The sequence below is a fragment of the Ranitomeya variabilis genome, chromosome 4 (genome assembly GCF_051348905.1).
Source record: "Ranitomeya variabilis isolate aRanVar5 chromosome 4, aRanVar5.hap1, whole genome shotgun sequence".
Taxonomy (NCBI): domain Eukaryota; kingdom Metazoa; phylum Chordata; class Amphibia; order Anura; family Dendrobatidae; genus Ranitomeya; species Ranitomeya variabilis.
The window spans coordinates 23,582,922-23,839,613 of NC_135235.1; the positions used below are offsets into that span (position 1 = coordinate 23,582,922).

General features: G+C 46.1%; 1 protein-coding gene and 3 gene segments (V, D, J or C); 1 reads left to right on the forward strand and 3 right to left on the reverse strand.

Moving 5' to 3' along the window:
• Positions 1-18,795: 18,795 nt before the first annotated feature.
• LOC143769512 (T-cell receptor beta chain C region-like) lies at positions 18,796-28,255 on the forward strand. The segment is given in 5 exon segments: positions 18,796-18,874; positions 25,741-26,064; positions 26,693-26,710; positions 27,572-27,678; positions 28,042-28,255. Coding segments are annotated over 5 exon segments (474 nt in total).
• Positions 28,256-70,368: 42,113 nt separating this feature from the next.
• On the reverse strand, positions 70,369-71,617 carry LOC143768337 (T cell receptor beta variable 28-like). The segment is given in 2 exon segments: positions 70,369-71,194; positions 71,490-71,617. Coding segments are annotated over 2 exon segments (375 nt in total).
• A 2,129-nt stretch (positions 71,618-73,746) lies between these two features.
• LOC143768338 (T cell receptor beta variable 6-1-like) lies at positions 73,747-74,615 on the reverse strand. The segment is given in 2 exon segments: positions 73,747-74,146; positions 74,488-74,615. Coding segments are annotated over 2 exon segments (375 nt in total).
• Positions 74,616-108,242: 33,627 nt separating this feature from the next.
• LOC143767547 (ephrin type-B receptor 5-like) lies at positions 108,243-220,202 on the reverse strand. The gene is made up of 16 exons (XM_077255956.1): positions 220,108-220,202; positions 219,650-219,758; positions 218,834-219,542; positions 194,765-194,923; positions 193,693-194,025; positions 152,433-152,557; positions 142,373-142,532; positions 136,842-136,959; positions 135,842-135,897; positions 131,525-131,644; positions 120,431-120,678; positions 120,016-120,192; positions 119,122-119,271; positions 111,594-111,787; positions 110,442-110,597; positions 108,243-109,690 (listed from the first exon to the last, which is right to left on the reverse strand). The coding sequence occupies exons 1-16, from the start codon at positions 220,200-220,202 to the stop codon at positions 109,582-109,584; spliced, it is 3,018 nt and encodes a 1,005-aa protein (XP_077112071.1). The 3' UTR covers positions 108,243-109,581.
• Positions 220,203-256,692: the final 36,490 nt, after the last annotated feature.

Below are 256,692 nucleotides of genomic sequence, written 5' to 3' on the forward strand. Positions count from 1 at the left end.
TTATCTCTCTATTTAAATAGGGATCCACAAAGCCTCAATCTTGGAATAGTGGGGGTCCCAGCAGTCAGACCGCCAGCGATAAACAAGTTATCAAGCTTCTTACGGATGGATGATTTATTGCTAAGCTTAAGAGGTAAATAATGGTCAGAATGGGCAAGGTGCTGAAATGTAAAGAAGAAACTCAAACGTAGAGGAGTAAAAAATATTCCCTATGAAGCTGGGTTTACATGACTACACGACAGCTCTAGAGTACTGATGGCCCAGTTTCGTCCAGCCTTGGGTGGACCAGAGCATACTTTGAAATCCTGATGAGCCAATACACCCCCGAGAGAAAGATACAAGAATGTAACGAAAAATAAGAAAATAAAACAGGTTAAGATCAAGGATTACATTTAGACTTGAGCAAATCTTCCAAAATTCGATTTGGCCAGATTCGCTCCATTCATGGGGAAAATTCAATTTGTATCAAATAAATTCAATGTAAACTGAATTGGACAGGAAGAAACTCGTACTCACCTCTATTTTGCCCTCCCCGTACCTGGCCACCTATCGGCTCTGCTCTCATCTTTTTTCTAGACATGGATCTCGCCCTATGTGACTACTACAGTACAGACCAAAAGTTTGGACACACCTTCTCATTTAAAGATTTTTCTGTATTTTCATGACTATGAAAACTGTACATTCACACTGAAGGCATCAAAACTATGAATTAACACATGTGGAATTATATACTTAACAAAAAAAGTGTGAAACAACTGAAATTATTTCTTATATTCCAGGTTCTTCAAAATAGCCACCTTTTGCTTTGATGACTGCTTTGCACACTCCTGGCATTCTTTTAATGAGCTTCAAGAGGTAGTCACCGGGAATGGTCTTCCAACAATCTTGAAGGAGTTCCCAGAGATGCTTAGCACTTGTTGGCCCTTTTGCCTTCACTCTGCGGTCTGTTGTGAATTCCGTTCTTGGGCTCCCTCTGGTTGTTGTAAATGCACTTTTGTGAATTCTGCCCTTGGGCTCCCTCTGGTGGTTTCTAGTGGAACTGCTGCTCCTTGGGTTTAGCATTAGCAGCTGTTTTCACTTATCTTCTCTCCTGGCTTTGCTATTTAACCTGGCTCTGGTCTTCAGTTCGTGCCAGCTGTCAATGTTTCTGGGTTGGATTCAGATCTCTCCTTGGATTTCTCTTATGGCCTGTCCATTTCAGCAAAAGATAAGTTCTTGTTAGTTCTTTTGTTGTCCATTTGCTGTGGACTTAATCGCTCAGCTCATGTTATGTCTCTTTTTGTCCAGCTTGTCAGTATGATTTATTCAGTCTAGCTGGAAGCTCTGGGGAAGCAGATTTGCCCTCCACACCGTGAGTCGGTGTGGAGATTATTTTTGTAAACTCTGCGTGGTCTTTTAGTTTTTAATACTGACCGCACAGTATCTTTTTCTATTCTGTCTATCTAGATTAGTAGTAGCCTCCTTTGCTAAAATCTGTTTTCATTTCTGTGTATGTCATTTCCCTCTCCACTCACAGTCAATATTTGTGGGGGGCTATCTTTCCTTTTGGGGTTTTTCTCTGAGGCAAGATAGCTTTCTGTTTCCATCTTTAGGGGTAGTTAGTTCTCAGGCTGTGACGGGGTGTCTAGGGAGTGACAGGAACATCCCACGGCTAATGTTAGTGTTAGGATTAGGAACTGCAGTCAGTACAGATACCACCTCCTCAGAGCTCGTCCCATGTTGCTCCTTAACCACCAGGTCATAACAGTACAGCTGGCCAGCAATGTGTTGAATGCATCTCAAAAGAGGGAAAAAAAAAGTTCTGAGTAATTTTTTTTTTCTTTGCAGTTTGTTTGGTCTTTTTTTCCCCGTAATCTCTGGGTGGTTCAGGATTCTGGTGCTGACATGGATGTTCAGGGTTTGTTCTCTCGTGTGGATCAACTCGCTGCAAGGGTACAGAGTATCCAAGATTATGTTGTTCAGACTCCGGTTTTAGAGCCTAGAATTCCTACTCCTGATTTGTTTTTTGGAGATAGATCCAAATTTTTGAATTTTAAAAATAACTGCAGATTGTTTTTTGCTTTGAGACCCCGTTCCTCTGGTGACCCCATTCAGCAGGTGAAGATTGTTATTTCTCTGCTGCGTGGAGACCCGCAGGACTGGGCATTCTCCCTTGAGTCAGGGAATCCTGCATTGCTCAATGTAGACGCATTTTTTCAAGCGCTCGGATTGCTGTATGACGAACCTAATTCAGTGGATCAGGCAGAAAAAACCTTGCTGGCTCTGTGTCAGGGTCAGCAAGCGGCAGAAGTATACTGCCAGAAATTTAGAAAGTGGTCTGTGCTCACAAAATGGAATGAGTATGCCCTTGCAGCAATTTTCAGAAAGGGTCTTTCTGAAGCCCTTAAAGATGTTATGGTGGGGTTCCCCACCCCTGCTGGTTTGAACGAATCAATGTCTTTGGCCATTCAGATTGATAGGCGCCTGCGCGAGCGCAAGGTGGTGCACCATATGGCGTTGTCCTCTGAGCAGAGTCCTGAGCCTATGCAATGTGATAGGATTTTGACTAGAGCAGAACAGCAGGAATTCAGACGTCAGAATAGGCTGTGTTTTTACTGTGGTGATTCTGCTCATGCTATTTCTGATTGCCCTAAGCGCACTAAGAGGGTCGCTAGGTCTGTTACCATTAGTACTGTACAGCCTAAATTTCTCTTGTCTGTTACCCTGATTTGCTCATTGTCGTCCTTTTCTGTTATGGCATTTGTGGATTTAGGCGCTGCCCTGAACTTAATGGACTTAGAGTTCGCCAGACGCTGTGGTTTTTCCTTGCAGCCTTTGCAGAGCCCTGTCCCCTTAAGGGGGATTGATGCTACCCCATTGGCCGAGAATAAACCTCAGTACTGGACACAGTTGACCATGTACTGTACATGGCTCCAGCACATCAGGAAGATTGTCATTTTTTGGTGTTGCATAATTTGCATGATGTTGTTGTGCTGGGTTTTCCATGGTTACAGGTACATAATCCAGTGCTGGATTGGAAATCTATGTCTGTGACTAGTTGGGGTTGTCAAGGGATACATAGTGATGTTCCTTTGATGTCAATTTCCTCTTCCCCCTCTTCTGAGGTTCCTGAGTTTTTGTCGGAGTTCCAGGATATATTTGAGGAACCCAAGTCCAGCTCCCTTCCTCCTCATAGGGACTGCGATTGTGCTATTAACTTGATTCCTGGCTGTAAGTTCCCTAAGGGCCGACTTTTCAATCTGTCTGTGCCAGAGCATGCCGCCATGCGGACTTATGTTAAGGAGTCTTTGGAGAAGGGGCATATTCGCGCGTCTTCATCACCGTTGGGAGCAGGATTCTTTTTTGTTGCCAAGAAGGATGGCTCCTTGAGACCCTGTATAGATTATCGCCTTCTCAATAAGATCACGGTCAAATTCCAATACCCTTTACCTTTGCTTTCTGATTTGTTTGCTCGGATTAAGGGGGCTCGTTGGTTTACTAAGATTGACCTTCGAGGGGCGTTTAATGTTGTGAATTAGACTTTTTGGCTCCCTCTTGTGGTTACTAGTGATATGACTCTGGGATTTTCTTCCCTCAGTTTGCACCCAGCTGGGTCGTTAGTTCAGAGGTGTTGCTATATAAACCTCCTGGATCCTTAGTCCAGTGCCTGGCATCGTTGTAATCAGACACTTTCTGTTTGCTCCTATCTGCTGGTCCTGGTTCGTGCAAAATTAAGCTAAGTCCTGCTTCTTTGTTTTCTGGGTTATTTGCTTGCTCTCATTTTTGTCCAGCTTGTACTAAATGTGATTCCTGACCTTGCTGGAAGCTCTAGGGGGCTGGTGTTCTCCCCCCGGGCCGTTAGACGGTTCGGGGGTTCTTGAATTTCCAGTGTGGATATTTTTGATAGGGTTTTTGCTGACCATATAAGTTATCTTTCTATATTCTGCTATTAGCTAGTGGGCCTCTCTTTGCTAAATACCTAGCTCATTCTTATGTTTGTCTTTTCCTCTTACCTCACCGTTATTATTTGTTGGGGGCTTGTATCCAACTTTTGGGGTCTTTTCTCTGGAGGCAAGAAAGGTCTTTCTTTTCCCTTCTAGGGTTAGTTAGTTCTCCGGCTGGCGCGAGACGTCTAGAATCAACGTAGGCACGTTCCCCGGCTGCTGTTATTTGTGGTGCTAGGATTAGATATATGGTCAGCCCAGTTACCACTGCCCTATGAGCTGTTTTTTTGTGTTTGCAGACTTGGTAATTATTTCTGAGACCCTCTGCCATTGGGGTCATAACAGTATGCCAGGCCAACATTGAATGTTTAGTGCATTGCAGAAGTGGGATAATAAGAAAGGAAATTCTGAGTTTTTTTTTTTTTTTTCTTTCCTCTCTTCCTCCCCTTTACCTTTGAGTGGCTTGTGCTTGCTGCAGACATGAATGTCCAGACCTTGATTACAAGTGTAGACCAGCTTGCAGCTCGTGTGCAGGGCATACAAGATTTTGTTACCAGTAGTCCTATGTCTGAACCTAAAATACCTATTCCGGAATTGTTTTCTGGAGACCGATTTAGGTTTAGGAATTTCAAGAATAATTGTAAATTGTTTCTTTCTCTGAGACCCCGTTCATCTGGAGATTCAGCTCAGCAAGTTAAAATTGTTATTTCTTTTTTACGGGGCGACCCTCAGGATTGGGCTTTCTCGCTAGCGCCAGGAGATCCAGCATTGGCAAATATTGATGCGTTTTTTCTGGCGCTCGGATTGCTTTACGAGGAACCCAATCTTGAAATTCAGGCAGAGAAAGCTTTGCTGGCTATTTCTCAGGGCCAGGATGAAGCTGAAGTGTATTGCCAAAAATTTCGGAAATGGTCCGTGCTTACTCAGTGGAATGAGTGTGCTCTGGCCGCAAATTTCAGAAATGGCCTTTCTGAAGCCATTAAGAATGTGATGGCGGGTTTCCCCATTCCTACAAGTCTGAATGATTCTATGGCGCTGGCTATTCAAATTGACCGGCGTTTGCGGGAGCGCAAAACCGCTAATTCTCTGGTGGTGTTGTCTGAACAAACACCTGATTTAATGCAATGTGATAGAATTCAGACTAGAAATGAGCGGAAAAATCATAGACGTCAGAATGGGTTGTGTTTTTACTGTGGTGATTCTACACATGTTATATCAGCATGCTCTAAACGCCTAACAAGGGTTGTTAGTCCTGTCGCCATTGGTAATTTGCAACCTAAATTTATTTTGTCTGTGACTTTAATTTGCTCATTGTCTTCTTACCCTGTTATGGCGTTTGTGGATTCAGGTGCTGCCCTGAGTCTTATGGATCTGTCATTTGCCAAGCGCTGTGGTTTTGTTCTTGAACCGTTGGTAAATCCTATTCCTCTTAGAGGTATTGATGCTACGCCATTGGCGGAAAATAAACCGCAGTTTTGGACGCAGGTAACCATGTGCATTACTCCTGAATAGTGTTGAGCATTCCGATGCTGCAAGTATCGGGTATCGGCCGATACTTGCTGTATCGGAATTCCGATACCGGGATTCCGATACTCTTGTGGTATCGGGTATCGGGTATCGCAACAACATTAATGTTAAAATGTGTAAAAGAGAGAATTAAAATAAAAAATATCGCTATACTCACCTCTCCGACGCAGCCGGGACTTCAGCGAGGGAACCGGCAGCGTTGTTTGTTTAAAATTCGCGCTATTACTTGGTTACGTGAATTCCCGGCTTGTGATTGGTCAGGTCGGCCACGTTGCCGGGACGCGGACCAATCACAGCAAGCCGTGACGAAATTACGTCACGGCTTGCTGTGATTGGTCCGCGTCCCGGCAATATGGCCGCCCTGACCAATCACAAGCCGTGACGTCACGGGAGGCTGGACACGCGCCCATTTTAAAATGAGCGCGTCCAGCCTCCCGGCTTGTGATTGGTTGACCGCGGCGCAACCAATCACAAGCCGTGACGTCACGGGAGGCTGGACACGCGCCCATTTTAAAATGAGCGCGTCCAGCCTCCCGGCTTGTGATTGGTTGACCGCGGCGCAACCAATCACAAGCCGTGACGTCACGGGAGGCTGGACACGCGCCCATTTTAAAATGAGCGCGTCCAGCCTCCCGGCTTGTGATTGGTTGACCGCGGCGCAACCAATCACAAGCCGTGACGTCACGGGAGGCTGGACACGCGCCCATTTTAAAATGAGCGCGTGTCCAGCCTCCCGTGACGTCACGGCTTGTGATTGGTCAGGGCGGCCATATTGCCGGGACGCGGACCAATCACAGCAAGCCGTGACGTAATTTCGTCACGGCTTGCTGTGATTGGTCCGCGTCCCGGCAACATGGCCGACCTGACCAATCACAAGCCGGGAATTCACGTAACCAAGTAATAGCGCGAATTTTAAACAAACAACGCTGCCGGTTCCCTCGCTGAAGTCCCGGCTGCGTCGGACAGGTGAGTATAGCGATATTTTTTATTTTAATTCTTTCTTTTACACATTTATATGGTTCCCAGGGCCTGAAGGAGAGTTTCCTCTCCTTCAGACCCTGGGAACCATCAGGGATACCGTCCGATACATGAGTCCCATTGACTTGTATTGGTATCGGGTATCGGTATCGGATTGGATCCGATATTTTGCCGGTATCGGCCGATACTTTCCGATACCGATACTTTCAAGTATCGGACGGTATCGCTCAACACTACTCCTGAACATTGGGAGGTGATTCGTTTTCTTGTTCTGCATAAAATGCATGATTTGGTCGTTTTGGGTCTGCCATGGTTACAGACCCACAATCCAGTCTTGGATTGGAAGGCAATGTCTGTGTCAAGTTGGGGCTGTCAGGGAGTTCATGCTGATTCCCCGCCAGTGTCTATTGCTTCCTCTACTCCTTCAGAAGTTCCTGAGTATTTGTCTGATTATCAGGATGTATTCAGCGAGTCCAGATCCAGTGCTCTGCCTCCTCATAGGGACTGTGATTGCACCATAGATTTGATTCCAGGTAGCAAATTTCCTAAGGGAAGATTATTTAATCTGTCTGTACCTGAGCATGCCGCAATGCGTTCGTATATCAAGGAGTCTCTGGAGAAGGGGCATATCCGTCCATCCTCTTCCCCTCTTGGTGCGGGATTCTTTTTTGTGGCCAAGAAGGACGGATCTTTGAGACCTTGTATTGACTATTGGCTTCTGAATAAAATCACTGTTAAATTTCAGTATCCTTTGCCTCTGTTGTCGGACTTGTTTGCCCGGATTAAAGGTGCCAAGTGGTTCACCAAGATAGATCTTCGTGGTGCGTACAACCTTGTGCGCATTAAGGAGATGAATGGAAGACTGCATTTAATACGCCTGAAGGTCATTTTGAGTACTTGGTGATGCCTTTTGGGCTCTCTAATGCTCCCTCAGTGTTTCAGTCCTTTATGCATGATATTTTCCGGAAGTATCTGGATAAATTTATGATTGTTTATCTGGATGATATTCTGGTTTTCTCTGAAGATTGGGACTCACATGTGGAGCAGGTCAGGATGGTGTTTCAGGTTTTGCGTGAGAATGCTTTGTTTGTTAAAGGCTCAAAGTGTCTCTTTGGAGTACAGAAGGTTCCCTTTTTGGGGTTTATTTTTTCCCCTTCTGCTGTGGAGATGGACCCAGTCAAGGTCCGATCTATTCATGAGTGGACTCAACCCACGTCAGTTAAGAGTCTTCAGAAGTTCTTGGGTTTTGCTAACTTCTACCGTCGTTTTATCGCTAATTTTTCTAGCGTTGTTAAACCTTTGACGGATATGACCAAGAAAGGTTCTGATGTTGCTAACTGGGCTCCTGCAGCCGTGGAGGCGTTCCAAGAGTTGAAGCGCCGGTTTACTTCGGCGCCTGTTTTGTGCCAGCCTGATGTCTCACTTCCCTTTCAGGTCGAAGTGGATGCTTCTGAGATTGGGGCAGGGGCCGTTTTGTCACAGAGAGGCCCTGGTTGCTCGGTAATGAGACCATGTGCTTTCTTCTCTAGGAAGTTTTCGCCTGCTGAGCGGAATTATGATGTTGGCAATCGGGAGTTGCTGGCCATGAAGTCGGCATTTGAGGAGTGGCGTCATTGGCTCAAGGGTGCTAAGCATCGTGTGGTGGTCTTGACTGATCACAAAAATTTGATGTATCTCGAGTCTGCTAAACGCCTGAATCCTAGACAGGCCCGCTGGTCATTGTTTTTCTCCCGTTTTGACTTTGTGGTCTCGTATTTACCAGGTTCAAAGAATGTGAAGGCTGATGCTCTTTCAAGGAGCTTTGTGCCTGACTCTCCTGGAGTCGCAGAACCAGTTGGTATTCTTAAGGAGGGAGTTATCTTGTCAGCCATTTCTCCTGATTTGCGACGCGTGTTGCAGAGATTTCAGGCTGGTAGACCTGACTCTTGTCCACCTGACAGACTGTTTGTTCCTGATAAGTGGACCAGCAGAGTCATTTCCGAGGTTCATTCCTCAGTGTTGGCGGGTCATCCGGGAATTTTTGGCACCAGAGATCTGGTGGCTAGGTCCTTTTGGTGGCCTTCCTTGTCACGGGATGTGCGGTCATTTGTGCAGTCCTGTGGGACTTGTGCTCGAGCTAAGCCTTGCTGTTCTCGTGCCAGCGGGTTGCTCTTGCCCTTGCCTGTCCCGAAGAGGCCTTGGACACACATTTCCATGGATTTCATTTCTGATCTCCCGGTGTCTCAGGGTATGTCTGTCATCTGGGTGGTATGTGATCGCTTTTCGAAAATGGTCCATTTGGTGCCTTTGCCTAAGCTGCCTTCCTCTTCCGATCTGGTTCCTGTGTTCCTTCAGAATGTGGTTCGTTTACACGGCATTCCTGAGAATATTGTGTCTGACAGAGGATCCCAGTTTGTTTCCAGGTTCTGGCGATCCTTTTGTGCTAGGACGGGCATTGATTTGTCGTTCTCGTCTGCCTTTCATCCTCAGACTAATGGACAAACAGAGCGAACTAATCAGACTCTGGAGGCTTATTTGAGGTGTTTTGTTTCGGCAGATCAGGATGATTGGGTGACCTTCTTGCCGTTGGCTGAGTTTGCCCTTAATAATCGGGCTAGTTCCGCTACTTTGGTTTCGCCATTTTTCTGCAACTCTGGTTTCCATCCTCGTTTTTCCTCGGGACATGTGGAGCCTTCTGACTGTCCTGGGGTAGATTCTGTGGTGGATAGGTTGCAGCGGATCTGGAATCATGTGGTGGACAACTTAAAATTGTCACAGGAGAAGGCTCAGCGTTTTGCCAACAGCCGCCGCGGTGTGGGTCCCTGACTTCGTGTTGGGGATTTGGTGTGGCTGTCTTCTCGATTTGTTCCTATGAAGGTCTCCTCTCCTAAGTTTAAGCCTCGCTTCATCGGTCCTTACAAGATATTGGAAATCCTTAATCCGGTGTCCTTTCGCTTGGATCTTCCGGTTTCGTTTGCCATTCACAACGTGTTCCATAGGTCTTTGTTGCGACGCTACGTTGTGCCTGTGGTTCCTTCTGCTGAGCCTCCTGCTCCGGTGTTGGTTGAGGGCGAGTTGGAGTACGTGGTGGAGAAGATCTTGGATTCTCGTCTCTCCAGACGGAGGCTTCAGTATTTGGTCAAGTGGAAGGGCTATGGTCAGGAGGATAATTCCTGGGTGGTTGCCTCTGATGTGCATGCGGCCGATTTAGTTTGTGCCTTTCACGCTGCTCATCCTGATCGCCCTGGTGGTCTTGGTGAGGGTTCGGTGACCCCTCCTTAAGGGGGGGGTACTGTTGTGAATTAGACTTTTTGGCTCCCTCTTGTGGTTACTAGTGATATGACTCTGGGATTTTCTTCCCTCAGTTTGCACCCAGCTGGGTCGTTAGTTCAGTGGTGTTGCTATATAAACCTCCTGGATCCTTAGTCCAGTGCCTGGCATCATTGTAATCAGACACTTTCTGTTTGCTCCTATCTGCTGGTCCTGGTTCGTGCAAAATTAAGCTAAGTCCTGCTTCTTTGTTTTCTGGGTTATTTGCTTGCTCTCATTTTTGTCCAGCTTGTACTAAATGTGATTCCTGACCTTGCTGGAAGCTCTAGGGGGCTGGTGTTCTCCCCCCGGGCCGTTAGACGGTTCGGGGGTTCTTGAATTTCCAGTGTGGATATTTTTGATAGGGTTTTTGCTGACCATATAAGTTATCTTTCTATATTCTGCTATTAGCTAGTGGGCCTCTCTTTGCTAAATACCTAGCTCATATGTTTGTCTTTTCCTCTTACCTCACCGTTATTATTTGTTGGGGGCTTGTATCCAACTTTTGGGGTCTTTTCTCTGGAGGCAAGAAAGGTCTTTCTTTTCCCTTCTAGGGTTAGTTAGTTCTCCGGCTGGCGCGAGACGTCTAGAATCAACGTAGGCACGTTCCCCGGCTGCTGTTATTTGTGGTGCTAGGATTAGATATATGGTCAGCCCAGTTACCACTGCCCTATGAGCTGGTTTTTTGTGTTTGCAGACTTGGTAATTATTTCTGAGACCCTCTGCCATTGGGGTCATAACAGTTTAATCTTATTCGTATTAAACAGGGTGACGAATGGAAAACAGCATTTAATATGCCCAAAGGCCATTTTGAATACCTTGTGATGCCATTCGGGCTCTCTAATGCTCCATCTGTGTTTCAGTCCTTTATGCATGATATCTTCCGGAATTATCTTGATAAATTCATGATTGTATATTTGGATGATATTTTGGTTTTTTCCGATGATTGGGAGTCTCATGTGAAACAGGTCAGGATGGTATTTCAGATCCTTCGTGCTAATGCGTTATTTGTGAAGGGGTCTAAGTGCCTTTTTGGAGTTCAGAAGGTTTCTTTTTTGGGTTTCATTTTTTCTCCTTCGGCTATTGAAATGGATCCTGTTAAGGTCCAGGCCATTCATGATTGGATTCAACCCACATCTGTGAAGAGCCTTCAGAAATTTTTGGGCTTTGCTAATTTTTATCGCCGTTTCATTGCTAACTTTTCCAGTGTGGTTAAGCCCCTGACCGATTTGACGAAGAAGGGCGCTGATGTGATGAATTGATCCTCTGCGGCTGTTGAGGCCTTTCAAGAGCTTAAACGTCATTTTACTTCTGCCCCTGTGTTGCATCAGCTGGATGTTTCTCTCCCTTTTCAGGTTGAGGTTGACGCTTCTGAGATTGGGGCAGGGGCCGTTTTGTCTCAGAGAAGTTCTGATGGCTCTTTGATGAAACCGTGTGCCTTCTTCTCCAAAAAGTTTTCGCCTGCTGAGCGTAATTATGATGTCGGTAATCGGGAGTTGTTGGCTATGAAGTGGGCTTTCGAGGAGTGGCGACATTGGCTTGAGGGAGCCAAGCATCGCGTTGTGGTCTTGACCGATCATAAGAATCTGATTTACCTTGAGTCTGCCAAGCGGTTGAATCCTAGACAAGCTCGATGGTCCCTGTTTTTCTCCCGTTTTGATTTTGTAGTCTCGTATCTTCCGGGATCTAAGAATGTGAAGGCTGATGCCCTTTCTAGGAGTTTTTTGCCTGATTCTCCGGGAGTCCTTGAGCCGGTTGGTATTCTCAAGGAGGGGGTGATTTTTTCTGCCATCTCCCCTGATTTACGGTGGGTGCTTTGGGAGTTTCAGGCTGATAAGCCTGACCGCTGTCCAGTGGGGAAACTATTTGTTCCTGATAGATGGACTAGTAAGGTAATTTCTGAGGTTCATTGTTCAGTGTTGGCTGGTCATCCTAGGATTTTTGGTACCAGAGATTTGGTTGCTAATTCCTTTTGGTGGCCTTCCTTGTTGCGGGATGTGCGTTCTTTTGTGCAGTCCTGTGGGACTTGTGCGCGGGCCAAGCCTTAATGTTCCCGTGCTAGTGGGTTGCTTTTGCTTGCTTTTGCCTTTGCCGGTCCCTGAGAGGCCCTGGAGGCATATTTCCATGGATTTTATTTCGGATCTTCCTGTTTCCCAGAAGATGTCTGTCATCTGGGTGGTTTGTGACCGATTTTCTAAGATGGTTCATTTGGTACCTTTGCCTAAGTTGCCTTCCTCCTCTGATTTGGTTCCATTATTTTTTCAGCATGTGGTTCGTTTGCATGGCATTCCGGAGAATATTGTGTCTGACAGAGGTTCCCAGTTTGTTTCTAGGTTTTGGCGGTCCTTTTGTGCTAGAATGGGCATTGATTTGTCTTTTTCTTCAGCATTTCATCCTCAGACAAATGGCCAAACTGAGCGAACCAATCAGACCTTGGAAACCTATTTGAGATGCTTTGTGTCTGCTGATCAGGATGATTGGGTGACCTTCTTGCCATTGGCCGAGTTTGCCCTTAATAATTGGGCTAGTTCGGCTACCTTGGTTTCGCCTTTTTTTTGTAATTTTGGTTTTCATCCTCGTTTTTCTTCAGGGCAGGTTGAGGCTTCTGACTGTCCTGGTGTGGATTCTGTGGTGGACAGGTTACAGCAGATTTGGACTCATGTGGTAGACAATTTGACGTTGTCTCAAGAAAAAGCTCAATGTTTTGCTAACCATCGTCGGTGTGTTGGTCCCCGGCTTCGTGTTGGGGATTTAGTCTGGTTATCTTCTCGTCATGTTCCTATGAAGGTTTCTTCCCCTAAGTTCAAGCCTCGCTTTATTGGTCCTTATAAGATTTCTGAAATTATCAATCTGGTGACTTTTCGTTTGGCCCTTCCAGCTTCTTTTTCCATCCATAATGTTTTCCACAGATGTTTGTTGCGGAGATATGTGGTGCCCGTGGTTCCCTCTGTAGATCCTCCTGCTCCGGTGTTGGTTGAGGGGGAGTTGGAATATGTGGTGGAGAAGATTTTGGATTCTCGTTTTTCGAGGCGGAAGCTTCAGTATCTGGTCAAGTGGAAGGGTTATGGCCAGGAGGATAATTCTTGGGTTGTTGCCTCTGATGTCCATGCTGCCGATTTGGTTTGTGCTTTTCACTTGGCTCGTCCTGATCTACCTGGGGGCTCTGGTGAGGGTTCGGTGACCCCTCCTCAAGGGGGGGGGGGTACTGTTGTGAATTCCGTTCTTGGGCTCCCTCTGGTGGTTGTAAATGCACTTTTGTGAATTCTGCCCTTGGGCTCCCTCTGGTGGTTTCTAGTGGAACTGCTGCTCCTTGGGTTTAGCATTAGCAGCTGTTTTCACTTATCTTCTCTCCTGGCTTTGCTATTTAACCTGGCTCTGGTCTTCAGTTCGTGCCAGCTGTCAATGTTTCTGGGTTGGATTCAGATCTCTTCTTGGAATTCTCTTATGGCCTTGTCCATTTCAGCAAAAGATAAGTTCTTGCTAGTTCTTTTGTTGTCCATTTGCTGTGGACTTAATCGCTCAGCTCATGTTATGTCTCTTTTTGTCCAGCTTGTCAGTATGATTTATTCAGTCTAGCTGGAAGCTCTGGGGAAGCAGATTTGCCCTCCACACCGTGAGTCGGTGTGGAGATTATTTTTGTAAACTCTGCGTGGACTTTTAGTTTTTAATACTGACCGCACAGTATCCTTTTCTATTCTGTCTATCTAGATTAGTAGTGGCCTCCTTTCCTAAAATCTGTTTTCATTTCTGTGTATGTCATTTCCCTCTCCACTCACAGTCAATATTTGTGGGGGGCTATCTTTCCTTTTGGGGTTTTTCTCTGAGGCAAGATAGCTTTCTGTTTCCATCTTTAGGGGTAGTTAGTTCTCAGGCTGTGACGAGGTGTCTAGAGAGTGACAGGAACATCCCACGGCTACTGCTAGTGTTGGTGTTAGGATTAGGAACTGCGGTCAGTACAGATACCACCTCCTCAGAGCTCGTCCCATGTTGCTCCTTAACCACCAGGTCATAACAGCGGTCCAGCTCACCCCAAACCATCTCGATTGGGTTCAGGTCTGGTGACTGTGGAGGCCAGGTCATCTGACGTAGCACCCCATCACTCTCCTTCTTGGTCAAATAGCCCTTACACAGCCTGGAGGTGTGCTTGGGGTCAATGTCCTGTTGAAAAATAAATGATGGTCTAACTAAACGCAAACCGGATGGAATAGCATGCCGCTGCAAGATGCTGTGGTAGCCATGCTGGTTCAGTATGCCTTCAATTTTTTAATAAATCCCCAACAGTGTCACGAGCAAAGCACCCCCACACCATCACACCTCCTCCTCCATGCTTCACGGTGAGAACCAGGCACGTAGAGTCCATCGGTTCACCTTTTCTGCGTCGCACAAAGATACGGTGGTTAGAACCAATTATCTCAAATTTGGACTCATCAGACCAAAGCACAGATTTCCACTGGTCTAATGTCCATTCCTTGTGTTCTTTAGCCCAAACAAGTCTCTTCTGCTTGTTGCCTGTCCTTAGCAGTGGTTTCCTAGCAGCTATTTTACCATGAAGGCCTGCTGCACAAAGTCTCCTCTTAACAGTTGTTGTAGAGATGTGTCTGCTGCTAGAACTCTGTGTGGCATTGACCTGGTCTCTAATCTGAGCTGCTGTTAACCTGCGATTTCTGAGGCTGGTGACTCGGATAAACTTATCCTCAGAAGCAGAGGTGACTCTTGGTCTTCCTTTCCTGGGGCGGTCCTCATGTGAGCCAGTTTCTTTGTAGCGCTTGATGGTTTTTGCCACTGCACTTGGGGACACTTTCAAAGTTTTCCCAATTTTTCGGCCTTACTGACCTTCATTTCTTAAAGTAATGATGGCCACTCATTTTTCTTTCTTAGCTGCTTTTTTCTTGCCATAATACAAATTCTAACAGTCTATTCAGTAGGACTATCAGCTGTGTATCCACCAGACTTCTGCACAACACAACTGATGGTCCCAACCCCATTTATAAGGCAAGAAATCCCACTTATTAAACCTGACAGGGCCCACCTGTGAAGTGAAAACCATTCCCGGTGACTACCTCTGGAAGCTCATCAAGAGAATGCCAAGAGTGTGCAAAGCAGTCATCAAAGCAAAAGGTGGCTACTTTGAAGAACCTGGAATATAAGACATATTTTCAGTTGTTTCACACTTTTTTGTTAAGTATATAATTCCACATGTATTAATTCATAGTTTTGATGCCTTCGGTGTGAATTTACAATTTTCATAGTCATGAAAATACAGAAAAATCTTTAAATGAGAAGGTGTGTCCAAACTTTTGGTCTGTACTGTACATCAGACCTAGTGAACTGATGACCTGGATGGAAGTTGCTGGGGTGCCTGAGTGAAGATAGAAGATGAAAGACAAATAAATAGAAGATAAAAGACTGTATTTTTAACTCTCTCCCAATCCTTTATAAACCAGTAAAATGGCAATCGTCAGACTGGCTTTCCTTTGTTCATTTTCATAGATTTTTTAATTATTATTACTTTTGTCAGATTCAAGTTATTTCTGTGACCAATGTGGATTTTTTTTGTCATTAAACAAGGGGAACCAACAATTAGTAGAAGAAAATATGCAATGGTGGAGGATGCCGAGTGCAACCATCTTGGGAAATCAGCATATTGTGAGACAGTTGTCATAGTCAATGGTAAACCAAGAATTAGAAATAGATATCAAAATATTTAATTATTAGAACTGGCACTGAAAAAAAAGATAAAGAGAAGAAGTAAGGAAAATATTGGATGGTTGAAACCCAGACAGACAATAAGAGGAACGTTTGAATGAACGACAAATTTGTGTTCTCCATTTTATCACCATTCTTCTATTAGTAAAGATTTGTGAGTAGAAGAATCCAATTGTATGGTTTAAGATGCAGTATGCCTCCATTTGTCAGATGTCATATAAAAGCAAGGAGAAACAATCTATCTGTGCTTCAAACATAAGCAGAGGCACAATGATGTACAGAACAGGTCCTTAGCATTCCATGGCCACCATATGATGGATCCATACTACGTAAAAAGGTTGCGTGAATAGATACTTAACATGTCAAAATATATCTTGAAGAAATCATATGTAATGAAGAATATGTTTGGATACAAGAAGCCAGACCATAAAAAGTAACAAAGGGATAAGTTATGTGAAAACTGATAAGTGAAAATGAACAAATATGAGATGAAATTTGTTATTACGGTTGAGGATGGAGAAGGTGAGAATCTCAGATGCAGAAAAATAAGGGCTGTAGAAGTCAGATAGGAAATGCAGAAGGATTCATTCTGAAACTAAGATCAAAGTCGATCTTCAGAGGCAATGAGAAACAGAGGAAGAAGCTCAGATGCTGAGTGCAAAGGTTGAAGGAAATATTGTAACTAAACTTTTCAACCAGCTATGGGTGAAACGAAAACATTTCTTGTAAGTTCAGTCTTTTTATTATTCGACAACACATTCAGATGTTGTATTATGGAGGACATGATTCCTTGTTCGTGTAGATGGACATTGGATTCATAGACATTCAACTTAAAGAGGTTTTTGCTCTTGGAAATGTCTTTGTGAGTTCATATGGAGCTGCTCTTGCTTTTGGAAGTGGAACAGCCCTTGTTGTCTTGGGTAAGTGTTATCCCCATCTTATTTTTTTCTGTTCTGTTTGCGTGACTGTAAAAGTCCACTTAGAGTCAGCCAGGGCAGAGTAACCTTCATCTACTGCCAACTATTTGGTTCTTGAATTGGCCATCAACCCTGTGTAACTATCAAGTGTATTTCGGAGAAGGGACGATCCTTTCCGTTTTAGGTCAGTATTTTTTGCATTTTCTATTACACTCATAAATTCGTTTTGAATCTGGAAATTTGAAATAAGAAGCTTGCAAATTGTTTTTAGATATTTAAGTTTAAGAGACATTGGATGGCTTCGATCTGGCTGGATTTACTTATTGATGAAAATGGTAAAATTGATTTACTAGGGTTGACATAGCCAAAGAGTCACATGATTCAATGTTTGGAGATCCAAGAAGAATAAAGTTTTCTTTGTAGGTGACCTATACTTCTTGAGATGTTCTCCATCCAAATTGTGACTGGTATTCCAGATGGAATGTTTCATAATTTTGCCTAAATATGCTAATCCTTTGGTCTGGTCACAGTTGTTATCTACCAAGGACGATGGTCTAAAGATAAAAGAAGTTAACATTTGTCTGTTTCACAAACAAGTTTCATATCTGTAAAGATTACCAAACTTTATTAATATAAATGGACTGAAATTGGTTCACATTCAGGGGGAAACATTTACTTGGCCAGCTATAGTACAAATGAGAGACAACATAATTAGGAAGAGCAGGTTTTAAGAGCAGGCTGTGTCTTTGTGACAAACTCTGTTGCTTACTTCGGTGCAGGAACAGTGGTTAATGTTTTGGGTAAGTTTTTATGGTCTTGGTGCAATCTATCATCTTCTGGGTCTAGTTTTTATGTTGCTGTGCTGTACTGTTAATGCTCAAAAGCTGGAATTTGGAACTGGTTCAGCCCTTTTTGTGCTAGGTAAGGACCATACTACAACTTTCAAGGTAGGTTTTCGAAGAGAGTCAATTCTCTGTGACAAGCACTGCTGCTTACTTCGGAGAAGGAACTGTAGTAAGCATTTTAGGTACGTTTTGATAGTCTCGAAAAATTCTTCCACCCATAATTGACTGAAGTTTTAATATATTCATCATGGACACTGAATGTCCTTTCTGTGATGGGGAAGGTAATTAGGCTTAGAAGATAATGTCACACTTTAAACATGGGTTTTCAGAAAGGGTTTTGCCTCTGTGACAACCTCTGCTGCTTACTTTGGAGAAGGAACTGTGGTCAGTGTTTTGGGTAAGTTTTTTTATGGTCCATATGACCTCAAAGTAGTCGAATAAGAGGGAAATGTTAATGGTCTGAACATGGAAGTTTTTATACAGTCATAGTTAGCTGTGAGCAACCAGAGGCAAGATTTTGGACCTGGAACCATCCTTTCTGTGTTGGGTAAGATGATTGAGAAGAACAGGTCACTTCTGTAAAAGGTCAATGGTAATCATAAAAGTAGTTTCAATTTATTGAAAGGAGACATTTTTGAGGATATTGTTCATAGAAGTCAGTGAAGTTGGTTACAAATAGAGTTACAGAATGGGATATAAGAAAAAGATTAAGAAATTCTGAGGTTTTCATCCTAAATGATCCCAAAATTTCACCTGAAAAATTGTCTTTAGCAAACAGTAAACCTATGATTTGGTGCATTGTGTAGTTTGATTTGGCAAAAAAAATGTTTCGAATGGAATTTGTAATTGTCAGAGCTTTATTACTGTTGCAAGAGCAATGTACAGTATTTCGGGTCCGGGAGCCATATAATTGTACCAGGTAAGTGGGAGTGATGGACTTACGTCAATAAAATATTCCTTACATTTATCAGTAGGTCATTTGTCATTGTTGTTATCACTATATTAGCAAATGAATACATGGAAGGTCGTCCTTCTTGTTGAGAATAGTAAAACCTGCTAAGACCTCTTGACAGTGTTTGTGTGTGTGAACTCCTGAACAAAGTCCCCATTGATGAACATTATTGGGTGAAAGCAGAATTCTGTATTTGTCATTATAAAATTCTAAATTACATAACATTTGATAAAGAAAGCCTTCATTGTAAATGATGGTTATAAGTGTTATAATTTCAGGTTATGTAATGGGTCAGTCACCAAAAATTAGTTGGGTGTTGGTATGGTGATAAGGGTCGCTTTAGTAGACATCAATTCATTAGCCCTATGCAAATGATAAAACTAACTTTTAACATACTGTATCATGACCAAGTATAGGATGGGTTGCAATAACACTTCCAAGAGTATATTAAGTCATTAGTTTTTTCCCATTTTTTAATAAGAATCAACGTGTATAACAGTAGATATCTTCTTTCATTGGCATAAAAGAACATTTTAGCATACAGTCGCGTTCCTTACCTCTTTACAGTTATCTACGTTGAATTTTTCCCCAAAAAATACTATAAATATTGCCAAAATTAAAACGTAAGAGCCTAAACTTGAGCACCACTGAGTCTACTCCAGATTTGGTGCCGGCTTTTCTCAGTGTGTTCCTATGACACTCAATATTTTGGCGGAGGAACTTTGCTTCATGTAATGGGTAAGTCACTACATGACTTCTAACTATTAACTAAAAGGATTTAGATTATTAAATCTTGAGGGGGTCTGACTCCAAAATTGTGCTTTGAGCAAATGTGAGCCGTGGGTGTAATACAGGTTATTTTTTTTATCTTAGACTCTAGAAAAGTTTATGTAAACATTTGCTTTAAAATTGTTGACTTGTCATGTCAACTTATTAGTCTGCACAATATTGGTAGATGTTGGAACTAAGGTTTACAATGTAAACATACAAGAAGCAGACTTGTTAACCAGAGTGGGGTCAGTATCATCATTTCAAAGTCTTCCAGTCTGAGCACCTGGGAGGAAGCTGTGGATTTTATACAGAGGTACGTTACTGTGAATAGTGGCTCTAACAGACAGTTTTTTGGAGATGGGACCATCTTATTTGTGCTGGGTGAGTAAATTATTCAAAGCCTTATTTTTTTTAATTGGGTATTAATTACTTTTTTTTAGAATTGCAGTAATTGTTTTATGTTTCATGGTATCCTGTATGAATAGAATAGAATCCTTTTAATGAAAGATATTGGCACATTCAGTGCTACATAAGGTTCCTCAACTTCATTACCAAAGAGTCAATTAAATCCAACCGGAACCAGAACTCATATATTCTAAATTTTCCTGGACTTCAGCTGAAGGACTGTGCTGTATATATCCATAAAACAAACCCTGTACAAGTTCTGGTGTTCGATACACAGAGAGTATTAAAGACATGGTCAGACCAGTTCTCCAGAGAGTCAAGGTTTTCATCAAATGACCAGAAGGAACCTAAACAGGGCCAATGAGGTTTCACAGAAGAAAACCTTGGATCACTTAATGTTAGACTTTACCTTTCTTGAAAGTAGTTAAAGGTAAGGCTTCTCTGGTCGGCCTACTGTACCCCAATCAGATGCTTCCAATAGAGAAAAAAGCCATAAAGATGTCAGCATAGGGCATGCTGTCAAGTAATTTCTCCATCTACCATAAACATACGTTAAATGTCAAGAAATGAACCTTATACATAGTGCAGAACTTTCTAAATAATATGAAGAACATTCTTTGTAGAACTAAGAAAAGATCTGGTCAACGATTTAGTTGAGACTTTTGTGAAATTAGAAAGACTTTACAAAAAATGAGGAAGGGTCTTTTACTGTGAGAGCGTTGAATGATGAGATAGTGCCAGAGTTGTGTACTTTGGTAGTGGGACCACTATTAGTGTTTTAGGTGAGTACATGGGCTGTAAAAATAGAGTTTATCACTGGTATTAGTCAATTATTTCATCTAGGGGTAAGACTGACTAAGGAGGGGGTAGTTTTTTCAGGGGTTCTTATGCTTATTAAGGCTTTTTGGGGGAAAAGTTAGTGGCAGCTTAAGGGGTTGGATTTAGTATCAGCATTTCTGGCTGTGAGCGGAAATGAAAGGCAATATTTTGGAAGTGGAACAATTCTGACAATTTTAGGTAAGTTATTCAAATTATGAAATTCTACCCTGTAAATGGGAATTAATCATAATTTTGGTAAAGAACGACCCATTACTGTTAGAAAGGGGATTTAGAAATTGGTAATAATAATGGGTTAAGACAAGGAGTAAGACCAAGATTACTGACTCACAGTAAAAGAGTAAAACGGGTCAAATATCCAAAAGGAAAAATCATATTAAAATATGTTAAAACTTTTGGAAAAAAAATAGTGACTCAAAAGATAAAAATGTATAAAACTACATAAAACATCGCATTTATATGTCATTATTAGACACAATGTCTTTTCTTATTAATTGCATTATGTTCATTGCTAATGAAATCTCAAATAGTTTTTGTTTCTAAAAAAAATTTGAAGACAATTTTGTCAAAAAACATAGACTTTGTAGTGCCTTTGATACTACCAATTACAGCTTGGTAGATATTAATAGTAAAAAAAAATCAAACCTATCAGTTAAGGAAATTTGAATCAAACATATGGGATAATTAGCTCAGAGACTTCTAAAAATTAGCAAAAAATTCCAAACTTACTGGAAACGAAAAAGCATGACATGTGCCCATACAAGGACGAGGGAACACTTTTTTGTAGCAGACTATAACATTGTGGGTAGCGGGAGCACCATGATTGAAATTGATATGAGCCCTTTACAAAAACCCAGTCCTTGAGGTATTGTTCAATTGTAAAAGATGTGACTGGTCCATGCTTCGAAACAGTGTATAAAGACCCAAGATGACTTCATTCCAAGATGACTGTGACAGTGAATGACAGGTTGTCCATATAATTCGGTCTTCAGCTCAAATTAAAGCTGTAAATTATGCTCAACACACAACACTAATGATTGTCATAAAGAGGTGATGTGAGAGTCCCACATAGAAACAGGTAGTTAAGTTGGATGAAACTTGGCTAGAAATAGGTAATGGCCAAAAATAATAAAAAACTATTATCAAAGTCCCCGAGATCTCTTCTTTTGAATGTGAAGGTGTTTTTTTAGTGAGATTACCTACTGTGCAGGAAGTTCTGTTGCTTACTTTGGAAGTGGAACAGTTGTCAGTGTTTTGGGTAAGTTTCGGGAAATCGGTTACTTTTTATACAATGTTGTGTCGCTGTGAACTCTGCTTCCAAGCTTGAGTTTGGAGGAGGCACCATATTATCAGTGCTTGGTAAGTAATATTGTTTTATTTCTTCATCTATCATACTTTATATCCATAATATCAACAGTGGGCTAGAGTTTATGATCTGGGTATCATTATCAGTATTTTACACCTTAAATTAAAATTAATCCTCAAAGGAGACACTTGGAACTTAATTTCTTAAATTTTACTTATATCTTTAAGAAATTGTAAAAATATTACTTGATTTAAGTGCCTGGATCTATATAGGGTAGATTTAGTATAGTGGTTTGCAACTGTGAATGCCGAGAGACAGTATTTTGGAAGTGGTACAATCCTGAGCGTGTTAGGTAAGTGTAAAAAACCCGAAAGGCAAAACATTAAAATCTTGTAACATCCTATTTCTAAAATCATACTTAATATCATTCTTAAATTTAATTTTAATTAACTTTTTATTCCCATCTCATTTTGGAACATATTATTCAATAAGAATCATGATCAAAAATACAAATTAAAAAAAATATAATATATTACAATGTACTGTGAGCCTGTATAGTTCTCTTAATTTATTTAATATACATTTAAAAATAAATTTATTCTGATGCAAATATCACATAGAAAATATATTTGCATAATTGAAAATAAAACTCTTAAAATGTTCATAGAAAGATAAAGATATTTGGAATTACACAAAATTTATCAATACTTAGGCTGTTTTTAACCATCTGATATTCACGGTCTGAGTATAGTCCACAATGTCAGACCGGCCACGAGTCTCCTGACCCAAACCCAACAGCTTCATCTATGCTTATGAAGCCATTGAGTCAAGAGACCTTCGGCTAATTTATACATTGTGATCCGTACTCGGACCGTGGATGTTAGACATGTGAAACTGGTCTTTCTGACAAAACTCCCTTTAATATTTTCTAATTTGGTTGAGTGGAACAAATTATGAAAAATGTATTTGGGTTCTTTTGGCTGTAACATGGGCATTAATAAGTTGATGTAACCGGCTACTCTATAGTATATTGCCTAGTCTATGATCCAAAAAAACTGTGAAAAGTCACTAAAATAAGACCCCAAAAAACTGAACTCTACTAAATCTGTGAAAAATCCAATTCAAAAAAGTTAATTCATAAATTGCAAACTGGAAAAATCATGTTTTTGTAACATGACATTTTATTGTGGGGACTGGGGCAGCACCGTAATAGAAATTATATCCCGCTCTTTACAAAATTCTGCCCTTATGATTGTATGATATATCTTCATCTGCGAGCTGGAAAGAATGAAGAAAAACATCAGTGAGAACAGTAAAATAACTAATCCATGAATGTAGTAGAAGTCCCCTATATACAGCGCAGTCCAGGTGGTGTACAGTATTGATCCTCTTGTGTCATAATGTCCAAGGGCATCCAGGAGGTTTCCTGTTTACCCTGACCCACTGTGACAACCTCCACCGTCTACTTTGGAAGTGGAACAGTTGTCAGAGTTCTTGGTAAGTTTGTAACATTTTATGGAGAAAAAAAGAATAAAAAGTTTTTAAAAAAGTTAAAAGGGTTTTTAGACATAAGTATTTGGCTGTGAACACTGGAAACAAGCAAGAGTTTGGACAGGGGACAGTAGTTTCAGTGATCGGTAAGTTAATTAAAGTTAATTAAATTAGAGTTTATAAAATAGTTCTTTTTTACGTATTGTGCACATTTATATACAATTAGATACTTCTATTTTTTCAGTTTTTTTTTAAATTATACTCTTTAAATGTATATATGTATTGTATGTGAAATGTAGACGAAAAACAGATAAATAAATATAGAAATTACTACGGCAAAATTGCAGTTTTAGAAAACACTCAAAAGTTCTGGATTCTTGAATTTTCGAATTCTGAATCTTGTTCCAGACAATTGAAAATATACATTTAATTGTAATGTAGAGAAGTAAAAATGAGAAATATGTGATATTTGTAGAGAAAAATAGTTCTGATAGTTTACCAAGTTAGAATATTATATTTATGTACAATGCTTATTCTTCATTTTTCACAACGGGGTTAGTAGGAAAGGCAATAAGTTTAATGTGCGCAAAAAAAATGTTTGATTTACAATATGTTTTTTATTATTTTTTTCTTTTGAGGGGTCTCAGTATTCTATATATTCTGTCATATAAATATAAATTCTAGTTTTTATAATTTATGATTAATGATGTGTTTTATTTAGCTCTAAGCACAGAAATGTATTTTTCTATTCTCATTAATTCCACAGCATAAAAATTAAGTTTTTTCTTATTAATTGTAAAAAATACTTTTTGGACATGTCATATATTTTATTTCTTAGATTATCTTATTTTTATATAATTTCTTATAGCTGTTTTTGTACTAAAAAGTGGTGAAAGAGCCAGAAATAGGATTAATATTAGACATATCGCTGTTAGATGATTTCATAGTACCTAAGACTCGGGTCAGGCACGCGGCCAAATTTAGGCTTCATAGTTGTAAGACGTTACGATATATCATCTGTAAATTATATATAGGTTATAGGCACATCAGACATGTAAAGTCAAATTCATATTCATTAGGTCAAAGCTGACAGAATTGTCCAACTTTTATGATACTTACATAGTTTCTTATATGTTAAGGGATAACTCAATAGTCTCCTGATGTCACGTCAGGGCAAAGAAAGATCTGTCATGTTAGATTTCACTTGTCCAGTCTTTTGCCCCAATGGAAATTTGGGCAGACACTTATATTAATATTCTGATTAAATTAAACATACACATTCAGCACAATATACTTGCTCATATGGAAGTTGGAAGGATTGGCCATTGGCCAAACGAGCACTAGCCCAACAGTTATGACCATGAGTTGCCAAATTGCGCAAGTTAAATAACTTTAGCTTTAGAGTTGATACTTAAAGATTAATGGACTATGGCGAAAGTGTGGCTCTGTATTAAAAGATAAGCTTCTTTGTAAGCTTGGTTTTACATTGGTAGCTCGAGATGACAAAGGCGTCTATGACCAGACTGGTGGCCAGTTGTATAAAGACTTCCTTTACGAAAACGTAACCTGAGAACTTCCCTAGTTGGTATTTCAAAGATGCCATATTGGCATTGGTATTTTGTAAGTTGAAACTGATATAAGGATCCATATCTTAGCACCACAGCTTCTGTTGACTTCTACGCAACAAATTTGGCCTTTATAGCTGTGAGATGTAAAAAACTAGAATTATTTTCCAAGTAATGATGGTCCCATAATAGCCAAGATTTAGATCATTTACCCAGCCATTTTGAACTCAGCACAATCTCACAATACAGCAAATAAGGAAGTCTATCGGTTCCACAATGATTGCCATAATATGGAGGTGTAAGAGAGCATTGTTTCCAGGACTGACAACCACCTTATTATGGTGATATACAGATGCATCCTGTGGTGGGACATAAAAGTTATAGAGACTCTGCATGGCTCCAAAGAGGCTGTCGCCTTGCGTATGAGGCTTCTACAACATATGATTAGATAAAGGATGCAGACATCTTAGTCCTTTACTATTTCTATTTCATTATTTTGTTATTTGTCCAAATTATGCTTGAGTGAAGTCTTAAAAGTTCACAGATTCACTCACCATTGACAAATTTCATATTTGGAACTGTCTCTTCCTTATCTTTAAAGCAATTTTAATATTTATTGCGTAGATAGTAAAATGGAGGTGAGCTGCAGTACCAGCCACAGCCACAAACAAATGTATGGCGCTATGCCTAATTAAACGCATAAAATGGAAATAGGGAAGGAGCATGACAAACCAATTAATGAGGATGGCCGGAGTCGGAACCTGATCGGATCACATATCCGTAGCCTATTCTAAAAATAAGCCACAAATTTGTTAGTCCTAAAAATCAATCTTTTCAGGACTGCTTAATTTTTACCAAATGCCTCAGCATGGGCCCCCAAAAAATACACTCACTTGCTTCTCCGTCTCCATACCACTTTTGGGGTCACTAAATTTCTCTTCTGGTGAAGACTTCATGTCGCTACTGTCATTGTCAAATCTATTTTATTTTTACATTTTGACCATTCTAGTACAACTTTAATGGGTGGCTATAACCGGGAATAAGCAAAACTTGCCAAACCAATGAAAAGTTCATCTGTAGGCCAATGCTTTACGGTATACTTGTGATGAATATGAATACATTGGGTGATATCAGACTATGAAAACTGCGTCGTTATAACTTTAATTCAACACGATGTGCGGAAACATTTATTTTTCAAGCTTTCATTGTCTTTTATTTTTTCTTCATAGAAGGAAATGATGTAAAACACCCCAAAGTCTCAATCTACCGTTCAAGCAAACAAGAAGTTGAAGAGCACAATTTCATCTCCTTGGTCTGTGTCGCGAGAGATTTCTATCCAGAACATGTGAAAATCAAATGGCTGGTGAACGATGTTGAAAGAGTTAATTTATACGAGCCGGTACCCCAAAAAACATCAGACGGTTCTTCATACTCCACCAGCAAACGTCTCACGCTCACCAGATCGGAATATTTTAATCCAGAATCCAAATTTGAATGCCAGGCTGCATTTCCAAACTATACGATAAGCAGAGCAGAAGTGAGAGGAGAAAAAGGTAATTGGCATCATAACGAAGCATGACTTGGAATTCCCACAGAGAATTTAGAGGTTGAGTTGGGATTCAAGACGAGATGGACGGTGTATGGTGAGGTAGAGTCAGCTGCGGTAGACAAGAAGTTCACGCCAAAATCAAACATGGAATACTTAGGTGACTGGCAACATGAAGGCATGGTTTGGCCACTAAATGAATTTGGCTATTGAAATTTTTGGCAAAAACTTTATTTTAAATGACCAATATAGATATTGGAATGTCCCAAATAATCTTTAGCATTGGCCAATAGGAATATGTGTTGGTTGTCACCCTCCCCTCGTATGTTGGACCAGGTTTTCTTATGTGTATTTTGGGTGATGACTACTTCTCCGTTAAGGGTAGGACATAGGACTGGAATACCAATGGCTATCTATGCCATCAAAATCTATCTTTTTAACATAACCCCATTAACCACTTCATGCCATGGCCATATTCATTTTTCTTTTTTTCCTTAAAGCAAAATACGGTCACTCAGAAAGTAAATTCAGTCCAGTAAATAATGCGTTAGATATGAATTTTAGTGCAATATGAGACTTTATATGACACCAAAATAATTCCAGAAACTCTAACAATCCTTTTCTTTTATTCACAGATTGTAGCATCTCCAAAGGTGAGTGAAATCTGCGTCTTGCTCTTAATTACTAATTTCCAACTATTAGTTGGACATTATTATCCCAATATCTACCAAATGTCTTCCCCTTCCTGATATGCATCTATCCTTATCTGAGCTCTTTAAATATCCACGATAAATGACTAAAATGATGGCTTTGAAAAAAAAAAACCTTCTGCAATACTCTGTCAGGAGATGTTTATGCCACATGTGTCTTTCTGGCCCCCCTGGAGGTTGAGATGTGAAGTGCAGTCTATTGAGTTTTGTAGAATGCCTTTGAGTCCACAAATCTGTCCGTCCTACTGATCAATGACGACCAGACTCCATCTGTGAGGGCGGGATCAGAAAAACGTATAAGTTTGGCTAACAATGTCATAAAAAAGACCTGTCATTGTCTTTGATACATATTTTTTTACCTGATCTAAATGCCACCGCTCTTCTGAATATAACCTTGATTTTCTTAATTCCTCCTTTTCTCTGTATGCCAATCTAACCATTTTAGCCTTGTTAGCCAGGTTGGCGTGGTTATCAACTCTTACACCATCTAGAACCACACCCAGTTGGCTAACAAGACTCGACTTACAGAAAGGGAAAAAAAGGCCATATCTCAGAAACGGAGAGTTGCAAGAACAAACAAACAAAAAACACCAGATTCAGGGAAAAAAAAGAATATATTTTTGGCAACTGACTGGTCCTCTAAAAATCCCGTGATAAATATTATCAGTTCACAAACATAAGGACGGGGTTTCCTATCATTCATCCCAGTTACTTGACACCAGTAATTCTAACATCGCATGAGCCCCATAGATTGTCGGGGATCTCAGCACTGAAGGCATCTAATAATTGTATCTCTATTTCCAGAGACCTACACCATTCACATCAACCAGGGGAAGATTTCCTACATTATGATTCTCTGCAAAAGCGGCTTGTACGCACTGGTTGTCCTGGCTCTGTTGTGGAGGAAAAAGGTAAAATGGATAATAAATACAGAATAAAGTGTAATACGGACAATAAATAGAGAATAAAGTGTAAGACTGATAATAAATAGAGAATAAAGAGTAAGACAGAAAATAAATAGAGAATAAAGTGTAAGATGGGTAATAAATAAAGAATAAAGTGTAAGACTGATAATAAATAGAGAATAAAGTGTAAGTCACTTATAAGCCATTTTTGATGTCGCTCCGAACAAAGGACAACAAATTACAGATCATCCTCATTATTGTGAAACTTATGCAGAAGAAATATCGAATGCAACTCTTTATATTTGTGATATTTCACGGCTTATGGAGGATTTCATTGTTACATTTTTCGCTATTTGTTTCCAATTTTAGGCTATTGCAAGCTCCTACTAATGGACATCGCTGATGCTTCACAGCTATGAATGAGGTTATGTCTGAGCTTCTTGGAAAAAAGCCCCTGGGGTCTTATAGAACAGGGAAAACCGGATATAGTCGATGGCGGCACATCCCTGTAATAGAGCAGCTGTAATTATTATATATCTGTGCATTGTGCCGTGAACGTGATATCTGTGTGCAATATGTATCTATTCAGTAATAAATGATTTCTGTATTAAATATCAAACTGTCCTATCTGTGATTATTACACACAAACAAGGGAATGCAGGAGAACTACTGCTCAGCATCTATCTATTATCTATCATCTATTATCTATCATTCATTATCTATCTATTATCTATCTGTAAAACATCTATATAAATTAAGACAAATGTATCAATTTTTAAATACAGTAAACTGATTATCCTGTACAGATCCAGAATAACATACTGTATTATACTCCAGAGCTGCACTCACTATTCTGCTGGTGCAGTCACTGTGTACATACATTACATTACTGATCCTGAGTTACATCCTGTATTATACCCCAGAGCTGCACTCACTATTCTGCTGGTGCAGTCACTGTGTACATGCATTACATTACTAATCCTGAGTTACATCCTGTATTATACCCCAGAGCTGCACTCACTATTCTGCTGGTGCAGTCACTGTGAACATACATTACATTACTGATCCTGAGTTACATCCTGTGTTATAACCCAGAGCTGCACTCACTATTCTGCTGGTGCAGTCACTGTGTACATAAATTACTGATCATGAGTTACATCCTGTATTATACTCCAGAGCTGTACTCACTATTCTGCTGGTGCAGTCACTGTGTACATACATTACATTACTGATCCTGAGCTACATTCTGTATTATACTCCAGAGCTGCACTCACTATTCTGATGGTGCAGTCACTGTGTAAATACATTACATTACTGATCCTGAGTTACATCCTGTATTATACTCCAGAGCTGCACTCACTATTCTGCTGGTGCAGTCACTGTGTACATGCATTACATTACTGATCCTGAGTTACATCCTGTATTATACCCCAGAGCTGCACTCACTATTCTGCTGGTGCAGTCACTGTGAACATACATTACATTACTGATCCTGAGTTACATCCTGTATTATACCCCAGAGCTGCACTCACTATTCTGCTGGTGCAGTCACTGTGTACATACATTACATTACTGATCCTGAGTTACATCCTGTATTATAACCCAGAGCTGCACTCACTATTCTGCTGGTGCAGTCACTGTGTACATACATTACATTACTGATCCTGAGTTACATTCTGTATTATACTCCAGAGCTGCACTCACTATTCTGCTGGTGCAGTCACTGTGTACATACATTACATTACTGATCCTGAGTTACATCCTGTATTATACCCCAGAGCTGCACTCACTATTCTGCTGGTGCAGTCACTGTGTGCATACATTACATTACTGATCCTGAGTTACATCCTGTATTATACCCCAGAGCTGCACTCACTATTCTGCTGGTGCAGTCACTGTGTACATACATTACATTACTGATCCTGAGTTACATTCTGTATTATACTCCAGAGCTGCACTCACTATTCTGCTGGTGCAGTCACTGTGTACATACATTACATTACTGATCCTGAGTTACATCCTGTAATATACCCCAGAGCTGCACTCACTATTCTGCTGGTTTTTATATGAACTTGTCTACACACATAGTATAGCTGAGCTGGTATAATGCTGTGGGGGAGTTACCTTTCCTGTATCTGATTCAGACCCTGGTGATCATCATTCTACAATTTGTATTGTTTCCTGCAGCAGTGTTATCGGAATCAGTCAGGTTAGAGGATTATTTGATGGAGAAAGTTCTATGCATTACACATAGGGTGGAATCAGTGTTGGACTGGCCTGCCCAGACACCCGAGAATCCCCCGGTGAGCTCCGGGTCCTTTTTGGGCCCCTGTGCTGGATATGGTAGAAGCCCGCCGGTAACCACGGTCTTTCTAACCATGGGTGCATCAAAGGCTCATGGTGGGGGTTGTGTGATGAATGATACATAAAGGCCCATGATGGGGGTGGGGGTGATACATAAGGGCAAATGATGGAGGAGGGGGATGATGCTTAGGGGCCCATGATGAATGAAAGTGTAATACATAGGTGGGGGTGGGGATACATAGAGGCCCAGGAGAGGGGATGGGTATACATATGGGTATAAGATTGGGGATATATGGGGGCCTAGGATAGGGGATATTATTAAATAAAGTGGGCCAGGATGGGTGACAATTACACTCTGGGGGTCAGAATTAGGTATTATTAGTGCATGGTTGCAAGTGGGGACATAATTACTATAGGGGCCAATTAGGGGACATTACTACTGGAATATAATTTATTTTTGCGGATACTGTCTTCAATGGGGAGACAAAAGGGGGGTCTTGCTAAAGTGCATTATTACTATTAAGGGCGGCATTATGTTGTTTTTTTTCTTCATCTGACATAGTGTAGAAATCAGGAAAAAAGTGGAGAATCTGCTCTGGAAATGATCAGCTATTGATGACTGTGTTATTTTTGGCAAAGACAAATCCTGGCTGAAAGTAGTGATGGCGGTCTATGCTGGATGAAGAAGAAAAGAGAATATGAAGGACTTCAACTACAGACGTCACTGGTGAGTCAGTGTATTACATGTACATGCACACTATACACTATATAATATATACAGAGCTCCTGTGTATAATGTCACTGGTGATCACTGTATTACCTGTATACTTTACACTATATACAGAGCTCTTGTGTATAATGTCACCTGTGATCACTGTATTACCTGTACACTGACACTATATACAGAGCTCCTGTGTATAAAGTCACTGGTGATCACTGTATTTTCTGTACACTATACACTATATACTTAGCTCATATGTATAATGTCACTGGTGATCACTCTATTATATGGTCACTGAGACTGTATACAGAGCTCCTGTGTGTAATGTTACTGGAGATCACTGTATACACTATATACAGAGCTCCTGTGTATGTCACCGATGATCCGTGTACTACCGGTACACTGACTATATACAGATCTCTGGTGTATAATGTCACTGGTGATCACTGTATTACCTGTACACTGACATTATATACAGAGCTCTTGCGTATAATGTCATCTGTGATCACTGTATTACCTGTACACTATACACTATATACAGAGCTCCTGTGTATAATGTCTCTGGTGAGCACTGTATTACCTGTACATTATACACTATATACAGAGCTCCTGTGTATAAAGTCACTGGTGATCACTGTATTTTCTGTGCACTATACACTTAGCTCCTATGTATAATGTCACTGGTGATCACTCTATTATATGGTCACTGAGACTGTATACAGAGCTCCTGAGTGTAATGTTACTGGTGATCACTGTATTACCTGTACACTGACATTCTATGCAGAGCTCCTGTGTATAATATCACTGGTGATCACTGTATTACCTGTACAATATACACTATATTTCCTCCAAATCCTTTTTAAATAGATCATCCTCCACAGGGAAAGATGGAAAAATCTGGATACGCAAACCTCTGGGGATGAGGCGGCGAGTCAGGTACTGCCCCAATGAGGCCCTATTCCACCACAATTTTGTCCGCCTATGAAGCAGAGTCTTAAGTATGCATAATAAGTAGGAACTGGTGAATAATCAAGAAAATATCAGTGCATAATACACACCGAGTTCCCAAAAAGATTAAGCCTGCTTACCAATCATCAGAGGCAGTCTTCCTGCCCCTGCTGGCCCCTTTGACGCTCGTTTCGCATGACAGCTTTTTCAAAAGCTCATTGTGCTCAGTCTCGCAAGTTTAAATAGCAATGGAGCCGGACATCATTCCTAACCCATGTGGCACACACGTCCCGGAAACCTTGTGCCGAGGTATTCCCTTCCCTTTCTTGATTATTCACCAGTTCCTACTTATTATGCATACTATGATTAGTATCTTTATTGATTTACACTCCTGATCCTGCTCACCCTCGGGAATATGTGACCAAGTCTTCTCAGCTGTATCAGTATGTCTCCTTGATCACCTTCTTTTCTGTAAGATTATATTGATTGTCTTTTTATTTGCATTGATATTGGTAATAACATTTTCTATCTTTTACTCTTTGGTGGTTTATTTATACTCTGCTTTCTCTTGTGAATATACACTATATACAAAGCTCCTGTGTACAATGTCACTGGTGATCACTGTATTTATTACCTATATACTGCATAAACAGTTCCTGTGCATAATGTCACTAGTGGTAATATTTGTGTTATTAGAATTGTGTTTTTTTATTCATGATCATTAGTGTAATGGTAACATGGTCTGCTCATGGTGTGATGGTATTTGCCAATTGTTTTTGGTATTATTTGATCACTATGTGGTGGTGATACAGTGGTATGGTCATGTGTGATGGTGTTTATCCCTTGTATGTGGTATTATTCAGTCACTATGTCATGGTAATATGGTCACGGTGTGGTGGTATTTTTTCCTTGTATATGGTATTATTGGTCTTGGTATAGTAGATTGTCTTGGGTATGGGGGGGTCACTTGTTCTGTCTGGTATCAATAAGGGGAAAACTCTTTATTTCCAATAGAGATCAATTACTTGGATGTTTAGCAAATATGCACTTACAGGGGTTCGCCAGTGAAAACAATTAATCACCTATCCTAAGGCCACGTTCACACTTTCAGCATTTTGTCAGCATTTTACATCAGTATTTATAAGCCAAAACCAGGAGTGGGTGATAATACAGAAGTGGTGCATAGGTTTCTATGATACTTTTCCTCTGATTGTTCCACTCCTGATCTTGGCTTATAAATACTGATGTAAAATACTGAATATGTGAACGTGGCCTAAAGATTAGTTATTGATTGGTGGGGGTCCGACTGATGGGACCAGGCCAATCAGCAGAAATGTGGAACTTTTATCCCCTTTAGACTGAAGCAGCATGTACAACTCAACAACTGATCCATTCATTCTGTAAGGGGCTGCTCTTGTTTTTTTCTGGAAGACCCCAAAGAAGATGAATGGAGCTGCAGTCAGACATCCCATCTACTGCTCCATTTTAAAATGGGGTTAAAAGTGTCCTGTCAGGGATAAAAGTTCTGTGTGGTTTCCAATGGTTGGATTCCACCGGTCAATAAGTTATCACCTACGGCTCGAGTCACACCAGCGTATAGCGTCGGTTGCGAGCGGATCGGATGTGATATGCTGATGACTAGAGTTGAGCGACTTTCATTTTTTTAAGATCGAGTCGGGTTTTGTGAAACCCGATTTTGTCCAGAGTCGAGTCGAGTGCAGTCGGCCGATTATCGCTAAAAGTCGGGGATCGACCGAAACACGAAACCCAATGCAAGTCAATGGGGAAGCATAGTCGGCAGTGAGTGGAGGCCAGGAAAACACCTACAGTGCCCATTTTAATGCCAAAAACATCCATTCTTGTTTCTGAAGCTTGTCAATCTTAATTAACTTTATAATAATAGTTGGGCATAGGGAATTGGGGGTCATTTGGCAAAAGTTGTGGGGGGAGTAGGGCTGGCTCAAGTTTTTCGTGGGCCCAGGAAATGCGGACTACGTCACGGCGGTGTTGCAGGGAAAGGTAAGTATTTCAACGTTGCAAGTGCTGTGATCCTGAGCAAGCAGGGGGGGCCCACTCGTTCGCATTGGCACTGGCACAGGGCCCCTCAAAGTACGGCGGTGTGTTTGCATGGCGGGGGCGCCTCCCACCAGCAGCGACACTTTTGCGTACTCTGAGGGGCCCTGTGCCAGTGACGTCGCCAACGAGTATGCCCCCCCACCTGATGAAGGAACCTGCACTTTCATCTGCACCTTCCTCTCTGTCCCTGTGTAAGGTGGTATAACATGCGGGAAGGGGAACCTTACTTTCAGCAGGGTCAGATTCTGGCTGTGTAGAGTATAAGGGGAATGTAGTGGTCTAGGTCAATGTACCAGCAGACTCATGTAGCAGTGGCTGGGCAATGGGCAGGATGAGGAGGAAACAGATATAGTGCCAAAGAATAAAGTAGGCTAAATGCAGTTCAAAATTGGTAACAGGACTAAACAGGCGGCATTGCTTTGTTCAGTGGAGTAGCAAACCCAAGAGCAGCAGACACTGTTTCAAGGGCCTAACCACACTAGTAGGCCAAATGCAGTTTAATATCTGATAGTATAGGGCGAAAGCCAGAATGTGGAAGCTCAGCTTTGTTCAGTTGAGGACAACACCAGGCAGGGGCAGACAGACACCTTTAGTAGGCCGGAACAGCCAATTGCATTTTTAAAAATGGTAATTTGGAACATAAGGTTGAAGCACAGCTTTATTCAGTTGCAGCTTCTTGGCAATAATATAAAGAAGACGAGACAGGACAGCACTCGTTGGATGCCATATCTGTGTTTTCACTGGAAAAAAAACTGTCAGTTAACTACTTGTAGGAGAAAGTTTTTGTAGCTGGAGGCCACTTTTTGTATTGTACCAGTTTTTTGTTGTATGTTTGGAACTGAAGGTTGAAGCTCAGCTTTATTCAGTTGAGGACAACACCAGGCAGGGGCAGACCCCTTTAGTAGGCCGGAACAGCCAATTGCATTTTTAAAAATGGTAATTTGGAACTGAAGGTTGAAGCTCAGCTTTATTCAGTTGAGGACAACACCAGGCAGGGGCAGACAGACACCTTTAGTAGGCCGGAACAGCCAATTGCATTTTTAAAAATGGTAATTTGGAACTGAAGGTTGAAGCTCAGCTTTGTTCAGTTGAGGACAACACCAGGCAGGGGCAGACAGACCCCTTTAGTAGGCCGGAACAGCCAATTGCATTTTTAAAAATGGTAATTTGGAACAGAAGGTTGAAGCACAGCTTTATTCAGTTGCAGCTTCTTGGCAATAATATAAAGAAGACGAGACAGGACAGCACTCGTTGGATGCCATATCTGTGTTTTCACTGGAAAAAAAACTGTCAGTTAACTACTTGTAGGAGAAAGTTTTTGTAGCTGGAGGCCACTTTTTGTATTGTACCAGTTTTTTGTTGTATGTTTGGAACTGAAGGTTGAAGCTCAGCTTTATTCAGTTGAGGACAACACCAGGCAGGGGCAGACAGACATCTTTAGTAGGCCGGAACAGCCAATTGCATTTTTAAAAATGGTAATTTGGAACAGAAGGTTGAAGCACAGCTTTATTCAGTTGCAGCTTCTTGGCAATAATATAAAGAAGACGAGACAGGACAACACTCGTTGGATGCCATATCTGTGTTTTCACTGGAAAAAAAACTGTCAGTTAACTACTTGTAGGAGAAAGTTTTTGTAGCTGGAGGCCACTTTTTGTATTGTACCAGTTTTTTGTTGTATGTTTGGAACTGAAGGTTGAAGCTCAGCTTTATTCAGTTGAGGACAACACCAGGCAGGGGCAGACCCCTTTAGTAGGCCGGAACAGCCAATTGCATTTTTAAAAATGGTAATTTGGAACTGAAGGTTGAAGCTCAGCTTTATTCAGTTGAGGACAACACCAGGCAGGTGCAGACAGACACCTTTAGTAGGCCGGAACAGCCAATTGCATTTTTAAAAATGGTAATTTGGAACTGAAGGTTGAAGCTCAGCTTTATTCAGTTGAGGACAACACCAGGCAGGGGCAGACAGACACCTTTAGTAGGCCGGAACAGCCAATTGCATTTTTAAAAATGGTAATTTGGAACTGAAGGTTGAAGCTCAGCTTTATTCAGTTGAGGACAACACCAGGCAGGGGCAGACAGACACCTTTAGTAGGCCGGAACAGCCAATTGCATTTTTAAAAATGGTAATTTGGAACTGAAGGTTGAAGCTCAGCTTTATTCAGTTGAGGACAAAACCAGGCAGGGGCAGACAGACCCCTTTAGTAGGCCGGAACAGCCAATTGCATTTTTAAAAATGGTAATTTGGAACAGAAGGTTGAAGCACAGCTTTATTCAGTTGCAGCTTCTTGGCAATAATATAAAGAAGACGAGACAGGACAACACTCGTTGGATGCCATATCTGTGTTTTCACTGGAAAAAAAACTGTCAGTTAACTACTTGTAGGAGAAAGTTTTTGTAGCTGGAGGCCACTTTTTGTATTGTACCAGTTTTTTGTTGTATGTTTGGAACTGAAGGTTGAAGCTCAGCTTTATTCAGTTGAGGACAACACCAGGCAGGGGCAGACAGACATCTTTAGTAGGCTGGAACAGCCAATTGCATTTTTAAAAATGGTAATATGGAACTGAAGGTTGAAGCACAGCTTTATTCAGTTGCAGCTTCTTGGCAATAATATAAAGAAGACGAGACAGGACAACACTCGTTGGATGCCATATCTGTGTTTTCACTGGAAAAAAAACTGTCAGTTAACTACTTGTAGGAGAAAGTTTTTGTAGCTGGAGGCCACTTTTTGTATTGTACCAGTTTTTTGTTGTATGTTTGGAACTGAAGGTTGAAGCTCAGCTTTATTCAGTTGAGGACAACACCAGGCAGGGGCAGACCCCTTTAGTAGGCCGGAACAGCCAATTGCATTTTTAAAAATGGTAATTTGGAACTGAAGGTTGAAGCTCAGCTTTATTCAGTTGAGGACAACACCAGGCAGGGGCAGACAGACCCCTTTAGTAGGCCGGAACAGCCAATTGCATTTTTAAAAATGGTAATTTGGAACAGAAGGTTGAAGCACAGCTTTATTCAGTTGCAGCTTCTTGGCAATAATATAAAGAAGACGAGACAGGACAACACTCGTTGGATGCCATATCTGTGTTTTCACTGGAAAAAAAACTGTCAGTTAACTACTTGTAGGAGAAAGTTTTTGTAGCTGGAGGCCACTTTTTGTATTGTACCAGTTTTTTGTTGTATGTTTGGAACTGAAGGTTGAAGCTCAGCTTTATTCAGTTGAGGACAACACCAGGCAGGGGCAGACACCTTTAGAAGGACGGAAAAGCCAATTTTTTTAAAAACAGCAGTTAATCAGAGCCAGAAGGTAGAAGCTCAGCTTTATTCAGTTGAGGCCAACTTGAATTAGGGACTGCAGACAGACTTTGCAAGCTGTCCCCTGTGTGGACCATGCATCCAATACATTAACCCATTGAGCCACAAAGGACACGTAACCTTCCGTGGCCAGGCCTACAGGTCCATGTGTCTGTTGTCAGGTATACCTTTGGACTGACAAATTGACAGAATGCAAGGACAATGCGGTCTTTAACATGCAGGTGGAGGGGTGGGATGGCTTTTCTCGCAAAAGAATTGTCAACTGGGTAGCTCATAGCGTGGTATATCGTAGTTCATCCTGGCTTTATTAATATTAAATTAAATTAAAAAATAGGCTCTATGCACTTTATAATTGGTTCCAGGGGTACACGGGCAGCAGTGGTCTGGTCAGTGGAGGCCTAGTGGAAGGAGGGAGCGCAGAAAGGCTTCGAAGGCCTAACATAATTAAATTGGGCTGGCTGTAGGCACTTTATTATTAGCTACAGGGGTACACGGGCAGCAGTGGTCTGGTCAGTGGAGGCCTAGTGGAAGGAGGGACCGCAGACAGGCTTCGAAGGCCTAATATAATTAAATTGGGCTAGCTGTAGGCACTTTATTATTAGTTACAGGGGTACACGGGCAGCAGTGGTCTGGTCAGTGGAGGCCTAGTGGAAGGAGGGACCGCAGACAGGCTTCGAAGGCCTAACATAATTAAATTGGGCTGGCTGTAGGCACTTTATTATTAGCTACAGGGGTACACGGGCAGCAGTGGTCTGGTCAGTGGAGGCCTAGTGGAAGGAGGGACCGCAGACAGGCTTCGAAGGCCTAATATAATTAAATTGGGCTGGCTGTAGGCACTTTATTATTAGTTACAGGGGTACACGGGCAGCAGTGGTCTGGTCAGTGGAGGCCTAGTGGAAGGAGGGACCGCAGACAGGCTTCGAAGGCCTAATATAATTAAATTGGGCTGGCTGTAGGCACTTTATTATTAGTTACAGGGGTACACGGGCAGCAGTGGTCTGGTCAGTGGAGGCCTAGTGGAAGGAGGGACCGCAGACAGGCTTCGAAGGCCTAACATAATTAAATTGGGCTGGCTGTAGGCACTTTATTATTAGCTACAGGGGTACACGGGCAGCAGTGGTCTGGTCAGTGGAGGCCTAGTGGAAGGAGGGACCGCAGACAGGCTTCGAAGGCCTAATATAATTAAATTGGGCTGGCTGTAGGCACTTTATTATTAGTTACAGGGGTACACGGGCAGCAGTGGTCTGGTCAGTGGAGGCCTAGTGGAAGGAGGGACCGCAGACAGGCTTCGAAGGCCTAACATAATTAAATTGGGCTGGCTGTAGGCACTTTATTATTAGTTACAGGGGTACACGGGCAGCAGTGGTCTGGTCAACGGAGGCCGATTGTAATGAGTGTCTGCCAGTTAGTAGTCCAAAACAACAACTAAATGTGAATGTCTCGCATTAAAACAAAACAAAAACACTAAAGGGTGCAATCATTAGGTTCAGGGGTGGGATCCTCTGCGTAGTTTCAGACCTACTAATTTTGCGCAAAGTATTTACTGTGGTAAATAGAGGACACTGCCCCTGACTATGTTAAGTACCATCATACATGTCAACACAATGGTATTGTCAGTGGCAGGTATGGAAGGATGTCAGCGCATAGACTTAACATTGGTGGAAGTGTGAGAGATAACTGTGGAAGTGGTAGAGCAATGTTTGACCTGGGGGTGGGTGAACTCTCTTGTGGCCGGCGTTACAGGCCCCTCATGTTACAACAGTGTGTCTGACGTTGGGTGCGCACCACCACCGCCAGAGACACTTTATTGTACTATGAGGAACCCAGTAGCAATGCCGTCGACCAAAAGCGAGTACACCCACCTCTTCAGACAAACAGCAGTCTCACGGGTGCTTGCGCCAAGTCGCGATACCATGGCCCCGTGTGGGGAGTTTGGCCATTTAGGGAGGTGTAAACATGTCGTATGCTGGACAATCAGCTGCAGCAAATTAGACATTAGAAAAGTAATTCACAGTAGTCCACAGGCAAGAGCTTTTCATAGGAAAGCTAGGTGTCGGCCGGGCAAGGTGGGGCAAAAGATTTCGAAATCCAGTTGTGGTTCATTTTAATGAATGTTAGATCGTCAACATTTTGGGTAGCCAGACGAGTCCTTTTTTCGGTTAATATTGAACCTGCAGCACTGAATACTCTTTCTGATAGGACACTTGCTGCCGGGCAAGCAAGCTCCTGCAATGCATATTCTGCCAATTCTGGCCAGGTGTCTAATTTTGATGCCCAGTAATCAAATGGGAATGACGGTTGAGGGAGAACATCGATAAGGGATGAAAAATAGTTAGTAACCATACTGGACAAATGTTCTCTCCTGTCACTTTCAATCAGGGCCGGACTGGGACAAAAATTCAGCCCTGGCATTTGAAGGTACACAGGCCCACTTGTCGTACGGTGGTTACACACTAAGGCTAAGTGCACACGTTCAGGATTTTTCGCGTTTTTTCGCTATAAAAATGCGAAAAAACGCTCACATTAAGCATCCTATTAATTAGAATGCATTCCGCAATTTTTGTGAACATGCTGCGTTTTTTTCCAGAGCGGAAAAGCATTCCGGAAAAAATCGCAGCATGTTCATTATTTTGCGGAATCGCGGGGATTCTGCACACCTAGGAGTGCATTGATCCTCTTACTTTCCACAAGGGGCTATGCCCACCACACGGGAAGTAAGCGGATCATGTGCGGTTGGTACCCAGGGTGGAGGAGAGGAGACTCTCCTCCATGGACTGAGCACCATATCCCTGTAAAAAAAAAAAAAAAAAAAAGAATTAAAATAAAAAATATTGATATACTTACCTTCCGGCGTCCCCCGGAGTCCTCCCGCCTCTCAACAGTGCACGCGGCGCCTTCCGTTCCCAGGGATGCTGTGTGCGAAGGACCTGGGATGATGTTGTGGAGGTGTCAGTGCACGCTTAGTGGAGATGGGATTCCATAAACCCATCCACTATGCTGTAACATCTGGCTGCTGCGGATAGGACACTGCATCAAATCCACAGCAAATACGCCAAGTGGAAACATACCCTCAGCCATCAGATTTCCTTTAAGATCCCACAGGTGCCATCTATGTCCCATGGTTGACTATTAGGCTAAGTGCACACGTCGTGGATTTTGCTGCGGATCTGCAGCAGGTTTCCATGCGTTTACAGTACAATGTAAACTTATGGAACGCAATCCGCAGTGCCCATGCTGCAGAAAAAAACGCGCGGAAATGTTGCGGGTTACATTCCACAGCATGTCAACTCTTTGTGCGGAATCTGCTGCGGTTTACCGCAGGTGGAATCCGCACAAAATCTGCGGTAAGTTCGCTGTAAATCTGCAGGTAAAACGCAGTGCCTTTTACCTGCAGATTTCATCTGAAATCCGCTGCGGAAAAATCCGCAGCCATCAAAACTACGTGTGCACATAGCCTTTTCACTGCTTTTGAGAACTATAACTCCCAGCATGTACAGCAGCTCCTATGGCATGCTGGGAGTATAGTTCACCACAGGAGTGGTGTTTTTTTGAGCTAGTGCCGTGAAAGAAGAGTAGACACAGCTTTTTTTCTTAATTCTATTAGAGCTTGCCTCTTAGCTAGTTCCAGGTACAACTCCGGGCTTTCTGTGCTTCAGCTCCATGCACTCAGGGAAAAGTTATCAGCAGCTCGTAAATCCTTTCTGTCCCTGCCGCCTGACTGGACAGGAGGAGGAAGTGGGCGTCTGATGTCCTGACTCCTGACCCCCGGCTGCCGTAAGTGGCAGGGTCCCGTCCCAGCAGCACTGAAGAGCAGAGCGCGCCTCTCCCCCTGCCCTGTGTCTATGTTACCATGACAGCTGCCGCTGGTGTTCAGACCATCAACTTCATCCTGTCTACTGCGTGGCGGCCGCAGTGATTTTAGAAGTGCAGCGCGATCCTGTGCACAAGGCAAGCTGATGCTGCCTATTGCGCTGGCAGGAGAAAACAGAACGCCGGCTGACAGCATGAAGGGGGCAACAGATCGAGCGGCCCACTACAGGGACCGGCCCTTCTGGCATTTGCCAGAAATGCCCAATGGCCAGTCCGGCCCTGCTTTCAATTGATGCAGCAGTACCTGTCCTGTCTGCGGTCATAGCAAAATCACTCCACAACCTGGTCAGAAAACCCCTCTGTCCAACGCCACTTCTGATGTGTGCACCCCTAACACTCCTAGTCTGCTGCCCCCTGGAGCTCGTGTGAGAACGATCACGTGCGCTGTGTGCTGGGAATGCCTGAAGCAAACGGTCAACAAGAGTTGATTGTTTGGTTGCTAATATTAGTTCCAAGTTCTCATGTGGCATAATATTTTGCAATTTGCCTTTATAGCGTGGATCAAGGAGGCAGGCCAACCAGTAATCGTCATCGTTCATCATTTTCGTAATGCGTGTGTCCCTTTTTAGGATACGTAAGGCATAATCCGCCATGTGGGCCAAAGTTCCAGTTGTCAAATCTCCGGTTGTGATTGGGTGAGGGGCAGTTGCAGGCAAATCTACGTCACTTGTGTCCCTCAAAAAACCAGAACCCGGCCTTGACACGCAACCAATTTCCAGTGCCCCCGGGAAAGGTTCCGCATTAAAAATATACTCATCCCCATCATCCTCCTCGTCCTCCACCTCCTCTTCGCCCGCTACCTCGTCCTGTACACTGCCCTGACCAGACAATGGCTGACTGTCATCAAGGCTTTCCTCTTCCTCTGGTGCAGACGCCTGCTCCTTTATGTGCGTCAAACTTTGCATCAGCAGACGCATTAGGGGGATGCTCATGCTTATTACGGCGTTGTCTGCACTAACCAGCCGTGTGCATTCCTCAAAACACTGAAGGACTTGACACATGTCTTGTATCTTCGACCACTGCACACCTGACAACTCCATGTCTGCCATCCTACTGCCTGCCCGTGTATGTGTATCCTCCCACAAAAACATAACAGCCCGCCTCTGTTGGCACAGTCTCTGAAGCATGTGCAGTGTTGAGTTCCACCTTGTTGCAACGTCTATGATTAGGCGATGCTGGGGAAGGTTCAAAGACCGCTGATAGGTCTGCATACGGCTGGCGTGTACAGGCGAACGTCGGATATGTGAGCAAAGTCCACGCACTTTGAGGAGCAGGTCGGAGAACCCAGGATAAGTTTTCAATAAGCACTGCACCACCAGGTTTAAGGTGTGAGCCAGGCAAGGAATGTGTTTCAGTTGGGAAAGGGAGATGGCAGCCATGAAATTCCTTCCGTTATCACTAACTACCTTGCCTGCCTCAAGATCTACTGTGCCCAGCCACGACTGCGTTTCTTGTTGCAAGAACTCGGACAGAACTTCCGCGGTGTGTCTGTTGTCGCCCAAACACTTCATAGCCAATACAGCCTGCTGACGCTTGCCAGTAGCTGGCCCATAATGGGACAACTGGTGTGCAACAGTGTCATCTGCCGATGGAGTGGTTGGCCGACTGCGGTCTGTGGAAGAGCTGTAGCTTCTGCAGGAGGACGAGGAGGAGGAGGAGGAGGGGGTGCGAACGCCTACAGCCAACTGTTTCCTAGACCGTGGGCTAGGCACAACTGTCCCTAAATTGATGTCCCCTGTGGACCCTGCATCCACCACATTCACCCAGTGTGCCGTGATGGACACATAACGTCCCTGGCCATGCCTACTGGTCCATGCATCTGTAGTCAGGTGCACCTTTGTACTCACAGATTGCCTGAGTGCATGGACGATGCGCTGTTTAACATGCTGGTGCAGGGCTGGGATGGCTTTTCTGGAAAAAAAGTGTCGACTGGGTAGCTCGTATCGTGGTTCAGCGTACTCCATCAGGGCTTTGAAAGCTTCGCTTTCAACTAACCGGTAGGGCATCATCTCTAACGAGATTAGTCTAGCTATGTGGGCGTTAAAACCCTGTGTACGCGGATGCGAGGATAAGTACTTCCTTTTTCTAACCAGAGTCTCATGTAGTGTGAGCTGAACTGGAGAGATGGAGATCGTGGAACTTGCGGGTGTGCCGGTGGACATGGCAGACTGAGAGACGGTTGGAGACGGTATTGTTTCCGCCGGTGCCCTAGATGCAATATTTCCGCCTACAAAACTGGTGATTCCCTGACCCTGACTGCTTTTGGCTGGCAAAGAAACCTGCACAGATACTGCCGGTGGTGCGGAAAATGGTGGCCTTACAGTGACGGAAGGGATGTTGCGTTGATGACTAGCTTCATTGGCCGAGGGTGCTACAACCTTAAGGGACGTTTGGTAGTTAGTCCAGGCTTGAAAATGCATGGTGGTTAAGTGTCTATGCATGCAACTAGTATTGAGACTTTTCAGATTCTGACCTCTGCTTAAGCTAGTAGAACATTTTTGACAGATGACTTTGCGCTGATCAATTGGATGTTGTTTAAAAAAATGCCAGACTGCACTCTTCCTAGCATCGGATCCCTTTTCAGGGATTGCAGACTGAGCTTTAACCGGATGGCAACGCTGTGCTCCAACAGGTTTTGGCTTTGACACGCGTTTTGGGCCAGATAGGGGCCCGGCAGATGGAACCTGTTGCGATGTTGATGCCTGCTGCGGCCCCTCCTCCACCTCCGCTTCTGAACTACTGCTGCCTGCACCCTGTTCCCCCAATGGCTGCCAATCGGGGTCAACAACCGGGTCATCTATTACCTCCTCTTCGAGCTCGTGTGCAACTTCGTCTGTGTCACTGTGTCGGTCTGTGGTATAGCGTTCGTGGCGGGGCAACATAGTCTCATCAGAGTCTGATTGTGGATCTGTACCCTGAGAGGGCAATGTGGTGGTCTGAGTCAAAGGAGCAGCATAGTACTCTGGCTGTGGCTGTGCATCAGTGCACTCCATGTCAGAATCTACTTGTAATGGGCATGGCCTGTTAAGTGTTTCACTTTCTAAGCCAGGGACGGTATGTGTAAAGAGCTCCATGGAGTGACCCGTTGTGTCGCCTGCTGCATCCTTCTCTCTTGTTGTAGTTTTTGCTGAGGAGGACAAGGAAGCGACTTGTCCCTGACCGTGAACATCCACAAGCGACGTGCTGCTTTTACATTTACCAGTTTCAGAAGAGGAGGCAAAAGAGCTAGAGGCTGAGTCTGCAATGTAAGCCAAAACTTGCTGTTGCTGCTCCGGCTTTAAAAGCGGTTTTCCTACTCCCAGAAAAGAGAGCGTTCGAGGCCTTGTGTAGCCAGACGACGAAACTGGCTCCACAGCTCCAGACTTAGGTGGAATATTTTTATCCCCACGACCACCTGATGCTCCACTACCACTACCATCATTACCAGCTGACAATGAACGCCCACGGCCACGACCTCTTGCACCAGACTTCCTCATTGTTTTAAAAAATTAACCAAAGTAACTTTATTTGTTGCTGTCAAACAACTTACACGGTGAGCTATAACTTCAGTATGATTTCTATATCCCTTAACAGGTTGGTGAGACCACAAGGAAAATCAGGCACAATGTTACACACTCTGTTTTCTGTGGCACAAAATCACAGAGATGACACACACGCAGGACTGTCACTCAAGCACTAATGTCAATATTATTCTCCCACCTAATTTTTTTTTTTTTTTTCTCAGGGAGACTTTAGAAACCAAATAAGATAAAATGTTTTTTTCAGGGACAATTTAGAAACCAAATACTAATAAAAAAAAAATAAAAAAAAAATAGCCTTTCTATGGCCCACAATTAGAGAGAGAGAGGTGGCACACCCAGGAGTCAAGACTGGCACACAAGCTGAAAGGGCAATATTACTCTCCCACTGTTTTTTTATGTTTTTTTTTTTTTTTCAGGGAGACTTTAGAAACCCAATAATATTAAAAAAAACAAAAAAATAAATAGGCTTTGTATGGGCCACTGAATGAGAGATGGCACACACAGGAGTGGCACACAAGCCCTGACTGAGGCCAATATTTTTCTCCCACTGATTGATGTAGTGTTTTTGTGTTGAGGTAGATTTTAGAACACAAATCTAGGAAAAAAATAAATAGGCTTTCTATGGCCCACAATTAGAGAGAGAGAGGTGGCACACCCAGGAGTCAAGACTGGCACACAAGCTGAAAGGGCAATATTACTCTCCCACTGTTTTTTTATGTTTTTTTTTTTTTTTCACGGAGACTTTAGAAACCCAATAATATTAAAAAAAACAAAAAAATAAATAGGCTTTGTATGGCCCACTGAATGAGAGATGGCACACACAGGAGTGGCACACAAGCCCTGACTGAGGCCAATATTTTTCTCCCACTGATTGATGTAGTGTTTTTGTGTTGAGGTAGATTTTAGAACACAAATCTAGGAAAAAAATAAATAGGCTTTCTATGGCCCACAATTAGAGAGAGAGAGGTGGCACACCCAGGAGTCAAGACTGGCACACAAGCTGAAAGGGCAATATTACTCTCCCACTGTTTTTTTATGTATTTTTTTTTTTTTCAGGGAGACTTTAGAAACCAAATAATATTAAAAAAAGCAAAAAAATAAATAGGCTTTCTATGGCCCACAATTAGAGAGAGAGAGGTGGCACACCCAGGAGTCAAGACTGGCACACAAGCTGAAAGGGCAATATTACTCTCCCACTGTTTTTTTATGTATTTTTTTTTTCACGGAGACTTTAGAAACCCAATAATATTAAAAAAAACAAAAAAATAAATAGGCTTTCTATGGCCCACAATTAGAGAGAGAGAGGTGGCACACCCAGGAGTCAAGACTGGCACACAAGCTGAAAGGGCAATATTACTCTCCCACTGTTTTTTTATGTATTTTTTTTTTTCAGGGAGACTTTAGAAACCAAATAATATTAAAAAAGCAAAAAAATAAATAGGCTTTCTATGGCCCACAATTAGAGAGAGAGAGGTGGCACACCCAGGAGTCAAGACTGGCACACAAGCTGAAAGGGCAATATTACTCTCCCACTGTTTTTTTATGTTTTTTTTTTTTTTTCAGGGAGACTTTAGAAACCCAATAATATTAAAAAAAACAAAAAAATAAATAGGCTTTGTATGGCCCACTGAATGAGAGATGGCACACACAGGAGTGGCACACAAGCCCTGACTGAGGCCAATATTTTTCTCCCACTGATTGATGTAGTGTTTTTGTGTTGAGGTAGATTTTAGAACACAAATCTAGGAAAAAAATAAATAGGCTTTCTATGGCCCACAATTAGAGAGAGAGAGGTGGCACACCCAGGAGTCAAGACTGGCACACAAGCTGAAAGGGCAATATTACTCTCCCACTGTTTTTTCATGTATTTTTTTTTTTTCAGGGAGACTTTAGAAACCAAATAATATTAAAAAAAAGCAAAAAAATAAATAGGCTTTCTATGGCCCACAATTAGAGAGAGAGAGGTGGCACACCCAGGAGTCAAGACTGGCACACAAGCTGAAAGGGCAATATTACTCTCCCACTGTTTTTTTATGTTTTTTTTTTTTTTTTCACGGAGACTTTAGAAACCCAATAATATTAAAAAAAACAAAAAAATAAATAGTCTTTGTATGGCCCACTGAATGAGAGATGGCACACACAGGAGTGGCACACAAGCCCTGACTGAGGCCAATATTTTTCTCCCACTGATTGATGTAGTGTTTTTGTGTTGAGGTAGATTTTAGAACACAAATCAAGGAAAAAAATAAATAGGCTTTCTATGGCCCACTCAGTGAGAGATGGCACACACAGGGATGGCACTGTAGCAGAAATGCCAATCTTAATCTTCCACAAAAAAAAACCAAAAAAAAAACAGGGACTGTCCTACAATTACTATCTCCCTGCAGTAATGTAAGCCAGGTATGGCAGGCAGCAATAGGAGTGGACTGATGCACAAATTAAATAAAAAGTGTGGACAAACAAAAAAGATAGCTGTGCAGAAAGGAAGGAACAAGAGGATATGTGCTTTGAAAAAGCAGTTGGTTTGCACAGTGGCGTACACACAGCAATACAGCTATCAGGGAGCCTTCTAGGGCAGCCCAATGAGCTACAGCGCTGAGGGAAAAAAAAAAAAAAATAGCTTCCACAGTCCCTGCACACCGAAGGTGGTGTTGGACAGTGGAAATCGCTACAGCACAAGCGGTTTGGTGGTTAGTGGACCCTGCCTAACGCTCTCCCTGCTTCTGACGAAGCGGCAGCAACCTGTCCCTAAGCTCAGATCAGCAGCAGTAAGATGGCGGTCGGCGGGAACGCCCCTTTATAGCCCCTGTGACGCCGCAGACAGCAAGCCAATCACTGCAATGCCCTTCTCTAAGATGGTGGGGACCAGGACCTATGTCATCACGCTGCCCACACTCTGCGTTCACCTTCATTGGCTGAGAAATGGCGCTTTTCGCGTCATTGAAACGCGACTTTGGCGCGAAAGTCGCGTACCGCATGGCCGACAAGCACAGGGGTCGGATCGGGTTTCATGAGACGCCGACTTAGCCAAAAGTCGGCGACTTTTGAAAATGATCGACCCGTTTCGCTCAACCCTACTGATGACCCTCGGCTCCGGCTTTGCTTCTAGAGTGATCTGAGTGTCAGTGCTCTGTGCTCCAATTTTCTCTCATGAGAGTATTGCTGCAGAGCTGTGGAGGAGATGGGGAAAGCAATTTCTCCATCTCCTGTGAAGGCGGCTTCAGCAGGAATCACACTGCACTCGGGTGATATACCAGTGCAGAGCGATGTTTCACATGCACTCAGGGGCGGACACTGACAGCTTGGGGCCCTTGTGCAAGAAATGTGTCTGGGCCCCCTCCTTTTATGGCGACCATGCTACATATATATAAATATATATATATATATATATATATATATATATATATATATATATACAGTATATATATATACAGTATGTATATCCACACACATACATATTATACATATCTCCTTTATTATGTATATTGCTGTCCCTTATACAGTGCCCTCTCTTGCTATGTACAGCACCGTCCCTTACATATTGGATTATATAGAGCCCTGTTTTTTATTACATACTGTCTTCACTTGTTAGATATATAATGCAATGATGGCTGATGGAGCATGGGAGAGCTTCTTTTCTAATGGAGAAGATGATGGACTGGTCGTCTGGTCACCGGCTCCTCCATCAACAGTCATTTTATATTTAACAAGAGAGCGTACTATGTAATAAAAGAGGGCAATGTAAATAACAAAAATATCAAGAATACACTATGTTAGAGACAGCACTGTACATAACAGCAGAGGAAGCTATATAATAAGGGACGGTACCATATATAACTAGAGAGGATGGTATGTAATAAGGGACGGTGTTATAAATGATGATAAAAGAGGAAACTATGTAACTAAGGATGGTGTTATACATAATAAGTGAGTACACTATATACTAAGGGACTGTGTTAGACATAATAAGTAAGTACACTATATACTAAAGGACTGTGCTATACATAAAAAGTGACTATACTATATACAGATGGACGGCCCTATACTAAGGGGCTGTGCTATGTGTAATAACGTCTTCCTCCACCTCTCATGTTCCTCCCTTCCCATTCCCCCACAACTATCATTGTCCAACTCCCCCCACATCCCATTATTGTCCTCTCCCCTACCCCCATCATTGCCTTCTCCCCAGCACCCCATCATTGCCCTTTCCACCATCTCTATCATTGCTTTCTCCCCACCACCCCATCATTGCCCATTCCACCACCTCCATCATTGCCTTCTCGCCCACCACCCCATCATTGCCAATTCCACCACTTCCATCATTTCCTCCTCCTCCCCTATCACCCCCATCATTGCCCTTTCCACCATCATTGTCCTTTCCACTTCCACCATCATTACCTTTTCACCCACCACCCCATCATTGCCCATTCCACCACCTCCATCATTTCCTCCTCCCCCAGCACCTCCATTATTGCCCTTTCCACCATGACAATCATTGTCCTTTCAACACCACCATCATAGCCTTTTCCCCACCACCCCACCAATGCCCATTCCACCACCTCCATCATTGCTTTCTCCTCCACCACCCCATCATTGTCCTTTCCACCATCTCCTTCATTGCTTTCTCCAGCACTACCCCATCATTACCCTATCAACCACCTTCATTATTGCTTTCTCCCCCACCACCCCATCATTGCCCTCTCCCCCACCACCCCATCATTGCTTTCTTCCCCATCACCCCATCATTGTCATTTCCACTGCCACCATCATTGCCTTCTCCTCCACAACCCCATTATTGCCCATTACATCACCTCCATCTTTTCCTCATCCCCCACATCCCCATCATTGCCTTTTCCACCACCACCATCATTGTCTTTTCCCCACCACCCCATCATTGCCCATTCCACCACCTCCATCATTTCCTCCTCCCCACCACACCATTATTGCTCTTTCGACCACAACATCATAGTCCTTTTCACCACCTTCATCATTTCCTCCTCCCCCACCCCTCATTACTGCCATTTCCACCACCCCATCATTGCTTTCTCCCCCACCACCCCATCATTGCCCTCTCCATCACTCCATCATTGCCTTCTCCCCATGACCCCATCATGGCCTTTTCCTAACAACCCCATCATTGCCCTCTCCTCCACCTACACACACGTAGAAACACACAGCACATTCCCACACAGCACATTCCCCCACAGCACTACGCATGCACACACACACACACACACACACACACACACACACATACACACACAGCAGACAGCACCTCTCACCTCTCAGCAAGCTCTACTGCAGCCACAGCATCACCATCGTCGGCAGCTTCCTCTCACTGGCACAGCGGCCACGGCACTGAATGATGATGTCATTCAGCCACACCACTGACTGCTGTGTGAGGCAGGAAGCAAGACGGATCACTGCTGCTCGGCTGCTATTTTCTTTTGAAGGCATCGAAGCTGCAGGGATCTCTTCCTGCCCGCCGCACATGAGAGCAATCTGGCCAGGGGCCCCCCAGAGCCTTGGGGCCAGATAAACGGGACAGGTTTGCCCTCACTATTAGCCACCCTTCAGGGGCCCCCCAGAACCTCTGGGCCCCGATACAGCCGCATCGGCTGCACATGCGGTATGTCCGCCCCTGCACACACTGATAGACTTATATGGGTGCATATGATCCAAATTCAGCATGCAATCGCAATCCAATCAAAGCTAAAAGAAAAAACAACATTGAGAACATGAGCATAGGATTAAGTTGGTACAAATTAAATCTGACTTTTAATCTAATTGCATTCGTCCGATGTAATTGCAAGTGGCAGTGAGACCATTCTGTGGATCGGTGATGACTTGTTTCCACCAAAGAACCCTTTAATGCAAACTGCCGTAATATAACCCAGTTATGGTGGTGCACAGTAGATGTGCAGGAGCCGCCTGTATTTTACAGTCAATGCTCCACTATAACAGGGATAGTGGCTTACAGATATTTGCATATAGCTGTATGGTGGGCCGTTAGGGTCAATTCCCCCTGTGGGCCCCAGACACCCCAGTCTGACTGTGGGTGGAATAATAGGGGGAGTAAGTATCTAGAACTGCATGAGCCATGTACCCACTTTCAGAATCATATGTGTGAACAGGCCTCTTCTTCACACTAGTACCACCTGAAACCCTCTGTGCTGCTATAAAACCCTGTAGGCTTACAATGCCTGTGCCCTCCTTGTGTTACACTCCATTTATTATGCCTCTACCCCCGTCCTGATTAACAGTAATTCATGAGAGGACTAAACACTAACCCTCAAAAGAGCAGCACACTGCTCACCTGAAACACTCTGCACTGCTGTGAGACTGTTCATTTCACTATGTTATATCTCCATTTCCCTCTCTGCCCCTGTCACGTGTGTTCCCCTCCTCATTAATTGCCACATATAAGTGAGCACACTTTCTGATATTGATTTTCTGGTTGATATGATTGTCCTGTTACATGACCCAGTTTTGGCCAGGCGAGGTGTCCAGGTCCTGTGGATGTAGAACAAGCTGAAATCATCCCCCCTCCACCACCACCACGTGCTGGACAGTTGGTAGCAGATATTTCTGATGATATGCTGTGCATAGTTTTCAGTTTTCACTACATGTGGGTGAGGTGATTGTCGCCAAGCATCTGCACTTTGGTCTAATCTGTCCATTGGTCATTGTTCCAGAAATCTAGTGCTTAGTTCAGATGTGGTTAGTTTATTCATTCTATTATGTTCTTTTTTAGAAAGAAGAAGCTTTCTCCTGATATCCCTTCCAAACTTGCCATAGATGCAGGGCCGGACTGGCCATAGGGCAGTTCTGGCAAATGCCAGAAGGGCCGATGGCAGTAGTGGGCCGCTCGAGTGTGCCGCTGTCGGCACACTCCCCACGCTGTCGGCACACTCCCGGCCCCGCATTCAACTATACCGGCGTCATAGACGCCGGTACAGTTGAATGCAATGATGGAGGAGAGAGCGTCTGCTGACGCTCCCTCTCCCATCATTCCCCGCTCTGCCTGCCGCTGACACTGCGGGTGCGCGATGACGTCATATCATCGCGCACCTGCTGTGTGACCGGGCGGGCAGACTGCGACTGCTGAGGCCGGAGCCAGAGCAGCGCGGGATACGAGGAGAGAGGTGAGTAGTGTGTTTGGTTTTTTTTTATCAATGAGTGATGACTGGATTGTGGAGCTATTGGGGGGGGGGGGCTGCCTGCCTGCATTACTTTCTATGGGGGCTGCCTGCCTGCATTACATTCTATGGGGGCTGCCTGCCTGCATTACATTCTATGGGGGCTGCCTGCCTGCATTACTTTCTATGGGGGCTGCCTGCCTGCATTACATTCTATGGGGGCTGCCTGCCTGCATTACATTCTATGGGGGCTGCCTGCCTGCATTACATTCTATGGGGGCTGCCTGCCTACATTACATTCTACGGGGGCTGCCTGCCTGCATTACATTCTATGGGGGCTGCCTGCCTGCATTACATTCTATGGGGGCTGCCTGCCTGCATTACATTCTATGGGGGGCTGCCTGCCTGCATTACATTTTATGGGGGCTGCCTGCCTGCATTACATTCTATGGGGGCTGCCTGCCTGCATTACATTCTATGGGGGCTGCCTGCCTGCATTACATTCTATGGGGGCTGCCTGCCTGCATTACATTCTATGGGGGCTGCCTGCCTGCATTACATTCTATGGGGGCTGCCTGCCTGCATTACTTTCTATGGGGGCTGCCTGCCTGCATTACTTTCTATGGGGGCTGCCTACCTGCATTACATTCTATGGGGGCTGCCTGCCTGCATTACATTCTATGGGGGCTGCCTGCCTGCATTACATTCTATGGGGGCTGCCTGCCTGCATTACATTCTATGGGGGCTGCCTGCCTGCATTACATTCTATGGGGGCTGCCTGCCTGCATTACATTCTATGGGGGCTGCCTGCCTGCATTACATTCTATGGGGGCTGCCTGCCTGCATTACATTCTATGGGGGCTGCCTGCCTGCATTACATTCTATGGGGGCTGCCTGCCTGCATTACATTCTATGGGGGCTGCCTGCCTGCATTACTTTCTATGGGGGCTGCCTGCCTGCATTACATTCTATGGGGGCTGCCTGCCTGCATTACATTCTATGGGGGCTGCCTGCCTGCATTACATTCTATGGGGGCTGCCTGCCTACATTACATTCTACGGGGGCTGCCTGCCTGCATTACATTCTATGGGGGCTGCCTGCCTGCATTACATTCTATGGGGGCTGCCTGCCTGCATTACATTCTATGGGGGGCTGCCTGCCTGCATTACATTTTATGGGGGCTGCCTGCCTGCATTACATTCTATGGGGGCTGCCTGCCTGCATTACATTCTATGGGGGCTGCCTGCCTGCATTACATTCTATGGGGGCTGCCTGCCTGCATTACATTCTATGGGGGCTGCCTGCCTGCATTACATTCTATGGGGGCTGCCTGCCTGCATTACTTTCTATGGGGGCTGCCTGCCTGCATTACTTTCTATGGGGGCTGCCTACCTGCATTACATTCTATGGGGGCTGCCTGCCTGCATTACATTCTATGGGGGCTGCCTGCCTGCATTACATTCTATGGGGGCTGCCTGCCTGCATTACATTCTATGGGGGCTGCCTGCCTGCATTACATTCTATGGGGGCTGCCTGCCTGCATTACATTCTATGGGGGCTGCCTGCCTGCATTACATTCTATGGGGGCTGCCTGCCTGCATTACATTCTATGGGGGCTGCCTGCCTGCATTACATTCTATGGGGGCTGCCTGCCTGCATTACATTCTATGGGGGCTGCCTGCCTGCATTACATTCTATGGGGGCTGCCTGCCTGCATTACATTCTATGGGGGCTGCCTGCCTGCATTACATTCTATGGGGGCTGCCTGCCTGCATTACATTCTATGGGGGGCTGCCTGCCTGCATTACATTCTATGGGGGGCTGCCTGCCTGCATTACATTCTATGGGGGCTGCCTGCATTACATTCTATGGGGGCTGCCTGCCTGCATTACATTCTATGGGGGCTGCCTGCCTGCATTACATTCTATGGGGGCTGCCTGCCTGCATTACATTCTATGGGGGCTGCCTGCCTGCATTACATTCTATGGGGGGCTGCCTGCCTGCATTACATTCTATGGGGGCTGCCTGCCTGCATTACATTCTATGGGGGCTGCCTGCCTGCATTACATTCTATGGGGGCTGCCTGCCTGCATTACATTCTATGGGGGCTGCCTGCCTGCATTACATTCTATGGGGGCTGCCTGCCTGCATTACATTCTATGGGGGGCTGCCTGCCTGCATTACATTCTATGGGGGGCTGCCTGCCTGCATTACATTCTATGGGGGCTGCCTGCATTACATTCTATGGGGGCTGCCTGCCTGCATTACATTCTATGGGGGCTGCCTGCCTGCATTACATTCTATGGGGGCTGCCTGCCTGCATTACATTCTATGGGGGCTGCCTGCCTGCATTACATTCTATGGGGGGCTGCCTGCCTGCATTACATTCTATGGGGGGCTGCCTGCCTGCATTACATTCTATGGGAGCTGCCTGCCTGCATTACATTCTATGGGGGCTGCCTGCCTGCATTACTTTCTATGGGGGCTGCCTGCCTGCATTACTTTCTATGGGGGCTGCCTGCCTGCATTACTTTCTATGGGGGCTGCCTACCTGCATTACATTCTATGGGGGCTGCCTGCCTGCATTACATTCTATGGGGGCTGCCTGCCTGCATTACATTCTATGGGGGCTGCCTGCCTGCATTACATTCTATGGGGGCTGCCTGCCTGCATTACATTCTATGGGGGCTGCCTGCCTGCATTACATTCTATGGGGGCTGCCTGCCTGCATTACATTCTATGGGGGCTGCCTGCCTGCATTACATTCTATGGGGGCTGCCTGCCTGCATTACATTCTATGGGGGCTGCCTGCCTGCATTACATTCTATGGGGGCTGCCTGCCTGCATTACATTCTATGGGGGCTGCCTGCCTGCATTACATTCTATGGGGGCTGCCTGCCTGCATTACATTCTATGGGGGGCTGACTGCCTGCATTACATTCTATGGGGGGCTGCCTGCCTGCATTACATTCTATGGGGGGCTGCCTGCCTGCATTACATTCTATGGGGGCTGCCTGCATTACATTCTATGGGGGCTGCCTGCCTGCATTACATTCTATGGGGGCTGCCTGCCTGCATTACATTCTATGGGGGCTGCCTGCCTGCATTACATTCTATGGGGGCTGCCTGCCTGCATTACATTCTATGGGGGGCTGCCTGCCTGCATTACATTCTATGGGGGGCTGCCTGCCTGCATTACATTCTATGGGAGCTGCCTGCCTGCATTACATTCTATGGGGGCTGCCTGCCTGCATTACATTTTATGGGGGCTGCCTGCCTGCATTACATTCTATGGGGGCTGTGCTGCATTATATTGTATGGTGGCTGCCTGCATTACATTCTATGGGGCTGGCTGCATTCCATTCCATGGGCCTGTGCTGCATTATATTCTATGGGGCTGGCTGCATTACATTGTATGGTGGCTGTGCTGCATTATGTTGTATGGGGCTGTGCTGCATTATATTCTATGGGGCTGTGCTGCATTATATTCTATGGGGCTGGCTGCATTCCATTCTATGGGCCTGTGCTGCATTATATTCTATGGGGCTGGCTGCATTACATTGTATGGTGGCTGTGCTGCATTATGTTGTATGGGGCTGTGCTGCATTATATTCTATGGGGCTGTGCTGCATTATATTCTATGGGGCTGTGCTGCATTATATTCTATGGGGCTGTGCTGCATTTAATTCTATGGGGCTGGCTGCATTACATTCTATGGGGGCTGTGCTGCATTACATTCTATGGGGCTGTGCTGCATTACATTCTATGGGGACTGTGCTGCATTAAATTCTATGGGGCTGTTCTGTATTACATTCTATGGGGCTGGCTGCATTACATTCTATGGGGGCTGTGCTGTATTACATTCTATGGGGGCTGTGCTGTATTACATTCTATGGGGGCTGTGCTGTATTACATTCTATGGGGGCTGTGCTGTATTACATTCTATGGGGACTGAGCTGTAATGCTGGATACAGCTGTAATTATATGTTATATAGTCGTGTTACACTCCGCTCACTTCTTGTAGCCTACAAGTGTACAAAGATATTATACAGTCACCATGCGACAAGTGGGCCTGTGTGACTTCAAATGCCAGGGCTGAATTTTAGTCCCAGTCCGGCCCTGCATAGATGTTCAGTCTTTTTGTAATTGTTGTGTCAAGAACATGAACATTAGACATGCTAAGACCTTTAGAGACCAAGCAGTAGCTCTTAGGTTCTTACAGTAAAGTTGAAAAACACTCATTGGCAAGTATGAAAATCACATAGATGTGGTCTATTGATTTTTGTGATCTCCAACCCAATGGTGATTACTGAAGAACCATGACAGTGTGCTCATTGCACACTGTCATAATTGATCCATCTGTAGTCTCATAGAATGACTGCAGACTTTTTTTTTTCCTTGAGATTGAACAAATGCTCCAGACCAGCAAACTGCCCAAACTTCTGCTTTTATACTTGTGGTCACACTCAATGCTAAATAATAAATCAATGGCATTTCATTACTGGCACTTACCCTCTGAATCCCTCTGCAAGCTGTAAGGGTGTACTTATTTTTCACACATTGATTCTGTATTTTGACCTAGGTTTTAGTAAATAAATAATGACACCTGTAATTGTCATGTATTGTTCATCTGGGGGACGCTTTTACCTAATTTTAAGACCTCCTAAGGTAAGGACCAGATGTTTTTACTGCTTCCCGATATGTAAAACAATAAAATTACAAAGGGGTGTACTTATTTTGTCTTATGACGGTATATATATATATATATATATATATATATATATAGTGATTACTAATAATTGTGCACTATTTGCAGCCTGTAGACCTGGTGCTCGGGTGTAGGTGCCTTCCTGAACTTGAGGGTAATTTACAGGAAACCGAACTCATGTATTATTATAAATGTGGCGACCTCGTTTCAGCCGCAGCCTTGTAAAGAATAACTGACACGTAAATCCCACGCTCAATGTTCTCACCCACAGAACCCACACGACAGGAAAAAACAGCTGCAGTCACTGGCGGAAACTGCAGGTGTGTGAGGCAGCGGCACGGACTGTTCCTACAAGTCCCCATATCTCGCTGCATGTGGAAACTTTCACCTCCATAAACATCTCACATTTACATTGTCTGCAGCTCTATTCTCCAAGTGATGGAATTTTCCACCTTCGGACGAGATTTGCTCTCGTTTTATAATGGCCGCCTACATGCAGAGCGTCGCCTGCTGATGATATTTGGGCCTTTGTGTCTGAGTCAACTCTGTCTGGATCATGTAGGTGAAAATAATTTGCAAATGTCCCCTCTGTGCCCCCCCCCCCCTACAATATGAAGCCCCTCCAATGCCTCCCAAGACAATATCATGCATCCACACAATATAAAGCCCTTCTAATGTCTCCACCTTCATTATGAAGCCCTAACACAGCATCATACCCCCCATTGCCCCCACACACAGAATGAGGGTTCTATTCCGAAGAGGCAACCTGATAAATAGGTACTACATTGAAGGGAGACAGGAGTCAAGCAAATTTACCAATTCTCCCTGAGTCAGCAGTTGACGTAGTGAGACAAAATAGCCATCCATGAAAATGTAGAGGCTCTGTAATTGGAACAAGTGATTAAATCCTTTAATGAGCATTAGGCCCGGCCACAAAGGTAGTTGAATTTTTTTGTAAGGCCCACTACTCATACAAACATAGCTGCAGAGTCTTTTGTGCACAGTACTCCCACTGAAGCTGATAAAATTCACCCACAGAGCCTGTTTCCACATTTCCCCCACAGAAGCTGATAACAAATCTCAATTTCACCCTCAGAGCATGTTTTCACATTCCGCTCAGAGAAGCTGATTAAAAATTTCACACCCAGACAATAGGGCACAGTACTCCCCCAGGCAGAGCTGCAAAGCACACACAACATCTTAAAGGCACAGTACTCCCACAGATAGGTGTTAAAGAATACACACAGTGGCTTTGGCACAGTATAATCACAGACACAGGTGCAGAGTACACATACAGAATGTTTTTTTGGAAAACTGCGCACACACAAAACCTAATACTGTGCCTCACTACAGCTGAGTCCTGTCCCTAAGCTAAGAAGAGCAAAAATAAAAAATAATAATCTTGAACCAGAAGAAAAGTTCCAAGTAGAGGATGAGGTATTTGTGGCGGTATAGGTGGAAGAGGCAGGGCAGCATGGTGGCTCAGTGGCTAGCAGTGCAGCAAAATACGGGTGCTTCTCACAAAATTAGAATATCATTAAAAAGTTAATTTATTTCAGTTCTTCAATACAAAAAGTGAATCTCATATATTCTATAGAGTCATTACACACAGAGTGATCTATTTCAAGTGTTTATTTCTGTTAATGTTGATGATTATTGATTACAGCCAATGAAAACCCAACAATTATTATCTCAGTAAATTAGAATAATTTACAAAAAACACCTGCAAAGGCTTCCTAAGTGTTTATAAAGTTTCCTTAGTCTGTTTCAGTAGCTCCACAATCATGGGGAAGACTGCTGACTTTACATATGTCCAGAAGGCAGTCATTGATACACTCCACAAGGAGTGGAAGCCACAAAAGGTCACAAAAGAAGCCGTCCTGTAGCCGAGGTCAGGATCCTATGAGACCAGTGTCTGTATGCCCTCATATCAGTTAATCCAAGGTGGGAAACATGAAAACCCCATTATAAAATCTTGAAGGGGAAGGGGAAAAAGAGAGAAACAAATGAACCAGAGGGTGCACTTTCTTCATGAGATTGGTAATATTCTACTTCCCTCTCTTTCTGCTGGTTTCCTCCTTTCCAGTCCCCTCTTTGGGGTCTTGTCCAGGCAAGAGTATTTTTTTAGGGCTACCTGCATACATTCAGGGAGCTGTACCCATATGTTGGCCTTGATACACATCTGTTAGCTGTGTTTATTTTCTTCTATTTAGCTCTGCAAAAGAGCTGTGCAAATAGTGGCCCAGAGAAAGGGATAGACAGAGACCAATATCTAAGGCATGGGAGCGAATGCTGGGGCCATTATACAACATGGGAGCTAATATGGGGGCATTATACAGTGTGGGAGATAATGCAGGGGGCCGTTATACAGTTTGAAGGCTGGTGTCAGGCCATCATACAGTGTAGGGGCCATAATTGAGTGTGGGGACTACTGTGGGGGCCATAATAAAGTGTGGGGACTACTGTGGGCGCCTGTAAAGAGTTTGGGGCTACTGTGAAGGCACAAAGGAGACATTTTACTATGTAAAGACACAGTAGTGGCATTACATTTGAAGCAGTATGAGGAGCATTGGTTTTGTAGTAAGTGCAGTAATAGGGACACATATGGCAGCAGCGGCTCAGTATTGGGGTATCAGGTGCAGTAATAGGGACACATATGGCAGCAGCGGCTCAGTATTGGGGTATCAGGTGCAGTAATAGGGACACATATGGCAGCAGCGGCTCAGTATTGGGGTATCAGGGGCAGTAATAGGGGCACATACGGCAGCAGCGGCTCAGTATTGGGGTATCAGGGGCAGTAATAGGGTCACATTCGGCAGCAGCGGCTCAGTATTGGGGTATCAGGTACAGTAATAGGGACACATATGGCAGCAGTGGCTCAGTATTGGGGTATCAGGTGCAGTAATAGGGACACATACGGCAGCAGTGGCTCAGTATTGGGGTATCAGGTGCAGTAATAAGGACACATACGGCAGCAGCGGCTCAGTATTGGGGTATCAGGTGCAGTAATAGGGACACATACGGCAGCAGTGGCTCAGTATTGGGGTATCAGGTGCAGTAATAAGGACACATACGGCAGCAGCGGCTCAGTATTGGGGTATCAGGGGCGGTAATAGGGACACATACGGCAGCAGCTCAGTATTGGGGTATCAGGGGCAGTAATAGGGACACATACGGCAGCAGCGGCTCAGTATTGGGGTATCAGGTGCAGTAATAGGGACACATATGGCAGCAGCGGCTCAGTATTGGGGTATCAGGTGCAGTAATAGGGACACATATGGCAGCAGCGGCTCAGTATTGGGGTATCAGGGGCAGTAATAGGGGCACATACGGCAGCAGCGGCTCAGTATTGGGGTATCAGGGGCAGTAATAGGGTCACATTCGGCAGCAGCGGCTCAGTATTGGGGTATCAGGTACAGTAATAGGGACACATATGGCAGCAGTGGCTCAGTATTGGGGTATCAGGTGCAGTAATAGGGACACATACGGCAGCAGTGGCTCAGTATTGGGGTATCAGGTGCAGTAATAAGGACACATACGGCAGCAGCGGCTCAGTATTGGGGTATCAGGTGCAGTAATAGGGACACATACGGCAGCAGTGGCTCAGTATTGGGGTATCAGGTGCAGTAATAAGGACACATACGGCAGCAGCGGCTCAGTATTGGGGTATCAGGGGCGGTAATAGGGACACATACGGCAGCAGCTCAGTATTGGGGTATCAGGGGCAGTAATAGGGACACATACGGCAGCAGCGGCTCAGTATTGGGGTATCAGGTGCAGTAATAGGGACACATATGGCAGCAGCGGCTCAGTATTGGGGTATCAGGTGCAGTAATAGGGTCACATACGGCAGCAGTGGCTCAGTATTGGGGTATCAGGTGCAGTAATAGGGACACATACGGCAGCAGTGGCTCAGTATTGGGGTATCAGGTGCAGTAATAAGGACACATACGGCAGCAGCGGCTCAGTATTGGGGTATCAGGTGCAGTAATAGGGACACATACGGCAGCAGTGGCTCAGTATTGGGGTATCAGGTGCAGTAATAAGGACACATACGGCAGCAGCGGCTCAGTATTGGGGTATCAGGGGCGGTAATAGGGACACATACGGCAGCAGCTCAGTATTGGGGTATCAGGGGCAGTAATAGGGACACATACGGCAGCAGCGGCTCAGTATTGGGGTATCAGGTGCAGTAATAGGGACACATACGGCAGCAGCGGCTCAGTATTGGGGTATCAGGTGCAGTAATAGGGACACATACGGCAGCAGTGGCTCAGTATTGGGGTATCAGGGGCAGTAATAGGGACACATACGGCAGCAGTGGCTCAGTATTGGGGTATCAGGTGGAGTAATAGTGTCACATATGGCAACAGTGGCTCAGTGTTGGGGTATCAGGTGCAGTAATAGGGACACATACGGCAGCAGCGGCTCAGTATTGGGGTATCAGGTGGAGTAATAGTGTCACATATGGCAACAGTGGCTCAGTATTGGGGTATCAGGTGCAGTAATAGGGACACATACGGCAGCAGTGGCTCAGTATTGGGGTATCAGGTGCAGTAATAAGGACACATACGGCAGCAGCGGCTCAGTATTGGGGTATCAGGGGCGGTAATAGGGACACATACGGCAGCAGCTCAGTATTGGGGTATCAGGGGCAGTAATAGGGACACATACGGCAGCAGCGGCTCAGTATTGGGGTATCAGCAGGATGAGGAGGTTGTGCAAGTTAGAAATAGATGAGGACGATGCTGGAAATGTGAGAAGTGAAATGTGTCTTTGTTGTAATCGCTGAAACCGAGTCATGGCCGGAGAAGTTGTAATGTCGGTCTGGGCCAGATGGAAGAGATGGGAAAGTGAACGATTCCATCAGAAAGAACGTCAGCTGTAAGTCACCATCTATAACTGTACTGTAATCAGTTGTATGCTTTACAGCACAGGTATCTATAAACTATATGGTCACAATATGCCGGTAATATCAGCGTTGATCTTTGTGGAGATTTTTTTTAGTTACAACAGGATCAACTACTGAGGTTCTCCTACATCCACTCTTACTGTAGGGTGCATCACTATAGTTGTAATCAGGGGTTAGGGGCCCACTCAGATGTTTTGCTCCCACTGAGCTGAACCCATAGCTTCGCCTCTGCCACCAAGTTTAGCACATCCGCCAGGCAAGGGATGTGCGTAAACTGGCTAGGCCCAGAGATGCTATGAGATTTCACCCGTTATCGCACACCACCTGGCCGAGCTTGAGGTTCACTGGCAGCGATCACTCGTCTGTCTCCTGTTTGATCCCAGTCCACAGCTCCTGCGCGTTGTGGGAATTGCCAACAAACAAAGGAGTTTCCCTATCGATGTGCTCAAGTTGGTGGTGCAGGTGTTCCTGTGACCGAATGAGGAGGCGGTGGAGGAAGAAGCGTAGGAGGAGGAGGGAACCTGGACAGATAAAAGCCCAGCAACCCTAGGTGGTGGTAGGATATGAGGTAGAACGCCTTCCGCCTCTGTCCCAGCCACCACTACATTTACTTAGTGGACAGTTAGAGAGATGTAACATCCCTGGCCATGCTTACTGGTCCATGTATTGGTGGTTATGTGGACATTGCCACTGATGGAGTTGCGCAGTGCACCCCTGATTTGCTCTGCAACATGCCACCACCATTAATTTCTAAATCTGTCCATCTCCATAAGTCCGAATGGATGCATTTCAAAGGCCTGTAATTTGGATATGCTGTCATTCAGGACCATGACTCATGGGTGGCTAGGGGGGGGGGGGGGTAACTCCTCTTTCTCTCATTTATTTGGGGGATGGAATGCTGAACATTTCCATGGGACGGTGTGGAGATGCTCGGTGACACTGATGGTGGTGATGCTGTCACAACCTCTCTTTGCCGGGAGGTAGGTGCCCTGTTGATTATGAGCGTGGGGTAGAGGCTGAGACCACAGCAGAAGAGGGAGCAGGAGGAGGCTCAGATCTGTCATGCTTTTTAAGGTGTGTACTCCACTGTACCTTGTGCTTAGAATTCAGATGCCTCGTTATACAGGTGGTGCTCAGGTTCAGAACATTTATGACGCACTTCAAGGTATGACAAAACAGCGTGCAAACCACCTGTCGCTTGTCGGCAGCATATTCCCAGAAGAGATGCCATGCCAGGGAGCTCTTTTGAGCTGTCATTGGTGTGCTGATTTCAGCAGGGCGGTGGGCAGTAGCAGCTGATGTATTGGTTAGGGGTTGCTCACTGTGCCTTTGCACCCCACTCCCTCTTTTGCTGTGCTGCTGTGGCAGCGTGGCCACCTCCTCTTCCTCCGATCTGCACATGTCACTAGGATGGCTTCCACTCCATGTTGGGTTTAGGACCTCATGATACCCCGCATCATCTTCCACAGACTCCTCAACTCTGCCCTCCTTGCCAGTCTGCACACTGCAGAAAGACACTGCAGTTGGCAACTCAGTTTCGTCATCATATGACATGTCCTGCGGTGGTCCACTGTCCGTGTGCAGTAGCCCTCCCATGTACTCATCCTCCAACCTATCAATTGGTTGGGCATCAGTGCACACAGTCTCTTCCACTTTGGGGGCAGGGGCAGATGGATGGGCCATGAAACTGTAGCGCCCCCACTGTCGCAGGGCCGAGGGGTACCTGGTACCGGGCCTCTGAGTCTCTGCTCTGGGATTGTCACAGTGGCTAGACCCGGTCCGTGACCCTGCTGAGGGGCGTACAATAATAGATGTGGATGGTGGTGGTGGTGCGGTGCAGTAAATAACGAGGACACCAGGTTGCAGTCTCTTTACCTCTTTACTGAAGGCTTCTGGGTCCTCAGTCCGGAATACGGTTAGCCGGGCTGCGCAAGTCCGGCCGGTCCGATGGCACCTCCAGAGTTCCCTTCGCAGGTGGAAATCTGTGCCTTCCTTCTAGCGCTTATGTGTTGTGGTCCTCCCCTGCTGTGCTTACGGGATAGTCCCCACAACTGTTGTGTCTGTTTCTCGTGTTCCCTCACAACTCGATTCTGATGTTCTTCTTCTTCTTCTCGTCCCCCAGATCTTATGGTAGGACGCACCCGTATGACGGGAAGGCTCGGAGCTCTTCCGGGACCCTAGAGTCGCCCCTCTCCACAAGTTGCCCCCTATGTCTGCGTAGGTGATGTAGGTGAGACAGCTAGCCTATAGCTCTCTGCCCTGCCGTTGGTTTGAAGTAATGCTTAGAGCCCTGTACTTCCTCGGCGTTCCGGCCACCGGTTATTTACGCCTCAGTAGGATGTTGCCTCGGTCTAACAGCACGACTCCTACTGGTATTCTCCCTGTTGCGTTGATCTCGTTTCTCACTCAGCACAATAAATCTCGCTTCTTGTCCTTTCTTAGGGCACCGCCGCTATGAAGTGAATCTTCCCCTACAACACCCTCTGCCACAAGGTGTTGCCTGGTTCCAACCCAGTCAGCGTTCTCTCTAACTTCCTGCCTAACCCCCAGTTTTACCAGACTGTGAGGAGTGGCCTAATGAATAGTACCCTTAGCTCCCCCTGGAGGCCAGACTGTGAAATGTATTGGTGTATGTGATACCTGGTCAGATGAACTCCTTCAGTGCCATCAGACGTACCATAGCTCCCCATAGCGGCGGAGCCACAGTACTGCAACGACCAGGACTTTGGGGCGCTGCAGAACCACAGCCAGATGAGTCATCAAAAAGCAGAAGAGACTGCGGCATGACTGGGAGCTCAGACTGCTTGGCTGGTTTGCAAGGGGGTGAGATGGAAACCGGATGACCTTGCTCCTCAGGAGCCAACTGTGCACTTTCTGCAGTGGACCGGGTGGAAGGTAATGCAAAGGAACTGGAGCCAATCTCAGTTATCCAATCTAACAACACTTCAACATTTTGTGGCAGCGGTATTTGGGCCTACGAAAGGACACATAATGTCCAGTCACCTGTGTGCACCAGAGGAAGATGTTGTATTTGGGCACGTAGCAGGTACAGAACGACCACGTCCTCTCCCTACATCAGCTACACCACCGTCATCATCTACACCAGCCAGGGCCGGACTGGGACTAAAATTCAGCCCTGGCATTTGAAGTCACACAGGCCCACTTGTCACATGGTGACTGTATAATATCTTTGTACACTTGTAGGCTACAAGAAGTGAGGGGAGTGTAACACGACTATATAACATATAATTACAGCTGTATCCAGCATTACAGCTCAGTCCCCATAGAATGTAATACAGCACAGCCCCATAGAATGTAATACAGCACAGCCCCCATAGAATGTAATGCAGCCAGCCCCATAGAATGTAATACAGAACAGCCCCATAGAATTTAATGCAGCACAGTCCCCATAGAATGTAATGCAGCACAGCCCCCATAGAATGTAATGCAGCCAGCCCCATAGAATGTAATGCAGCACAGCCCCCATAGAATGTAATGCAGCCAGCCCCATAGAATTAAATGCAGCACAGCCCCATAGAATATAATGCAGCACAGCCCCATAGAATATAATGCAGCACAGCCCCATACAATATAATGCAGCACAGCCACCATACAATGTAATGCAGCCAGCCCCATAGAATATAATGCAGCACAGGCCCATAGAATGGAATGCAGCCAGCCCCATAGAATATAATGCAGCACAGGCCCATGGAATGGAATGCAGCCAGCCCCCATAGAATGTAATGCAGGCAGGCAGCCCCCATAGAATGTAATGCAGGCAGGCAGCCCTCATAGAATGTAATGCAGGCAGGCAGCCCCCATAGAATGTAATGCAGGCAGGCAGCCCCCATAGAATGTAATGCAGGCAGGCAGCCCCCCATAGAATGTAATGCATGCAGGCAGCCCCCATAGAATGTAATGCAGGCAGGCAGCCCCCATAGAATGTAATGCAGGCAGGCAGCCCCCATAGAATGTAATGCAGGCAGGCAGCCCCCATAGAATGTAATGCAGGCAGGCAGCCCCCCATAGAATGTAATGCAGGCAGGCAGCCCCCCATAGAATGTAATGCAGGCAGGCAGCCCCCATAAAATGTAATGCAGGCAGGCAGCCCCCATAGAATGTAATGCAGGCAGGCAGCCCCCATAGAATGTAATGCAGGCAGGCAGCCCCCCATAGAATGTAATGCAGGCAGGCAGCCCCCCATAGAATGTAATGCAGGCAGGCAGCCCCCATAGAATGTAATGCAGGCAGGCAGCCCCCATAGAATGTAATGCAGGCAGGCAGCCCCCATAGAATGTAATGCAGGCAGGCAGCCCCCATAGAATGTAATGCAGGCAGGCAGCCCCCATAGAATGTAATGCAGGCAGGCAGCCCCCCATAGAATGTAATGCAGGCAGGCAGCCCCCCATAGAATGTAATGCAGGCAGGCAGCCCCCATAGAATGTAATGCAGGCAGGCAGCCCCCATAGAATGTAATGCAGGCAGGCAGCCCCCATAGAATGTAATGCAGGCAGGCAGCCCCCATAGAATGTAATGCAGGCAGGCAGCCCCCATAGAATGTAATGCAGGCAGGCAGCCCCCCATAGAATGTAATGCAGGCAGGCAGCCCCCCATAGAATGTAATGCAGGCAGGCAGCCCCCATAGAATGTAATGCAGGCAGGCAGCCCCCATAGAATGTAATGCAGGCAGGCAGCCCCCATAGAAAGTAATACAGGCAGGCAGCCCCCCCCCCCCCCCCCCCCCAATAGGTCCACAATCCAGTCATCACTCATTGATAAAAAAAACAAACACTCTACTCACCTCTCTCCTCGTGCCCCGCGCTGCTCTGGCTCTGGTCTCAGCAGTCGCAGTCTGCCCGCCCGGTCACACAGCAGGTGCGCGATGATATGACGTCATCGCGCACCCGCAGTGTCAGCGGCAGGCAGAGCGGGGAATGATGGGAGAGGAAGCGTCAGCAGACGCTCTCTCCTCCATCATTGCATTCAACTGTACCGGCGTCTATGACGCCGGTATAGTTGAATGCGGGGCCGGGAGTGTGCCGACAGCGTGGGGAGTGTGCCGACAGCGTGGGGAGTGTGCCGACAGCGACACACTCGAGCGGCCCACTACTGCCATCGGCCCTTCTGGCATTTGCCAGAACTGCCCTATGGCCAGTCCGGCCCTGACACCAGCGCAATGAACAATGTGTATGATTTGATGCTCTTCTCATTTTTAAAAGTGGTTTTTCTGCACACCACTCGCAAAGAGATGGTGGAAGAGTAGATTTATTTATCTACAACAATACTAGAAAACACGCAGCGGTCCAGAAAAAAATATTTCTTTGGCCTAGAGATGCCAAAGAGAAGGCTGATGTCATTTATTTATCTGCATAGAAGTTAATCAGCCGCACTCGCAGAAATGTAGCAAATAATGTCTGTTTTTATTATATATGAAATAGTCATTCGCCACAGTGTTCGATATTATAATTCGTGATGATGGGTAAGGCAATAAGTTAGGTTATTTGCAACACTTCTAGAAAACACATAGCGGCTTAAAGGCACATTACTCCCACAGGTGAGGGGTGCAGAGTATACACAGCAGCTTAAGGGAACAGTACTCTCACAGGCAGGGGATGCAGAGTATACATAGCGGATTTTAGCACAGTACTCCCACATATATGGATTGCAGAGCACACAGAACTTTTTTTGCAGAGTGTGCAGTCAGTATTTGTCCCTCACACCAGCTGTGTATTATCCCTACATTAATGAGGGCAGAATGGCGACAGCACTCGGGATCCGGCCTTTATACAGGACAGGTCACATGCTGCAGCGGCCAATCACAGCCATGGCTGTGATGGCTTTGGAAGTGCCCACAGTCCAAAAGCTTGTTGATTGGCTGTGCTGCAGCCTTTCAACAAGCTTTATTAGACTGGCGAACCCGAATCAGAAAACAGATGTACATTAAAAAGTCTGTGTTTGGGGTTCGTTACTGGACACTAGGTCTCTGGTACGAACCCCGAACTTAACAGTCTGGGTTCACTCATCCATATTCATGATCACATTCAAATGGTGGTGTCTTCTGCTGGATCTATGGCATCTATTATTGGGTCACATTCCGGGCTCACTAGATACCCCTGAATCATCCCATATGGTATTCTACATTTACTGTGTAATGCAGCAATAACTAGGTCTGGAGGAAATAACATGGTGTCTGGGCTTCGCCCCAGGTGTGAGGTTGTAGGGTGTAGATTTGGGTCACAGTTGTGTGCGGTGACCTAATACACAACACACAGCTGAGAACAGACGCACGTCATGTAGGCGTACACCCGCATACTGGTTCAGTCACCACATCCGACATCTCGGGCCCCATGTGCTCTGAGCTGAGTCCCATATGTGGTTTATTATAGCAGGTGTAACAAAATATAGCAGTATAGATGCAGGTACAGAGCATAGCGCAGCGCACAGCGACCCCAGGGGAAAGTGCGTGTACACTGTAATAATACACAATAATGAGCATGATAACAATGTGCAGTCATTAAAGCCAGACATACTCATACTGTAAACGGAGTCAGGAGATTAAAGGGCACATTTGTCCATCAGCCTTACATGAGGACACCAGTATTAGGGCAGGTGCAGACCACTGTATTTTCAGTCCAAGTGTGATCCGACAACGCATAACCAATGCTAGGGGGCTTGGACATGTCCGTTTTTTTCCTTGGACCAGCTCGGTCTAAGAAAACAATCGCTGCATGCCCGAGTTTGATCTGATATTCGGGCATGCAAGTAAATGAGTGTGTGGAAACCATCGGACTGCAATCAGATGACATATGAGTGCAGTCTAATTTCCATGGACTGACAGTATGGAGAAGATTGAGAATTTTTTTCCTCCATCTTCTTCTCATCCAAGAGAATCTGATCACACCGTGCTGGCCCTTTGATGAGTGTTTGATTAGAGTGTGTTTTACATCGTCTTGATTCTCTCGGAAGACAAAACATACGGTTTTCTGCACCTGCCCTTTGAAAGACACCCCATAGCGGCAGAGGGGCCTCTTATATAGTTTATTTTGAGGTCCAGAAGCATCAAGTTATTCCAGTAAAACCTGCTGTATATACGTAGCGGCCTCCGGACTGTCTTCCAACAGCAGATGGGGTGAGGTGGGTTTGGGCAAATTGAACTTGTCCATACTCAGTTCTTTTTTGCTTTGGAAGATAAGTGGCAGCTTGAGGTATCGGAGAATAACATATCCTCTTCCTTCCGTTGACATGAACACACTGGTTGTTCTCAAATTACCATATTACTCAAGACTCCAGTCCACCAAGGCCAAAGTGGCAGTAAGCGAAGGTCAAAGAGGTTTGGTGGATCCAGATCTTTTCTGTTACTTCTCTTCAAGTTCAATAAACTATTACAACACCCTGTGTCTTTATTTCATTAAAATATTTTATTCCTAATGTGTGTGTGTTTTATTAACCCTTTTCTACTATTGGATTAATAATGGATAGGTGTCATAATTGACGCCTCTCTATTATTAATCTGGCTTAATGTCACCTTACAATAGCAAGGTGGCATTAACCCTTCATTACCCCATATCCCACCGCTACAGGGAGTGGGAAGAGAGTGGCCAAGTGCCAGAATAGGCGCATCTTCCAGATGTGCCTTTTCTGGGGTGGCTGGGGGCAGATGTTTGTAGCCAGGGGGCCAATAACCATGGACCCTCTCTAGGCTATTAATATCTGCCCTCAGTCACTGGCTTTACCACTCTGGCGGAGAAAATTGCGCGGGAGCCCACGCCAGTTTTTTCCGTGATTTAACCCTTTATTTTAACAGCTACAGCGCCCCCAAATTTTACACACAGACACTTCTAACATTAGTAGTGTGGAATATGTAATAAAATAAGGGATATGAGATGGTTTACTGTATGTAATCATGTCTCATATCATGTCGGATTTGTGAAGGAGATAGCAAAAGCCGGCAATTGAATTACCGGCTTTTAAGCTATCTAGCCCTGTATGAAATATAAATATATACAGTATATGTGTCTCACTGACATATATATATACATATATATACCTATACTATGTGTAGACATTTATTCTATCTATTCTATTCTAACCTGTCAATGTGATTTTACTGTACACCGCGCTGAATTTCCAGCTTTTCAAAGGACACCGATGCATAAAAATCGGACAGCACTCGCATGGTCCGTGTGCTGTGCGATTTTTTTCTTGCACCAATTGACTTACATTGGCGAGTCTCGTCTGAGAATCGCAGCAATACGCAGCATGATTCGATTTTTTTTCTCAGTCCGATTTCAGCTGAGAAAAAAATCGCAGATGAGATGTCACCCATTGAATAACATTGGTCCGAGTCAAATCCGATTTTTTATCGGATTGCACTCGTCCGTTTTTCTCGCAAGTGGAAATGAGCCCAGAATATCCCCCACCGCGATGCTATGTCTCATTCTCAGATGGATTGTATTGCATTCTGAAAGAAAAAAAAAAAAATAGGAGGCAAGAACAAAAAGATTTCTGTCTGGCAAGCACTACAACAGCAGAAAAACAGACCTGGACTCAGACTGCAAATCCATCTGCACTCGATCTGTTGTGGGTAAGCAAAAATGTACAAAACGGAACAAGAGGTTTTTAATTAAAGGCTAATCTGGGACTATGCAGGACATTACTGCTAACATCATGCTGATTGACAGCTGGCTCATCATTGCCTAACTGTGGAGAGTCGGCTATCAATCAGCATGACATAAACAGTAACGCTCCATCTACAGAGCAGCCCGGAAGAAGAAGAGCTGCTCTGTTGACGTGCAGCAGCTGAAATGCCGGCAGGAGAGGTCAGCGACTGCTCTGAGCCGACACCGGGTTGAATAAGTGGGTAGTTGTCTCTGTTAGCAACTACTTGGATGTTATTTTTTAGGCCCATAGTAAAAAAATTAAAATAAAATGGTCCTGGAGACACCCTTTAACTATGGTTCATAAACTTAAAGGACCCTTTCTCCAGGTGCACACTGTTCCTGAGCCTCCCAGCTTTCTGCTGGCCAGGGAGTGAGGACAGTGCACTCCTGACTGATTGACAGTTCAGGCCAGTGACAGTGCGCTCTATCATGCAGTTAGTAGAAGCCGCTCGGCCTCGACAGCATTAGAGGAAACAGAGAATATTAAATAGAGAGAAGATTTAATAAGATTTGTTTATTTTTACAAGCACTTATCCAAATCACCCATTAGATAATTAGAGAACATCGCTTTACTAGAGATACAGTAGAAGGCTCTGACATTTTTCTTAATGTTGCAATGCTTTATTATTGGAGGGACTTTGAGGATAGATACTTAGAACTGTCACTGGAGATGTTTTTCTCCCTGAAGGAGATAGATCTTGATATTTGTCCCATGTATTGCCCGTTGACTCTGTACACCAGCAAGTTCTCCATAATGGGAACCAGTAGCTTCCAGAGGTCGAGCGTAAGACATGATTTCCAGAAATTTCCTAATAAATCCTTTCCCTCTACATCTGATTTTCTCCGGGCGATTGTGGAGACGGACAGATATAGAGGGTGGTCCACCCTTGTTTTTATACTTTTACACTGATTTTTTATAGTTTTATGTTGACGTTTTTACTTTTTGCTACTTTGTATCATCACATCTGTGAGAGCGATTGATGCTGGTTTTTCTTATCGTTATTGGAGACTGAGGTTACATCAAAGCCTCCAGGGTCTTTGTGTCACCGTGCATCACTGGAGGCGCAGAAATAAACTCCCTGATGTCTGTGGGCAGGAGACTCGATCCTCAGAGAGCTGTGCTTGTCCGCCTGTGTCCTGTCCATCTTGTAGCCCACCTTGTAGCCGTCCTCATAGGTGGGCTCGTTTTTCCTGAGCATAGAGGCGATCAGCTTCAGCCCCTGGCCCCGGCTGTGATAATACCAGAACATCCATTCATGGTCCGTCGTCAGCTGTGTACAGTTCAGCGTCACCTCAGAGCCCACCTTCTCTATGAGGAGCTGAGAGTCTTGAGTGATGGTGACTTTTTGGGTCAGACCTGCGGAGAAGGAAAAATGTTATATATTGAGATCCACCATCAGTATCTGATGGGTGTAATATTCATGGCTTAATTAGTGAGCGTGTGGGCGACCATAGATGGGACATCGGATGACACAAACGATGGAGATATTGATGGTTCATCATTATAACTGATGGATCTGTGATGCTTAAAGTGTCCGTCCCAATGGATCCAGATGTGAGGTGCCCTCACAGTTTATTCTGGGAATCTTTGTAGCTCATGCTTCTCCGGGGTGCACAGATTTATCACTGACTCTCTCCGCCCTGATACTTACCGAGTGGAAGGAAGACACAGAATAGGATCATGTGTATGGACGCCATGACGGTGGGGGACATCTATCTGTGACTTGTGAAGAGGAGATCAGCGTCGTTCTCAGGAAGTGAAATGCTCCTCCTGGTTTGTGTGTTTCAGCTGCTCAATAAGAAGAAAAGTTGTCGTCTGCAGATGCAGTGATTATTCTACATAAACAGATCATGTGTATTCACTATTCAGGATTGATCTTTCATACTATCAGCTTTTCTATTATCCATCTAAAAAAGCAAAGAAAGTGGGCAGCAGACAATAGCAAATTCCAAAAATCTAGTATATTCATTCGTCAATATGAACAGGTGGCAACATTTCAGCTCAAGAGCGAGTGAGACTTTGTCAAGCACTTGCTCTTGAGTCGAAAACACATGTTCCCATCGGCCAATAAATACATCATTTTTTTTAGCATGGAATTTTCTATTGAGTGCTATCCACTTTCTTTGCTTTTTTATGTACCATACAATGGTGGATTACAACCTGTGGGCCAACGTCTAGATCTTCATTTTTGCTTCTGCTGCTTCATATTTTTGTTTTTATCTATCTATCTAACTATTATGTATCTATTTATCTATCTATTACGTATCTATGATCTATCATCAAGTCTTTCGAGAGGAGATATGTGTCACTGAGGTTGATAGCCTCGGTGATGTAAAACCCCCAAAACAGGCTCCAGCACAATTAGTGCTGAAAGGGTTAAAAGGGCGCAGCAAGGGTTCATGTTACAGTTTCATCACTCACTGTGGCCAAGGAACGCTGTGAATGACAGTTCAGCCACCCTTTAGGATCTCGAATGTGCTGAACTGTCAGTTTTGTGAGTGACAGCCCAGTCCTTCAATCTGAGACTGGGGCATGCTGGGCTGTCAGCATTTTGATTGACAGCCCTGCAGCTTAATTTGGCCTAGCCTGCAGGCGTTCCTTCAGGTGTCTTCAGTTCATGACAATTTGCTATCTATTTAGCTGGCTGACTATGAGCAGACCATTGTCAGCTGTAGCTTTACTCTGTTATATGTGTGCTTTGCTCTGTGTCTGATTCCCTGATCTTGCTGCCCGACCTTGGATTTGTTGTGACTATTCGTGTGTGTTATCCCTTTTGCTTTTGACACTCTCTGAACTCAGGACTTGGCCTCTGACTATCTGATTTTCTTATGCCTTTATCTGGATGTATCCTCCTGGCATTGGACCCCGGACTGTTACTTGACGATGCCTTTGTCATGCCCCTCTGTACTATAAGCCCTGCGAGTATCTGACCGTGGGTCTCCTTACTACCCCGTCTTACAGCTTTCCTGTGAGTGGTAACTTAGTGTCACAGTTCGGTTTTTAGGCGCAGTCAAAAAGAAATGGGTGAAGCTGGCTGCTCTGATATCTCCACCCTTGGGTGTGGTATGGTCTATATAAATCAGCTAGGCTGTCTCATTAGAGTCTGCGTGTGGAGGGTGAAGGACCTTGTTTGAATTGCCAATTGTTTGTACAGCCTCTGACAGAGGCTGTGGGTGCAGGACTGATAGCTAAATGGGTGAACACGTGCTGTAGAGTTACCATCAGGGCACTACTGCCCTTACTGTTGTATGAGGCCCGGTGAGCAGAAGCAAAGAGGAGGGCCCGCATTGGGTCCAGGCACCCTCTCTTTTGCTTCTGTTCATCGGGCCCCAGGGTATAATAATGTAATGTGCGGCCATCGGCAGTGCACGTCAGCGCAGGGAGCTTTCCTGGAGCTCCATGGTAAGGCCTCAAATCACAATGGCTGCACAACTCCAGGGGAGCTCCCTCCACTTCTTCTGTGATGTGCTATTGTCAGGTGAAGGCACCTAATAAAATAAATTAAATGGGTGTGGGGGAGCAAATGATGATGTATTGAGGGTGCAATGGGGGAGCACAAATAGTGATGAATTGGGGACATGGGACAGAAAATGATGAATTGAGATTGGGGGGTGGGGAACAATAAATGATTATAATTAATCTATAATCTATCTGTTATCTATTATCTACCTATCATCTATCTATTATTTATCTATCTATTATCTATCTATCTATTGTGTCTACAATCTATCATCTATTATCTATCTACGGTATCTATCTTTTATCATCTATTATCTATCTATTATCTATCTATTATCTATCTATCTATCTATCATCTATCTATCTATCTATTATCTATCTATCATCTATCTATCTATCTATTATCTATCTATCATCTATTATCTATCTATCTATATACCTATTATCTTTCTATCTTATGTCTGTATCTGCGCTGCTCATTTTTCTCCTTATTATTGGAGACTGAGGTTACATCAAAGCCTCCAGGGTCTTTGTGTCACCGTGCATCACTGGAGGCGCAGAAATAAACTCCCTGATGTTTGTGTGTAAGAGACTCGATCCTCAGAGAGCTGTTCTTGTCTGCATTCGTCCTATCCATCTTGTAGCCCGCCTTGTAGCCATCCTCATAGGTGGGCTCGTTTTTCCTGAGCATAGAGGCGATCAGCTTCAGCCCCTGGCCCCGGCTGTGATAATACCAGTACATATTGTCATGGTCCGTCGTCAGCTGTTCACAGTTCAGCACCACCGCAGAGCTCTCCTTTTCAATAAGGAGCTGAGGGGCTTGAGTGATGGTGACTTTTTGGGTCAGACCTGCGGAGAAGGAAGGAACGGCCATTACTAATCTCATACCTCAAACTACAGAACTCAAGGACACGATGTTACACAGTATATTCCTATTCATCCTCAGTATCTGATGGGTGTGATTAGTATGATGAGCATGTGGGCGACCATAGATGGGATATCGGATGACACGGCCGATGGAGATATTGATGATTCATCATTATAACTGATGGATCTGTGATACTAAAAGTGTCCGTCCCAATGGATCCAGATGTGAGATGCCCTCACAGTTTATTTCTGGGAATCTTTGTGGCTCATGCTTCTCCGGGGTGCACAGATTTATCACTGACTCTCTCTGCCCTGATACTTACCGAGTGGAAGGAAGACGCAGAATAGGATCCTGAGTACGGACGCCATGACGGTGGGTGACATCTATTGTGACTTGTGAAGAGGAGATCAGCGTCGTTCTCAGGAAGTGAAATGCTCCTCCCAAGGAAAGTTCTCATCTACTGATAGAGTGCAAAGAAGTAAAAAAGCAAAGAACATGGGCAGCACTCAGCAAACTCCAATAATCTAGTGTATTTATTGGCCCATATCAACCGGTGGCAACTAGTGAAGGGCAAACGTGTTCGGATAAGGTCTTATCTGATCTTGTGTGTTGTCCGAGTATCTTGGCCGTGCTCGTATATTATGTTCGAGTCCCAGCGGTTGCATGATTTGTGGTTGTTAGACATCCTGAACACTTGTGGGGACCCTGTAACAATCAGGCAATCCCCGCATGTGTAACAACCACAAATCATGCAACCGCGGGGACTCGAACATATTACACGAGCACGCCCAAGATACTTGGAGAACACCCGAGTGTGGTCAGATAAGATGTTATCCGAGCACTTTCGCCCATCACTAGTGGCAACGTATCGGCCCAAGAGAAAGCCAAGTGAGCTCTCGTCAAGTGCTCGCTCTTGAGCGGAAAACGTTGCCAAATGGTGACATCGGCCATTAAATAGAACAGATTTTTGCATGGAATTTTCACCTGAGCCCTTCCCAACGTCTTTGCTTTTCTCTGTTCCATGGGTCGGTGGGTTGCAGCCTGTGGACTGACCCCTATACCTGCACTTTTTTCTTTGTGTTGTGAGCCTGCTGCTTTCTGTCATTATCATTGACTGAGGTTACACCAAAGCCACCAGGGTCTTTGTGTCACCGTGCATCACTGGAGGCGCAGAAATAAACCCCCCGATGTCTGTGTGCAGGAGACTCGATCCTCAGGGAGCTGTGCTTGTCCGCATGCGTTCTGTCCATCTTGTAGCCCACCTTGTAGCCGTCCTCATAGGTGGGCTCATCTTTCCTCAGCATAGAGGCGATCAGCTTCAGCCCCTGCCCCCGGCTGTGATAGTACCAGTACATATAGTCATGGTCCGTCGTCCGCTGTTCACACCTCAGCACCACCTCAGAGCCCACCTTTCTTATGAGTAGTGGGGGAGTCTGGGTAATGGTGACTTTTTCTGTCAGACCTGCAAAGAAGTGATGATAATGAGCCATAAATTAATCATGATAACCTGCGGTTCTCCATCTGCTGTGAAACTGAAGGCATGCTGGGAGTTGTAGTTGTGCAATAGCTGAGGATCTGCAAGTTGGGAATCAGTTACTTAGAGATTAGTGTAACTTGGTAAGTCATTAGTACTTACAGGCTGGGATAAGAACACAGAACAGGAGCCTCAGTATGGGAGACATGCTGGCGGTAAATAAGGCGGTTCTGTTCCATGGAGGTGAAATACCCCTAATATAGGGGTATTAAAGGGGAGTCACATCAGACCTTCTGTAGGTGGAGATCCTGCTGGTGATCTTCTGATTGCTGCAGGACCTGAAGCTGCGACTGCACACTTCTGCCACAGCGGCCACTACAGGAGGCATGCGGTATTACAATACACAAATCTGTAATCGTGTAACAATTCTCTTATTCTCTAATTCTCTTAGAGCATAAAATTTTTTTTTGACTTTCTCCTAACCCTCAGAATCCACCAATTTCCTGGATTTTTTTCAGAATTACAAAAAATGTTAATATTAGCAAATTTGATTTCTTTGATAAATTTGTATCACATTTCATTTGCTTTGTCTCGATTTGCCCATCTCTAGTTTTTATTTTAATTTTTCAATAGCCCCTTTGGGAAACCAATATCAAAACACCCATCGGGGTCTGTGGTGGTCGCCTTTATCTTCGGTTGACAGTATGTGTCTATCTGGTTAGTATACATCTAGTACAACTACATGGGGGTCCTTTCTTTTTTGGAATAATGTGTCTTTATTTCCACTTATTGAAAACTTTTTGTTTCTTCAGGGGTTTTTTTTTTCAACTATTACTTCCCATTTGGGATAACAGTGTTTTTATTTTAGTGTCCATCTTGCTTTGTTATTTCGACATCACTGTTTATATGATATTTTATTATCTGCATTAGTTATATGATCTTTAGGGACCCGACCATCACCCATGTGTCTGTTTTTATGACTTTTTATGCAATTGTAGGTCATAATGGCCATTTATTACTCATAAATTAATAAAAAATATTGCAAATCATGTGCCTGACTTTGTACAGTTGCATGTAAAAGTTTGTGCACCCCTGGTCAAAATGACTGTTATTGTGAACAGTTAAGCAAGTTGAGGATGAAAATGTCTCTAAAAGGCATAAAAAAACAAAAAATGACACATGTCCTTTGTATTATATATTTTCATCTCTTACAGTCTAAAAATTACAAAAAGGAAAACGGGCTGATGCAAAATTTTGTGCACCCTGCATGGTTAGTACCTAGTAGCGACCCTTTTGCAAGTATCACAGCTTGTAAACGCTTTTTGTAGCCAGACAAGAGTCTTTCAATTCTTGTGTGAGGGATTTTCATCCATTCTTCCTTGGAGAATTCCTCCAATTCTGTGAGATTCCTGGGGCGTCTTGCATCCTCTGCTATTTTGAGGTTTAACCACAGATTTTCAATGATGTTCAGATTAGGAGACTGTGAGGGCCATTGTAAAACCTTCATCTTTCGCCGTTTGAGGTCGTCTATTGTGGATTTTGAAGTGTGTTTAGGATCTTTGTCCATTTGTAGAAGAAGCCACCAGGAAGAACCCGGAGCGGTGAAACGCGCGTCGGGGTAACAAGAGCTCAGACCAGACCACTTTATACCAACTCCATAACCTAGTATTCTATACATATCCAGGTAAAAAGCTACATACAGAATCATGAGCTTTCGTGGTGATACAAGGGAAATATTACTGATTTAATATGTATTGTATGATTACTAATATCTAAAATAGTACAGGTAGAGTGGTTTCATGGAGTAGGAATGTATGTGACATATTTTCTAAGGCTGTAATCATGGATATATGGGAATATCTGAATGCACTTGCACTTAATATTTGTCAGTATACTTATTACTTTTCACTATATCAGAATATACTATTATACACGTATTGTCAATCTTTAATGGTCTGTACTTTTTTGAGGTATCCTTGTTTTTATATGTCTTTTTATATGATCTTATCGTTAAAAATATTTTTAAGGTAATCTAAATGAAAATAGCCTTTTTTACATAGTCATGGATCTCTGCCTTATTTGTGATTTCCTTGTCACAGATTTATGGATTTTCAGGTGTTATTGAAGAGCTATGTAGAGTTTTGGGAACACATAGTTATAACTACGTAGTATCTTGTTTCGCAGTCGGTGCTGCCCCCGCATGGTGACTCGATTGTTTTTACTTTTTTGATGACTTGTATTATATTTGTGACGTTCCTGCTCACCCATTGGTGACGCCGTTCATCTCTGATGTGAGTTCTCCGCTTATTAGGAGGGGAGGTTTTATCACGGCCCTCCAGCTCTTCTGTGTCACTGTGTTGGGCTGGAAGCACAGAAATAAACCCCCTGAACTTGGGCCGTCAAAGACTTGATTTTCAGGCCGCTCTGTTTTTTTCCTCTCGTCCTGCTCATCTCATAATGTTCTTTGTAGCCATCTTCATAGTTTGGCTCCTGATCCAGCAACTTGGACACCATGAGCTTCAGTCCCTCGTTGACTTTTTGGTGGTACCAGTACATGTAGTCATGGTCTGTGGTCACCTGCTCACAGTCTATCTCAGCTATCTCAGCTTGGGCACCAGCTCGGGCTATGATGATAACGCTCGGTGTTTGAGTGATGGTGGCCTCCTGGGCTAGACCTGAGAACACAGGGATCATTAATGAGTAAAGTTACCAGGTGGAAAGAGGAGGAACCTCATGAGGCGACGAGCACCCACCAGGACAGCTCTAATTCCCAACATGTGAAGAACTATTTTGTAGGATCCATAAAGTCCCACCTCACCTCTTCTTACGGACCTGAGCCTTAAAATGCTAAAATGATTCTGGCTCTCACCCCAGACCTTCTTTTAGTGATAAAACTTACATTTCTGTCCTATAACTTACAGACTGGGACGAGCAGATAGAGAAAAAGCTGCGGAGGAGACATGGTGACAATAGTGATGGAGAGTCTGGAGCAGCAAACGCCACCAAAGGGGCGGAAGTCAGAAACCTCAGTGCAAAAACATCTGAGTTAACCCTTCACTTTCACAAATGATCATGGGTCTGTTCCCTGGCTGGTAATTGTGAGGCACTAAAGGGCACAAATGTAATGTCAGCGTCATTGCTCTGTATGTGTGTGACTGAGGGTCTACATAAAGACAAAACTGACACTCGGGGTACAGGATAATGACACTGACACTGGGGGTACAGGATAATGACACTGACACTCGGGGTACAGGATAATGACACTGACACTCGGGGTACAGGATAATGACACTGACACTGGGGGTACAGGATAGTGACACTGACACTGGGGGTACAGGATAATGACACTGACACTGGGGGTACAGGATAATGACACTGACACTGGGGGTACAGGATAATGACACTGACACTGGGGGTACAGGATAATGACACTGACACTCGGGGTACAGGATAATGACACTGACACTCGGGGTACAGGATAATGACACTGACACTGGGGGTACAGGATAATGACACTGACACTGGGGGTACAGGATAATGACACTGACACTGGGGGTACAGGATAATGACACTGACACTCGGGGTACAGGATAATGACACTGACACTCGGGGTACAGGATAATGACACTGACACTGGGGGTACAGGATAATGACACTGACACTGGGGGTACAGGATAATGACACTGACACTGGGGGTACAGGATAATGACACTGACACTCGGGGTACAGGATAATGACACTGACACTCGGGGTACAGGATAATGACACTGACACTGGGGGTACAGGATAATGACACTGACACTCGGGGGTACAGGATAATGACACTGACACTGGGGTACAGAATAATGACACTGACACTGGGGGTACAGGATAATGACACTGACACTCGGGGTACAGGATAATGACACTGACACTCGGGGTACAGGATACTGACACTGACACTCGGGGTACAGGATAATGACACTGACACTGGGGGTACAGGATAATGACACTGACACTGGGGTACAGGATAATAACACTGACACTCGGGGTACAGGATAATGACACTGACACTCGGGGTACGGGATAATGACACTGACACTCGGGGTACAGGATAATGACGCTGACACTGGGGGTACAGGATAATGACACTGACACTCGGGGTACAGGATAATGACACTGACACTGGGGGTACAGGATAATGACACTGACACTCGGGGTACAGGATACTGACACTGACACTTGGGGTACAGGATAATGACACTGACACTCGGGGTACAGGATAATGACACTGACACTTGGGGTACAGGATAATGACACTGACACTCGGGGTACAGGATAATGACGCTGACACTGGGGGTACAGGATAATGACACTGACACTTGGGGTACAGGATAATGACACTGACACTCGGGGTACAGGATAATGACACTGACACTGGGGGTACAGGATAATGACACTGACACTCGGGGTACAGGATAATGACACTGACACTGGGGGTACAGGATAATGACACTGACACTCGGGGTACGGGATAATGACGCTGACACTCGGGGTACAGGATAATGACACTAACACTCGGGGTACGGGATAATGACACTGACACTCGGGGTACAGGATAATGACACTGACACTCGGGGTACAGGATACTGACACTGACACTCGGGGTACAGGATAATGACACTGACACTCGGGGTACGGGATAATGACACTGACACTCGGGGTACAGGATATTGACACTGACACTGGGGGTACAGGATAATGACACTGACACTCGGGGTACAGGATAATGACACTGACACTGGGGGTACAGGATAATGGCACTGACACTCGGGGTACAGGATACTGACACTGACACTCGGGGTACAGGATAATGACACTGACACTCGGGGTACGGGATAATGACACTGACACTCGGGGTACAGGATATTGACACTGACACTCGGGGGACAGGATAATGACACTGACACTCGGGGGACAGGATAATGACACTGACACTCGGGGTACAGGATAATGACACTGACACTCGGGGGACAGGATAATGACACTGACACTCGGGGGACAGGATAATGACACTGACACTCGGGGTACAGGATAATGACACTGACACTGGGGGTACAGGATAATGACACTGATACTCGGGGTACAGGATAATGACACTGACACTCGGGGGACAGGATAATGACACTGACACTGGGGTACAGGATAATGACACTGACACTCGGGGTACAGGATAATGACACTGACACTGGGGGTACAGGATAATGACACTGACACTGGGGTACAGGATAATGACACTGACACTCGGGGGACAGGATAATGACACTGACACTGGGGTACAGGATAATGACACTGACACTCGGGGTACAGGATAATGACACTGACACTGGGGGTACAGGATAATGACACTGATACTCGGGGTACAGGGTGATGACATTGACACTCGGGGGACAGGATAATGACACTGACACTGGGGGTACAGGATAATGACGCTGACACTGGGGGTACAGGATAATGACACTGACACTGGGGGTACAGGATAATGACACTGACACTCGGGGTACAGGATAATGACACTGACACTGGGGTACAGGATAATGACACTGACACTGGGGGTACAGGGTAATGACACAGACACTCGGGGTACAGGATAATGACACTGACACTGGGGGTACAGGATAATGACACTGACACTCGGGGTACAGGATAATGACACTGACACTCGGGGTACAGGATACTGACACTCGGGGTACAGGATAATGACACTGACACTTGGGGTACAGGATAATGACACTGACACTCGGGGTACAGGATAATGACACTGACACTGGGGGTACAGGATAATGACACTGACACTCGGGGTACAGGATAATGACACTGACACTGGGGGTACAGGATAATGACACTGACACTCGGGGTACGGGATAATGACGCTGACACTGGGGTACGGGATAATGACGCTGACACTCGGGGTACAGGATAATGACACTGACACTCGGGGTACGGGATAATGACACTGACACTCGGGGTACAGGATAATGACACTGACACTCGGGGTACAGGATACTGACACTGACACTCGGGGTACAGGATAATGACACTGACACTTGGGGTACGGGATAATGACACTGACACTCGGGGTACAGGATATTGACACTGACACTGGGGGTACAGGATAATGACACTGACACTCGGGGTACAGGATAATGACACTGACACTGGGGGTACAGGATAATGGCACTGACACTCGGGGTACAGGATACTGACACTGACACTCGGGGTACAGGATAATGACACTGACACTCGGGGTACGGGATAATGACACTGACACTCGGGGTACAGGATATTGACACTGACACTGGGGGTACAGGATAATGACACTGACACTGGGGTACAGGATAATGACACTGACACTCGGGGTACAGGATAATGACACTGACACTGGGGGTACAGGATAATGACACTGACACTCGGGGTACAGGATAATGACACTGACACTCGGGGGACAGGATAATGACACTGACACTCGGGGGACAGGATAATGACACTGACACTCGGGGGACAGGATAATGACACTGACACTGGGGTACAGGATAATGACACTGACACTCGGGGTACAGGATAATGACACTGACACTGGGGGTACAGGATAATGACACTGATACTCGGGGTACAGGATAATGACACTGACACTCGGGGGACAGGATAATGACACTGACACTGGGGTACAGGATAATGACACTGACACTCGGGGTACAGGATAATGACACTGACACTGGGGGTACAGGATAATGACACTGACACTGGGGTACAGGATAATGACACTGACACTCGGGGGACAGGATAATGACACTGACACTGGGGTACAGGATAATGACACTGACACTCGGGGTACAGGATAATGACACTGACACTGGGGGTACAGGATAATGACACTGACACTGGGGGTACAGGATAATGACACTGACACTCGGGGTACAGGGTGATGACATTGACACTCGGGGGACAGGATAATGACACTGACACTGGGGGTACAGGATAATGACGCTGACACTGGGGGTACAGGATAATGACACTGACACTGGGGGTACAGGATAATGACACTGACACTCGGGGTACAGGATAATGACACTGACACTGGGGTACAGGATAATGACACTGACACTGGGGGTACAGGGTAATGACACAGACACTCGGGGTACAGGATAATGACACTGACACTGGGGGTACAGGATAATGACACTGACACTCGGGGTACAGGATAATGACACTGACACTCGGGGTACAGGATACTGACACTCGGGGTACAGGATAATGACACTGACACTCGGGGTACAGGATAATGACGCTGACACTCGGGGTACAGGATAATGACACTGACACTGGGGGTACAGGATAATGACACTGACACTGGGGGTACAGGATAATGACACTGACACTGGGGGTACAGGATAATGACACTGACACTCGGGGTACAGGATAATGACACTGACCCTCGGGGTACAGGATAATGACACTGACACTGGGGGTACAGGATAATGACACTGACACTCGGGGTACAGGATAATGACACTGACACTGGGGTACAGGATAATGACACTGACACTGGGGGTACAGGATAATGACACTGACACTCGGGGTACAGGATAATGACACTGACACTGCGGGTACAGGATAATGACACTGACACTGGGGGTACAGGATAATGACACTGACACTCGGGGTACAGGATAATGACACTGACCCTCGGGGTACAGGATAATGACACTGACACTGGGGGTACAGGATAATGACACTGACACTCGGGGTACAGGATAATGACACTGACACTGGGGGTACAGGATAATGACACTGACACTGGGGGTACAGGATAATGACACTGACACTTGGGGTACAGGATAATGACACTGACCCTCGGGGTACAGGATAATGACACTGACACTGGGGGTACAGGATAATGACACTGACACTCGGGGTACAGGATAATGACACTGACACTCGGGGTACAGGGTAATGACACTGACACTCGGGGTACAGGATAATGACACTGACACTCGGGGTACAGGATAATGACACTGACACTGGGGGTACAGGATAATGACACTGACACTGGGGGTACAGGATAATGACACTGACACTGGGGGTACAGGATAATGACACTGACACTCGGGATACAGGATAATGACACTGACACTGGGGGTACAGGATAATGACACTGACACTGGGGGTACAGGATAATGACACTGACACTCGGGGTACAGGATAATGACACTGACACTCGGGGTACAGGATAATGACACTGACACTGGGGGTACAGGATAATGACACTGACACTCGGGGTACAGGATAATAACACTGACACTGGGGGTACAGGATAATGACACTGACACTCGGGGTACAGGATAATGACACTGACACTCGGGGTACAGGATAATGACACTGACACTGGGGTACAGGATAATGACACTGACACTCGGGGTACAGGATAATGACACTGACACTGGGGGTACAGGATAATGACACTGACACTCGGGGTACAGGATAATGACACTGACACTGGGGTACAGGATAATGACACTGACACTGGGGTACAGGATAATGACGCTGACACTCGGGGTACAGGATAATGACACTGACACTCGGGGTACAGGGTAATGACACTGACACTGGGGTACAGGATAATGACACTGACACTGGGGGTACAGGATAATGACACTGACACTAGGGGTACAGGATAATGACACTGACACTCGGGATACAGGATAATGACACTGACACTGGGGGTACAGGATAATGACACTGACACTCGGGGTACAGGATACTGACACTGACACTCGGGGTACGGGATAATGACACTGACACTGGGGGTACAGGATAATGACACTGACACTCGGGGTACAGGATAATGACACTGACACTCGGGGTACAGGATAATGACACTGACACTCGGGGTACAGGATACTGACACTGACACTCGGGGTACAGGATAATGACACTGACACTCGGGGTACGGGATAATGACACTGACACTGGGGGTACAGGATAATGACACTGACACTCGGGGTACAGGATACTGACACTGACACTCGGGGTACAGGATAATGACACTGACACTCGGGGTACGGGATAATGACACTGACACTGGGGGTACAGGATATTGACACTGACACTCGGGGTACAGGATAATGACACTGACACTGGGGGTACAGGATAATGACACTGACACTGGGGTACAGGATAATGACACTGACACTGGGGGTACAGGATAATGACACTGACACTCGGGGTACAGGATAATGACACTGACACTCGGGGTACAGGATAATGACACTGACACTCGGGGTACAGGATAATGACACTGACACTCGGGGTACAGGATAATGACACTGACACTCGGGGTACAGGATAATGACACTGACACTCGGGGTACAGGATAATGACACTGACACTCGGGGTACAGGATAATGACACTGACACTCGGGGTACAGGATACTGACACTGACACTCGGGGTACAGGATAATGACACTGACACTGGGGGTACAGGATAATGACACTGACACTGGGGTACAGGATAATAACACTGACACTCGGGGTACAGGATAATGACACTGACACTCGGGGTACGGGATAATGACACTGACACTCGGGGTACAGGATAATGACGCTGACACTGGGGGTACAGGATAATGACACTGACACTCGGGGTACAGGATAATGACACTGACACTGGGGGTACAGGATAATGACACTGACACTCGGGGTACAGGATACTGACACTGACACTTGGGGTACAGGATAATGACACTGACACTCGGGGTACAGGATAATGACACTGACACTTGGGGTACAGGATAATGACACTGACACTCGGGGTACAGGATAATGACGCTGACACTGGGGGTACAGGATAATGACACTGACACTGGGGGTACAGGATAATGACACTGACACTCGGGGTACAGGATAATGACACTGACACTGGGGGTACAGGATAATGACACTGACACTCGGGGTACGGGATAATGACGCTGACACTGGGGGTACAGGATAATGACACTGACACTCGGGGTACAGGATAATGACACTGACACTCGGGGTACAGGATACTGACACTGACACTCGGGGTACAGGATAATGACACTGACACTCGGGGTACGGGATAATGACACTGACACTCGGGGTACAGGATATTGACACTGACACTGGGGGTACAGGATAATGACACTGACACTCGGGGTACAGGATAATGACACTGACACTGGGGGTACAGGATAATGGCACTGACACTCGGGGTACAGGATACTGACACTGACACTCGGGGTACAGGATAATGACACTGACACTCGGGGTACGGGATAATGACACTGACACTCGGGGTACAGGATATTGACACTGACACTGGGGGTACAGGATAATGACACTGACACTGGGGTACAGGATAATGACACTGACACTCGGGGTACAGGATAATGACACTGACACTGGGGGGACAGGATAATGACACTGACACTGGGGTACAGGATAATGACACTGACACTGGGGGTACAGGATAATGACACTGACACTCGGGGTACAGGATAATGACACTGACACTCGGGGTACAGGATACTGACACTCGGGGTACAGGATAATGACACTGACACTCGGGGTACAGGATAATGACGCTGACACTCGGGGTACAGGATAATGACACTGACACTGGGGGTACAGGATAATGACACTGACACTGGGGGTACAGGATAATGACACTGACACTGGGGGTACAGGATAATGACACTGACACTCGGGGTACAGGATAATGACACTGACCCTCGGGGTACAGGATAATGACACTGACACTGGGGGTACAGGATAATGACACTGACACTCGGGGTACAGGATAATGACACTGACACTGGGGTACAGGATAATGACACTGACACTGGGGGTACAGGATAATGACACTGACACTCGGGGTACAGGATAATGACACTGACACTGCGGGTACAGGATAATGACACTGACACTGGGGGTACAGGATAATGACACTGACACTCGGGGTACAGGATAATGACACTGACCCTCGGGGTACAGGATAATGACACTGACACTGGGGGTACAGGATAATGACACTGACACTCGGGGTACAGGATAATGACACTGACACTGGGGTACAGGATAATGACACTGACACTCGGGGTACAGGATAATGACACTGACACTCGGGGTACAGGGTAATGACACTGACACTCGGGGTACAGGATAATGACACTGACACTCGGGGTACAGGATAATGACACTGACACTGGGGGTACAGGATAATGACACTGACACTGGGGGTACAGGATAATGACACTGACACTGGGGGTACAGGATAATGACACTGACACTCGGGGTACAGGATAATGACACTGACACTCGGGGTACAGGATAATGACACTGACACTGGGGGTACAGGATAATGACACTGACACTCGGGGTACAGGATAATAACACTGACACTGGGGGTACAGGATAATGACACTGACACTCGGGGTACAGGATAATGACACTGACACTCGGGGTACAGGATAATGACACTGACACTGGGGTACAGGATAATGACACTGACACTCGGGGTACAGGATAATGACACTGACACTGGGGGTACAGGATAATGACACTGACACTCGGGGTACAGGATAATGACACTGACACTGGGGTACAGGATAATGACACTGACACTGGGGTACAGGATAATGACGCTGACACTCGGGGTACAGGATAATGACACTGACACTCGGGGTACAGGGTAATGACACTGACACTGGGGTACAGGATAATGACACTGACACTGGGGGTACAGGATAATGACACTGACACTAGGGGTACAGGATAATGACACTGACACTCGGGATACAGGATAATGACACTGACACTGGGGGTACAGGATAATGACACTGACACTCGGGGTACAGGATACTGACACTGACACTCGGGGTACAGGATACTGACACTGACACTCGGGGTACAGGATAATGACACTGACACTCGGGGTACGGGATAATGACACTGACACTGGGGGTACAGGATAATGACACTGACACTCGGGGTACAGGATAATGACACTGACACTCGGGGTACAGGATAATGACACTGACACTCGGGGTACAGGATACTGACACTGACACTCGGGGTACAGGATAATGACACTGACACTCGGGGTACGGGATAATGACACTGACACTGGGGGTACAGGATAATGACACTGACACTCGGGGTACAGGATAATGACACTGACACTCGGGGTACAGGATACTGACACTGACACTCGGGGTACAGGATAATGACACTGACACTCGGGGTACAGGATAATGACACTGACACTGGGGGTACAGGATAATGACGCTGACACTGGGGGTACGGGATAATGACACTGACACTGGGGGTACAGGATATTGACACTGACACTCGGGGTACAGGATAATGACACTGACACTGGGGGTACAGGATAATGACACTGACACTGGGGTACAGGATAATGACACTGACACTGGGGGTACAGGATAATGACACTGACACTCGGGGTACAGGATAATGACACTGACACTCGGGGTACAGGATAATGACACTGACACTCGGGGTACAGGATAATGACACTGACACTCGGGGTACAGGATAATGACACTGACACTCGGGGTACAGGATAATGACACTGACACTCGGGGTACAGGATAATGACACTGACACTCGGGGTACAGGATGATGACACTGACACTCGGGGTACAGGATAATGACACTGACACTGGGGGTACAGGATAATGACACTGACACTGGGGGTACAGGATAATGACACTGACACTGGGGGTACAGGATAATGACACTGACACTGGGGGTACAGGATAATGACGCTGACACTCGGGGTACAGGATAATGACACTGACACTGGGGGTACAGGATAATGACACTGACACTCGGGGTACAGGATAATGACACTGACACTGGGGGTACAGGATAATGACACTGACACTCGGGGTACAGGATAATGACACTGACACTCGGGGTACGGGATAATGACACTGACACTGGGGGTACAGGATAATGACACTGACACTGGGGTACAGGATAATGACACTGACACTGGGGGTGCAGGATAATGACACTGACACTGGGGTACAGGATAATGACACTGACACTGGGGGTACAGGATAATGACACTGACACTCGGGGTACAGGATACTGACACTGACACTCGGGGTACAGGATAATGACACTGACACTCGGGGTACGGGATAATGACACTGACACTGGGGGTACAGGATATTGACACTGACACTCGGGGTACAGGATAATGACACTGACACTGGGGGTACAGGATAATGACACTGACACTGGGGTACAGGATAATGACACTGACACTGGGGGTACAGGATAATGACACTGACACTGGGGGTACAGGATAATGACGCTGACACTCGGGGTACAGGATAATGACACTGACACTGGGGGTACAGGATAATGACACTGACACTCGGGGTACAGGATAATGACACTGACACTCGGGGTACAGGATAATGACACTGACACTCGGAGTACAGGATAATGACACTGACACTCGGGGTACAGGATATTGACACTGACACTCGGGGTACAGGATAATGACACTGACACTGGGGGTACAGGATAATGACACTGACACTGGGGGTACAGGATAATGACACTGACACTCGGGGTACAGGATAATGACACTGACACTCGGGGTACAGGATAATGACACTGACACTCGGGGTACAGGATAATGACACTGACACTCGGGGTACGGGATAATGACACTGACACTCGGGGTACAGGATATTGACACTGACACTCGGGGTACAGGATAATGACACTGACACTGGGGGTACAGGATAATGACACTGACACTGGGGGTACAGGATAATGACACTGACACTAGGGGTACAGGATAATGACACTGACACTCGGGATACAGGATAATGACACTGACACTGGGGGTACAGGATAATGACACTGACACTAGGGGTACAGGATAATGACACTGACACTCGGGATACAGGATAATGACACTGACACTGGGGGTACAGGATAATGACACTGACACTCGGGGTACAGGATACTGACACTGACACTCGGGGTACAGGATACTGACACTGACACTCGGGGTACAGGATAATGACACTGACACTCGGGGTACGGGATAATGACACTGACACTGGGGGTACAGGATAATGACACTGACACTCGGGGTACAGGATAATGACACTGACACTCGGGGTACAGGATAATGACACTGACACTCGGGGTACAGGATACTGACACTGACACTCGGGGTACAGGATAATGACACTGACACTCGGGGTACGGGATAATGACACTGACACTGGGGGTACAGGATAATGACACTGACACTCGGGGTACAGGATACTGACACTGACACTCGGGGTACAGGATAATGACACTGACACTCGGGGTACAGGATAATGACACTGACACTGGGGGTACAGGATAATGACGCTGACACTGGGGGTACGGGATAATGACACTGACACTGGGGGTACAGGATATTGACACTGACACTCGGGGTACAGGATAATGACACTGACACTGGGGGTACAGGATAATGACACTGACACTGGGGTACAGGATAATGACACTGACACTGGGGGTACAGGATAATGACACTGACACTCGGGGTACAGGATAATGACACTGACACTCGGGGTACAGGATAATGACACTGACACTCGGGGTACAGGATAATGACACTGACACTCGGGGTACAGGATAATGACACTGACACTCGGGGTACAGGATAATGACACTGACACTCGGGGTACAGGATAATGACACTGACACTCGGGGTACAGGATGATGACACTGACACTCGGGGTACAGGATAATGACACTGACACTGGGGGTACAGGATAATGACACTGACACTGGGGGTACAGGATAATGACACTGACACTGGGGGTACAGGATAATGACACTGACACTGGGGGTACAGGATAATGACGCTGACACTCGGGGTACAGGATAATGACACTGACACTGGGGGTACAGGATAATGACACTGACACTCGGGGTACAGGATAATGACACTGACACTGGGGGTACAGGATAATGACACTGACACTCGGGGTACAGGATAATGACACTGACACTCGGGGTACGGGATAATGACACTGACACTGGGGGTACAGGATAATGACACTGACACTGGGGTACAGGATAATGACACTGACACTGGGGGTGCAGGATAATGACACTGACACTGGGGTACAGGATAATGACACTGACACTGGGGGTACAGGATAATGACACTGACACTCGGGGTACAGGATACTGACACTGACACTCGGGGTACAGGATAATGACACTGACACTCGGGGTACGGGATAATGACACTGACACTGGGGGTACAGGATATTGACACTGACACTCGGGGTACAGGATAATGACACTGACACTGGGGGTACAGGATAATGACACTGACACTGGGGTACAGGATAATGACACTGACACTGGGGGTACAGGATAATGACACTGACACTGGGGGTACAGGATAATGACGCTGACACTCGGGGTACAGGATAATGACACTGACACTGGGGGTACAGGATAATGACACTGACACTCGGGGTACAGGATAATGACACTGACACTCGGGGTACAGGATAATGACACTGACACTCGGAGTACAGGATAATGACACTGACACTCGGGGTACAGGATATTGACACTGACACTCGGGGTACAGGATAATGACACTGACACTGGGGGTACAGGATAATGACACTGACACTGGGGGTACAGGATAATGACACTGACACTCGGGGTACAGGATAATGACACTGACACTCGGGGTACAGGATAATGACACTGACACTCGGGGTACAGGATAATGACACTGACACTCGGGGTACGGGATAATGACACTGACACTCGGGGTACAGGATATTGACACTGACACTCGGGGTACAGGATAATGACACTGACACTGGGGGTACAGGATAATGACACTGACACTGGGGGTACAGGATAATGACACTGACACTGGGGGTACAGGATAATGACACTGACACTCGGGGTACAGGATAATGACACTGACACTCGGTGTACAGGATAATGACACTGACACTGGGGGTACAGGATAATGACACTGACACTGGGGGTACAGGATAATGACACTGACACTGGGGGTACAGGATAATGACACTGACACTCGGGGTACAGGATAATGACACTGACACTGGGGTACAGGATAATGACACTGACACTGGGGGTACAGGATAATGACACTGACACTAGGGGTACAGGATAATGACACTGACACTGGGGGTACAGGATAATGACACTGACACTGGGGTACAGGATAATGACACTGACACTGGGGGTACAGGATAATGACACTGACACTCGGGGTACAGGATAATGACACTGACCCTCGGGGTACAGGATAATGACACTGACACTCGGGGTACAGGATAATGACACTGACACTCGGGGTACAGGATAATGACACTGACACTGGGGGTACAGGATAATGACGCTGACACTCGGGGTACAGGATAATGACACTGACACTGGGGGTACAGGATAATGACACTGACACTCGGGGTACAGGATAATGACACTGACACTCGGGGTACAGGGTAATGACACAGACACTGGGGGTACAGGATAATGACACTGACACTGGGGGTACAGGATAATGACACTGACACTCGGGGTACAGGATACTGACACTGACACTCGGGGTACAGGATAATGACACTGACACTGGGGGTACAGGATAATGACACTGACACTCGGGGTACAGGATAATGACACTGACACTCGGGGTACAGGATAATGACACTGACACTGGGGGTACAGGATAATGACGCTGACACTCGGGGTACAGGATAATGACACTGACACTCGGTGTACAGGATAATGACACTGACACTGGGGGTACAGGGTAATGACACAGACACTGGGGGTACAGGATAATGACACTGACACTGGGGGTACAGGATAATGACACTGACACTCGGGGTACAGGATAATGACGCTGACACTCGGGGTACAGGATAATGACACTGACACTGGGGGTACAGGATAATGACACTGACACTGGGGGTGCAGGATAATGACACTGACACTTGGGGTACAGGATAATGACACTGACACTGGGGGTACAGGATAATGACACTGACACTCGGGTACAGGATAATGACACTGACACTGGGGGTGCAGGATAATGACACTGACACTGGGGGTACAGGATAATGACACTGACACTCGGGGTACAGGATAATGACACTGACACTGGGGGTACAGGATAATGACACTCGGGGTACAGGATAATGACACTGACACTGGGGGTACAGGATAATGACACTGACACTGGGGTACAGGATAATGACACTGACACTCGGGGTACAGGATAATGACACTGACACTGGGGTACAGGATAATGACACTGACACTCGGGGTACAGGATAATGACACTGACACTCGGGGTACAGGATAATGACACTGACACTCGGGGTACAGGATAATGACACTGACACTCGGGGTACAGGATAATGACACTGACACTGGGGGTACAGGATAATGACACTGACACTCGGGGTACAGGATAATGACACTGACACTGGGGGTACAGGATGATGACACTGACACTGGGGGTACAGGATAATGACACTGACACTCGGGGTACAGGATAATGACACTGACACTCGGGGTACAGGATAATGACACTGACACTGGGGGTACAGGATAATGACACTGACACTCGGGGTACAGGATAATGACACTGACACTGGGGGTACAGGATGATGACACTGACACTCGGGGTACAGGATAATGACACTGACACTGGGGGTACAGGATAATGACACTGACACTGGGGGTACAGGATAATGACACTGACACTCGGGGTACAGGATAATGACACTGACACTCGGGGTACAGGATAATGACACTGACACTGGGGGTACAGGATAATGACACTGACACTCGGGGTACAGGATAATGACACTGACACTGGGGGTACAGGATGATGACACTGACACTCGGGGTACAGGATAATGACACTGACACTCGGGGTACAGGATAATGACACTGACACTGGGGTACAGGATAATGACACTGACACTCGGGGTACAGGATAATGACACTGACACTGGGGGTACAGGATAATGACACTGACACTGGGGGTACAGGATAATGACACTGACACTGGGGGTACAGGATAATGACACTGACACTCGGGGTACAGGATAATGACACTGACACTCGGGGTACAGGATAATGACACTGACACTGGGGGTACAGGGTGATGACACTGACACTGGGGGTACAGGATAATGACACTGACACTGGGGGTACAGGATAGTGACACTGACACTCGGGGTACAAGATAATGACACTGACACTGGGGGTACAGGATAATGACACTGACACTGGGGGTACAGGATAATGACACTGACACTCGGGGTACAGGATAATGACACTGACACTGGGGTACAGGATAATGACACTGACACTCGGGGTACAGGATAATGACACTGACACTGGGGGTACAGGATAATGACACTGACACTGGGGGTACAGGATAATGACACTGACACTCGGGGTACAGGATAATGACACTGACACTGGGGGTACAGGATAATGACACTGACACTCGGGGTACAGGATAATGACACTGACACTCGGGGTACAGGATAATGACACTGACACTGGGGGTACAGGATAATGACACTGACACTGGGGTACAGGATAATGACACTGACACTCGGGGTACAGGATAATGACACTGACACTGGGGTACAGGATAATGACACTGACACTGGGGGTACAGGATAATGACACTGACACTGGGGGTACAGGATAATGACACTGACACTGGGGTACAGGATAATGACACTGACACTCGGGGTACAGGATAATGACACTGACACTCGGGGTACAGGATAATGACACTGACACTCGGGGTACAGGATAATGACACTGACACTGGGGTACAGGATAATGACACTGACACTGGGGGTACAGGATAATGACACTGACACTCGGGGTACAGGATAATGACACTGACACTCGGGGTACAGGATAATGACACTGACACGTGGGCGCTCTAATCTCTACTTTGTAGGCACAAGGTGATGGCTCTTTATTTTTATGACTTTATCTATTGACGGCCATTTGTAGCTTTTTTAGGCTTGTGCTTTAGTCAGTCTCTTATGCTGCACTCAGTGCTGCCCCCACATGGACACTTATAGGCTGACACTTTGAACGTCACGTTTTGATCCTTTCCCATCTTCGTTCTATGCAGCTGGTTGAGGTTTTCCTTTACAGTTTGAGGTGATATCAAAGCCTCGCTCCTCTTCTGTGTCACTGTGCTAGACTCGAAGCACAGAAGTAAACCCCCTCGGCTTGGGAGGTCACTTCCTTGATTTTCATGTAGCTTTGCTTGTATCCTCTTGTGGATCCCACCTCATAGAGGTCTTCATACTCATTCTCATAATTGGGTTTCTCATCCCTCTGCAATATGGCTACCAGCTTCAGTCCTTGGCTGCTCCTTTGATGGTACCAGTACATGAAGTTATGGTCGGTGGTCACCTGCTCACAGTCTACGAGAGCTTCTGACCTGACTGTGGCCATTATCATTGGGGGGTTTTGGATGATGGAGTCTTTCTGAGCCTGACCTAGGGAATTGATACACAAAGGGTTAGTTTGAGGCAATAACATTATTCTCTCAGCCCGAGAGAACAATTATGTGCTTGGTTTACAGAGAAATCCATGGTGTTAACCTAAGCCACCAGTATTGGGAGTCGCTCCATCACATCCTGTAGAATTGGGAAGACCTGAAGGTCTCATCCTCTTTCCGAAGGTCATGTCATTGAGATTTTCTTTTATAATTGGCTAGTCCCCACTCTGTAGACATTGACATATTTGAGGCATTATGGCAAAACTCTTAATTACAGAACCCATAGATTAGTGGCACCTCCAGATCTCCATCGAGAACTTCATAAACCTCGAATTGGTAAGTTTCTGGCCACTGATGCCCAATCTACTCTACAAATGGGGGTGCTCAGTCCTGGTACTTGGCTCTTCCCATATATTTTATAGATATTAATGTGAAATGACCATAAAGTTGTCAGATCGGTCACTTTTTACCTCCACGTCTGGGATCAGTTTGGATCTGACTTCTACCAAGTAGACTTTCCTGGCAAATCCAGTTGACAAATCAAGAATTCAGTCATCAGAAAAAGCCTTGAGAAGCCACTCTGGAGCAGGGCTCAGCTTGCCCGATGGCTACTTACCAGAGTTTTGCTTACTTTCAGATACTTACAGGATGAGATGAGCAGACAGACGATGAGCCTCAGTACAGGAGACATGGTGACTCTGCCACTTAAGGACATAAGACACCACACAACATTGCGGAGGAAGTAATGTCCCACCTGCAGAAACAGATGAATTAACTCTTGCTAGGATGAAGATACATTTTAAGAGTTTTTTTGTGCAAATCAATCATACATTCATATCATTCACTACATTGCGAAAAGAAAAAACTCTTCTACTGTGTAGAGATTAGATAGCAATGTATGAGCGGGGGCGGGAGGAGAAGAAGACAGAGACACGGCGGTGCAGAGATTCTATAGTGTGACCGTTCACTAGAATGTGCCACAGCATTCCGATTCCTGAGGGTCCGAGATCGTGACCAGTCATGGCGAGTCCTGGTGTGGCTATGTGGGCTTCTCCATAATGATCTGCAGCTGTCACATCAAATGGTCTAGCGCAGTCAATCAGGAGGACTATCATAGCCAGCATAAAAGATGGAGGCCGACCAAGGAATGCCATTTTATATTTGTACAGTGTAGGAGTAGGAGGTCAGAGCGCACTGCTCATTCCACAAAGGAACGGAAAAAAACCTAATGCGATTGTGTTTAACTACCACAGCGCTGAAGTAGATTAAAAATGGGAGTGATAGTGTCGATCTGTGAATAATAATACAAAGATTCAAATGATACATATATAGGTGGTGTAAGTGTATACTGTAGTCACTCGGAGTGATATATAAGAAGGTGCTGTAGATGTACTGTCACTCAGTGTGATAAATAGGGGGGTTCTACAGCTGTATAGTCGCTCAGTGTGATATACAGGAGGGTTCTGCAGCTGTATAGTCAGTGTGATATATAGAAAGGTGCTGTAGCTGAATTTTAACTCAGCATGATATATAGGTAGGTGCTGTAGCTGTATAGTCACTCAGTGTAATATATAGGAAGATCGTGTAGCTGTATAGTCGCTCACTGTCATATATGAGGAGGTGATATAGCTGTATAGTCACTCAGTGTGAGCTATAGGAAGGTTCTGTAGCTGTATAGTAACTCAGTGTGATATATAGGAAGGTTCTGTAGCTCTATAGTCACTCAGTGTGATATATAGGAAGATGGTGTAGCTGTATAGTCACTCAAAGTCATATATGAGAAGGAGATATAGCTGTATAGTCACTCAGCGTGAAAAATAGGGAGGTTATGTAGCTGTATAGTCACTCAGTGTGATCTTTAGGAAGGTTCTGTAGCTGTATAGTCACTCAGTGTGATATATAGGGAGGTGCTGTAGCTGTATAGTCACTCAGTGTGATATATAGGGAGGTGTGTAGCTGTATAGTCACTCAGCGTGATATATAGGAAGGTTCTGTAGCTGTATAGTTACTCAGTGTGATATATAGGAAGGTTCTGTAGCTGTATAGTCACTCAGTGTGATATATAGGAAGGTTCTGTAGCTCTATAGTCACTCAGCGTGATATATAGGAAGGTCTGTAGCTGTATAGTCACTCAGTGTGATATATAGGGAGGTGCTGTAGCTGTATAGTCACTCAGCGTGATATATAGGGAGGTACTGTAGCTGTATAGTCACTCAATATGATATATGGGAATGTGATATACCTGTATAGTCACTCATTGTGATCTATAGGGAGGTGCAGTAGCTGTATAGTCACTCAGTGTCATATATAGGAAGGTGCTTTAGTTGCATGGTCCCTCAGTGTGAATGTGAATTGATTGATCTGATATATACTGCACTAACAGCACCTTAGTATCAGCCTTCTTTTCATTCTTCACACACTGCAAAAACAAGGAGAGGCAGTAGTAAACCCCTCTAATCCAAGGCTTGCGTATAACTGAAAGTGTAATTCCTTGATTGTGAGCAGACAAGACATAATTTTTTTCTTTCTTTTTTTTTTAGCTAACAGAACTGTATATAGTCCAGAAATGTATTCACAACATGTAATTTAATCACCAAAATATTTTGTCTTTTCACACACTTTCTTGTTGTAATAGTCCAATATTAGACCTGTACTCATCACTGCTGGTTATCACCAGTTACCATCCATTTTCCTACAGCCAAATAGTAATGTCCAAGTGATCTTAACCCAACGTTGTGTTTGCATTAAAGAGGTGACAAACATGTATCATGGGGTATCTGCCTATTTTCCGGTCAATTAGAGGCTTTTCAGTTGACCGATTTGCAGTGAATAAATTGACCATGAATCTAATTTTTGTGCAAAATTTGGTGATACTGACAAATTGAAAATTCATCCATTGGCTCATCTCTACAGGTGGCTACACAGGGTTTCTTTCTAGTTTGTGATCTTGATGACACAACTTTTGATAATATATGTCTGAAATCAATTGTATATACTTTTATAATTTTTCTGACATAGTAATGAATGGGAATTTCTTTTTCTTTTTTGGACGCCCCCTGGGCCCATGCAAGCACAATGACTTACATATAGAGAACAATTAATTCATGAAATCATAACTCCTGAGCATCAATGCAAAATCTGTAATGGCCCCTCCAGCTATCATGTGCAATCGATAGTCCTGAGGTCTTCCTGTGGAGCAGAGGACCCCGTTGGGCGCCATGGTCGGGGTATGACAGCTGCCTGTGTGCCCCCTGTACTGTACGCTTCGCTCTGCCACATATCAGATGATTATATACAATGTATAATGTGCTGATCTATTAGTTTCCTATAGGTTGTGCACAGCCCCACACACTGTACAGACAGGAAGCGTTTTTGTACGGCGGCCCCCTCCGCCTGCTCCTCTGTGGGGCTCCACGCACAGTAATAGACCCCGGCGTCCTTGTCGGTTATCTTCTCTGTTCTCAAAGTAAAGTCTGAGCCGGTTTTCCTCTCGGCTTTGAAGTGACTGAGAGTCAGCTCTTCTACCGACTCCACCGTCACGGACATAGAAATAAATGTGAGGGTCCCGTCCTGTAGCCCTTGTCTGTACCAGAACAAAGTGGGGGTCCCGGCATTACTCACAGTGCACCCCAGTGACAGCGGGTCACCCGGCCGCAGCACCAGGAATGATGAGTTCTGGGTGATGGAGGATTGGGGAAGGCAGAAAGGACAGAACATAATGAGGAGGAAGAGAATAATCATGGTGAGCGCAGGTGACGGGCTCAGATCGTGTGTCCTGCCAACAAAGCTCGTCAGTTGTGCCTCCTACATCCTGCGTCATCTCACATCTGTGGGGTCGTCTCTCGTCACCTATACAAGAACCTCCTATAGAAGAATTATATATATGTATATGAAGGAGGGAGGGACGGAATAAAGGTTCTATTGTTTTGTTTGTTTTTTGATGACAATAACTATTTTAGAGTCAATATATTCAAGTAAAACATAAACAGATACAAACCGATACATAGTAACATTAATACAAACCGACCGATACAATGAATAAATGGCTACAGAGCGACACAGCAGCTTGAGAAGGGTCCTCGGTTTTTACCAATACGTCGCCGTCACATTGGGCTATAAACATCTTCTAATTTTCTATTTTAGGAGTAATGGCTTCATTATTGTACAGTACGCATATTGGAGGTTTGGCTTATGCCTGGGAGGCTCTGCACCCCTGACCCCCTGTTTTGCTGGTGCTGCCCTGAATTTTTCTAAATAGATAAATAGTAGATAGATAATAGATAGATAATAGATAGATAGATAATAGATAGATAATACATAGATAGATGGATAATAGATAACAGATAGATGATAGATAATAAATAAATAGATAATAGATGGATCTATATATATATAATTGTCTAAGGGTTTAATTGTCTGTCTGTCCTGGAAATCCCGCGTCTCTGATTGGTCGAGGCCGCCAGGCCTCGACCAATCAGCGACGGGCACAGTCTGCCGCAAATTGTCCTCCACTGCTGTCAAGTGCCGCCATTGTGTTGTCTAAGGGTCTAATTGTCTGTCTCGGAAATCCCGCCTTGCTCATCGGCTGGCCTCGACCAATCAGCGACGGGCACAGTCTGCGGAGAGACGGGACGCTGAGGAGCAGCGACAAGAGGTATGTGATATTTTGTTTTTATTGCCTCAGCAGCAGCATTACATGTGGCACAATGCTGTATGGAGCGTCTATGGGGCCATAACTGCATGGAGCATTATACTACGTGACTGGGCAAAATACTACGTGGACATGCAATGTACTGCGTGGCTGTGCAATATACTATGCATACATATTCTAGAATACCCGATGCGTTAGAATATAATTGTCTAAGGGTCACTTCCGTCTTTCTGTCTGTCTGTCTTTCTGTCTGTCGCGGATATTCATTGGTCGTGGCCAGCCAGTGGGCGTAGACAAAAGGGCAGGGGAGGCCAGGAAGTATGCAGAGCAAGTCCTCACCCACTCCGTTCAGGCCCGGCCAGAAGCGCTGCAAAGGGGGCGGAGTCGCCGTGAGGAAGGCGAAGCCGGCCGGGACCATGGGCGCTATTGGGCCTACCGTGGACAAAAGCCAGGGACTAAATTAGCAGCCGCGGTCAGTGATGACGGCCGCGGTCATTGATGACGGCCGCGACAGCAGGAAACAGCACAGCATATGCGGCGGTGACAGCTGCGGATGGAAGGTGAGTATATACTACGTGGGCTGGGTAATATACTCCATGGCCTGTGCTGTATACTATGTGGCTGTGCAATATAGTACGTCGCTGGGCAATATACTACATGGACATGCATATTCTAGAATACCCGATGCATTAGAATCGGGCCACCATCCATGTCAATGATCTGTCAATGCTGCACTAGGTTCAGAATGAGAAAAGGGCAAAAAAGTGTGATGAGACTCCATCAAAATAATAGTATATGCTGCCCTATAAAACAATCTACTATATAATTGTCTAAGGGTCACTTCCGTCTTTCTGTCTGTCTGTCCTTCTGTCTGTCACAGATATTCATTGGTTGCGGCCTCTGTCTGTCATGGAATCCAAGTCGCTGATTGGTCGTGGCAAAACGCCCACGACCAATCAGCGACGCGCACAGTCCGGAAGAAAATGGCCGCTCCTTACTCCCCGCACTCACTGCCCGGCGCCCGCATACTCCCCTCCGGTCACCGCTCACACAGGGTTATTGCCGGCGGTAACGGACCGCGTTATGCCGCGGGTAACGCACTCCGTTACCGCCGCTATTAACCCTGTGTGACCAAGTTTTTACTATTAAAATCATTACTCACCTTACGCCGCCTTTCCCCCTCCTCACGATGCTCCGGCCGGTCCATGCAAGTGGCACGTTCTGGCCCCAGGATGGTATGCCAGAAGGACCTTCCATGACGTCACGGTCATGTGACTGCGAAGGCATCACAGGTCCTGCGCCAGAAGGACCTGCCATGACGTGACGGTCATGTGACCGCGACGTCATAACACCCTGGTCGACTAGAATCTGACGCCTGCACCGCGCACAAGGCCAGGACTTCAACGGGCCTTCGGAAGGTGAGTATATGTTTATTTTTTATTTTAATTCTGTATACTATGTGGCTCTGTGCTGTATACTCCGTCGCTGGGCAATATACTATGTGGCTATGCAATATACTTCGTGGACATGCATATTCTAGAATACCCGATGGGTTAGAATCGGGCCACCATCTAGTAATAAATAAATAGATAATAGATAGATAGATAATAGATAAATGATAGAGAGATAATAGATAGATAGTATAGAGATAGATAACAGATAATAGATAGATATTAGATAGATAGATAATAGATAGATCCTCTCCCCTCTGTACCAGTCCCTCACTGTAAACCTGTTTACTGTAAACGATATCTATAACTCTGTATGTAACCCCTCCTCATGTACAGCACCATGGAATTAATGGTGCTATATAAATAAATAATAATAATAATAGATAAATAGGTAGATAGAAAGATAAATAGAAAATAAATAGAAAATAGATAATAGATAGATTATAGATAATAGATGATAGATAGATATATAATAGATAGATAATACATAGATAGAAAATAAATAGAAAATAGATAGATAATAGGTAGATAATCACTAGACAGATAATAGTCAGACAGGTGGGTGAGGGGTTTCTGTGCACCCCCAGCTCCTCCCCGCCCGCTGTGTGGCCCCAGGCGCAGTAATATTTCCCCCGTCCTCTCTCTTGATGCCGTCGGAGCTGAGGCTGAGCTCCGTCTCGTTGCTTCTTGTTGCAGTGAAGTGAGGGAGAGTCATTTCTTCTACAGATAGAAGAGGATATACGGGTGAGAGGGGCCGCGGGGGTCTCCCTGTACCAGTACATGTAGGGGTCTCCGGGGGTTTGCACTCTACATCTCAGGTGAACCCTCTGCCCTTTGTATGTGATCAGGGCGGGAGGTGATTGTAGAACAGACAGAGCGAGGAAAGGAGGGAAGAAGGAAAGAAGAGAGAGGAGCAGATACATTGTAACAGTCCGGAATGTTCCGCGAGGTGCCGGTGACTTCGGCCTTGTAATTACGTGTTGCCCATCACCTCCTCCTCTTACCCTGCTTCCTGCTCATCCTCCTCGCCCTGTGGCTACACAAGAAACTTCTCAAAAATCTCAGTGTGCACATAGCATCAGGGGATGGACACATAACATATCTGGAAAAAAGTGCTACAAAAAAAAAAGAAAAAGAATGAACACTTAGTGATTTTTGGGTTCGTTGATTACTTTTATCCAAAGTTTGGTTCAGGTCCCGGAACTTTATTCCCAACTTGAACGCCCCGAATCGGTGTCAGCGTTACACAGGGGGAGGCCTCCGGAGCTGCACTTCTTCCATTACCTGGTTTAGCTTCACATTGCCCTCTAGTGGCCAACTGCTGAAAATGCATCCGAGTGCTCCCAATAGTAGTTTCACCTGAGAGGCCCCAACATAAAAAAAAATAGTCGTCAAGTTGTAAAGTTTTATCTTCTGTAATAATCAGGACAAGATCTGGATGAATGTAAACGCTCTTTGTTCTGTCACTTTGATACAATGTATCCGTTCAACTCCTGTTCTGCGGACCACCATTGTTTTGACTGGTTGCAATAGTAACAAACCCTCAGCTGTGAGAACTATTGGGTCTGTATAGGTTTATTATAAGGTTATTTTGGAAACTTCCAGCCTAAGCATTTGCTGACAATAAGCAAAAGACTGAACATAGTGAGAAATGGAAAGACAAAATATATTAGAAAGGAGCAGAATTCACCCGGTAGTTCGTTTTATTTGCTTTTCACAAGACTTTAAGATTGAGCTGCAGAACAGATACAGAGGAGACGCCGAGGGGGATTTATTCAGGGCGGCGGTTTTTGAAAGGTTAAATAATAAAAAAAAAACTAAAGTAAAATAAAGTAAAAAGCACCAATGAGAAGCCCCGACTTATAGTAAATGTATAGCCCCCCGAAGGACTTTGCGCCTTCAGCTGATCACCGCCTAATATTTAGAAAAGAGAAAACAAGTGCGCCATTTTTAATTTTTTTTACACCAGTTAGGGTGGAATGATAAATTTCCCAATGTACGTCCTCCAGAGCTGCACTCACAATTATCCTGGTGTATATACAGTGCCTTGAGAAAGTCTTCATGCCCTGTGAACTGTTTCACATTTTTGCCCATTACAATCACAAGCCTAAATGTACTTTCTTGGGATTTTATGTGACACGAACACTAAGTAACAAGTATTTGTGAAGTGTAAGGGAAATGATACAGGGTTTTCTAAATATTTAAAAAATATGAATCTGAACATTGTTCTGTGCATTTGTATTCAGCCCCCTGTAGTCTGATGCCCCTAAATAACATTCTGAGTGACCAATCGCCTCCAGAAGTCACATAATTAGTACGTTGGGTCCTCCTGTGTGGAATTCCTTCTCAGTATAACTACAGCTGTTCCGTGAAGGCCTCAGAGGTTTGTGTGAGAACATTAGGGATCAAACAGCACCGTGAAAACCAAGGAGCCCACCAGACAGGTCAGGGATAAAGTTGTGGAGAGGAGTAAAGCAAGGTTAGGTTTTTTAAAATAGCCCAAGCTCTGAACATGTCACGGAGCGCTGTTCAATCCATCATCCAAAAATGTAAAGAATATGGCACCATTGCAAACCTACCAAAGCATGGCTGTCAACCTAACCTGACATCCCAAGCAAGGAGAAGCAGCCAAGAGGCCCATGGTCACTCTGGATTTGCTGAAGGGATGCAGAGATCCACAACTTAGGTAGGAGAATCTGTCCACAGGATGACTATCACACAAGTCTGGCCTTTATTGAAGAGAGACCAGAAGAAAGTCAATTTTAAAAGCAAACCATAAGAAGTTCCATTTTCAGTTTGAACACAGCCATGTAGGGGACACAGCAAACATGTGGAAAAAGGGGCTCTGCTGATAGACCAAAGTAGAACTTTCTGCTTTAAATGCAACACATTATGTGGGGTGGAAAACTAACACTACACATCAGGCCTGTCCCACACGTCCAGATAATTCCGGTATCGGAAAAATCGGTACCGGAATTATCCGTGTCCGTGTGCCCGTGCGTTTCTGCAGCACATCAGTGTGGCACACGTGTGCCGCCCGTGTGCTGACTGGGTACCACACACATCGTGCAGGAGACAGCGCTAGAGATAAGCGCTGTCCCCCCCACGTGGTGCTGAAGCCGCCATTCATATCTTCTCTGCAGCAGCGTTTGCAGTAGAGAAGATATGAATAATCCTTTTTTTTTTTGTTTCTCGTGTTTAACATAAAGATCCATGTCCCCACCCCCCTCCCACCCCCTGTGCGCCCGCCCGCTGTTATTAAAATACTTACCCGGCTCCCTCGCAGTGTCCTGTCCTGGCCGCAGCTTCTACTGTATGAGCGGTCACGTGGGGCCGCCGATTACAGTCATGAATATGCGGCTCCACCTCCCACCTCACAATGTTCAGATTTATATTTTTAAAATATCTAGAAAATCCCTCTATCATTTCCTTTATATTTCACACAAATACTTTGTGTTGGTAGCAGATAAAATCCTAATAAAAATATATTTAAGTTTGTGAATGTGGAAAAATATGGAAAACCTCACAAGGTATGAATACTTTTTCAAGACAGCATAGATTACATTACGGATCCTGTACTATTCCTGAGTTACATCCTGTATTATACCCCAGAGCTGCACTCACTATTCTGCTGATGCAGTCACTGAGTACATACATTACATTACTGATCCTGAGTTACATCCTGTATTATACCCCAGAGCTGCACTCACTATTCTGCTGGTGCAGTCACTGTGTACATACATTACATTACTGATCCTGAGTTACATCCTGTATTATACCCCAGAGCTGCACTCACTATTCTGCTGATGCAGTCACTGAGTACATACATTACATTACTGATCCTGAGTTACATCCTGTATTATACCCCAGAGCTGCACTCACTATTCTGCTGGTGCAGTCACTGTGTACATACATTACTGATCCTGAGTTACATCCTGTATTATACTCCAGAGCTGCACTCACTATTCTGCTGGTGCAGTCACTGTGTACATACATTACATTACTGATCCTGAGTTACATCCTGTATTATACTCCAGAGCTGCACTCACTGTTCTGCTGTTGGAGTCACAGTAATCCCATGTAATCAGTGTGTGATGGAAACTTCTGCCCCTTTCTGATGTACAGTTGATACCAGAAGTTTCCATTCACTACATAGAAAGACACATCTGCATGTTTTTCTCAATATCTGACATGCAATCAGAATAAACCTTATTAATATTTGCCAAATGCCAGAATAATGAGAGAAAGAATGTTTAAGGCATTTGTATTACTTACTGCCAAGTCAAAAGTTTCCATACACTAAGATTACTATGCCTCTAAGCAATTCTGGGAACAAGATGGGAATGTCCAGCCATCATACTGCTCAGGAAGAAGACGAGTTCTGTGTCCCAGAGATGAACATGCATTGGTTCGACATGTGCATATCAACCCAAGAACAAAAGCAAAAGACCTTGTGAAGATGATGGTGGAAGCTGGTAAGATTGTGTCAATATCCACAGTGAAACAAATACGGTATCAACCTGGGCTGAAAGGCCACTCTGCCAGGAAGAAGCCATTACTCCAAAAGAAAACATAAAAAAGCCATATTAATGTTTGCAAATGCAAACAGGAACAAAGACCTTAATTTTTGGAGACATGCCCTGTGGTCTGATGAAACCAAAATTGAACTTTTTGAGCATAATGACCATCGTTACATTTGGAGAAAAAGGGGAGAAGCTTGGTAGCCTAAGAACACCATCCCCACTGTGAAACACAGTGGTGGCAGAATCATTTTGTGAGGTTGTTTTGCTGCAGGATGGACCGATGCACTTCACAAAATAGATGGCATCATGAGAAAAGCAGATTATGTGGCAATACTAAAGCAACATCTCAAGATATCAGCCATGAATTTAAAGCTTGGGCGGAAATCGGTCTTCCAAATGGAATTATATAGAGAAAAACTACAGACCAAAAAAATGGGGATCACCATAAAGGTACAAGAATAATTTTATTGAATACATGACAGACACATATCATAAAAACCTTCCTTGACATGGAGAAAAAAAATGCGTTTTTAGGTTACCTGATTATAGCGGTATATTATAACAAGAATACCGCAGAAGAACTTTCTGTACCTACGTTCTTGTGTTTCCATTAGTGATTTAAATAATGAGTGTTACTATGGTGAGGGCTGGGCTGCACTGCGCAGACGCGATCTGGACAGTAGCGATCATGCGCAGTAGCTTGCATACTTGATCCGGGAAGTATTTTGCATTCAGTCTGGAGGTCGGTCACACATGCCTCCTCTCAGCGTCCCGGAAGTCTGTTTCAGTGCGCTCAAAGATACGAGGTAATCACCGCAGCTGTTGTTTATTCCTTAGTATTTGGTAGTATATATAAGAATATCTGACAGACCACACTGTCAGCCCCTGTCGAAGCCACCCTGGTGGCGACGCGCGTCGGGCATTTCCACAGGCTCCCCCATTCTTAGGCCGTATATGTGCTCCTCATTGGGTCTGTATTAGCCACTCCATTTCTATTACATCATGGTTTTGTACCTTCCTTGCAGGTTTTCGGGTACTGGTGTATGTAAGTGTTATTTGTAATGCCTGCTTTATTTGATGATTTATGAGTGGCCACCTACCTGACTGTAGTTGGATTTGGTTTATAGTTGTAGTGGCGCAATTCAGTGTGGTTTACTGCTATCTCGGGGTAATTTTTGCATCTTACTATCACTTTGACAGCATGTACACATGTATTGATGCATAGGGTTGAGCGAAACAGATCGGCACTTTTCAAAAGTCGCCGACTTTTAGCAAAGTCGGGTTTCGTGAAACCCGACCCGATCCCACTCTGGGATCGGGTCGGCGGTACACGATCTGTAATCCAAAGTCGGGTTTCGTTTTTTATATGTAGTTACCTTCATTCGCGGTGATGCGCCCTCTGCTGGATGTCCTCATGAACTGCAGCCTGGGAACTTTCTTGGAAAGTTCCCACGCTCGAGGTCATTTGAGGACAACCAGCAGAGGGCGCATCACCGCGAATGAAGGTAACTATAGGTCATTGACCTACATTACCTTCATTCATTCGCCGGGGTTTACAGGCAGCAGCGAGTGCATTAGCACAGCTCCTGCCTGTAAAATATTTTAACCCCTTCAGAAGGATTTACATCGTGGGACCTGACAGATCCTCGGATGGTATGTATATTGTTGGGTTATTATCTTTAGAGCGAGGGTCTTCAGGTGGATTGAGAGAGCAATAAAATATTACAACCTGTGTGTTTATTTCATTAAAATACTTTTTAATAATGTGTGTGTGTGTTTTTTAACCCTTTCATACAATTGGATTAATAATGGTTAGGTGTCATAATTGACGCCTCTCCATTATTAATCTGGCTTAATGTCACCTTACAATAGCAAGGTGGCATTAACCCTTCATTACCCCATAGCCCACCGCTACAGGGAGTGGGAAGAGAGTGGCCAAGTGCCAGAATAGGCGCATCTTCCAGATGTGCCTTTTCTGGGGTGGCTGGGGGCAGATGTTTGTAGCCAGGGGGGCCAATAACCATGGACCCTCTCCTGGCTATTAATATCTGCCCTCAGTCACTGGCTTTCCCACTCTGGTGGAGAAAATTGCGCGGGAGCCCACGCCAATTTTTTCCGCGATTTAACCCTTAAATTTAATAGCTAGAGAGCCGAAATTTTGCACATACACACTACTAACATTAGTAGTGTGGAATATGCAAAAAAAAAGGGGGATATGAGATGGTTTACTGTATGTAATCATGTCTCATATCCTGTCGGGTTTAGGCAGGAGAAATGAAAAGCCGGCAATTGAATTACCGGCTTTTCAACATTATCGCGCTGAAGCAAATATAAAAAAAGTATGCTTCCCCATTGACTTGCATTGGGTTTCGTGTTTTGGCCGATCCCCGACCCCGACTTTTCAATAAGATCGGCCGATTTCACTCGATCCGACTTTCGAGAAAGTCGGGTTTCGTGAAACCCGACTCGATCTCAAAAAATGAAAAGTCACTCAACCCTATTGATGCACAGTTATCATTGCTATTTGCACACACCTATATATATGATATACATCAGTATTTGCTGGGGAGATTTTTCGTACAATATTCTCTATACCAACTACAGTATTCCATTTATAGATTGGCCTTTGGAGGGGTAGCTCTAAGCTTTATTATGAGCTAACTGGGTTCTCTACTTGTCATGTGTTTTGACTTTTAAATGTTTTTATGATATGTGTCTGTCATGTATTCAATAAAATTATTCTTGTACTTTTATGGTGATCCCCATTTTTTGGTCTGTAGCTTTTTCTCTATATAATTCCTGATGTTTTTGTATTGACCTTGGGTGTATCCCTTTATATTTGTTGTGGTGCCCTCCCAAACAAATTTCTGTTTACTTGGGTCTTCCAAATGGACAATGACCAGAAGCATACTGCCAAAATGGTAACAAAGTGGCTTAAGGATAACAAAGTCAATGTTCTGGAGCGGCCATCACAAAGCCCTGATCTCAATCCTATTGAAAATTTATGGGCAAAGACCGGTTTGAGCAAGGGACCTACAAACTGGATCAGTTACACCAGTGTTGTGAGTTTTGGGCCCAAATTCCAACCAACTAAAGAAGCTAAAGAAGGAAATTCCAAACGTATAACCGAAGTCATTCAGTTTAAGGGCAATGGGACCAAATACTAATGAAATGGATGTAAATTTTTGACTTTGCAGTAAGTAATAAAAATGCCTTAAAACATTCTCGCTCTCTCTCATTATTCTGGCATCTGGCAAATATTAATAATTATGATTATCCTAATTGGCCTAAAACGGGAAAGGTTTATTCTGATTTCATGTCAGATATTGAGAAAAACCTGCAGATGTGTCTTTATATAGTGGATGGAAACATCTGCCCCTTTCTGTTGTATCTTGTATGCCTGGTCGCTCTTTGCCCCCATGCCTGGTAATCTTGTGTCCCCTCTTGATGTCTCTGCGGCTGCCCCTCCCCGTCTCCTCGTTCCCGTGAGGTCTCAGCCTCTGCTCCGTTTCTTGGTCTCGCTGCTTCTGTTCCATTGTATCAGTGTCTTAGTAGAAGTCTGATGTGCTGGGCAGACCCCGGAGTGGTCTCCTGACTGTATCCTGGATTCACCCCTCATCAGCATCTGTTCTTCTCCGTCTCGGCGGTCTCTCGGCTCGTCAGACCTCCACCGGCTCCAGGGGCTGTAGATGAGCCTTCAGGAGCTGAATACTGCTGAGAATCTTCTTCTGGTGACCGGACAGCGTCACTCCGATTAACTGGATATCTCTGGAAACGAAGAAAAACACATCAGATACGATAACGGGGGCGGAAAGACTGACGCTAATTTAAAGGGCAATGATCCCGAAAGCCCAGTGCTGCTCATTACACAGTATCACACCCTGCATTATCTAATACTCCAGCCACATCCAGAGCAGCATTTCGAATTCTGCCAACACACTCTAAGTCACAATGGCCAACTTTCTTTTGAATGCAGCTTTGGATGTGACTAGAGTATAAATCCTGGTGGGGAAATAAACACTTTTGGAACTTTAAACATTGTATAACGAAACATTCTGCGACTTATTTCATCGCTGCATTTCAGATATTCTGCTTGCTATCAGCGAACAGAACAATTCTTGCCTAAATTTCAAGGCTGAAAACCTAATGCTTTTTCACAGCTGAGGGTTTGTTACAACTGAATCGTCTCCGAGACAATCCTCTAAAGTTAAACCATCTAAATAACTGATACAATGTAACAAACTACCAAGGCAACAATTTGTACAGAGGAGTTTAACTCAAACATTAACTAGACAGGATATAGAAACAAACCCTCAGCTGTGAGAAGTACTCGATTAAAGGGATTTTTAGCATCGGAATGAAAAACTGAATGATTCGATTTGCTGACAGCAAGCAGAGATCTTGAAAATATAAAAAACAGATACAGCAAATATATTGGGAAGTTGCCAACATTTTATCATACCGTACATAAGACATATTTACTGAGGCCGCGGACGACACAAAAATCCAGTTTCCTTACTCTGCCGTCAGACGGGAGATGGCGTCCAGCGTCGTGTATCCGGCTTTGTCAAAGTTTTCTCTATATTTCTCCATCTTGATCGCCTCCAGCCATTCGTGCGGGGAGGAGAGGGACGGAAAGTCTGGAGAGCAGTTACTGAGGAGCGGCTGCGAGGGTCTGACCCAGAAGAGAAGGTAAAATGCGTCAGCAGAACAGGTGGCGGGACGATGGTACAACAGAAGTCGCAGCTTTTAGGCTGAATTATTTACACAGAAAAGCAAAATATCACAATAAATAAAAGAAAATCCTCGTCGGTGCCGTCTACAAAAATAAAAGATGTAAAAGCAGCAGAAAGTTCAGACATGAACAGATGTTACGGGGAAATACAACTGATAGGGAGATGACATAGGAGACGCGGCGGTGCTCTGTAGATTATTCACACCCTTTCGCATGAGATTTCCTCTAATTTACTGTATATGTTTATACTATGATGTCACATATAGTAGTAATAGTATCAGGAGCAGCTCGGAGAACAATATACAGCAATTCTGCTGTGTAACTGTGAATCCAGCTCTGAGGTGAGATAAACACGCACTAATAAGCAGCAGCATTGAAGACTATGAAGTCACAGATAGAAGTAATAGTAGCCATTGCAGCTTGGAGAACAATATGCGGTAGTTAGGACAAGTGTAACTGTGAATCCAGCTCTGAGTTGAGATAAACACTTACTAAAGAGCAGCAGCATTGAGGACATTATTACAGTTGTACTGTAGTACTGTGTAGCTGTGAATTCATCACTAGGTTTTGTTATTAGATTTAATAGAAAGCAGCAAAGTTTAGGACATTATAGAGCAACACTGAGCAGTGTAATTGTGAATCCAGCTTCGGAGTGAGATTAAGCATGTACTAGAAAGCAGCAGTATGCCTCTACTTCATTCTGACTCTGCTTCTCCCTCCTCCTCTCTCCCTTCTCAATAGACTTCAATACACAGCTGTAATCACATCCCACATTGAGTTGGTAGTCTTTTTTTGTCTTGAGCGAGGCAACGAGAGAAGGGGAGGAAAATACTCGCTGAACGCATTGTGTGATCACCTTATTGTAAAGAGACCGCTCTGCCAAGTGGGGATTTTCCATGAATTTCTCCTCTGTGGAAGATAAAGCCCCGCACTCACCTGCTGCTCGAGACTCCCACTGTTTTTAAGCAGTTCGGATTTCTTATCATTCGATCCAAAGAGCTAACAATCTGCTCAAACCGCGGCCTCTGAGAACGATCCAGCTGCCAGCAGTCCAGCATCAGGAGGTGCAGTGCGCTGGGGCAATCCGGGGGAGGGGGAAGGCGGTACTCCTGGTCTATGGCGTCTAGTACCTGAGGAGTAGAAAACAGAAATGAGATAGTGGAGGAAGAGGAGTGGAAGGTGTCAGCAGAGAGCCCAGGAGGTCTAGAGCAGGTGAGAGAACGGTATAAGGGGTGAAGGCCCGAGCACGAAATTTACAGAGGTCTGTGACTGCCCCAACCCAGTCATAGAGAAAGCCTGTGAGTCCTGCTGCCCCCACCCAGACATAGAGAAAGCCTGTGGATTCCTGCTGCCCCCACCCAGTCATAGAGAAAGCATGTGAGTCCTGCTGCTCCCACCTACTTATAGAGAAAGCCTGTGAATCCGGCTGCCCCCACCCAGTCATAGAGAAAGCCTGTGAGTCCTGCTGCCCCCACCCAGTCATAGAGAAAGCATGTGAGTCCTGCTGCCCCCATCCACTTATAGAGAAAGACTGTGAGTCCTGCTTCCTCCACCCACTAATGCAGAAAGCCTGTGAGTCCTTCTTCCCCCAGCAACTTAGATCAACTTAGATAGAAAGCCTGTGAGTCCTGCTGCCCCCACCCATTCTTAGAGAAAACCTGTGAGTCCTACTGCACCCACTCACTCTTAGAGAAAGCCTGTGATTCCTGCTGCCCCCACCCAGTCATAGAGAAAGCATGTGAGTCCTGCTGCCCCCACCCATCATAGAGAAAGCCTGTAGATTCCTGCTGCCCCCACCCAGTCATAGAGAAAGCATGTGAGTCCTGCTGCCCCCACCCAGTCATAGAGAAAGCCTGTGGGTCCTGCTGCCCCCACCCATCATAGAGAAAGCCTGTGGATTCCTGCTGCCCCCACCCAGTCATAGAGAAAGTCTGTGAGTCCGGCTGCCCCCACCCAGTCATAGAGAAAGCCTGTGAGTCCTGCTGCCCCCACCCAGTCATAGAGAAAGCATGTGAGTCCTGCTGCCCCATCCACTTATAGTGAAAGACTGTGAGTCCTGCTTCCTCCACCCACTAATTCAAAAAGCCTGTGAGTCCTTCTTCCCCCAGCAACTTAAATAGAAAGCCTGTGAGTCCTGCTGCCCCCACCCAGTCATAGAGAAAGCATGTGAGTTCTGATTCACCCACCCACTCATAGAGAAAGCCTGTGAGCCCTGCTTCCCTCTTTTACTCATATAGAAAGCCTGGGCATCCTGCTTCCCTTGCACACACATGTATAGGTTTGTAATCAACAATCAGCAGAGGAGGAAGTGTTGTGAATTCTGTTTTTGGCTCCCTCTGGTGGCTACTGGTGGTACTGGCTTACTTTTGTCTTTTATTTCCAGTGCACCTGTTCCCATCAGGAATTGGGAGTTTCCTATTTAGTTTGGCTTCTCAGTCATTCTAGTGCCGGCAATCAATGTTACCAGAGCACCTCTGTTGCTTGCTACCTGCTCCAAGTCTGCAATTCAGCTAAGTTGGATCTTTTGTATTTTTTTGTGTTTGTTTTGTCCAGCACGCATTTTTTCACTCTTGCTGCTGGAAGCTCTAGTGATCTGAAATTACTACTCCGGTGTCATGAGTTGATATCGGAGTTAAAGTAATTTCAGGATGGCTGATTAGGGTTTTGAGGTGACCGCGAAGTCCTCTTTTGTATTTTCTGCTATCTAGTCAGAGGGCCTCTCTTTGCTGAACCTATATTCATACTGCGTACGTGTTTTCCTCTTACCTAACCGTTATTATATGTGGGGGGCTACTATCACTTTTGGGGTTTCCCTGGAGGCAAGTCAGGTCTGTGTATTCCTCTACTAGGGGTAGCTAGATCTCCGGCTGGTGCGAGACGTCTAGGGATAAAACGTAGGCACGCCCCCCGGCTACTATTATTTGTGTGTTAGGTTCAGCATCGCGGTCATCTGAGATTCCATCTTCCTAGAGCTAGTCTGTTTTTGCCTAAGTCCCTGCCATTGGGAATCATGACAGTATTGCCGGCCAGAATGTATTAAAGGTATTGGCTGAAGAAAGAGAGAAAAAAGAAGTTGCTGACACTTTTTTTTTTTTACTCAGAAGTTCTGTCTAGCCATAATTTCTATCTGCTGCCTTTTTCTCTCCTCTTAACCCCTGAATGGCTCAGATCTCAGCTGTTGAGAAATGGATATCAAGAGTTTAGCTTCAAACCTGAATACTCTTGCTTCTAAAGTTCAAAATATCCAAGACTTTGTTATACATGCTCCTATGTCTGAACCCAAGATTCCTATACCTGAGTTTTTTTCTGGAGATAGATCTCGTTTTTTGAATTTTAAGCACAATTGTAAATTGTATCTTTCTCTGAGATCTCGCTCCGCTGGAAACCCCGCTCAGCAGGTTAAAATTGTTATTTCCTTGTTGCGGGGTGACCCCCAGAATTGGGCATTTGCATTGGCACCAGGGGATCCTGCGCTGCTCAATGTGGATGCGTTTTTTCTGGCACTGGGGTTGCTCTATGAGGAACCTAATTTGGAGATTCAGGCTGAAAAAGCCTTGATAGCCCTCTCTCAAGGGCATGATGAAGCTGAAATATATTGTCAAAAATTTCGAAAATGGTCTGTGCTTACTCAGTGGAATGAGTGCGCCCTGGCGGCGAATTTCAGAGAAGGTCTCTCTGACGCCGTTAAAGATGTCATGGTGGGGTTTCCTACGCCCACAGGTCTGAATGAATCCATGACTATGGCTATTCAGATTGATCGGCGTTTACGGGAGCGCAAACCTGTGCACCATTTGGCGGTGTCTTCTGAGCAGGCACCGGAGAATATGCAATGTGATAGAATTCTGTCCAGAAGTGAACGGCAGAATTATAGACGTAAAAATGGGTTGTGCTTCTACTGTGGTGATTCTGCTCATGTTATATCAGCATGCTCTAAACGCACAAAAAAGGTTGATAAGTCTTTTGCAATTGGCACGTTACAGTCTAAGTTTATTTTGTCTGTGACTTTGATTTGTTCATTATCATCTATTACCGTGGATGCCTATGTGGATTCTGGCGCTTCCTTGAGTCTTATGGATTTGTCCTTTGCCAGACGCTGTGGGTTTAGCCTAGAGCCTTTGGAAGTTCCTATCCCTCTGAAGGGTATCGACTCCACACCATTGGCTAGGAATAAACCACAATACTGGACACAAGTGACTATGTGTATGACTCCTGACCATCGGGAGGTGATTCGCTTCCTTGTGTTGTATAACTTGCATGATGTCTTAGTGCTTGGATTGCCATGGTTGCAAACTCATAACCCAGTCCTTGACTGGAAAACAATGTCTGTGTTAAGCTGGGGATGTCAGGGGGCTCATGGGGAAGTACCTTTGGTTTCCATTGCTTCATCTACTCCCTCTGAAATTCCGGCATTTTTGTCTGACTATTGTGATGTTTTTGAGGAGCCTAAACTTAGTTCTCTCCCCCCTCACAGGGATTGCGATTGTGCTATAGACTTAATTCCTGGCAGCAAATTTCCTAAAGGTCGCTTGTTCAATCTGTCAGTGCCTGAACATGCTGCTATGCGAGAGTATATTAAGGAGTCCTTGGAAAAGGGACATATCCGTCCATCCTCATCCCCTTTAGGAGCAGGGTTTTTTTTCGTGGGTAAAAAAGATGGCTCCCTGAGACCCTGCATTGATTATCGCCTGTTGAATAAGATTACAGTCAAATACCAGTATCCTTTGCCACTATTGACTGATTTATTTGCTCGTATTAAAGGGGCAAAGTGGTTCTCTAAGATTGATCTTCGGGGTGCGTATAATTTGGTGCGGATTAAGCAGGGAGATGAGTGGAAAACTGCATTTAATACGCCCAAGAGCCATTTTGAGTATTTGGTAATGCCTTTTGGTCTTTCTAATGCTCCTTCAGTCTTTCAGTCCTTTATGCACCATATTTTCCGTAAATATCTGGATAAATTTATGATTGTGTATTTGGATGATATTTTGATTTTTTCGGATGACTGGGAGTCGCATGTTCAACAGGTTAGGAAGGTTTTTCAGGTTTTGCGGGCCAATTCTTTGTTTGTAAAGGGTTCTAAGTGTATTTTTGGGGTTCAGAAGATCTCTTTTTTGGGGTACATTTTTTCCCCTTCTTCTATTGAGATGGATCCTGTCAAGGTTCGGGCCATTTGTGATTGGACGCAGCCTACTTCCCTGAAGAGTCTTCAGAAATTCTTGGGCTTTGCTAATTTCTATCGTCGATTTATAACTGGGTTTTCAAGTGTTGCTAAGCCTCTGACTGATTTGACTAAGAAGGGTGCTGATGTTGCCAATTGGTCCTCTGCGGCTGTGGAGGCCTTTCGGGAGCTTAAGCGCCACTTTTCTTCAGCCCCTGTGTTGCGCCAGCCTGATGTTTCACTCCCTTTTCAGGTCGAGGTTGATGCTTCCGAGATTGGAGCGGGTGCGGTTTTGTCGCAGAGAAGTCCCGATTGCTCAGTGATGAGACCATGTGCATTCTTCTCTCGAAAGTTTTCGCCCGCCGAGCGAAATTATGATGTCGGTAATCGGGAGCTCTTGGCTATGAAGTGGGCATTTGAGGAGTGGCGTCATTGGCTTGAGGGTGCTAGACATCAGGTGGTGGTCTTGACTGATCACAAGAATCTGATTTACCTTGAGTCTGCCAGGCGTCTGAATCCTAGACAGGCGCGCTGGTCGTTGTTTTTCTCCCGGTTTAATTTTGTGGTTTCATATTTGCCGGGTTCGAAAAATGTGAAGGCAGATGCCCTTTCTAGGAGTTTTGAGCCTGACTCTTCTGGTGATTCTGAGCCTACGGGTATCCTTAAGGATGGGGTGATTTTGTCTGCTGTCTCCCCAGACTTGCGACGTGCTTTGCAGGAGTTTCAGACTGATAGGCCTGATCGTTGTCCGCCTGGGAGACTGTTTGTTCCAGATGAGTGGACCAGTAGAGTCATCTCGGAGGTTCATTCTTCTGTGTTGGCAGGCCACCCTGGAATCTTTGGTACCAGAGATTTGGTGGCCAGGTCCTTCTGGTGGCCTTCCCTGTCTCGGGATGTGCGTACTTTTGTACAGTCTTGTGATGTTTGTGCTCGGGCCAAGCCTTGCTGTTCTCGGGCTAGTGGATTGTTGTTGTCCTTGCCTATTCCGAAGAGGCCATGGACGCACATCTCTATGGACTTTATCTCGGACCTCCCGGTTTCTCAGAAGATGTCCGTCATTTGGGTGGTGTGTGACCGTTTTTCTAAGATGGTTCATTTGGTACCCTTGCCCAAATTGCCTTCTTCATCGGAGATGGTTCCTTTGTTTTTTCAGAATGTGGTTCGTTTACATGGTATCCCGGAAAACATCGTTTCTGACAGGGGATCTCAATTTGTGTCTAGGTTCTGGCGAGCGTTCTGTGCCAGGATGGGCATTGATTTATCTTTCTCGTCTGCTTTCCATCCTCAGACTAATGGCCAGACGGAGCGAACTAATCAGACCTTGGAGACTTATTTGAGGTGTTTTGTGTCTGCTGATCAGGATGATTGGGTCGCCTTTTTGCCGTTGGCAGAGTTTGCCCTTAATAATCGGGCCAGTTCTGCCACTCTGGTTTCTCCTTTCTTTTGCAATTCAGGGTTTCACCCTCGTTTTTCATCTGGTCAGGTGGAATCTTCGGATTGCCCTGGAGTGGACACTGTGGTGGATAGACTGCACCGGATTTGGAGTCATGTGGTGGACAATTTGAAGTTGTCTCAGGAGAAGACTCAGTAGTTTGCTAATCGTCATCGTCGTGTGGGTCATCGTCTTCGTGTTGGGGACTTGGTGTGGTTATCTTCTCGTTTTGTCCCTATGAAGGTCTCTTCTCCTAAGTTTAAACCTCGGTTCATAGGTCCTTATAAGATTTTGGAGATTCTTAATCCTGTATCTTTTCGTTTGGACCTACCAGCATCTTTCGCCATTCATAATGTCTTCCATCGGTCGTTGTTGCGGAGGTACGAGGTGCCGGTTGTTCCTTCTGTTGAGCCTCCTGCTCCTGTGCTGGTGGAAGGTGAATTGGAGTATGTTGTGGAAAAGATTTTGGACTCTCGCGTTTCCAGACGGAGACTTCAATATTTGGTTAAATGGAAGGGATACGGGCAGGAAGATAATTCTTGGGTGACTGCCTCTGATGTTCATGCCTCTGATTTGGTCCGCGCCTTTCATAGGGCGCATCCAGATCGCCCTGGTGGTTCTCATGAGGGTTCGGTGCCCCCTCCTTAAGGGGGGGGTACTGTTGTGAATTCTGTTTTTGGCTCCCTCTGGTGGCTACTGGTGGTACTGGCTTACTTTTGTCTTTTATTTCCAGTGCACCTGTTCCCATCAGGAATTGGGAGTTTCCTATTTAGTTTGGCTTCTCAGTCATTCTAGTGCCGGCAATCAATGTTACCAGAGCACCTCTGTTGCTTGCTACCTGCTCCAAGTCTGCAATTCAGCTAAGTTGGATCTTTTGTATTTTTTGTGTTTGTTTTGTCCAGCACGCATTTTTTCACTCTTGCTGCTGGAAGCTCTAGTGATCTGAAATTACTACTCCGGTGTCATGAGTTGATATCGGAGTTAAAGTAATTTCAGGATGGCTGATTAGGGTTTTGAGGTGACCGCGAAGTCCTCTTTTGTATTTTCTGCTATCTAGTCAGAGGGCCTCTCTTTGCTGAACCTATATTCATACTGCGTACGTGTTTTCCTCTTACCTAACCGTTATTATATGTGGGGGGCTACTATCACTTTTGGGGTTTCCCTGGAGGCAAGTCAGGTCTGTGTATTCCTCTACTAGGGGTAGCTAGATCTCCGGCTGGTGCGAGACGTCTAGGGATAAAACGTAGGCATGCCCCCCGGCTACTATTATTTGTGTGTTAGGTTCAGCATCGCGGTCATCTGAGATTCCATCTTCCTAGAGCTAGTCCGTTTTTGCCTAAGTCCCTGCCATTGGGAATCATGACAAGGAAGGTTTTCTCTATGTGTGGATGAGGTAAAGCAGGACTCACAGGCTTTTACTTAAGTGGGTGGGGGAAGAAGGACTCACAGTCATTCTCTATGAGTCCTGGCAGCATTATACCTAAAAATAGTGAATAGGTGAACACATATTTAAGGTGACGTCAATATAATAATAATAATAATAATAATAATAATATGGCTGAAACTCCGCCCACCAGTGGTTAAAACCATGCCCATGTACAGGTAGCCAATTAAATTGATGAATGGGCGGGGTTTATTTCAGGAGGGCGGGGTTACGTCTGCCGAACTTGGGAATTGTACGCCCTGTGAGAGCCATTAAGAGAATTCAGTGGCTCTCATTGGGGTGCCGGCTCCCATCGTTCACAGCAGGGAGCTGGCTCTTTGGGATCATTCACGAACGACTCATCACTACTGTATACACACAAAACATTACACATGGAAACAGTGTTACCACTGAAAAACAAATTTGTTAAGGATAGAAGACACATTGAGGTCACCTCTTGATTGCTCATGTCCCAGTATGGCCGCTCCCCATAGGAGGTGACTTCCCACATGACGATGCCGTAGCTCCACACATCACTGGCACTGGAGAACTTGCGTTGCTGATGAGCTTCTGGTGCCATCCAACGTAGAGACTGCCGCCCGACCTGCGGGAACATGGAGGGAACTTAACGACATTCTGGAGATCTCATATTACTGTAATAGCAAGAAAAGGGGTCCAGATCACCCTCCTCTGTTACAGGCGTATATTCCTGGGATAAAAATATATATTTATCGGGAGTGGTGAAAAAAAAATGAAAGAAGTGATGGCCAACCATACCGCTCCCTTCCTGACGCTCCACTGATCCTTGCTGATCTTTACTCTCTGGTCCTGTGTCGACACCCTGCAAATGGCTGGAACAGGCAATGACCGGCTGAGGGAGTTCCTCACTGCCGAAAGTTACTGTCGGAAAGTTACTGGGGGATTTGGCATTACCAGTGGGTTCACATGGGACTTGGTGTGAATCGTAACGGGAGTTGCGGGGGAATGGTGAGGATGTGTTCATGCAACCCTCAACTCCTACAAAAGTCTGGAGGTACCCCCTGGATTGAGTGGGTAACGACAGGGGCACAAGAGCATTTGGCCCACGTACCCAACCGATATTATGTAGATTGTACATGACAACAACATTTTGCACAGTATGTCAGTAGTCTAAAAATTGGCTAAGATCAGGGGCAGACACCCCACTGTTGCAACCACACAGGGGTCCAAGATGTAAGGGGGCCACTATCTCCTCCAAAGCAGGTGGAATTGTGCATTGAGAAGAGCTATTGGACTGCACTGTTCTTGGATAGCCTCTTCTGTTCGTGTCCACCGCTGACCAGGGCGTTATGCCCAAACACGTACTCACCAAGTCTAGAGGTCCACGCAGTCCAGACACTTTGCACACTAACTGTCCATTCACCAGGATACTACGAGCTGCAAGATTTCTATGGATGTAACTTCTATCGGACAGATATCGCATCCCGGATGCCATGCCGCGGAGCATGGAGACCATCTGTAGGGCGGACAGACCACCCTCACACTGCTGAGATACAAGAGGAAGGAGGCCGTCATGTGTCAGGAAAATGGAAGAGTCATCAAGATACTATCCACTCTGGAATATGAGCAAACAATCCACTGGCCAAGAAAATAATCCACTGGACAAGCATTCAATCCCTGCTCCACCTCCAGGAATGGTCACATCCATGGTTTACCCTCCAAACAGAAGATGGGGCACATTGCTTCCTACGATAATTTATGGGCTGGTGATCCTCATCCCCTACCCTGAGATAAGCGTCCAGGGCTCCGTTCTCCATGTACTCTGTCAGGATCATGATGGGGCGACTGCGAGTCACGGCACCTTCTAGACGCACAACATTGGGATGGTCAAACTGCCCCATGATGCTCGCCTCCCCGAGGAAGTCACCCCGCTCCTTGTCACCGCTCCCTGAGCGCAGCGTGCGGATGCACACAGTGATGTCTCTCTTTCCAGGTAGACACAGACGACCTCGACAAACATCCCCAAAATCTCCTGAAGGAAAGAAAAAAAACATCTTGTAGATGATCCATCACATCTTGTAGATGATCCATCACATCTCGTAGATGATCCATCACATCTCGTAGATGATCCATCACATCTCGTAGATGTTCCATCACATCTCGTAGATGATCCATCACATCTCGTAGATGATCCATCACATCTCGTAGATGATCCATCACATCTCGTAGATGTTCCATCACATCTCGTAGATGATCTATCACATCTCGTAGATGATCCATCACATCTCGTAGATGATCCATCACATCTCGTAGATGATCCATCACATCTCGTAGATGATCCATCACATCTCGTAGATGATCCATCACATCTCGTAGATGATCCATCACATCTCGTAGATGATCCATCACATCTACACTGTGTTCCAAATTATTATGCAAATTGGATTTAAGTGTCATTAAGATTTAATTGTTTTGTTTTTCAAGTAAACTCGTGGATTTTATTGTGTTTCAGGGCTCAATAGATCACTGAAATCAATCTTAAACACATGTGATAATTAGTTTTCCAGGTGATTCTAATTAAAGGAAAACTACTTAAAAATGATGTTCCACATTATTAACCCCTTTACCCCCAAGGGTAGTTTGCACGTTATGGACCGGGCCAATTTTTACAATTCTGACCACTGTCCCTTTATGAGGTTATAACTCTGGAACGCTTCAACGGATCCCAGTGATTCTGACAATGTTTTCTCGTGACATATTGTACTTCATGATAGTGGTAAAACTTCTTTGATATTACCTGCGTTTATTTGTGAAAAAAAGAGAAATTTGGCGAAAATTTTGAAAATTTTGCAATTTTCCAACTTTGAATTTTTATGCAATTAAATCACAGAGATATGTCACACAAAATACTTAATAAGTAACATTTCCCACATGTCTACTTTACATCAGCACAATTTTGGAACCAAAATTTTTTTTTGTTAGGGAGTTATAAGGGTTAAAAGTTGACCAGCAATTTCTCATTTTTACAACACCATTTTTTTTTAGGGACCACATCTCATTTGAAGTCATTTTGAGGGGTCTATATGATAGAAGATACCCAAGTGTGACACCATTCTAAAAACTGCACCCCTCAAGGTGCTCAAAACCACATTCAAGAAGTTTATTAACCCTTCAGGTGTTTCACAGGAATTTTTGGAATGTTTAAATAAAAATGAACATTTAACTTTTTTTCACAAAAAATTTACTTCAGCTCCAATTTGTTTTATTTTACCAAGGGTAACAAGAGAAAATGGACCACAAACATTGTTGTACAATTTGTCCTGAGTACGCCGATACCCCATATGTGGGGGTAAACCACTGTTTGGGTGCATGGCAGAGCTCGGAAGGGAAGGAGCGCCGTTTGACTTTTCAATGCAAAATTGACAGGAATTGAGATGGGACGCCATGTTGCGTTTGGAGAGCCACTGATGTGCCTAAACATTGAAATCCCCCACAAGTGACACCATTTTGGAAAGTAGACCCCCTAAGGAACTTATCTAGATGTGTGGTGAGCACTTTGACCCACCAAGGGCTTCACAGAAGTTTATAATGCAGAGCCGTAAAAATAAAACAAAAATTTTTTCCCACAAAAATTATTTTTTAGCCCCCAGTTTTGTATTTTTCCGAGGGTAACAGGAGAAATTGGACTCCAAAAGTTGTTGTCCAATTTGTCCTGGGTGCGCTGATACCCCATATGTGGGGGGGAACCACCGTTTGGGCGCATGGGAGAGCTCGGAAGGGAAGGAGCGCCATTTGGAATGCAGACTTAGATGGATTGGCCTGCAGGCATCACATTGCGTTTGCAGAGCCCCTAATGTACCTAAACAGTAGAAACCCCCCACAAGTGACCCCATATTGGAAACTAGACCCCCCAAGGAACTTATCTAGATGTGTTGTGAGAACTTTGAGCCCCCAAGTGTTTCCCTACAGTTTATAACGCAGAGCCGTGAAAATAAAAAATCCTTTTTTTTCCCACAAAAATTATTTTTTAGCCCCCAGTTTTGTATTTTCCCAAGGGTAACAGGAGAAATTGGACCCCAAAAGTTGTTGTCCAATTTGTCCTGAGTATGCTGATACCCCATATGTTGGGGTAAACCCCTGTGTGGGCACACGGGAGAGCTCGGAAGGGAAGGAGCACTGTTTTACTTTTGCAACGCAGAATTGGCTGGAATTGAGATCGGACGCCATGTCGCGTTTGGAGAGCCCCTGATGTGCCTAAACAGTGGAAACCCCCCAATTATAACTGAAACCCTAATGGAAACACACCCCTAACCATAATCCCAACGGTAACCCTAACCACACCTCTAACCCAGACACACCCCTAACCCTAATCCCAACCCTATTCCCAACCGTAAATGTAATCCAAACCCTTACCCTAACTTTAGCCCCAACCCTAACTTTAGCCCCAACCCTAACTGTAGCCTTAACCCTAGCCCCAACCCTAACCCTAACCCTAGCCCTAACCCTAGCCCTAACCCTAGCCCTAACCCTAGCCCTAATCCTAACCCTAGCCCCAACCCTAACCCTAGCCCTAACCCTAGCCCTAATCCTAATCCTAGCCCTAACCCTAGCCCTAGCCCTAATGGGAAAATGGAAATAAATATTTTTTTTAATTTTTAAATTTTTCCCTAACTAAGGGTGTGATGAAGGGGGGTTTGATTTACTTTTATAGTGGGTTTTTTAGCGGATTTTTATGATTGGCAGCCGTCACACACTGAAAGACGCTTTTTATTGCAAAAAATATTTTTTGCGTTACCACATTTTGAGAGCTATAATTTTTCCATATTTGAGACCACAGAGTCATGTGAGGTATTGTTTTTTGCGGGACGAGTTGATGTTTTTAGTGGTAACATTTTCGGGCACGTGACATTTTTTGATCGCTTTTTATTCCGATTTTTGTGAGGCAGAATGACCAAAAACCAGCTATTCATGAATTTCTTTTGGGGGGGGAAGCGTTTATACCGTTCCGCGTTTGGTAAAATTGATAAAGCAGTTTTATTCTTCGGGTCAGTACAATTACAGCGATATCTCAGTTATATCATTTTTGTATGTTTTGGCGCTTTTATACGATAAAAACTATTTTATAGAAAAAATAATTATTTTGGCATCGCTTTATTCTGAGGACTATAACTTTTTTATTTTTTTGCTGATGATGCTGTATGGTGGCTGTTTTTTTGCGGGACAAAATGATGCTTTCAGCGGTACCATGGTTATTTATATCTGTCTTTTTGATCGCGTTTTATTCCACTTTTTATTCGGCGGTATGATAATAAAGCGTTGTTTCCAGGTCACCACCTGACAGCACACTGGAGGACGTCCTTCTTATCCATGATGGGACAGGAAACACGAGAGGTTAAAAGGACCCTCCCCCTACCACCCTTCAGTGTTTTTCCTGTCCCATTATGGATAGGAACGGCGAGAGGAGCTACCGTTCTGTGCGGGGGGATTGTGGATCGGGGGGCTTTGCCTCACCCTTCCCTCCATGAGGCACCCGCTGGCCGACACCCGCCCGAGGGTCCCTCTGCCTACCAGTGTAGCGCTGCTCCTGGTATGAGGATCGCTTCCCCCTGCCGGGGGCTCTCGATCCTTCCGTCACGCCCCCTGGTGCATGCGATCCTGCCGGTTGCCTCTGCGGACGTCGGCGTCTCCATGCGGCCGGCATGAGGAAGCAAATCGTCGCTGCACCATCCTCTCTTTCCGGCCGCGTCCCTTCCGGTTTGCGGCTGAGGGGGGCAGGCGGCGTCTCCGAAACAGGAAGCGGTAGTGAGCGCAGGAGCGCTGTACAGATGAACAGACGAGCAGAAATATAAGGTATGTGCAGTAAGCGATCTCCGGTGCATCATGGAGGACGCAGCTAGAGAAGGGCAGGAGTCCACGGCACTAGTGAGTAGACCAGGGGACCGGTATTATGGACATTTAAAAAAAAAATAAAAAAAATGGGGCATTATCCTGGAGTTTTGTTATTTTTCTATAGGCGGCCTCATTACCAGAAAAACCGTTAAAGAAGCCTGGCAAAAGCAAAAAATGTCCTATTTGCGCAGCCAAACTGAAAGATACCTGGCAGAAACCCCTATGTGAAGCGTGCACCTGCAGAATCATAGGAGAGGAGCAGGCTTCTCTTATGTCAAATATGAGAGCCATGATAAGAGAGGAGGTCCAGGCTTCTGTATCAGGTCTGGCACTACCTCAAGCCTCACCTTCAGAGAGACCGAGCAAAAGGCAGAGGGTCGATTACTCTTCAGGAGATTCGTTATCTGCTGTATCGGATATAGAGGAGGAAGAGGAGAGCAGAGACCCCCCACAGAGAGGGAGAAAATACTTATTCTCTGCGGCAGACACAGGAGAACTGTTGGAGGCTGTGCGGCATACTATGCAGATTGAGGATCCACAACCATCTTGTTCAGTTCAGGACGAAATGTTTGGTGGCTTGCGCTCACAGACTGCAAAAGTGTTTCCAGTAAATTCCCATATCAGATCCATGATTTTGGATGAATGGGAGGAGGCGGAGAAGAGATTGACTATCCCTAAAGATTTCCGACTCCGCTTGCCGTTTGACCCGGATGAAGTTAAAGAATGGGTCGATATACCTAAAATAGACATTCCATTGGCTAAAGTGTCCAGAAGAACCTCAATCCCTTTTGAGGACTCTTCCAATCTAAAAGAGCCCATGGACAGAAAGGCAGATGGACTTTTAAAAAGGACCTGAGAGAGTTCTTCGGCGGTTATCGGAGCTAATATCGCAGCAACATCAGTGGCTCGCTCCATGGACCTGTGGCTAAATGATCTTCAGGATCAATTAATAGCCAAAACTCCTAGAGATACTATCATGAAATCTCTGCCTCTGTTAAAATTGGCAACCGCCTTTTTGGCAGACGCGTCCGCGGAGACGGTTAGGTTCGCGGCTAGAGGTCAATCTCTCTCTAATGCAGCCCGAAGAGCTATCTGGCTCAAAAACTGGTCGGGTGATATGCACTCCAAAAATAAATTGTGTTCCATACCCTTCTCTGGGGGCAGGGTCTTCGGACCGGTCCTCGACGATATATTAGAGAAAGCCTCAGACGTAAAAAAGGGGTTCCCCGAAGAAAAGCCTAAAAAATTCCAGCCCTTTCGGAGACCCCGCTATAATCAGAAACAGGATTACAGGGGTAAAGGGAAGCAAGGTAGATGGAGCTACCAGAAAGGGGGAGACAGTAGACCCAAAACCAAAGACTCGAGTTACTCAGGTCCGAGGTCTAGCTACCATAGGAAATGACGCCATCAGAGTAGGGGGTCGTCTAGCCGGATTCCTAGAAGGTTGGAGGGGAATAACAACGAGTCCTTGGGTGTTACAGGTGGTGTCCCAGGGGTACAAAATCGAATTTTCCTCCCTTCCGCCCGAAAGATTTCTGGTGTCCAGCACACATCTAAAATCATCATCCCCCATGTGGTCGGATATACAGGACCTCCTAAAAATGGCGGCAATTGTTCCGGTCCCCTCCCAAGAAGAGTACAGAGGTCATTACTCGAATCTCTTCTCAATAACAAAACCATCGGGAGAGTCGAGAACGATAATAAATCTGAAGCACCTAAACAACTGGGTGGTATACAAAAGATTCAAAATGGAGTCAATTCGGTCTACCATTCCTCTGTTGGGAAGGGGTATGGTGATGTGCACTCTAGATCTAAAGAGTGCATATTACCATGTTCCCATTTGCCTAAACCACCAAAAATTCCTGCGGTTTGCGGTAAACATGGAAGGGAAGATCTATCACTTTCAATTCCGCTGTCTCCCCTTCGGCCTGGCGTCGGCTCCCAGGGTTTTTACAAAACTTATGGTAGAGGTAGTCGCATATCTGAGAAATCGGGATGTGATGGTAATCCCTTATCTAGACGACTTTTTGATAGCGGCAGAGTCAGTAAACCAGCTCAGGGTCAACTGTCAGTTCCTCATCTCCACACTAGAGAGTCTCGGTTGGATTATAAATTGGAAGAAATCGGATCTAATACCGAAATCCAGAATAAAATTCCTAGGAGTCATGCTCGACTCAGAAACAAGAATGTCCTACCTTCCGGAAGACAGGCTAAAGGGTATAATAAAAAAGGTCCATCATTTCTCCCGAGGCCGAAATACGATCAGAGACGGGATGAGAATACTGGGATTGATGACGGCCTGCATCCCTTGCGTGAGATGGAGCCAGTTTCATTCCCGACAGCTTCAGCAGGGAGTTCTGAGGAGCTGGAACAGGAGGCAAAATTCTCTAAATCAAAGACTGAATCTTTCTTTTCAGATCAAGAGGTCTCTGGTGTGGTGGACTCTCTCCAAAAATCTCCGGGTAGGAGTGTCATGGCTTCAAACCCCAAGTGTGTCAGTCACGACAGACGCAAGTCAGGAAGGTTGGGGAGGTCATGTCCTAGGAAGATATTTCCAAGGTCGTTGGGGAAGAAAGGACAGCAAGAAGTCATCAAACCACAGAGAGTTGCATGCGGTTTGGAAGGTCCTAACGGCGGCACAACATTTGCTGAAGAACAAGCATGTAAAAATCTTCTCGGACAATACGACGACTGTAGCCTTCCTTCGACATCAGGGGGGCCCAAGACATCTGGCATTACAAGATCTGGTGGAACAGATCTTCAAGTGGGCAGAGAAGTCGGTACGGTCAATCTCGGCTGTACATCTGGAGGGATCCAAGAACCAGTTGGCGGATTTCCTGAGCAGGAAAAGTGTATCCCCTACAGAGTGGGAACTGAACAGCAAAGTATTCAGGGATCTTTGTCATCGTTGGGGGAAGCCGACTGTGGATCTATTTGCTACAAAGCAAAACGCAAAAGTCGAAACCTTTTACTCCCTAAACCCCTGGGAAAGTCCAGCTGCGATCGATGCCCTGTCACAACCCTGGAGCAACGGTCTTCTCTATGCGTTTCCGCCTCTAGCATTGATTCCAAGGACACTCAGGAAAATTTGCGAGGACGAGGCCAAAGTCATCCTCATAGCTCCTCACTGGCCGAAACGAAGTTGGTTTCCATTGTTAAAAAAATTGTCAGTGGAAGAGCCTCTCCTGTTACCAGTAAGAGAGTATCTTCTTCTACAAGGTCCAGTTCTACACCAGAACCCAGGAGCACTTCAGTTGGCAGCATGGATCCTGAACGGAAGATCTTGAGAGCAAAAGGTCTTTCAGATGACGTCATTTCTACCCTTCAAGCCAGCAGAAAGCCGGTGACATCTGCAATCTACACAAAAATATGGAAAACATTTTGTGGATTCTGTGGGGAGATGACAGTTGATACTGACCATCCAGATATCCTGAAAATTCTTGATTTCTTGCAGTCAGGATTTCAAAAAGGTCTTAGACCAAGTACATTAAGAGTCCAGATAGCGGCCCTAAGTACATTCTTTGATTTTTCTCTATCTACCCACCCCTGGATTAGTAGATTCTCAAGAGCAGTCCAGAGGCTAAGGCCATTCATTAGGAAATCAGTCCCGCCGTGGGATCTTAATCTGGTCCTGAATTTTCTGTGTGATCAGTCCTGGGATATAACGGGAGACATAGATATTAACAAACTCTCTCTTAAAACCGCGTTTTTAGTTGCGATCACATCGGCAAAAAGATTGGGGGAACTACAGGCTCTTTCGGTACAGAACCCGTATTTACAGATCTTTGATGATAAAATAGTACTAAGGCTAGATCCGGCCTTTCTCCCTAAGGTCGTCTCCAATACTAATATGAATCAGGAGATTGTTTTACCGTCATTTTGCCAATTCCCTAAAAACCAAAAAGAAAGATTTTTTCATAACCTTGATGTAAGAGAGTCAGTACTCAGGTACCTTGATCTATCTAGACCCTGGAGACAGGACAATAACTTGTTTGTTCAGTTCAGGGGTTCAAATAAGGGGAAAAAAGCGTCTAAAGCGACTATCGCACGGTGGATAAAATCTACAATTGATTTAGCCTAAAAAGCTAAAGGTTTGAATTCCCCAGTTAATCTTAAAGCCCACTCATCTAGGGCCATGGCCACATCATGGGCGGAGAAAGGGGGGGCTACGGCAGACCAGATCTGTAGAGCTGCATCATGGTCTAATCTTAGTACCTTTTCTAAACACTATAAGTTAGATGTAGTTTCGCCTCAGTTGGCCTTTGGTAGAAAGGTACTTCAAGCAGTGGTCCCACCCTAAATACCATTCTCCTTTGGTATTTCTCCAGTGTGCTGTCAGGTGGTGACCTGGAAAACAGTAATTAGACTTACTGGTAATTGTATTTCCAGGAATCCATCCTGACAGCACTGTTAGTTCCCTCCCTATTGTTTGATCTTTATACTTATGTGATGTAACATTTGTATGATTGATTATTTTGTTGTAATAAAACTTGTTTTTGCATCCATCCAGATGTGTTACTTTGGAAAAACACTGAAGGGTGGTAGGGGGAGGGTCCTTTTAACCTCTCGTGTTTCCTGTCCCATCATGGATAAGAAGGACGTCCTCCAGTGTGCTGTCAGGATGGATTCCTGGAAATACAATTACCAGTAAGTCTAATTACTGTTTTTTTGCCTCGTTTTTATTTTTTTTTTCTTACGGTGTTTACTGAAGGGGTTAACTAGTGGGACAGTTTTATAGGTTGGGTCGTTACGGATGCAGCGATACTAAATATGTGTACTTTTATTGTTTGTTTTTTTTTATTTAGATAAAGAAATGTATTTATGGGAATAATTTTTTTATTTTTTTCTTTATTTAGGAATTTTTTTTTTATTTTTTTTTTTACACATGTGAAAATTTTTTTTTAAACTTTTTTACTTTGTCCCAGGGGGGACATCACAGATCGGTGATCTGACAGTTTGCACAGCACTCTGTCAGATCACCGATCTGACTTAGAGCACTGCAGGCTTACCAAGCGCCTGCTCTGAGCAGGCACTCGGTAAGCCACCTCCCTCCCTGCAGGACCCGGATGCCGCGGCCATCTTGGATCCGGGACCTGCAGCGAGGAAGGAGGTAGGAGACCCTCGGAGCAACGCGATTACATCGCGTTGCTGCGGGGATCTCAGGGAAGCCCGCAGGGAGCCCCCTCCCTGCACGATGCTTCCCTATACCGCCGGCATACCGTGATCATGTTTGATCGCGGTGTGCCGGGGGTTAATGTGCCGGGGGCGGTCCGTGACCGCTCCTGGCACATAGCGCCGGATGTCAGCTGCGATAGGCAGCTTACACCCGGCCGCGATCGGCTGCGCTCCCCCCGTGAGTGCGGCCGATCGCGCTGGACATACTATTCCGTCCTTGGGAAGTAGGGCCCACCCCACATGGATGGAATAGTACGTCCAATGACAGAAAGGGGTTAAGCAGACCACAGGTTTCAAGCAATATGGGAAATAAAAAGGATCTCTGCTGCTGAAAAGTGTTAAATAGTGCAATGGCTTGGACAAGGTATGAAAACATTAGAAATTTCACGAAAACTTAAGAGTGATTATCATACTGTGAAGAGATTTGTGACTGAAACAGAGCACAGACAGAGTTCATGCAGATAAAGGCATAATGAGGAAGGTTTCTGCCATACAAAATCATTGGATTAAGATAGCAGCTGCAAAAATACCATTACAAAGCAGCAAACAGTTATGTGAAGCTGCTGATGCCTCTGGAGTCCTTCGAACCTCAAGATGTAGGATCCTTCAAAGGCTTGCTGTGGTGCATAAACCTACTATTCGGCCACCCCTAAACAGTGTTCACAAGCAGAAACGGTTGCAGTGAGCCCAGACATACATGAAGACTAATTTTCAAACAGTCTTATTTACTGATGAGTGTCGAGCAACCCTGGATGGTCCAGATGGATGGAGTAGTGGATGGTTGGTGGATGGCCACCATGTCCCAACAAGGCTGCAACGTCAGCGAGGAGGTGGAGGAGTCATGTTTTGGGCCGGAATCATGGGGAAACAGCTGGTAGGGCCCTTTAAGGTTCCTGCAGGTGTGAAAATGGCCTCTGCAAATTATATAGAGTTTCTGACTGACAACGTTCTTCCATGGTATAAAAAGCAGAAATGTGCCTTCAGGAGCAAAATCATCTTTATGCTGACAATGCACCATCTCATGCTGCAAAGAAAACCTCTGAGTCATTGGCTGCTATGGGCATAAAAGGAGATAAACTCATGGTGTGGCCACCATCTTCCCCTGACCTCAACCCTATAGAGAACCTTTGGAGGATCATCAAGCAAAAGATCTATGGGTGGGAGGCCGTTCACATCAAAACAGCAGCTCTGGGAGGCAAAGAAATACAAGCAGAAACTCTCCAAAAACTCACAAGTTCAATGGATGCAAGAATTGTGAAGCTGATATCAGAGAAGGTTCCTATGATAACATGTAACTTGGCCTGTTAGGAGGTTCTGGAATTAAATAGCTTTTTTGTTCAGTGAATGTGACCTCCTAGTGCTGCAAATTCCACAAATTAGCATTTTCAGTTCTTTATATCCAATGTTTAGAAATTCTACTGTGCCTAATAATTTGGAACCGTGCATTCTGAGGTTTTATTCTTTTTGGAGATTATACTGTTATTATTGGGAGGTTTCTTCAGTAAAATTTGATGCATACTCTAACGGGTGATGACTTTTATTAGACTGACTCATTTTCACTGACCATTTAGGAAAATCCGAGAAAAATGTAATTTGCATCTTAATTTGGAACACGGTGTAGTAGATGATCAATCATCTCTTAAAGATGATCCATCACATCTCATAGATGATCCATCACATATTTACGTATCTAGCACAACTATCAAATATATCGAATATCTGCCCTTTACTGAATCTCCCGGGAGTCTTGGTTCTTACACGCGGAGTCTCCTCTTTGCTGCACACACTCCTGCTATCCTCCCACGTAACATTACCTGTGCCAACCACCTCTTCAATCTTCACATAGGACACATCGATCTCTCGAGCGAATTCCCGCACGGCCTCCGCAGGGTCCTCGTATGTGGATGGATCGATGTAATATTTCACCCCTATGCCTGAGATAAACAGAGGTGCTTTGTGTCAGAACAGGATACATAACCTCTGTCCGGCACATTATAGTTTCTTAGCAAAATTATTTAGTTTTAATGGTTCTGTCCCTCAACAGCTGCGTTCTCACTTCTGCTTCAGAGCTGAAATCTCCCAGCGTTTCCTGCTTGTACTGAGTTTGCACAAATGTTTCTCCTACACTTTGCATTTAGGATAGTGTAACTTTTGTATCAGGCGCCATCACTAGGGCTGCGGCAGTCTGCAAGCTTACTGAACTCCGTCAGTGAGGCCTCATGCAGACAGCAGAATTATGCATGCAGCTCTGGAGTAGTATTAAGGAAAATAAGGAAAGTATTATTGAAATTTGCAATGGGAATCATGTCTGACCCCTGTTCTGGCAGCTTAACATGAGCACAAATAGAAGTTTCACCATGAGCCCCAATATTACATACAGTTCATTCTTTGTATGTATGTATATATATAATATACACACTCCGAGTCCTTTCAAATGCCACCAGGAGGCGCTCTACGCTTATACAAATGTTTCTCACAAAATTAGGCCGGCGTCACACTGGCGAGTTTTACGGACGTATGAGCGCAGAAAATACACCCGTAAAATACGCATAACACACGGCCCAATGATTCCCTATGTCCCAGCTCCTATCAGCCGTATATTACGGTTCAGTATTATACGGTCTTGTACGGCCGTACAAAATCGCAGCATGCTGCGTTTGTCAGCGTATTGCGCAAATAAATCGCCAATGAAAGTCTATGGGGGCGAGAAAAATACGGATTACACACGGACCAGCAGTGTGACTTGCCAGAAATACGCAGTGGTGTTAGTGAAAAGCCGGTAATTCAATTGCCGGCTTTTCATTTCTCCTTCCCAAACCCGACAGGATATGAGACATGATTACATACAGTAAACCATCTCATATCCCTTTTTTTTTTGCATATTCCACACTACTAATGTTAGTAGTGTGTATGTGCAAAATTTGGGAGCTGGAGCTTGTAAAATAAAGGGTTACATCATGGAAAAAACTGGCGTGGGCTCCCGCGCAATTTTCTCCGCCAGAGTGGTAAAGCCAGTGACTGACGGCAGATATTAATAGCCAGGAGAGGGTCCATGGTTATTGGCCCCCCCGTGGCTACAAACATCTGCCCCCAGCCACCCCAGAAAAGGCACATCTGGAAGATGCGCCTATTCTGGCACTTGGCCACTCTCTTCCCACTCCCCTGTAGCGGTGGGCTATGGGGTAATGAAGGGTTAATGTCACCTTGCTATTGTAAGGGGACATTAAGCCAGGTTAATAATGGAGAGGCGTCAATTATGTCACCTATCCATTATTAATCAAATAGTACGAAATAGTTAATAAAACACACACACATTACTACAAAGTCCTTTAATGAAATAAAGACACAAGTTGTTGTAATATTTTATTAGACTCTTAATCCACCTGAAGACCATCGTCCTGAAACAAAGTTAAAAAAACAAACAACAATATTCCATACCTTCCGTCGTTATGTCCCACGAAGTAAATCCATCTGAAGGGGTTAAATCATTTTACAGCCAGGAGCTGTGCTAAAGCACTCGCTCCTGCCTGTAAAACCCCGGGTACTGAATGGATAGCTGGGTGACCTGTAGTTACCTTGAGTTGCGGTGAGGCGCCCTCTGCTGGATGTCCTCATGAACTGGAGCCTTGGAAAAGTTCCCACGCTCGAGTTCATATGAGAACATCCAGCAGAGGGCGCCTCACCGTGACTCAAGGTAACTACAGGTCACCCTGCTTCCCATTCATTCCCCGGGTTTTTACAGGCAGGAGCGGCTGCATTAGCAGGCTTCTGCTTGTAAAATTAGTTAACCCTTTTAGATGGATTTACAACGTGGGACAGAACAACGGAAGGTATGGAATATTGTTGTTTGTTTTTTTGAAACTTTGTTTCAGGTGACAAGGGTCTTCAGGTGGATTAAGAGTCTAATAAAATATTACAACAACATGTGTCTTTATTTCATTAAAGGACTTTGTAATTATGTGTGTGTTTTATTAACTATTTCTAACAATTGGATTAATAATGGATATGTGTCATAATTGACGCCTCTCCATTATTAATCTGGCTTACAATAGCAAGGTGGCATTAACCCCATATCCCACCGCTACAGGGAGTGGGAAGAGAGTGGCCAAGTGCCAGAATAGGTGCATCTTCCAGATGCGCCTTTTCTGGGGTGGCTGGGGGCAGATGTTTGTAGCCTGGGGGGGCCAATAACCATGGACCCTCTCCTGGCTATTAATATCTGCCCTCAGTCACTGGCTTTACCACTCTGGCGGAGAAAATTGCGCGGGAGCCCATGAAATTTTTTTCCGCGATTTAACCCTTTATTTTACAAGCTACAGCGCCCAAATTTTGCACATACACACTACTAACATTAGTAGTGTGGAACATGCAAAAAAAAAGGGATATGAGATGGTTTACTGTATGTAATCATGTCTCATATCATGTCGGGTTTGTGAAGGAGAAATGTAAAGCCGGCAATTGAATTACCGGCTTTTCACATATCTCGGGCTGAATTAAATATAAATACAGAATATATATATATATGTGTCTCAATGACATATCTCTCTATATATATATACTTTATATATGTTTTACCGAACATTTGAGCACATAAATCCATTAGATGTCGGTTTTACAAGCCTGCGAGAAAATATCGCAGTACGGATGCCATACGGATTACATACGGAGGATGCCATGCGCAAAATACACTGACACACCCTGCCTACGGATGACATACGGATCACTATTTTGGGGACTTTTCTGCGTATTACGGTCGTAAAAAACGGACCATATTGTCTTACGCTGAGTGTGACGCCGGACTTAGAATGAGAGACACCTGACCCAACAATGCAGACGAGCTGATGGCTGATATCAAAGCAACCTGGGCTTCCATAACCCCTCAGCAGTGCCACAGGCTGATCACCTCCATGCCACGATGCATTGATGCAGTAATTGATGCAAAAGGAACCCTGACCAAGTATTGAGGGCATTTACTGAACATTTTGAATATTAAAATCATTTTTCAAGCTGGGGTTATAAAGTATTCTAATTTACTGAGATAATGGCTTTTGGGTTTTCATTGGCTGTAAGCCATAATCATCAACATTAACAGAAATAAACACGTGAAATAGATCACTCAGTGTGTAATGACTCTATATAATATACGGGTTTGACTTTTTGTATTGAAGAACTGAAATAAATCAACTTTTCGGTAATATCCTAATTTAGTGAGAAGCTCTTGTCTAGATTTTATCAATTTTTATGGCTTTACTGCATTATAATACATTTTAAAAATAGAAATCTGCTCCTTTCTCCTCCAAGACAGATTGAAGTAGGAGAGATGACACTTGGTACTTTTGTACTTTTAGGCTGTGTGCACACGTTCCGTTTTTTTCGCATTTTTTTTAGCTATAAAAACGTGATAAAAACGCTTAAAAAATGCATACATATGCATCCCATCATTTATAATGCATTCCGCAATTTTGGTGCATATGTTGCGTTTTTTTTTCCGGTAAAAAAACGCAGCATGTTCATTAATTTGGCGGATTTCCCACTATATTATTAGATTGGGAACCTCCGGAAAAATCGGCAAAAAAAATCTCCCAAAAAACGCGCGAAAAACGCATGCGGATTTCTTGCAGAAAATGTCCGGTTTTGTTCACAGCCTTAAAATTCTATGGAGGAAGAGGGAGGAGCTAGAAGAACACACAGAGATTCTGCTGCAAGTTCTTATGAAAAGATACGATTCTCCATAGAACTTTATGAGCACCAACTGTCATCTTCTAGATCAATAATGGGAAAATATTAAGACAGATATTACCCATGAACTGAGAATTGGGAAACTGAATAATGAGTCCAGGAGGAGAAAGAAGCTGATTTTTCTGATAAAAAATGTTATAATTTTTTTTTAAGGTGTGCTATTAACTTATGGTGAAAAAAAAAAAAAGAAAAACGACGGTTACACTTTAAATTGGCAATAAATCAGTAAACATTGATGGAATCTTTTGTGCAGAGAGGGAAAATGTTTGTCTCGTGAGCTCCCTCTAGTGGCAGCAGCAGGTAAATGCAATGGAAGGAATTTACCATGTCAGTTTTGCTGTGTGCCCACTTATATCCCAGCCACGATGTGGCGCCTCGGAGGCTGCACTCACCTCTGGACGTGATATAGTGCTGCAGTCGGTCGGTGTACGGCGTCTCTCGTCTTTTACTATAATTACACGATAGGAGAAAGTCAAGTCGATACATTTAGAAATGAGAAACCAGTAATATTCCTGCACCGTAGCAGCTCCTGCAGAAAAGTATTCACACCCCTGCACTTCTTGATGCTTAGTTTGCTCTGATTTTTTTCGCCAAATGTGGAAAAAGGGGAAATCATATGGTCTTTAATTCTTGGCCTCACAGCTTGATGAAGCCCTTTAAGATATTGATACTTTTGTTCTGCTTATTAAAAGTCTTCATGAACACATTCCGAATACTCCCTATGGAACGAGAACCCTCGCAGACATGTACCACTAGTTGAGGACCTAAACTCTAGACCACCAGGGACTCTTACCATTTACTTCTTCATTAGTTTCTCTCAAACTACTCCCAAAGATATGCGTTGCCTAACAAAAGTCACGATGAACACATTAGGGGGACTCCGTACAGACATAACCCCTGGACATATGGACCAAAGTTTAACAATTAAGACTCTAGACCACCAGGGATTTCGCCATCACCCCCATACCAATATCCTTAGTTAATGATCATACACGATACTGCTTGCATAGAGCCAGTATGAACAAAGTACAAGGACCCTCGGAAACATGCACCACAAGTTGGGAACTTAAACTCTAGACCACCAGGGACTCTGCCATTAAACTCCTTCACTAATGTCCCCCCAAGGTTATAATCCTACAGTTTACTGAAAATTAAAACTGCAGCATGAACACATTATCAGTACCCCCTACAGACAGACCCAGGGGGACACATACAACATACTCTAGACCACCAGGGCTTTGTTTATATCAACTTGTAATCTGTGGTTCCATGTTCTATATAACTGGTCCTGCTGCTGGGGGCATGGAGGACTGGAGGTCGTGGCGGGTTTTGAAGACTTTCCTTGTGTATTTCCATGATTGATAAATAAAGATCCAAGAGTAATGAAATAACCTTTTATAGAGAAGTATAAGGACCAGGAGGATGGAGAGGCCAATGAAGGCCAAAGCCCCGAGGCAGGAGCCGACGATGAGCGGCAGCTTGTCCTGGGATAGCTCCGACCTCTCCCCGCCTAGAAGAAAGAAGCAGCCATTATAGGTGATAATATTATCTGGTGTATTATACCCATATATCGTACGCAGTGGTCCGCACCCAATACACAAGTCTTATTAGATCCTTATTATCACCGCCACATACTGCAAACATGAATGGGATCACACCACTGCCTAGCAATGTTTATTCGGTGTCGTGCTCTCATGACAACACTTCCTGTCAGTGTGATTTGGACATTGAGAATCATATCGAACTACAAAAATCTACTATTATTCCTGTGGTGGAGCAAGAAAATGGAAGAATAGATGAGAGCGGTGGATATGAGTCCTTATAACGACACTGAGATATCCCCCGCAAACACTACTTACTGCAACTATGAATAATAAACCCTACAGGGGGTAAAGGATGGGGCCGCTAATGCTAATTCAGGGGTGTAACAAGCAACAATGTGGCCCTGCAACAAAATGTGGAATACGGGGCTTTTTGCTATTTCGACTATTTTGTCATCTGTTTTCAAACCAATCTAATAGTTAAAGGGAATTACACCCATCATTCTATGCAAATTTCATGATTCATCTTTATAATGACCAAACACACAGTTTAAAATGTCCTGCATAGAGTTAAAGGATAAAAAATATAGCAACTTACAGTCACCACTAGGGGGAGCTTCCTGTATACAGAGATACATGATACGATTCTGTCTGCAGTCACCACTAGGGGGAGCTCCCTGTATACAGAGATACATGATAAGATCCTGCCTGCAGCCACCACTAGGGGGAGCTCCCTGTATACAGAGATACATGATAAGATCCTGTCTGCAGCCACCACTAGGGGGAGCTCCCTGTATACAGAGATACATGATAAGATCCTGTCTGCAGCCACCACTAGGGGGAGCTCCCTGTATACAGAGATACATGATAAGATCCTGTCTGCAGCCACCACTAGGGGGAGCTCCCTGTATACAGAGATACATGATAAGATCCTGTCTGCAGCCACCACTAGGGGGAGCTCCCTGTATACAGAGATACATGATAAGATCCTGTCTGCAGTCACCACTAGGGGGAGCTCCCTGTATACAGAGATACATGATAAGATCGTGTCTGCAGTCACCACTAGGGGGAGCTCCCTGTATACAGAGATACATGATAAGATCCTGTCTGCAGTCACCACTAGGGGGAGCTCTCTGTATACAGAGATACATGATAAGATTCTGTCTGCAGTCACCACTAGGGGGAGCTCTCTGTATACAGAGATACATGATAAGATCCTGTCTGCTGCCACTAGGGGGAGCTCCCTGTATACAGAGATATATAAGATTCTGTCTGCAGCCATCACTAGGGGGAGCGCCCTGTATACAGAGATACATGATAAGATTCTGTCTGCTGCCACTAGGGGGAGCTCCCTGTATACAGAGATTCAAGATAAGATCCTGTCTGCAGTCAACACTAGGGGGAGCTCCCTGTATACAGAGATACATGATGAGATCCTGTCTGCAGTCACCACTAAGGGGGAGCTCCCTGTATACAGAGATACATGATGAGATCCTGTCTGCAGTCACCACTAGGGGGAGCTCCCTGTATACAGAGATACATGATAAGATCCTGTCTGCAGCCACCACTAGGGGGAGCTCCCTGTATAGAGAGATACATGATGAGATCGTGTCTGCAGCCACCACTAGGGGGAGCTCCCTGTATACAGAGATACATGATAAGATCCTGTCTGCAGCCACCACTAAGGGGAGCTCCCTGTATACAGAGATACATGATGAGATCCTGTCTGCAGCCACCACTAGGGGGAGCTCCCAGTATACAGAGATACATGATAAAATCCTGTCTGCAGCCACCACTAGGGGGAGCTCCCAGTATACAGAGATACATGATAAAATCCTGTCTGCAGCCACCACTAGGGGGAGCTCCCTGTATACAGAGATACATGATAAGATCCTGTCTGCAGTCACCACTAGGGGGAGCTCCCTGTATACAGAGATTCAAGATAAGATCCTGTCTGCAGTCAACACTAGGGGGAGCTCCCTGTATACAGAGATACATGATAAGATCCTGTCTGCAGCCACCACTAGGGGGAGCTCCCTGTATACAGAGATACATGATAAGATCCTGTCTGCAGCCACCACTAGGGGGAGCTCCCTGTATACAGAGATACATGATAAGATCCTGTCTGCAGCCACCACTAGGGGGAGCTCCCTGTATACAGAGATACATGATAAGATCCTGCCTGCAGCCACCACTAGGGGGAGCTCCCTGTATAGAGAGATACATGATGAGATCATGTCTGCAGCCACCACTAGGGGGAGCTCCCTGTATACAGAGATACATGATAAGATCCTGTCTGCAGCCACCACTAGGGGGAGCTCCCTGTACACAGAGTTACATGATAAGATCCTGTTTGCTGCCATCACTAGTGGGAGCTCCCTGTATACAGAGATACATGATAAGATCCTGTCTGCAGCCACCACTAGGGGGAGCTCCCTGTATACAGAGATACATGATAAGATCCAGTTTGCAGCCACCACTAGGGGGAGCTCCCTGTATACAGAGATACATGATAAGATCCTGTCTGCAGCCACCACTAGGGGGAGCTACCTGTATACAGAGATACATGATAAGATTCTGTCTGCAGCCACCACTAGGGGGAGCTCCCTGTATACAGAGATACATGATAAGATACTGTCTGCAGCCACCACTAGGGGGAGCTCCCTGTATACAGGGATACATGATAAGATTCTGTCTGCAGCCACCACTAGGGGGAGCTCCCTGTATACATAGATACATGATAAGATTCTGTCTGCAGTCACCACTAGGGGGAGCTCCCTGTATACAGAGATACATGATAAGATTCTGTCTGCAGTCACCACTAGGGGAGATCCCTGTATACAGAGATACATGATAAGATTCTGTCTGCAGCCACCACTAGGGGGAGCTCCCTGTATACAGAGATACATGATAAGATCCTATTTGCAGCCACTACTAGGGGGAGCTCCCTGTATACAGAGATACATGATAAGATTCTGTCTGCTGCCACCACTAGGGGGAGCTCCCTGTATACAGAGATACATGATAAGATCCTGTCTGCAGCCACCACTAGGGGGAGCTCCCTGTATAAAGAGATACATGATACGATTCTGTCTGCATTCTCCACTAGGGGGACCTACTTGAATACAGAGATACATGATGAAATTCTGTCTGCAGCCACCACTAGGGGGAGCTCCCTGTATACAGAGATACATGATAAGATCCTGTCTGCAGCCACCACTAGGGGGAGCTCTCTGTAAACAGAAACACATGATAAGATCCTGTCTGCAGTCACCACTAGGAGGAGCTCCCTGTAAACAGAGATACATAAGATCCTGTCTGCAGTCACCACTAGGGGGAGCTCCCTGTATACAGAGATGCATGATAAGATTCTGTCTGCAGCCATCACTAGGGGGAGCTCCCTGTATACAGAGATACATGATAAGATCCTGTCTGCAGTCACCACTAGGGGGAGCTCCCTGTATACAGAGATGCATGATAAGATTCTGTCTGCAGCCATCACTAGGGGGAGCTCCCTGTATACAGAGATACATGATAAGATCCTGTCTGCAGTCACCACTAGGGGAGCTCCCTGTATACAGAGGTACATGATAAGATCCTGTCTGCAGCCACCACCAGGGGGAGCTCCCTGTGTACAGAGATACATGATAAGATCCTGTCTGCAGTCACCACTAGGGGAGCTCCCTGTATACAGAGGTACATGATAAGATCCTGTCTGCAGCCACCACCAGGGGGAGCTCCCTGTATACAGAGATACATGATAAGATCCTGCCTGCAGCCTCCACTAGGGGGAGCTCCCTCTATACAGAGATACATGATAAGATCCTGTCTGCAGCCACCACTAGGGGGAGCTCCCTCTATACAGAGATACACGATAAGATCCTGTCTGCAGTCACCACTAGGGGGAGCTCCCTGTATACAGAGATACATGATAAGATCCTGTCTGCAGCCATCACTAGGGGGAGCTCCCTCTATACAGAGATACATGATAAGATCCTGTCTGCAGCCACCACTAGGAGGAGCTCCCTGTATACAGAGATACATGATAAGATCCTGTCTGCAGCCACCACTAGGGGGAGCTCCCTGTATACAGAGATACATGATAAGATTCTGTCTGCAGCCACCACTAGGGGGAGCTCCCTGTATACAGAGAAACATGATAAGATCTTGTCTGCAGTCACCACTAGGGGGAGCTCCCTGTATACAGAGAAACATGATAAGATCCTGTCTGCAGTCACCACTAGGGGGAGCTCCCTGTATACAGAGATACATGATAAGATTCTGTCTGCAGCCACCACTAGGGGGATCTCACTGTATACAGAGATACATGATAAGATTCTATCTGCAGACACCACTAGGGGGAGCTCCCTGTATACAGAGATACATGATAAGATTCTATCTGCAGTCACCACTAGGGGGAGCTCCCTGTATACAGAGATACATGATAAGATCCTGCCTGCAGCCACCACTAGGGGAGCTCCCTGTATACAGAGGTACATGATAAGATCCTGTCTGCAGCCACCACTAGGGGGAGCTCCCTGTATACAGAGATACATGATAAGATCCTGTCTGCAGACACCACTAGGGGGAGCTCCCTGTATACAGAGATACATGATAAGATCCTGTCTGCAGTCACCACTAGGGGGAGCTCCCTGTATACAGAGATACATGATAAGATCCTGTCTGCAGACACCACTAGGGGGAGCTCCCTGTATACAGAGATACATGATAAGATCCTGTCTGCAGACACCACTAGGGGGAGCTCCCTGTATACAGAGATACATGATAAGATCCTGTCTGCAGACACCACTAGGGGGAGCATGCTGCGTACAGTATGGAGTGTACTCCCCCTAGTGGTGGTGTTGAAAACACTTGATATTTATCATTTACCTCTGTGCAGGAGATTGGCTGCTCTTTATCAGGAATACAAGGATTTGACCTTAATGAAGATATAGTAAGAAACTAATCAGGACTGAATGTTGAAGCTAAAAATGACATGATGAGGATGAAAGGTGGAGGTTCCCTGTACGGTCGCCTGCAGCGCTTGTCCCACGACCTGGCCCAGCTTTCCACATGCCAGAAATGCTAAGAAGCTGTCACAACAATTCTCTTTGAGTGCAGCCTCATATACATAATATATGGCATCTGCAGCCGCGCGTTCCTGCTCCATCGTGTATAATTCACCCAGATGTGATGCACGTTAGGTTCGCATTATCGGAGCTGACATGTGTAGTGCTGCGCTCCGCTCCCAGCCGGGGACTCTGCGCTCCGCGCCGTGGATCGCTTTTCACTAATTGCTCTGCATGTCTTTGTGTATCAATGACTTTCCCTGTGCACTGCATTATTCAGTGGAGTATGGATTACGGGGGCCGCGCTGCTCACCTCCCAGCAGGGTCTGGAAGTACATGTTCCCGCTGTAGGCTCCATAGCCTCGCTCCGTCCTGGCTCTCACCTGGAAGGAATAAATCGCCCCCGGGTTGAGTCCACCAACTGTTGCCGTGTTCGTTTCGCTGATCAGAGACAGAGATTCGCCCTCATCAGCCTGAGGACAGAAGACACAAGACACATGGTACAAGGTGTTTTATCATGGAGTCGGAATTCTGTGCGATCCGCAACTTCTCGGAACGCGTTGCACTCGTCCATTGTATTCCCGGTCACTACAAATCCTTAAAGGATCATTTCCCTGATCGACGGTCACCGGAGCTCTGTACAGCCCAGCTCTGCTGACAATCAGTGACCGGAAGAGAAAAATATAATCCGCCTTAATTAATTTATATCATAAAAGCTGGATATTTAGTAGCAAAACGCAGGATAGCCACGGTCATGGCAGAATCACGGCTCCCACTGTCAGCTTTGGCGCTAGTCGTTCGGTTCTGATATTTTACGATTTGATCATGGTGATCACAGTACCCTACAGATCACAATGTGACCCCATTCACTCGCAGGGGCTCATGGCGCCGTTTCGCCCCAGCCTAAAACTAACAAGCCAGACAAGTGCGGACAAGGATGAAATCAGAAGTGCGGATTTTCAGCTGCATTTTTGCACCAATTACATTTTGGTTAATTTAGAGTTTTTAATTATTTTTTTTTTGTATCAAACTTGTGGAAATATAGAGAAAATAAAATGAAAAAATATAAACAATATATAAATGTAGCAATGGACGAATACATTCAACCTCTACAATTGGACTTGTGGAGTGCCTCAATGGTTGTGTTCTGCTAGTGGAATATGGACAATCTGCGGGGGCCGCAAAAAAGGGCCGGAAAATACAACATTCAATAAAGTTGTAAGAAAAAGGATAAAAGGAAAAATGTAAAAAAAGAGGAAAACAATGAAAATGAAGATGAAAAAAATAATCGTCGGCTCACTGATTCCTACTTTGTATGTAGAGCAGCAGCACAGGAAACCTCTAGTGATGAGTGGAGGCGCCGCTACTGCTTTGCCCAGGGTGTTCGGGTATGCACTGAGTTTCGCGGGTGCTTGAGGGACATGTTCGAGTCCCGGCGGACGCATGTTTCGCAGCTGTTAGACAGCATGTTTGTCAGGCAATCCCCGCATGTTTTTTAGGCATGAAACACACAGTCACGGGGGTTCTAACATGTCACTTGTGTATACCCCAGCACCCTGGGCAAACTCCAGTAACGAGCACATGCACCCATCACTAATAATCGCCTAATTACAATCACTGATAAACACCCTACATCTTGTTCTGTAGCTATTTTTGCGGAATTTTGCAGCAGTTTTGCTACTTTTTGCAACCCGTGAGAATTTTTTTTTGCACTAAAAATTTGCAAAAATGTTTAAAGGCAGCAAGTAAAGACCGCCTTTTACTTTGCTCAAAATAAATGAGCCACATGAGCCATTTTGAAGAATTTGGCATAAAAAAAAGCAACAAATTCCACAAGTCCGAAAAGAAAAAAGTGCCCCCCCCCCTCTGCCACACACACACACACACACGATGAATCAGGGTTTACGGGACTATGGAGCCAACCTGGAGTCACTAAATATAATGTAGCGAGACTGAAAAGCATTCAGCCTCAGTTTACGTTATCAGCATCGATTGTTAAAATAATTTATAATATCATGTTTGAAGATTTTAAAGGCTCAAATACTGAATAATCGAGAGGCTTCCTGAACAGTCTGAATTGAAAACTCTAAAATTGCAATTAATTGATTTCCTTTTAAACTTGTCAAGAAATGCCAAGTTAAATTATAATTATTTCTGCTGCCACTAGGGGGAGCTCACTGCAATCATTTCTCATGGTGTATAATTCACAATCCAATGAGCTCCCCCTAGTGGTGACTACAGGCAGACGGAATTTTATACTGTGAGAAGGGAAACCCCAGAACTCTAAAGAATCTAAATAATTTAGTGAGTTATCAGACAATTGAACAGTAGGGAGTGGACGCGTTCCCCATTCTCTACCCTAAGATTTCTGTAAACATCCTGCATTTGCGCCTTTGCGCTGCCTCTTGCCTGCAGGGATCCTGACCGGGCAGCACAGATCTCTAGTTTTCGGTCCCCGATTATTGGAAGCGTTGCTTTGCATTTGTGATCTAGATTGAAATGAAATTGTGCATGTAATTAGCCATTAACGATTCTTCTAATGTGGACTGTGGCCAATATGTGCCCTCCATAAACTCCCAGAAATATGTTTCTGCCAGCAGTGACGTGGAGTATAGAAAATGTTTACCATCATGCTACAGAAGCAGCATGACAACACAAGACAAGTCACGTGTATCCAATGTCAGGTTAAGGCTATGTTCACACGGTGCGGTTTTTGCTGCGGATCCGCAGCGGATTTGCAGCTGCGGATCCGCAGCAGTTTTCCATGTAGGTTACAGTACAATGTTACCCTATGGAAAACAAAACCCGCTGTGCCGACGATCCTTTTTTTCGCAGGCAAATCCGAGCGGATTTGCCTGCAGAAAAAAAGAAGTACCATGTCAATTCTTTCTGCGGATTCCGCTGCGGGTTTCCAACAGCACCAATAGGAAACTGCAGTTGGAAACCCGCAGTGGAATCCGCAGTAGAAAAAGGACACAAATCCGCAGGAAAAAGCACCGCGGTTTTGCACTGCGGATTTTCCCAAAAAAGGACCTGAAAAATCCGCAGCGAAAAAAGGATCGTGTGAACAAGCCCTTAGAATATTGAACACATGGTGGTTTGTAATCTAGGAACTTGCAATATCTTATTTTGGCCTGTAGGTTTCACTCTTGCTCATGTTAAAGGCACATGCCATAGAAAAGTAAGATTTTTGAACTTTATCTGCAGTATTAAATGTTCTAGAACCTTCAATTACACGATCTCTGCAGCTGAAAGCTTTGCAGTGAGCTGCATCTATTTGTATTAGACATTCTATCATTTTGTTACTTTACTTTCTTTATACATGTTTGCTTGTCATTCCATCGCTAGCCACATGGTGTGCTGCAGAGTTCTATGGAATTCTTGAAGAAAGGAGCTTACTCTATATGTGTGATACGACAATGAACAGCACCACCTAGTGGACACAACAATAGTAATTGACATTGACAATTTCTGGTCTACAAACTGCCCTGGATGCAGCCAGCAGGAAGGCGCTGTTGGGCCACCTGATGCAGCAGTCTGTGGTCTCTTCCAGGTGGCTGCATTTTGATGCCCTTCAGAGTGGGAATTGGCCAATCTCCAAGTTGGCTGTCAGATGATGTATTCCTGTACTAATGGTGGTTCTGGTAATTTCTGTACTGTTTTTTGTTCTTGTGATACATTTCTCTGCTGATAGTGGTTCTGGTGCTGTAATCTGTACTGACAGTGGTTCTGGTGCTGTAATCTGTACTGACAGTAGTTCTGGTGATGTTTTTCTGTGCTGGTAGTTGTTATGGTACTATATTCCAATACTGATGCTGGTTCTGGTGATGTATTCCTGTACTGATGGTGGTTCTGGTGCTGTAATCCGTATTGTACTGGTGATGTATTTCTGTGCAGATAGTTGTTCTGGTACTGTAATCCGTACTGTACTGGTAATGTATTTCTGTGCTGATAGTTGTTATCGTACTATATTCCAATACTGATGCTGGTTCTGGTGCTGTATTACTGTACTGATGGTGGTTCTGGTGCTGTAATCATGTTTATGGTTCAGTTATGTTTATGTTCTGATGGTGGTTCTGGTGTTACATTTCTGTACTGTCGGTGGTTGTGATGTATTCTTGTAAAGCTGGTGGTTCTTGTGATTTCTGTACTGTTGGGGGTTCTGACAATGTTTTTTGTACTGATGGCAGTTGTGATGCTGCATTTCTGCACTCTTTGTGATGTATTCAAATACTGTTAGTGGTTCTGGTGATGTATTCATATACTGTTAGTGGTTCTGGTGATGTATTTGCAGCGCCCCAGAGTCCTGGTCGTTGCAGTACTGTGGCTCCGCCACTATGGGGAGCTATGGTGCGTCCGATGGCACTGAAGGAGTTCATCTGACCAGGTATCACAGACACCAATACATTTCACAGCCGGGCCTCCGGGGGGAGCTAAGGGTGCTATTCATTAGGCCACTCCCCACCATAGTGGGTAAACTGGGGGTCAGGCAGGAAGTTAGATCAGAAAGCTGACTGGATTGGACGAAGCAACACCTAGTGGCAGAGGGTGTTGTGGAGGAAGAGACAGTAGGGTCTCTGTCAGGGGTGGGATCCTGACAGAGGCTTGGCATTGAAAAGAACGTAACGGGTCCGCGCCAGCTCCGGGAAGCGGCGGGACCCAAGAAAGGACTAGAAGCGAGATAGATTGTGCTGAGTGAGAAACGAGATCAAGCAATAGGAGAATTCCAGTAGGGGTCGTGCTGTAAGACCGGAGCAACACCCTACTGAGGCGCACTACCGGTGGCCGGAACGCCGAGGGAGTATTATAACATTCAGCTTCAAGCAATACTCTAAACAGCGGCAGGACAGTCAGTTTAAGGCGGGCTGTCTAACACATATCACCTATGAAGTCTTGGGAGGCAATTGCGGGAGAGGGGCGTCTCTAGGGTCCCGGAAGAACTCCAGGCCTATCCGACAAACGGGTGCCGTTCTAACTGTAACATCAGGAAGGGACGGAAGATTAGAAGAACATCATTTAATCGAGTTGTGAGGGAACTTAAGAAACAGACACAACGGTTGTGGGGTACTTTCCGTAAGCACAGCAGGGGAGGACTACAACACATAGCGCTAAGAAGGAAGGCACCGATTTCCACCTGTGAAGTGAACTCTGGAGGTGCCATTGGACCGGCCGGACTTGCGCAGCCTGGTGAACCGTATTCTGGACTGAGGACTCAGAGATCTCCAGTAAAGAGGTAAAGAGACTGCAACCTGGTGTCCTCGTTATTTACCGCGACCTGCACCCCACAACTGCACCGTTACAACACCACTTATTGCACCGGACGTCCCCCACTGACAGACAGGGCCACGGACCGGGTCTAGCCACCGTGACAACCCCAGGACTGAGACCCAGAGGCCCGGCTCCGGGTACCCCTCGGCCCTGCGGCGGTGTGGGGGCGCTCCAAACTTGGTGTCACGAACAGGATCTACTTAAGCCTGAAGAATCAGGTCATGTGTGCCTTGGAACTGTGATTTGTTGTGCTTGGACTGTACTTTATTGAGAGACTGTGTATTGCCATTGACCCAGCGAAGTTCCCGCCAAAAGCCGCCGCCATTGCTACGCCAGAGGAGAAGGAGGGCGTGCCATGGGAGGAGACTACCAGAGTGGCGCGAGAAATGGCTACCGCCCCCTGCGCTTCTGGCTGCAAAGAGAGGACCTGCCTTCAAGCAGAGGACGACCCCCTGATTTGCAACGGCGGGAAGCAGGTGAAGGAGGAGCTCGACCTTGGGGAAATGGCAGAGTCAGATGCATGCCTTGCCCTCGAATGCCGGACAGCGACGATGAACAGCGGGGGCCCGAACAACGGCGAGGTGAACCCGGCTTGTCCTCATCCATCAGAGGAGGACCCGCGTCCACCGCAGCGGGGGGACCTGAGTTCCTCGGAGCCGGTAGCGGAGCTGAGCCTACCTATCCCGATCCCGGAACTAGCCGAAGAAGAGCTATGGGGAGCGGAGCCGTATCCAGAGACTGCCGGGGAGGAGCCGCGGTCCGGGCTGCAGCCGACTCCAGCGTCCACGTTAAGGGAACGGACCGACATCGGTGGAATCACATCAGACGCAGGTATAGAAAGCGTCCCTGTTCCCCCGACCGATCTCGATCCTGCGATCGATCCTCGCCCCCACAATAACCGTTTCCTTTTTGCGGGGCTAGGGGTATTATCCCGCAGCGCAACGGGGAGATTGATACCTCTGCCACCGACCCAGACGGGGGAGTTCGTAGATGTGAGCCCGGAGGGAGTTATCCTCCGGTGGGAGGCCCCCCGAATTGGACTGGATGGAGCCCGGCGAGAAGGTCACACCATTGCCGTGCTGAATTGGGAACAATATAAGCGGTACTTGATTCTACAATGGAAAGACTGGAAAGAAAGGGAACAAACTACCGCTGCATCAGCCGTGGACCAAGGGCTGAAGCCTGCACGGTCGGGAGGTGTCCACCATCAGCTGTTGTTTAGCAACCTCCCACGGCCACCTGAGGAAGAATAAACCTCGATACCCTGAATCTGTAAATAGTTACTGTTCCACTACTTTGTTGCTATACCCGTAAAGGGTTAACTCTTAAAGGGGTCCCTTTGTTGACCCGGGATCCTTCTTGTTTGTTTATTTTTCCTTAAGTTTGCACAAGTTGAAAGAACTGCAGTAATCATGGACCGTGCATGATACAAACTCTTCTTTGTAAATAGTTTACACCTTCTTAAGGGTGTTTCCTACTGGTTTTACTTAAAGACTCTTTGTGAAGATACCATACCGGAGCTTTTGCTGAGAAAGGACTGGTAGCTAGAGAACAAATGCTACCTCCTAAAGACTTGGTCCCTTCTTAAAGGGGATGTTCACGTGTTGCACTTAAAGAAATGGTATTGCTTTAAGACTGATAGATAGCAATGATGTTTGATAAGAGAAAATGATGATACTTACATGTAAAAGTTATATGTATCCAACTGGTTAACTGTAAAGAAATGCTGATAATGTTCCTTAGAAGAAAGATTGAGAGACAGAAGGAAGGTGCAGTAGGCCCCTAGGGGTAGACAGAATGTCCTGCATAGTCGGAAGTAAGAAAGTATTAATGAAGGTTGATGATCTAAGAAGATAGTTGATAATGTTGATAAGAAAATGGGGATAGAAGGTAAACCCTGAGTCCTCCATAGAAAGTTAAGAAAGAGTTAGTAATGTGTTACAGAGGACAGAAAGTGAACCCGTAAGGGTTAGGTAGTGAGTCCTCCTAGGAGCCATACGTAGATGGCTCAAAGCTTCTAAAACTGAAAGTATGTTATGTCCTATACCATGTATAGCAGTTGAAAAGGCAGTAGGTCCTGGCTGAACGGGACGGTCCTGTAACAGAAAGGAGAGGCAGTAGGTCTGGTGCCGATAGGACAGGCGGTCCTGCAGACTCAAAGAAGGAGAATGAAAAAGTTAACTTACCTTATAATGTGATTATAGGAAGGCCTTTGGTGGATACAGAGTGTATGTCCTTAAGGGCAATGTTAAAATGTTATTCAGCAGTTTTTGCACTTAGTAGAATACCTGGTTGGGTAACAGGAGTTATTTATAGCCTGTAATTTATGATGTTTTAATATTTAACCATGTTTTGTAACGTTCAAGTGTCCTCACCTTCCATAAAGGGAAGCTCTGTTCAAGTATACTTATTATTTGCACTCAACAAAATTGTATGTCTTTTTGCTAAACTTGTATTGTTGTTTTCTTCCCAGTCCCGGAGTACTGTGTTTAACCAGGGGGGAGTGCAGTGCCCCAGAGTCCTGGTCGTTGCAGTACTGTGGCTCCGCCACTATGGGGAGCTATGGTGCGTCCGATGGCACTGAAGGAGTTCATCTGACCAGGTATCACAGACACCAATACATTTCACAGCCGGGCCTCCGGGGGGAGCTAAGGGTTCTATTCATTAGGCCACTCCCCACCATAGTGGGTAAACTGGGGGTCAGGCAGGAAGTTAGATCAGAAAGCTGACTGGATTGGACGAAGCAACACCTAGTGGCAGAGGGTGTTGTGGAGGAAGAGACAGTAGGGTCTCTGTCAGGGGTGGGATCCTGACAGAGGCTTGGCATTGAAAAGAACGTAACGGGTCCGCGCCAGCTCCGGGAAGCGGCGGGACCCAAGAAAGGACTAGAAGCGAGATAGATTGTGCTGAGTGAGAAACGAGATCAAGCAATAGGAGAATTCCAGTAGGGGTCGTGCTGTAAGACCGGAGCAACACCCTACTGAGGCGCACTACCGGTGGCCGGAACGCCGAGGGAGTATTATAACATTCAGCTTCAAGCAATACTCTAAACAGCGGCAGGACAGTCAGTCTCAGGCGGGCTGTCTAACACATATCACCTATGAAGTCTTGGGAGGCAATTGCGGGAGAGGGGCGTCTCTAGGGTCCCGGAAGAACTCCAGGCCTATCCGACAAACGGGTGCCGTTCTAACTGTAACATCAGGAAGGGACGGAAGATTAGAAGAACATCATTTAATCGAGTTGTGAGGGAACTTAAGAAACAGACACAACGGTTGTGGGGTACTTTCCGTAAGCACAGCAGGGGAGGACTACAACACATAGCGCTAAGAAGGAAGGCACCGATTTCCACCTGTGAAGTGAACTCTGGAGGTGCCATTGGACCGGCCAGACTTGCGCAGCCTGGTGAACCGTATTCTGAACTGAGGACTCAGAGATCTCCAGTAAAGAGGTAAAGAGACTGCAACCTGGTGTCCTCGTTATTTACCGCGACCTGCACCCCACAACTGCACCGTTACAACACCACTTATTGCACCGGACGTCCCCCACTGACAGACAGGGCCACGGACCGGGTCTAGCCACCGTGACAACCCCAGGACTGAGACCCAGAGGCCCGGCTCCGGGTACCCCTCGGCCCTGCGGCGGTGTGGGGGCGCTCCAAACTCATGTACTGTTAGTGGTTCTGGTGATGTATTCATGTACTGTTGGTGGTTTTGAAAATGTTCCCATGTAACAATCCAAAACTTCTCAGATAACTTGATACATGGCTATTAATAAAGTATTGTGCCCCCTGATAAGTTAAGGATTACTACATTTGTATTTACGTTAGGAGCTTTAATTATAACATTAAGCTCTGCAGCTTACCCAAGCCTCACAGCGTGTAATGGCGTGTCAGGATTCGGCTCTGCTTGCCAGGGTCAGTGATCATTACGTGACCACTCATATGTGAAATCCAGACTTATGGTCACCACCTTTTCTTCCAGGTTCTCTCACTGAATAAGGAGCTGTAGTTTTTCACTGAACGTTGTGAGATTTAGGAAGTGCAGATCGTCGACACGCGACTGTAATTACGCAAATCGCATATGAGGATTACTCAAACCACTTTAGTCGTGTATAGGAGGGGGCGCCAAATGTAATTTCTGGTCCTGGTGCAGGAAATCCTAGATGCTCCTCAGCTTTATCTAATATCTATCGATCTCACTAATATTCATCCATATTCTGTGTATCATCTCTTTATACAATAGCTATATGTTTACCTCTATCTACATTTACTTTTATCTTCTTCCCTTCTAGTAACTCGCACTTTTAGGAAAGCAAAGCGTGCAAAGAAAAGGGAGACATTTTGCTTGTGCCCAGTTGGCCGCGCAGTGACTTTTCCATTGTGCCGGACTCATGGCTGTGTGCACGGATGGGACCCCGCACTCTGATGTGACGGCACGTCGGGTGCTGCAGTCAGATGGGACCCCGCGCTCTGCAGATGGCTTGTCGGGTGCTGCAGACGGATGGGACCCCGCGCTCTACAGATGGCGTGGTGGGTGCTGCAGTCGGATGGGTCCCTGCCACTCTACAGATGGTGCTGCGGGTGCTACAGTCGGATGGGACCCTGCACTCTACAGATGGTGTGGTGGGTGCTGCAGTTGGATGGGACCCCGCACTCTGCAGATGGCATGTTGGGTGCTGCAGTCAGATGGGTCCCTGCCACTCTACAGATGGTGCTGCGGGTGCTACAGTCGGATGGGACCCTGCACTCTACAGATGGTGTGGTGGGTGCTGCAGTCGGATGGGACCCTGCGCTCTACAGATGGCGCTGCGAGTGCTGCAGTCAGATGGGACCCCGCGCTCTACAGATGGTGCTGCGGTCGAATGGGACCCTGAGCTCTACAGATGGCGTGGTGGGTGCTGCAGTCGGATGGGACCCTGCGCTCTACAGATGGTGTGGTGGGTGCTGCAGTCAGATGGGACCCTGCCACTCTACAGATGGTGCGGCGGGTGCTGCAGTCGGATGGGACCCCGCGCTCTGTAGATGGTGCGGTGGGAGCTGCAGTCGGATGGGACCCCGCGCTCTGCAGATGGCGCTGCGGGTGCTGCACTCACACAGCGGCAGGTACCTTTTCCTTGTAGCGCAGCTGATAATCCAGAATCTTCCCGTTGGGCTGCTCCGGTTCCGGCCAGGTCAGTGTGATGCTCTGCATGGAGCGGCTCACCTGGTGGATGATGGGGACGGCAGATGGGACTGGAATGGAGAAGATAAGATGTAAGTGGAGGACAGGGAAGATATGGGGCATAAATAGAGAGGAGAAGATGACACCGAACAGATTTCCCTGCGTATCAGAACCAGACACAAAATGGTAACACACAACCGCTGAGCTCCGCGCGGTGACATGTGACTGCGGGGAGGGCGACGCTTGGCCGGAGCTGTCACTTTGAATTTGGGTCACGGCATCACCGCCTCTTACGAGACCCCCGCATGCACGGTACAGGGAAAGCGTCACAAAGACAAATTCAATTAGAGTGCGAGGCCTGGGGGAGAGCGAGAAGAGACCCCCAGACTGGCAAGTAGACAGCCGAGGAGGCCGGGAAGGAGCTACCACCGTGGAGAGGATTTCACAACCCGGGCAGAGAAGGGACACACATACAGTACAGGGAGAAAGTATGTGCCCCCCACATCCACTTCCAGGGGCTTCTCTGTCCTCATCTACATCCATAGACATAAATATGGAGAAAGTATGTGCCCCCCACATCCACTTCCAGGGGCTTCTCTGTCCTCATCTACATCCATAGACATAAATATGGAGAAAGTATGTGCCCCCCACATCCTCCTCCGGGGGCTTCTGTGTCCTCATCTACATCCATAGACATTAATATGGAGAAAGTATGTGCCCCCCACATCCACCTCCGGGGGCTTCTCTGTCCTCCTCTACATCCATAGACTTTAATATGGAGAAAGTATGTGCCCCCCACATCCTCCTCCGGGGGCTTCTCTGTCCTCATCTACATCCATAGACATTAATATGGAGAAAGTATGTGCCCCCCACATCCTCCTCCGGGGGGCTTCTCTGTCCTCATCTACATCCATAGACATTAATATGGAGAAAGTATGTGCCCCCCACATCCACCTCCGGGGGCTTCTCTGTGCTCATCTACATCCATAGACATTAATATGGAGACAGTCTGTGCCCCCCACATCCTCCTCCTGGGGCTTCTCTGTGCTCATCTACATCCATAGACATTAATATGGAGAAAGTATGTGCCCCCCACATCCACCTCCGGGGGCTTCTCTGTCCTCATCTACATCCATAGACATTAATATGGAGAAAGTATGTGCCCCCCACATCCTCCTCCGGGGGCTTCTCTGTCCTCATCTACATCCATAGACATTAATATGGAGAAAGTATGTGCCCCCCACATCCACCTCCGGGGGCTTCTCTGTCCTCATCTACATCTATAGACATTAATATGGAGAAAGTATGTGCCCCCCACATCCTCCTCCGGGGGCTTCTCTGTCCTCATCTACATCCATAGACATTAATATGGAGAAAGTATGTGCCCCCCACATCCTCCTCCGGGGGCTTCTCTGTCCTCATCTACATCTATAGACATTAATATGGAGAAAGTATGTGCCCCCCACATCCACCTCCGGGGGCTTCTCTGTCCTCATCTACATCTATAGACATTAATATGGAGAAAGTATGTGCCCCCCACATCCTCCTCCGGGGGCTTCTCTGTCCTCATCTACATCCATAGACATTAATATGGAGAAAGTATGTGCCCCCCACATCCTCCTCCGGGGGCTTCTCTGTCCTCATCTACATCCATAGACATTAATATGGAGAAAGTATGTGCCCCCCACATCCACCTCCGGGGGCTTCTCTGTCCTCATCTACATCCATAGACATTAATATGGAGAAAGTATGTGCCCCCCACATCCTCCTCCGGGGGCTTCTCTGTCCTCATCTACATCCATAGACATTAATATGGAGAAAGTATGTGCCCCCCACATCCTCCTCCGGGGGCTTCTCTGTCCTCATCTACATCCATAGTCATTAATATGGAGAAAGTATGTGCCCCCCACATCCTCCTCCGGGGGCTTCTCTGTCCTCATCTACATCCATAGACATTAATATGGAGAAAGTATGTGCCCCCCACATCCTCCTCCGGGGGCTTCTCTGTCCTCATCTACATCCATAGACATTAATATGGAGAAAGTATGTGCCCCCCACATCCTCCTCCGGGGGCTTCTCTGTCCTCATCTACATCCATAGACATTAATATGGAGAAAGTATGTGCCCCCCACATCCACCTCCGGGGGCTTCTCTGTCCTCATCTACATCCATAGACATTAATATGGAGAAAGTATGTGCCCCCCACATCCACCTCCGGGGGCTTCTCTGTCCTCATCTACATCCATAGACATTAATATGGAGAAAGTATGTGCCCCCCACATCCTCCTCCGGGGGCTTCTCTGTCCTCATCTACATCCATAGTCATTAATATGGAGAAAGTATGTGCCCCCCACATCCACCTCCGGGGGCGTCTCTGTCCTCATCTACATCCATAGATATTAATATGGAGAAAGTATGTGCCCCCCCACATCCTCCTCCGGGGGCTTCTCTGTCCTCCTCTACATCCATAGACATTAATGTGGAGAAAGTATGTGCCCCCCACATCCTCCTCCGGGGGCTTCTGTGTCCTCATCTACATCCATAGACATTAATATGGAGAAAGTATGTGCCCCCCACATCCACCTCCGGGGGGCTTCTCTGTCCTCACCTACATCCATAGACATTAATATGGAGAAAGTTTGTGCCCCCCACATCCTCCTCCGGGGGCTTCTCTGTCCTCATCTACATCCATAGACATTAATATGGAGAAAGTATGTGCCCCCCACATCCTCCTCCGGGGGCTTCTCTGTCCTCATCTACATCCATAGACTTTAATATGGAGAAAGTATGTGCCCCCCACATCCTCCTCCGGGGGCTTCTGTCTTCATCTACATCCATAGACATTAATATGGAGAAAGTATGTGCCCCCCACATCCACCTCCAGGGGCTTCTCTGTCCTCATCTACATCCATAGACATTAATCTGGAGAAAGTATGTGCCCCCCCACATCCTCCTCCAGGGGCTTCTCTGTCCTCATCTACATCAGTAGACATTAATATGGAGAAAGTATGTGCCCCCCCACATCCTCCTCCGGGGGCTTCTCTGTCCTCATCTACATCTATAGACTTTAATATGGAGAAAGTATGTGCCCCCCCACATCCTCCTCCGGGGGCTTCTCTGTCCTCATCTACATCTATAGACTTTAATATGGAGAAAGTATGTGCCCCCCACATCCACCTCCGGGGGCTTCTGTCTTCATCTACATCCATAGACATTAATATGGAGAAAGTATGTGCCCCCCACATCCACCTCCAGGGGCTTCTCTGTCCTCATCTACATCCATAGACATTAATATGGAGAAAGTATGTGCCCCCCCACATCCTCCTCCAGGGGCTTCTCTGTCCTCATCTACATCAGTAGACATTAATATGGAGAAAGTATGTGCCCCCCCACATCCTCCTCCGGGGGCTTCTCTGTCCTCATCTACATCTATAGACTTTAATATGGAGAAAGTATGTGCCCCCCACATCCTCCTCCGGGGGCTTCTCTGTCCTCATCTACATCTATAGACTTTAATATGGAGAAAGTATGTGCCCCCCACATCCTCCTCCGGGGGCTTCTCTGTCCTCATCTACATCCATAGACATTAATATGGAGAAAGTATGTGCCCCCCACATCCACCTCCGGGGGCTTCTCTGTCCTCATCTACATCTATAGACTTTAATATGGAGAAAGTATGTGCCCCCCACATCCTCCTCCGGGGGCTTCTCTGTCCTCATCTACATCTATAGACATTAATATGGAGAAAGTATGTGCCCCCCACATCCTCCTCCGGGGGCTTCTCTGTCCTCATCTACATCCATAGACATTAATATGGAGAAAGTATGTGCCCCCCACATCCTCCTCCGGGGGCTTCTCTGTCCTCATCTACATCTATAGACATTAATATGGAGAAAGTATGTGCCCCCCACATCCTCCTCCGGGGGCTTCTCTGTCCTCATCTACATCCATAGACATTAATATGGAGAAAGTATGTGCCCCCCACATCCACCTCCGGGGGCTTCTCTGTCCTCATCTACATCCGTAGACATTAATATGGAGAAAGTATGTGCCCCCCATATCCTCCTCCGGGGGCTTCTCTGTCCTCATCTACATCTATAGACATTAATATGGAGAAAGTATGAGCCCCCCACATCCTCCTCCGGGGGCTTCTCTGTCCTCGTCTACATCCATAGACATTAATATGGAGAAAGTATGTGCCCCCCACATCCTCCTCCGGGGGCTTCTCTGTCCTCGTCTACATCCATAGACATTAATATGGGGAAAGTATGTGCCCCCCACATCCTCCTCCGGGGGCTTCTCTGTCCTCATCTACATCCATAGACATTAATATGGGGAAAGTATGTGCCCCCCACATCCTCCTCCGGGGGCTTCTCTGTCCTCATCTACATCCATAGACATTAATATGGGGAAAGTATGTGCCCCCCACATCCTCCTCCGGGGGCTTCTCTGTCCTCATCTACATCCATAGACATTAATATGGGGAAAGTATGTGCCCCCCACATCCTCCTCCGGGGGCTTCTCTGTCCTCATCTACATCCATAGACATTAATATGGAGAAAGTATGTGCCCCCCACATCCTCCTCCGGGGGCTTCTCTGTCCTCATCTACATCCATAGACATTAATATGGAGAAAGTATGTGCCCCCCACATCCACCTCCGGGGGCTTCTCTGTCATCATCTACATCCATAGACATTAATATGGAGAAAGTATGTGCCCCCCACATCCTCCTCCGGGGGCTTCTCTGTCCTCATCTACATCCATAGACATTAATATGGAGAAAGTATGTGCCCCCCACATCCACCTCCGGGGGCTTCTCTGTCCTCATCTACATCCATAGACATTAATATGGAGAAAGTATGTGCCCCCCACATCCTCCTCCAGGGGCTTCTCTGTCCTCATCTACATCCATAGACATTAATATGGAGAAAGTATGTGCCCCCCACATCCTCCTCCGGGGGCTTCTCTGTCATCATCTACATCCATAGACATTAATATGGAGAAAGTATGTGCCCCCCACATCCTCCTCCGGGGGCTTCTCTGTCATCATCTACATCCATAGACATTAATATGGAGAAAGTATGTGCCCCCCACATCCACCTCCAGGGGCTTCTCTGTCCTCATCTACATCCATAGACATTAATATGGAGAAAGTATGTGCCCCCCACATCCTCCTCCGGGGGCTTCTCTGTCCTCGTCTACATCCATAGACATTAATATGGAGAAAGTATGTGCCCCCCACATCCACCTCCGGGGGCTTCTCTGTCCTCATCTACATCCATAGACATTAATATGGAGAAAGTATGTGCCCCCTACATCCACCTCCGGGGGCTTCTCTGTCCTCATCTACATCCGTAGTCATTAATATGGGGAAAGTATGTGCCCCCCACATCCTCCTCCGGGGGCTTCTCTGTCCTCATCTACATCCATAGACATTAATATGGAGAAAGTATGTGCCCCCCACATCCTCCTCCAGGGGCTTCTCTGTCCTCATCTACATCCATAGACATTAATATGGAGAAAGTATGTGCCCCCCACATCCTCCTCCGGGGGCTTCTCTGTCCTCATCTACATCCATAGACATTAATATGGAGAAAGTATGTGCCCCCCACATCCTCCTCCGGGGGCTTCTCTGTCATCATCTACATCCATAGACATTAATATGGAGAAAGTATGTGCCCCCCACATCCACCTCCAGGGGCTTCTCTGTCCTCATCTACATCCATAGACATTAATATGGAGAAAGTATGTGCCCCCCACATCCTCCTCCGGGGGCTTCTCTGTCCTCGTCTACATCCATAGACATTAATATGGAGAAAGTATGTGCCCCCCACATCCACCTCCGGGGGCTTCTCTGTCCTCATCTACATCCATAGACATTAATATGGAGAAAGTATGTGCCCCCCACATCCTGCTCCGGGGGCTTCTCTGTCCTCACTACATCCATAGACATTAATATGGAGAAAGTATGTGCCCCCCACATCCTCCTCCGGGGGCTTCTCTGTCCTCATCTACATCCATAGACATTAATATGGAGAAAGTATGTGCCCCCCACATCCTCCTCCGGGGGCTTCTCTGTCCTCATCTACATCCATAGACATTAATATGGAGAAAGTATGTGTCCCCCACATCCTCCTCCGGGGGCTTCTCTGTCATCATCTACATCCATAGACATTAATATGGAGAAAGTATGTGCCCCCCACATCCTCCTCCAGGGGCTTCTCTGTCCTCATCTACATCCATAGACATTAATATGGAGAAAGTATGTGCCCCCCACATCCTCCTCCGGGGGCTTCTCTGTCCTCATCTACATCCATAGACATTAATATGGAGAAAGTATGTGCCCCCCACATCCACCTCCGGGGGCTTCTCTGTCCTCATCTACATCCATAGACATCAATATGGAGAAAGTATGTGCCCCCCACATCCACCTCCGGGGGCTTCTCTGTCCTCATCTACATCCATAGACATTAATATGGAGAAAGTATGTGCCCCCCACATCCTCCTCCGGGGGCTTCTCTGTCATCATCTACATCCATAGACATTAATATGGAGAAAGTATGTGCCCCCACATCCTGCTCCGGGGGCTTCTCTGTCCTCACTACATCCATAGACATTAATATGGAGAAAGTATGTGCCCCCCACATCCTCCTCCGGGGGCTTCTCTGTCCTTATCTACATCCATAGACATTAATATGGAGAAAGTATGTGCCCCCCACATCCACCTCCGGGGGCTTCTCTGTCCTCATCTACATCCATAGACATTAATATGGAGAAAGTATGTGCCCCCCACATCCTCCTCCGGGGGCTTCTCTGTCCTCATCTACATCCATAGACATTAATATGGAGAAAGTATGTGCCCCCACATCCTCCTCCGGGGGCTTCTCTGTCCTCATCTACATCCATAGACATTAATATGGAGAAAGTATGTGCCCCCCACATCCTCCTCCGGGGGCTTCTCTGTCCTCATCTACATCCATAGACATTAATATGGAGAAAGTATGTGCCCCCCACATCCTCCTCCAGGGGCTTCTCTGTCCTCATCTACATCCATAGACATTAATATGGAGAAAGTATGTGCCCCCCACATCCACCTCCGGGGGCTTCTCTGTCCTCATCTACATCCATAGACATCAATATGGAGAAAGTATGTGCCCCCCACATCCACCTCCGGGGGCTTCTCTGTCCTCATCTACATCCATAGATATTAATATGGAGAAAGTATGTGCCCCCCACATCCTCCTCCGGGGGCTTCTCTGTCCTTATCTACATCCATAGACATTAATATGGAGAAAGTATGTGCCCCCCACATCCACCTCCGGGGGCTTCTCTGTCCTCATCTACATCCATAGACATTAATATGGAGAAAGTATGTGCCCCCCACATCCACCTCCGGGGGCTTCTCTGTCCTCATCTACATCCATAGACATCAATATGGAGAAAGTATGTGCCCCCCACATCCACCTCCGGGGGCTTCTCTGTCCTCATCTACATCCATAGACATTAATATGGAGAAAGTATGTGCCCCCCACATCCTCCTCCGGGGGCTTCTCTGTCATCATCTACATCCATAGACATTAATATGGAGAAAGTATGTGCCCCCCACATCCTGCTCCGGGGGCTTCTCTGTCCTCACTACATCCATAGACATTAATATGGAGAAAGTATGTGCCCCCCACATCCTCGTCCGGGGGCTTCTCTGTCCTTATCTACATCCATAGACATTAATATGGAGAAAGTATGTGCCCCCCACATCCACCTCCGGGGGCTTCTCTGTCCTCATCTACATCCATAGACATTAATATGGAGAAAGTATGTGCCCCCCACATCCACCTCCGGGGGCTTCTCTGTCCTCATCTACATCCATAGACATTAATATGGAGAAAGTATGTGCCCCCCACATCCACCTCCGGGGGCTTCTCTGTCCTCATCTACATCCATAGATATTAATATGGAGAAAGTATGTGCCCCCCACATCCTCCTCCGGGGGCTTCTCTGTCCTTATCTACATCCATAGACATTAATATGGAGAAAGTATGTGCCCCCCACATCCTCCTCCGGGGGCTTCTCTATCCTCATCTACATCCATAGACATTAATATGGAGAAAGTATGTGCCCCCCACATCCTCCTCCGGGGGCTTCTCTGTCCTCATCTACATCCATAGACATTAATATGGAGAAAGTATGTGCCCCCCACATCCTCCTCCGGGGGCTTCTCTGTCCTTATCTACATCCATAGACATTAATATGGAGAAAGTATGTGCCCCCCACATCCTCCTCCGGGGGCTTCTCTGTCTTCATCTACATCCATAGACATTAATATGGAGAAAGTATGTGCCCCCCACATCCTCCTCCGGGGGCTTCTCTGTCCTCATCTACATCCATAGACATTAATATGGAGAAAGTATGTGCCCCCCACATCCTCCTCCGGGGGCTTCTCTGTCCTCATCTACATCCATAGACATTAATATGGAGAAAGTATGTGCCCCCCCACATCCACCTCCAGGGGCTTCTCTGTCCTCATCTACATCCATAGACATTAATATGGAGAAAGTATGTGCCCCCCACATCCACCTCCGGGGGCTTCTCTGTCCTCATCTACATCCATAGACATTAATATGGAGAAAGTATGTGCCCCCCACATCCACCTCCGGGGGCTTCTCTGTCCTCATCTACATCCATAGACATTAATATGGAGAAAGTATGTGCCCCCCACATCCTCCTCCGGGGGCTTCTCTGTCCTCCTCTACATCCATAGACATTAATATGGAGAAAGTATGTGCCCCCCACATCCTCCTCCGGGGGCTTCTCTGTCCTCATCTACATCCATAGACATTAATATGGAGAAAGTATGTGCCCCCCACATCCTCCTCCGGGGGCTTCTCTGTCCTCATCTACATCCATAGACATTAATATGGAGAAAGTATGTGCCCCCCACATCCTCCTCCGGGGGCTTCTCTGTCCTCATCTACATCCATAGACATTAATATGGAGAAAGTATGTGCCCCCACATCCTCCTCCGGGGGCTTCTCTGTCCTCATCTACATCTATAGACATTAACCCCTTCCCGACCTGTGACGCAGCGTATGCGTCATGGAGGGATCGCGCTCCTGCAGATCGGGTGAAAGGGTTAACTCCAATTTCACCCGATCTCCAGGAACAGGGGGAGTGGTGCTTCAGCCCAGGGGGGGTGGCTTCACCCCCCTGTGGCTACGATCGCTCTGATTGGCTGTTGAAAGTGAAACTGCCAATCAGAGCGATTTGTAATATTTCACCCAAAAAAACGGTGAAATATTACAATCCAGCCATGGCCGATGCTGCAATATCATCGGCCATGGCTGGAAAACCTAATCTGCCTCCCCCCCACCCCACCGATCGCCCCCCCAGTGCTCCGTTACGTGGCCGCCCCCCTAATTCGTCCTGTCCGCTCCTCCGTCCTCCTGTCCGCTGCCCCCGTGCTCCGGTGCCCCCTCCCTGTGTTCCGGTCCCCCCCCCGTGATCCGATCACCCCCCCTTCATACTTACCGGGCCTCCCGGTGTCCGTCCGGCTTCTCCATGGGCGCCGCCATTTTCCAATATGGCGGGCGCATGCGCACTGCGCCCACCGAATCTGCCGGCTGGCAGATTCATTTCAGAAGTATTTTGATCACTGCGATATAGCCTATCACAGTGATCAAAATAAAAAAATAAGTAAATGACCCCCCCCTTTATCACCCCCATAGGGACAATAATAAAAATAAATAAAATATTATTTATTTTTTTTTCTGCTAGGGTTAGGGTTAGAACTAGGGTTAGAATTAGGGTTAGAATTAGGGTTAGGGTTAGGGGTAGGGTTAGGGCATGTGCACACAGTGCGGATTTGGCTGCGAATCCGCAGCGGATTGCCGCGGATCGGCCGCGGATCCGCAGCGGATCGGCCGCGGATCCGCAGCGGATCGGCCGCGGATCCGCAGCGGATTGGCCGCTGCGAATTCGTAGCAGTTTTCCATCAGGTTTACAGTACCATGTACACCTATGGAAAACCAAATCCGCTGTGCCCATGGTGCGGAAAATACCGTGCGGAAACGCTGTGTATTTTCCGCAGCATGTCAATTTTGTGCGGATTCCGCAGCGTTTTACACCTGTTCCTCAATAGGAATCCGCAGGTGAAATCCGCACAAAAAAACACTGGAAATCCGCTGTAAATCCGTAGGTAAAACGCAGTGCCTTTTACCTGCGGATTTTTCAAAAATGGTGCGGAAAAATCTCACACGAATCCGCAAAGTGGGCACATAGCCTTAGGGTTAGGGATGGAATTAGAGTTAGGGTACCGTCTCACAGTGGCACTTTGATCGCTACGACGGTACGATCGGTGACGTTCCAGCGATATCCATACGATATCGCTGTGTCTGACACGCAGCAGCGATCAGGGACCCTGCTGAGAATCGTACGTCGTAGCAGATCGTTTGGAACTTTCTTTCGTCGCTGGATCTCCCGCTGTCATCGCTGGATCGTTGTGTGTGACAGCTATCCAGCGATGCGTTCACTTGTAACCAGGGTAAACATCGGATTACTAAGCGCAGGGCCGCGCTTAGTAACCCGATGTTTACCGTGGTTACCAGCGTAAAAGAAAAAAAAAACATACGTACTCACATTTCGGTGTCCTTCAGGTCCCTTGCCGTCTGCTTCCCGCTCTGACTGTCTGCCGGCCGGAAAGTGAAAGCACAGCACAGCAGTGACGTCACCGCTGCGCTCTGCTCTCACTGTACGGCGGCACTCAGTCAGAGCGGGAAGCAGACGGCAAGGGACCTGAAGGACACCGAAATGTGAGTATGTACGTTTTTTTTTTTACTTTTACGCTGGTAACCACGGTAAACATCGGGTTACTAAGCGCGGCCCTGCGCTTAGTAACCCGATGTTTACCCTGGTTACACGGGACCTTGGCATCGTTGGTCGCTGGAGAGCGGTCTGTGTGACAGCTCCCCAGCGACCACACAATGATTTTCCAACGATCACGGCCAGGTCGTATCGCTGGTCGTGATCGTTGGTAAATCGTTATGTGAGACGGTACCCTTAGGGTTGGAATTAGGGCTAGGGTTGGAAATAGGGTTAAGATTAGGCTTGTGGTTAGGGTTAAGGATAGGGTTAGGGTTGTGTTGGGGTTACAGTTGTGGGTAGGGTTGGGATTAGGGTTAGGATTAGGGTTGGATTTAGGGTTACGGGTGTGTTGGGGTTAGGGTTGTGGTTAGGGGTGTGTTGGGGTTAGGGTTGTGATTAGGGTTATGGCTACAGTTGGGATTAGAGTTAGGGGTGTGTTGGGGTTAGTGTTGAAGTTAGAATTGAGGGGTTTCCACTGTTTAGGCACATCAGGGGTCTCCAAACGCAACATGGCGCCACCATTGATTCCAGCCAATCTTGCGTTCAAAAAGTCAAATGGTGCGCCCTCCCTTCCAAGCCCCGACGTGCACCCAAACAGTGGTTTACCCCCACATATGGGATACCAGCGTACTCAGGACAAACTGGGCAACAACTATTGGGGTCCAATTTCTCCTGTTACCCTTGCAAAAATAAAAAATTACTTGCTAAAACATAATTTTGAGGAAAGAACAATTATTTTTTATTTTCACGGCTCTACGTTATAAACTTATGTGAAACACTTGGGGGTTGAAAGTGCTCACCACACATCTAGATAAGATCCTTTTGGGGTCTAGTTTCCAAAATGGGGTCACTTGTGGGGTGTTTCTACTGTTTAGGCACATCAGGGGCTCTGCAAATGCAACGTGACGCCCGCAGACCATTCCATCAAAGTCTGCATTTCAAATGTCACTAGTTCCCTTCCGAGCGCTGACGTGCGCCCAAACAGTGGTTTACCCCCACATATGAGGTATCAGCGTACTCACAACAAACTGGGCAACAAATATTGGGGTCCAATTTCTCCTGTTACCCTTGTGAAAATAAACAATTGCTTGCTAAAACATCTTTTTTGAGGAAAGAAAAATTATTTTTTATTTTCACGGCTCTGCGTTGTAAACTTCTGTGAAGCACTTGGGGGTTGAACGTGCTCACCACACATCTAGATAAGTTCCTTGGGGGGTCTAGTTTCCAAAATGGGGTCACTTGTGGGGGGTTTCTACTGTTTAGGCACATTAGGGGCTCTGCAAACGTAACATGATTCCCGCAGACCATTCCATCAAAGTCTGCATTCCAAATCGTCACTACTTCCCTTCCGAGCCCCGCCATGTGCCCAAACAGTGGTTTACCCCCACATATGGGGTATCAGCGTACTCAGGAGAAACTGGACAACAACTTTTGGGGTCAAATTTTTCCTGTTACCCTTGGGAAAATTAAAAAATTCTGGGCTAAAAAAATATTTTTGAGGAAAGAAAACACATTTTTTATTTTCACGGCTCTGCGTTATAAACTTCTGTGAAGCACTTGGGGGTTCAAAGTGCTCACCACACATCTAGATAAGTTCCCTTGGGGGTCTAGTTTCCAAAGTGGGGTCAATTGTGGGGAGTTCCTACTGTTTAGGCACATCAGGGGCTCTGCAAACGCAACGTGACGCCCGCAGAGCATTCCATTAAAGTCTGCATTTCAAAACGTCACTACTTCCCTTCCGCTCCCCGACGTGTGCCAAAACAGTGGTTTACCCCCACATATGGGGTATCAGCGTACTCAGGAGAAACTGCACAACAACTTTTGGGGTCCAATTTCTCCTGTTACCCTTGGGAAAATAAAAAATTGTGGGTTAAAAAATCATTTTTGAGGAAAGAAAAATAATTTTTTATTTTCATGGCTCTGCGTTATAAACTTCTGTGAAGCACTTGAGGGTTCAAAGTGCTCACCACACATCTAGATTAGTTCGTTGGGAGGTCTAGTTTCCAAAATGGGGTCACTTGTGCGGGAGCTCCAATGTTTAGGCACACAGGGGCTCTCCGAACGCAACATGGTGTCCACTAACGATTGGAGCTAATTTTCCATTCAAAAAGCCAAATGGCGTGCCTTCCCTTCCGAGCCCTGCCGTGCGCCCAAACAGTGGTTTACCCCCACATATGGGGTATCATCGTACTCAGGACAAACTGGACAACAACATTTGGGGTCCAATTTCTCCTATTATCCTTGGGAAAATAAAAAAACTCCGGGCTAAAAATCATTTTTGAGGAAAGAAAAATATTTTTTTATTTTCATGGCTCTGCGTTATAAACTTCTGTGAAGCACCTGGGGGTTTTAAGTGCTCACTATACATCTAGATTAGTTCCTTGGGGGGTCTAGTTTCCAAAATGGGGTCACTTGTAGGGGAGCTCCAATGTTTAGGCACACAGGGGCTCTCCGAACGCAACATGGTGTCCACTAACGATTGGAGCTAATTTTCCATTCAAAAAGCCAAATGGCGTGCCTTCCCTTCCGAACCCTGCCGTGCGCCCAAACAGTGGTTTACCCCCACATATGGGGTATCATCATACTCAGGACAAACTGGACAACAACATTTGGGGTCCAATTTCTCCTATTATCCTTGGGAAAATAAAAAACTCCGGGCTAAAAATCATTTTTGAGGAAAGAAAAATATTTTTTTATTTTCATGGCTCTGCGTTATAAACTTCTGTGAAGCACCTGGGGGTTTTAAGTGCTCACTATACATCTAGATTAGTTCCTTGGGGGGTCTAGTTTCCAAAATGGGGTCACTTGTAGGGGAGCTCCAACGTTTAGGCACACAGGGGCTCTCCGAACGCAACATGGTGTCCACTAACGATTGGAGCTAATTTTCCATTCAAAAAGTCAAATGGCGCGCCTTCCCTTCCAAGCCTTGCCGTGCACCCAAACAGTGGTTTACCCCCACATATGAGGTATCGGCGTACTCAGGAGAAATTGCCCAACAAATTTTAGGATCCATTTTATCCTGTTGCCCTTGTGAAAATGAAAAAATTGAGGCTAAAAGAAATTTTGTGTGAAAAAAAAGTACTTCTTCATTTTTACGGATCAATTTGTGAAGCACCTGAGGGTTTAAAATGCTCACTATGCATCTAGATAAGTTCCTTGGGGGGTCTAGTTTCCAAAATGGGGTCACTTGTGGGGGAGCTCCAATGTTTAGGCACACAGGGGCTCTCCAAACCTGACATGGTGTCCGCTAACGATGGAGATAATTTTTCATTCAAAAAGTCAAATGGCGCTCCTTCCCTTCTGAGCCTTACCATGTGCCCAAACAGTAGTTTACCCCCACATATGAGGTATTGGCGTACTCAGGAGAAATTGCCCAACAAATTTTAGGATCCATTTTATTCTGTTGCCCATGTGAAAATGAAAAAATTGAGGCTAAAAGAAAATTTGTGTGAAAAAAAAAGTACTTTTTCATTTTTACGGATTAATTTGTGAAGCACCTGGGGGTTTAAAGTGCTCACTATGCTTCTAGATAAGTTCCTTGGGGGGTCTAGTTTCCAAAATGGGGTCACTTGTGGGGGAGCTCCAATGTTTAGGCACACGGGGGCTCTCCAAACGCGACATGGTGTCCGCTAAAGATTGGAGCCAATTTTTCATTCAAAAAGTCAAATGGCGCTCCTTCCCTTCCGAGCCCTGCCGTGTGCCCAAACAGTGGTTTACCCCCACATATGAGGTATCAGCGTACTCAGGACAAATTGGACAACAACATTCGTGGTCCAGTTTCTCCTTTTACCCTTGGGAAAATAAAAAAATTGTTGCGAAAAGATCATTTTTGTGACTAAAAAGTTAAATGTTCATTTTTTACTTCCATGTTGCTTCTGCTGCTGTGAAACACCTGAAGGGTTAATAGACTTCTTGAATGTGGTTTTGAGCACCTTGAGGGGTGCAGTTTTTAGAATGGTGTCACTTTTGGGTATTTTCAGCCATATAGAACCCTCAAACTGGCTTCAAATGTGAGGTGGTCCCTAAAAAAAATGGTTTTGTAAATTTTGTTGTAAAAATGAGAAATCACTGGTCAAATTTTAACCCTTATAACTTCCTAGCAAAAAAAAAATTTGTTTCCAAAATTGTGCTGATGTAAAGTAGACATGTGGGAAATGTTATTTATTAACTATTTTGTGTCACATAACTCTCTGGTTTAACAGAATAAAAATTCAAAATGTGAAAATTGCAAAATTTTCAAAATTTTCGCCAAATTTCCGTTTTTTTCACAAATAAACTCAGAAATTATCGACCTAAATTTACGACTAACATGAAGCCCAATATGTCACGAAAAAACAATCTCAGAACCGCAAGGATCCGTTGAAGCGTTCCTGAGTTATTACCTCATAAAGGGACACTGGTCAGAATTTCAAAAAACGGCAAGGTCATTAAAGCCAAAATAGGCTGGGTCATGAAGGGGTTAATATGGAGAAAGTATGTGCCCCCCACATCCACCTCCGGGGGCTTCTCTGTCCTCATCTACATCTATAGACATTAATATGGAGAAAGTATGTGCCCCCCACATCCTCCTCCGGGGGCTTCTCTGTCCTCATCTACATCCATAGACATTAATATGGAGAAAGTATGTGCCCCCCACATCCTCCTCCGGGGGCTTCTCTGTCCTCATCTACATCAGTAGACATAAATATGGAGAAAGTATGTGCCCCCCACATCCTCCTCCAGGGGCTTCTCTGTTCTCATCTACATCCATAGACATTAATATGGAGAAAGTATGTGCCCCCCACATCCTCCTCCGGGGGCTTCTCTGTCCTCATCTACATCCATAGACTTTAATATGGAGAAAGTATGTGCCCCCCACATCCACCTCCGGGGGCTTCTCTGTCCTCACTACATCCATAGACATTAATATGGAGAAAGTATGTGCCCCCCACATCCACCTCCGGGGGCTTCTCTGTCCTCACTACATCCATAGACATTAATATGGAGAAAGTATGTGCCCCCCACATCCTCCTCCGGGGGCTTCTCTGTCCTCATCTACATCTACAGACATTAATATGGAGAAAGTATGTGCCCCCCACATCCTCCTCCGGGGGCTTCTCTGTCCTCATCCACATCCATAGACATTAATATGGAGAAAGTATGTGCCCCTCACATCCTCCTCCGGGGGCTTCTCTGTCCTCATCTACATCAATAGACATTAATATGGAGAAAGTATGTGCCCCCCACATCCTCCTCCGGGGGCTTCTCTGTCCTCATCTACATCCATAGACTTTAATATGGAGAAAGTATGTGCCCCCCACATCCTCCTCCGGGGGCTTCTCTGTCCTCATCTACATCTATAGACATTAATATGGAGAAAGTATGTGCCCCCCACATCCACCTCCGGGGGCTTCTCTGTCCTCATCTACATCTATAGACATTAATATGGAGAAAGTATGTGCCCCCCACATCCACCTCCGGGGGCTTCTCTGTCCTCATCTACATCTATAGACATTAATATGGAGAAAGTATGTGCCCCCCACATCCTCCTCCGGGGGCTTCTCTGTCCTCATCTACATCCATAGACATTAATATGGAGAAAGTATGTGCCCCCCACATCCTCCTCCGGGGGCTTCTCTGTCCTCATCTACATCCATAGACATTAATATGGGGAAAGTATGTGCCCCCCCACATCCACCTCCGGGGGCTTCTCTGTCCTCACTACATCCATAGACATTAATATGGAGAAAGTATGTGCCCCCCACATCCTCCTCCGGGGGCTTCTCTGTCCTCATCTACATCCGTAGACATTAATATGGAGAAAGTATGTGCCCCCCACATCCTCCTCCGGGGGCTTCTCTGTTCTCATCTACATCCATAGACATTAATATGGAGAAAGTATGTGCCCCCCACATCCTCCTCCGGGGGCTTCTCTGTCCTCATCTACATCCATAGACATTAATATGGAGAAAGTATGTGCCCCCCACCTCCACCTCCGGAGGCTTCTCTGTCCTCATCTACATCCATAGATATTAATATGGAGAAAGTATGTGCCCCCCACATCCACCTCCGGGGGCTTCTCTGTCCTCATCTACATCCGTAGACATTAATATGGAGAAAGTATGTGCCCCCCACATCCTCCTCCGGGGGCTTCTCTGTTCTCATCTACATCCATAGACATTAATATGGAGAAAGTATGTGCCCCCCACATCCTCCTCCGGGGGCTTCTCTGTCCTCATCTACATCCATAGACATTAATATGGAGAAAGTATGTGCCCCCCACCTCCACCTCCGGAGGCTTCTCTGTCCTCATCTACATCCATAGACATTAATATGGAGAAAGTATGTGCCCCCCACATCCTCCTCCGGGGGCTTCTCTGTCCTCATCTACATCCATAGACATTAATATGGAGAAAGTATGTGCCCCCCACATCCTCCTCCGGGGGCTTCTCTGTCCTCATCTACATCCGTAGACATTAATATGGAGAAAGTATGTGCCCCCCACATCCTCCTCCGGGGGCTTCTCTGTTCTCATCTACATCCATAGACATTAATATGGAGAAAGTATGTGCCCCCCACATCCTCCTCCGGGGGCTTCTCTGTCCTCATCTACATCCATAGACATTAATCTGGAGAAAGTATGTGCCCCCCACATCCTCCTCCGGGGGCTTCTCTGTCCTCATCTACATCCATAGACATTAATATGGATAAAGTATGTGCCCCCCACATCCTCCTCCGGGGGCTTCTCTGTCCTCATCTACATCCATAGACTTTAATATGGGGAAAGTATGTGCCCCCCACATCCTCCTCCGGGGGCTTCTCTGTTCTCATCTACATCCATAGACATTAATATGGAGAAAGTATGTGCCCCCCACATCCTCCTCCGGGGGCTTCTCTGTCCTCATCTACATCCATAGACATTAATCTGGAGAAAGTATGTGCCCCCCACATCCTCCTCCGGGGGCTTCTCTGTCCTCATCTACATCCATAGACATTAATATGGAGAAAGTATGTGCCCCCCACATCCTCCTCCGGGGGCTTCTCTGTCCTTATCTACATCCATAGACATTAATATGGAGAAAGTATGTGCCCCCCACATCCTCCTCCGGGGGCTTCTCTGTCCTCATCTACATCCATAGACATTAATCTGGAGAAAGTATGTGCCCCCCACATCCTCCTCCGGGGGCTTCTCTGTCCTCATCTACATCCATAGACATTAATATGGAGAAAGTATGTGCCCCCCACATCCTCCTCCGGGGGCTTCTCTGTCCTCATCTACATCCATAGACTTTAATATGGAGAAAGTATGTGCCCCCCACATCCACCTCCGGGGGCTTCTCTGTCCTCATCTACATCCATAGACATTAATATGGAGAAAGTATGTGCCCCCCACATCCTCCTCCGGGGGCTTCTCTGTCCTCATCTACATCTATAGACATTAATATGGAGAAAGTATGTGCCCCCCACATCCTCCTCCGGGGGCTTCTCTGTCCTCATCTACATCCATAGACATTAATATGGAGAAAGTATGTGCCCCCCACATCCTCCTCCGGGGGCTTCTCTGTCCTCATCTACATCCATAGACATTAATATGGAGAAAGTATGTGCCCCCCACATCCTCCTCCGGGGGCTTCTCTGTCCTCATCTACATCTATAGACATTAATATGGAGAAAGTATGTGCCCCCCACATCCTCCTCCGGGGGCTTCTCTGTCCTCATCTACATCCATAGACATTAATATGGAGAAAGTATGTGCCCCCCACATCCTCCTCCGGGGGCTTCTCTGTCCTCACTACATCCATAGACATTAATATGGAGAAAGTATGTGCCCCCCACATCCACCTCCGGGGGCTTCTCTGTCCTCATCTACAGCCATAGACATTAATATGGAGAAAGTATGTGCCCCCCACATCCTCCTCCGGGGGCTTCTCTGTCCTCATCTACATCCATAGACACTAATATGGAGAAAGTATGTGCCCCCCACATCCACCTCCGGGGGCTTCTGTGTCCTCATCTACATCCATAGACATTAATATGGAGAAAGTATGTGCCCCCCACATCCTCCTCCGGGGGCTTCTCTGTCCTCATCTACATCCATAGACATTAATATGGAGGAAAGTATGTGCCCCCCACATCCTCCTCCGGGGGCTTCTCTGTCCTCATCTACATCCATAGACTTTAATATGGAGAAAGTATGTGCCCCCCACATCCTCCTCCGGGGGCTTCTGTGTCCTCATCTACATCCATAGACATTAATATGGAGGAAAGTATGTGCCCCCCACATCCACCTCCGGGGGCTTCTCTGTCCTCATCTACATCCATAGACATTAATATGGAGAAAGTATGTGCCCCCCACATCCACCTCCGGGGGCTTCTCTGTCCTCATCTACATCCATAGACATTAATATGGAGAAAGTATGTGCCCCCCCACATCCTCCTCTGGGGGCTTCTCTGTCCTCATCTACATCCATAGACATTAATATGGAGAAAGTATGTGCCCCCCCACATCCTCCTCCGGGGGCTTCTCTGTCCTCATCTACATCCATAGACATTAATATGGAGAAAGTATGTGCCCCCCACATCCTCCTCCGGGGGCTTCTCTGTCCTCATCTACATCTATAGGCATTAATATGGAGAAAGTATGTGCCCCCCACATCCTCCTCTGGGGGCTTCTCTGTCCTCATCTACATCCATAGACATTAATCTGGAGAAAGTATGTTCCCCCCACATCCACCTCCGGGGGCTTCTCTGTCCTCATCTACATCCATAGACATTAATATGGAGAAAGTATGTGCCCCCCACATCCTCCTCCGGGGGCGTCTCTGTCCTCATCTACATCCATACACTTTAATATGGAGAAAGTATGTGCCCCCCACATCCTCCTCCGGGGGCTTCTGTGTCCTCATCTACATCCATAGACATTAATATGGAGGAAAGTATGTGCCCCCCACATCCACCTCCGGGGGCTTCTCTGTCCTCATCTACATCCATAGACATTAATATGGAGAAAGTATGTGCCCCCCACATCCTCCTCCGGGGGCTTCTCTGTCCTCATCTACATCTATAGGCATTAATATGGAGAAAGTATGTGCCCCCCACATCCTCCTCCGGGGGCTTCTCTGTCCTCATCTACATCCATACACTTTAATATGGAGAAAGTATGTGCCCCCCACATCCTCCTCCGGGGGCTTCTCTGTCCTCATCTACATCCGTATACATTAATATGGAGAAAGTATGTGCCCCCCACATCCTCCTCCGGGGGCTTCTCTGTCCTCATCTACATCCATAGACTTTAATATGGAGAAAGTATGTGCCCCCCACATCCTCCTCCGGGGGCTTCTCTGTCCTCATCTACATCCATAGACACTAATATGGAGAAAGTATGTGCCCCCCACATCCACCTCCGGGGGCTTCTCTGTCCTCATCTACATCCATAGACTTTAATATGGAGAAAGTATGTGCCCCCCACATCCTCCTCCGGGGGCTTCTCTGTCCTCATCCACATCTATAGACATTAATATGGAGAAAGTATGTGCCCCCCACATCCACCTCCGGGGGCTTCTCTGTCCTCATCTACATCCATAGACATTAATATGGAGAAAGTATGTGCCCCCCACATCCTCCTCCGGGGGCTTCTCTGTCCTCATCTACATCCATAGACATTAATATGGAGAAAGTATGTGCCCCCCACATCCTCCTCCGGGGGCTTCTCTGTCCTCATCTACATCCATAGACATTAATATGGAGAAAGTATGTGCCCCCCACATCCACCTCCGGAGGCTTCTCTGTCCTCATCTACATCCATAGACTTTAATATGGAGAAAGTATGTGCCCCCCACATCCACCTCCGGGGGCTTCTCTGTCCTCATCTACATCCATAGACATTAATATGGAGAAAGTATGTGCCCCCCACATCCTCCTCCGGGGGCTTCTCTGTCCTCATCCACATCCATAGACATTAATATGGAGAAAGTATGTGCCCCCCACATCCTCCTCCGGGGGCTTCTCTGTCCTCATCTACATCCATAGACATTAATATGGAGAAAGTATGTGCCCCCCACATCCACCTCCGGGGGCTTCTCTGTCCTCATCTACATCCATAGACTTTAATATGGAGAAAGTATGTGCCCCCCACATCCTCCTCCGGGGGCTTCTCTGTCCTCATCTACATCTATAGACATTAATATGGAGAAAGTATGTGCCCCCCCACATCCTCCTCCGGGGGCTTCTCTGTCCTCATCTACATCCATAGACTTTAATATGGAGAAAGTATGTGCCCCCCACATCCTCCTCCGGGGGCTTCTCTGTCCTCATCTACATCCATAGACATTAATATGGAGAAAGTATGTGCCCCCCACATCCACCTCCGGGGGCTTCTCTGTCCTCATCTACATTAGTAGACATTAATATGGAGAAAGTATGTGCCCCCCACATCCTCCTCCGGGGGCTTCTCTGTCCTCATCTACATCCATAGACATTAATATGGAGAAAGTATGTGCCCCCCACATCCTCCTCCGGGGGCTTCTCTGTCCTCATCTACATCCATAGACATTAATATGGGGAAAGTATGTGCCCCCCACATCCTCCTCCGGGGGCTTCTCTGTCCTCATCTACATCCGTAGACATTAATATGGAGAAAGTATGTGCCCCCCACATCCACCTCCGGGGGCTTCCCTGTCCTCATCTACATCCATAGACATTAATATGGAGAAAGTATGTGCCCCCCACATCCTCCTCCGGGGGCTTCTCTGTCCTCATCTACATCCATAGACATTAATATGGAGAAAGTATGTGCCCCCCACATCCACCTCCGGGGGCTTCTCTGTCCTTATCTACATCCATAGATATTAATATGGAGAAAGTATGTGCCCCCCACATCCTCCTCCGGGGGCTTCTCTGTCCTCATCTACATCCATAGACATTAATATGGAGAAAGTATGTGCCCCCCACATCCACCTCCGGGGGCTTCTCTGTCCTCATCTACATCCATAGACATTAATATGGAGAAAGTATGTGCCCCCCACATCCTCCTCCGGGGGCTTCTCTGTCCTCATCCACATCCATAGACATTAATATGGAGAAAGTATGTGCCCCCCACATCCTCCTCCGGGGGCTTCTCTGTCCTCATCTACATCCATAGACATTAATATGGAGAAAGTATGTGCCCCCCACATCCACCTCCGGGGGCTTCTCTGTCCTCATCTACATCCATAGACATTAATATGGAGAAAGTATGTGCCCCCCACATCCTCCTCCGGGGGCTTCTCTGTCCTCATCTACATCCATAGACTTTAATATGGAGAAAGTATGTGCCCCCCACATCCTCCTCCGGGGGCTTCTCTGTCCTCATCTACATCTATAGACATTAATATGGAGAAAGTATGTGCCCCCCCACATCCTCCTCCGGGGGCTTCTCTGTCCTCATCTACATCCATAGACTTTAATATGGAGAAAGTATGTGCCCCCCACATCCTCCTCCGGGGGCTTCTCTGTCCTCATCTACATCTATAGACATTAATATGGAGAAAGTATGTGCCCCCCACATCCTCCTCCGGGGGCTTCTCTGTCCTCATCTACATCCATAGACATCAATATGGAGAAAGTATGTGCCCCCCACATCCTCCTCCGGGGGCTTCTCTGTCCTCATCTACATCCATAGACATTAATATGGAGAAAGTATGTGCCCCCCACATCCACCTCCGGGGGCTTCTCTGTCCTCATCTACATTAGTAGACATTAATATGGAGAAAGTATGTGCCCCCCACATCCTCCTCCGGGGGCTTCTCTGTCCTCATCTACATCCATAGACATTAATATGGAGAAAGTATGTGCCCCCCACATCCTCCTCCGGGGGCTTCTCTGTCCTCATCTACATCCATAGACATTAATATGGGGAAAGTATGTGCCCCCCACATCCTCCTCCGGGGGCTTCTCTGTCCTCATCTACATCCGTAGACATTAATATGGAGAAAGTATGTGCCCCCCACATCCACCTCCGGGGGCTTCTCTGTCCTCATCTACATCCATAGACATTAATATGGAGGAAAGTATGTGCCCCCCACATCCACCTCCGGGGGCTTCTCTGTCCTCATCTACATCTATAGACATTAATATGGAGGAAAGTATGTGCCCCCCACATCCACCTCCGGGGGCTTCTCTGTCCTCATCTACATCCATAGACATTAATATGGAGAAAGTATGTGCCCCCCACATCCACCTCCGGGGGCTTCTCTGTCCTCATCTACATCCATAGACATTAATATGGAGGAAAGTATGTGCCCCCCACATCCACCTCCGGGGGCTTCTCTGTCCTCATCTACATCCATAGACATTAATATGGAGGAAAGTATGTGCCCCCCACATCCACCTCCGGGGGCTTCTCTGTCCTCATCTACATCCATAGACATTAATATGGAGAAAGTATGTGCCCCCCACGTCCTCCTCCGGGGGCTTATCTGTCCTCATCTACATCCATAGACTTTAATATGGAGAAAGTATGTGCCCCCCACATCCTCCTCCGGGGGCTTCTCTGTCCTCATCTACATCTATAGACATTAATATGGAGAAAGTATGTGCCCCCCACATCCACCTCCGGGGGCTTCTCTGTCCTCATCTACATCCATAGACATTAATATGGAGAAAGTATGTGCCCCCCACATCCTCCTCCGGGGGCTTCTCTGTCCTCATCTACATCCATAGACATTAATATGGAGAAAGTATGTGCCCCCCACATCCTCCTCCGGGGGCTTCTCTGTCCTCATCTACATCCATAGACTTTAATATGGAGAAAGTATGTGCCCCCCACATCCTCCTCCGGGGGCTTCTCTGTCCTCATCTACATCTATAGACATTAATATGGAGAAAGTATGTGCCCCCCACATCCACCTCCGGGGGCTTCTCTGTCCTCATCTACATCCGTAGACATTAATATGGAGAAAGTATGTGCCCCCCACATCCTCCTCCGGGGGCTTCTCTGTCCTCATCTACATCCATAGACATTAATATGGAGGAAAGTATGTGCCCCCCACATCCTCCTCCGGGGGCTTCTCTGTCCTCATCTACATCCATAGACTTTAATATGGAGAAAGTATGTGCCCCCCACATCCACCTCCGGGGGCTTCTCTGTCCTCATCTACATCCATAGACATTAATATGGAGAAAGTATGTGCCCCCCACATCCTCCTCCGGGGGCTTCTCTGTCCTCATCTACATCCATAGACATTAATATGGAGAAAGTATGTGCCCCCCACATCCACCTCCGGGGGCTTCTCTGTCCTCATCTACATCTATAGACATTAATATGGAGAAAGTATGTGCCCCCCCACATCCTCCTCCGGGGGCTTCTCTGTCCTCATCTACATCCATAGACTTTAATATGGAGAAAGTATGTGCCCCCCACATCCTCCTCCGGGGGCTTCTCTGTCCTCATCTACATCTATAGACATTAATATGGAGAAAGTATGTGCCCCCCCACATCCTCCTCCGGGGGCTTCTCTGTCCTCATCTACATCCATAGACTTTAATATGGAGAAAGTATGTGCCCCCCACATCCTCCTCCGGGGGCTTCTCTGTCCTCATCTACATCCATAGACATTAATATGGAGAAAGTATGTGCCCCCCACATCCACCTCCGGGGGCTTCTCTGTCCTCATCTACATCAGTAGACATTAATATGGAGAAAGTATGTGCCCCCCACATCCTCCTCCGGGGGCTTCTCTGTCCTCATCTACATCCATAGACATTAATATGGAGAAAGTATGTGCCCCCCACATCCTCCTCCGGGGGCTTCTCTGTCCTCATCTACATCCATAGACATTAATATGGGGAAAGTATGTGCCCCCCACATCCTCCTCCGGGGGCTTCTCTGTCCTCATCTACATCCATAGACATTAATATGGAGAAAGTATGTGCCCCCCACATCCACCTCCGGGGGCTTCCCTGTCCTCATCTACATCCATAGACATTAATATGGAGAAAGTATGTGCCCCCCACATTCTCCTCCGGGGGCTTCTCTGTCCTCATCTACATCCATAGACTTTAATATGGAGAAAGTATGTGCCCCCCACATCCTCCTCCGGGGGCTTCTCTGTCCTCATCTACATCTATAGACATTAATATGGAGAAAGTATGTGCCCCCCACATCCACCTCCGGGGGCTTCTCTGTCCTCATCTACATCCATAGACATTAATATGGAGAAAGTATGTGCCCCCCACATCCTCCTCCGGGGGCTTCTCTGTCCTCATCTACATCCATAGACATTAATATGGAGAAAGTATGTGCCCCCCACATCCACCTCCGGGGGCTTCTCTGTCCTCATCTACATCCATAGACATTAATATGGAGAAAGTATGTGCCCCCCACATCCTCCTCCGGGGGCTTCTCTGTCCTCATCTACATCCATAGACATTAATATGGAGAAAGTATGTGCCCCCCACATCCTCCTCCGGGGGCTTCTCTGTCCTCATCTACATCCATAGACTTTAATATGGAGAAAGTATGTGCCCCCCACATCCTCCTCCGGGGGCTTCTCTGTCCTCCTCTACATCCATAGACATTAATATGGAGAAAGTATGTGCCCCCCACATCCTCCTCCGGGGGCTTCTCTGTCCTCATCTACATCCATAGACATTAATATGGAGAAAGTATGTGCCCCCCACATCCACCTCCGGGGGCTTCTCTGTCCTCATCTACATCCGTAGACATTAATATGGAGAAAGTATGTGCCCCCCATATCCTCCTCCGGGGGCTTCTCTGTTCTCATCTACATCCATAGACATTAATATGGAGAAAGTATGTGCCCCCCACATCCTCCTCCGGGGGCTTCTCTGTCCTCATCTACATCCATAGACATTAATATGGAGAAAGTATGTGCCCCCCACCTCCACCTCCGGAGGCTTCTCTGTCCTCATCTACATCCATAGACATTAATATGGAGAAAGTATGTGCCCCCCACATCCTCCTCCGGGGGCTTCTCTGTCCTCATCTACATCCATAGACTTTAATATGGAGAAAGTATGTGCCCCCCACATCCTCCTCCGGGGGCTTCTCTGTCCTCATCTACATCTATAGACATTAATATGGAGAAAGTATGTGCCCCCCACATCCACCTCCGGGGGCTTCTCTGTCCTCATCTACATCCGTAGACATTAATATGGAGAAAGTATGTGCCCCCCACATCCACCTCCGGGGGCTTCTCTGTCCTCATCTACATCCATAGACCTTAATATGGAGAAAGTATGTGCCCCCCACATCCTCCTCCGGGGGCTTCTCTGTCCTCCTCTACATCCATAGACCTTAATATGGAGAAAGTATGTGCCCCCCACATCCACCTCCGGGGGCTTCTCTGTCCTCATCTACATCTATAGACATTAATATGGAGAAAGTATGTGCCCCCCACATCCTCCTCCGGGGGCTTCTCTGTCCTCACTACATCCATAGACATTAATATGGAGAAAGTATGTGCCCCCCACATCCACCTCCGGGGGCTTCTCTGTCCTCATCTACATCCATAGACATTAATATGGAGAACAGTATGTGGAGCGCCCCCACTGCCGCGGGGCCGAGGGGTACCCGGTACCGGGCCTCTGAGTCTCTGTTCTGGGGTTATCACGGTGGCTAGACCCGGTCCGTGACCCTGCTGGTCAGTGGGGGATGTCCGGTGATAGAATAGTGAGTGATGGTGTAGTTGTGAAGCGCTGGTCGCAGTAAATAACGAGGACACCAGGTTGCAGTCTCTTTACCTCTTTACTGAAGGTCTCTGGGTCCTCAGTCCGGAATCCAGATAACCAGGCTGCGCAATTCCGGCCGGTCCAATGGCACCTCCAGAGTTCTCTTTGCAGGTGGAAATCTGTGCCTACCTTCTTGCGCTTGCGTGTTGCGGTCCTTCCCTGCTGTGCTTACGGAAAGTCCCCACAACTGTTGTGTCTGTTTCTCATGTTCCCTCACAACTGTAATGTTTCTCCCTTTTTACGTCCCCCTGATCTTACGGTTAGGATGCACCCGTATGACGGGGAGGCTCGGAGCTCTTCCGGGACTCTAGCGTCGCCCCACTCCTGTTGGTACCTCCCTAGGTCTTCCTGGGTCTGGGTGAGACAGCCCGCCTGTAACTGACTGTCCTGCCGTAGGTTTGAAGTATGGCTTGAAGCACTGTACTTCCTCGGCGTTCCGGCCACCGGTTGTGCGCCTCAGTAGGATGTTGCCTCGGTCTAACAGCACGACTCCTACTGGAATTCTCCCTCTGCGGTGATCTCGTTTCTCACTCAGCACAATATATCTCGCTTCTTGTTCCTTCCTTGGGCACCGCCGCTATCCTGAGCAGGCACGGTCCCGTGACGTTCTCTCAAGTTGCCAGGCCTCTGTCAGGATCCCACCCCTGACAGGGACCCTACCGAATCTTCCCCTGCAACACCCTCTGCCACAAGGTGTTGCCTGGTTCCCATCCAGTCAGCTTTCTCTCTAACTTCCTGCCTGACCCCCAGTTTTACCAGTATGTGAGGAGTGGCCTAGTGAATAGAACCCTTAGCTCCCCCTGGAGGCCCGACTGTGAAATGTATTGGTGTCTGTGATACCTGGTCAGATGAACTCCTTCAGTGCCATCAGACGTACCATAGCTCCCCATAGCGGCGGAGCCACAATACTGCAACGACCAGTACTCTGGGGCGCTGCACTCCCCCCCGGTTAAATCCAGTACTCCTGGACTGGGAAGAAACAACAATACAGGTTAGCAAAAAGACATACAATTTTTGTTGAGTGCAAATAACAATAAGTATACTTGAACAGAGCTTCCCTTTATGGGAGGTGAGGACACTTGAACGTTACAAAACATGGTTAAATAACATAGCAATATGCTATAAATAACTTTTCTTACCCAACCGGGTATTCTACTAAGTGCAAAGTTTCAAACATTAGTTCAACATTGCCTTTAAGGATGCACACTCTAAATCCACTAAAGACCTTCTTATACACATTATAAGGCTTAAGCAACTGTGCTACATTCTCCTTCTTGACGTCTGCAGGACCGCCTGTCCTAACGGCACCAGACCTTCTGCCTCTCCTTTCTATACAGGACCGCTCCTTTCAGCCCGAGCCTTCTGTCTTTTCAACTACTATACACAGTATAGAACATAACATTTCTTTCAGTTTAAGAGTACCGAGCCATCTCTATATGGCTCCTAGGAGGACTCAGGGTTCACCTTCTATCCTCATTTTCTATCAACGCTATCAAACACTTCCTTAAAACATTAGCTTTCATCATTACTTTCTTGCTAGCAATTAGGACACTATGTCTACCCCTACGGGTCTGCTGCATCTTTCTCCTGACTTTCTTTCAGAGAACATTATCTGCATCCATTTACAATTAACTAATTCAATACATATAACTTTTACATGTAAACATCACCATCATTTTCTTCTGGTCAAGGCATTATTACTATCTATCTGTCTTAAAGCAATACCACTTTTCAAGTGCAACAAGTAAACATCCCCTTTAAAAGGGGACCAAGTCTTCATGAGGTAGCATATCTTCTCAAGCTACCAGTCCGTACTCAGCAAAGGCTCCGGTGCGGTATCTTCGCAAAGAGTCTCTTTCCAAGTAAAACCAGTAGGAAGCACCCTTAAGAAGGTGCAAACTATATACAAGAAGTTTGTATCATGCACTGTTCATGATTGCGGCAGTTCTTGAAACTTGTGCAAAACTTAGAAAGAATAAACAAAACAATAGGGATCCTGGGTCAACAAAGGGATCCCCTTAGAAGTTAACCCTAGACGGGTTTAGCAGCAAATCAGGAAACAAACAGTTAACCGAACTATTTACATTAATGCAGTATTCTTGCTTACTCTTGTGGTGCAGAAGGTGGTTTCCTTCCGGGCCTCACCAGACCAACGGGTCGCGCTGCCGATCCAAGGAGCGGGTCCTGCCCCAGCAGCGACAGGATCCCTCGCCGAGATGCCCTCCTCCGTGATGGACCAGCATGCCCCCAAGGTACATGGTGGGTCCGGGTTCCCCGCTGCTCCGCAGGGACAGGGGCCGTTGCCTTTTCAGCAGGAGGTTCATTCTCTGATGTTCCGGCAGCGGCTTGGAGTGTGACGCACCGTTGGACGCCCCGAGCTACCCAGCCAGCCTCACCGGTTTCTCTCCTCCATCTGGTGTAGGTCACAGCATCACCTGGCTCCAGGTCGCGGGCGAACCTTCCTCCGCAGGGCTCGACTTCCTCACGATCAACACGGACCTGCAGTGGCTCCCCGATCTCTTGGATAACTCCTCTTCCGCGTCGGGAGTTAAAGGAGACCACCACACCCCAGTGGGACGGTGGGGTTTCCTCCACACTGGTTAGATCAACCTGGGCTGCGGGCTGAGGTCTGCTCCGCCAGGCTGCCATGAGGCCCCGCAGATGTTCGGCCTCCGGCAGGATCCTCAGGCCCGGTGCGCGCAGCTCACACTCCGCCGCGGCCTGGATGGAGGAAGCAGGGGACACTGGAGACAGGCGGACCTCCGCAGGCTGGCCCAGCCGAGTGATCACACGGGCATCGGCTTCCAATCGGTAGGCTATCCGCCGGGCCTCGGCTGCAGCCACGCACTCCTCGGATGGCGGCCGGGGAGGTCGGCCCATTGTTGGCTCCGAAAGGGTCAATTCCTGTAGTGATGGCGTATCCCGGGTTGCATCGGGCTGCGCAGCCTCCTGCCGAGTCTGGTCATTCCCACGCGGTGCTCCCGGCGTCGCCATTTTCGCTTCCTCTCCAGTGTCCTCTTCCCGCGGTCTCTTTCGTGGGCGGCCCCGTCTCCATGGTCTCCACCCTCCAAACAGGATCAGGAGGCGGACCTCGGCTGCTGACGGACACGTCCTCAGGACACAGAAATACTTAGACTGGGCGGCCATTGTCCTTCGCGCTCTCCAGCTTGTCTACGCCCACTCCACGCCTCTCTTCTTCTCCTGCGCTTCTTCTCAGCGCTGCAATGGCGGCGGTTTTGGCGGTTAATGGCACAGCACAGTCCTTGCAATGAAGTACAGTCCAAGCACAATGAATCACAGTTCCAAGGCACACATGACCTGATCCTTCAGGCTTAAGTAGATCCTGTTCGTGACGCCAAAAATGGAGCGCCCCCACTGCCGCAGGGCCGAGGGGTACCCGGTACCGGGCCTCTGAGTCTCTGTTCTGGGGTTATCACGGTGGCTAGACCCGGTCCGTGACCCTGCTGGTCAGTGGGGGACGTCCGGTGATAGAATAGTGAGTGATGGTGTAGTTGTGAAGCGCTGGTCGCAGTAAATAACGAGGACACCAGGTTGCAGTCTCTTTACCTCTTTACTGAAGGTCTCTGGGTCCTCAGTCCGGAATCCAGATAACCAGGCTGCGCAAGTCTGGCCGGTCCAATGGCACCTCCAGAGTTCTCTTTGCAGGTGGAAATCTGTGCCTACCTTCTTGCGCTTGTGTGTTGCGGTCCTTCCCTGCTGTGCTTACGGAAAGTCCCCACAACTGTTGTGTCTGTTTCTCATGTTCCCTCACAACTGTAATGTTTCTCCCTTTTTACGTCCCCCTGATCTTACGGTTAGGACGCACCCGTATGACGGGGAGGCTCGGAGCTCTTCCGGGACTCTAGCGTCGCCCCACTCCTGTTGGTACCTCCCTAGGTCTTCCTGGGTCTGGGTGAGACAGCCCGCCTGTAACTGACTGTCCTGCCGTAGGTTTGAAGTATGGCTTGAAGCACTGTACTTCCTCGGCGTTCCGGCCACCGGTTGTGCGCCTCAGTAGGATGTTGCCTCGGTCTAACAGCACAACTCCTACTGGAATTCTCCCTCTGCGGTGATCTCGTTTCTCACTCAGCACAATATATCTCGCTTCTTGTTCCTTCCTTGGGCACCGCCGCTATCCTGAGCAGGCACGGTCCCGTGACGTTCTCTCAAGTTGCCAGGCCTCTGTCAGGATCCCACCCCTGACAGGGACCCTACCGAATCTTCCCCTGCAACACCCTCTGCCACAAGGTGTTGCCTGGTTCCCATCCAGTCAGCTTTCTCTCTAACTTCCTGCCTGACCCCCAGTTTTACCAGTATGTGAGGAGTGGCCTAGTGAATAGAACCCTTAGCTCCCCCTGGAGGCCCGACTGTGAAATGTATTGGTGTCTGTGATACCTGGTCAGATGAACTCCTTCAGTGCCATCAGACGTACCATAGCTCCCCATAGCGGCGGAGCCACAATACTGCAACGACCAGGACTCTGGGGCGCTGCATATGTGCCCCCCACATCCTCCTCCGGGGGCTTCTGTGTCCTCATCTACATCCATAGACATTAATATGGTGAAAGTATGTGCCCCCCACATCCTCCTCCGGGGGCTTCTGTGTCCTCATCTACATCCATAGACATTAATATGGAGAAAGTATGTGCCCCCCACATCCTCCTCCGGGGGCTTCTCTGTCCTCATCTACATCCATAGACATTAATATGGAGAAAGTATGTGCCCCCCACATCCTCCTCCGGGGGCTTCTCTGTCCTCATCTACATCCATAGACATTAATATGGAGAAAGTATGTGCCCCCCACATCCTTCTCCGGGTGCTTCTCTGTTCTCATCTACATCCATAGACATTTATATGGAGAAAGTATGTGCCCCCCACATCCTCCTCCGGGGGCTTCTCTGTCCTCATCTACATCCATAGACATTAATATGGAGAAAGTATGTGCCCCCCACATCCTCCTCCGGGGGCTTCTCTGTCCTCATCTACATCTATAGACATTAATATGGAGAAAGTATGTGCAGCGCCCCAGAGTCCTGGTCTTTGCAGTACTGATGCTCCGCCGCTAAGGGGGGCTATGGTACGTCTGATGGCACTGAAGGAGTTCACCTGACCAGGTATCACAGACACCAATACACTTCACAGTCTGGCCTCCAGGGGGAGCTAAGGGTGCTATTTATTAGGCCACTCCTCACAGTCTGTTAAAACTGGGGGTTAGAGAGGAAGTTAGAGAGAAAGCTGACTGGGTTGGAACCAAGCAACATCCTGGGGCAGACGGTGTTGCAGGGGAAGATTCAGGGGGGTCCCTGTCAGGGGTGGGATCCTGACAGAGGCCTAGCGAACAGAAAGAACGTTACGGGACCGCGACTGCACTTCATCGCGGCGGTACCCCAAGAAAGGACAAGAAGCGAGGTTTATTGTGCGGAGTGAGAAACGAGATCAACGCAACAAGGAGAAACACCAGTAGGAGTCGTGCTGTAAGACGAGGCAACATCCTACTGAGGCGCGTAGCCGGTGGCCAGAACGCCGAGGAAGTATTGAGCTCCATGCCTTACTTCAAACCTACGGCAGGACAGTCAGTTATAGGCGGGCTGTCTCACTCAAATCACCTAAGAAGACATAGGGGGCAACAGTTGGAGAGGGGCGACACTAGGGTCCCGGAAGAGCTCCGAGCCTACCCGTCATACGGGTGCGTCCTAGCCATATCATCTGGGGGACGAAGAAGAACATCAGAATAAAGTTGTGAGGGAACTTCAGAAACAGACACAACAGTTGGGACTATCCCGTAAGCACAGCAGGGGAGGACCACAACACACCAGTGCTAGAAGGTAGGCACAGATTTCCACCTGCAAAGGGAACTCTGGAGGTGCCATCGGACCGGCCGGACTCCCGCAGCCCGGTTAACCGTATTCCGGACTGAGGATCCTGAAGCCTTCAGTAAAGAGGTAAAGAGACTGCAACCTGGTGTCCTCGTTATTTACTGCGACCTACACCGCACCATAACATCTTCACCATCCACACCTTTCATTGGACGCCCCTCAGCAGGGCCACGGACCGGGTCTAGCCACCGTGACAACCCCAGAACAGAGACTCAGAGGCCCGGTACCGGGTGCCCCTCGGCCCTGCGGCAGTGGGGGCGCTCCAATTTGGCGTCACGAACAGGATCTACTCAAGCCTGAAGAAACAGGTCATGTGTGCCTTGGAACTGTGATTTATTGTGCTTGGACTGTGACTTATTGCAAAGACTGTGTATTGCCATTTGCCGCCAAAAACCGCCGCCATTACAGCGCTGAGGAGAGCGCAGGAGAAGAAGAAGGGCGTGGAAGTGGGCGTAGACAAGCTGAAGAGCGCAAAAGACAATGGCCGCCCAGTCTAAATATTTCTGTACCTTGAGGACGTGTCCGTCAGCAGCCGAGATCCGCCTCTTGATTCTCAATGGTGGGCGGAGGCAGAGAAAACGAAACCGCCCACAAAGAAGAGAGTAGGAAAAAGACCAGGAGGTGACCCACGTGGAGGACACCATGACCAGCCGCTCAGACCAGGAATGCGGGGTCGGAGCCAAGGACTCCCCCAGCCACCCGAACGAGCACAGTGGTCAGCTCTCCGCGATTGGGACCGGCCTCCTGCAGGTTGAAATGGAAGACCTGATCAAACAACTCCTCCAGCTGCGGATGGAGGCGCCGGTGGAGGGCCTTCGAACGCCTGACCCTGCGTCGCTGCCGGAACTCCAGCCGACGTTCCTATCGACCATGCCGCCAGTGGAGCCGACCAAGGAGGAGGGGCCTGCACCGACTGGTGAGTCCGCCGACCCTGTCCCGCTTGCTGAGGGTCTGTTGATAGGTCCCGTCGCGGCACCCCCTCTCCCTGGGACCCATAGACTCCAACGCCTGTTACCATGGGAGGAGGCAACGGGTATGGAACACTTCCTGAAGGCCCCGATTCCACCAACTACTCTGCTGTGTGATGTCCGTGCGGAGCGCACAGTGTGTCGCTGGGTGAACCCAGGATCCAATCTCATGGGGTTCCCCGGGGTGAAGACACAGGAAGGGGAGATGGTGCAGGCCCTGAGCTGGGAGGAATACCAGGCCCAGCTGGAACAGCAGTGGGAGGAGAAGGAAAAGGCGTACCAGGCCGGGCTAGAGGCCTACCACCGAAAAGACTTGGCGGTCAAGGACCGGGCCCGCAAGGACCCCACCGCTCACCAGGCCCGCGCAGGCAGGGCACCGTCGTTGCCTTCAAGCTCCGCGGAGGCTGGGGCTTTATAAAAGAGCTGGGACTGTACGCCGAAGTCTTCGTCAACCGGCAGGATGTGGAGTCTCATCTCAGAGAAGGCCATCCAGACCGGGACCTCTACCCGGGGGAAGAAGTCACTTACACCCGGCATTTTGGGGAAAAGGGGTGGTTCGCCCTGAATGTCCATAAAAAGCGAAACCCCGTGACACCCCGACTAAGGTGCCGGTAAAGCTGTCCCCCGTAGCGAAGGTGCCCCCTTGTGGTCAGCCCACGATTATCACCAAGACCACCGTGGTCACTCCAACGGGCACCATGGTCAAAACCACAACCTGCAGCATCGTCACCTCAACCACCGTCGTGGCCAAGGAGGCGCCTCCTCGGGTGGCCGGTGCCCCTGCTGCCCCAGAACTGAAGACAGTGGGTACGCAGACCCCCAGATGGGACAACGAACCCCCTTACGCAGTACCAGGCGGCAGGCAATATCCAAAGGGGTTGCCGCCGGGGCTGCCTCCTGAGTGGTTCAAGTAAACGTCCTAATATTTTGAATCTGTAAATAGTTAACTGTTTGTGTTCCGATGTGTTTTTTTGCTGCTACAACCCGACTAGGGTTAACTCTTAAAGGGATCCCTTTGTTTACCCGGGATCCCTATTTTTGCCTTTTTGCTTTTGTTTTTCGTTTATCATTGTTGAAAAGAACTGCTGGATCATGAACACTGCATGATTACAAACTTATTGTAAATAGTTTGCACCTTCTTAAAGGTGCCCTCTACTGGTTTTACAAAGAAAAGGACTCTTTGCGAAGAAACTGTTCCTGGAAGCAGTATCGGAGTCCTTGCAGCATACAGACTTGCAGCTTGAGAAGTTGCACTACCTCATAGAGACTTGGTCCCTTCTTAAAGAGGACGTTCACCAATCGCACTTAAAGTCGAATAATGCTTACATATAGAAGTTATATGTAGTAAGCTAGTTAATTGTGAGAAATGTTTAATGATGTTGCTAGAAGAATGAGGACAGGAAGTGAACCCGTATGGGGTTAGTCGGTGAGTTCTCCTAGGAGCCATACCGAGATGGCTCAGCGATCTTGAACTGAGAGAAGGTTGATAAGTTCTATACTGTGTATAGTAGCAGAAAGGCAGTAGGCCCGGGCGGAAAGGGGCGGTCCTGCAACAGAGCGAGAGGCAGTAGGCCTGGGGCAGATATACAGGCGGTCCTGCAGATGTAAAGGTGGAAAATGAAGAAAAGTTGATTAGCCTTATAGTGTTTTTTAAGAAGGTCTTTAGTGGATTCAGCGTATACGTCCTTAAAGACAATGTTAAATTATTGTTCAGAAATTGCACTAAGTAGAATACCCGGTTGGGTAAGAAAAGTTATTTATAGTATGTTATTTAAAGTATTTAACCATGTTTGTAAAATTCAAGTGTCCTCACCTCCCATAAAGGGAAGCTCTGTTCAAATTTGTTTATTGTTATTGCATTTCAAAATTGTATGTCTTTTTGCTGACATGTATTGTTGTTTTCTTCCCAGTCCAGGAGTACTGGATTTAACCGGGGGGGAGTGCAGCGCCCCAGAGTCCTGGTCGTTGCAGTACTGATGCTCCGCCGCTAAGGGGGGCTATGGTACGTCTGATGGCACTGAAGGAGTTCACCTGACCAGGTATCACAGACACCAATACACTTCACAGTCTGGCCTCCAGGGGGAGCTAAGGGTGCTATTTATTAGGCCACTCCTCACAGTCTGGTAAAACTGGGGGTTAGAGAGGAAGTTAGTGAGAAGCTGACTGGGTTGGAACCAGGCAACATCCTGGGGCAGAGGGTGTTGCAGGGGAAGATTCAGGGGGGTCCCTGTCAGTGGTGGGATCCTGACAGAGGCCTAGCGAACAGAAAGAACGTTACGGGACCGCGCCTGCACCTGATCGCGGCGGTACCCTAAGAAAGGACAAGAAGCGAGGTTTATTGTGCTGAGTGAGAAACGAGATCAACGCAACAAGGAGAAACACCAGTAGGAGTCGTGCTGTAAGACCGAGGCAACATCCTACTGAGGCGCACAGCCGGTGGCCGGAACGCCGAGGAAGTATTGAGCTCCAGGCCTTACTTCAAACCTATGGCAGGACAGTCAGTTATAGGCTGTCTCACTCAAATCACCTAAGAAGACATAGGGGGCAACAATTGGAGAGGGGCGACACTAGGGTCCCGGAAGAGCTCCGAGCCATCGGACCGGCCGGACTCCCACAGCCCGGTTAACCGTATTCTGGACTGAGGATCCCGAAGCCTTCAGTAAAGAGGTAAAGAGACTGGAACCTGGTGTCCTCGTTATTTACTGCGACCTGCACCGCACCATAACATCATCACCATCCACACCTTTCATTGGACGCCCCTCAGCAGGGCCACGGACTGGGTCTAGCCACCGTGACAACCCCAGAGCTGAGACACAGAGGCCCGGTACCGGGTGCCCCTCGGCCCTGCGGCTGTGGGGGCGCTCCATATGTGCCCCCCACATCCTCCTTCGGGGGCTTTTCTGTCCTCATCTACATCCATAGACATTAATATGGAGAAAGTATGTGCCCCCCACATCCTCCTCTGGGGGCTTCTCTGTCCTCATCTACATCCATAGACATTAATATGGAGAAAGTATGTGCCCCCCACATCCACCTCCGGGGGCTTCTCTGTCCTCATCTACATCCATAGACATTAATATGGGGTCACCCCTCTGAAGATATAATGGTTTGTGGGATTTTTTAGCTCTTCATCCAGAAGTTCATTTGTGGGGTCAAACCTTGATGTAGGGGGAGGTCCGGGCTCAAAATCTCAGGTGTTGATGACGGCCGCTCATGTCCCCCCCCCCCCATGTATGGACCTTGTGCACTGGGCACAGTCATGGGGGGCAGATAAGGGTCTTCACCAAACTGTTCCCACAAACTTTCAGCTAGTTTCAGCTACAATTGCCCACAATATCTTGTTCTGAAGATTAATATTTCCCATCACTGGAGCTGAGGGTCCGAGGCCGATCTCTGATAACAGTACATACCATTATCCTCCTCCACCATCTGTACAGAGGGCAGAATGCAGTTAGGGGGTAACATCCTCCTGGAATCACCAAACCCAGACTCCTCCATCAGACGCAGACAGAGAAGTGCGATCCGTCACTGCACAGAACACGTCTCCTCCAGAGTCCAGTGATGGCGGCTTTACACCACTCCATCCGACGCTCGGCATTGTGCTCAGTGATGTACGGCTGCACGCAGCTGCTCGGCCAAGAAGTGTTTGTGCTGATGTTAATACCAGAGGAGGTCTGGACTCTGCAGTTATGGGGTCAGCAGAGCGGTGGTGACTTTTCTTCCCTCTGCTCCTCAGCACTCGGCCCCCCGCTCTGTAGCTTCGTGACTGAGTTGCTGTGGTTCCTTGCACTCCTCAATAATATCAGTCACAGGTGATGGTGGAAGATTCAGGAGGAAGAAATGTCATGGACGGACTTGTTCCCCCGGTGGCTGCTATTACAGGACCAGGCTGGGATCAGTGATCTCTGGACCACCGGCCGCTCTGTCACATGTTAATAATGGCAGACGGCATGGCGGGGGGCCGGAGGATATAAACCGAGGGAAAAACAAGAGGCTGGAGGTTATACACTGAGGGTAATGGGGCCGCATGCTATACACTAGGAGGCGAGGGTCCAGATATTATATAAGGGGGACACAGGACTGAAGGAGAAGCTGCAATTCTGGGATAAGACTTTTGGGCGCATTCTCTTCTCTATATACATTTGATGGTAGGAGTTTACACTTAAGATTTTTAATCAAGAATTTCTCCAAAGTTGCTTCACTTTATAGTTTAGATGAAAAAAAATAGTTGCAAAAGTTTACACTATTTATTAAATTATCTCCTTAAAACTAATTCTCCGTGGATCCCTAGCAGTAGATCAGTCTTCTTCATTTCATAGCTGACAGTTGTGGTAAATCTACAAGTCACACAATATCAACTAGCACAGGATGCAAAAATCTGCACACCCTTTTTTATAATTATATGTCACTATGGAGGTCTAATTTTATGCTTTTTATTTATGATACAACCTGTTCCTCTCCAGTTGCAGTCGTTTCATCCATCGGCTAAATATAATTAAAAAAAAGTTTAATTTTTCCTCAGGGAGTAATTTTTTTTCAACCTTTCTGTAGGGGAGTGAATACTTATGAACGAGACCCCCATATTCTCAGTTTTCCTGTAGCTAATCACAAGTGTGAACATATCACATACACAACAAGTCGGGGAGGTGAGAAGGACTGTGCTGTTCTGCTCGGGGGATTTTCTCGCTTCAGCCAGGCGTGAATGTTCAGGGCTCCCATACTCATGGATTCAGTCACCAATAAGTAAAGGGCGGCAGAAAGAGTCAATAAATGTCCTCTCTGTGCCAAACTTGTCAGGGAAGCCCCCTCCTCTCCCCGTATAAGACGACAATCGAAAGACAGAAAATATTTCAATTGGAAAAAAATAAATAAAACAAGACAGAAAAATAACGAATAAAAAGGAGTGTAAACTTTCTAAACTTTTTTTCAAAAGCAAAAAAAGTTTGCAAATTGTCTTGATTGAAAACCTTCTCCCGTTTGGTGTTTGCAGCTCCCATGCAGATTTATGTGTTAATAAAGGCTTTACAAAATTGAGTTGCTTTTATTTAGGCCTTTTTTATACGTCGGTGTCTCTGGTACGTGTGGTGACAGTTTTCACACTTACCGGAGACACTTACACAGGTAGACCCATTCAAGTGAATGGATCTGTGCACAATTCAGTGTGCTTTCATGGACCATGCGTCCATGGGTAAAATACGCTGACATATCCATTTTTTAACAGCAGCACGAGTAGCAAAATGTCCCGCTCGCGTGCACATAGATAACACACATGGATGTCATACATTATACATGTGACATGTACCGGCGCCTGAGAAGCAGCGGTACAGTTAGCGCTGTTCCCCGGCGCCAGGTGCTGAGGACCACTCTCTTCATTCTCCCCTGCTCTGCCGGCGATCAACACGAGCAGTGGAGAATGATGAGAGTTATATTCAACCGATGACAGTGACAGCAGGCGGCGGCTGACGGGAGTATTCATCAGCAGTCGTCTGCTCTATAAATAAATACATAAATAAAAAATCCAGAGTGGGTTCCCCTGTACTTTCTTTTTTTAGGCAAAGCTCACAGCTGGGGGCTGCAACCATTAGCTGTGAGCTTCAGCAAGGCGGGATATCAAGAATAGACGGGTCCCTACGCTGTTTTTTTAATTATTTCAACAATTAATTTAAAAAAACGGGGCAGGGTCCCCCTCATCTTTGACAACCAGCCAAGCTAAAGCAGACAGCTGGTTGGTAAGGGGCCATGGATATTGACCCCCCCAGGCTAAAAGCAGCCGCAGCCGCCCAGAAAAGGTGCATCTATTAGTTCTGCCAATTCTGGTGCTTTGCCTGACTCTTTCCACTTACCCTGTAGCGGTGGCAAATGGGGTTAATATTTGTGGGGTTGATGTCACCTTTGTATTGTCAGGTGACATCGAGGCCACGAATTTCTAATGGAGAGGCGTCTATATGACACCTATCCATTACTAATCCTATAGTTATATGGTAAATAATGACACAGCCAGAATAAAGTCCTATATTAGAAATCAGACTAAACACACTTTTCCATTTATATTTAAAAACAACAAACACAGATATACTCACCTAATGCCTAATTCCACCGAAGCCCTCGATCTCCTGTAATAAAACAAACACAAAAAACAACAATATTCCTCACCTGTCCATTGTTCTATCCCACACCGTAATCATGTCTGGAGGATTAATAGTTTTCAACCTGGATAAACCAAGATGCGACCACACAGGCTGAGAACCACTGAGGAGTGAGCTGCTGCAAGCGCAGCATCAGTGACCAGCAGTGACATAACCAAGGTTACCGCCAGTCAGGGAGGCTGCGTTCCCAGCTAGGGCCAATGAACTGCTGTGACCTCAGCACTGTGGGAAAAAGTCACTGAGTTCACCGCAGTTCAGCTCAGAGATGAACGCAGATCACTGTGAGAAATTCTCACGTGATCTGCTGTGAACTCGCTGAACTGAACTACGGTGACCTCATCACTGACTTTTTCCCACAGTGCTGAGGTCCCCAACGACAGGTGAGGGATAATGTTGTTTTTTACTTTTGCTTTATTGCTTTATTACAGGAGACGAGGGATTCAGTGGAATTAGAAGTTAGGTGATTATAACTGTGTTTATAATTTTTAAACAAAAAAGTAAAACTGTGTTTTTTGTTTTATTTCAAATAAAGGACTTTTATTCTGGCTGTGTCTTTATTTTCCATATAACTATAGGATTAGTAATGGATATGTGTCTCATAGACACCTCTCCATTATTAAGATGTGGGCTTGGCGTCACCAAACAATACAAAGGTAACATCAACCCAACAAATATTACCCCACTTGCCACCACTACAGAGGAAGTGGGAAGAACTGGGCAAAGCACCAGAATTGGCACATTTAATAGAATGTGTTTTTTTCTGGGTGGCTGCTATTTTTAAGATGGGGGGGTCAATATCCATGGCCCCTTACCAGCTTGAGAATATCAGCCTCCAGCTGTCAGCTTTAGCTTGGCTGGTTGTCAAAAATGGGGGGACCCCATGCCAATATTTAAAACAATTAAATATTTATTTAAATAATTAAAAAATATGGCTTAGGGACCTCTCTGTTGTTGATAACCAGCCTTGCTGAAGCTGACAGCTGAGGGTTGCAGCCCCCAGCTGTCAGTTTTGCCTGGCTGGTTGTAGAAAATACAGGGAAACCCACATCAGATTTTTTATTCATTTATAGCACAGGCGGCGGGTGATGAATACTCTCATCAGCCGCTACCTGCTCTCATTGTTTTCACTTGAATATAACTCTCATCATTCTTCCCTGCTCGCACTGCTCACCAGCAGAGCAGGGGAGAATGATGAGCGCCATCTTCAGCAGCCGGCGTTGGGGGAATAGCGCTAACTGTACCGCTGTTCTCAGGAGCCGGTATGTTTGGCACTGACGAGGCACACAGTTACCACACGTGTGCTGCAAGTGTTACAGACACGGGCACTGATATCTCCAGTACCGTTTTTCTTCCAGTACCGGAAAAAAACAAACGTGTAAAACCGGCTTTAGATCCATAAGCAATGGTTAATTGCGCTAATTTGTGAGCATAATACTCTTAAAGGGGTCCTCCGAATTCCCAATAACAAACTGGTACAAAAATATTTCACAGTTTCCTTGAAATTATTGGGACGTTTGTTTCATGCAAGATGAAAAAAAAAATCTGGATTTTTAGAAAACTTTACACGGTACTTCATATATGAATATTTTTGTCCCCCATTCTTTACACTGCGGGCTGTATCATGGATATAAAGACCAGATTCACCACTGACCTGACTGACTGATGCTGATGTTCAGAGACGCATATTTGGGAGGTTCCAAGCTCAACTCTGACACCCGATTAGTAGACTGCACCTCCAGGGTATAGGCCACTCCGGGCAGAAGTCCGGACAGCTGGACCCTCGTCTGGGTGATTCCCACCTGTCCAGGTCTGAACGTCACTCCATCCCCACAGCGGAGGCAGCGTCCGATCACACACTCTTTACACGCCACTGAGTACATGACCTCCGTACGTCCCCCCATGTCTTTCGGGGTCCTCCACGTCATGGACACAGCTCCGGGACCACTGACTTCATAATTCATGTCCCATGGAGCTGATGGGGGTCCTGGAAATGCACAAATGGGATCATTAATGGAGGGTCAAAGTCATTGCCATTCACCTACTACAACTCCCATCGTGCTCCTCTAGGAGGTTGTTGTCACCCAACTTTTCCAGAATCCAGAATTACATTTTCTTCTTGGTGCTGGGGTCTGAAATGTACCAAGATCTGAAGGGTGCGGGAGGGTCCTCTACTTGCCAAAGTTAGGAAAAGTTCCACAAACTGGATCTCAAAAGGGGCAGAGCATGAAAGAATTCTGAGAATAATGTGCTGGTGAGTGTGGATGGCGGGGGTCCGGTGGGGGTCTGTAGTTACTATATGTATAGGGCACTCCGGTTGTGGGGTATTATGTGTGCTATTATTATGGGGCACTGTGGTTGTCACTATCTCTGAGCAGTAGTAAGACACTGTGGTAAATGCTGTTATTGGGGGGATCCTCGCTGTGCATATTATGAAGCATAGCCATGATGATGGGTACTAGCCAGGGGGGCAATTTAGGGATATGTACATTTAGACTTTGTGTGTCCACACAGGGTGTAGCTCACGTCCGGACAATATTGGTGGCATCTGTGCAGAATCGCCTTTATGATATTTCTCTAAAATAAGACTAAATGACCAAGTCAGTTCCCAAAAACTGCTATTACTGCACTGGCCCTTTAAATCTCTCTGCCACCTGTGCCTGCCCCTATCATACAATCTCCCTGGGTGCAATTAATAGAAGATCTGCTCCTATCGTGTGACTCACCAGTGCATGGAGCGGACGCAGATTCCTCTGGGATGCGGTAAAATCCCTTGTTACATGGGCAGCTGATGGCGCCAGAAGTTGTCGTGTTGCTGTTGGTTGGGCAGACATCGCAGTGAGTAGTGGATGCTTCTGGAGGACTATAAGTGCCAGGAGGACAGGCTGTTGAGTAAGGTGAGATATTTAGCAATTTCTGATCCTGAAAAAAAAATCATGCGTAGAAGAGCTGAGTTCTATGTTCATATATGTTATATGGGTAATTTTCAATTTGTAACATTTTTTATGCAACGACGTGTCTAGCTCTGCTACACATGAAAAATGCATCATTAGTCCTGTTGACAAACTCATCGGATAAGGTAAACTCAGCTGTGCTACACCGGATAAGGTGAACTCAGCTGTGCTACATTGGATAAGGTGAACTCAGCTGTGCTACATTGGATAAGGTGAACTCAGCTGTGCTACACCGGACAAGGTATACTCAGCTGTGTTATATCACACAAGGTAAACTCAGCTTTGCTACATCGGACAAGGTAAACTCAGCTGTGCTACACCGGACAAGTTATACTCAGCTGTGTTATATCATACAAGGTAAACTCAGCTTTGCTACATCGGACAAGGTAAACCCAGCTGTGCTACATCGGACAACGTAAACTCAGCTGTGGTACATTGGAAAAGGTGAACTCAGCTGTGCTACATCAGACAAGGTGAACTCAGCTGTGCTACATCGGACAAGGTGAACTCATCTGTGCTACACTGAATAAGGTGTACTCAGCTGTACTACATTGGACAAGGTGAACTCAGCTGTGCTACACCGAATAAGGTGAACTCAGCTGTAGTACATTGGATAAGGTGAACTCAGGTGTGCTACATCGGACAAGGTGAACTCAGCTGTGCTACATCAGACAAGGTAAACTCAGCTGTACTACATCAGACAAGGTAAACTCAGCTGTGCTACATCGAACAAAGTAAACTCAGCTGTGCTACAACAGACAAGTTGAACTCAGCTTAGCTCCATTGCATCCAGCAGATTTAACTCTGCTACATCAGAAAAGCTCAGCATATCTTAGACCAGGGGTCTCAAACTGCATTCCTCGAGGGCCTCAGACCCTGCGTGTTTTCAAGGTCTCCTTAGCATTGCACAAGGTGCTGGAATCATTCTGTGCAGGGGATTAAATTATCACCTGTGCAATACAAGGAAATCCTAAAAACATGACCTGTTTGGGGCCCTCGAGGAATGCAGTTTGACACCTCTGTCTTAGACTGACTCTGCTATATCAAATAACTCAGCTCTGCTACATCCGAGAAGCCTAGTAGTGGTTTATCTTAAATTTAATCTTTGAGGACATTTTATTTTTTTTAGCTAAATGTATTTTGGATTAAAAATCATTTGTTCAATTGGGCTTTAAAGATTTTGCAGCGTGTTGGCTTTTCCAGGCTTTTTATTTCCTGCACATTTAACTTTGATGTGATCTGTGGTCATAGATCAGCAGAGAGGAGCTAAAAAAAAAATCCAAAATGTGCTGTCAGAAGGAGCTCGCTGACACATTCTTAGTTCACTCATTCTGCCGCCAGCAATAGATGGTGCAGCACAGAGGTTACAGAAGGCAAATGGTGTAATATTTTTTATTAAATTTAATTGCAAAAAAAAGATTTTTAGCCAAAACTACATAAATGTAATAACAAAAATTGTCCCTAGACGTTAAGTCAACGACGAAATCAGCACTGCCTTAGTAGACTGACTCAGCTCTGCTGCATCAGACAAGTTCAGCTGTATTACACTAATAAAGTCGGCTCAGCTACATTGGACGAGTCTATTTAATTTGACATTCACTAGTACAGCTGACAAACTCAGCCCTGCTACATGTGAGAAACTCAGCACTGGTACTTATGTCAGGCTCTGAAACTAAGTGCAACTTCTAACTTTGTCCCCTCTAAAGTTTCGCCCCTGCTTGTTACTTGGAAGGCTAGGCTGATCACATGTATATATGGTGCATTTGTTACACAGTCAGCTCTGCTATTTCAGGAAGCTTAGGATTCCTCCACCTGACAAACTCAGCTCTGCTGCATATCATTATTACATTGCAGAAAAGAGCAGAGATTTCACAAAATGTTTATCAGAATTAGGATGTCGCTACATCGTGGTCTCAGGGTATTAATTTAATGTAAATAAGTGGGCAGTGCCAGGACGAGGATTCCCTCTCCTCCCCGGCATTAATTAACGCTTTGTCTATGGAGCTTCCATGGATCCCACAGATAGGTCAGGCAGAATCCTTCCATCTGAGTGATCCTGAATGACCGGGGGCACAGTCCGCGCTAACTGTCTGCACTCAACAGCCTCTAATTATAGCAATTAGTGCAAGGTTCACTGCAGCTCAATGCAAACTGTGAAACTTCTTGCTTATTCATTAGGATTGTATTAACTGATTGTCTCCAGGGGAATTTACATCTATTCTTTCATCATCAAGTCTCAAAATCCTTTGGTTAGTCATTTTAAAGGTATCTTTATAGCAACCCACAGATCAATTTATCTAATTCAGAGAATCAAATCCATGACAAAGTAATTGAATGAAATAACATTATTCTGACTAACTGCAGTCACCACTAGGGGGAGCTCTCTGTATACAGAGATACATGATAAGATTCTGTCTGCAGTCACCACTAGGGGGAGCTCCCTGTATACAGAGATACATGATAAGATTCTGTCTGCAGCCACCACTAGGGGGAGCTCCCTGTATACAGAGATACATGATAAGATTATATCTGCAGTCACCACTAGGGGGAGCTCCCTGTATACAGAGATACATGATAAGATCCTGTCTGCAGCCACCACTAGGGGGAGCTCCCTGTATACAGAGATACATAAGATCCTGTCTGCAGTCACCACTAGGGGGAGCTCCCTGTATACAAAGATACATGATAAGATTCTGTCTGCAGTCACCACTAGGGGGAGCTCTCTGTATACAGAGATACATGATAAGATTCTGTCTGCAGTCACCACTAGTGGGAGCTCCCTGTATACAGAGATACATGATAAGATTCTGTCTGCAGTCACCACTAGTGGGAGCTCCCTGTATACAGAGATACGTGATAAGATCCTGTCTGCAGCCACCACTAGGGGGAGCTCTCTGTATAAAGAGACACATGATAAGATTCTGTCTGCAGTCACCAGTAGGGGGAGCTCTCTGTATACAGAGATACATGATAATATCCTGTCTGCAGTCACCACTAGTGGGAGCTCCCTGTATACAGAGATACATGATAAGATCCTGTCTGCAGCCACCACTAGGGGGAGCTCTCTGTATACAGAGATACATGATAAGATCCTGTCTGCAGTCACCACTAGGGGGAGCTCCCTGTATACAGAGATACATGATAAGATCCTGTCTGCAGCCACCACTAGGGGGAGCTCTCTGTATACAGAGATACATGATAAGATTCTGTCTGCAGCCACCACTAGGGGGAGCTCCCTGTATACAGAGATACATGATAAGATCCTGTCTGCAGCCACCACTAGGGGGAGCTCCCTGTATACAGAGATACGTGATAAGATCCTGTCTGCAGTCACCACTAGGGGGAGCTCCCTGTATACAGAGATACATGATAAGATTCTGTCTGCAGCCACCACTAGGGGAGCTCTCTGTATACACAGATAGATAATAAGATTCTGTCTGCAGCCACCACTAGGGGGAGCTCTCTGTATACACAGATAGATAATAAGATTCTGTCTGCAGCCACCACTAGGGGGAGCTCCCTGTATACAGAGATACATGATAAGATTCTGTCTGCAGCCACCACTAGGGGGAGCTCTCTGTATACACAGATAGATAATAAGATTCTGTCTGCAGCCACCACTAGGGGGAGCTCCCTGTATACAGAGATACATGATAAGATTCTGTCTGCAGTCACCACTAGGGGGAGCTCCCTGTATACAGAGATACGTGATAAGATTCTGCAGTCACCACTAGGGGGAGCTCCCTGTATACAGAGATACATGATAAGATCCTGTCTGCAGCCACCACTAGGGGGAGCTCCCTGTATACAGAGATACATGATAAGATCCTGCCTGCAGTCACCACTAGGGGGAGCTCCCTGTATACAGAGATACGTGATAAGATTCTGCAGTCACCACTAGGGGGAGCTCCCTGTATACAGAGATACATGATCAGATCCTTCCTGTAGCCACCACTAGGGGGAGCCCCCTGTATACAGAGATACATGATAACATTATTTCTGCAGTCACCACGAGGGGGAGCTCCCTGTATACAGAGATAAATTATAAGATTCATGGTCACCACTAGGGGGAGTCCCATGTACAAACAGATGCATGACAAGTTTTTGTCTGCAGTCACCACTAGGGGGAGCTCCAAGTATACACTGATACATGATAAGATTCAGTCTGCAGCCAACAGTAGGGGGGGCTCCCAGTATACAGAGATACATGATAAGGTCCTGTCTGCAGCCACCACTAGAGGGAACTCCCTGTATAAATAGATGCATGATAAGATTCTGTGTGCAGCCACCACTAGGGGGAGCTCCCTGTATACAGATACATGATAAGATCCTGTCTGCAGTCACCACTAGGGGGAGCTACCTGTATACAGAGATACATGATAAGATTCTGTCTGCAGCCACCACTAGGGGGAGCTCCCTGTTTATAGAAATACATGATTAGATCCTGTGTGCAGCCACCACTAGGGGGAGCTCCCTGTATACAGATACATGATAAGATTCTGTCTGCAGCCATCACTAGGGGGAGGTCCCTGTATACAGAGATACATGATAATATTCTGTCTGCAGCCACCACTAGGGGGCTCCCTGTATACAGATACATGATAAGATCCTGTCTGCAGCCTCCACTAGGGGGAGCTCCCTGTATACAGAGATACATGATAAGATCCTGTCTGCAGTCACCACTAGGGGGAGCTCCCTGTATACAGAGATACATGATAAGATTCTGTCTGCATCCTCCACTAGGGGGAGCTCCCTGTATACAGAGATACATGATAAGATTCTGTCTGCAGCCACCACTAGGGGGAGCTCCCTGTATACAGAGATACATGATAAGATTCTGTCTGCAGCCATCACTAGGGGGAGGTCCCTGTATAAAGAGATACATGATAATATTCTGTCTGCAGTCACCACTAGGGGGATCCCTGTATACAGAGATACATGATAAGATCCTGTCTGCAGCCACCACTATGTGGAGCTCCCTGTATACAGAGATACATGATAAGATCCTGCCTGCAGCCTCCACTAGGGGGAGCTCCCTGTATACAGAGATACATGATAAGATCCTGTCTGCAGTCACCACTAGGGGGAGCTCCCTGTATACAGAGATACATGATAAGATTCTGTCTGCAGCCACCACTAGGGGGAGCTCCCTGTATACAGAGATACATGATAAGATTCTGTCTGCAGCCATCACTAGGGGGAGGTCCCTGTATACAGAGATACATGATAAGATTCTGTCTGCAGCCACCACTAGGGGGAGCTCCCTGTATACAGAGATACATGATAAGATTCTGTCTGCAGCCATCACTAGGGGGAGGTCCCTGTATAAAGAGATACATGATAAGATCCTGTCTGCAGCCACCACTAGGGGGAGCTCCCTGTATACAGAGATACATGATAAGATCCTGTCTGCAGCCACCACTATGTGGAGCTCCCTGTATACAGAGATACATGATAAGATCCTGCCTGCAGCCTCCACTAGGGGGAGCTCCCTGTAAACAGAGATACATGATAAGATCCTGTCTGCAGTCACCACTAGAGGGTGCTCCCTGTATACAGAGATACATGATAAGATCCTGTCTGCAGCCACCACTAGGGGGAGCTCCATGTATACAGAGATACATGATAAGATCCTGTCTGCAGTCACCACTAGGGAGAGATCCCTGTATACAGAGATACATGATAAGATCCTGTCTGCAATCACCACTAGGGGGAGCTCCCTGTATACAGAGATACATGATAAGATCCTGTCTGCAGCCACCACCAGGGGGAGCTCCCTGTATACAGAGATACATGATAAGATCCTGTCTGCAATCACCACTAGGGGGAGCTCCCTGTATACAGAGATACATTATAAGATCCTGTCTGCAGCCACCACTAGGGGGAGCTCCCTGTATACAGAAGTACATGATAAGATCCTGTCTGTAGTCACCACTAGAGGGAGCTCCCTGTATACAGAGATACATGATAAGTGTCTGCAGTCACCACTAGGGGGAGCTCCATGTATACAGAGATACATGATAAGATCCTGTCTGCAGTCACCACTAGGGGGAGCTCCCTGTATACAGAGATACATGATAAGATCCTGTCTGCAGTCACCACTAGAGGGAGCTCATTGTATACAGAGATACATGATAATATTCTGTCTGCAGCCACCACTAGGGGGAGCTCCCTGTGTACAGAGATACATGATAAGATTCTGTCTGCAGCCTCCACTAGGGGGAGCTCCCTGTATACAGAGATACATGATAAGATCCTGTCTGCAGCCACCACTAGAGGGAGCTTCCTGTATACAGAGATACATGATAAGATTCTGTCTGCAGCCTCCACTAGGGGGAGCTCCCTGTATACAGAGATACATGATAAGATCCTGTCTGCAGTCACCACTAGGGGGATCCCTGTATACAGAGATACATGATAAGATCCTGCCTGCAGCCTCCACTAGGGGGAGCTCCCTGTATACAGAGATACATGATAAGATCCTGTCTGCAGTCACCACTAGGGGGAGCTCCCTGTACACAGAGATACATGATAACATCCTGTCTGCAGCCACCACTAGGGGGAGCTCCCTGTATACAGCGATACATGATAAGATTCTGTCTGCATCCTCCACTAGGGGGAGCTCCCTGTATACAGAGATACATGATAAGATTCTGTCTGCAGCCACCACTAGGGGGAGCTCCCTGTATACAGAGATACATGATAAGATTCTGTCTGCAGCCATCACTAGGGGGAGGTCCCTGTATAAAGAGATACATGATAAGATCCTGTCTGCAGCCACCACTAGGGGGAGCTCCCTGTATACAGAGATACATGATAAGATCCTGTCTGCAGCCACCACTATGTGGAGCTCCCTGTATACAGAGATACATGATAAGATCCTGCCTGCAGCCTCCACTAGGGGGAGCTCCCTGTATACAGAGATACATGATAAGATCCTGTCTGCAGTCACCACTAGGGGGAGCTCCCTGTATACAGAGATACATGATAAGATCCTGTCTGCAGCCACCACCAGGGGGAGCTCCCTGTATACAGAGATACATGATAAGATCCTGTCTGCAATCACCACTAGGGGGAGCTCCCTCTATACAGAAGTACATGATAAGATCCTGTCTGCAGTCACCACTAGGGGGAGCTCCCTGTATACAGAGATACATGATAAGATCCTGTCTGCAGCCTCCACTAGGGGGAGCTCCCTGTATACAGAGATACATGATAAGATCCTGTCTGCAGTCACCATTAGAGGGAGCTCCCTGTATACAGAGATACATGATAAGATTCTGTCTGCAGCCTCCACTAGGGAGAGCTCCCTGTATACAGATATACATGGTAAGATCCTGTCTGCAGACACCACTAGGGGGAGCTCCCTGTATACAGAGATACATGATAAGATCCTGTCTGCAGCCATCACTAGGGGGAGCTCCCTGTATACAGAGATACATGATAAGATCCTGTCTGCAGTCACCACTAGGGGGAGCTCCCTGTATACAGAGATACATGATAAGATCCTGTCTGCAGCCACCACTAGGGGGAGCTCCCTGTATACAGAGATACATGATAAGATCCTGTCTGCAGTCACCATTAGAGGGAGCTCCCTGTATACAGAGATACATGATAAGATTCTGTCTGCAGCCTCCACTAGGGGGAGCTCCCTGTATACAGAGATACATGATAAGATCCTGTCTGCAGCCACCACTAGGGGGAGCTCCCTGTATACAGAGATACATGATAAGATCCTGTCTGCAGTCACCACTAGGGGGAGCTCCCTGTATACAGAGATACATGATAAGATCCTGTCTGTAGTCACCACTAGGGGGATCTCCCTGCATTATTATTTTTATTACTATTTATTTCTATAGCACCATTGATTCCATGGTGCTGTACATGAGAAGGGGTTACATACAGATTACAGATATCACTTACAGTAAACAAACTAACAATGACAGACTGATACAGAGGGGCGAGGACCCTGCCCTTGCGGGCTTACATTCTACAGGATGGTGGAGATGAAGACAATAGATTGAGGGTTGCAGGAGCTCCGGTGTTGATGAAGCAGTAGCTCCGGTAGTGGTGAGGAGGCAGCGGGGTCAGTGCAGGCTGTAGGCTTTCCTGAAGAGGTGGATTTTCAGGTTCCGTCTGAAGGATCCGAATGTGGTGGGGTAAAGAATTCCAGAGGATGGGGGGTATTCTGGAGAAGTCTTGGAGGCGGATAAGTGTGGAGGAGAGAAGGAGGTCTTGGGAGGACCGGAGATTACGTGAGGGAAGGTATCGGGAGATTAGTTCAGAGATACATGGAGGAGACAGGTTATGGATGGCTTTGTAGGTCAGTATTAGTAATTTGATCTGGATATGCTGAGGGAATGGGAGCCAGTGAAGAGATTTGCAGAGGGGGAAGCAGAGGAGTAGCGAGGAGAGAGATGAATTAGTTGGGGCAGCAGAGTTAAGGATGGACTGTAGAGGTGCAAGGGTGTTAGCAGGGAGGCCACAGAAAAGGATAATGCAGTAGTCAAGGCGGGAGATGATGAGGGCATGCACAAGCATTTTAGCAGATTGAGGAACGGACGGATTCTGGAGATAATTTTGAGCTGGAGGCGACAGAAGGTGGAAAGCGCTTCGATGTGCGGTTTGAAGGACAGGGCAGAGTCAAGGGTTACTCCGAGGCAGCGGATTTCAGGTGCGGGAGAGAGCGTGATGTCGTTAATTACGATAGATAGGTCAGGTAAGGAAGATCTATGAGATGTAGGAAAGATGATGAGTTCAGATTTGTCCACATTGAGTTTGAGGAAGCGAGAGGAGAAGAAGGAGGATATGGCTGATAGACACTCCGGGATTCTGGACAGCAGAGAGGTGATGTCTTGGCCAGAAAGGTAGATCTGAGTGTCATCAGCATAAAGGTGGTACTGGAAGCCATGAGACTTTATGAGTTGTCCCAGGCCAAGTGTATAGATTGAGAAGAGTAGGGGTCCTAGAACAGAGCCTTAGGGGACTCCAACAGAGAGAGGGTGGGTTGAGGAGGTAGTGTGGGAGTGGGAGACGCTGAATGTGCGGTTGGAAAGGTACGAGGAGATCCAGGATAGGGCGAGGTTTTTGATGATAATATTCTGTTTGCAGTCACCACTAGGGGGAGCTCCCTGTATTCAAAGATACATTATAAGTTTCTAACTGTAGTCACCACTAGGGGGAGCTCCCTTTATACAGAGATACATAATAAGATTCTGTCTGCAGCCACCACTAGGGGGAGCTCCCTTTATACAGAGATACATGATAAGATTCTGTCTGCAGTCACCATTAGGGGGAGCTCCCTGTATACAGAGATACATGATAAAATCCTGTCTGCAGTCACCACTAGGGGAAGCTCCCTGTATACAGAGATACATGATAAGATTCTGTCTGCAGTCACCACTAGGGGGAGCTCCCTGTATACAGAGATACATGATGAGATTCTGTCTGCAGTCACCACTAGGGGGAGCTCCCTGTATACAGAGATACATGATAAGATCCTGTTTCCAGTCACCACTAGAGGGAGCTCCCTGTATACAGAGATGCATGATAAGATTCTGTCTGCAGCCACCACTAGGGGGAGCTCCCTGTATACAGAGATGCATGATAAGATCCTGTCTGCAGCCACCACTAGGGGGAGCTCCCTGTATACAGAGATACATGATAAGATTCTGTCTGCAGCCACCACTAGGGGGAGCTCCCTGTATACAGAGATGCATGATAAGATCCTGTCTGCAGCCACCACTAGGGGGAGCTCCCTGTATACAGAGATACATGATAAAATCCTGTCTGCAGTCACCACTAGGGGAAGCTCCCTGTATACAGAGATACATGATAAGATTCTGTCTGCAGTCACCACTAGGGGGAGCTCCCTGTATACAGAGATACATGATGAGATTCTGTCTGCAGTCACCACTAGGGGGAGCTCCCTGTATACAGAGATACATGATAAGATCCTGTTTCCAGTCACCACTAGAGGGAGCTCCCTGTATACAGAGATGCATGATAAGATCCTGTTTCCAGTCACCACTAGAGGGAGCTCCCTGTATACAGAGATGCATGATAAGATTCTGTCTGCAGTCACCACTAGGGGGAGCTCCCTGTACACAGAGATACATGATAAGATCCTGTCTGCAGCCACCACTAGGGGGAGCTCCCTGTATACAGAGATACATGATGAGATTCTGTCTGCAGTCACCACTAGGGGGAGCTCCCTGTATACAGAGATACATGATAAGATCCTGTTTCCAGTCACCACTAGAGGGAGCTCCCTGTATACAGAGATGCATGATAAGATTCTGTCTGCAGTCACCACTAGGGGGAGCTCCCTGTACACAGAGATACATGATAAGATCCTGTCTGCAGCCACCACTAGGGGGAGCTCCCTGTATACAGAGATACATCGTAAGATTCTATCTGCAGCTGGGTCTGGTTCCTGCTCCCTCTGCCTTTCTTCACTCAGAGAGCTCCTATGATGTCAATCATTCTAGCTCGTGGCCTCCATACTGCTTCTCATTTATTAAACAACAACCTAAAGGACATAAATTCATAAACGAAACCAGAAAAATCAGCCTTACCAGCTCCAGGTCAGATCACAAATGTACAAACAGGATGCAGCAGACCCAAATTATAAAGGCGAGGGCAGCACAGGTGCAAACTACTGGTGGAAGCAGCCACTCACAAGTCTACTAATGTATGGAGGGAGTGGCTGCCTGTTGGTTGGGTTAACAGGGGCGTCTGTCCTTGTGGGGTGCACTCATCTAGTGCTGGGCAGCCCACCTGACATCATATTATGGGCGTCATTAATAGGCTGTAAGCCGGACTCTGCTTCACGCATACCTGTGTGACTGGCTTTCTATTCAAGCCTCAATTGTGTGCATTTTTTACTAGACAGCCAACCCCTCCATACATTGGTAGACTTGTGAGTCGCTGCTTTCATCAGTAGTTTGCACCTGTGCTGCCCTCGCCTTTATAATTTGGGTTTGCTGCATCCTGCTTGTATATTTGTGATCTGACCTGGTGCTGGTAAGACTGTTTTTTCAGGTTTATTTTTTGCTTCTCATTTATAACCTGTTTTTCCAGTGCAGGTTCTCAAGATGACATTGTTCCAGCTCTGCCCTACCGCACTGATTGCCCTGCTACCCCAATGCTACCTGTCTGTGCTGCAGAAAAATGGCTTTTCTGGATTTTGGGCTTTGTAGCTCCACCTCACGAGATGAGACACAGCAGTCACATTGTGTAGTTGTGTGCACGTTCCCCTAATGAGCTGAGCTCTGCCAGACACGGACGCTCTGTCACTGTGTTGGACACGGACACTCTGTCTCTGTGTTGGACACGGCCGCTCTGTCTCTGTGTTGGACACGGATGACACGAATGCTCTGTCTCTGTGTGGACAAGGACGCTTTGTCTCTGTGTTGGACACGGACACTCCGTCACTGTGTTGGACACGGATGCTCCATCTCTGTGTTGGACACGGACGCCCGTCTCTGTGTTGGACACGGATGACACGAATGCTCTGTCTCTGTGTTGGACAAGGACGCTCTGTCTCTGTGTTGGACACGGACACTCCGTCACTGTGTTGGACACGGATGCTCCATCTCTGTGTTGGACACGGACGCCCGTCTCTGTGTTGGACACGGATGACACGAATGCTCTGTCTCTGTGTTGGACACGGACGCTCTGTCTCTGTGTTGGACACGGATGCTCCGTCTCTGTGTTGGACACGGACTCTCTGTCTCTGAGTTGGACATGGACGCTCCGTCTCTGTGTTGGACACAGACGCTCCGTCTCTGTGTTGGACACGGACGCTCTGTCTCTGTGTTGGACACGGACGCTCCGTCTCTGTGTTGGAAACGGACGCTCTGTCTCTGTGTTGGACACGGACGCTCCATCTCTGTGTTGGACACGGACACTCCGTCACTGTGTTGGACACGGACGCTCTGTCTCTGTGTTGGACACGGACGCTCCATCTCTGTGTTGGACACGGATGCTCTGTCTCTGTGTTGGACACGGACGCTCCATCTCTGTGTTGGACACGGACGCTCCATCTCTGTGTTGGACACGGACGCTCCGTCTCTGTGTTGGACACGGACGCTCTGTCTCTGTGTTGGACACGGACGCTCCATCTCTTTGTTGGACCGGACCCTCCGTCTCTGTGTTGGACACGGACGCTCCTTCTCTGTGTTGGACACGGATGCTCCATCTCTGTGTTGGACACGGACGCTCCTTCTCTGTGTTGGACACGGACGCTCCGTCTCTGTGTTGGACACGGACACTCCGTCTCTGTGTTGGACACGGACGCTCTGTCTCTGTGTTGGACACGGACGCTCCGTCTCTGTGTTGGACACGGACGCTCCATCTCTGTGTTGGACACGGACGCTCCATCTCTGTGTTGGACACGGACGCTCTGTCTCTGTGTTGGACACGGACGCTCTGTCTCTGTGTTGGACACGGACGCTCCATCTCTTTGTTGGACCGGACCCTCCGTCTCTGTGTTGGACACGGACGCTCCTTCTCTGTGTTGGACACGGATGCTCCATCTCTGTGTTGGACACGGACGCTCCTTCTCTGTGTTGGACACGGACGCTCCGTCTCTGTGTTGGACACGGACACTCCGTCTCTGTGTTGGACACGGACGCTCTGTCTCTGTGTTGGACACGGACGCTCCGTCTCTGTGTTGGACACGGACGCTCTGTCTCTGTTGGACACGGACACTCCGTCACTGTGTTGGACACGGATGCTCCGTCTCTGTGTTGGACATGGACACACCATCTCTGTGTTGGACACGGACGCTCTGTCTCTGTTGGACACGGACGCTCCGTCTCTGTGTTGGACACGGACGCTCCTTCTCTGTGTTGGATACGGACTCTCTGTCTCTGTGTTGTACACGGACGCTCTGTCTCTGTGCCTGACACGGACGCCGCACACAACTATACGAGGCGGAAACCAAAAGAACCAAAGAGAAGATCGAACAGAAGAGAAATCTAAAGAACTGAAGGAGTCAGTGGAGAACCAGGCTGGGATATGTGGTATCAAAAAATTCCAGAAAAGTAGCAGCCAAATCACCTCGCTTATCTGTATTTGCACCTCTTAGTGGCAGGGATCGTTTTATGAAGAATGTGACCAAATCATTGAAGCTTCTGCATCTTCTCCTGTATCTTCATACAATGCTAAGGTAATGCTTCCATATTGCAGAAAAATAATACCACCCAATAGTTACCAAATTAACCATCTTGATAAACAGTTTTTTTCTGTTACCCCTAGTGCTCCTAGTGTGAAAGGATTTGTAGGGTCTTACACATAATGCCCAGATAATACTGCCACATGGTTTCAAAATAATATGTAGCATTCAGGTACAATAATACTACCATAAATCATACTTGTTAAGGTGATTGTTCATAATAAGCTGTTCTGTGTGTACATGAGGAACAACATCACATGACTTATCCTGTATTTTCACTCGTTTTCTTCTCTATAGTTGTCTCTGAGCTTTTGGGTGGAAATGAGCTGCTTTGATGTCTCCCATGCACAGCAAACACAGACATGATGGATTTCTGTTCTGTCCCTATGTGGTACAGGTTCAGAAGCAGCAGCATTGAGGACATTACAGATGAAGATATTAAATAGGAATATTGAGGAATGTAGCTGTGAATCAAGCTCTAGGGCAAGATTAACATTTGCTACAAAACAATAATAGAATGAAGGACAATATATAGTGGCACCGAGCAGTGTAGCTATGAAACTAGCACTAGATAAAACAGTTATTAACAAGCAACAGCATGAGCATGAAGGACATTATACAGCAGTTTTGAGCAATTCAGCAGCAAATTCAACATTTGGGGAGATAAAACACTTACTAGAAAGCAACAGTAATATTCAAGGCATTATAAATTGATATGAAGAAGCTCAGTAGTGAATTAAGAACTGGGGTTAAATAATAACTTGCTAGAAATTTGCAGAATAGAGGACATTAGACAGTGTAGCTGTGAATCCAGCTCTGAAATGAGATAAAACACTTCCGAAATAGCAGCAGTGCCATCTGAATGTATCATAGCGTTTCCCAACAATAGGAAGCTGTGGTCTGATCACTCACTGTACTGACTAACTGTCTTGTTTTGACCAAGACGGATTTTAGCTGTTATTCAGAGTGAATGAAGAATTCAGGAGGCAGGAGAGATGGAGAAGTGGCTTATAGGTGGATAAAGACGCTTGTTTATCTGATAAGATGCTACAAAATGTCTTACATTTGCTTGTTGAAGCCACAGAGTCCACATGACAGTCCAACATAATGCTACATAAAGCAGCCATATTCAGGAGAGGGCACCACTGAGCACCAGAGACGGCACTTTTCATTGTAAAGTGCGGGATCCTGGACTATTGGACCTTAGAAAAATATTGCAGCTGTTAATCTCGATATGAAATGTGCCCAGAATCGCTCATTGTTCTGCCGCCCGCGGATCATGGAAAGTGCAATTTCCGGAGCACATTGTCCGTTTCTGTTGTGCTGCAGCCACCGTGACATTTTATTCTTCGGAGAAGCAGAAATCTGTTCACGCTTTGGGGCCTATGACCTAGATTCATCATGGGGAGATAAATGTTTAAGTTTTTTTTTTTTTTTTTTTTTCTCTTGCCATAGGGAATACAGGAAAAAAAGAAGTGGACCGTATTCTGCCTGATGTTGTAATCATGTAAAGCAATGAAGGGATGAATATTTTATAGGGAAAAGTGAGTATTAAAGACCACGTGCGCCTTTTTGATACATCTACAGTAGGTCCATGTGTCAAAATTAGAAAGATCTGGGGTGGGGGTATGAAGCAAAAATAGCAACGGGACACACAATGGAAGCATTAACACATAAAAGAGCGGATGTGCCAACTGGACCTGAAACTTTAACCAATCGGAGGCATTTTGGCCATTTTGGCGTTTTGTCTTAACAAAAGGAGAGCTGGAATAAGATGGAGCAAAAATGGCATAAGTTGATAAATTTTGGGGCAAAAATTATGTTTCTGCTGCGATCCACTATTGATGAACTCTTCGCTGGGGTAAGAGGCGCAAAGTCCATCAAGAGACGTGTGCCCGAAATGTAACCTCCGGTCAAGGATTGGGGCAAATTTTCTCAAAATTTACACCACTTTTCTAAAAGTAAGGTAGACCTGGCGGACAAAAAGCCAAAAGTTACAACATTTCTGTGAAATTTCCAATTGTAAAAAGAAACATTTCAAACAACATTCCAGAATGTTGGCGAAAACGACTTATTGAATCTGAACCATCGTGAAAAAAGACAGCGCTAAAAGCTCCAGTGAAAAAAGAAAAGATGAAGGAAGTTGGGTCCAGATGCCAAGACTGAAAATCGAAGAGGGTTTTTATTACCTTTGCAAAAAGAATGCCAGGCAGCTGCTGCTAAAGCCATCAATTTTGTAGTGCTGAACCACAACTTATTAATCGGAATGTCAGCAAGGTTCTGAATACAAAATAACACAATGTTTCCAAAAAAATAGAACTTGAGCCTTCAAGAAATCTGGTTAATTAAAAAGGCAGGGAATTCATTAAGGCTATTTGTATCGGTGCCCACTGGTATTCTTGGACCCTCTCCTATTTTTTTTTAGTGGGAGGATTTGTCATTTTAAATCAATTTGGCCAAATTCTAGGTCAAGTGGAAAATCTAAAATGGAACATTTAGTAAATTGTAAAATGTAGAAAAAAAAGATGTGAGTATTGAAAAGGGCTAAAATATAAAAGACGAGGGAGGGAAAGAAACTCGGAGGCTGGAAGCACTAACAGGGAAAAATAATTTAGGGACGATAAGAATATTTCGCCAGCGGCTGAGCAGTGAGCGCGCTGCCGAGTGTCTTTTGATGCCGCCATTATTTGTACGGTTACGTGTTTTACTACACGATCAGATTCACCAGAGAAAGAAAATGGATAAATCAGAGCCAAATAATAAAAAGGGCACAAATGTGCAAAAAACAAAAATGTAGGAGACACAGAAAGAAGGATTCCAAAGGTTCATAAAAATATATCTGCTGTGCAAAAAAAAAGAATCAAGTCATAGTAGAGTAAGATATTTACTGTATATTGTTAACGTCACACTAAAAACTACAATCACCAAGAGCATCTGTAATTTGTGCTACTGTCAACTAATATACGAGTCTCATCATGTACTGTATGGCAGTATTATAGCAGTTATATTCCTGTACTTAGGGAACAGTATTATAGTCGTTATATTTCTGTACATAGGGGCAGTATTATAGTAGTTATATTCTTGTACATAGGGGCAGTATTATAGTAGTTATATTCTTGTACATAGGAGCAGTATTATAGTGGTTATATTCTTGTACATAGGAGCAGTATTATAGTAGTTATATTCTTGTACATAGGAGCAGTATTATAGTAGTTATATTCTTGTACATAGGAGCAGTATTATAGTGGTTATATTCTTGTACATAGGAGCAGTATTATAGTAGTTATATTCTTGTATATAGGAGCAGTATTATAGTGGTTATATTCTTGTACATAGGAGCAGTATTATAGTAGTTATATTCTTGTACATAGGGGCAGTATTATAGTAGTTATATTCTTGTACATATGAACAGTATTATAGTAGTTATATTCTTGTATATAGGAGCAGTATTATAGTAGTTATATTCTTGTACATAGGGGCAGTATTATAGTGGTTATATTCTTGTACATAGGAGCAGTATTATAGTAGTTATATTCTTGTACATAGGGGCAGTATTATAGTAGTTATATTCTTGTATATAGGAGCAGTATTATAGTAGTTATATTCTTGTACATAGGAGCAGTATTATAGTAGTTATATTCTTGTACATAGGGGCAGTATTATAGTAGTTATATTCTTGTACATAGGGGCAGTATTATAGTAGTTATATTCTTGTACATAGGAGCAGTATTATAGTAGTTATATTCTTGTACATAGGAGCAGTATTATAGTAGTTATATTCTTGTACATAGGGGCAGTATTATAGTAGTTATATTCTTGTACATAGGGGCAGTATTATAGTAGTTATATTCCTGTACATAGGGGGCAGTATTATAGTAGTTATATTCTTGTACATAGGAGCAGTATTATAGTAGTTATATTCTTGTACATAGGGGGCAGTATTATAGTAGTTATATTCTTGTACATAGGGGGCAATATTATACACACTGCCCCCTACTACAGATCCTCTCGTATTTTGGCATCAAAGACCTCGCCCTATCCTGGATCTCCTCATACCTTTCCAACCGCACATTCAGCGTCTCCCACTCCCACACTACCTCCTCATCCCACCCTCTCTCTGTTGGAGTCCCCCAAGGCTCTGTTCTAGGACCCCTACTCTTCTCAATCTATACACTCGGCCTGGGACAACTCATAAGGTCCCATTGATTCCAGTACCGCCTCTATGCTGATGACACTCAGATCTACCTCTCTGGCCCAAACGTCACCGCTCTGCTGTCCAGAATCCCAGAGTGTTTATCAGCCATATCCTCCTTCTTCTCCTCTCGCTTCCTCAAACTCAATGTGGACAAATCTGAACTCATCATCTTTCCTCCATCTCATAGATTTTCCTTACCTGACCTATCCATCCCAATTAACGACATCATGCTTTCCCCCGTACCGGAAGTCCGCAGCCTCGGAGTAACCTTCGACTCTGCCCTGTCCTTCAAACCGCACTTCCAAGCTCTATCCACCTCCTGTCACCTCCAGCTCAAAAATATCTCCAGAATCCGTCCTTTCCTCAACCATCAATCTACAAAAATGCTTGTACATGCCCTCATCATCTCCCGCCTTGACTACTGCAACATCCTTTTCTGCGGTCTCCCTGCTAACACCCTTGCACCTCTCCAGTCCATCCTTAACTCTGCTGCCTGACTAATCCATCTCTCTCCTCGCTACTCCTCCGCTTCCCCCCTCTGCACATCTCTTCACTGGCTCCCATTCCCTCAGCGCATCCAGCTCATATTACTAACACTGACCTACAAAGCCTACCATAACCTGTCTCCTCCATATATCTCTGAACTAATCTCCCGATATCTTCCCTCACGTAATCTCCGGTCCTCCCATGACCTCCTTCTCTCTTCCATACTTATTCGCTCCTCACCCAACCACCTCCAAGACTTCTCCTGAATATCCCCCATCCTCTGGAACTCTCTGCCCCAACACATCCGACTATCAACCACATTCGGATCCTTCAGACGAAACCTGAAAACCCACCTCTTCAGGAAAGCCTACACTGACCCCGCTGCCTCCTCACCACTACCGGAGCTACCGCCTCACCAACACCGGAGCTCCTGCAACCCTCAACCTATTGTCTCCTTCCCCACCATCCTGTAGAATGTAAGCCCGCAAGGGCAGGGTCCTCGCCCCTCTGTATCAGTCTGTCATTGTTAGTTTGCTTACTGTAAGTGATATCCTGTAACTTGTATGTAACCGCTTCTCATGTACAGCACCATGGAATCAATGATGCTATATAAATAAATAGTAATAATTTATATTTCTGTGTAAAGTGGTTAGTTCTAGTATAGTTACAGTATATTGCAGCAGTAAATATTCTGTTGAGATTTTCAATGTTTGAATATACATGAATTATGATAATCATTTTCTTAAAAAAATTGTATTTTTCCCACAAATAAAAATATTATAATGGCCATTCTTTGATTTAATGGTTCCTGCTCTGCTAATACTCAATTTTGTGTTCTTTTCTCATAATTCCTTTTTAATCAGAATATTCCAGGATGCCTCGCAATCTTCAATCTACATAAAATAGGTTATATAGCTAAAGGGATTTACAGGATTACACTGGTATAAGCAGAGCGGGAGCTCTATATACCGACGATGGCGGAAGGAGCGAGACACATAACAGATATATAGCAAACCTCCACAGTTGCTAAAATCAGGGAGACCTTTCACAAGTTTCTTGACTGATGATCATGTGGCTCCTGTATATGAGGCTGGTTCCTGATGATCTCACTGTTGGTTTTGCTACTTTTTGTTTAGAATCATTATATTCTCGTCAGTAATACAAGTGCGTTCTCCTTGACTTTTTACTCAGCAGATGCAGTTTTTTTGCTTTTACTCCACAATGAATGGGCTGCGGTATAAAGAATGGGGGAAATGAGAACAGCAAATTGCCTCTGTGATTAAACAAAATGTTGATTTCAGACATTCTAAAGTTCCAACTGGCAAAGTAGGTAAAAAGAACTTTCTGATCATACAATATTGCATAAGCATACTGAAAAATGCTGCTTTCCTGTAAGTGGTTCTCACCCCAGTGCTGTATTCACAGCTACAGTGCTTGCCACTACTATTTACTGTGATTTATGAAAATGTTGCTTTCCTATAAGTATTTATCTCACCCCTGTGCTGGATTCACAGTTACACTACTCACTACTACTTTATAGTGCACTTTATGCAGATGTTACTTTCCGATAAGTGTTTATCTAACCCATTGCGGGATTCATAGCTAACTGCTCAATACCACTGTATAGTGTGTTTTATGCAGATATTACTTTCCCGTGTTTATCTCACCCCAGTGCTGGATTTACAACTACACTGCTCAGTACCACTGTATCATGTTGTGATGGTGTGATATGCTATGTGGGTATCATTTTTGTGTATATTTCTATTTTACTTATTTTCATGGTGTTCTCTTGTAGAAGGAGTTATTTGCTAATTGATGAATGGCTGTTGCTGCCATCTGATATCAGCCCCCACAGCACTGTATTGTTTGCTAATATGCTAATGACATGTTGACCTAGCTTGTTGAAACAATGAGCGCCTGGGACCTTCCCCCTCCTGACCTGTGAATGAGGAGGGAGACTTTTAAAAGATCAGGGAGGTGAGACTCAGATCAGTCCTGTGTGGAATGATGATGTGTTCACAGCACCTCAGAGAGAAAGAAGAGTAAATGGACTATGTTATCCTCTGTCTGCTGGATTGTTGGACTTTTAACCTGTTACTGAACTGCATTCGTGTTCTAGACTATTTTATCCTTTGTGTGGTGGATCGTATATGGACCTTTCGTATTTTTGCCTAAATAAAGGTCTTGAGATTTGTAACGGGGTCTACCGAGCTGGGGTACCTTTTTCAGTACCACCCCGTGTTTCAAGAGGTCCACTCTGCTTTGGCTGGAGTCTGAATGAAGGAGGCTGGCTGGAATTCCTTAGTTACATGGGGGCATATAAAATAATCACAGCATCCCCACGTGTTTCCAGTCTAACCACACTTTATTCACAGGACACAGAATATATCACACAGATACAGAGGGCGGGCCAATTGAAAAGCAGCAGGCCAGACATACATTACAATAGCCGCAGGGTGCCGGAGCCTGCCGATATTTACTGTGGGAATTACAAAGGTAGGGGAGGTCAGAAGGGGGATATCTTGTCCCCTCTGCCCAGGGGCGCAGCCTGTGGGCTCATGCATTAGGGACATGCCTCTCAGATGGAACCTATTATACATACATATAACTGCACAACATATTCTGGGTGCTGAGGGGTCCCGTAACACGTAACAGGATTGTTCACTCTTTGCTGGCTCTGTTGATTGTGTGGTACCGGAGAAGGACCCCATGACAACTGGTGGCAAGCAGAGGGATCAACAGAGCGTAACCTAATGGAGAACCACACACAGAGTGAGTACAGAAATTGGACTGTATCCAGTTTACAGAAGAGAGCCAGAGACCGGGGCCTGAACTACCAGGGACTGACTAAAGAGGCCTTAATTGATCTACTGGTTGGTGCTAGCCCGACAACCTCCTCCAAGATGTCTGAAGGACAAGCCCAGGAGATGAGGACCCCCACCTCAAAAAGCCAGTGGGTGGTGTGGTACGAAGAAGAGATGGTGGTTCTGGGTCCAGGTGTATCTCAGGAGTATGAGGAGGAGGCTGCTCGCTGAGTACAGCATAGACAAGAAGCAATGGAGCTTGAAAGAGGGAGTAGCGCAATGTGGAATGCAAACCCAATGATACGGGAGCCTGTACGGATAACCCGGACAGAGTTTAAGCCATTTGATGAGGCTTCCGGAGATGTGGAGGGGTTCTTCAAGGACTTTGAGCATCAGTGTGCTGTGATGGAGGTTCCCCACTCTGGCTGGATGCGTTTGTTAGTGGGACTCATGAATGGTAGCCTGGCGGAGGCTTACCAAACCATTGACTCACAGCGGAATTGGGATTATAACATTGTAAAGCAGGTTATCCTGGATTACCATGCTATCACCCCAGACTCATATAGGGCCAAGTTACGAGACCTCCCATGCACTATGGGGGGATCATTTGGGATGTATGCACATAAGATGTCCCAGGCATTTCGGAGATGGCTGGAAGCAGAAAACGCATTTACTGTGGAAGATGTTATACAGGCGTTCCTTATACAACAATTTCTTGCCAAGTGTCCTGCAGAGGTACGGGAATGGGTCCGGGAGCGCACGCCGTGCACCATGGATACAGCTGCAGCCCTGGCCGATGAAGCCCTTACTATCCGACCACAATGGAGGAGGCTTCTGGACTATGAACCACGGCCTTCTCCCGCACCCCATCCCCCTCCGATTATATCTGCCCTTCCACCTAGTCACAACCCGATGACAATCACAGCTCACAATCTTGGGCTCCAAAGTTCCGACCACGACCTGGGGGTATCAAAGAGAGGAGATGTTATGGGTGTGGGCAACCTGGACATTTGCAGTCTGGCTGTCCCTCAAGGTTTTGGAGGGAGCCCCACGCTGCCCCACCTCGTCCAGTACATCTTGTGCACTCCATCCCACCTGAGGAAGAGCTACCACCACCCCCACCAGAGTGGACCACCGACCACGGCACCATAGATACCCCTCCTGGGGTGTACGGACTCCGGCCTTTGTCCATCAGAAATACAGAGCAATGGCATTGCCACCTGCAGGATGTCTTAATTGATGGATACAAAGTGTCGGGATTTAGAGACACGGGGGCATTCCTGACTATTGCTGACCCCCGTGTGGTTCGACCCGAGGCAATTCACCAGGGCCTGGGAATTCCCATTGTCCTGGTGGGGGGTGTCCGCAAATATATACAGCGAGCTTTGGTACGTTTGGATTATGGTTTTGGAGAAAAACTGTGTTGGATTGGAGTTATGGGAGGAGTTCCTGCAGATATTCTCCTTGGAAATGACATTGGGGAGTTACGAAGTCATTTTGTGGGAGCAGAAGGTCCATGGGCCTCTCACTCTTCTGAAAGAACAATTGGAGGGAGATATCGCAGATACCGGAACGCCCATCATTCCCTACGTTCTAGAGTTCAGAGACTGTCTAGCCCAGCTGGCTACCTTGGCTAATGAACATCAGCGAACGGCCCAGTCCAGTCAAAAAGGCTTGGTATGATCATAAAGCCAGGACCTGGGAATTTATGGACAAGTGCTCATGATTATTGCAACCCCTGCCACTGTACAAGGAACTATAAACTATTGAGCAATGTGGACTAAAGTGAGCAGGCCAGAGGTCTGTGTAGACCTCATAGCGTGCTCACTTATTATGAGGGGGGAGAGGTTGTGATGGTGTGATATGCTATGTGGGTATCATTTTTGTGTATATTTCTATTTTACTTATTTTCAGGGTGTTCTCTTGCAGAAGGAGTTTATTTGCTAATTGATGAATGGCTGTTGCTGCCATCTGATATCAGCCCCCACAGCACTGTATTGTTTGCTAGTATGCTAATGACATGTTGACCTAAACTTGTTGAAACAACAAGCGCCTGGGACCTTCCCCCTCCTGACCTGTGAATGAGGAGGGAGACTTTTAAAAGATCAAGGAGGTGAGACTCAGATCAGTCCTGTGTGGAATGATGATGTGTTCACAGCACCTCAGAGAGAAAGAAGAGTATGTGGACTATGTTATCCTTTGTCTGCTGGATTGTTGGACTTTTATCCTGTTACTGAACTGCATTCATGTTCTGGACTATTTTATCCTTTGTGTGGTGGATCGTATATGGACCTTTCGTATTTTTGCCTAAATAAAGGTCTTGTGATTTTTCACTCTTCGCTGGCTCTGTTGATTGTGTGGTACCGGAGAAGGACCCCGTGACACATGTGCTTTATGCAGATGCTGGTTTCCAGTAAGTGTTTATTTCAACCCAGTTCTAGATTTCCAGCTACTGCTTAATATTATTCTATAAGGTCCTCAATGCTGCTGCTTCTGAACATGTGCTTTGTAGAGGCAGGAGAACTGGAATTCCTTATGTCTGTGTGTGTTGTGTATGGAAGACTTCATAGCTGTTTGTTTCCTTCCACTAGCTCAGAGACAACTGAAATTTAGAGAGAGTCTGTAGAGGGTAAAACTGGTATGAAATGTAGGATACAAGTGAGAGAATGTTCAAAAATAGTGTTCTTCCTCTACTACACTAACAAAAGAACTTATATAGAAAGTTACCAGAAAAAAAGGAACTCTTTTCCCAGGTTCTTAAAGTACCAAGATAAGTTCAATCCTCACAAAATATTTTCCATGTTGTAGATTCATCCGGGTCTCAAAAATTTACAATGAAACCAATTCAACATGATGGCTCATGCCATGACATGTGCTCATTTGGGGCCAAAAGTGGCCAATCTAAGGTCACCAACCCAACTTTCCATCCATTAGTGGAGAAAGGAGTAGGTAGAATATATCCCCTCTCTTTTTGCCTAGGTTGCAGAGCGTGCAAAGTTGCACAGTTCCTTTTACCCATTGGGTAATAAGTAAGGTGAGCCTCATGGCTGATGAAAACCTATGAGCTTCCTCTATGGTTCATTATCAGCCCTTTTAACTAGTGGCTACTGCAACACAAGACACTAATTTGTGGAGCATAGTCGGCCTCTTGAGTGACACGGCATGTTGTACCTTACCCCGACATTCAGTGCCTTCTTCACTCTCTTCTCTTCCGGGGTTACAGATGCAGCTTCCACTTGACACCATCCACTCGCCCTCTCCTCCGCAGTGTAGACTGAGTCGCGTGGTGCCCAGGAGGTGAGCGCCATTTACACAGTTCCCTATGGCTTCTGCCAGTGATGCCCCTCCGTCTCCACTCGATGGAGTCTCAGGAAAGGATGCCAAGCTCCTCAGAGAAGCCGGACACTTATTAAAGTAAATTTTTACTGCAGCTAAAGATAAACAAGCCCCCGAATCCACAAATGCCAGGTAGAATCCATTTCTAATAATTGGCCCAAAGTCTATAGTTCTCTCGTCCAACCGAGGACCCTGCCCACCTTTTCCCGGGTCTCGTGAGAAGCTTTTGCCAGCTCCAATGGTGTCTACTTTTATCCAAGACGTTTCCGTCCATTCCCATTCCTCAGCTTCCATGGCGCTGTCCACTTGCCTATAATACAAGGTAAATGTTTCTCTGCAAGCCAGGTGACGCCGAGACGGCGGTGGGCGAAGGCTGGCACAGTCTCGTACTGAGAAACGTAATTTGACGTATACACGTCGAGCACTGCGGCTTGGGATGTAGCCTGTGCGCAGCCAGTTGCTCTGGTTGGAGCGCTGAGCGTATGAGTTGCAGACTTCGTAGGTGCGCAGCAGCCGTCGCTGGCCGTCTAAAACACTGACTTCATCCCACTACGGAAACAGAAAAGAGGAGAAAAGCAAAAAATCTGGGTGACAATTGATGTTCTCCAGCGCATCTCCTGGAGGGTTTTACACCAACATTCACTTGGATCACTCACCCCTTCCTCTGGATGGGCTGACCAGCCGATCTCTGAGGTTTCTAATGTTGTATCAAGTAAAATATCTGTAATACAAGATAGCAATATACATAAGTGTTTAAGGATTGGACTATGAGCAAATCATAGGGAAACAGAGCGCTAATATTACAGTTTTTATTTTTATGCATTCTGTATTTTAATGGTTAATATCATGGATTTACCTTTGCACCTTTCACCTCTACTATCCGAAATTGCACATCTATGAACTGAGCTTGCACTTCCACTATCTGACTATAATCATCAACAATCTGTCATTATGCCAGTAATATCTGGAATTACACAGTGCCTGAACTTATAACAGCTGTGATTGCACCCATACCATCATGGTAGTGTAGATGGTCTCCTTCCATCTGAGGCTACAAATATTTGAGATGTTAACTCTGCGATTTGAGAATTCCACCTCTTCTATCTCCAGTTACTCCTCCATCATCTGAGGTGACACCTCTGCCCCCTGTGATTGCACCTTCATCATCTTTGATAGCAATTCTACTATCTGATCTCGCACTTCTACCATCTGTAAGTGCACCTGTGCTATGTGTGCTTACACTTTTTCCATCTGTGACAGTACGTATGCTATATCCGATTGCTCTTCTACCATCTGTGACTGAACCTTTACCATCTGTGACTGTACCTGTGCTATATGTGATTGCTCTTCTACCATCTGTGACTGTACCTGTGCTATATGTGGTTGCTCTTCTACCATCTGTGATTGCTCTTCTACCATCTGTGACTGTACCTGTGCTATATGTGGTTGCTCTTCTACCATCTGTGATTGCTCTTCTACCATCTGTGACTGCACCTTTACCATCTGTGACTGTACCTGTGCTATATGTGGTTGCTCTTCTACCATCTGCGACTGCACCTGTGCTATATGTGATTGCACTTATTCCATCTGTGACTGCACCTGTGCTATATGTGGTTGCTCTTCTACCATCTGTGACTGCACCTTTACCATCTGTGACTGTACCTGTGCTATATGTGGTTGCTCTTCTACCATCTGTGGTTGCTCTTCTACCATCTGTGACTGCACCTTTACCATCTGTGACTGTACCTGTGCTATATGTGATTGCTCTTCTACCATCTGTGACTGTACCTGTGCTATATGTGATTGCTCTTCTACCATCTGTGGTTGCTCTTCTACCATCTGTGACTGCACCTTTACCATCTGTGACTGTACCTGTGCTATATGTGGTTGCTCTTCTACCATCTGTGATTGCTCTTCTACCATCTGTGACTGCACCTTTACCGTCTGTGACTGTACCTGTGCTATATGTGGTTGCACTTATTCCATCTGTGACTGCACTTTTACCATCTGTGACTGTACCTGTGCTATATGTGATTGCTCTTCTACCATCTGTGGTTGCTCTTCTACCATCTGTGACTGCACCTTTACCATCTGTGACTGTACCTGTGCTATATGTGGTTGCTCTTCTACCATCTGTGGTTGCTCTTCTACCATCTGTGACTGCACCTTTACCATCTGTGACTGTACCTGTGCTATATGTGATTGCTCTTCTACCATCTGTGACTGTACCTGTGCTATATGTGATTGCTCTTCTACCATCTGTGGTTGCTCTTCTACCATCTGTGACTGCACCTTTACCGTCTGTGACTGTACCTGTGCTATATGTGGTTGCTCTTCTACCATCTGTGATTGCTCTTCTACCATCTGTGACTGCACCTTTACCATCTGTGACTGTACCTGTGCTATATGTGGTTGCTCTTCTACCATCTGTGATTGCTCTTCTACCATCTGTGACTGCACCTTTACCGTCTGTGACTGTACCTGTGCTATATGTGGTTGCACTTATTCCATCTGTGACTGCACTTTTACCATCTGTGACTGTACTTGTGCTATATGTGATTGCTCTTTACTTTTACCATCTGAACTTTCACTTCTACCATCTGTGGTGGCTTGTCTCTAAATAAAGCTTATAATTTAACAATTTTGCAATTTGAAATTTAATCTCTGGATTTGGATCTGTTTGTTACTGCGCCTCTGTTATATGTGGTTGGATGCCATCTGAGGTTGTACCTGTGCTCCAACTGCACCATCTTTGGACTGCTCCTCGGTAGTGATATACCATAGCAGAGCATTAAGGAGATACCCCCCCCAACACACACCATAAATTAGTTAAATACATTTTCCTCGTTCTTGGAAAAGTTGCCAAAAAAGGAGCGTTACAAATCAAAAAAAAAAAAAAACTGCTTCACCACTCTGGTGCTCCCCACCTGCAGTAAGGATGTCCTATCAATCATCTACATGGCCGCTGCAGCCAACCACTGTCCATAGCTCTGAAAATTGACACAGGACCAGAGCACTGCCACTGGAGCAATGGGGGATTAAGTAGTAAGGGATACTTATTTATTTTCTTTTTTTTTACATTTTCTACTTTTTGCCAACTTTTCAAAGATTCCAGAAAACTTCTAATTCTGCCACTTTTTTCCCATGGTTTTGCCTATGGCGGTCTTCTTCCTGTTCCCTCCCCCCACATTTATGGACTATATTTCAATCTGAGGTCCTTGCTCCAGAGTTGGAGCTATGACGGGCTGTAGAGGTGACACGTGGGCAGTGGTGCCTGATGGACCCTGAAAACCAGGGTGGATAAAAATCAATGTTTTTTAAAAAAAATCAAAAAAATCGGATTTTTTTGATTTAAATCGGATTTTTTTGATTTAAATCGGATTTTTTTCAATAAACTGCTTTTTGAGGAAAATATTTTACCATCCAAAGGTTCTTCCATCATGAGATAAAGCTGAGTTGTTTAACTCAGTAGAATAAAGGCTGTATATGTGTAACATTCACAATGCCATGCTCTTCCAGAGGTTTCTGTAGGATGCTGACTATCCAACAAGTTTGGGCATGTCAACTGAATGGAAAAAGAAACTAAACCAAAAGTGAAACCAAGCTAGAAGTGTGGAATTAAAGGGGCAGTATGAACAAAATGTGGAGGCTATTAATAGTTTATACAATTAAGACATGCTGCTTTTAAACACCTACCTATTGCCATATAGTAAAACAAAAAAGATTTTTACTTACTTTGGGGTCCCCCCCTCACCCTGGCGTTAGATTGTTGCCCCTAGTTTCGTCCGTGTAACTATGGGCGCACATGCGCACTGCTCTCACTTCTCATTTTAATCGTGATTTATATTAAAAAAAACCTTTTGATTTAAATCAGTGATTTAAATCATGATTAAAATCATGATTTAAATCGATCCGATTTAAATAGAAAAAAATCTTTTGATTTAAATCGTGATTTAAATCATGATTTAAATCGGCGTGATTTAAATCAATCCACCCTGCTGAAAACCCCCTACTACATGCACAGACCCCAATAGCATAGATGGCTCTTCACAGATTTCTGGTTTTGCACTGGGGACCAGGCGCTTTAGTTTTGTCTCCAGATTGTTCCTAATTTAGTATTTTCATTGCTCCCTAGGCTGTATTCACATTATTGGGTGTTTGCCTTCTAAGGACTCTCCGATGTTAATTGCGCCTTTCCTTTTCTTCATATCTCCTGGCATTTCTTTCTGGAGTGTTTGTATATTTTTTAATCTGCAGGATCAGAAAGTAGGTCATACGGCATGCATGTAGCAGCTGAGACCAGCCCCGGTCAGACCCGCATTGTTTGAGTGATGGCCCGTGGCGCAGGGTGGGTGACGTCTGCCATGCAGTGTGACTCTGTGCTCGTCTCAGAGAGGGATTCTCGCACGGAATATCATGTGTCACTGACACGCTTTCTCTTCTCACTTTAATGTAGATCCAGGGTAAAATTAAGGACAATTCTTTAGGCACCTGATATAAAACTACTTAGTCAATGAAATGAACTGGAAGATGTTAGAGACACGGAGACCGGATTATGGAGGCAGGACAAGGAGGTAGTTCCAAATCAAAGGATATTTTGGACAAGAAAAAAGCAAAATAGTCTTCAATCCGCATAGTCAACCACCTTTCTTCGTTTGTAGGGGACAATCATTTTAGGACCTGTAGATATCAGTTCTTTCGCTGTATAGGAGACTCCCTTCTCACTCTGCACCAAATTGTTTAGGATCTGTCCGACTGCCAAGCATAAAGTTAAGATGTCCAAAATGGCTAATTTGGGCAGCTCAGGGTCTACAAAATGTTGTGGTCAACAGAGATGAGTGACTTTGTTCATGGAGAATTTGCCTTTTAATTTAAAAAAAAAAAAAAGTTATATTCTTCTGAATCCGAAATGTTGTTACCGGTATTTTCTTTGTGCATATTCAGCAAAATGGCGGCTGGCTGTATTTTTATTTGATTGTAAAGAGCCAGGAAAGGTGTCAGAAAATAAAATCATACCTCGCCGCCCACCGTCCTATCCTCTGATCTGTCCGATCTTCTTCTCTTTACCGCCAGGTGCACGACGGACTTCACTCCGCCTTCACTCCGTGTCACGGCTTCTGGTGAAAACTGATCCTCATAACATTGTGCTGTCACGATGTGCATGACGTCAAAAGGTTCATTTAGCGCCTCAGTCGTGAAGTCATGGGCATCTTTGGTTCAGATTGAAGATTGCCGGAGAGGATGTTATATACCGGGGGACAGAAGAAGAGGTCGGGTGGAGAAGAGGACCAACGGTGGGATGTAGAGGCAGCGGGACAGATGAGTTGTGACATGAATATTAATTTATTTTTCCCACCTTAAGTTTTTGTTCTCTGCAGTTTAGAGATGGTCAAGAGATGAGGACCACTCCCTCTATAAACTTGGGATTTTCTAAGAGGCTGCATAGAATTTGGTGACCCCTTTAACATTCTTACTAGATCAGTGGTGTTCCGATTGCTCAGACTCCCACCATTAGGTAGAACAAGAGGCCCCAGTCTCGCTTAATTCCCACCAATATGTCCACAAAGGGGACTGGATATTGTGTTGGTTCCCATTATGTACAACTCTATGGGGGCTACGGAAACGGCCATTACTCCTGCATTTTATCGTCCATTTTACATAAGATCAGTTCTCCCTCTTTATAGTTCACTTTTAAGCCACATGAAAGAGTAAATCTGGTCAAGGAAAGACTGGTTGGCACTGAGGACCATAATAAACATGTATAGGTGAACAATTTGCTTGAGGCTGTCTTGGTCCATGTCCAATCAGAGCATCCTTGGCTTCTGGTCTTCTCTTCTGCATCCGGCATCTTCGCTGCAGCATCCTGGGAGCCTCTTGCACTTTCTCAGTCCAGTGTCACTATGTAAGCACCAGAGATGCCTAGAATTACATTATGGGGCCTAGTAAACACCAGAGGTTTCTAGGATGACATTGCAGGGCCTAGTAAGCACCAGAGATGCCCAGGATGACATTGCGGGGCCTAATGAGAACTAGAGATCTCTAGGATGACTTTGCGGGATCCAGTAACTAAGCACCAGAGATGGCCACGATGATTTTATGGGGCCTTGTAAGCACCATAGATGTCCAGAATGCTGCTGTGGGGCCCAGGATGATGTTTCATGGTTTAGTAAACACCAGAGGTGCCCATGATAGGACTGCAGGGCCTAGGAAGCACCAGAGATGCCCAGTATGACATTGCAGGGCTTGATGAGCACTATAGACCTCCATGATGACTTTACGGGGCCTAGTAAGCATCAGAGAGTCCCAGGATGATATTGTGGGGCTTAGAAAGCACCAGAGGTGCCCACGGTGACATTGTGGGGCCTAGTAAACACTAGATGTGCCCAGGAAGATGTTACAATGCCTAGTAAGCACCAGAGATGCTCATGGTGAAAATGCAAAGCCTTATAACCACTAGAGATCTCCAGGATGACTTTGTACCACTTTATAAGCACCAGAGATGTCCAGGATTACATTATGGGGCCTAATAAGCACTAGAGATTCCCAGAATTACAGTGTGGGGTCTAGTAAGTTCCAAAGATATCCAGTATGACATTGTGGGGCATAGTAAGCACCAAAGATGTCCAGGATGACATTGCGGTGCCTAGTAAGCGGCAGAGATATCCAGGCTATTGCCACGGAGCCTTGTAAGCACTACAGATACCCAAGAAAATGCTATGGAGCCTAGTAAGCACCAGAGATGCCCAATATGACTTTGTTGGGCTTAGAAAGCACCAGAGGAGCCCAGGATGACAATATGGGGCCTAGTAAGCACCAGAGATGTCCAGAATTTCATTTTTGGGCTTAGTAAGCTCCACAGACATCCAGGATGACATTGCGGTGCCTAGTAAGATCAGAGATGTCCAGGATATTGTCACAGAGTCTTGTATGCACTAGAGATGCCCAAGAAAATGTTATGGTGCCTATTTAGCACTAGAGATAACAAGATAACGTTGCAACACCTACAAAGCATATTATTCCCCAGCAATGGACAGAAGATTGGCATGTACTAAATAAAGACAGCACTGAATCAAGTATAATGCACATAATGAAATTCCTTTTATACATGAAGCTCCCATGATTCAATACTTTCTTCATTCATAACCTTGAGCGGCTTTTATATTTTTACACTTTTCCTAAATTTAAATAGGGTAAGCAATTGATTAAGGTGAGACTTTGAGTTAGGCTTAAGGCAAGGCTTAGGCCAGGAGATAGGCTTAGAGCTAGGATTAGGCTAAGAGTTAGGCTTAGAGATAGGGTTAGGCTATGAGTTAGGCTTAGGGCTATGGTTAGGCTAAGAGTTAGACTTAGAGATAGGGTTAGGGTTAGTTAGGGTTGGTTGCCTATGTCACTGTCATGGAGACACAGGCTTGACTGAAGCCACAAGGATTTTATACATGCTCAACGCCTGTGCCTGATTTTCTGACAGTGATACTTTTGTAGCAAACATATTCCCTGTAGAATCAATGGAAAATTTCTTTCTGCTGGTATGTCAGATCCCCCTTTTCGGGATCGGTGAGAATCCCAGCAAACAGATTTCCACCCACTAGCAAGTTACAGAGGTGAAAAAAAGTATTTAGTCAGCCACCAATTGTGCAAGTTCTCCCACTTAAAAAGATGAGGCCTGTAATTGACATAATAAGTAGACCACAACTATGAGAGTCAAAATGAGAAAACAAATCCAGAAAATCACCTTGTCTGATTTGCCAAGATTTATTTTGCAAAATATGGTGGAAAATAAGTATTTGGTCACCTAAAAACATGCAAGATTTCTGGCTCTCACAGACCTGTAACTTCTTCTTTGAGAGGCTCCTCTGTCCTCCACTCATTACCTGTAGTAATGGCGCCTGTTTGACCTTGTTATCAGTATAAAAGACACCTGTCCACAACCTCAAACAGTCACACTCCAAACTCCACTATGGTGAAGACCAAAGAGCTGTCGAAGGACACCAGAAACAAAATTGTAGCCTGCACCAGGCTGGGAAGACTGAATCTGCAATAGCCAACCAGCTTGGAGTGAAGAAATCAACAGTGGGAGCAATAATAAGAAAATGGAAGACATACAAGACCACTGATAATCTCCCTCGATCTGGGGCTCCATGCAAGATCTCACCCCGTGGGGTCAAAATTATCACAAGAACAGTGAGCAAAAATCCCAGAACCACACGGGGAGACCTAGTGAATGACCTGCATAGAGCTGGGACCACCGTAACAAAGGCTACCATCAGTAACACACTACGCCGCCAGGGACTCAGATCCTGCAGTGCCAGACGTGTCCTCCTGCTGAATCCAGTACATGTCCGGGCCCGTCTGAAGTTTGCTAGAGATCATTTGGATTATCCAGAGGAATATTGGGAGAATGTCATATGGTCTGATGAAACCAAAGTAGAACTGTTTGGTAGAAACAAAACTCGTCGTGTTTGGAGGAGACAGAATGCTGAGTTGCATCCAAAGAACACCATACCTACTGTGAATCATGGGGGTGGCAACATCATGCATTAGGGCTGTTTCACTGCAAAGTGAACAGGACGACTGATCTGTGTACATGAAAGAATGAATGGGGCCATGTATCGTGAGATTTTGAGTGCAAACCTTCTTCCATCAGCATGGGCATTGAAGATGAAACGTGGATGGGTCTTTCAGCATAATAATTATCCCAAGCACACCGCCAGGACAACAAAGGAGTGGCTTCATAAGAAGCATATGAAGGTCCTGGAGTGGCCTAGCCAGTCTCCAGATCTCAACCCTATAGAAAACCTTTGGAGGGAGTTGAAAGTCCGTGTTGCCCAGCGACAGGCCCAAAACATCACTGCTCTAGAGGAGATCTGCATGGAGGAATGGGCCAACATACCAACAACAGTGAGTGACAACCTTGTGAAGACTTACAGAAAACGTTTGACCTCTGTCATTGCCAACAAAGGATATATTACAAAATATTGAGATGAACTTTTGTTAATGACCAAATACTTATTTTCCACCATAATTTGCAAAATAAATCTTGCCAAATCAGACAAGGAGATTTTCTGGATTTGTTTTCTTATTTTGACTCGTAGTTGTGGTCTACCTATGATGTCAATTACAGGTCTCTCTCATCTCTATAAGTGGGAGAACTTGCACAATTGGTGGCTGACTAAATACTTTTATTCCCCACTGTATCACCTATCTTACGGATAGTTAATGACTTGATACAATTGATCAACTCCTTTAAACTGAATTTCATTTAAAAAATAGCTGTTGAATACTATCACATTATGTTTTTATAGTGATAACTGCTCTATTTTTCTGAAATACAGCATAACATCAGAAATACACATTAATTATTATTATGGCCGCCTGAAGTCACCACTAGGGGGAGGCTCAGTGAATACATTTTGTGCATTGAGTTCACTAATAGCACAGTATGCGGTGTGCTCCCCCTAGTGGTGGCTGCAGTCAACCTGAAGTTTATGATGTAATTCTATGACAAAATGAGGGATATGGCGCTCCGTATTAGGGCAATAAGTTCTAATCACCGAAGGGCATGAATCTGGACAGAATGATGATCGTTAAAAAAAGAAGTTAAATTTAAGAACCATATTTACAAAAATATTGGATGTAAGTTAACCCATTGCGTTAAAAGCACTGCTGTCATACGGCAACACATGTTCTACCGATAGGAATCACAACTAGTAATGTGCGGTGTTCTCCTGGGACAATAGAAGTCAACGAGGCTTGACTCCTGGACCCGGACACTTCCAATTAACTCGAGATGTAACAGTCCTACCAAACTAAACACCGCACCATCTGAAATGCAAAGAGACAAGGAACTTGGTCTAAAGGAGCAATTAGCGCGATTAAGACACTCACCCTGGAGAAGAGAAGCAAGAGGCAGCAAGGAGAAGATACAAACGAGTCTCCTAATGGGCCCCATGGTGTCGGGGCCGGGGCCGGGATCTCAGCCCTGTAAGGTGCCCACAAGTAATGCTGGTGGGAGAGATGAGCTTGTCCCCTCATGACCTCCTGTCGGAGCAGATGACGGCAGCCGTAGACAGGCAGCAGTCCGGAGCTTCCCATTCCCTAGGATAAAAGATGTGTCCCCCCATTGATGGTCTCCTCTCGGGGGTCTGCTCGTTCTCTGCCGCCTCCCGTGTAGGGTTTTATAAATGCCTCTGTTCCTCCAGTCCGGGGTCTCGTGGAGATGCTTTCTGCTCTGAGCGGTCTCCCCCCTCCCCAGCTGTCTCACTAATCTCTCCACGCTCAGTGCCCCTCACTCTCCACCAGTCTGCGCCCACCCTACAGCACACATACTGCTGGGACCTCCGCACCGTCCGCACTCGCTCTGATGGGTCGCACAACGCACCTGTTACCTGTAGATACCGTGTCACAATATGCCGCCGTGAATACGTTGTATGTCTGTATGGGAAAATCACTCTCCAATAATGACTTTACTGCCTCCATTCATAATACAGACCCTGCAATCACTCTTCCTTCAAAGTCAGTCAGTGAAATCGATGTCCACTATTCATCATCGTGTCAATTTGTGCTGATTTTTATTTGATATATCTTTATAGGGGGTCAATTTCTCTTATACAGAGCTCCAAATCCCCTGCACCGACACTGTGAAAACGTATCATTCTTCCTCCCTGCAGCCTCCACTAGGGGGAGCTCAGTAGATTGATTTCAATGTAAACATTGTACGCAGTAAGCTCCCCCTAGTGGTGGCTGTGAGATGGTTCTTTACTAATATTTCTCTATGTCTGTGCAGGGAAGAATAAATGGATCAGTACTGAAGTACCAGGTCAAAGCTAGAATCCAAGGCAAATGATCAGGCAGATCCGAGGGCAAAGAAAATAATTCTCATCTCAGCTCGACATCTTATAAATTACTCTTTAAATATGCACAGCTATTACAGGGGATCTATCTATTATCTATCTATTATATATCTATTATCTATCTATGTATCTATTATCTATCTATTATCTATCTATTATCTATTATCTATCTATTATCTATCTATTATCTATCTATGTATCTATTATCTATCTATGTATCTATTATCTATCTATTATCTATCTATTATCTATCTATGTATCTATTATATATCTATTATCTATCTATTATCTATCTATTATCTATCTATCTATCTATCTATCTATCTATCTATCGATTATCTATCTGTTATCTATCTATTTATTATCTATCTATTATTTATCTATTATCTCTCTATCTATCTATTATCTATCTATCTATCTATCTATCTATCTATCTATCTATCGATTATCTATCTATTATTTATCTATCTATCATCTATCTATCTATCTATCTATCTATCGATTATCTATTATCTATTATCTATCTATTATCTATTATCTATCTATTATCTATCTATCTATCTATCTATCTATCTATCGATTATCTATCTATCTATCTATCTATCGATTATCTATCTATCTATCTATCTATCTATCTATCGATTATCTATCTATTATTTATCTATCTATCTATCTATCTATCGATTATCTATTATCTATTATCTATCTATCTATTATCTTTCTATTATCTATCTATCAATTATCTATCTATCTATCTATCTATCTATCTATCTATCTATCTATCTATCTATCGATTATCTATCTATCTATCTATTATTTATCTATCTATCATCTATCTATCTATCTATCTATCTAATCTATCTATCGATTATCTATTATCTATTATCTATCTATCTATTATCTTTCTATTATCTATCTATCAATTATCTATTATCTATCTATCTAAAAATGAAAAGGTCGGCAGCACTCTTATAGCTGCCAAACCAAAGGAATGTTATTTAGGCCATGTGTCGTCTCGATATAAATGAACCTTTCTCGAGCACTGACTGATTGTGGAGACACAGTATATGTAGAGATTCAATCAATGTGCAATTAATACATTATTTACAGGAATATATTAAAAAACATCACATTACAATCTGTGCACAGTCTGCTGGTGGACAATAATAGAGGTATAAAGCGCATGGTGAACATGTGTCGTCATATTAATAAAGTGTGTTCATATATAATTAGTGCCAGTGTGAGCGCAGGTAAGCGATCAGGATAAAGGTCCAGACTGATTCAGCCATTAGATGTAATATGTGCGCCCCAACTCCACCCTGGAGGTTGCAGATCCAAAGTGACATTTCCGGATATTTTGCATTGAGACCAGTCAGGTTTCCATATGATCCAGTCCCTTGTTAATCAGTGTTATGCAGTGCACACATGGCTCCACTAGAGGGCAGCACTGAGCTTCACTTGTTGCAGCTGTGTACCAAGCACTGGATCATCCTTACATGAGTCCGCTTTATGTTTCCTGGCTACACATCCAAACAAAAGGTCAACAGTCTCATAGATAGTCCATTAAAAAAAGGGGACAGGTTCCCTATGATCAGCTTATTATATCTATATGAACTAACATGCACATAGATTAATGTGAGAAACAATCATTTTATTTATTGTGCCAATATTTCTGGATTGTCTTTCATGTCATCATCATTATCAGATCTCCGTTTCACAATATCCCATCGTGCATGTGTTCATGAGGAATAAGATTGTTTCTGGCCATTATGTGACCTGAATCCTGCACTTTTCACCAGTTTTCCACTCTTCAAGCTCTGGCTCTGTTTTTCAGTTGTCTCTGAGCTAGTGGGTGAAGACTAGCTGATATCTTACATGCATACTAATATGATGTCTCTCATCCACAGACATGAGGGATGCCTGCTCTCCTGTCTCTATGTAGCACAAGTTCAGGAACAGCAGCAGTAAGGAAATATTATACCTATGTACTGAGCAGTGCTGCTGTGAATCCAGCACGGGGGTGATCTCTCACTTTAGGCTTCAGTAGGTCAATATAATCTGATCCATCAGTAAGATGGTAGTCTGTGATGTTTTGACCAAGATTTTAGCAGTTTTTAGGACTGAATGATGAGATTAGGAGGCAGAAGGAAGAGGAGAAGCGGCTCATACATAGAGATAAGAGCATGTTTGACTGATTGTATCTATATTACACAGTTTCTTAATATTTCCTGCACTATTGCGTTATGCAAAATTTGTTGAAATTACACTATTTATAGGGAACCTGTCATATCTGATAACACAATTAGCCTGCAGATGTAGGGTTAATCTGTGGGATAATAGCGTTAGGCTATGTTCACAAATTAATTAATGCAAATTGAAAGCTGCGTTATACAGAACCAGCAAAAGCTATGAGATTTCAGAAATCTGCACACACTTTGTTTTTTTTTTCCTGACTGAATTGGAAAACTGCAGCATGTCATTTCTTTCAACGTTTTTGTAGCGTTTTTTCACCCATAGAAAGCAATGAGTAAGTGCAAGAAAACAGCAAAAGCGCAGCAAAAAATGTTGCCATCAGTTTTTGTAGCGTTTTTAGTTAAGAAAAAGCAGGTACAGCAGGATGTGAAACATTTATTTTTGTGATTTTCCCAAGTTTAAACCATAATGTCTTGGTCTCGTCACCTGAGAATGGCAGCTAGGATGAGTACAATTTAATTAAATTAGTGATATGAGCAAAGTAAACATTGGCCGACCAAGGTGCGAAAGTAAACAAAGCCTGACCAGCTCAATGCTCTTCCAATGTCTTGGGTAAACTATTCCTGACCAGTTCACCGCCCCCCGCTATTACACTTGTGATTGTGTATTATTTCATAAACTCATGTGAAGTTTTTTATTTCAGACATAATATTCTTTTTCCACTAAATAATTTCATCAAATTGTCTTTTTTTCCAAAAATGTTTCATGGTGTGAAATACGTCTTGCATTGGTGACCTAACACTTTGCATTGTTTATACTTCTGCGGTGGAAGCGAAGCTGAACTTTGGGATCCTGAAAAACGCAGCCAAAAATGCAACAAAAAAGCAACAAAAAAGGCAGAAAATTCTGTTTTTGTCTACAGCTTTTTAGTTGCCAAGAAATCAGGTTTTGGCTGCAGAAAAAATGCAACCTGTGAACATAGAGTTAGAAAGATGCCGGGCCGCAGTACTGAAAGTGTGGCTACAGGGAGAAAATTAACTTTATTCCTCCCAGGAGCCGCCGGCTTTCAGTCATAGAGGCGTGGGGACGCTGCCATAGTCTCCCCTCACGGAACAAAAGAATAATAAAATGATTTGTTCTCGAGAACAGAGACGAATTTTAATAAATTAAAAATTTCAGTTTTAACCGTTTATGATCTTTAGACAACCACTTTTTACGCAACATTCTAATGAGGTCAATGACCCTGAGAACTGAGACCCCACCATAGTCCTCGATGACCTAGCAGGGAACAATGCATTTATTTGCCTTACATTACATACCCAACTGAACAGTCCTTTAGTGCCCCATTGTATTTAGGACTGAGACTGCCTTCACCACATCGGGTTCTTAGTGAATCACTTGATTACCGTGGGATCCCCCAGTTGGTCACAGTGCTGTTATCTCATGATGGATGCAAATTTCCCGCAGAAGGCGGTGACGATGAATCATTACCCCTGGTGGGCTTGAGGAACCTAAATCCTTCATTGGTCCAGGTAGGTTGTTCACTACTCTATGATGACGTATCTTTAGGATAGGCCATCAGTGTCTGATCGGTGAGGGTGCATCACCAGGTTCCCCCACTGACCAGATGTTCTCGGTGTCGGCCGGGACTGACCGGTTACGGAGCTGCATAGCGCAGCTTCTTCTGCTGTGCAGTGGCCGCGGCCGGGTGCTGCGCATTGATTGGAATAGATGGCAGGTGTGCCGGTCTCGGCCATGGTCACTATAGTGTTGAAGGAGCTGCGTTGTGAAGCTCCATAACTGGTCAGGTCCAGGATCAGCTGATCGGCACCGTATAGGGTTGTATAGTCCATCAATGATAAAGTAGTGTAACACCTCGTTAAGGCCCTTCCCGAATGGCAAAAGACAATATAGAAAAATCAGGACAGCGGACCCCCGATAAGGAGCAGCGCTACTTTTACCCATATGGAAAACAACTGCTGGAATTCGGAATTGTAGCAAATTGTTTTCGGCAGATGATCCCGAGACGACGATGATTCCCTCCAGTCTCCGCGCTCTGACCCCGCGCACGCTCGGCTCGTTGTCAGCCGTCAGCTCGCATCCCTGCGATTTCCAGTCTGTTGTTCTCATTCGTGATAAATTATTTAAGGAGAAATAAATGGAGAAAGATTTCTGTAAAGGGCCCCATGGCGTGATCCAAAGAGAGCAACTATCACAAGAACCCTCCGGTCTCCGGGAATGACCGGCAGCTCCACGTGGCCTGTAGAGGTCAATAATTGATGAGATATCACCATGGGGTCAGATAGTTTGTGATTCTCCGCTTTCCTACGGTTTGCCGTGATATTCTGTAGTCCTGTAAATCATCGATTCAGACCAATCAGCAAAGTGAACAACATAAATCACCTAGGGAAAACACAAAGCTGCATCGCTGCAGAGAAATGGGCTGAAAATGTCATTTTATTGCAAATCAACACAGTTTTATCATTCTTATTTACAAAACCTCTAAGCATCGAAAGCCGATGGGAAAAATGTACGACGGAGACGTTCTCTGCCCCTGCGATGGACGCTCATGTCCCTTCTCTAGAGTCTCCACATGGTGCTTTACACGTAAAAGTCATAAAGCTACAGTCACGTTAAGGCCATGTTCACACAATCAGTATTGGGTCAGTATTTTACATCTGTATTTGTAAGCCAAAATCAGGAGTGGGTGATAAATGCAGAAGTGGAGCATATGTTTCTATTATACTTTACCTCTAATTGTTCTCCTGATTTTGGCTTACAAATACTGATGGAAAATACTGAACTTGGTCTCAAAGTGTATCTGCTATTTCTGGTGACTTTTCTGTGCCTGTCCTGTGTGTCACGCTGCTCTCTGCAGGTAAATGCCAACTCCACTACGTGGCAAAAGAGTGGAGGGAGGACTGCAAGTCTGCCAGAACAGACCTGCAGCGCTGCAGCTAGGCTACCACCAGGTGGCAGCAGAGAAGTCAAACAAGCCGGGTCAAAACCTAGAGAGTAACGCAGTACAAAAGGATAACACCAAATACAGAGTCAGCGGGAGCCAGGGGGGTCAATACCAGTCAGAAGCCGAAGTACCAGAAGCAAGAGACAAAGTCAGGTCAGGATCTAAGCCGAGTCAAGCACCGGGAAATCGAAATACTAAGGGGAACACTTTGTCAGGACGGGGAGAGAAGAGGGAACAGACACGAGCGAAGTCAGCTAAAGCAGCAGGACAAATCAGAGTAACACCAGAGTCAGACACTCTCGCCGTAGGCAGAAAATATAACTGACACCGCCTGCAGGATGCAGCAGAGATAAATAGCAACCCTGAACCCAGAATGAGGCAGAGTAAAGTTAACCCCTGACATGACCAGACCGAGAAAGGGGTAGACTGAACTCAAAACCCGGTCATGGCACTGTCTGTGTGCGCATGAAGAATAACACTATTTCTGGCCGTTATATGACTTGTATTCTGCATTTTTCACTAGATTTCCCATCTGTTGGCTCTTTCTCTAGTTTTCTGTTGCCTATGAGCTAGTGGATAGAGACTAGCTGCTTTGATGTCTCCAATTCATAGCACAGCATACTCAAACATAAGGGATTCCTTCTATCCTGTCTTTATGTAGCACTTGTTCAGAAGCAGCAGCATGGAAAACCTTATACAACAGTACTGAGTAGTGTAGCTGTGAATCTAGCTCTGGGGTGAAGAAAACATTTGGAAGCAGAAGCTGTATGGAGGTCATTAAACAGCAATACTGAGCAATGTAAATGTGAACCCAGCTCTGGTGGTGATACAAACACCAGAAAGCAGCAGCTGTATGGATTTCATTACACAGTAGTACTGAGCAGAGCAGCTGTGAATCCAACTCTAGGGTCATATAAACACTACAAGCAGCAGCTGTATGAAGGTCATAAAACAGTGGTACTGAGCAATGTAGGTGAGAATCCAATTTGGGTGAGATAAGAACTGGAAAGCAGCAACTGCATGGAGGACATTATATAGTAGTATTGAGCCGTGTTACTGTGAAACAAACTCTAGGATAAGATAAAATACTTACTGTACAGCACATGCACCTTCTGTGTGTGTCTGTGATGTTTCTCTTTCACTCTGCTTCTTTTCCACCCCTCCTAATTTCACATACCTCAATAAGCAGCTGTAATCTGACTGCTCAGTGAGTTGGCAGTCTAAGGGAATTTGACTGTTTTTTTCAAGTGAATGATGCATTCCGGAGGTGAAGGTTGGGGAAGAGATGGCTCCTAAGTGGATAAAGCAGCAGATTTCTCTAATAAGATATATTAGAAAGTTTCTTATATTCACTTGTACTACTGATTCATGTAAGGTTTGTTGAAAGAACAATGATTATTTAATACAAAAAAAAGAGAAGAAAAAGAGAAAAATCTGTCCCGTTTTCTGTCTCCTTTTCTGTCCCTCCTCCCTTTTTTTATAGCTACAACATGTGGAATAGTTTGGAAAAAATGGAGGCACTTTTATGGAGTTTTCTGGTTTGAAAAATCCTTGTTTCAAATACTCTGTTAGGGTTCATGACCATGAATGGCTACAAGCAGCATCTGCCACCGTGGAGGACCCTGCCCTTCATTTCAGTGAGAACTGTGCAGTGCTTCATTTCACCTGTGGTGGCGCTGCAGGGAAGCTAAGCACTTGTTGCTGGGCACTTATACAAATCATAGCTGATCGCTGTGGTGGCGTCAATTATGTAATTGTATCAGGAAATTATCTAGTGAGAGAATCCTTAATGGCACAGCTGCCGGGATATGGAAGACAAACAGAACTTATGGTGTCGTCTTCACCAACCCAACCCAATATGAGTGCTGACAGTTCTTTTATAATATCAACGATTCTTCAATATTATTTACGTCAAATCCCCTAATGTTAGGAGTAATGGACCTGACAGCTGCAAGAGGGCATTCAGTATCCGCTCAGGTGGTGATGGGCGATGACTCCCGGATGCCACCGGTAAGAGCCGTCCATCGGGAGGACTGGAAATCCGCTCTCATTATTGATTGAACCGTCCTGATTTCACTTTGTATTTTCTCCGCACCATTGCTCTGACTTCAGCCTTATCTGGAAATTCTGCTTTTTGGTGGACGAGAGCTTCAAAAATATTCTGGCAATATCCAATGATTTTCTTTAACTCGTAAGGCTTTTTTGATCACTGCCTTCCAAGAGCGAGAACTTTACATTTTGTCCATCAATGTCACTCTTTTAAGCTCTTATGGTCAGTGTCGTCCTCTCTCTCTCCTGTAGAGTGTAAGCTCTTATGGTCAGTGGGGTCCTCTCTCTCTCCTGTAGAGTGTAAGCTCTTATGGTCAGTGGGGTCCTATCTCTCCTGTAGAGTGTAACCTCTTATGGTCAGTGGAGTCCTCTCTCTCCTATAGAGTGTAAGCTCTTATGGTCAGTGGGGTCCTCTCTCTCTCCTGTAGAGTGTAAGCTCTTATGGTCAGTGGGGTCCTCTCTCTCTCCTGTAGAGTGTAAGCTCTTATGGTCAGTGGAGTCCTCTCTCTCCTGTAGAGTGTAAGCTCTTATGGTCAGTGGGGTCCTCTCTCTCTTCTGTAGAGTGTAAGCTCTTATGGTCAGCGGGGTCCTCTCCTGTACAGTGTAAGCTCTTATGGTCAGTGGGGTCCTCTCTCACCTGTAGAGTGTAAGCTCTTATGGTCAGTGGAGTCATCTCTCTCTCCTGTAGAGTGTAAGCTCTTATGGTCAGTGGGGTCCTCTCTCACCTGTAGAGTGTAAGCTCTTATGGCCAGTGGGGTCCTCTCTCTCTCCTGTAGAGTGTAAGCTCTTATGGTCAGTGGGGTCCTCTCTCTCCTGTAGAGTGTAACCTCTTATGGTCAGTGGAGTCCTCTCTCTCCTGTAGAGTGTAAGCTCTTATGGTCAGTGGGGTCCTCTCTCCTGTAGAGTGTAAGCTCTTATGGTCAGTGGGGTCCTCTCTCTCTTCTGTAGAGTGTAAGTTCTTATGGTCAGTGGGGTCCTCTCTCCTGTAGAGTGTAACCTCTTATGGTCAGTGGGGTCCCCTCTCTCCTGTAGAGTATAACCTCTTATGGTCAGTGGGGTCCTCTCTCTCCTGTAGAGTGTAAGCTCTTATGGTCAGTGGGGTCCTCTCTCTCCTGTAGAGTGTAAGCTCTTATGGTCAGTGGGGTCCTCTCTCCTGTAGAGTGTAAGCTCTTATGGTCAGTGGAGTCCTCTCTCTCCTGTAGAGTGTAAGCTCTTATGGTCAGTGGGGTCCTCTCTCTCCTGTAGAGTGTAAGCTCTTATGGTCAGTGGAGTCCTCTCTCTCCTGTAGAGGGTAAGCTCTTTTGGTCAGTGGGGTCCTCTCTCTCCTGTAGAGTGTAAGCTCTTATGGTCAGTGGGGTCCTCTCTCTCCTGTAGAGTGTAAGCTCTTATGGTCAGTGGGGTCCCCTCTCTCCTGTAGAGTGTAACCTCTTATGGTCAGTGGGGTCCTCTCTCTCCTGTAGAGTGTAAGCTCTTATGGTCAGTGAGGTCCTCTCTCTCTCTCCTGTAGAGTGTAACCTCTTATGGTCAGTGGGGTCCTCTCTCTCTCCTGTAGAGTGTAAGCTCTTATGGTCAGGGGGGTCCTCTCTCTCCTGTAGAGTGTAAGCTCTTATGGTCAGTGGGGTCCTCTCTCTCCTGTAGAGTGTAAGCTCTTATGGTCAGTGGGGTCCTCTCTCTCCTATAGAGTGTAAGCTCTTATGGTCAGGGGGGTCCTCTCTCTCCTGTAGAGTGTAAGCTCTTATGGTCAGTGGAGTCCTCTCTCTCCTGTAGAGTGTAAGCTCTTATGGTCAGTGGGGTCCTCTCTCTCCTGTAGAGTGTAAGCTCTTATGGTCAGCGGGGTCCTCTCTCCCTCCTGTAGAGTGTAAGCTCTTATGGTCAGTGGGGTCCTCTCTCTCCTGTAGAGTGTAAGCTCTTATGGTCAGCGGGGTCTTCTCTCTCTCCTGTAGAGTGTAAGCTCTTATGGTCAGTGGGGTCCTCTCCTGTAGAGTGTAAGCTCTTATGGTCAGTGGGGTCCTCTCTCTCTCCTGTAGAGTGTAAGCTCTTATGGTCAGCGGGGTCCTCTCTCTCCTGTAGAGTGTAAGCTCTTATGGTCAGCGGGGTCTTCTCGCTCTCCTGTAGAGTGTAAACTCTTATGGTCAGTGGGGTCCTCTCCTGTAGAGTGTAAGCTCTTATGGTCAGTGGGGTCCTCTCTCTCCTGTAGAGTGTAAGCTCTTATGGTCGGCGGGGTCTTCTCTCTCTCCTGTAGAGTGTAAGCTCTTATGGTCAGTGGGGTCCTCTCTCTCTCCTGTAGAGTGTAAGCTCTTATGGTCAGCGGGGTCCTCTCCTATAGAGTGTAAGCTCTTATGGTCAGCGGAGTCTTCTCTCTCTCATGTAGAATGTTAGCTCTTATGGTCAGTGGGGTCCTCTCTCTCCTGTAGAGTGTAAGCTCTTATGGTCAGTGGGGTCCTCTCTCTCTTCTGTAGAGTGTAAGCTCTTATGGTCAGTGGGGTCCTCTCTCTCCTGTAGAGTGTAAGCTCATATGGTCAGCGGAGTCTTCTCTCTCTCCTGTAGAGTGTAAGCTCTTATGGCCAGTGGGGTCCTCTCTCTCCTGTAGAGTGTAAGCTCTTATGGTCAGTGGGGTCCTCTCTCTCCTGTAGAGTGTAAGCTCTTATGGTCAGTGGGGTCCTTTCTCTCCTGTAGAATGTAAGCTCTTATGGTCAGTGGGGTCCTCTCCCTCTCCTGTAGAGTGTAAGCTCTTATGGTCAGTGGGGTCCTCTCTCTCCTGTACAGTTTAAGCTCTTATGGTCAGTGGGGTCCTCTCTCTCCTGTAGAGTGTAAGCTCTTATGGTCAGCGGGGTCCTCTCTCTCTCCTGTAGAGTGTAAGCTCTTATGGTCAGCGGGGTCCTCTCCTGTACAGTGTAAGCTCTTATGATCAGTGAGGTCCTCTCTCTCCTGTACAGTGTAAGCTCTTATGATCAGTGAGGTCCTCTCTCTCCTGTACAGTGTAAGCTCTTATGATCAGTGGAGTCCTCTCTCTCTGTCTCTCCTTTTATACTGTAAGTTCTTACGGCCACCTGGGTTCTCTTTCTCTCATCTGTGGAGTGTAATCTATTTTTCGTGCACTTCTCCGTTTCAGAGATATGGCCCCCTCTGTCCCTGTATATAAAACTAGTCTTGTTGGCCAAATGGGTGTGGTGCTCAACATTTCTCCGTGCACCACAACCACTTGGATAACAATACTAGATTTACTGTATATACCACAAAGAGAGAGAATAATCACCCCAGATTCAGGAGAGCAGCAGAATTTACACCAGGTTAAAAAATGCATATTTATGGCAAGTGGAAGGTGCTGTTTAATTGGAATAGTTTAAACCAAGTCTGTCAGTGGAAACAATAGAGGAGTGGACCAGGCAAAACTCGGATTCACCCGTTTGCATAATATTTCTTCCAGCAAATTAAATTTGTGGTGAAGTTATTATCCGAGAATTTAATGTACCTTATTATACTCTGGGGTCTCTCAGGAAAATAAACATAATATATCAAAAATGAAAAAAAATCTTTATTCTCACCTTATCGCTCACCTCCCTCGACCCTACGCTCCCCACTTTCACCTGTTCGGTCCTTGTTACATCTTCTGAGCCCTACTGCTGTGGATGAAATCCCCGGTCCTCTCACTCTGATCCTTGACTTCTTTCTCTGTTGAAGACCAAAGGTTTTCTGCGCCAAAGTTCACACTGTCATAACATCACAACGAGCACCATGACCTTACACGTGCATGCGCATAGCCACTCCAGGCCTCATCAGAGTCAGCAGTCCCATCACACCGGAGATTTTAGCACAAGCCGCGGGGATCAGAAGATGCAACGATGATCGGATGGGTGATGGTGAGGAGCATAACGGCCAGAGAGGTGAGCAATGAGGTGAATATAAGGATTTTTAATTTTTTCAACTTTTTGATGGTCCTTTATGGTTCAGAAAAATGGAGGCCAGCTCTATTGGCTTGAAGAATATTCCAGTTTGTGAGTATTCTTCAAGCCAATGCAGCTGGCCGCCATGTTCATATACTCTAATTTTGATCATCTTTCGAAAAGTTGGTAAAGATGAGCAGTTTTTCTTTTTCACTTGCTGTGAGGCAGCGATGGGTATTATATGCGAGGGACGCTATGTATCCCCCAGGATGCACATAGAAGTGTATTGAGGCCGCGGGAGTGTATTGCAGTCACAGATATAGCTGTGGTTGCAATGCAGAATAAAAGGGAGTTTGGTCTTGGACAAGCTATTTCCCCAAGGCAGATTTAAGAAAACCCAGCATGGGCTTGGAGCGAACTACAGGATGGTAGTGGGGCAGTTCGCTCCCTCCAGGCCGGGTGTTACAAGTGACTCATGGTCATGGATTTCATTTAAAAAAATCCCTGCAGCAAAGGGTTGGGTGTGTCAGTGTTGGTTTGCAAACTGCAGAGCAGATGGCTCTGCAAGATTCGGCTTGTGTGAAGCAACAGGGACGTAAAGCCAAAATGTCTGGCACCCCTCAGCATTACATGGCGGCACAGTCACCCATGGCAAATGGTCTTGGATACCGACTGTCTTGACGCTCTGGCTGCGATCAGGAGGACACCATTTTTTTTCCATTTGTGAGTTACGCTGGACATTAAAGACACTTTGTTTTGAACTTTCCAGTGTTCACTGCCTATCTGTTGCACTGTACCAACCCCACTGCACTACACTGGCTTCCTCTATATTGACCCACTACTACTCCCAGATACCCTTTTTCATTTTCTCTGACCATACTTTGTGTTTGTTTTGTTTTGTTTTGGCTTTTGTTTGTCATTCATTGTGAGGTAAAGATGACCTGGTGACATGATTCTCCTGTTCAATGAAATTGCGTTAACAGCAAATTTATATAGTCCTTGATGCATTCTACTGCTTTTAAAAAACTCTAAAGTTTCGTGAGGAGAGCTGTATTTTATACTGGCACCATTTTAAGGTTCACACAATGTTTTCATCACTTTTTATTCTTTTTTTTTTTGACGCGACGGGTACTGTATGAGGTAAATTATGTTATACTTTGAACCTTCATACTTTACGGAAACGGCGATACCAAACATATTTTTTCTTAACTTCATTTCAATTTTTAAGTTATTCCTGCTGGCTGGGACATGGTGGTCCCACAGATATGCAATAGTTCCAGAGGGAACGTGTATCGGTCGTTTCCCACCTCTGCAAGGCATTAGTGCATACTACCGTGTTTCCCCGATAGTAAGACGTAGTGGGGGTTTTAGCGGGGTCGGCTAATGTAAGACGCACCCCCGAAAGTAAGACATAGTACTGTACGTTGGAAAAATATAAGCTGTACCGGTACCTTTTGCTGCATTAACTGCGGGATGCTGACGATTCAGCGAAGGCTTCACTGGTAACCAGGGTAAACATCGGGTTACTAAGCGCAGGGCCGCGCTTAGTAACCCGATGTTTACCCTGGTTACCAGTGTAAATGTAAAAAAAAATAAAAAGTGAGGTGTCATATCTTGTTATTTCCAGAGGTGATTTTGGAGTTTTTGAGCTGTCGGGACAGAATACAGTGGCTCTTCCTTTGCCTTTTTCCTTCAGAAAGATACTGTTGACTTCCATCTCCAAGTTCATTTCATCGCTTCGCCGGAGGGCGCCCCAGTGCAGGCTGCTGTAGGCCGGCTCTGGCGGCGGGTCCATGCGGGGTGGAGTAGATGAAGCTGGCCGCTGCTTGCTGCTCCGGAGCGCACAGTCCGTGCGGGGGATGGTGCACCGGGCCGGGGGAGGACAGGACGTGCAGGTATCCGCCGCCTTCTGCGCCAACCACAGCGCCGCCCCCAGCCACGACCCCCCAGGAGAAGCTGGAGCATTTGTCGGGGAGCAGCAGCTGGTCGTGCCTGAGGTGGCTTCCCTTTTTCATGGTACGGAGCCGCCGCCTTCTCCGCTCTCCTCCTTGTGTCCCCAGTAATCCGCACTGCCCGGCCTGCACCCTACAAATAGCCGGGGCTGCAGTTAGAGCAGGTCCCCTCGGTGCTGAGGTGAGCTCGTCGGAGCGGGGGAGGCAGATGGGGGCGGATTAATGTATCCCTAAAGTTTTTATTTCTCTTATAAGACGTGAGAAGAGGTTGGGGAAATGTGCCAGGATGCCTTTTCTGTAGGACATGTCAATGTTTGTTGAGGATGTGTAGTATTTGGTTACTGTCAGCTGTGATAATGCATGGGACCATTAGTCTGGTTTGTCATGTGGTTGTAGGAGGATCCACCTCGGGATATCACTGGTCGTGATCAGATGTTGGTTCAGAATATTTCTGAAGAATCGTATTCATCAACCTCTACGTCATTTTACTCAGCCATGCATCACATATCTTCACATTATACGCTTAATTACTGTAATACTGATGGATGTGAATCCACTGTACCACGGGCCGGGCTTACCCTGGAGGGGTGCGACTAAGAGCCTTAGATGGTGAGGATAGTCTGGGCTGATGGTAGACACCAGGTACAACTCCAGATCAGTCATAGGGACTGCAGCAGCTGACCGGGAGGGTCAGAGGCACAGGTACTAGACACAGGAGGGCGAGACAGAGGTGTAGGTAAACAGTCCAAGGTCGGGGCACATGTTCACAGTACAAAGCTGGAGTTGGCAATGGAGAAGTCAAGCAAAGAGGGTAAACTGTCCAGATCGATAACGGTAGACAGAATATGGAAGGTATGCATAAACTAGGTGCTAGGAACCAATGCTTGGGCAGAGAGTGGTGGAGGAGTACAGAATAGGACGCAGCAGGGTTAAATTCTAGATGAGACTGTCCACGCCCCACTAAGGCTAAATAGAAACTACATGCAGATTTTACAGAGTTGAGGAGTGCTGCAAAGTCAGGAGGAGAAGCATAGCAGTGACCACAGTAAGTAGAGCAGCATTGAGGAGACATGACAGCTATCAAACCCTAGGAAGCTATTCTAGTTGGTAGGTTTAGAAATGAGGTCTAATGTCACACATCTAGGGCCATAAAATCAAAATACGGAAACAGCTTTCTTACTCCAGTGTCTACAGATCAATTCTTATTAATCTCATTCCTAAATTAACCATCAATCTCAATGGCCTCATTGGCGTTGGGTGTAGATTAGGTAAATAAGACAGCTCCCATTACTAGTGGGTATGAAAGTCATCAGATAGCATTCTTCACCACATTGCTATTGTAAGTGCCATCTCTGAACTACATTCCTTTTGAATCCCAAGTCTATCATCAGTTGATGGGGACCGCTGTGGGTTCTTAATTCGCCCCAATCTTTACAATCTTCTTCATTTCCAACTTTGATCACTATGTACATGCAGCGCCCCACAGTCCTGGTCGTTGCAGTACTGTGGCTCCGCCACTATGGGGAGCTATGGTGCGTCCGATGGCACTGAAGGAGTTCATCTGATCAGGTATCACAGACACCAATACATTTCACAGCCGGGCCTCTGGGGGGAGCTAAGGGTGCTATTCATTAGGCCACTCCCCACCATAGTGGGTAAACTGGGGGTCAGGCAGGAAGTTAGATGAGAAAGCTGACTGGGTTGGAACCAGGCAACACCTTGTGGCAGAGGGTGTTGTAGGGGAAGATACAGTAGGGTCTCTGTCAGGGGTGGGATCCTGACAGAGGCTTGGCAACGAGAACGAACGTAACGGGACCGTGCCTGCTCCGGGTAGCGGCGGTGCCCAAGAAAGGATTAGAAGAGAGATAGATTGTGCTGAGTGAGAAACGGGATCACGCAAAGGAGAAATACCAGTAGGAGTCGTGCTGTAAGACCGAAGCAACATCCTACTGAGGCGCACTACCGGTGGCCGGAACGCCGAGTGTTGTGTATCCGCTTTTTGGGCTCCCCTGGTGGTTGCTGGTGGTACTGGTGACTTGTTTGCACTTTGCTTCTTCTGTTCACCTGCTTCCATCAGTGTTTGGGAGTTTCCTATTTAGTCTTGCTCTCCAGTCATTTCCTTGCCGGTCATCATTGTAACCAGAGCCTTCGGTTGCATGTTCCTGCTACTAGTCTGCTGATCAGCTAAGTGGACTTTGTCCTTTTGTTTTGTACCTTTTGTCCAGTTTGCAGTTTTTGTAATTCTCTGTAGCTGGAAGCTCTTGCGGGCTGAAATTGCCACTCCTGTGTCATGAGTTGACACAGGAGTCTTAAAGTAATTTCAGGATGGTTTTTGAAAGGGTTTTCCGTTGACCGTGAAGTCCTCTTTTGTATCCTTCTGCTATCTAGTAAGTGGACCTCTCTTTGCTAAATCTACTTTCATACTGTGTATGACTTTTCATCTTAATTCACCGTTATTACATGTGGGGGGCTGCTATCATCTTTTGGGGTATTTCCCTAGAGGTAAGCCAGGTCTGTTTCTTCCTCTACCAGGCGTAGTTAGTCCTCCGGCTGGCGCGTGGCATATAGGAAGCCGTAGGTATGCTCCCTGGCTACTGTTAGTTGTGTGGTAGATTTAGCTCACGGTCAACTCGAGTTTCCATCACCCGAGAGCTCGTTCGTTACTTATATGTTTCTTACGTTCCCTTGCCATTGGGAACCATGACAGTATGACCGGCCTACAAAGTGTTAATTGTTTGGGCTGAAGCAGGAGAAAAAGAAGTGTTGAAGGGAAATTTTTTTTTTTTCTTTCCCTCAGAGTTTTGCTGCCTAGCCCTTAATTGCTGTCTAGCTGCTTCTTACCTCCTCTTAACCCTTGAATGGCTCTGACCTTAGCTGTTTAACATGGATGTCCAGAGTTTGGCTGCAGGTTTAAATAATCTTGCTACGAAGGTTCAAAATTTACAAGATTTTGTTATACATGCTCCTATTTCTGAACCTAAAATCCCTTACACCAGAGGTGTTTTCCGGAGATAGATCTCGGTTTTTGAATTTCAAATATAATTGTAAATTATTCCTTTCTCTCAGACCTCACTCCTCAGGAGATCCTGTCCAGCAGGTTAAGATTGTAATCTCTTTGCTGCGAGGTGACCCTCAAAATTGGGCATTTTCATTGGCACCAGGGGATCCTGCGTTGCTCAATGTGGATGCGTTTTTCCTGGCTTTAGGGTTGCTTTATGAGGAACCTAATTTGGAGATTCAAGCTGAAAAAGCTTTGATAGCCCTATCTCAAGGGCAAGATGAAGCGGAGATATACTGCCAAAAATTTCGTAGGTGGTCTGTGCTTACTCAGTGGAATGAGTGCGCCTTAGCGGCAAATTTCAGAGAGGGCCTTTCTGATGCCGTTAAAGATGTTATGGTCGGGTTCCCTGCGCCTATAGGTCTGAATGAGTCCATTACAATGGCAATTCAGATTGATCGGCATTTGCGGGAGCGCAAACCCGTGCACCATTTGGCGGTGTCTTCTGAAGAGACGCCAGAGAAAATGCAATGTGACAGAGTTATGTCCAGAAGCGAGCGGCAGAATTATAGGCGTAAAAATGGGTTATGCTTCTATTGTGGTGATTCTGCTCATGTTATATCGGCATGCTCTAAGCGTACTAGGAAGGTTGACAAGTCCATTTCAATTGGCACTTTACAGTCCAAATTCATTTTGTCTGTAACCTTGATTTGTTCATTATCAGTTATTACCGTGGATGCCTATGTGGACTCGGGCGCCGCTCTGAGTCTTATGGACTGGTCCTTTGCCAGGCGCTGTGGGTTTGATTTAGAGCCTCTGGAAGTCCCTATACCTCTGAAGGGTATTGATTCTACACCTTTGGCTTGTAATAAACCACAGTTCTGGACGCAAGTGACTATGCGTATGACTCCAGACCATCAGGAGGTGATTCGCTTCCTTGTGTTGTACAATTTACATGATGTTTTGGTGCTTGGATTACCATGGTTACAGTCTCATAACCCAGTTCTTGACTGGAAGGCTATGTCTGTGTTAAGCTGGGGATGTCGGGGGGCTCATGGGGACACTCCTATGGTGTCCATTTCGTCATCTATTCCATCTGAGATTCCGGCATTTTTGTCTGATTATCGTGATATTTTTGAAGAGCCTAAGATTGGTTCACTCCCTCCTCACAGGGATTGTGATTGCGCCATAGATCTGATTCCTGGCAGTAAATTTCCAAAGGGTCGTTTGTTTAACCTATCTGTACCTGAACATGCTGCTATGCGCGAGTATATTAAGGAGTCCCTGGAAAAGGGACATATTCGTCCTTCTTCATCACCTTTAGGAGCCGGTTTTTTCTTTGTCTCTAAAAAGGATGGCTCTCTGAGGCCTTGTATTGATTATCGTCTCCTGAATAAAATTACAGTCAAATATCAGTATCCGTTGCCTTTGCTGACTGATTTGTTTGCTCGCATAAGGGGGGCTAAGTGGTTCTCTAAGATTGATCTTCGTGGGGCGTATAATTTGGTGCGAATTAAGCAGGGGGATGAGTGGAAGACCGCATTTAATACGCCTGAGGGCCATTTTGAGTATTTGGTAATGCCTTTCGGCCTTTCTAATGCACCTTCTGTCTTTCAGTCCTTAATGCATGATGTTTTCCGGGAATATTTGGATAAATTTATGATTGTGTACTTGGATGATATTTTGATTTTTTCTGATGACTGGGAGTCTCATGTTCAGCAGGTCAGGAGGGTTTTTCAGGTTTTGCGGGAGAATTCTTTGTGTGTAAAGGGTTCAAAGTGTGTTTTTGGGGTTCAAAAAATTTCATTTTTGGGGTATATTTTTTCCCCTTCTTCTATTGAGATGGACCCTGTCAAGGTTCGGGCTATTTACGACTGGACGCAGCCTACTTCTCTGAAGAGTCTCCAGAAATTCTTGGGCTTTGCTAATTTTTATCGTCGATTTATAGCTGGTTTTTCTGGCGTTGCTAAACCTCTGACGGATTTGACTAAAAAGGGTGCTGATGTTGCCAATTGGTCCCCTGCTGCCGTGGAGGCCTTTCGGGAGCTTAAGCGCCGCTTTTTGTCTGCCCCTGTGTTGCGCCAGCCTGATGTTTCTCTTCCCTTTCAGGTTGAGGTCGATGCTTCCGAGATCGGAGCGGGGGCGGTTTTGTCGCAGAAAAGTTCCGACTGCTCAGTGATGAGACCTTGTGCGTTCTTTTCGCGAAAATTTTCGGCCGCCGAGCGAAACTATGATGTTGGTAATCGGGAGCTTTTGGCCATGAAGTGGGCATTTGAGGAGTGGCGTCATTGGCTTGAGGGTGCCAGACATCAGGTGGTAGTTTTGACTGATCACAAGAATTTAATTTATTTGGAGTCTGCCAGGCGCCTGAATCCTAGACAGGCACGTTGGTCGTTGTTCTTTTCCCGGTTTAATTTTGTGGTCTCGTACTTACCGGGTTCTAGGAATGTGAAAGCAGATGCTCTTTCTAGGAGTTTTGAGCCTGACTCTCCTGGGAATTCTGAACCTGCTGGTGTCCTTAAGGATGGAGTGGTTTTGTCTGCTGTCTCTCCAGATTTGCGACGTGCTTTGCAAGAATTTCAGGCGGATAGACCTGATCGTTGTCCGTCTGGTAGACTGTTTGTTCCTGACGAGTGGACCACTAGAGTCATCTCGGAAGTTCATTCTTCTACTCTGGCAGGTCATCCGGGAATTTTTGGCACCAGAGATTTGGTGGCTAGATCCTTCTGGTGGCCTTCCCTGTCTCGAGATGTGCGTGTTTTTGTGCAGTCTTGCGATGTGTGTGCTCGGGCCAAGCCTTGTTGTTCTAGGGCTAGTGGGTTGTTGTTGCCCTTGCCTATTCCGAAGAGGCCTTGGACGCACATCTCTATGGACTTTATCTCGGATCTCCCTGTTTCTCAGAAGATGTCTGTCATCTGGGTGGTGTGTGACCGTTTTTCTAAAATGGTTCATTTGGTGCCATTGCCTAAGTTGCCTTCCTCATCTGAGTTGGTCCCTCTGTTTTTTCAAAATGTGGTTCGCTTGCATGGTATTCCGGAAAACATAGTTTCTGACAGGGGTACCCAGTTCGTGTCTAGATTTTGGCGGGCAGTCTGTGCCAGGTTGGGCATTGATTTGTCCTTTTCATCTGCATTCCATCCTCAGACCAATGGCCAGACGGAGCGAACTAATCAAACTTTGGAGACTTATTTGAGGTGTTTTGTGTCTGCGGATCAGGATGATTGGGTTGCCTTCTGCCGTTGGCGGAGTTTGCTCTTAATAATCGGGCTAGTTCTGCCACTTTGGTTTCTCCTTTCTTTTGCAATTCAGGGTTTCATCCGCGTTTTTCATCTGGTCAGGTTGAATCTTCGGATTGTCCTGGAGTGGATGCGGTGGTGGATCGGTTGCATCGGATTTGGGGACAAGTGGTGGATAATTTGGAATTGTCCCAGGAGAGGACTCAGCAGTTTGCTAACCGTCGTCGTCGTGTTGGTCCCCACCTTCGCGTTGGGGACTTGGTGTGGTTGTCTTCCCGTTTTGTCCCTATGAGGGTTTCTTCTCCCAAATTTAAGCCTCGGTTCATCGGTCCTTATAGGATTTTGGAGATTCTTAACCCTGTTTCCTTTCGTTTGGACCTCCCGGCATCTTTCGCTATCCATAATGTGTTCCATCGGTCGTTGTTGCGGAGATATGAGGTACCGGTGGTTCCTTCTACTGAACCTCCTGCTCCTGTGCTGGTGGAGGGTGAATTGGAGTACGTCGTGGAGAAGATCTTGGACTCCCGTATTTCCAGACGGAGACTTCAATATCTGGTTAAATGGAAAGGCTATGGTCAGGAAGATAATTCTTGGGTAACTGCCTCTGATGTTCATGCCTCGGATTTGGTTCGTGCCTTTCATAGGGCTCATCCAGATCGCCCTGGCGGTTCTTGTGAGGGTTCGGTGCCCCCTCCTTAAGGGGAGGGTACTGTTGTGTATCCGCTTTTTGGGCTCCCCTGGTGGTTGCTGGTGGTACTGGTGACTTGTTTGCACTTTGCTTCTTCTGTTCACCTGCTTCCATCAGTGTTTGGGAGTTTCCTATTTAGTCTTGCTCTCCAGTCATTTCCTTGCCGGTCATCATTGTAACCAGAGCCTTCGGTTGCATGTTCCTGCTACTAGTCTGCTGATCAGCTAAGTGGACTTTGTCCTTTTGTTTTGTACCTTTTGTCCAGTTTGCAGTTTTTGTAATTCTCTGTAGCTGGAAGCTCTTGCGGGCTGAAATTGCCACTCCTGTGTCATGAGTTGACACAGGAGTCTTAAAGTAATTTCAGGATGGTTTTTGAAAGGGTTTTCAGTTGACCGTGAAGTCCTCTTTTGTATCCTTCTGCTATCTAGTAAGTGGACCTCTCTTTGCTAAATCTACTTTCATACTGTGTATGTCTTTTCCTCTTAATTCACCGTTATTACATGTGGGGGGCTGCTATCATCTTTTGGGGTATTTCCCTAGAGGTAAGCCAGGTCTGTTTCTTCCTCTACCAGGCGTAGTTAGTCCTCCGGCTGGCGCGTGGCATATAGGAAGCCGTAGGTATGCTCCCTGGCTACTGTTAGTTGTGTGGTAGATTTAGCTCACGGTCAACTCGAGTTTCCATCACCCGAGAGCTCGTTCGTTACTTATATGTTTCTTACGTTCCCTTGCCATTGGGAACCATGACAGCCGAGGGAGTAGAATAACATTCAGCTTCAAGCAATACTCCAAACAGCGGCAGGACAGTCAGTCTCAGGCGGGCTGTCTAACTCAAATCACCTATGAAGTCTTGGGAGGCAATTGTGGGAGAGGGGCGTCTCTAGGGTCCCGGAAGAACTCCAGGCCTACCCGTCAAACGGGTGCCGTTCCTACCCGAACCTCAGGGAGGGACGGAGGATTAGCAGAACATCATCTAGTCGAGTTGTGAGGGAACATCAGAAACAGACACAACAGTTGTGGGGTACTTTCCGTAAGCACAGCAGGGAAGGACTACAACACATAGCGCTAGGGGGAAGGCACAGATTTCCTCCTGTGAAGAGAACTCTGGAAGTGTCATTGGACCGGCCGGACTTGCGCAGCCTGGTGAGCCGTATTCTGGATTGAGGACCCAGAGATCTTCAGTAAAGAGGTAAAGAGACTGCAACCTGGTGTCCTCATTATTTACCGCGACCTGCACCCCACAACTGCACCGTTACAACACCCCTTATTGCACCGGACGTCCCCCACTGACAGACAGGGCCACGGACCGGGTCTAGCCACCGTGACAACCCCAGAACTGAGACTCAGAGGCCCGGCTCCGGGTACCCCTCGGCCCTGCGGCGGTGTGGGGGCGCTCCAACTTGGCGTCACGAACAGGATCTACTTAAAGCCTGAAGAATCAGGTCATGTGTGCCTTGGAACTGTGATTTGTTGTGCTTGGACTGTACTTTATTGAGAGACTGTGTATTGCCATTGACCCAGAGAAGTTCCCGCCAAAAGCTGCCGCCATTGCTACGCCAGAGAAGAAGGAGGGCGTGCCATGGGAGGAGACTACCAGAGTGGCGCGAGAAATGGCTACCGCCCCCTGCGCTTCTGGCTGCAAGGTGAGGACCTGCCCTCAAGCAGAGGACGACCCCCTGATTTGCAACGGCGGGAAGCAGGAGATGGAGAAGCTCGGCCCCGGAGAAATGGCGGAGTCCGATGCATGCATTGCCACCGATCAGCGGATCATGACGAAGAACAGCGAGCGCCGGAACGGGGAAGGAGCAGTCCCGGTTTACCCTCATTTATCGGAGGCGGACCCGAAGCCCCTGGAACAGATAACGGAGCTGAGTCCACCAATCCCGACCCCGGAGCCAGCGGAGGAGGGACCACAGCGAGCGGAGCCGCATTCGAGGACCGTATTGGAGGAGCTGCGGTCCGAGCAGCAGCCGACTCCAGCGTTCTTGTCAGCGGACCGGATCGACATCGATGGAATCATATCAGGCGCAGGTATGGAAAGCGCCCCTACTCCCCCGGCCGATTCTGCCTTCCTGACCGATCCGGTTCCCCCGATCGATCCCGCTCCTGTGAGCGTTCCTCACCCCAGCAATAATCGTTTCTTCTCGGTGGAGCGGGTGATCCTCACCTCTAGCACGATGGGGAAACTAGTGCCTCCACTACCAACCCAGATGGGGGAACCCATAGATGTGGGCCCAGACGGGGTGGTCCTCCGGTGGGCCACCCCCTGGACCGGGCCGGGTGGAGCCCAGGAGGACGGCCTCACCCTTGCCGTGCTTACTTGGGAGCAATATAAGCAATGCCTAATCCATTACTGGAAGGATCGAGACGAGGTTGAACACCCGGAAACGCAACGCAGAAAGTCTGTGCAGGGCAGGAAAGGCGTGGTAAAGCGGGGGACTGTGCTGGCCTTCCACCCGAAGAGGGGTTGGGGTTCCATCCAGGAGCCGGGGCTACCCACTGACGTCTTTGTTACAAGTTACAATGTGAAGACTCCCTGCTGCGACCGGAATGGCGATCCACTACGAAGGGGGGACCAGGTGACGTACACCCGTCACAGGAGCACACAAGGATGGTGTGCTCGGGATGTTCGGCGATGTGAACCTGAGGGGGCCTCACCTGTTGCCCCGATCATGACAGATCCGGATTTGTCAGATCTTGTGACCATCACCACCGTACGCGTAGTAGCAGCTGCTGAACTCGCAAGCAAGGTCAGTCTTCAAATTCAGACACCGGGTGACCTGGTGGTCCCTGCGGGGCCTGCCGCTGGTATCCGTGCCACAGTAGTCGAGGGCCAGGGGCCAAGGCCACCTGAGTAAGAATAAACCTCGATACCATGAGTATGTATATAGTTACTGTTTACTGTTGCTGCTAAACCCGTTCAGGGTTAATTCCTTATGGATCCCTTTGTTGACCCGGGATCCTTGTTGTTTTGTTTATTTTTTCTAAGTTTTTGCACAAGTCTTAAAAAACTGCCGCAATCATGAACAGTGCATGATACAAACTTCTTGTACATAGTTCACACCTTCTTAAGGGTGTTTCCTACTGGTTTTACTTAGAAAGAGACTCTTTGCGAAGATACCGCACCGGAGCCTTTGCTGAGTATGGACTGGTAGCTAGAGAACAAATGCTACCTCCTGAAGACTTGGTCCCTTCTTAAAGGGGACATCCACGTGTATATTTGAAGAATCGTATTGCTTTAAGATTGATGGATAGCAATAATGTCTTGATGAGCGAAAGTGATGATAATTCTTACATGTAAAAGTTATATGTATTTGATTGGTTAAATGTAGAGAAATGCAGATGATGTTTCCAGAAAGAAAATAGTAATGAAGATTGATGTTATAAGGGGATAGTTGAGAATGTTGATAAGAAACTAGGGATAGAAGGTAAACCCTGAGTCCTCCATAGTAAGTTAGTTATTGTAAAGAAAGAGTTAATAATGTGTTTCAGAAGACAGAAAGTGAACCCGTAGGGGTTGGGTAGTGAGTCCTCCTAGGAGCCATACGTAGACGGCTCAGTGCTTCTAAAACTGAAAGTAATGTTATGATCTATACTGTGTATAGAAGTTGAAAAGGCAGTAGGCCCTGGCTGAACGGGGCGGTCCTGTAACAGAAAGGAGAGGCAGTAGGTCTGGTGCCGATAGGACAGGCGGTCCTGCAGATTCAAAGAAGGAGAATGAAAAAAGTTAATTTACCTTATAATGTGATTATAGGAAGGTCTTTGGTGGATACAGAGTGTATGTCCTTAAAGGCAATGTTAAAGTATTGTTCAGCAATTTTTGCACTTAGTAGAATACCTGGTTGGGTAACAGGAGTTATTTATAGCCTGTAATTTATAATGTTTAATGTTTAACCATGTTTTGTAACGTTCAAGTATTCTCACCTCCCATAAAGGGAAGCTTGTTCAAGTATACGTATTGTTATTTGCACTCAACAAAAATTGTATGTCTTTTTGCTAAACTTGTATTGTTGTTTTCTTCTCAGTCCCGGAGTACTGTGTTTAACCAGGGGGGAGTGCAGCGCCCCAGAGTCCTGGTCGTTGCAGTACTGTGGCTCCGCCACTATGGGGAGCTATGGTGCGTCCGATGGCACTGAAGGAGTTCATCTGATCAGGTATCACAGACACCAATACATTTCACAGCCGGGCCTCCGGGGGGAGCTAAGGGTGCTATTCATTAGGCCACTCCCCACCATAGTGGGTAAACTGGGGGTCAGGCAGGAAGTTAGATGAGAAAGCTGACTGGGTTGGAACCAGGCAACACCTTGTGGCAGAGGGTGTTGTAGGGGAAGATACAGTAGGGTCTCTGTCAGGGGTGGGATCCTGACAGAGGCTTGGCAACGAGAACGAACGTAACGGGACCGTGCCTGCTCCGGGTAGCGGCGGTGCCCAAGAAAGGATTAGAAGAGAGATAGATTGTGCTGAGTGAGAAACGGGAACACGCAAAGGAGAAATACCAGTAGGAGTCGTGCTGTAAGACCGAAGCAACATCCTACTGAGGCGCACTACCGGTGGCCGGAACGCCGAGGGAGTAGAATAACATTCAGCTTCAAGCAATACTCCAAACAGCGGCAGGACAGTCAGTCTCAGGCGGGCTGTCTAACTCAAATCACCTATGAAGTCTTGGGAGGCAATTGTGGGAGAGGGGCGTCTCTAGGGTCCCGGAAGAACTCCAGGCCTACCCGTCAAACGGGTGCCGTTCCTACCCGAACCTCAGGGAGGGACGGAGGATTAGCAGAACATCATCTAGTCGAGTTGTGAGGGAACATCAGAAACAGACACAACAGTTGTGGGGTACTTTCCGTAAGCACAGCAGGGAAGGACTACAACACATAGCGCTAGGGGGAAGGCACAGATTTCCTCCTGTGAAGAGAACTCTGGAAGTGTCATTGGACCGGCCGGACTTGCGCAGCCTGGTGAGCCGTATTCTGGATTGAGGACCCAGAGATCTTCAGTAAAGAGGTAAAGAGACTGCAACCTGGTGTCCTCATTATTTACCGCGACCTGCACCCCACAACTGCACCGTTACAACACCCCTTATTGCACCGGACGTCCCCCACTGACAGACAGGGCCACGGACCGGGTCTAGCCACCGTGACAACCCCAGAACTGAGACTCAGAGGCCCGGCTCCGGGTACCCCTCGGCCCTGCGGCGGTGTGGGGGCGCTCCAACTACTAACTCATCGGTTCTGTAAATTGGTTCTTATCTGGTTACATTATATTGACAATGTATTTGGCAGTCATCCATTGAGAACCTTGAGATCTTCCACTCTCAACATAGCTCACATCTTCCCTCTATATCCTGCTTACTAGAGCATAAAAAGAATAAGATTATTTTTCTTAATGTACAGGTCCAGTGGTAACTAATTACTGAATTACATTTGACCTCTCTTCCAAACCTATCGACAAGAATAAACTCCGCTGGTTTGATAGGCGTCACCTGCCAGGGCTGATAAAATCCCTACCTATCTTCCAAAATAAGGAGTATAATGTCTGAAGAACGATATATGCGACACTCAGTTGAATGAAATGACATTGAGGTTGATATCCAGCGGTTCCCCAGAAATATTCACTATCAACATCTGAACACAACCTGTGATACCCCGAGGCCAATCCTCCTACAACCACATGACAAACAAGACCACACGTCTCATGCGTTATCACACCTGACATTTACAAAATAAGCCAGATACTAAACAAACATGGACATATCCTACAGAAAGGGAGTCCTGGCACATTTTCCAAAACACATCCCATGTCATATAAAAAAAAGTAGCAGATACATTAGTTGGGTAGAATTTGTTCCCAGATGATACAGACCACCATCACTGGGAGACAGAATCTGGTGACATTTTCTTGCCTCATTTATGCCCAGTGTAACAATGCACAGAGAAGTTCCACATTCACACACTAACAGATTAAATATAATGGGCATTATACTTGTAACTCAAACCATGTATTTCATTAAGTGGGCCGTGGACTTGGATATGTTGGAGTGTTGACCATGAAAATGCAGGCTCATGTCTCCGAGCACAGACGTAGAATTGAAACCAAGTTCACAGAACTCCCAGTCCCATCTCACTTTGTTTCCTAATGTTCCTAATGTTCTAACAATAGTGTGGTCATCTACCCTACAATATATACTCACCTACACCTGGACCATATGTGTATTCATATACCACTGCAGCTGATACTGATGGGGAAGAGTCCACATATCTGGGCGCATGAGACACAACCAACACATACCAGGCTCCAACTAACTGATATCTTTACTGTTACACTTTCCTTTCTATCTATAGGGACCCAAACCATTCTTTAGAAATGCCGCACCTGCATGCCACCACTCCATTCACTGTCCATAGGACTGCCAGAGGAAGATGAGTTCAACAGTCGGCTTTATCCAGCAGTCCTTGGATATTTCAGATGCCATCCTTATGATCAGTGGACTTCCCATGGTTCAGACACCTAGTATTCTGAAAACAGGGCCGGACTGGCCATCTGGCAATTCTGGCAAATGCCAGAAGGGCCTGTCTGGTCGTGGGCTGCCTTGTCTGCTACGTTACTAACAGAATTGGCGTTCTCAAGGCACCCATACTGTTAAGAGTTGTGACGGAGCATCAAGTCGCTGACTCCGTCACTTACCCCACCAGGCCATGGGTATCATTAGAAATATCGGTCTTGTAGTAAATCTTCCTTTCCTCCATCCAGGCTAATATTAGTAATATCTCCCATCTGGTTCATGGGCACAGTGACAACAAGGGCCCTTGTGATTTCAAATGCCAGGGCTGAATTTCAGCCCCAGTCTGTACCTGCCTGAAAATGATCATATACTCTCTGGACAACCCCTT

What these genes read in the sequence shown, in the direction of transcription:
- LOC143767547 (XM_077255956.1), bottom strand. Translation starts at nt 220,202, where the DNA reads ATGGTAGAAGTGCGAGATCAGATAGTAGAATTGCTATCAAAGATGATG. An exon ending in CCCTGGACGCTTATCTCAGG is followed by an intron (nt 120,193 to 120,430) that starts GTAGGGGATGAG and finishes CTTGTATCTCAG; the next exon opens with CAGTGTGAGGGTGGTCTGTC. An exon ending in TGCGTGGACCTCTAGACTTG is followed by an intron (nt 119,272 to 120,015) that starts GTGAGTACGTGT and finishes ATGTTCCCGCAG; the next exon opens with GTCGGGCGGCAGTCTCTACG.